At 45.3% G+C, this 282,732-nt stretch overlaps 1 protein-coding gene across 5 annotated transcripts; it reads left to right on the forward strand.

Moving 5' to 3' along the window:
* Positions 1 to 63,214: 63,214 nt before the first annotated feature.
* SLC19A1 (solute carrier family 19 member 1) lies at positions 63,215 to 243,493 on the forward strand. Of its 5 annotated transcripts, none has more exons than XM_078681462.1 (6): positions 63,215 to 63,349; positions 127,876 to 128,120; positions 205,606 to 206,377; positions 228,767 to 228,959; positions 234,096 to 234,237; positions 241,484 to 243,493. In XM_078681462.1, the coding sequence occupies exons 2-6, from the start codon at positions 127,917 to 127,919 to the stop codon at positions 241,682 to 241,684; spliced, it is 1,512 nt and encodes a 503-aa protein (XP_078537588.1). In that variant the 5' UTR covers positions 63,215 to 63,349; positions 127,876 to 127,916; the 3' UTR covers positions 241,685 to 243,493. The 5 variants fall into 5 exon arrangements, with proteins under 5 accessions (XP_078537588.1, XP_078537591.1, XP_078537589.1 ...); XM_078681465.1 differs by having other exon boundaries at positions 63,246 to 63,349; positions 127,879 to 128,120; XM_078681463.1 differs by lacking the exon at positions 63,215 to 63,349 and adding an exon at positions 125,040 to 125,270 and having other exon boundaries at positions 127,879 to 128,120.
* The last annotated feature ends 39,239 nt before the right edge of the window (positions 243,494 to 282,732 follow it).

The following is a 282,732-nucleotide window of genomic DNA, read 5'->3' on the forward strand; positions in this document are numbered from 1 at the left end:
GGAAGTTATCCCGAAACCCGAGCCATGTCTCGGGCGATATCCAAAAACCCGGGACATGTATCGGGTCTAGAGATCATCAGTTCTACAAGTACTTACTTGCACCCACTGGGGTGAACCACTCAAGAACTCCATGTACCAGATTCCCGAGGGGCGATCCGGAGGAGGGGCTAGCGGTGTGCGCTCCATTGCGATTGCTTATACAAATTGGCTCCCTTGAGCTTTGAGCCGACGGGCTCCTGGACGACGCACCTGCGTGCCGGTTCTGGCATCGAGGCCTTTGACGGTTGTTTGGCGGCCTTCTCTTCCACCCCTAACCATTTTCTCTACTGATGAGGGAAGTTATCCCGAAACCCGAGCCATGTCTCGGGCGATATCCAAAAACCCGGGACATGTATCGGGTCTAGAGATCATCAGTTCTACAAGTACTTACTTGCACCCACTGGGGTGAACCACTCAAGAACTCCATGTACCAGATTCCCGAGGGGCGATCCGGAGGAGGGGCTAGCGGTGTGCGCTCCATTGCGATTGCTTATACAAATTGGCTCCCTTGAGCTTTGAGTCGACGGGCTCCTGGACGACGCACCTGCGTGCCGGTTCTGGCATCGAGGCCTTTGACGGTTGTTTGGCGGCCTTCTCTTCCACCCCTAACCATTTTTTCTACTGATGAGGGAAGTTATCCCGAAACCCGAGCCATGTCTCGGGCGATATCCAAAAACCCGGGACATGTATCGGGTCTAGAGATCATCAGTTCTACAAGTACTTACTTGCACCCACTGGGGTGAACCACTCAAGAACTCCATGTACCAGATTCCCGAGGGGCGATCCGGAGGAGGGGCTAGCGGTGTGCGCTCCATTGTGATTGCTTATACAAATTGGCTCCCTTGAGCTTTGAGCCGACGGGCTCCTGGACGACGCACCTGCGTGCCGGTTCTGGCATCGAGGCCTTTGACGGTTGTTTGGCGGCCTTCTCTTCCACCCCTAACCATTTTCTCTACTGATGAGGGAAGTTATCCCGAAACCCGAGCCATGTCTCGGGCGATATCCAAAAACCCGGGACATGTATCGGGTCTAGAGATCATCAGTTCTACAAGTACTTACTTGCACCCACTGGGGTGAACCACTCAATAACTCCATGTACCAGATTCCCGAGGGACGATCCGGAGGAGGGGCTAGCGGTGTGCGCTCCATTGCGATTGCTTATACAAATTGGCTCCCTTGAGCTTTGAGCCGACGGGCTCCTGGACGACGCACCTGCGTGCCGGTTCTGGCATCGAGGCCTTTGACGGTTGTTTGGCGGCCTTCTCTTCCACCCCTAACCATTTTCTCTACTGATGAGGGAAGTTATCCCGAAACCCGAGCCATGTCTCGGGCGATATCCAAAAACCCGGGACATGTATCGGGTCTAGAGATCATCAGTTCTACAAGTACTTACTTGCACCCACTGGGGTGAACCACTCAAGAACTCCATGTACCAGATTCCCGAGGGGCGATCCGGAGGAGGGGCTAGCAGTGTGCGCTCCATTGCGATTGCTTATACAAATTGGCTCCCTTGAGCTTTGAGCCGACGGGCTCCTGGACGACGCACCTGCGTGCCGGTTCTGGCATCGATTCTGAAAAGGGGGTGGTGATGGACAGAGCATCTGAATTAAACAGAACACTCATACCCAGTCAAAAGATCTGGGCTTGATCCATCACCGTTTTTTAGCTCACTGCACCATCCCAGCTCAGAACCTGGCTACATGCAAATTAGTCTGTCCCTGGCCCAGTGCATCATGGGAACAGGGCAGACCAAACTACCAAGCCAATTCTTTACTGGAAAGGAAACAAGCTACCGGGGACCGGTTTCTGGCATTGCAGCCGTCTTCGGCCCGGCTTGCTTGAATCCTGATGGTGCATCGAGGCCTTTGACGGTTGTTTGGCGGCCTTCTCTTCCACCCCTAACAATTTTCTCTACTGATGAGGGAAGTTATCCCGAAACCCGAGCCATGTGTCGGGCGATATCCAAAAACCCGGGACATGTATCGGGTCTAGAGATCATCAGTTCTACAAGTACTTACTTGCACCCACTGGGGTGAACCACTCAAGAACTCCATGTACCAGATTCCCGAGGGGCGATCCAGAGGAGGGGCTAGCGGTGTGCGCTCCATTGCGATTGCTTATACAAATTGGCTCCCTTGAGCTTTGAGCCGAGGGGCTCCTGGACGACGCACCTGCGTGCCGGTTCTGGCATCGAGGCCTTTGACGGTTGTTTGGCGGCCTTCTCTTCCACCCCTAACCATTTTCTCTACTGATGAGGGAAGTTATCCCGAAACCCGAGCCATGTCTCGGGCGATATTGTAGTACTGAAAATCCCGAACTCATGTAACAATTCTGAACTCGAGAATAAAACTTCGTCGTATCGTGACGAGTTTGGTATCAAAAGACCGAGAATGACGAGTACATTATGCACAAGCATTTTCGTCGCATTCGAGTGATGGTTTCACCTCGAAATCGTCACTTGTACCTTGAACCCTTGGCTTCCATTTTGTATATGGCAGCCATTTTGTGTGTTGCCCTTCACATAGGCTTAATTCAACATCGAAAGGACACGTACTCCTTGATTGACTTTCCTGTGACCTGGGCAGGTTGGAACCATCGCCCCAGGCCAAACCCGTTTGGTCAGTTCCTCTCCCAGAGGCCAGTCGTGATAGCATCTAGGCGCAACCGGCCATAAAACCTTTTCATCACACACACACCCTGCCGAATCTTGCCCACACCTGGCCCCACTCTTTTTCTCTGACTTGTTTTATGATGGGGACGTGCTCGTTTTATTGGGGGAACACCGATATCTGATGGAAATGCCGGACCTTGCCGGGCAACTCATTATGGATTGGACAACCGAAATGTGAGCTTGTCATCATAACTCTGTTACTTATTTGTGTTCGAAATATGTGAATAGTATCCTGAAAATCTAGGAATGTTTGCCTGAAGCTTATTATTTTGCATAAAAAGAGAAGCCTGACTTCGTGAATTGCGGCAGCCTCCTGAGAACATACTTCCTGTGTGTTGTACTTCTAGGACGCTTGTTACCTTGGTTGCAGCCAATAAAATCGATCTTTGACTTCACCTAGAGACTCTGAGTTTCTGTAGGTCTGAATCAGGAAAGTACCCGAGGTCTTTGGGTGTACCCTGGCACCGCTGGGTTACCGGTTCAGTACCGGTTCTGAAAAACCCAGTACCTCAGTTGGCGCCCAACGTTTGGGGCGATTCTAGCGGCACCGGTCCAGCCAGAGGTTCGTGAGGAGCTTCGTGTGGAAATTCCGGAGGACGGCCAACCACTTCAACGACCCCTGCATGTCGACGTGGTCCGAAGGTCTTTGCTGAGAGGTTCCCCGCTTCCCGACGGCTACGAAGGACTGCTGCCCTGGCTATCGCCCTGATTTGGACCCCTGAAGTTTGGTAGAGCGAAACACTAAGACGAGTCTTCTAGTGACGTAATCGATATTTCAGTTAAGTATAAGTGGAGCGTCTCCCAGTCCTTAGTTGGTTCTTAGTTTTGGGTATCCTTTGGGATTAAATTTGGAACTTGCAAGTGCCAAAACCGAAGGACTCGTGTATTCACGAGAAATATCGTAATCGATAATCCTTTGAAGTTTGGAACTAGACTAGAGAGCGAAAATGCCTGGTCTTAGACTTAGAAACATGTTTTGTCTTGGTTGTAATAATAGGGGCTCCCGATTGGAGGACTCGTGTCCGGTTCCTCCGGTTGGAACTCCAACTTACGAGTTGTATGTGAAACATGGAGTAGGTCCCATCACATATAATGAAGTGTGGATTAAATACACCAGAAACGATGGTGTTTTAAAATGGCCCCAACACGGTAGTTTTGACACTGAAATCCTGGATAATCTTGAGGTCAAACTGTTCAAGAAGAAAGCCCGGCCGGCGATGTTTGACTCTTTCCACCTATGGCGTAAGGAAGCCAAACAAAAGGAAATTAAATTAGAGAAGAAAAATAAGAGAGAAAAGGGTATTTCAATAATGCAAGCTGCTATGCAGTATAAAGACAATGAAGAGGAACAGATGAGTGAGCAGTTGCACAGGCAACGTAAAATGGTGATAGACAAATGTTATCCAGTTTTGCCGACTCCTAAGCAAGATGCAGCAAAAGAGCTGGGAAAAGATCCGTTAATATCACATTTGTTAAGTTCGCCACCCCCCTATGCACAAAATGCTACGGCACCTCCGCAACCTTTAGTTGCGCAACCTATAATTGCATTGCCTCCTGCTTCTCTACAGCACCCGCCAGCTACTCTTCAGCTGGCTCATACTCCGATGGTGCAGCCTCCTCAAGGCCCACCGATTACGCCTGTCTCACCTATGCTTGCTCCGACTTTGCCTAGTATACCTTCTACTTCTCCTAATGCTCCTTCTGCTATTTCTGCTCCTACCTCATCTCAGCCTATTTTTCCGCCCGTTCTTCCGTCAGTTTCTCCTTCCGTTCGACAAAGAATGGACAACACTGTTACTAATATTTTCTCACCTTTTCTTGGGTCGCCTAACACGACCCCTAACACAGAACGAAGACAGTTGCGAAGTCAACTGCCTGACTATCAAGAGAGAGATTTACTGAATCGTTTAGCACGTAAATGGGTTGTGGACACTGTAAGATATGATGTAGAATCTGTCATGGAAGTCTTCCGTCAGTGGGAAGCACGAAGCAGAGATACGTTTTTGAACAAATGTGTGTTTTTCTCTGTGAAGATTTGGAAGACAATGATCAGGAATGCAACCCGCCCGAATTGTGTCGTGCGCGGTTCGATTTTGCAGAGGGTATGATTGTAGGTCCCGATGTCAAGAAAGCGGTTGAGATATTGTTGTCGTATCCGAGTAAGGGACGCACTTCTGGGTCACTATCTGAGCATGGTACATCCAGTAGGAAAAGATCGCGACAGTACCCCATGAGAGAAGTCCCCCCACAGTGGAGGGAAGGTGACGCAAATGCTAATCCACCTATTCAGCCTCATTTTCAGCGAGTATGGGTACATGTGCCATGAAAACGAGCTGAAGTTTTGGCCCTTAAACAGACATTGCCAGATCCGCGTAAAAATCCTGCAGGATATTACAAAGAGTTGTCACAGACTGCTGGGTCATGTATTATGAATCTAGCCGATATCGATATGTTATTTGGGAACGTTGTTCCACAGCCTTTATGGGGAAAGATTCGCCATACAGATCATGATCAGGAATTAGGTGACTCATGGGCTAATATCGTTGCTGCCGATGCCCTACAAACTGGTGGTTCTAAGCCCGAGCCTTTAGTAGCAGAACTCCCTGGTAGGATAATTGAGTACATGAAAACGATAATGCCTGCGATACGTGTAAATTGGGACAAATTGTCTGAGTGTAAGCAGAAGAAAGACGAAACGGTGTCTGACTTTTTCACCAGGTTTGAAGAAACATTTGTCGACCACAGTGGTCAAGATATGAGCACAGAAGGTGGTCAGCGTTTGTTCGTCGATAAATTCGTGCACAATTTACTCCCAGAATTGTGTAAAAAGTTAAAGGATTCAGAGAGTTCTTGGGCTGTCTCTTCTTCAGCACAGATATTGGCCACTGCCCAATATTACGAAAATAGAGACAAAGACGAGAAAGATAGAGCAAACAAGAAAACTAAAGAGTTGAAAACTAAGGTTTTGTTACAGCAAGCCCATCCGCCAAGCGGTGGTGGTAATGGCCAGAATAATGGTGGTCAGAACAACTATCAGAATAATTATCAGCAGCCTCAACAGTATCAGAGGAACTCACAAAGAGCCGAGTATAATCAGCCACGTGTCCAAGTAGGTCCCAACCAGTGTTCATATTGCAAGGAAGAAGGTCATTTTAAGTATAGTTGCCCTATCCTGTTACAACGTGCGAATGGTGTTTCAAACACAAGAGGTAGCGGCGTTCAGCAAGCGCCTAGAGGTAGAGGACGTGGAAACGTCCCCCAGAACACGCAGTCTCTTCCACCACAACGTTCTATGAATAGGTTTGATCAGCAGAATAAAGCATCTGGTAGGACAGCTCAGTACTATGATGATGATTACTATACAGAAGGTGAAAATTGGGAAAGTAACGATTGCTAGGACAGCCATGGACAAAGAGAGGGAGTTGTTTCAGTTCCAGTAGATCAGAATGGACCATACGTTGAGGTAATCACATCAGGTGTGTCAGAACCTTTTCTGTTGGATACTGCTGCTACTAAGAGTTCTATTATGCACTCCAAACTCCCTGGCGCACCTTTGTCTGGCAAAATGAACGTATCAGTAGGTTTTTCTGGCGCCCCAGTTAGAAATCCGATTTCTGACCCTTTGTCTCTTTCTGTTGGTCCCTGTGAATTAGAAGCACCCCTTATTCTGACAACAGGTTGTGGTGAAAATTTGTTGGGATTAGATCTGTTAAAAAGATTGCATGCGACTTTGTACTGTTCTCCTTCAGGAGTACAACTTACTTTAGGTAAGAAAGTGGTTTCCTCCATGTATTTGTCAAGGGATAAAATTCCAACAGAATTGTCGCTTCTTCATGATATGCCTTGGGCTACTGGTCCTAATGATGTGGGTCTTTTAGAAATACCACCATATGTTGTAACATTGAAAGCCAATGTTAAAATGCCACGAATTCCCCAATACCGAATTTCTAGTGAGGGTGAAAAAGCTTTGCTAGCGATCGTTCACGATCTAATTGAAAAAGATGTCATTGAAGAGACAAGAGGCAACGTTTGCAATAGTCCTGTTCTGCCGGTTTTGACGCGAACTGATCCATCTCAGCCACCTGTGTACAGATTTGTGATTGATCTGAGAGAGGTCAATAAAATAGTTGTGCCACAATTTCCAGTTGTCCCCGACATTACTGCCCTACTGACTAGGATTCCAGCTTCTGCAACGTGGTTTTCAGCGATTGATGTGAAAAATGCTTTCTTCAGCATCCCCATTGCTGAGGAGAGCAGGGATATTTTTGGCTTCACGTTAGGAGGACGAAGCTTCCGTTTTAAATGCGCTGCTCAGGGCTACTGTGAAAGTCCATCCATATACAGTCAAGCTCTAAAGACACAGCTTGATACGATTGTTTTACCTGATGGTGCCACTCTCGTACAGTACGTAGATGATTTACTTATTGCTGCAGATACTGAGGAAATATGTAGGAAAGCCACATTGTCATTGTTGCACCATCTGTGTGATTTGCATCACAAGGTGTCACTTTCCAAACTACAATACTGTCGACAGGAAGTGACCTACTTAGGTCATCTCTTGTCGAAAGAGGGAAGGAAATTGACCCCAGAGAGAATTTAGGCAATAGCGAAATTGAGTGTGCCAAGAACACAGAGAGAAGTGCGTGCTTTCTTGGGTATTACATCGTACTGTAGACAGTGGATTCCAAATTTTTCGTTATTGGCCAAACCTTTGGTGGCATTAACGTGTAAAGGTAAACCCAATCCCGTTCCTTGGTCTGAAGAGTGCCAGAAAAGTTTTTCTGAATTACGTGATGCATTATGTTCGGCTCCTGTGTTGGGTACCCCCAACTACAGTAAGCCCGTTACATTGTATGTCCACGAGAAACAAGGTTGTGCATTATCAGTACTGACACAATTATTTGGAAACAAACAGCGCCCATGTGCATATTTTTCGTCGACTTTAGATCCAGTGGCTAAAGCATTGCCAAGTTGTCTAAGAGCTACAGCAGCAGCAGCTGTTTCTATTCGACAGTCTGCTGGTATAGTGATGGATAACACTTTGGTCGTTATGTTCCCACATGCAGTAGACATATTGTTAAACAGAACCAGGACACAGCACTTAACTAGTGCTCGATTGTCCGGTTACGAATTGACCTTGCTAGCGAGTCATGTGCACATAAAAAGATGTGGCACATTAAACCCAGCCACGTTGTTGCCAATTGTAGAAGAATTAGATGTTTCAGAACAGCATGATTGTTTCCTTAAGACAGAAGAAGAAACGAAAGGGAGAGTAGATCTATATGATACTCCTCTTGCTGAATGTGATGGTACATTGTGGGTGGATGGTTCATGTTTCAAGCTACCGAATGGTGACGCGACTGCAGCATATGCTGTCACGACTCTGCATACGATTGTTGAAACTGCACGTATTCCACATAATTCAGCTCAAGCAGCAGAATTAATTGCACTTACGAGAGCATGTGTGTTGTCAAAAGGAATGAAAGTAACTGTCTATACCGACAGCCAGTATGCATTTGGTGTGGCTCACAGTTTTGGACGATTGTGGAGAGAACGTGGATTCCTGACTTCGCATGGAGCTAAAATTCAGCATGGTCAGTTGGTGAATGAGCTTCTTGAATCACTGACCTTGCCTCTGCAAGTAGCGATTGTGAAATGTAGTGCTCACAAGAAGGTGACTGATGATGTTGGTCGTGGAAATACATTTGCTGACGAAATCGCGAAAGAAACTGCGAAGAATGTGATGAGCCGAATGTATGTTGCAGGACCTGCAAGATGGGTTGGTGATGTGGGAATGTGTGAAGACACGATAGAGAGTGTGAAGTCTATTCAAGCTGAGGCTTCAGAGAAAGAGTTGAACACATGGAGAGAAAGTACGGGTAGAATGGATGCGAATGGTTGTTGGATCGAATTATCAGAGCATCAGAGATGGTTGTTACCCGATGCGTATGTGCTTGCAGTAGTGACAATGGCTCATGGAATGGCTCACATCAGCGCGAAAGGGATTTGCAAGTTGTTGGCTCCAGTATGGCAAAATTCAGGGATTCCCAAGTGTGCAGAGAATGTCGTCAAGAATTGCATGGTGTGTCTGCAACACAATCCTGGTAGGGGAACCCCAACTCCAGCTGGTCATTTTGCACCTCCCACGTATCCGTTCGAGGTTTTGCAGCTAGATTTCATTCACATGGAGAGGTGCAACAATTTAAAATACGTACTCGTTGTTGTTTGTGCCTTCTCAAAATGGGTGGAAGCATACCCCCTAAAAGACAATACTGCCCTATCCACCGCTAAAGCCCTTGTGAAAGAGTACTTCCCTAGATTCGGAATGCCTAGAATGGTCTGGTCTGACAACAGGAGTGAATTTGTGGGTCGTGTGATGAAGAATGTATGTGAAGGACTAGGCATTCGGCAGAAGTTCCACGCTGCAAATCACCCCCAATCAGCTGGATTAGTAGAATGTTACAATGGCATGCTTAAGTTAAAATTAGCCAAGATCCAAGCGAGCACAGGTCTTAAATGGCCTGACGCCCTACCCCTAGCACTCCTATCTACCAGAATGACTGTACATTCGCGAGTGAAACTCAGCCCCTACGAGATAGTCTTTGGCCGTCCGGCCAACATATGGGGAGTGCCTAGGCCCAAAAATTAGCGAACTAGGACACCCTGTTTTACTTGATTACCTGTATGAATTGACGGCTAAATTGCTTGTTTTGCATCAACAGGTCAACGACACCCTGCCTCCGGTCTCTGAAACTCCAGGCCATGCCATCAGCCCTGGATCCTGGGTCCTCGTGAAGAATTTTCAGAGGACGAAAAACGACCAGCCCAGGTGGACCGGACCGCACCTCGTCCTTCTCTCCACAAGATCAGCGGTCCGAGTGGAGGGGAGGAAGCACTGGATCCACGGGGTCCACTGTAAGAGGATCCCTCTTCCTCTGCCGTATGACCAGTGGGTTCAGGAAGGTGTCGCTGACTCAGAGACTGACACCGTGCCGAAATTTGTACCTGTCAGTGATGCACGAGTGAAAGGAACTAACTCTGAACGTGAAAACGAGAACATTCTGCAAGAGACTGTGCCACTATCGAAACGATTGAACCCTTTGGAGCCCGAACTCTTGTTTCAGGACCACACAGTACCCGGAAGAAGACGCTATAATTTGAGACCAAGACCTATGGACTAATAAAAAGATTTTTTTTCCCTTTTCCCTCCAGGTACTTTTTTTTTTTTGAAAGCGCAGCTCTCCCATTAGAAGAAAACTTGCTCATTTTTGTTTTTCGAACCGCCATCCGGGTTCCGCTGCTAGGGCCGCGGTTGACTAAAAGTCTTTGCGGTGCAGCTGAAGACGTTAGGTCGGTAGTTCTGGTTGGTCCAAGGGAGTTGCCCTGGACTGACAGAAGCATCCCTTAGCAGAATCAACCTCCCACCGCGGGCAGCACTCTAGAGAGGATGGAGTTTTCTGACATGGAGAGACCTGCCGAACAAACGAACTCTGAACACAAATTATGTAGAGTGATGACAAAGAAAAGTTTTTTTAATTTTGTGCATTTTCATGATATTCAGTGTGATGATATTTTTAATAGGATATGTTTTATTCTCCTTTCATGTAACATTCGCACCACCTACATCCCCTACACCTCCTCCTCCTACTGTTTCCTCTCATTCTTTCCACTCCCATCCTGACCATGAATCCAATAGAAGATTAGAGTTCATTAATAACTCCTTCGTTCAGCTCCTGCACCAGCTAGTAATGAACACAACTAACTGTTGGGTTTGCGGCCTTATGCCTCACACTACGGATAAAGGTATCCCTTATCTAGTCCTGCCTTTCAGTCGTAATGGCTCTGTGTGGGCATACAGAACGATGTTCATATATGCACGAGAAGTCCAACCCCTACATTCTGTAAAAGACAACCTCAAGACTAGTGCCCTAGTCAAAGGTATAGTTGACATGATTAAGGAAGTAATTTCTTATGAAGATACTCCAGATGATGAGATATTTGCATATGTAGGTTGGAACGTGACCGGATATGGAGCTACTTTAAGTGAGAAACAGCAAGCGAATAGGTCTTCCCCGATCTGGATCGTACCCCATCAGGGCAACCTGTGTCTGCAAGGTATTGGCAATAATCCCAGAGCTCAGTTAGGGAAAAGTGTCTGTACAGAAACATATGTTTTTGGGTCTCAGACTTCCCCTGCGTTTTTAGCAGCTAAGGGTACTTATTTCATCTGTCATGATAGAGCCTATACATGGTTGCCCCCTGACTTCTCGGGCTCATGTTTGGTTTCCTTCCTGTTGCCTCCCACCTACACAGCAGCGGCGGATTACCACAGGACAAGGATAGTTAGAGGTGTCTTGAGTAAAGAAGACACTGCAGGTCAAGAATTTGGGGACTTTGCAAGAGGTTTTCTGCCGTTCTGGGGACCCATGGTAAACAGCAGGAAGATAAGGCAATTGACAAGGGTAGTTGAGTCCACCGTGATTGAAACTGCTGGTGCCCTTAGTAACTTGACTGCTGAGCTCCAGTCGGATCGTCTTATGACCCTTCAGAACAGGGTTGCTTTAGATGTCATACTTGCAGACCGAGGTGGGGTACGTAGATTGATCCAATCGAGCTGCTGCGTTTTCATCCCAGATAACGCTCCAACAGTGTACCAAGCCATCTCCAAACTGCATAAGATTTCCAAATCTATTCATGTGGATAAAGGAGATTGGTCATTAATGGGGTGGTTCTGGGAACTGATATCCGGCTGGGGATGGAAAATTCTGATGGTCATTGGGATGGTCTTGGCCATCCTTTTCCTGTTCTGTCTGTGCGTGCAGTGTGCTCCTGCAATATGTGGCCTCTGTGTCACATCATGTGTAAGGAAACCTGTATCCAGAGACGAGCTAAGTACTAGGATGATGTTACAGCAACATCTCAATGAGTTTAGGAATATCGACCTAGACTCAGATTAGCATGAGATTAGGTTAAATTGCCTATGTAAGGGCAAAATTCTCGACTCGAGAATAAAACTTAGTCGTATCGTGACGAGTTTGGTATCAAAAGCCCGGGACATGTATCGGGTCTAGAGATCATCAGTTCTACAAGTACTTACTTGCACCCACTGGGGTGAACCACTCAAGAACTCCATGTACCAGATTCCCGAGGGGCGATCCGGAGGAGGGGCTAACGGTGTGCGCTCCATTGCGATTGCTTATACAAATTGGCTCCCTTGAGCTTTGAGCCGACGGGCTCCTGGACGACGCACCTGCGTGCCGGTTCTGGCATCGAGGCCTTTGACGGTTGTTTGGCAGCCTTCTCTGCACCCGCGTAGCTAGGGGGGGGGGTGAGGGGGGGCGGTCCGCCCCAGGCGGCACTATTTGGGGGCGGCCGCCGCACGGCACTGTCAGCCTTTATAATGTATTTAGACATTTGCTGACACTACTTTCAATTACTACAGTAGTGTCCGTGTCTCCAAATACATTATAAAAGCCGCCGCTTTGGGCCGCAGAAAGCACACCTACTTGTTAAGCGGCGTCCCAGGGCCGTCAATCTTGTTGCGCGCCAAAGCGCTACTAATGACGGCCCTGGGCATACTTGGCCAGCCCTCGCGCTGAAATGTAGCACGGCAGCAATGACGCGTCATCACGCCTCGCCTCTCGTGAGCGCGGCTGCGCAGCCCTCAGCACGACTATCACTGGAGGCGAGCGGTAAACAGAAACTTGCACCTTTGCAGCCTGGAGGGTAAATGTTATGAGGCGGCCGGCATTCCCGTATTGTCACAGCGCGCAGTAGCTCCCTAATTGAGCCTGCACCCACTGCCTTGAGACACGGTGTGTAAAGCAATATTTGGAGTGTCTGGTTTTACGCGGACACGTGCCAGTGCCGAGGAATGATTTGTGCCCTGAGGAATGACGTTAGCTTCACGACAATGAGGTATGGTGTGTCAAATTATTTCAATGTGAAACAAAAACATGGAATGTCAATTTACGCTCCTGCTCACCTGAAAAGTGCTAGCATCGCAAACAAGAGCAGCTGCAATGTCCTTGCTGAGCTGCATCCATTGAAAGTTATTAGTACAGAAACACAAAACCATGATCAGCAGTCCAGTGCAGGCCCCAGGTTTGTTCTCCTAACTGCTGAATGTATTATCTTAAGAGGCGTGCTTCTCTGAATGAAATGTGATCCGTGGTCAAAGACATTTTAATTCAGGAAATACTGAATAGCTGGACAGAATTACATGTATTTATTGTCAGCGCGGTGATCTTTGCACAATTTAAAAAGTATTGAGGCTGCCGGCGTCGCGTGAATGGAATACTGCTGCATATTCATTTGAAGTGAGTGCCTAGAGTTATATAAAGCGCTCTGATACCCATAGGGTCTTGTGACAGTGTGCGCTATGGAAAATGGCAAAGATAAATTAACATGTAACTTGGAGAAAAACTCAGAATGCTAAACTTTAAACACTGAGGCCTGCTGCACTAGGAGGCCTGCTGGGCAATAAAATCCTAAAACTGGAGCTAACCGTCAGACAGTGGACTGTGCATCCACCAGCCTATTGATAGTGGGGTAAAAAATCTGGACTAGTGCTCCTGGAAGGTGGAGGAAAAGTACCCTGCCTCCTCAAGAGCGGAACTTGCGCAGAGGGCGGCAGGGGTGTGTGAAGGGAGCTGGGAAGGTTCGGTCCTGGGTGCGGGCAGACGCCTACAGGAGGGGCAGTCAACGAGGCAGACGCCTCGGGGTACCTGCACAAGCAGTGCTTTAAATGAGCAGGTACAGAGTGCCCTCTGCAAGTGAGAGTACCTGCACTTCTCGGCAGAGGTGCAGTAGTAATTAGAGTACCGACACTTCTCTGTAGTCAGTACCATGCAGCTACTGTGAGTCCTCGAGGGCCTATTCTTCTGTATTCCAGTTTCAAGCATTAAGCCCAAGTGCTGTTCAACGGGTTTTTATTTTAGTGTACTCAATCGGGTATAATGTGCACAGTTGGCTACAGTGCCAATTTTGTAACTTACCACCAGCATATTGATTAAGGGTACGCTGGGGGGTCACACAATTTTACCCGAGGCAGAACTTGAGTCAATATTTCATAGCTGCAAGATCGGACTGGCCTATAGGCAGGGCCACTTAAATTGTGTGGGTGGCAGGAGAGGGCCAAATTATGCGGCACGGTTGAGTAAATTCTGCGGCAAGGCAAATTATAAAGCTTTTTGCGGCACATTTTGTAATAGTATTACTTCATTACTTCTTTAATTTTTTTAATTGGTAACACTGTCTAGGCATTGGTTGCACCTCATTAGTACCAGTTTAGTACCCAAATATAGCAATAAGCAAGAGGAAGGTGCCCAGTCCTGCTTTGTAAAGGGCCTTTCACTACGCTGCAACATTTTAGTAGCTTTTGAATCATTTAAGCAAGAAACAAATTTTGTTAAAATCCGCAGATTATGCGGAAGATGATGGACTGTGTGGCAAACATGGCAAATCTAAAATTATGGAAAAGTTGCTGCGGCCGCACAATAGCACAATTTCAGTGGCCCTGCCTATAGGGCAATCTGGCAGTGCCCAATGGTCTGGTCTGATTGGTCCGTGTGTGGGCTGTCTTTTTATGTTTGTGTCCTGTTTTATTGTCTTGTGGGCCGGTTTTTACTGTTGATTTCCCTGACAGTAGCATAAACTTGGTCTTCAGAAAGCACAAATAGTTGGAGTCTTCCATATCTTGCAGAACACACAGCGTGTTTTACCAACTTTAAAAGTGTCCCAATTTGCATACCTTATGAGAATTTTTTAGCTTTCTGATTTACTATAGGGGCAACTTTTTATTTTCAGGCCTGGGTCTATTTTTCTCCCAGTGCAACACTGCAGAGCTGCCTTGATAAACCGTGTTAGTGAAAAACAAATTTGAGGCGGATTTCAACCTGCACCTTGTTTTAAAAGGGGACTCCCGAGGGGCAGGCTTGCTGTTCTTTCGGGCTGTGAATGTTAAGTTAGCATTGTCGATTTCATTGAACAATATTAGCGCCTGGCGCTCCGAGAGCACTACGAGAAATAACGACTGGTGGGAAGATCTGGGAAGGCAAGCTGAGGGGACGGTGGTAGGTGGTGGGGGTGCAGAACTGGCCTGTGAGTGGATGTAGCACTGAGAATGGCACAGCAATAAAGCAGTCATGGCTTTGGCAGCAGGGAGGTATCTGGGCAAGTACACAATTTCAAGATTAAACGTTTTCCGGGACAGAAACATGTACAAAGGGGAAAAATGACACATTTTTGACGTAACAAACGCTGCATCAAAGGGAGAGAGGAACATAGGGGCATATTTACAAGCCCTTATGGCCCCAGGAATGTCACTTTTTCCAACATTCCTGTGGCGATAAACCCTTAGTTGAGGCGGCATTAAACCACTGAACTTGGCTTAAAGCCATCTAGTAAATTAGACCCCATTTCACACTGCATTGTGCAACACATAGAAACAGCAAAACACCATGAATCATTTAAAGAATATGACAATTTGCAACTTCTATGTATGCTGCATAATGAAGTTACAAATCACGATTTGTTTATGTGTAGGAAGGGACACCTTCCTGCACATAAACAGACATTCCCACCAATGTAGGACTCCGGCCACCACAGTGAGCATGTCGTGATAGCATGATTGCTAGGCAGGCCTCGGGAGAGCCTGTGAGACACCAATAGCGGTCACTGTCAGGCAGGATGACAAATATGTTTGAAAGTATTTTTAAAAATCACACCAGAATAATTAAGCGAGTGGCCCCGGAGTGCTGTGCGCAGCCCACTACAACTGCAAGTTCAGATACTTAACACTTACTTCCACTAGTTAATAGACCAATGTAAAACTAGCATTCCAATGATACATGTGAGAAGCATTGTGCCTGAAATTTGACAGTGAGGTGAGAATTAAAATTCGATTCGAGACTTAAGCTCACACATTGACAGGGCTAAGGATGCCAGGGGCGGCAATCTGAGGGATAGTCCCGGGCGCCACAAGCTCTAGCTACGCCCCTGCATCTCTTCCACCCCTAACCATTTTCTCTACTTATGAGGGAAGTTATCCCGAAACCCGAGCCATGTCTCGGGCGATATCCAAAAACCCGGGACATGTATCGGGTCTAGAGATCATCAGTTCTACAAGTACTTACTTGCACCCAGTGGGGTGAACCACTCAAGAACTCCATGTACCAGATTCCCGAGGGGCGATCCGGAGGAGGAGCTAGCGGTGTGCGCTCCATTGCGATTGCTTATACAGATTGGCTCCCTTGAGCTTTGAGCCGACGGGCTCCTGGACGGCGCACCTGCGTGCCGGTTCTGGCATCGAGGCCTTTGACGGTTGTTTGGCGGCCTTCTCTTCCACCCCTAACCATTTTCTCTACTGATGAGGGAAGTTATCCCGAAACCCGAGCCATGTCTCGGGCGATATCCAAAAACCCGGGACATGTATCGGGTCTAGAGATCATCAGTTCTACAAGTACTTACTTGCACCCACTGGGGTGAACCCCTCAAGAACTCCATGTACCAGATTCCCGAGGGGCGATCCGGAGGAGGGGCTAGCGGTGTGTGTTCCATTGCGATTGCTTATACAAATTGGCTCCCTTGAGCTTTGAGCCGACGGGCTCCTGGATGACGCACCTGCGTGCCGGTTCTGGCATCGAGGCCTTTGACGGTTGTTTGGCGGCCTTCTCTTCCACCCCTAACCATTTTCTCTACTGATGAGGGAAGTTATCCCGAAACCCGAGCCATGTCTCGGGCGATATCCAAAAACCCGGGACATGTATCGGGTCTAGAGATCATCAGTTCTACAAGTACTTACTTGCACCCACTGGGGTGAACCACTCAAGAACTCCATGTACCAGATTCCCGAGGGGCGATCCGGAGGAGGGGCTAGCAGTGTGCGCTCCATTGCGATTGCTTATACAAATTGGCTCCCTTGAGCTTTGAGCCGACGGGCTCCTGGATGACGCACCTGCGTGCCGGTTCTGGCATTGAGGCCATTGACGGTTGTTTGGCAGCCTTCTCTTCCACCCCTAACCATTTTCTCTACTGATGAGGGAAGTTATCCCGAAACCCGAGCCATGTCTCGGGCGATATCCAAAAACCCGGGACATGTATCGGGTCTAGAGATCATTAGTTCTACAAGTACTTACTTGCACCCACTGGGGTGAACCACTCAAGAACTCCATGTACCAGATTCCTGAGGGGCGATCCGGAGGAGGGGCTAGCGGTGTGCGCTCCATTGCGATTGCTTATGGAGAATTACAGTGTTGGTGCAGATACGAGGCCCAGGATTCTTCTGTCAGGTGGGAATTTACTCTATACACATTCTGATTGGCTAAGCTATTTATTGTTCGCCAAAATCTTGCGCTGTTATTTGTCTTAGAATCATGCAATAGCCTTGCCCACAGGTTGTCATCCTTTTCGCCTGCCAGATTTCTTTTTGCTTTTTTGCTTTTAATTGCGATAGTTCCCTTTGTAAGATGGGGTCTTGCCCTGTGCGCCGAAGTTTAAAATTAATTTGTTTATTTCTTTCTTCAGTTTATGGAGATTTGGAGTATTGGAATTTGTGAATTGGTTCTCCTGACGTCCTGGCCCACTGATTGTTTTTGAAGCTGGGGTAGCTCTTGTCCTATTCACCGCTCCCAATGTATTGGTTAGGTGTTCCCAGTGTGCTATTGTGTTTTTATTTACGTCTATCTGTTCCCTTTGCTCCCATATTACCTTTGCTGTTGATAATAGTTACTCTGGATTATTAGTTTTGATTTTTAGCCTCCTAAAATCGTTCGCGTAAATAGACGCTGGGTCCTCTACTGGCGTGTCTAATGATGTTCTAGATAGCCTTGTCGAGATTTCTTGTGGCAAGTGATTGCTTTGATCTTGGGCCCCAATCCGGAAGCCTGTGATCCTGCTAAAGAATGAAAGGGATGCAAACCTATAGTCTATCAGCGTGCTTGAAGTTACGCTGTAGAATGTTGCCACCGGGGGCTGGTCTCCAGGAAAGCGCTTATTTAGTGCTACAAGACTTAGATGTTCCAGCTCTTTTACAAGGTTCTTAGCGTATGGTGCTTATCGCTTCTTGGCACTCGTCTCCTGATAAGGAATGTTACAGGCAATATATTGCTCATCGAGGAGCTCATCCCTCTTCTGTGGCCCCATCAGATGCATGTTGAAGTCCCCTGATATTAGTAGGTTAGTTGTGGATTCTTCAGTCAGTAGTCTAATTATCTCTGCCCCTATTTTCGCTCCTTTAATTTTGTCTCGCGGGTGTATGTAGATGTTTAGAAGTAGTAATTGTTGTCTGGTATTTCCATCACTTATGTCCACTTTAAGTGCTTTAACTGCATTAGTTGATGATGTGAAGGTGTCAATGTCTTTGGTCGATGTTATGGTCTTTATTGAGGAATAGATTGTTAGACCCCCCCTTTGGATGTCCAAACTTGGAGCTTTTCACTGCTGGACTATGATGGGTTTTAAAACCAAATAAATGGAAGGGTTCTTCTAACCATGTCTCTTGGAGAAGAATAAGGTCAAAGCCTTGAAAATAGTCCAGAAGCTCTTTATCCGAAGTTTTGTTGCCCAGACCATTAATGTTCTAAGAACAAATTCGTAAGTAAGTGTCCCCTGGCTTTAATTCTTTTGGCCCGAGTCAAGTGCACTCGTCTTGTCGATTTATGGTCTTGGCTAGCCATGACCAGTCTTCGGGCTCGCGTATTTGCTGATGATCATTCCTTTCATCTAGTCTAGCGTCCATGCTACAGGCGGATTTCAGCACAGATTGCAAATGTGTGCCCCCGGAGGTAAGTACTGAGTCCCCTTGCTCTCTCTTAGTTGAGATTAATGGGTACGAGTAGCTAGGATTTTGCTCAAGTTGTATTGTTATGCCCCAATCTTTTAGTTGGGCTTCTTCTGCTAAAATCCTCCTTGCTATTTCCTCTGAGGCCCAAGATGTTTTGGTTATTTCTCTTTCTGAAATTCCTTTGATACATTTAAATGCAATTCTTTCAAGATCGTTTGTGTTTATGTCTGCCAGATTATCAATTGCTTGTATTATATTCCCTCTGTTGAGGATATCCCCTCTGCCTCTGGACTTATATTCGGGGATAAACAGAATAGAATTATTTTTAGCTTGTGTTTGGTTGGCCTTACCGGGTACTACTTGAGTACATTTCTCCTCTTTAGCGTGTTCATTCGAATGTGTATGTTGGAGGTCTCTTTGATCCACCCTCGTTATGGTGAACGATTTCCTTAAGAGAGCTGCCTCTCTGGGCCTTTCCTTACTGGGATATAACGGTGCTCTGCATACATGATTGCTGTCCGTGTTCAGTGTTGTTACAGGTGGCGCTATTGATTCGCCAACTGTGTTATTAAGTTTGAGTACAAATTTTGGGTCCCCTAATGGGGGAAAAGTTGACGGACTTGAACTCCTATCTCCTGTTGTTTTCGTGGTGGTAGGAATCTCTGCTGCTCTGTTCTTGATGAAGGGTGCTGGAGGTCGGGTACTTACGTTCTTTATAGTTTCTCCCGACTCTGTTGAGGGTGGCTCTGTCAATTCATCCACTGTCTTTTCCGATTTGGAATCCTCTACTATTGAGGTCTTCGGGACGCTCGCTGGGACACCTTCTGAGTGCAGTAGTTCCATGGAGATGTTCACAGCGTGCCCTTTTGCCCCTAATTTTGTGCTGCCTGTGAGAAAATACTCCACTATATTCTTTTTCTTCTTTCTTCCCTTTCTCCTCTGTTTGCGGCTGAGTTTGTGGTCCTTGTACTCACCAGCATTGGATTTCTCAGAGTCCTCAGATTCAGGCTTTCATGGGGAGGATCCCCCCAGAAGGTGGTCATAGCTGTGCTCAGCACCCCAGATATGCTCTTTTGTTTTATGACTTCCAGGGTCCTCACTCTTTAGGTCTTCTGTTTTTTTTATAGTGATTATCTGATTATTGTGTAAGTGATTTCCTGATCGCGTTTCCTTTTGTAAGCTGTTTGGAGGTCCCTTTACCCATCTTGTGTTGGCCTTTTCTTTCACGGTATAGGATTCACAGACTGTTTATTTGTGCATCTACACTTTGGTTGCTGGGGGTTTTTGCTATTTTCCGGACGTCTGCTAAGATTTTTTCCATAACTGCAGGAAGAGAGGAGAGTTTGTCAACTATGGAAAAACAGGTGAAGTGAGTTGGGGCCAGATACGTGTCAGCCTGGACCCTTTTGATCAAGTTGTTCATGTCAGCCAATCTGCTGTCGATGTTTGAGACGTGGCTAGCCACTGCGTTAAGGATGGAAAGTTGAGCATCCATCTTGTCGGAGTGGAACTGCATTGACTTGACAGACAGCTGCATGGTATCCAGTAAGGATTCCCAGAGCTTATCTAGATCTAATCGATTAGTTATATTATTACTGGTTTTTGGACTGGTCGTGGCCTTTGCCTGCCAAAAGTCTGTGAGTTGGTAAGGGTAGGAAGGCTCCTGCTGATCTTGACTATGGGTCATATAAATTTGATTGCCAGCTGAATCCGATAGGCCGTCTGCTAATCGCGATCCTTTTCCTCCAGTTGTTTGATAGGAGCTACGTAAAGAAGCAGTTGCTTGGGTGTTGAGAGTTGGAGAAAAGACAGAGTTGGGACTATCCGTTGTGATTGAGTTATCCCCCCCTGGTATACCTTGGTCAATATTCATTGAAACCTCCGCTCTACTAGGGCTGATCCCATGGTGGGGGGTTTGCAATCCCATCTCTGGGCCGGAATGGCTTGTGACCTTTAGGCCCGTGGGCCTTTGGAGCTGTGGTTCCTCATGATCGACGTGATTCTCTTTTCTGGAGTAGACGGCATCATTTTTTGATAATTTTAGCCCCGTTAAATTAACAGGGATTCCTTTGCACACCTTGTCGTGCGTATTTGATAAGGGGGTTTTATCAGGAGCGATTGTAGGTGAATTTCCAATATTGTGGAGATTGTTGGAATCACAATCATGATTGTCAGAAGTGGAGTTGAAGTTCCCCAAGAGAATGGTGACAATAGGTTCGAGAGGTGGTTCTTTGTAGAGCTTAATCCTGGCTGGAAAGGATCCTTCTCCTGATGTTGATATCTGAATGAAGCCAGGCAACGTGTCCGTTGCCCATTGTCTGCTTTTCTATGAAATTTCTTCTAAGTGTCTACTTTTGAAAACTGCAAATATTCTTTAAAAATCGTACGAAATACTGAAACACATTTACCTGCCTGTTTTGAGTTAAGCCCCCAGTGCTGGCCCTAGGAGACTAGTGCTGGGTTACAAAAGTTACGCGATCGTACTTTACCTGTAACCTGAATTTCCTCCCATTGAATAACATTGTGAGAATCACCTCGAAAAGTTTCTAAGTGTGAACTTTTAAAACAGCTTTATATTCAGGAAAAATCATCACTGTAACTAAAACGTTTTTGCTAATCTGGTTTCAGCTTAGACCCCAAGACTGAATCCAAGATCTAGTCCTGGAACTACCAAAGTAATCCATAAAGTAATCAACTGTACTTTCCTATGAAAACCCTTTCAGATCAATGCTAGAGTGTGTTTCAGAACTGTATTGCTTATTAGCTATCCTGTAATTATTGTGTGTACAAACGTATTGCTCCTCTGCAAAGTATTTACATGAGAGTACTCGTAACTTGAAAAGTATATTTTTGTAACTGTTGGTTCTAAAAATAAAACAACTATATCTGAGGATATAACAACAATTGGCCTGGAGTTCAGTTCTTGAGTGTGTGAAACCTTTTGCAGACTAGGTGTGTCCAACAAATGCTTTACACTGTCCTCTGGTACTGCCTTACTGCTCGACCAACCTACCACTTTGGAGAGTAAGGTCAGTTCTGACTTTAACCTATGTTGTACCTTTGGCGTTTGTGGACTCTATACACACTGTACTGCCTTATTGTCCAGTATATATAGAGCCACTTTCTCACAGTATAGATTTTAATAAATGCTGTTATTTTAACATACTAGCTATTCTTTCCTCCACTGACTTGTACCCGCAGACTTCAAAAGGTCCACATACATATTGTGTAGGAGGTTTTAATGGGATTGGAAGATTCATCATTATTTCATTCACGCTAACCGAGTTCTTTCACATGTGTATTGTACCAGAAAAGGCATAGGCAAATTCACAAAAGGGATGTGTGCAAACTATGCTTTGTATGCACAAAGAGAATTGTGCACAGATTTTTGCCATGTGAATAATGGGCCTATCACGATGGGCCTTGCTTTGCCGATGGCTCCAATGTTAAGTCCCCTAAACACAGATACTTTCAGCTCTTTCCTGAATACTGCAGTCTAAGGAATAATGCAGGGGGCGCACCATGTCATAGTGCTTGTATTCTACCTAGTGCATAGTCAAGAATCTTTTTACAGAATTTCATTTACACTGGGCTGGTAAGGCAATGGTTGGGAGATGCACTCTGTTAAAAAGAGATGGACACCAGTAATTCAATCCAAAAGAAGATTTATTCAGAACAACATCACCAACAGCCTTCAAAGATGCCTCTAGCTCCTTCCAGCTCCAGCGCCACTCTGACACAGTAGAAGCACCCATAGAAGGAATGTAGAAGGCATAGAACACAAAGTATGTCACAGTACCATTCATATAAATAAATGAGATGCACATTACAACACATCCCCTATACTAAAGAAATTAAAAAAATAAGAATAAAATATAACGGGGGTGTGACTTGGACGCCGGAGAAGATGGCCGCTTAAGCGTGTCTCTCCTCCCGTGGCGCAAGGGTGAATTGAATACAACGGCGATATCCTTCAATACATGCAACCCCTTTTCATGAGGAAAAGCTGAGGAAGACCATCGGAACAGTTTTGGGCGCATTTCAAGCGGCGAATTAGCTCCGGTACGGCCGGCGTGACAATCAAGGACCGCATGGATGGCTGCCCGCATCGCCGAGAACAGTTCTCCCCGCATCGCTGATCTCCGCAGTGCATCTCTTGGCTTTGAGAGGCACTTCCAAACTTCGGGAAATGATCGGTACTTCAAGCGCAAACTAAAAGCTGCTGCAGTGCGGAAGGCTCCGAGTGAAAAGGCGCATAGTAACAGGTACAGCGCGATGACAGCTAAAATGGCGGTGACGGTCCTTTGCACTACCCCGGCCTGATTCCCGATCCCTCAGCGTTCACTCCTGAGGAAAGACAACTACTGTAAGAGGGTCGGGGGAAGCTCCAGAAATAACTCATGCTTGAATGATATTGCTTTTAAGGGTATTAAGGATTACATGCATGCTGAGATCGACATCATGGAAATATCTGCAGTAGCACAATAATAACTGCAACTCGTGGCAGTCATGGGGCGATTTTGAAGGTTGTCAGGTGCTCCCCAGATGAATGTTGGTGATCAGGGCTGTGCCTCTCTACTTATATGCAGATCCAGACTGCCCCTGACCGAAAAAAGGATCACTACACCATTAATGCCTGACAAATAAGACATTACCTTGGATAGACAGTGGTTTAGATGTAGCGCCACACCCTGGTGGAGGGGGGAAATCACTGCAATTTTGCAGCTTGTGTATACCGGCGCCTCAACCGAGTCTACTATCAAACTTCACCATTATAAGGTTCCGCAGCATTCTCTAACAATTCCGACATCCCCACGGAATCTGCCATTCTCAGTCAATACCACTTTCAGCCACTGCCAATCACTACCAGTAATTGATCCAACAAGCCTGGGCTTTTCTAACCGATCCAACTACCATGGGGGATAAGGATACTAAAACCCTTAAAAGACTTAAATCCGAACCACCAAATCCAATATCGCCTACCAAGGGATCGAAGGACATGAACGCCACTTTGGACACAATTCTTCTCAAACTCGCAGAAGTACATGAGATCGCGAAATCCACCAGAGAAGACATCGCAGCAGTAAGGCAAGATATCAAAGATACCAACACGCGACTCGCAGAGACTGAAAGTAAGATCAGTAAATTGGAAGACTCTGAAGTGATAGTGAGCAAATCCCTAAAAGATCTGTCCCTTTCCACCTCATCAATGTCTCGGCACATCTCGGAATTGGAAGACAGGAATAGGCGTGGAAACCTGCAAATTTTTGGTATTCCGGAAGGAGCCGAAGGTGGAGAGGGGGACTGCATAACATTCTTGGAGTCATGGTTTCCTCAGGCCACCAGTCTCTCCTTTGGCACACCGTTGGAATTTGATCGCGCTCAGAGTCCCTACCCGACCCACACATCAACAAAAGGGCCTACGACCGATTGTGTGCAAGCCTCTTAGGTATCAGCATGTAGAACAAATTCTGACGTTCATGCGCAAGCATAATCACATCCTTTGGAAAGCCAATAAGCTATACATATCTCAAGATTACAGCAAAGAGACTGTCACTTTAAGGAAAAGCTTTTTTTTTTTTGCAGAGTTTTATATAGCGCGAACTAGAACCGAACCAAATCAGTTATCAGAGCGCTTTACATAGCACCAGTTACGTTACATGAGGACACACTTTCATTTTAGGCATGGGGAGATTAAGTGATTTGCCGAGAATCACAGGAGGTTTTTGGCGTCGTTACCGAGAATCGAACCTAGTTCCTCCAGGTGCGAGGTCGAGCGACTTAGCCGTTAGGCTTTCTGGCCCTTCGTCCAAGACTTCGTCAGCTTGAATATCAATACGGCTTTGTGGGTCCTGCACGCTTCCGTGTAACAATCCAGGGAGTTTCTAAAATATTCACGGATCCTTCGCATCTGAAGAAGCTGCTCGAGGGCTCTGAGGAGTCGAAAATGGACATTGCTACAGCGTCACTATCACAAGGCTCTGGCAACTAACCACAGACACTTGTTATGTTATGTTATGTTATGTTATAGTGGCTTTTATAGAGCGCACGGCTACTCAAAAAGAGTGTCCCGGCGCTTTTAATTAACAAGGCTGCAGTGAGACTAACATAACACATTAAAAAGAGAATAACAGATACACAATAAAAAAATAAACACAGAGGGCCTACTGGGAGAATAACCACGTTTTAAGGTCCTTTCTGAAGGCTAATAAACTAGATGCTCCCCGAAGAGACAGGGGCAAAGAGTTCCACAGTTGGGGCGCCAGTAAACCAAATGAGCGGCCTCCCAGGCGTGCACGCTTTACTCGCTTTTCTGTTCTCACATATCCTTTTCATATTGCTCTATATTGCTTCAATAATTTGTCACTCTTGCTATCCTGGGCTCCAGGTAAACTATAGGCCCATCGCTTGCCACCGCGAAGACTAGAAATCTGAGGGCTAGCTACCACTAAGGTATAACTCAGGTGACATTATCAACCCCGTGGTCTTCATTATTTCAGGTTGGTATTTGCCTACGGTCAGGCAGGATATGTCCCAGCTGCATATACTGGGAATCAAGAATACTTTGGTGACTTTACCCTAGTATAGACATACAACGTTCATATATGGTTATTACTGCATGTGCGCCCTTGACGCATAATTTGAAGTGGGTTCATAAATGCTCAGGCATTGGCCTATTTGCCTACTATGTTGGGAAAAATGGAGGGCCAGACGAATGGGTAAATGCTCAGGCTGTGTTGGTATAAATATAATGCCTTAGGATGCCTTATGCCTCGACACAATAGTTACATGTTACTGTTAATGTTACTTGTTAATGAAGCCCTTAATCTCCGTCGCAGCAGCGGTGTCCTTTGTACTAAGTTTCCACAGACGGATTGATAAACTAGGCCTCTTGCCTTAGGCTGATTTCATTACAAATTTGTTGGTTGCGCTATTGACACATGATAATTGGAGGCTCAGTTTCGTAGACAGAAAAGTTTTGCAGCTCATAACGATGGCTTCCATAAACAATGTTATACTTACGTTTATAAGCAGGTTACTCAGTTTCCGCCACGGAGGGGAGTAATCATTGCAGCTGCTTCTTCTTAGTCGCCATGCTCCTGGCGTATTGTTGGTGTGGGGTGGGTGGGCTGGGGTCGTGGGTGGATTGGGTTGAATTTTGGGTTTTATTTTCATATGGGATTCCTTTTGTGTCTCTCCCTTTGTTTCTTTCCCTTCTCTATCTCCTGTCACCGCATCCTTGCAGCAACACTCTATACTCTGATAAGGCTGAGAGTACTCTTCGCACGCACGTGCGCGCCTGCTCACATCGCTCACGAGCCTGCAGCTACACATGCGAAAAAGTAATACTGCTATACAGACCACAGAATACGCTTCACATACCGACTAGAAGATCATCTATCTTCTTTCTCGATGACAGCGGCTAAACAGACTATAAAAATAATTTCACTCAACGTCAAGGGTATCAATCACCCAATTAAAAAGAGGAAAATCCTAGACTATTTATATAAGCAAAAGGGTGATATTGTACTGCTCCAAGAAACTAAAATAGACTCCTCACAGTTCAATTCTATGAAAAACAAATAATATAGTGAGGCGATTGGCTCTGACGCAATAGGTAAAAAGAATGGGGTCCTCACGCTCATTACGAAGCGATCCAACATAGATGCTTTACACAGTAGTGCAGACGCTAAGGGCAGATGGGTTTCCACTAAATTGACAAAGGATGGGAAGGAGTTTTACGTGACCAACGTATATGCACCCAACAAAGACGACCAAGAATTTTGGAAGGACCTTAGCGACCACGTTGACACAATACCAGCCAACGCAATACATATCCTGGGCGGCGACCTGAATCTCCCTATGGACCCACTATTAGATAGAGATTCGCGCTGCTCATTTAGGCCGACGAACTCACATAAAGCACTTCTTAATCTCTGCACCCGCTTCAACTTAGTTGACACCTGGAGGTTGATGAACCCTACAGGCAGAGATTACACCTTTTACTCCCTGCCACACAGCTCTTATTCACGCATAGACTATCTACTCACTTCTGCTCACTCCAAAGGGGACATTGAAAGTGCCTCCATTGAAGCGCGCGTGTTTTCCGACCACTCATGCATTACGATGACTCTGGCACTGCATAATACGGGCAAAAGAACGACCTTGTGGAGGTTCAATGACGCAGTAATGAAAAAGGAGGCGCACAGGGCTGCAATAGAAGCAGCAATCACTGACTACCTTTACCACAATAAACAAGCATTTACAATGCAATAGGTCTTGCAGCATTAAAGTTTGAGTTACTGGCATTGTAAATGACAATGCTTTGCATTAATTTTTTTACTCAGCGCCACTACAGCATCACTCAGCACCACCACAGCATCACTCAGCACACAACAATATCGCTGAAGGCCACCACAGCATCGCTCAGCGCCACCACAGCATTACAGAAGCGCACTAGGGAAGCACAGGGGCAAACTAGCAGAACACAGGAGTGCACTAGGGAAGCAAAGGGGCAAACTAGCAGAATACAGGAGTGCACTGGGGAAGCAAAGGGGCAAACTAGCAGAATACAGGAGTGCACTGGGGAAGGAAAGGGGCAAACTAGCAGAACACAGGAGCGCACTAGGGAAGCACAGGGGCAAACTAGAAGAATGCAGGAGGAGCGAATTAGGAAGCACAGGGGGCAAGATAGCAGTGGACAGAAGTACACTAGGGAAGTTGTGGCAAACTAGCAGACTGCAGGAGAGCACTGGGGAAGCATAGAAGCAAACTAGTAGGACAAGGGCCTTTCTAGTAAAGCATGTGGTCACACTTCAAGAACATGGGCATTTTAGGGAAGCATGGGGCAAACCAGGAGAACATATGGGCACACCAGGGAAGCACTGGGCAAACTAGCAGAACACCAGGGAATGGAGGGAACCTAGCAGAACACAGGGACACACTAATCAAGCATCGGGTACAACCAGATGAAGTCAGCGCAGCACTAGACAAGCACAGGGGCAAACCAAGAGGCAGACTAAGTAAGCACAGGAGCAAAAGTGGGACAGAATGGAGGAACACAGGATGCAGCCGAGAAGCCCACGGGTAGATGACTAAAGAAATACAAGGGAGTGACTAGAGGAGTACAGAAGACAGCCTAGTTAAATACGGAGAAGGCTATGAGAAACAGGGCACTGACTAGAGATCACAAGCGTTCACGGGAGAAACGCGGGTGGCAGACTAGGGGCACATAGAAGGTCTTTACCTTCGTCCCTCGTCTTCCTCTCGGGTAGCGGAAAACCCCGTGCCCCGGTCCCCTCGCTCCTGTCCGGACAGACCGTGTTTCTCGTGCCTCGGTCTCTGGTGCCTGTCACGGTTCCTCCTCTCTCTGCACAGGGTGTGCGCTGCTCCCGCCCTTTCTGCAGAGCCCGATGTCTGCTTTATATCTGCCACGATCCTGTGTCAAGAGCGATTGCGTGGGCGGAGGGGCCAGGAGAGAGCGGGAGTATTGGAGGTAGAGGGACGTACCCTTCCCCACTGTGTGCCGGGCACGCCTCAAAACCTTATTTATTTCCCCAGATACTATCAGAGCAGCGCTCGCCTGTTTTCATTTTCGGTGCGCTTCGTACGGCACACATGTTCTCTAAGCACTAGTTCTGCACCTTGAATAGCCTGGGGGAGATATTTCGACAATCTATTCTGTGTGCCACAGAAATAGTCAAAATGCCAGGTATCACTCACGCTGACCAAGTAAGAAGCATATCTTCTTTGAGCATAGACGTCTAAATATACGGGAGGAGGCAAAGCCAGCTTCTTTACCGGCGCCGCGTGCCTGCTGCATGGGGATGAGGAAACGCCGCAGGTGGCGCGCGCGCTGGGGAGAGGAGGCGCCGCAGGTGGCGCGCGCGCTGGGGAGAGGAGGCGCCGCAGGTGGCGCGCGCGCTGGGGAGAGGAGGCGCCGCAGCTGGCGCGCACGTTGGGGAGAGGAGGCTTGCGTGCCTCGGCCAGCACTCAGAGCACCCTGGCTGGCCCTGGGATCCAAGGGTCAGCAGAAGAGGAGGTGAAAGGATGCAAACACGGTAATCAAAGTCATGCTACAGCTACAAAGCGGCCGGGGAGGCGGTCTCAGTGGGGCGAGGAAAATGCCATTGTGCTGGAGGGTGTGCTTGTGTGTGTGCAGCGGGGGGGGGGAGGGGGCTGGGGGTTTGTGTGTGTCTCTGTATGTGTGCGCGACGGCGGGGGGGAGGGGTTCTGTATGTGTGTGTGTCTGCTTACAAGGAGCCATGGGAGACAGGAAGCGCGCGCGACCTGAACCCAGTTCGCGAGGTTGCGCGTGCACATCACTTGTCTCCGGTCTCCCTTGACTCCTTGAAAGCAGAAACGATTGGAATAGAGTCTCGCAGCGACGATCGATTGGCGATCGGTTCGCAGTGCGAGACCTAAAAACACCTATTTACATTAGGAATAATACATCAGAATACACGTTAAAACACAACAAATTAAAATAACATATGCTTTGCAACATTATCAAAAGTTCCAAATAAATTGACACAAAGCCACAGTAGCATGCAACTGTGCATTCAATACTGCATTCTTAAATTCTATCAAATAGCAAACAAACAACGTATATTCATGGGCCAAGAAAAAGCGACGCGTTTTGGAGGGTTTACACCGTTTCAACCTCCTTCTTCAGGCTTCTTAATGACAGCAGTACCTATGTGCAAAAAAACATTAACGAATGCTGCAAAATTATACCATCGGAAACATGAATAAAACATGAACCAACCCTCTGATATCATCCTATACATATAGCTTATTAATATTTGATAACATAACATTCCTGAATGATTTTTAAAAAACTCATAAATAACCATCAATCCTTGAGTTGCTGGCACTGAACCTACCTAAAGACCCTTCAAACATACTACTTTCACCTGAGACCATCTCACTCACTCCACATAATTAACAACCATACTTTTACTCACTCAGGTAAAAACACACCATTTGGGCAAGATGGGCTAATTTATACTCCATCCTGACAGACTATAAAACCAATATGAATGATATCCACGTCCGTGCTCCTATTTATCTAGAGTGCGTTGATTTATGTGGGTAAAACCAATCTAATTCGGGTAATCATACTACCTTCACATTCCATGATCGAAATTTGAAGGGAGCCATTATGTGACTTCAATGCTCCAGGATTCATGCTATACTTCTCACTGCCACCATGTAAACAGAACGATTTAATCTAGCAGGATGGGCTGGTTACACTCCATCCTGATTCAATGCCATACCTATCTATAGGACGAGCATATGCATACACCTATTAATCTAAGGTGTGCTAATTGTAATGGCAGAAGTCTGTTGGATTTGAGCTAGATTATCCTGCCTACTCGACACAGATAAAAGAAATGGTGCACCTGCATAATTGCTACTGATAAGGTTGCCCCCTTGCATCTCATCAAGAATCCATCATTAATTTAAAACCTTTTTTGCGTTAGGATCTTTGGACCACTATAACTGTTATGTAGATACCCACCAAGCTATCATTCAATCCAGATATCATATTGTAGGAATCTGTTAAATCAGAGTGAGTTCTTTCAAAGCTCGATAAACTCAGGCTTGGTGATCAATGCCTGTGCAAGACACTGTGGTTAAATTCATAAATCCAACCTCTATACATCCTAAAGACAAAAAAGCTCAATCAATGCAATATATTTGCAATTCAGTCTATTGTTATAACATTGTCTAATGTAGCATGTTTGCTACTATTAAACAAAGCAATTTACTGAGCACCTACAAATTCTAAAATAATAGCCTACCATCAGAATTATAAATGGTACGTACAAGCGAGGGACCGTCTCAGTACTTTAAAGGCCTCCTACAGGTACGAAATATCAGTCCTGAAAATTAAAGCGGTTCACATTTTAATAACTTGCCCTTGATATGGCCGGGACCTTAGTGGTTCATTCATGACGAATTAGAAATGTAACACATACCTTACTAATGTAGGAAAAAGTATACAAAATATGCCTTCATGTAATGCTAATAATAACATCGGAAGTTGCTCAGGTGCCCTGTGTGAAGTAATATTCAATGTCAAATTACATTCCGTATAGCGCCTAAATAAGGTGTGTATGACTAATTGCAGCCTGCACAGTAGAAAATTAAGTCAGCCACTACCTCGCCCTGGTATAAAAAACAATTCATATTGCTTCCCGCGAGCCTCATGCGTTAATATGCACACTCCCATCTTGATGCTCTCGGTAAGTAAAAACACGCTACCATTATCTAATGCCATGTAACACTGGGCCTCTATGCAAAAAGCATGTATCCATATCAACAAATCTATACTGAAGACAACACATCGTGTGCACAATAATCTTAATAAATTATAGCACGATAAAATACCCCTAGGACGTATTATGTGCAATCGATATCTGTATTACCATAAATCGTGTTAAACAAACTGACACGTTTGCCGAACGCGAGCTATCTGTTCGTGGCCCGAGTCTTAACAATGGGCCATAGTTAATAAAACAAGTGTGCTAATAAGGAAATACTGGTCGATAAAAAAACTTACCGGAATTAAAAAATCTCCTAAGTACACGCCGCCAACGTTCTCAAGCCTCAGTGTGTCCTCAAGCTTCCTTACATACAGAAAATATAATCGGGCTGAAAAAGGTGCCAACCCGCATACTTCCTCAATCGACATAAAGATGAAATTGAGATCAACGTAAGCTCGGCAACAACTTCGATGATAGTATGGAGATAGGACTGAGCTACCTGAAAACAAACGCCATCTTAGCGCAATGTATTTCCTAAAACCAGACCCACAGTCTCCCAAAATCGTATATTATTAACGATCTATGTGAACGCATAGAAATATCAAACAAGCTTTGATGCTTATCAGCGCCGCGCGACTCTCTGCAGACTCCCCCTGCATTCCAGAGAGGCACGCGACGCGATCCACTCCGCTCTATGCTGGGGAGAGAAGAAGTGCCCGCACACAACGTTATCCTACGGGACAACGCGATGCGCGCGGCCAGGTCTTGTCTCCACATTCCAGCTCGTTATGGGCTGAGACGCGGACTATAGTTTTCTGGCGAGAACGCGCTTTCAGCGCGTTTCTAGCCGAGACCTAAAAAGGGGATACTACAGACCTTACAAGATGGGAAGCACTTAAAACAACACTTAGGGGGGGTAATTATCAAAATACGTGCTGCCATGAACAAGGATGCAAACTCAACCCTCACGGTTAGAACATGAGATTTCTGTCCTTGAAAAACGCCATGTAATCTCAAGGGACCCCTCGGTCCTTACAGACTTAATGAACGAAGAATACAAATATAATAAAATCATTAGTGAAAGGGCAGGAGTCTGGCTTCAACATCATAAAAACTTCAGGTTGTGCAACTCTAACAAAGCAGGTAAAAGCCTTGCCTCGTATCTAAAATTTAAAATCCAACAATCAAATATTAAATGCATAGTTGACAAACTAGGAACAGCCCATTCGGATCCAAACAAGATTGCAGACTTATTTAAAGAGTTCTACAATGACCTTTATAGTAAAAACCAAGACATCAACAGCTCTAAACTAAGACCATACCTTGATAAATGCAAACTCCCGGCTCTCACAGAGCAAGACCAAACTGCACTTAACTGCCCCATCTCTGTAGTGGAAATTACACAAGCCGTAAAATCCCTCAAAACAGGGAAAGCTCCGGGTCCTGACGGATTCAGCGCCACATTTTACAAGAACTTTTCATCCGTTCTGACGGAACCCCTCAAAGATCTTTATGAACACTTCAACACAAGTGGCCAAGTTCTTGGCACTCCGGCAGAAGCCATCATCGCGGTTTTACCAAAAGAGGGGAAGGATCTGTCCGTCCCTAAAAACTATAGGCCGATATCACTAATCAATCTTGATTGCAAGATCTATGCCATGGTTTTGGCAAAAAAGATTCAAGCGGTCTTGCCCCAGCTGATACATTCTTCACAGGTTGGGTTCCTCAAAAATAGGTTATCGAGTGATAATACTAGAACCCTTGCGCACATCCTAGAAAGGACAAAGACAACCAACTCCCCCACTGTGGCCGTGACCCTAGACGCCGAGAAGGGCTTTGACAAGGTTGACTGGGCCTACTTGGAAGCCACTCTGCATAAATTCAACCTAGGGGCGAACTTCATCCGAATGGTGATGGCTTTATATTCCAATCCTACAGCACGAGTTAGAGCGGGTGGATGCCTCTCGGACTCCTTCCATTTGCAACAAGGCACGAGACAGGGCTGCCCCCTCTCTCCATCACTTTTTCTTTTGGCAACTGAGCCCTTCCTTTACTGATTAAGGAACAATGAGAAGGTTAAAGGCATAGACTTTAAAGGCACTACAGTCAAAATCTCAGCATACGCTGACGATGTCCTGGTAGTGTCCGAAGATGCAGACCTAGCTATCCCGGCGTTAATGTCCTCTATTGCTGAGTTCTCAGAAGTGTCCGGGTACAAGCTCAACAAAGATAAAACTGAAGTGAAGCTAATCAGTAATATTGGTGATAAAAGCATCCTGGGCGATACAGGTCTCTGTTGGCAACAGAAGAGTTTTAAATATCTTGGAATCGACTTTGAGAAAGACCTAATTAGTACTTTAAAAATTAACGAGACCTCATTGTTCAAGAAAATATCCACGCTCCGGGAAGGTTGGTCACCGAAGTTTCTTTCATGGTGGGGCAGAGTGGAAACTTTGAAAATGATGGTCACTCCACTTATCAATTATTTAATCAGCATGCTTCCCATGCTGCTTTCAGATGACTTTCTTAAAAAGATATATAAGCTTTTCAATAGTTTTATCTGGCAGGACAAGAAACCAAGAATCTCCCTGAAGAAGCTTCAATTGCCAAAAGACAAAGGGGGTGTAGGTTTACCCAACTTCAGAGGCTACCAAACGGCCTTGTTATGCAAGCAAGGAGCGAACTGGTTCCATGCTCATCAGGGGTACATTCCTGTGTGGGTTGAAGTAGAAAAAGCCATCATTAACAATTTGCCGCTTTCCGCCATAATGACGATGGACGCCTCAGCCTTCATTCAATCCAAATACATTTTCCTCAATACTAAACGAGCTCTACTTAGCCTGGAGAGGCAATACAACGCCAGAATAAAGTTCTACAAGTCAAATCTATTGTCGTTCTGGTTTAACCCGGCCCTGAAGGATGATGGTGGACTCCTTTATTGGGATGACTGGGCTAAAAAAGGCCTGAATTCACTACAAGACATTTACGATGGTACCTCTCCCCTTCCATTTGCCGCCCTACAGTCGCGATGTGATCTCCAACCACTTGATTTTTACAAGTTCTTACGCCTTAAAGCACTTATCGCCGCCAGAGCCATCGTATCGCATCCTCCTACTCTATGCGCTAGACTGATTCAACTAATGTTACAAGGTCACATGGTATCCAAAATTTACAAACTTATCTCACCCTTACCTCAGAGAACACACAGGAAATGCGAGCGAGACTGGGAAAAGGAACCAAACTCCTCCAATCTGGCCTTTGATTGGGACAAGATCCACCTCACTCCCTTCTATAATAAAATATCCCCGTTACTCTCCCAGACTAAACTCATGCTGATAAATAGATCTTACTGGACACCCGAGAAACTCCTCAAACTCCTAGATAGCTCACTCTGCTGGAACTGTAAATCGCACGTAGGTGACATGGCACATATGTTCTTCCATTGCCCGCTACTTAAATCGTTTTGGGACAAGATCTTCTCTTACATCCAACACACCTTCCATTTTAGTCCACCCAGAGACTTTGCATACATTTTATTAGGAGCAGTTGATCCAAATGTCCCTAGAGAGCAGGACAGGTATCTCTTAGACCTTATGCTCACACTGGCGTGCAAAATTATTCTGAGCAAGTGGAAAAGTTCTGCTGATGTTTCCTTTGCTCAATGGCAGGAATGGCTAACCTCCCTGAGGGGAGCAAACAACGACTCCCTACATACTTCCCCCTGGCGAAAACCCCACACCAAGCTCTGGAGTTTACTTGACTCATTGGAACTATGTTATGATCCCCCTTAGGCGCCCTGAATGACAAACTGATTGACACACTTCATGACACTAATATGGCCTAGGCTGTCACACTGGCCAGTATTCCGGTAACGCATGATGGAAGTCCTGTTGTTGCTGCTACGTCTTCCCCTCCATCTCCTCGTCCCCCCCCCGTTCTCCTCCCTTACTTTTCCTTCTCTCTTCTTCGTCGCACTCACCCCTTGGGCTTATTACTTGATGCATGGTCGTTTTAGTCAATGTTCTATTCTGACAGTAACTCAGTCAACTCTTCTGTAGATGTATTACATGAATGCTATTTAATTGTTTCTCTAGCACTTACCTCAATTACATCGCCTGTACTCTCCCATGCATTAATGACTGTATTTTATGGTGAATCATTAAGTGTATGTCTACCCCTTTGTTTTATTTTTTATCTTCTGTATATTCAATAAAAACGATTTGAAATTAAAAGAATAAAATATAACAAAAAAAAAACAAGGTACCAAACAGGATTAAACATAGTCTCTGAAACGAACAGGAGTACGATGATTTCTCTGTGGAAACCTCCTTGAAAGAACTTCACCATGACAAGATGAGGAAAAAGAAGGTGAAGTACAATCAAGACCAGATGAAGAGGACGGTTTGATATCAGAAAATTTAACCAGCCTAGACATGCTCCATTTACAACCATTTTGCATTGTAACCACATTCTTGTATATGCAAGTGATCATGAAAAGGACCCATAAACTCAGAAACACCCTTCTTGGAAAACCTTGGTTTTCTTACCAGGACCCATTCTCCAACGCTCCACAATCTCTCTCTTGTAGAATTCTTTAAATCATAACGTTCTTTATATTTTTGTTGATAAGACTGAATTCTACCATCCATATCCCCTTTATCCACAGGGACAACAATTTGAGGAGGAAGCCAAGTAGGATTCAATTTTGAACAAGCTTGTCTTCCACGCAACAAAAAGAATTGAGAGGATTTGGAAACACAATTAATTGTGGTGCGATGAGCCCACCAAGTATCCCTCAACACATCCTTAAGAGGGATCTTCATATCAAGAGCTCTCTGAACACACCCCTTCACCACACGATTCATACGTTCTGCCAGACCATTGGCCTGAGGTGCATAAAGTGCAGTTTTAAGATGTAATATACCGTGGTCTTTCAAAAAGGTCTCCATTTCAGTGGAGACAAATTGTACACCATTATCCGTTATTATGCATTTAGGAATTCCTTCACTCACAAACTCATCCCGCAAAAAAATCAACCACCACTTTAGTGTTAACAGACCCCACACATTTAGTAGAAACCCACTTAGACTTGTAATCTACAAGAAGAATTACAAACCTTTCAGACGGCAGTAACAAATCAAATGGACCGATTATATCCAAACCTAATTTAGACCAAGGTTGACTAGGAACATTAACCGGAGACAGTGGAGCCTTACTAACCACTTTAGACTTGTCATTAACAGCACACTGGTAACAGTCCTTCACCACACACTCAACTTCAGCATCCATATTGGGCCACCAGTATCTCTCTCCTAAACGTGACTTAGTAAAACTCCTACCCATATGTCCATCATGGGCAAGGTTGATCAACTTAGATCTCACCAACAGAGGAGGAATCAACCTTTCACATGTCATCAGGACATCATCAATTATAGTCAACTCATCTCTCACAGACCAAAAGGGCAAAAGATCAGAATCAATACCTTTGCTGCTATCAGGCCAACCATTAATAACCAAATCCTTCACCAGAGGAAAAATGCGATCACCTGACTGAGCACCAACCCATTCATCCAGAGAAATAGCACACCCATGAAACATTGACAGAACCAACTTCCAAAAGCTCAGTTTGATCTTGTAATGGTAATCTTGAGAGACAATCAGCTGCTTTATTCAAAGATCCAGGTAAATACTGTACTTGGAAATTAAACTCCTCCAAACCTTCACTCCAACGTTTAAGTCTTGGGGTTAATCTTTCACTTTCCATACAAGAAAACACTTGTACAAGGGGTCTATGATCAGATTTCACTATAAAAGGAATACCCCACAGATAAAATTTGAAGTGCTTGACAGCCCAAACAATAGCAAGAGCTTCTCTCTCTATACACAAATATTGTCCTTCAGCCTTCTGCAAGGCCCTTGAAGCAAAAGCTACTACTCTTTCTTCACCATTATCATACTGAGAAAGAACAGCTCCCAATCCAGATAGACTAGCATCCGTAGTTTAAAAAGTCTTTTTCTTGGTATCAAGATGACCCAAACTAGGCAATTGACTGATAATCCTCTTAACAACCAGAAAGGCATCATTACAACCAGTATTCCATTCAAAATGTACCCCTTTTTTTAGAAAATTCCTAATAGGCTCAACAACAGATGCAAAATTTTGTATAAATTTCGCATAAAATTCAGCCAAACCAAGGAAAGACCGCGCTTGATCTTTGTCAATAGGAGTAGGAGCATCCACAATGCTCTTAGTTAACTCCAACTTAGGCTGTATTCCCTCGCCAGAGATCACATGACCAAGGTAGGTTACCGAGGTTACACCAATTTTACATTTTGCTTTGTTCACAGTCAAACCTTTGTCAGCCAATGTACTTAAAACAGTTCTCAACACAGTATCATGCTCAATGTCATCCTTGCCAAAAACAAGAATGTCGTCCTGAAAAAAAATATTAGAAACATCACCAACCACCAACTTCATGATTCTTTGAAAACATGCCGCCGCCGATGCCAACCCAAAAGGCATTCTTACAAAACAAAACGCCCCAAGAGGTGTAACAAAAGAGGTAAGATGTTTAGAATCATGATGAAGGGGTACTTGGTGGTAAGCCAAGGATAAGTCTAACACAGAAACATTTTTTGCACCCGACAACATAGTAATGGATTCAGCAATATTTGGGAGAGGTTGGCGATCCACCCATATGCATTTGTTTAACCCCCTGAGGTCCACACACATGCGGATGTTCTTCCCACCATCCTTAGGGGCCAAAACCACTGGGGCCAACCATTCTGAACACTCAATTTCTTCTATGACATTCAATTCAATAAGTCTAGTCTGTTCCTGTTTGAGTGGAGTCATCATATTCGGAACTTTTCTTACTTAATATACACAAGGGATAGCATTTTTTTATTAGGATAATACGATGCTCAAAACCTTTCAATAAGCCTAACTTGTCCGAAAAAACATGAGGAAAATCATCAAAAAACTTGTTAGATGAAGAAATTTGATCAATAAGCATGACTTGGTCGGAAGGTTTGAGAGCATTAGGATTGAGAATAATCCCTAAATCCCGCTGATGTCTCCATCCTAATAAATTATCACCTCTGTAAGCAACATAAATTTTGCTCAGTTTCACGACCTTTGAAATGAATTCTCATTACTGTGTAACCTGAAACATCAATACGGGAACCATTGTAGCTAACTGGGTTAATATCAGGTTTGATCAATTCCACTTTGGGAAAAGTTTTGTTCCAGTTTTCATTTCCTATTAACGTGAAAGGCGAACCAGAGTCAGCCAAAACCACAACGTTTTCTCCCCCAATCACTACATTGCACTCAGGCATAGTAATAGGATAAGCATCAATGACACCATCGCTGGTAACACTTGGAATAACTAATCTGGGATTGCTTTGCACAAATTCAGCATTTTCTATACAATGTACTTTTCCAGAAGATTTACAAACTCTGGCATAGTGTCCTTTTATGCCACATTTAAGACATGTTGCTGATTTTGCATAACAATTGGGAAAAGAAGAAGAGTGATTGGGACTACCACAGCGGTAACACTTGATCTTACTACGATCAAATGGAGGTTTAATTTTAGAGTGCTGAATAACTTTACAAATGCTATCTTCTGAAGCAATTGGTTGAATACTACTATGAGGACTGGACGCAATAGATTGGCTGACTTCATGGATACTGCTGGAAGAGGAAGAACAATCTGTAGAAACTTTATGCTCCTTCATTTCCTTAGCCAATCCAGAAGTATTCTCAATACCTTCCACAATAGATATAGCTTCTCTCAAAGAAGGGTTCTTTGCTAAAAGTTTCTCTTGTACTCTTGAACTATTGGTACATCTTACTAGCTGATCACGAATTAAAGATTCAGTAAGATCACCAAACTCACAAGTTCTTGCTAGAGTTTTCAATGAAGCTACATAGTTTCCAACTTTCTCTTTAGGCTCTTGTGCTCTCATAAAGAATTGATGTCATTCAAGAACCACATTAATTCTGGGTCCAAAATAATCTTCCAACATTTTCAAAGACATTTGGAAAATATCAGAGGGAGAATCTCCAGAACCATTACCTAAAGGTATTTTGTCAATACTGTCATAAATGTTACGACCTTCCACTCCTAAATAATGAAGTAAAATAGCTTGCTTTCTTAATGCAGAAAATCTCTCCCCCAATAGCTACTAGATATGAATCAAATAAATGTTTCCATCTTTTCCATGGAAGTAGGGGTTCACCCTTTTCACACAGAAAAGCTGGGGGTTGAGTCATAGAAGTGGAGCTCATGTTAACCAAGTTAAAAGCACAACAATAAATAAAGAAGTTAAAATACAAAAACAACTGAAGAAATGTCCATACAAATCCAAAAAGTGTGTGTATCACAGAGGTAATACACAGTAAAAATTGAAAAGAGTAGAAGGAAGAAAGAAAAATAAGTCACAGCGATCACTGCAGATATCCTTTGTGTTGAGTAGAACGAGAAATTCAAAGTAAGTCTTAAATAGTCCAAAATGTAGTCCGTAGTCTGGGCGAAGTAGCGCTGTAATAAACAAAAGTTTAAAAAAAAAAACGAAAACAAACCTTGAAGTCTTGAAGTTCTCCGTGAACGATGTTGTGAGAGAGTCCGGTAACCAAGGATACCCAAGATGGCGGCTTGCGTGCTTAAATGACGTTTGAGCGCGATGACGTCATACGCATAACGCGGAGCCAGCCAGTCAAAGACATTCCAAAGCGTGAAGAAGAATGGCCGAACGTAGTGGAAACAGAGCAGCGCGAGTGAGAAGAGAGTGAGGCATCAGGCAAGACAAGGCACGCTCAATAACGGTAAGAGGAACCGTTAAAAATCAAGAATAAACAAAGGCTTAGTTTTGCTGCATTAGCTGGGTTTCTTCCACACAAAACAAAAGAAATATTACCTTGGTTGGTTTCCGATGTCACAAAGTTCACGGAGATGACGATAAAATAAAGAAGAATGCAAATACGATTTTCATGAAATTCGAGAAAGTCAAAATTCGCCCAAATAATCCAAACTAAGTGAAATAATCCAAACAAGGTCACAAATCCAATTCTCTCCAAGTAATCCAAACGAAGTCATAAAGCAGGTATTATAAAATCCAGAAGTTTTTGTATTTTTGTCTATAGTGAAGACTTCCTTAAAAAACACGGTATAAGTAGGTTCAGGGTTAAGTGGTGATGTGGCTTGTCCCTTCCAAGCTTCCAATTGTCGCCAGTGTTAAAAAGAGATGGACACCAGTAATTCAATCCAAAAGAAAATTTATTCAGAACAACATCACCAACAGCCTTCAAAGATGCCTCTAGCTCCTTCCAGCTCCAATGCCACTCTCACACAGTAGAAGCATCCATAGAAGGAATGTAGAAGGCATAGAACACGAAGTATGTCACAGTACCTATTCATATAAATAAATGAGATGCACATTACAACACACTCCTTGACCCTACTTGGATAGAGGCCTGGGGCAGGTGAATGGCCCTGAATATACTGAAGAAGCACACATAACAGCAACTGCTGGTAAAGGTTCTAAAGAAAGGACTTAGCTAACACACTGGTAAAATGCATGCTCACCTATTCGGATAAGCTAAGTACTATTGTGGTCTACTGTTAACTTAATGATTGTGGTTCCGGGCAGCTTGCAGGAGGTTTGGCTGAATTGGTGTTATCTGGGATCATTATTAGCTTTAACGCTGTAAATGATGGCCTCCAGTTCACAGAGATCGAGAGTACAGATACAAATGATGTCAACTTTGCTTGTATAACCATATCTAAGGAGAAGGAAAGTGACTTACGGTCTTTTAAACAAGTCTCCAAATAATCAACATGAAATTAAACTTTTCCTCAAGTTCTTTTGGCCTACTCTCTCTCTAACTCTAAAACCTCTGCGTGCATGCTTGCCTTTCTGATGGTTAACCTATTTCACATGCTCAATGACTAAAGTAATCAGTATTAATAATAAGATTCAAAATACGTTCTTATACCACTAGTCTTTTTAGTGGCATGTAGTAGAACATTTCAGCTCAGCTTCTAAATTTTTGCAAGCGGTAGTGACATTGTCCCCCTCATCGAATGGTTTATTTTAAAATATAACATTGCAATTGTGTGCCTATTACCTCTGTTTGATCATTCATCTGGCCCAAACAGATAACCTACTTTCAACAAGCATTGGCATAGCCAATAGGTGTCACTATTGGGACCTTATAAGTATTTAGTTATGCAGAACAATATCCTTTGTGCAACATCAACTGTTGCATGGCTTAGCACTTATAAGGTCCCAAAGGCGAGAACTATTGGCTATGCCAATGCTTGTTATCTCCCACTTGCCAGCTCTAAAACGTTGACATGTATGCACCTCCCCTATGATAATGTACTCTCCGAGACTGAGATTACTGCACTACCTCCATCCACCTCACTTGACATAACATTTTACTGCCACACCACCATACATAGCAACATTTTAGAAGGGGAAAGTGGGAGAACGGAAAAAAAAAACCGAAAAAAAAAAAACCGGGAGAATGTATTTCTAACATCGACTGTTATTGAAACACACGCACTTTCAGGCGGGAGACAGCCAAAATAAAGTTTACTTGAAAAGCGGGAGTTTTCCGCCGGAATCTGGCGCATTGGCATGCATTTACACCTACATCCTCTAACAAATGTAAGTCGATTCCTTTGCAAAAATCGAAACAAACAACTGTCCCTAGGGATCTACTCGTTACTTTGTGTTTTTTTGTAAAGATCATCCAAGCAACTGTTCGTAAAAATTGTATTCTAACCTGTTTTATTGTCATGCGCTTTAACACATTTGGGTAATGTTCGTGTTAAGCAAAAATGCATAAATGAACGAGATTTTTTTTTCTATCAGTCAGGTCTCTCAGCTACCAGCCAGCCTAGCCTGCTAGCCTACCCAACGAGCACAGCAACCCGGCACCGCATTCCAGCCTATTCGACCTGCCTAACCCTCCGAGCTAAATACATTTAGAAGGGGCCCTAGCAAACCTCTATTGTAATTCATGCAAATTAAAATGGAACCTGAAAATCTAGAGAAGAAAAACTTAGAATGGTTCATAGGAAAGCTAGAAGTGGTCCAGTGCCTAAGAATAGAATTAAAAAGGGACAAACATAATAGGGTAAAACTGTCAAACCGAGGTAAAGGGTTTTCTGTGGAGTGCCAAACCAAAAAAAAGGAGATACGGGCAGCACAAAGAAGGCAAAAAAAGAACTTCACACAAGATACAGGCACATATAAACAAGCTGAAAAAAGAATTCAAAACAATGGTAAATGATGCAAAAAGGGCATATAAAGAGAAATGCTGGTTAGACCTGCTATAAGCAATCGAGGAAAAAAACTTAAGACAATTTTGGAAATTGGTAAAGGCAGCAACCGGAACAACAGATGGAGAATTAAATTGCGTGGTGAGTGAGGCCGCATGGGAGGAGTACATGAGGGAACTGTACGGGGTAAGAGCTCCTAGAGAGTATGTAGAGACCAAAAAATGGCAACAAATATCAGAATATCTAAAATCCAAATTTAATGAAAAGCAAGTAGAGCTTACAATAAGAGAACTGAAGCTAACCCGTGCGGCAGGACCAGACAATCTCCCTGCAATAATACTGAAGTCGGATGTAAAATGGTGGGCAAGATTTCTGGCCCAGATGTTCCATGTAATACTAAAAGAAGGCATAATGCCACCTACTTGGAAGGGCGCCATAATTAGGCCAATCCACAAGAAAGGGAGCATGGAGGCTCCACAAAATTACCGGCTGATTAACCTCCTTGATATAGGAGAGAAAGTACTTTCAAAAATTGTATTGAACCAACTGAACGCATGGGTAAAAGAATTTCAAATTGTACCCACAGAACAGGGAGGATTTAGAGCGGGCCACTCCACAATAGACCATGGATTTGCTTTATGGGCTACGGCAAAGAAGTCGACAGAACAAAACGGCAAGTTATGCTGCTGTTTCGTCGACTTCCGAGCAGCCTTCGATTCAGTCGATCGGGCCTGTCTATGGGATACTCTAACGAAGGTAAATATTCCCAAAGACTTATTGACCATAATAAAGGAACTGCATAGGGAAAACTGGGGGCAAGTTACTAGGGATACCGTGGGATCTCTGGGCCAAAAAATACCCATTGCCAATGGTATAAGACAGGGCTGTGTGTTGGCCCCACAGCTTTTCTCCATATTTCTGTCAGACCTCCCGGCCCATCTAGAGGTTGAGGGTAGTGCAAGCCCCAAAATGGATGGAAACAAGGTGCCCTGCTTACTATACGCAGACGATCTGGTAATAGTAGACCAGACTGAGAGAGGCCTTCAAAGAAAGCTTAACGCCTTCAATACATATTGCGCTAGCAAATTTCTAACAATCAACCTAGACAAAACAAAAACCTTATGCTTTGGGAAAAAGACAAGCAGGTTCAGCTGGTATATAGGAGAGCTCAAACTAGAGACAGTTAACGAGTATCGATACCTAGGTATATGGTTCGATAAGTCTTTAAATTGGAGCGCCCATCTGGAAACACAAAAAGCAAAAGCACACACTTCCATATGTGGTCTAAAAATGTTCAATAGGGATTATGGAGAGATGTCACATCGACCAATGTTAAGAGCTTTTGAGGCAATGATTCCTCCACCCCCCCCCCCCCCCCCCCAAGACCTGTATGGAGCGGAAATCCTTTATTTGAGCTGTAAGGGAGCCTGGGACTTGGTGGAGGGGAAATGCATAAAAAGCCTTTTATCACTTCCACAATCTTCTATGGTACAAGCCATAAGAACAGAAATAGGCACAAAGGCTTGGGAGATACAAACACAGATGGCTGTAATCAGATTCTGGAAAAGACTTGAAGATCCAGATGGGCAAAAAGTAGCTCACTGGTGTAGGAAAGAAATACAGAATAGTGAGCTAAAATGGGCAAAGGCCTGCAGGGAAAGATTGGTGCAAATCTGTAAAAGGTTAAAGATAGATGTGGACCAGGAAACGTATCAAGTTCCTTGTACCAAGAGTGAGCTGAAGCTAAATGGGAAGGAAGTATCCAGAATGATTGACATAGGTTATTTAGCGAAGAAGAAATCAGTAGCACATATGATAAACGCTTGGTCCAACGAAAATTGGTTCCCCTATTTAGACATCCTACCCAATCGCGGCTACAGGCAAGAGATCCTAAGGCTGCGGATTGGGATCAACCCATGGTTAATAAACAGAGACCGTAAAGCAAAAATGCTAGATCAGCAAGGGTGTTGCAGGTGTAAGTTGGGAACCAAAGGAGACCTGCTACATATCTTACTTGATTGTTTGACACTATTAGAACAGCGGAAACAGTGGCTGCGCCCAGTGTTCCTAAAACACGATATAAGAACAAGGGCGCAGGCGGCCAACCTATTAACTGAAATCCCCACTATTGATATTGCAATTGCCCTTGGGAAATATATAAAGGTGGCGCTGAGTGCACTAAGAAATCAGGAATAATCTGTATGTACTGTATGAAGTTTTAAACCAATGAAACTACATCCTGTAGTAAATGAAAGGAATGTGTTTTAAATGTAAATTTAAGTTTTAATGCAAATGTAATTTTATTGGTGTTTTGTAATTGTATAATGGTGCGTAAGAATTTTTACTGGATCAATTTTTACAAGGTTTTATCGCTTTTTATGTGAATATTTTACACTGTGATACTGTTTCTTGCATCTGTTTAAAGACTAACATACTTGACTTGACTATTGTAATTCAGTGTCCTATTAATTATTAAGAAATGTTTTGCTACTTTGTCTAACTGTGGCGTGCTGCTTGATGTCGTAGGGCTGCCTGTCCCTAGGTACTTATGAATCTATAACTGAAGGTGCGCTTGATAGGTAGTGATATTGCTTCGCATACCTACAGTTATAGATTCATTAGCCCTCCGAGCTAGCCAACTAGCCTAGCCAACTGTGCGAACCACTTCACAGTCAGCCTGGCCCGCCAGCCTTCAGCCGGTCAGCCATGGAGGACCTCACCAGACAGGGGTCAGCTTAGCCTTTCAGCCGAGTTAGTCAGCCTAGCCGGCCTGCACAGCAGTCCAATTTAGCCAGCCAGCCATCCAGCCTCCGTAAAGCTCACCGGCCAGCCAGTCAGCCTGCCTTTCAGAAAGCCGTCCAGCCAGCTACAAAACGTAATTCTGATACTTGATTTTAGCCAAAAGTCCGATAAATGAACAAGAGACTGTGCGAACTTTCCACTTCTCGAGCCAGGTGGAGACTGGAGACCTAAACCAAAACACTAACTAAAGGAACAGGGCGGGGTAAATAAGTATCAGCCATTCACATTGAGCAGCACAGAAGAGGGCGGAGTCGCAGATGGGAAGTAGCACTGGGAAATGGCCTTAGTCCGTCTTTTAGTTTTACTGCCGTGGGTTTTGCCCGTTTTCTCCTTCAATGCTCTCCATCCCCCTCCCTTGTGAGTCTCAACTTTAGATCACACGTCTCACGTGTCTTCGCGGTACAACGCTGGTGTGCCATGCGTGTGCTCCCTGGGTATAGAGCGTGGCCCGTACCAGGAGAACAAAGGGGAGGGCGAGGAAGGTCGGCTGGGACAGCCATAAGAACGACAAAGAGACCCCCGGGGGGAGGGCAGAGAGGAAACGTCGGGACTAAGTAGAAGATGAGAGCTGAGAAGACATGGTGACTGAGAGGGGAGGAAAAAGGTAAGGAAAAACGTGATTCAGGAATCATTAGGTGGGCAAAGAAGCTCACAACAAGGCACTGACATAGAGCTTTAGGAGTGCCTAGGGGCTGTCAGTGCAGTGGACTGGCAAAAGAGATGGGGCAGAAAGCGCCAAGGCGGGATTGTGGACGGTGAAGAAAACCAAGAAAAGACGGCGAGAAATAAACAGACAAGCACTGCATGTTGAGCACTGTTGCGACACACAGAAGGCTGCAGTGACTGAATCTGGGACAGGCATAAGACCAAAGAGAGCGAGGGAGATGCACACGTGAGTATGAAAGAGACCCAACACTTCTGCAAGGGAGTTGGACAAACTAAAGAAGCGTAGAAGAGGGATTGGCTGAAAGGTGGTCTGAGGGAGTGCTGTAGGGCAACAGGTGAGCTATTAAAACAAGCATTTGCAATGCAATAGGGCTCGCATTAATTCTGTTTGAGCTATTGGCTTTGCTAATAATAATGCAACACCAATAGCTCAAACTTTAATAATGCGAGACCTATTGCATTGCAAATGCTTGTTTCTTTTGGGAATCTGGTCACCCTAGCCATGCAGCTCCTGCTGGGAGGTGACGGCCTTGACAGTAACATTTCACTTAATCTGGGCCCTGGGGTTATCATAACACTGAGGTAAGAGATGTAATGTTAACATACTATTGACTTTCTACTGGCAGTGTTTACCTCTTTCATAGCTCTTGAGGCGAGTTTGCTGCTTCGAGCATTTGAAGGCTTCAGAAAAGGATAAACTGATTAACTGCTCGCCCCTCTTCGTTCAACCTATTTGAAATATTCGTATATTTTAACATTTAAAAAAGAACAACTATTTTTTATATTTCTGCCAATGTATTTCTGATAACGTTCAATTAACCGACATATCCGGTCAGCTGCTTGTGTAAGTAATCGTGTATTCTAAAGATATGCAGTTTAATAGCCTCGACGTAAATGTACATTAGGGTACTTTTGGGCCGAGGCCGATTGGCTTTGTCAATGCTTATTGGGGAGGCTGCGGTTTTTGAGATGCCAGAACAACCCCAGGGCTGAGGCAGAGTCACGTCTCAGGGAGCCTCGCACCAGACTAGAGAACCAAAATGTAGCTCTCCAACTGAATAAAATAAGACACGGCTTTTCTAAATGTTACTTAAAAAGTGCGTGGTGTTTCTCACCAGCAAACGTTCCAATCAGGGCCTAATTGTATGCGCAGTACGAGGAGAGCGACGGTGTGTGGCCAGATGCGCTCTGTGCATGCCTGATTATTTCTGTGTGGTTGCTCCTGTTGTATCTTCCAGAAGCTCCCAGCATCTAGGCGCTCTAAACTTGTTGCTCCTGCGTGTCAGAAGAATTGTGCCACCCCCTGATTTGTGTGCGCTTCGTAGGCGCTGACTTGCACAACTGTGTGTGAGTTTACAGACATGATTGACGATGCATGCGAGGAAAAACAGCTGTCTGTGTATGTTAGGGTATGTGTCAGGGTGAAACGCAAACTGCAACTGAGCAGCTCACGGCCTCATGCAGTGAGTTACAGTCTTTTACGTTTAATCATCACGGTTTAAAGATAACATGCTGCTTACACCAGCACAAGGCACTACATTAAATAAAACTGGAATGCATAAAACTCGGTCTATAATTAATGTTACCCGTATTTACTCCTTTATTTTGTTTTTTTATGTTGTGTCACTATGCAGTGACTTGGCTACTTCGGGGCGCCATAAGAAAGGTGATAGGGGCTGTCTTGTTTTATTTTCAGGTTTACCCAGTAATGTCATGATTTTAATTTCCCCCAGACCAGCATCTGCAATTGATTCTGCACTGCTATTCCTTGTACGGGATGAATGGTCTCTAATGAGGTCATGGTGGTCGGAACGTGCTATAGGCAAGTCTGGGCAATAATCTGTTTTTTCGACAGCAGAGTTTTGCAAAGTTGCTGGTTTTCACCTTTAATGACAGCTAAAAAGCCTCCCAGTTTACAACCGATCGATCAAAGATTTAACAGCATTGTGAGATCATTTTCACTGCGTGTCGGGACAATTTTGATTCCAATCGAAATGAAACCAACTGGAAAATGCAGAATAACTGGCACATACTTCTTATACAGAGCAATTTCTTTGTGCTCAATAATGATGTGTGCAACATGTATGGATTGAAGGCTTATGATTTTCACACTGAAGTTACAAAATGAAAAACGTGGCAAACTTTGCAGAGGTTTCTATAGAAATAAATATTCCCATGTAATAACTCTTCCTAGCTTCATTCTGCTTATGAGGCAGTGTCGCACATTTAAAAATTTGTATCCTCTTGATAAGCTTGTCTTCTTGTATTACTCATGACTCCCTCAATGATGAGAAAACACAAATATATTTAAAAAATGTAACTTTTGTGTGTGTGGGGGGGCATGTATGTGCGTGCATGGGCGCTTGTGTGTGTGTGAGAGAATGCAGCGTGGGGGGGCCTGTATGTGCGTGCGTGTGTGCATGGGCGCTTGTGTGTGTGTCTGAAAGAATGCAGCGAGCGCGTTCGCGTGCGCGTGATCGTTTCGAATCGCCTCCAAGGCGATGCGCGCGGCCAGGAATGTCTCCTGGAAAGGAGACACGGCCACAATAAGTTCTCGGCGGAGACGCGCTTCCGCGCGTTCAGCCGAGCCCTAAAAAGACAATAGCTAAATATTTTTTTACGAGGGAAATTGAAGAGACTTATATAAAAGGCAGTTGGAAATAGAAAATGTCCTTTAAGTTTATCGGACAGCGTACTTATGATATGTGGCAAAAGAGGCAGCTGGGAAAAAGCAACGTAGTGTAAACGCAGAGGAGCAACTGCTATAAATCTACCTGATAAGCCACACTACGTATGTTATTTAAAGCGACCCAGAGAGCAGCAGAAGAAAAGAATACTCTGCTGGCAGGAGTGTTGTGGAAGGACTGCACCACACACAAACAGCAAAGAAAAGAACACCCAGCCATCTGGAAAACTTATACAGCCAAATAGAGAAAGAGAACCAACCAGCGGCACAAGGACATAGACTGTAGTACGCTTCCTCTTCTAAGTAACTATGAAATATTGCCCCAGGTCAAACAGGATTACTTTAGAAGCCATCCCAGAGTCATTGGATGATCATCCAACTACCTTAGAAGTCATTTACACGTCATCAGACATCATCAAGCTCTTGAAGTCATCAGCAAGCTGCAGAAGCTCAGCCTGAGGATTTGAGGATGACTTGAAAATGAGTATCTGATGACTCTAGTAGGTGTCATTATTGGTGATGATTAAAGGATGACTTGAAAAGGAGTACCTGATGAACCTGATGACTCTAGTAGGTGTCATTATTCATGATGATTTAAGGAGGACATGAAAATTAGTATCAGCTGACTTCAGAAGGTTTCATTATTCCTGATGATCTGAGGATGACTTGTAAATGACTCTCCGATAACTTTACAAGATGACATTGTTCCTGATGACTTTGGGGTGAAAATAAGCATCTGAATACTTCAAAGGTACTATTGTGTTTTCAATAAGATGTTTTTGCGTCTGGTGATTTTAACAAGAATTGTTTGTCTATTTAAAGAGCACGTCCACCACTTTGGTTTCAGTTTTCCAGAAAAATGCAAACTGTTGGATGATTGCACAATGAATTGCAGATAAACGTCTGACCTCCTGCAGCTGGGAGCCCCAAAACCCAAACACCCTGAACCCCCAAATTAACCCTTGCACCCCAAAACTCAAACACACCCTGAACCCCAATATTAACCCTTGCACCCCAAAACCCAAACGCACCCTGAACCCCAATATTAACACTGGCACCCCAAAACCCAAACACACCCTGACCCCCAAATTAACCCTTGCACCCCAAAACCCAAACACACCCTAAACCCTAAAATTAACCCTGGCACCCCAAAACCCAAACACACCCTAAACCCTAAAATTAACCCTTGCACCCCAAACCCAAACACCCTAAAATTAACCCTGGCACCCCAAAACCCAAACACACCCTGAACCCCCAAATTAACCCTTGCATCCCAAAACCCAAACACACCCTGAACCCCAATATTAACCCTTGCACCCCAAAACCCAAACACACCCTAAACCCTAAAATTAACCCTGGCACCCCAAAACCCAAACGCACCCTCAACCCCAATATTAACCCTTGCACCCCAAAACCCAAACACACCCTAAACCCTAAAATTAACCCTGGCACCCCGAAACCCAAACACACCCTAAACCCCCAAATTAACCCTGGCACCCCAAAACCCAAACACACCCTGAACCCCCAAATTAACCCTTGCACACCAAACCCAAACACACCCTAAACCCTAATATTAACCCTTGCACACCAAACACAAACCCACCCTCAACCCTAAAATGACCATGTACGCCCTAAAATCCAAAAGCCCTACAAACCCCCAAACTTTTTATGAATGCGGAATGCCGGGAGGCGCTGCTGTGATATGATACTTTCTGTACCCCCAGGCTGCACTTCCTTCATAGAGTATTTCCATAAACACATAGTTTAGTGGAATCCGATTGTTAGACTCTTTAAACAACTGCGGACAGACCTGCTCATGGCCCGAGGAATAGGTCTTGCAAAGGAAAACAAGCGTTGTCGTCATGGTGACTGCCGAATTCACTCCATCACAATACTAAAATACATTTTTAAAAAGCAGTTGCCTCGAACACAATGCCAAAATCACCTACTGTAAACCATCAGTCTGCCGGCTGGCTGGGACTCGAACCGCAGATCCTCAATGCAGAGCAGCTCTCTCACGTGTTCTTCCTCTAGCAAAAGTCTACGCACATCCGGGAGCGCCGGAAGTGACGTCATTGTTCTGCCGCAAGAACGAAGACAGCCGTGAGTGCAATGGCCATTAAAGGGACAGGTGGATTGGCATCGGTCTCTTTGTTTTTCCAACTCCACTTCCTTCGTCGATTCCAGCGTATCTCAGGTAAGTGCTGCAGATGTTAAAAAAGAGCAGCATCGATCCTCCGCCCTTGGTCCCAGCTGCTCAATTTCCGTCCCAGACCAGCTTCCTCATTTTTCGGAAAGCACGAGTTTTCATTAAGGGGGCAAATTCAGACGCAGCTCCCTGCATGTGTGTGCTTCGTACGTGTTATAATGAATACCTGCGTTGCAATGTGTGTGTATTATGTGTGTTTGATGTTTGTCTGTATCAGCCTGCCTGCTTGTTTAATATGCACCTTTTGTGTTTGAGCATGTGTATTTTTGTGTATGTATGACGTAGTGCGTGCCTGTGTAAGTTGTGGAAAATTGCAAAAAGCCTAAAACATGTGTTTTACACCAAGTTCTTCGCCGTAAGGAAAAATAAATTACTGCCCGGATATTGTAGGTCCCATGTTGGTTCCAAATGCACCTGCGTGTATTCAAGATTCTCGACCAAATGGAACAGTTTTCGATCTACTGAAAAGTTGTCAATCAAAGAAGGCTAAACACATTTATTTATGTGAATATTGTTGAGCATTACTTGTGTCCTTGCAACTTGTAGTGAGCCTTCATTACTAAATGAATGTGTGCTCTATTGTTGAATCCTGGTCACGTTCCCCAAGCTGTGTAGTGTGCAGAGCAGCACATCTTCTAAAACACTGGCAGTGTTCATGGATGCGTTTCAAGGCATAAGGATACATTCTTCAAATAACTTAGCCGTTGTAATGCTGGTTCTTTATTTTGTTTGCTATTTGTGTAATTGAAAGGCCTGGTTGCCTGTGGCGATTGAGGTTTACGCCCTATTTAGGAAACGTAGTCCGACGCATTCCAACATCTTGCAATATCTACTTTCGCAAACAAGCATTTGCAATGCAATAGGTCTCGCATTAGGAAAGTTTGAGCTATTGGTATTGTAAATGGCACATTTTGTATTTATGTGTTGGTTTTGAAACTAGCTAAATTAATAGCTTTGTCATTTTTAATGCCAATAGTTTTAACTTTCGCAAATGTGACACCTATAGCATTTGTAATGCAATATGTGTTGTATTTACGCGACTTAGATGTATTGATATTACAAATAACAATGGCTTTTATTTTTGTTTAATAATTAAAACTTAAATAAAAGTTATTGTAATTTATAATGGCAATAGCTTAAACATTTGTAAATAACTTTTGTGAAGATTATGTTCAGTGTATTTTATTGTGATGAAAATCCAAGAACAGAAGTGAAATATTAACATCTTTTTGTGACATTTGTAATATGAAATGGTAGCTTTATAGGAATGATGACAAGGAGAAAACTGTAAGACTTGCTATTATAGCTTTATAGGAGGCTTATTAGAGAGTAGAGCAGCTGTGAACGTATATATGTAATTTAATGGGAGCTGTGGCAAAGGTAGAGCAGACGGGCACGAAGCTATAGTTAAATGAGACGCTTAAGAAAGGTAGGAAAGAAGCATGGACTTGTAGTTTGATGGGAGACATAACAAAAGTAAACAACAGTGATGCGGGCTTGTAATTTGAGAGGGATTATAATGGAAGTAAACTATAAAGGCAGAAAATGGTATTTAAATGTGAGGTATTGTGGGAAAGCGGAGGAGCAGAGACAAGTAATATAATTGGGATGTTTGTTGAGGGTACTGGTGTGGGGGGAGTTTGTAGATTTTGTAATTTTTGTGACTAGAAGAAGCAGAGATGGTGCCACTGAGAAAGCCACCGAAGTTCCTTTGCGAGAGTTTTACAACAAAGCAGGAAACGAATTAACGTGGCATGGCGCCAGTCGCAAGTTGAACACATGCTGTTTTACAACAGCAGATGCTAGCGCGTATTTATGAGCGTGTTTGCAGGATTACCTAGTCAATGGAAGAAGGCAGCAGAGGAATTGTTGTATTTATAGAAAGCATAGGTATGGAATTGTAGTTTAATAAGAAGCTTAACAGGGTTAGAAGACACGGACATAAAAAGTGTTATATAACGGAAGAGTAAACGGGAGGGTAGAGCACCCTGTGATTAACTTGTAATTTAACAGCAGAGGCAGACGATAGAGGCTAGGAGTTGTAATTTGAAGGGGAACATGGCATAATAAACTAAAGGTATATAGCTGTGGAAACTTGTTAAGGGACTTGTAGAGAAGTAAAAATGTTTGCAAATGCAACATAATTAATATGTACGGTGTTAAGATAGCAATGCTGTTAGTGACAATGCACATTAAGGGCATATAATTGCAGCACGATAAAAGTGTTGTCCATAATTAAGCGGAGTAAACAGGGCTGTAGCTACATAGAAATAGTGCAGTTTTGAAATAGACAGACACTATGCTGTATGTAAATTTAATTGGTGACTAGGCTAAAGTGAAGGGATGTAAGGGCTAAGTGCAGTACGAGTAATAACAGTTTTAGAGCGTAGGGGTTATGTGTATTGTTAAAGTAAATATAATAATATTAAAAAGCACACAAAAATATTGTGCTTCCGTAAAAAAAAAAGCACCAGTAAGTAAAGTAAAGAGCAGAAATGTTTTCGACATCGCATTCATTCAGCTTCTTTTTTTTTATTGAAGCACTTGAGGGGTTCGGTCTGATTTCAGGGCGCTCGGGGCAATACCTGTGAAGGCTCGTGTGTATGTGTTCTATTTATAACATATCTGTGGGTCCAGTAATAAGGTGCGGGCGCTTCTAGAGAATCTGCAGCCGCCCGACAGCTCCAATTTTGTTTTGCAATTTAACGCATGGATGCAATTGTAGCAGGAGAATGATGTAATGTGCCTCAAAGTCAATTTTAGCCACGTCATTGATTAAAGAAAGGCGTGTCTTTTTCCTCCTCTGCCCAGGACAGCTCATAGGTAGACACAGGCTCCCACACTCCACTGACGGGGTGGACTCACTCAGGGGTCTGTGGAGACTGGTGGAGGAGGGGGGGGGGGGGAAGGGAAGAACAGGAAGGGGGGGTGAGAGAAGTGAAGGAATGCGGGGAGAGAAAGGGGGAGGGGGCTCTGAGGGTGAGAGTAAAGGGGGAGCTGAGAACCCCACATAAAAAGAGGGATAATGAGAGGGAGTGAGAAGAGAGAGGGAGACAATGGGGGAGACTTGATGAGAGAGTGAGTGACAGATGACGCGAAAGAAGAGAGTAAAAACAGTCACGGGCTGAGCCGCCTTCGCTTCGACATGCACACACTGTATGGGGGCTGTAATGGCAGAGCCAAGGGCGGGGCGCTGTAATTGGAAGAAGGGACACAACAAGGCAAGAGGGCAAGAAGAGGGAGAGGGGACATACAGCGAGAGAGAGGAGACAAAAAAGACTGCGGGAGCCCTGGCAATGGGATAGGGTGGAAGAGGGAGGGAAGCAAGAGAGAAGACGACTGAGAGGCGTTATTTGGAGGTAGAGCAGCACTGAGTAAAGAGAACAGGGAAACTACAGGAGAAGGGAGTAAGAGACACGAACAGGACAAACAATGATCTAGAAGCACGGAAGAAAAGGGAAGTGTGGCAGAGGAACAGTGGAATGCTGATAAATAAGGCAGGGGGCGCGAGCCAGAGGAGAGCAGCAGGAAGGAGGAGCATGAGGGGAAAGGGCCTTGGTGCCAACGGATTGCGAGGGAGGGAGAGGAGCGCAAGGCAGAGAGTGGGGACGGAAGGAAAAGAAGAATAGCCAAGTCGGAAAGTGAAAGGCGAGGATGTCTAAAAATGCTGCGTGCGGGGGGGGGGGGGGGGGGGTTGCAGCGGGGCTACAGGGCAGGGAGAGGGAGGGAGGAAAGAACAGCTGTGAGAGAGCATGATGGGGTGAAGCAGGAGAGGGCAGAGAGATAAAGACAAGCCGGGGTGCCAACCTTCGTGTAGCGCTGTGAGGAGGAGGGAGGGGGGAGAGAGTGCGCTGTGCATACCAATGGCGAGGTTAGCAGCGAAGGGGCCTGAAGCGCATCAGCAGGCGAGCCCTAAAGAGAGCCAAAGTGGATCAAGGGAGCAGCAGGGCAGGGGGAGAAAGGAAGGGTGATTTTGCGAGGCTTCTGGCGGGGGGGGGGGGCTGGGGGAGAAAGGAGGGGCAGCGGAATGCGTGCGAGGGGAGGAGAAGTGTGGCAGGCAGATGTGCGGCCTGGTGAGGGGGCGGGAATGCGAGCCTGGTGGGGGCAGGCGGATTAGGGAGATGCTCGTGCGGTCACGTGACCCGCTTTGTGGCCACGTGACCTCACATGCACTGTGAAGAAACGCCAGTGGTTTCACTAGCCGATCTAGCACTTGAATTCTCCCCCATTTCCCATTGCTTCGCAATGGTAAAGGACGAGACCTAAAAAGGCTATCATTCTGGTTTCGTTCCATGTGCATGCAATGTTTTTAACTCGTTTGTATATATTATTGAGACAGGGCCAATTACGTATTCCCTGTTTGCGCTATTTTACCTTGACCGCTAAGATCTCTGTAAAACTGAAGCCGGTCTTGTTACATCTGCCACTATCGATCCCAGCCATATATTATACAGTTACAACCTGACCTACTGCTAAAGTACTGAGGCAGAGGGATCGAGCCCTGAGATAAATCACAATAATATTTCCTATTTTCTCTTTCTCTCTCTCGCCTTCTTTCTCGCCTTCTCTTTCTCTCTCGCCTTCTCTTTCTCTCTCTCGCCTTCTCTTTCTCTCTCTCGCCTTCTCTTTCTCTCTCTCTCGCCTTCTCTTTCTCTCTCTCTCGCCTTCTCTTTCTCTCTCTCTCGCCTTCTCTTTCTCTCTCTCTCGCCTTCTCTTTCTCTCTCGCCTTCTCTTTCTCTCTCGCCTTCTCTTTCTCTCTCGCCTTCTCTTTCTCTCTCGCCTTCTCTTTCTCTCTCGCCTTCTCTTTCTCTCTCGCCTTCTCTTTCTCTCTCGCCTTCTCTTTCTCTCTCGCCTTCTCTTTCTCTCTCGCCTTCTCTTTCTCTCTTGCCTTCTCTTTCTCTCTCTCGCCTTCTCTCTCGCCCTCTCTCTCTCGCCTCTCTCTCACGCCTTCTCTTTCTCTCTCTCGCCTTCTCTTTCTCTCTCTCGCCTTCTCTTTCTCTCTCTCGCCTTCTCTTTCTCTCTCTCTCGCCTTCTTTCTCTCTCTCGCCTTCTTTCTCTCTCTCGCCTTCTTTCTCTCTCTCGCCTTCTTTCTCTCTCTCGCCTTCTTTCTCTCTCTCGCCTTCTCTTTCTCTCTCTCGCCTTCTCTTTCTCTCTCTCGCCTTCTCTTTCTCTCTCTCGCCTTCTCTTTCTCTCTCTCGCCTTCTCTTTCTCTCTCTCGCCTTCTCTTTCTCTCTCGCCTTCTCTTTCTCTCTCGCCTTCTTTCTCTCTCGCCTTCTCTTTCTCTCTCGCCTTCTCTTTCTCTCTCGCCTTCTCTTTCTCTCTCTCGCCCTCTCTCTCGCCTTCTCTTTCTCTCTCTCTCGCCTTCTCTTTCTCTCTCTCTCGCCTTCTCTTTCTCTCTCTCTCGCCTTCTCTCTCTCTCTCGCCTTCTCTTTCTCTCTCTCTCGCCTTCTCTTTCTCTCTCTCTTGCCTTCTCTTTCTCTCTCTTGCCTTCTCTTTCTCTCTCTCGCCTTCTCTTTCTCTCTCTCGCCTTCTCTTTCTCTCTCTCGCCTTCTCTTTCTCTCTCTCGCCTTCTCTTTCTCTCTCTTGCCTTCTCTTTCTCTCTCGCCTTCTCTTTCTCTCTCCGCCCTCTCTCTCTCGCCTTCTCTTTCTCTCTCTCTCTCTCGCCTTCTCTTTCTCTCTCTCTCTCTCGCCTTCTCTTTCTCTCTCTCTCTCTCGCCTTCTCTTTCTCTCTCTCTCGCCTTCTCTTTCTCTCTCTCTCGCCTTCTCTTTCTCTCTCTCTCGCCTTCTCTTTCTCTCTCTCTCGCCTTCTCTTTCTCTCTCTCTCTCGCCTTCTCTTTCTCTCTCTCTCTCGCCTTCTCTTTCTCTCTCTCTCTCGCCTCTCTTTCTCTCTCTCTCTCGCCTTCTCTTTCTCTCTCTCTCGCCTTCTCTTTCTCTCTCTCTCTCGCCTTCTCTTTCTCTCTCTCTCTCGCCTTCTCTTTCTCTCTCTCTCGCCTTCTCTTTCTCTCTCTCTCTCGCCTTCTCTTTCTCTCTCTCTCGCCTTCTCTTTCTCTCTCTCTCTCGCCTTCTCTTTCTCTCTCTCTCGCCTTCTCTTTCTCTCTCTCGCCTTCTCTTTCTCTCTCTCTCGCCTTCTCTTTCTCTCTCTCTCGCCTTCTCTTTCTCTCTCTCTCGCCTTCTCTTTCTCTCTCGCCTTCTCTTTCTCTCTCTCTCGCCTTCTCTTTCTCTCTCTCGCCTTCTCTTTCTCTCTCTCGCCTTCTCTTGCCTTCTCTTTCTCTCTTGCCTTCTCTTTCTCTCTTGCCTTCTCTTTCTCTCTTGCCTTCTCTTTCTCTCTTGCCTTCTCTTTCTCTCTCGCCTTCTCTTTCTCTCTCTCTCTCGCCTTCTCTTTCTCTCTCTCTCTCGCCTTCTCTTTCTCTCTCTCTCGCCTTCTCTTTCTCTCTCTCTCTCGCCTTCTCTTTCTCTCTCTCTCGCCTTCTCTTTCTCTCTCTCGCCTTCTCTTTCTCTCTCTCTCGCCTTCTCTTTCTCTCTCTCTCGCCTTCTCTTTCTCTCTCTCTCGCCTTCTCTTTCTCTCTCGCCTTCTCTTTCTCTCTCTCTCGCCTTCTCTTTCTCTCTCTCGCCTTCTCTTTCTCTCTCTCGCCTTCTCTTTCTCTCTCTCGCCTTCTCTCTTGCCTTCTCTTTCTCTCTTGCCTTCTCTTTCTCTCTTGCCTTCTCTTTCTCTCTTGCCTTCTCTTTCTCTCTCGCCTTCTCTTTCTCTCTCGCCTTCTCTTTCTCTCTCGCCTTCTCTTTCTCTCTCGCCTTCTCTTTCTCTCTCGCCTTCTCTTTCTCTCTCGCCTTCTCTTTCTCTCTCGCCTTCTCTTTCTCTCTCGCCTTCTCTTTCTCTCTCGCCTTCTCTTTCTCTCTCGCCTTCTCTTTCTCTCTCGCCTTCTCTTTCTCTCTCTCTCGCCTTCTCTTTCTCTCTCTCGCCTTCTCTTTCTCTCTCTCGCCTTCTCTTTCTCTCTCTCTCTCTCTCTCTCTCGCCTTCTCTTTCTCTCTCTCTCTCGCCTTCTCTTTCTCGCCTTCTTTCTCTCTCTCTCTCGCCTTCTCTTTCTCTCTCTCTCTCGCCTTCTCTTTCTCTCTCTCTCTCGCCTTCTCTTTCTCTCTCTCTCTCGCCTTCTCTTTCTCTCTCTCTCTCGCCTTCTCTTTCTCTCTCTCTCTCGCCTTCTCTTTCTCTCTCTCTCGCCTTCTCTTTCTCTCTCTCTCTCGCCTTCTCTTTCTCTCTCTCTCTCGCCTTCTCTTTCTCTCTCTCTCTCGCCTTCTCTTTCTCTCTCTCTCTCGCCTTCTCTTTCTCTCTCTCTCTCGCCTTCTCTTTCTCTCTCTCGCCTTCTCTTTCTCTCTCTCTCTCGCCTTCTCTTTCTCTCTCTCTCTCGCCTTCTCTTTCTCTCCCTCTCTCGCCTTCTCTTTCTCTCTCTCTCTCGCCTTCTCTTTCTCTCTCTCTCTCGCCTTCTCTTTCTCTCTCTCTCTCGCCTTCTCTTTCTCTCTCTCTCGCCTTCTCTTTCTCTCTCTCTCTCGCCTTCTCTTTCTCTCTCTCTCTCGCCTTCTCTTTCTCTCTCTCTCGCCTTCTCTTTCTCTCTCTCTCGCCTTCTCTTTCTCTCTCTCTCTCGCCTTCTCTTTCTCTCTCTCTCGCCTTCTCTTTCTCTCTCTCTCGCCTTCTCTTTCTCTCTCTCTCGCCTTCTCTTTCTCTCTCTCTCTCGCCTTCTCTTTCTCTCTCTCTCGCCTTCTCTTTCTCTCTCTCTCTCGCCTTCTCTTTCTCTCTCTCTCTCGCCTTCTCTTTCTCTCTCTCTCGCCTTCTCTTTCTCTCGCCTTCTCTTTCTCTCTTCGCCTTCTCTCTTGCCTTCTCTTTCTCTCTTGCCTTCTCTTTCTCTCTTGCCTTCTCTTTCTCTCTTGCCTTCTCTTTCTCTCTTGCCTTCTCTTTCTCTCTTGCCTTCTCTTTCTCTCTTGCCTTCTCTTTCTCTCTTGCCTTCTCTTTCTCTCTTGCCTTCTCTTTCTCTCTTGCCTTCTCTTTCTCTCTTGCCTTCTCTTTCTCTCTCGCCTTCTCTTTCTCTCTTGCCTTCTCTTTCTCTCTCGCCTTCTCTTTCTCTCTCGCCTTCTCTTTCTCTCTCGCCCTCTTTCTCTCTCGCCTTCTCTTTCTCTCGCCCTCTCTCTCTCGCCTTCTCTTTCTCTCTCTCTCGCCTTCTCTCTCTCTCTCTCTCGCCTTCTCTTTCTCTCTCTCGCCTTCTCTCTTGCCTTCTCTTTCTCTCTCGCCTTCTCTTTCTCTCTCGCCTTCTCTTTCTCTCTCGCCTTCTCTTTCTCTCTCGCCTTCTCTTTCTCTCTCGCCTTCTCTTTCTCTCTCGCCTTCTCTTTCTCTCTCGCCTTCTCTTTCTCTCTCGCCTTCTCTCTCTCGCCTTCTCTTTCTCTCTCTCTCTCTCGCCTTCTCTTTCTCTCTCTCTCGCCTTCTCTCTCTCTCTCTCTCGCCTTCTCTTTCTCTCTCTCTCGCCTTCTCTTTCTCTCTCTCTCTCGCCTTCTCTTTCTCTCTCTCTCGCCTTCTCTTTCTCTCTCTCTCTCGCCTTCTCTTTCTCTCTCTCTCTCGCCTTCTCTTTCTCTCTCTCTCTCGCCTTCTCTTTCTCTCTCTCTCTCGCCTTCTCTTTCTCTCTCTCTCTCGCCTTCTCTTTCTCTCTCTCTCTCGCCTTCTCTTTCTCTCTCTCTCTCGCCTTCTCTTTCTCTCTCTCGCCTCCTCTTTCTCTCTCTCGCCTTCTCTTTCTCTCTCTCTCTCTCTCGCCTTCTCTTTCTCTCTCTCGCCTCCTCTTTCTCTCTCTCTCTCTCGCCTTCTCTTTCTCTCTCTCGCCTCCTCTTTCTCGCCTTCTCTTTCTCTCTCTCTCTCTCGCCTTCTCTTTCTCTCTCTCTCTCTCGCCTTCTCTTTCTCTCTCTCTCTCTCGCCTTCTCTTTCTCTCTCTCTCTCTCGCCTTCTCTTTCTCTCTCTCTCTCTCGCCTTCTCTCTCTCGCCTTCTCTTTCTCTCTCTCTCTCTCGCCTTCTCTTTCTCTCTCTCGCCTTCTCTTTCTCTCTCTCGTCTTCTCTTTCTCTCTCGCCTTCTCTTTCTCTCTCTCTCGCCTTCTCTTTCTCTCTCTCTCGCCTTCTCTTTCTCTCTCGCCTTCTCTTTCTCTCTCTCTCGCCTTCTCTTTCTCTCTCTCTCGCCTTCTCTTTCTCTCTCTCGCCCTCTCTTTCTCTCTCTCGCCCTCTCTCTTGCCTTCTCTTTCTCTTGCCTTCTCTTTCTCTTGCCTTCTCTTTCTCTCTCTTGCCTTCTCTTTCTCTCTCTCGCCTTCTCTTTCTCTCTCTCGCCTTCTCTTTCTCTCTCTCGCCTTCTCTTTCTCTCTCTCGCCTTCTCTTTCTCTCTCTCGCCTTCTTTCTCTCTCTCGCCCTCTCTTTCTCTCTCTCGCCCTCTCTTTCTCTCTCTCTTTCTCTCTCTCTCTCTCTCTCGCCTTCCCTCTCTCTCTCGCCTTCTCTCTCTCTCTCGCCTTCTCTCTCTCTCGCCTTCTCTCTCTCTTTCTCCTCTCTCTCCCTCTCCTTCTTCCCCACCTCACTCTCTCATCAAGTCTCCCCCATTGTCTCCCTCTCTCTTCTCACTCCCTCTCATTATCCCTCTTTTTATGTGGGGTTCTCAGCTCCCCCTTTACTCTCACCCTCAGAGCCCCCTCCCCCTTTCTCTCCCCGCATTCCTTCACTTCTCTCACCCCCCCCTTCCTGTTCTTCCCTTCCCCCCCCCTCCTCCACCAGTCTCCACAGACCCCTGAGTGAGTCCACCCCGTCAGTGGAGTGTGGGAGCCTGTGTCTACCTATGAGCTGTCCTGGGCAGAGGAGGAAAAAGACACGCCTTTCTTTAATCAATGACGCGGCTAAAATTGACTTTGAGGCACATTACATCATTCTCCTGCTACAATTGCATCCACGCGTTAAATTGCAAAACAAAATTGGAGCTATCGGGCGGCTGCAGATTCTCTAGAAGCGCCCGCACCTTATTACTGGACCCACAGATATGTTATAAATAGAACACATACACACGAGCCTTCACAGGTATTGCCCCGAGCGCCCTGAAATCAGACCGAACCCCTCAAGTGCTTCAATAAAAAAAAAAGAAGCTGAATGAATGCGATGTCGAAAACATTTCTGCTCTTTACTTTACTTACTGGTGCTTTTCTTTTACGGAAGCACAATCTTTTTGTGTGCTTTTTAATATTATTAGATTTACTTTAACAATACACATAACCCCTACGCTCTAAAACTGTTATTACTCGTACTGCACTTAGCCCTTACATCCCTTCACTTTAGCCTAGTCACCAATTAAATTTACATACAGCATAGCGTCTGTCTATTTCAAAACTGCACTATTTCTATGTAGCTACAGCCCTGTTTACTCCGCTTAATTATGGACAACACTTTTATCGTGCTGCAATTATATGCCCTTAATGTGCATTGTCACTAACAGCATTGCTATCTTAACACCGTACATATTAATTATGTTGCATTTGCAAACATTTTTACTTCTCTACAAGTCCCTTAACAAGTTTCCACAGCTATATACCTATAGTTTATTATGCCATGTTCCCCTTCAAATTACAACTCCTAGCCTCTATCGTCTGCCTCTGCTGTTAAATTACAAGTTAATCACAGGGTGCTCTACCCTCCCGTTTACTCTTCCGTTATATAACACTTTTTATGTCCGTATCTTCTAACCCTGTTAAGCTTCTTATTAAACTACAATTCCATACCTATGCTTTCTATAAATACAACAATTCCTCTGCTGCCTTCTTCCATTGACTAGGAAATCCTGCAAACACGCTCATAAATACGCGCTAGCATCTGCTGTTGTAAAACAGCATGTGTTCAACTTGCGACTGGCGCCATGCCACGTTAATTCGTTTCCTGCTTTGTTGTAAAACTCTCGCAAAGGAACTTCGGTGGCTTTCTCAGTGGCACCATCTCTGCTTCTTCTAGTCACAAAAATTACAAAATCTACAAACTCCCCCCACACCAGTACCCTCAACAAACATCCCCATTATATTACTTGTCTCTGCTCCTCCGCTTTCCCACAATACCTCACATTTAAATACCATTTTCTGCCTTTATAGTTTACTTCCATTATAATCCCTCTCAAATTACAAGCCCGCATCACTGTTGTTTACTTTTGTTATGTCTCCCATCAAACTACAAGTCCATGCTTCTTTCCTACCTTTCTTAAGCGTCTCATTTAACTATAGCTTCGTGCCCGTCTGCTCTACCTTTGCCACAGCTCCCATTAAATTACATATATACGTTCACAGCTGCTCTACTCTCTAATAAGCCTCCTATAAAGCTATAATAGCAAGTCTTACAGTTTTCTCCTTGTCATCATTCCTATAAAGCTACCATTTCATATTACAAATGTCACAAAAAGATGTTAATATTTCACTTCTGTTCTTGGATTTTCATCACAATAAAATACACTGAACATAATCTTCACAAAAGTTATTTACAAATGTTTAAGCTATTGCCATTATAAATTACAATAACTTTTATTTAAGTTTTAATTATTAAACAAAAATAAAAGCCATTGTTATTTGTAATATCAATACATCTAAGTCGCGTAAATACAACACATATTGCATTACAAATGCTATAGGTGTCACATATGCGAAAGTTAAAACTATTGGCATTAAAAATGACAAAGCTATTAATTTAGCTATTTTCAAAACCAACACATAAATACAAAATGTGCCATTTACAATACCAATAGCTCAAACTTTCCTAATGCGAGACCTATTGCATTGCAAATGCTTGTTTGCGAAAGTAGATATTGCAAGATGTTGGAATGCGTCGGACTACGTTTCCTAAATAGGGCGTAAACCTCAATCGCCACAGGCAACTAGGCCTTTCAATTACACAAATAGCAAACAAAATAAAGAACCAGCATTACAACGGCTAAGTTATTTGAAGAATGTATCCTTATGCCTTGAAACGCATCCATGAACACTGCCAGTGTTTTAGAAGATGTGCTGCTCTGCACACTACACAGCTTGGGGAACGTGACCAGGATTCAACAATAGAGCACACATTCATTTAGTAATGAAGGCTCACTACAAGTTGCAAGGACACAAGTAATGCTCAACAATATTCACATAAATAAATGTGTTTAGCCTTCTTTGATTGACAACTTTTCAGTAGATCGAAAACTGTTCCATTTGGTCGAGAATCTTGAATACACGCAGGTGCATTTGGAACCAACATGGGACCTACAATATCCGGGCAGTAATTTATTTTTCCTTACGGCGAAGAACTTGGTGTAAAACACATTTTTTAGGCTTTTTGCAATTTTCCACAACTTACACAGGCACGCACTACGTCATACATACACAAAAATACACATGCTCAAACACAAAAGGTGCATATTAAACAAGCAGGCAGGCTGATACAGACAAACATCAAACACACATAATACACACACATTGCAACGCAGGTATTCATTATAACACGTACGAAGCACACACATGCAGGGAGCTGCGTCTGAATTTGCCCCCTTAATGAAAACTCGTGCTTTCCGAAAAATGAGGAAGCTGGTCTGGGACGGAAATTGAGCAGCTGGGACCAAGGGCGGAGGATCGATGCTGCTCTTTTTTAACATCTGCAGCACTTACCTGAGATACGCTGGAATCGACGAAGGAAGTGGAGTTGGAAAAACAAAGAGACCGATGCCAATCCACCTGTCCCTTTAATGGCCATTGCCCTCACGGCTGTCTTCGTTCTTGCCGCAGAACAATGACGTCACTTCCGGCGCTCCCGGATGTGCGTAGACTTTTGCTACAGGAAGAACACGTGAGAGAGCTGCTCTGCATTGAGGATCTGCGGTTCGAGTCCCAGCCAGCCGGCAGACGGATGGTTTACAGTAGGTGATTTTGGCATTGTGTTCGAGGCAACTGCTTTTTAAAAATGTATTTTAGTATTGTGATGGAGTGAATTCGGCAGTCACCATGACGACAACGCTTGTTTTCCTTTGCAAGACCTATTCCTCGGGCCATGAGCAGGTCTGTCCGCAGTTGTTTAAAGAGTCTAACAATCGGATTCCACTAAACTATGTGTTTATGGAAATACTCTATGAAGGAAGTGCAGCCTGGGGGTACAGAAAGTATCATATCACAGCAGCGCCTCCCGGCATTCCGCATTCATAAAAAGTTTGGGGGTTTGTAGGGCTTTTGGATTTTAGGGCGTACATGGTCATTTTAGGGTTGAGGGTGGGTTTGTGTTTTAGAGTACAAGGGTTAATATTAGGGTTTAGGGTGTGTTTGGGTTTGGTGTGCAAGGGTTAATTTGGGGGTTCAGGGTGTGTTTGGGGTGCCAGGGTTAGTGTTAGGGTTTAGGGTGTGTTTGGGTTTTAGAGTACAAGGGTTAATATTAGGGTTTAGGGTGTGTTTGGGTTTGGTGTGCAAGGGTTAATTTGGGGGTTCAGGGTGTGTTTGGGTTTTGGGGTGCAAGGGTTAATTTGGGGGTTTAGGGTGTGTTTGGTTTTCGGTGTGTAAGGGTTAATTTGGGGGTTTAGGGTGTGTTTGGGTTTCGGGGTGCCAGGGTTAATTTTAGGGTTTAGGGTGTGTTTGGGTTTTGGGGTGCAAGGGTTAATATTGGGGTTCAGGGTGCGTTTGGGTTTTGGGGTGCCAGGGTTAATTTTAGGGTTTAGGGTGTGTTTGGGTTTTGGGGTGCAAGGGTTAATATTGGGGTTCAGGGTGTGTTTGGGTTTTGGGATGCAAGGGTTAATTTGGGGGTTCAGGGTGTGTTTGGGTTTTGGGGTGCCAGGGTTAATTTTAGGGTGTGTTTGGGTTTGGGGTGCAAGGGTTAATTTTAGGGTTCAGGGTGTGTTTGGCTTTTGGGGTCGGGGTTAATTTTAGGGTTTAGGGTGTGTTTGGGTTTTGGGGTGCCAGGGTTAATTTTAGGGTTTAGGGTGTGTTTGGGTTTTGGGGTGCAAGGGTTAATTTGGGGGTTCAGGGTGTGTTTGGGTTTTGGGGTGCCAGGGTTAATATTGGGGTTCAGGGTGCGTTTGGGTTTTGGGGTGCAAGGGTTAATATTGGGGTTCAGGGTGTGTTTGAGTTTTGGGGTGCAAGGGTTAATTTGGGGGTTCAGGGTGTGTTTGGGTTTTGGGGCTCCCAGCTGCAGGAGGTCAGACGTTTATCTGCAATTCATTGTGCAATCATCCAACAGTTTGCATTTTTCTGGAAAACTGAAACCAAAGTGGTGGACGTGCTCTTTAAATAGACAAACAATTCTTGTTAAAATCACCAGACGCAAAAACATCTTATTGAAAACACAATAGTACCTTTGAAGTATTCAGATGCTTATTTTCACCCCAAAGTCATCAGGAACAATGTCATCTTGTAAAGTTATCGGAGAGTCATTTACAAGTCATCCTCAGATCATCAGGAATAATGACACCTTCTGAAGTCAGCAGATACTAATTTTCACGTCCTCCTTAAATCATCATGAATAATGACACCTACTAGAGTCATCAGGTACTCCTTTTCAAATCATCCTTTAATCATCACCAATAATGACACCTGCTAGAGTCATCAGATACTAATTTTCAAGTCATCCTCAAATCCTCAGGCTGAGCTTCTGCAGCTTGCTGATGACTTCAAGTCAAGTCAGATCATTTATATAGCGCGCTACATACCCGGAGGGTCTCAAGGCGCTTGAAGAAGGGTGGGGAATTACTTGTCAAATATCCACGTTTTAAGTTGCTTTCTGAATGCTAGGTGGTTCTGAGTAAGGCGAAGGTGAGTGGGAAGTGAGTTCCAGGTTTTAGCTGCCAGGTAGGAGAAGGATCTACCTCCCATGGTGGTTTTGTTGATGCGAGGTACAGTGGCAAGGGCTTGGTTGGAGGATCGTAGCTGGCGGGAGGGGGTGTAGAAGGACAGTCGTGTGTTGAGGCATTCGGGTCCGATTTCGTAGAGTGCTTTGTGTGCGTGGGTTAGGAGCCGGAAAGTAATCCTCTTATTGACGGGGAGCCAGTGGAGGTTTTTCAGGTGACCAGAGATGTGTTCTTTACGCGGGATGTCTAATATGAGCCTGGCTGAGGCGTTCTGGATGCGTTGGAGTTTTTTCTGGAGTTTTGCGGTGGTACCGGCGTAGAGGGTGTTTCCGTAGTCTAGTCGGCTCGTGACCAGAGCGTGGGTGACTGTTTTTCTAGTTTCGGTGGGGATCCAGCGAAATGTTTTTTTGAGCATGCGAAGAATGTTGAAGCAAGATGAAGAAACGGCGTTGACTTGTCTGTTCATCGAGAGTGAGGAATCCAGGATGACGCCCAGGTTCCGTGCGTGGTCCGTCGGGATGGGTGCTTTTCCAAGGGCCTCTGGCCACCAGGAGTCGTCCCAGGCGGAGGGGGAGGTGCCTAGGATGAGGACTTCTGTTTTGTCTGAGTTCAGTTTCAGACGGCTGTGCTTCATCCATTCGGCTACTTTTTTCATTCCTTCGTGCAGGTTGGTTTTGGCAGTGTTAGGGTCTCTGGTGAGTGATAGGATCAGTTGAGTGTCGTCGGCGTAGGAGATGATGTTGAGGTTGTGTTGGCGTGCGATGGCCGCGAGGGGGCTCATGTATACGTTGAAGAGGGTGGGGCTGAGTGGGGATCCTTGTGGTACGCCGCAGATGACTTCAGTGGCCTCTGACTTGAATGGTGGAAGGCGGACTCTCTGGGTTCTTCCGGTGAGGAACGAGGTGATCCATTCCAGTGCTTTTCCTTGGATTCCGACGTTTCTGAGGCGTTGTAGAAGGGTGCTATGACAGACCGTGTCGAAGGCTGCGGAGAGGTCAAGGAGGATGAGGGCGACTGTGTCACCATTGTCCAGTAGAGTTCGAATGTCGTCTGTTGCTGCGATGAGGGCGGTTTCAGTGCTGTGTTTGGCTCGGAAGCCGGATTGTGAGGAGTCGAGGGATTTGTTGGTTTCGAGGAATGCAGCGAGCTGGTTGTTGACCGCTTTCTCGATGACTTTGGCCGGGAATGGAAGGAGTGAGATAGGGCGGTAGTTTTTGAGTTCGGTGGGGTCAGCTGTGGGTTTCTTCAGGAGGGCGCTGAGTTCGGCATGTTTCCAGCTTTCCGGGAAGGTAGCGGAGTTGAGGGAGCAGTTGATGACGTCTCGAAGGTGCGGTGCTATGATGGAGTCTGCTTTGTTAAAGATGTGGTGAGGGCATGGGTCTGTGGGGGATCCTGAGTGGATAGAGTTCATCAGACGGATGGTGTCCTCAGTGGAGATTGGCTTCCAGTCATTGAGGATGTTCAGGGGGGGTGGGGGTCCTGCAGGGGGTTGGGTGTGTTGGTCTTCGGGTCGGTTGTCGAAGCTGTTGTGGATGTCTGCAATTTTGTTGTGGAAGAATGAGGCTAGGGAGTCACAGAGGGCTTGAGAGGGGGTGATGTCGTTGGAGTTGGCCGAGGGGTTGGTAAATTCCTTGACGATGTTGAATAATTCCTTGCTGTTGTGGGCGTTGTTATCTAGTCGGTCCGTGAAAGCGGCTTTCTTGGCATTCCGGATCAGTTGGTGGTGTAATCGGGTGGCGTTTTTGAAGGCGTCCTTGGTGCTGGTGTTTGGATCTTTTTTCCAGGCCTTCTCAAGGGAGCGACAGAGTTTCTTGGATTTCTTAAGCTCATCATTGAACCAGGAGGTCCTCTTGCTGCCTAGTTTTATTTGTCGTTTTTTCAGTGGTGCTAGGATGTCGGCGCTGTTGGATTACCATTGGGTGAGGTTGGTGGCTGCTTGGTCTGGGTTTGAGGAGTGGGCTGGGGGGTTTTGAAGAAGCGATGAGGAGATCTGGTCGATGGTGATTTTGTTCCAGTTTCTTTGCAGAGTGGGTTGGGGGTGGTTGTTGGAAGTGGGCTTGTTGTAGGTGAAGTGAACGCAGCTGTGGTCAGTCAGCTGTGGTGTGGCTGAAGGAGACATGTTTGCTGGAGGTGAAGATAGGGTCGAGTGTGTGACCTGCGATGTGGGTGGGGGTGGTGACAAGTTGCTTAAGTCCGAGGTTGGCGAGGTTGTCCAGAAGGGTGGTGGTGTTGCGGTCGTTATTCTTTTCGAGGTGAAAGTTGAGGTCTCCCAAAAGGATGTAATCCTCGGAGGGGAGCGCGTGTGGAGTGATGAAGTCCGTGATGTCTTCACTAAATTGTGTGCGGGGTCCTGGTGGCCTGTAAAGGAGGGTGCCTCTGAGTGTGGTCTTGGGGTCGGTGTGGATCTGGAAGTGAAGGTGTTCAAAGTTGGCGAGATTGACGTCTGAGCTGGTTGAGATGCGGATGGATTTCTTATGGACGATAGCGATGCCTCCTCCTGTGTGGCCGGTACGGTCCTTGCGAGTGATCTTGTAGCCTTCCGGGATGGCAATGGTGATGTCTGGGGCTGAAGAGGCATTCATCCATGTTTCTGTTAAGAAGGCGACGTCCGGAGAGATGGTGTCAGGTAGATTCCAGAGGTCAATGGCGTGTCTGTGGACCGAGCGGGTGTTGAGCAGGATGCATTGTAGGTGGTTGGGGTCGGATATCTGTTGTGTTTTCGTAGATGAGGAGTTGTTCTTGGTGCCGTCGAACTTGCAGGAGTTGCAGGCAAAGGGTCCATGGGTGTGTCCAGGAGCGGCTTGGACGCAGTTGGGGGAACGGCCGGGGTTAAGGGCTAGGAGGGTGGAGGCGTCGTAAGTAATGCGAGAGGGGTGGACCTTACGAGGACCAGGGGCTCTGGCGCGGGCCAGGCGCGGACGGGCGTAGACGGGCTTACCTTTGGCGCACCTTCGGCGCGGCCGTAGCGCGTGGACGCTGCGCGTGGGACCATCTGCCATTAATACACCTCGAGGGGGGGAGGTGGGTGGGAGGGGCAGCAGGGAGGCGGGGAGCGGTGCGAGGAGGAAGGGCTACAACAACAAACAAAATGGAGGTAGAGACAAGTCGAGTGAGGCTGGGGCACAGATAAAAGTTCACAGGCGCTTTAAACATGCAGATTGAAGTAAACAGGTAGAGCGCAGCTCCGTTTCCGTCGCGCTAATTAAAATGCCTAAATTATGTTGCGCTGCAGAATACCTGAAACGTGCCACAAACTGAGCGGAATGAGAAGTAAATCACAAGCGCTAGAACAGATGCACAATCACAAGCGTTAATGCAGATGCACAAATCACAAATCACAAGCGCTAATGCAGATGCACAAGTACACAGATGGTCTGAGGTAAGGGTAACGATACTTCAAGAGCTTGATGATGTCTGATGACGTGTAAATGACTTCTAAGGTAGTTGGATGATCATCCAATGACTCTGGGATGGCTTCTAAAGTAATCCCGTTTGACCTGGGGTTGGACAAGGAACGGTAAGTGTATTCGCTGGTTGGCTTTTGTGTAAGGGGTTAAGAGTTGCTTCATGCAGTGTCAGTGTTTGGCCTTCATGCCACTTGAAGACTTCTCTCCTCACCAGATCAGCAAAATCCATTGACATTGCCTTTTCACTTAGTGCCGATATCGGCAACCCCCGCTTACCAATAAGTAGCAGCGTTCCACAAAATAAACAGGCCACTCAAGTTTTGATGGGAAAACAGATTGCTGCAGGTTAATTACATATAAGGGGTAAAACAGATTGGTGGGTTAACTTAGGGGTGGTCCAAGGGCAGGCAGCAGTGATTAACCTAAGCTGCCCTGCCCGCCTGATGAGCCAAACTGCACCGTGGCCTACCCAATCGGTGCTGCCTTTTATGTGGGGGTTCTCCCCCTTACATACCATGGACCCCTGGTCCATAAATTTTACTCGCGCCTTTTTAGGGGTGAAGCGTATCCAGGCAAGCCCCTGGTTGCTCAGGCTTACAACCGCCGAATGACTAGCGGGGTGCCGTCATTTTCAACCAGGGTCCTGCCATAAAGACTCCTGGGGTTTGGGCATAATGCACCCCTTTTGTGCTCCTGAAAGGGTACCCCTCCTACAAATCAGCCTCCGGATCGCCCTGTTACTCCGCCAAAGCCCTGGATGTGGCTGCCGTCATATCCGGGGCCTCCCACCATGGCAGGCTTCATAACCTCCTGCAACGTGCGGTCACCAGTCCTTCTAGATGGACATTTCCCATCTACCTCTGACAGGTTACCAGTCCTTCTAGCTGAATAATGCACATCAACCTCTACAGGTGTTCCCCGTCCTATCAGGGGAACCACGTGGTGTTTGCACCTTATAGACCAAACCCTTCTTATTTTATTTGATTTAAAATGAGTGTAGAACCCAGTCCTCCTGCTTGATGGGTTTGTGCATGGCTTATTTACCACTCCGTTGGCAGGTGCGATGGCCTCCCGGATTTGGGAACAACTGTACACTACTTCAGAGCTTAATTTGCGTTGGTGCTTTCCGGTGCTTAGCACCGGCCCTTATTTGACAGGGCCGGGTCTACAAATCACCACCACACGTCTGCAACTCTGCACGTCATATAATGGGTCATATCTGGCAGGCAATATGAATGTCAGTCAGGATATACAATTAATTACCTCAGACGTGGCGCGCATCACATATGTAATTTATTCATATTACTGACAACAGCGACGGTCCGTCCAACTCAATTTACTTCTTACAATGATGCAGATGTTGACGCGTTTCAAATTTGCTTTAGGCGCCGCAGCGGATGGCATGCGGCCCTTCAGTGTTGCTGACTGTCAATGGGTGGGCCGCGTGCACAGGACACTGATTGGGCAGGGGGATGGATTTGGTCATGTGGGGGTAGGACTGTGTGACAGGCAGCGTGTGCTTGTATTTTCTCAGTATGCCACGCCCCAGCACACGCACGCGTCATCGCTATCACTCATCAGCACCCTTTCAGCTCGCGATCAATGTACTTTCACGCTCCTCTCCCTCTCACCCACACACTCGCTTTCTTTTTGACTCTGCAGCATTACGGTTTCATGCTCTTTGCAAACCTGCACCACCTTGCTTTATCTTTCATTCACTTTAGTGCTATCACCTTCTTTAATATTAGACTACTCCTCATTTACGAGCAGACATGCTTGAGGCATTATGCGGCTCATCACCTACACCAGTTGGAAATGGGCTCCGCTGGAAGCTGTGGATAGAAACCTGCTCTTCGGAAATTAGGTAATTTCTAGTAGATCCCTTTGCATCTTGAGCGGTTATGACGTTGAGTCATGTTCAATGGCTGCTTGCAGGTCGTGTTTTAACTGTATTAGAACTTTCCTTTAATGTTACCACCACATTTTCGGCAAGGAGTGAGTGCAAGTTTGACAAGCTGTTTGAATCCCACCAAGGCTAACTCCGCACTTAAGTCATCAGTCGATCAACCGAGCGCCTTACCTGTGGTAGTAGTTCCACCTGTTTGCAGTGCTTTAACGGTAAAACTGATCCTAAGCGCTTGTGTTTATTTGTTTTTCCAGTGCACACATATAGCCTATTGTTGGACACACCTCTAAACGCTTGTGACCTTAATGCAGGCCCTTGTAATCTGCCCAGCAAAGCCCCGCCCTAGGGATGTGAGCAATGTTCGGCCTTGAGACCCCCTGCAGATGCCCCATCAGCCTCCACCCTCAATACCCGGGTCCTCTTCCTATGCTGTGGGGTCTGTAATTAAAGCCCATTGCGTTGTGCACTACTCTCAAAGGCCCGGTGCAGGGGGTCTGTTATTGTTATCCTTTCCCAGTCCCTCTGCCTACAGAACTCTGACACCCCGCGCTCCGGGGCTATTTCCTCGACCCCTTCATATACAGATGTTCGCACCTGAAGTGGCTGCGGGTGGGGTCCTTCCAGGCCGGACCTTTTTCATGGCCAAGACCACCTGCCTGGGAGCTAGCATTGAGCAGGCGGTTCAGCTGGGAGGTGGAGGAGTGGGCCGGGGGTTTATCAACCGTCCCCGTGGTGGTCTTACCTTTTCTCCTCTTCCTTCTGTACAGGGGGGGTTAGTGACTCCCTCCCCCTCTAGCCACTCACTAAATATTCTGAGTTCCGGGTGCACTGTTAGGAGAACTGCTCAAAAAGCTACAGCAATCACTCCCACTGTCACCTGTACACAGTGCGCTTAGGTACACCTGTCATAAACTGTATAGCGCTTAGAAGCAAACCAGGATGGACAGCAGTCTGCACAGCTCAGTTCTGAAGCCTGAAGCTCTGCATAACAATCATTTGCAATGCAATAAGTCTCGCATTTACGCAAGTTTGAGCTATTGGCATTGTAAATAACAATGCATTTTATTTATGTTTTGGTTTTTAAAACATAAATAAAAGGCATTATCGTTTACAATGCCAATTGCTTAAACTCGCGTAAATGCGAGTCCTATTGCATTGCAAATGCTTATTTATTTTGGACTGGAGAGTGGTGGGTGGCCTGACACTGTATTTATTTTAGAGGTTTTATATAGCGCTGACTGGACCCCGGGGTATCAGAGCGCTTTACATTTTGAGACAAGAAGGTCAGTAAGACATGGGACATACATAGCATCAATGTATATAAACAACATATAAGTCTCCGCCTGACAGATTTCAAAATGATAAATATGGGAAATAAGCACACCAAAATGTGGGAGATGTGATAATCAAAAATAACAAGGCATTAATTGAAAAGAGAGCCGGAAAATGGCAGAGTCAGGATAGGGGGGTTGGTGGTCCGTTAGGTTAGTAAAGAAGAGTGCGGGAGGGGCAGAAATGAGGGCTGAGGGTGGACAAGGGAAGGTGGTGTGCAGGGAAGAGTGAAGGTGGTAAACAGGGAGGTGGAAGTGACGAGGAGGAAGGGCGAGTAAGGCTGAAAAGAAGGGAGGGTGGATGCATCTAGGGTCGGACAGGTGTGGCCAGTGGAAGAGAACAGATATGGATTATGGTCCCCAATATTTATTGAGGAGATGTAGTTTGAGTTCTTTTTTGAAGCTAGAGTAGGAAGGGTTGCAACGAAGGTCACTTGGAAGGGCATTCCAAATGCAAGGAGCGTTGCCGGAAAGAATCGAGACTGGGTGGATTTCTTTTTTAGAAGGGGGGTGATAAGAAGGAGGGTGTTTGTGCTTCTCAATGAACGGGAGCAACTGGCTTTAGTGAGTTTGTTAGCGAGGTAGGTCGGTGTATTCTGATGGAAAATTTTGTGTGTAATGCAGGCTGTTTTGTAAGTGGATCTACCTTCAATGGAGAGCCATTTAAGGGTTTTAAGGGTAGGGGAGAGGTGGTCGAATCGCTTGCAGTCTGAGGTAAGCCTAGCTGCAAGGTACAGCACAGATTTAAGCGGTGCTAGGTGGATCTTGGGAATTCCGGTGAGAATGGCATTGCCATAGTCGATGCGAGAAAGAACAAGGGATTGGACTGCTAGTTTGAAATCATCGATAGGGATGAAGAGCTTGATTTTCTTAAGGTGGTGGAGAGTGAAGAGGGCTCCTTTGTCAGAATTATTGATGTGTGTCTTGAGGGTTAGGAGGTTGTCAAGGGAGATCCCTAGTGATTTGACTGAGGAGGACAAAGATAAGGAGCAGTTGAGGGCATTAAGGTCAGAGATCCAATTCTGAATGGGGAGCTGGTTGTTTTTAGGGGAAAAAAGAATAAATTCAGTTTTTTTAGGGTTGAGTTTGAGGTGGTTAATGTGGAACCAGGCTTGAATCTTGATGAGTGTTGTTGAGGTGAAGGATGTCAACATGAGTTTTAATCTTATAATAGAGTTGGGTGTCGTCGGCATAGAGATGGTAGTTGATCCTGGCTTGTTTAAGAATGAGTGTGAGGGGTTCCATGAAAAGGTTAAAGAGAGAGGGAGAGAGGATGGATCCTTGCGGAACACCGAAGGAGATGGAGGTAGGGTTAGATAGGCAATTTTAGATTTTGATTTGTTGAGAACGGTGTTGTAGGTATGAGACGAACCATTTGTGTGTCGTACCATTCAGGCCGAATCGATCTCTAAGAACATTGAGTAGAGCAGAGTGGTTAACAGTATCAAAAGCTGCAGAGAGATCAAGGAGGATCAGAAGGCTAGATTCACCATTGTCGAGTGAGTGGTGGATGTCATCAACAATGTTTAGCATGGCGGTGTCAGTGCTGCATCCTTTCCTAAAGCCAGATTGGAAGGGGTCTAGTAAGTTAAAGTGTTCAATGTGTCTATCTAGTTGGAGACGGACACATTTTTCCAGGGGAAGGTTGGAGATGGGACGAAGGTTATTGAGGTCGTTTGGGTCAGCCAAAGGAATTTTGATAATGGGGGTGATTTGGCCTAGTTGCAATGAAGTGGGGACACAGCCGGTGGTAAGGGAGCTGTTGATAATAGAGGTCCAGGAAGGGGTGATGATGTGTTTGAGGTTTTGGACAAGTTTGGAGGGGAGAGGGTCTTAGGTGTGGGAGGAAGGCTTGAGTTTGGAAATTATGTTAAATACGTCTCTTTCCGTGACTGGCTGGAAGTTAAGCCAAGCGGCATTATTTTTAGTAAGAGAGTTAGGATGATTGGAGTCCAGGAAATTGGGGGGCAAGGAGGGGTGAGGGAGATCAGAGTCATGATGGGCAGTAGAGGGTGTAGGGGGAGTTATGATGGAGGGTGGGATATTAAGAGAGATGTTCGGATTGGTGGTAGGGATCGCAGTTGAGAGGAAGGATTGCTCAATTAGTTTAATTTTGTCTGAAAAAAAGAGAGCTATTTCTTCACATCTAGTCGTCGAGGCCAGGGGGAGCGGAAGCAGTTTGATTGCGCACAATGTTGAATAGTTCTCTTGGCCTATTCTGAGCTCGATCTAGTTGTGACCTGAAGAAGGAAGTTTTTTGTCTAGAGATGTGTTTAGTGTAGGACGATCTAGCAAGTCTGAGGCGGGCCAGGTTAGAAGGAGAGGGGTGCTGTTTCCATAATTTTTCAGTCAGTCTGAGTCTACGTCTTTCAGTGTTTAGGTCTGTGTTAAACCATGATTTGGAGGGGATATTTCTTTGTTTTTTGAGTTTGAGAGGGGCTAGAAGGTCAAGGGTAGCAGTGACAGCTTTGTTATATTGTTCGGTTAGTTCATTCATGTTAAGGGAGGGAGGGATAGCGAGAAGCTGGGCATGAAGTTTGGATTCAAGTAAGTCGGGAGGGAGGGATATGACTGAGATTTCTGATCAGTTTCATGGGTTTAATAGTTTTGGAAGGAGGGGTGGAGGCAGAGTTGGTTATGGAGAACAGGATAAGGGGATGGTCGGACCAGTCAATGGGAATGATGTTAGACAGGAGGGCTAGATCTTTGCTGGTAATGATAGCGTCAAGGGTGGCTCCTTTGGAATGGGTTGGTGACTGACAGATTTGTTTGAGGTCATTAATTTCGAGAAGGTCAGAGAGGAGGGAGATTGAGGGATCTTTGGTATCATTCCAATGGAGGTTAAAGTCTCCCAGGAAGATGTTTTTAGATTTGAAAATTGAGGATTGGCTAAGAAGGTTAGATAGCTCGTCAATGAATAGGTAGTTATTTCCAGGCGGATTATATATATATTGTGAAGGCGGATGGGGGGGAACCCTGTATTTTGAGTTCGGCTACAAGGTATTCAAAGGAGGCATATTCGGCGTTATTGATAAGGGAGAGCTGTAGTTCGTCTTTGAAGATGATAGCTACACCACCGCCTTTTTGGATGGGTCTATCTTTCCTAATGATGGAGTAGCCCGGGGGTGAGAGTAGGTCAAGAATGCTTGTAGAGTGGTCATTAAGCCAGGATTCTGTAAGGAACGCAATGTCGATGGATTCGCTAAGGATGGTTTCAGAGATTTCTATGGCATGTCGTGCAGCGGAGCGGCAGTTAACAAGCATGCAGGTGAGGGGTTTGGGAGTGGGTTTGGGAGATGGGAGGGCATGAATGGAGGTGCGATGAGGAGGGGGTCTAGGTGAGACAGGTGAAAGGGGAATACGACTAGTTCCCAATATGACGGGGATGCTGGAGAAGGGGGAAGGCGTGTTCATGGTTGAGGAGTAAGGAGGGTAGGAATTTTGAAGGTCGGAAATCTCCTGGTGAGAGAGGGTGCAAGTGGTGCGGAGTGGTCTTTGAGCCCGGCAAAGCATGGGAGTTGTTTTCCGCGGTTTGGATGTGGTGGGGTTTATTAGACTAGGGCTGGCGGTGTTTCTTCGGGGAGGGAGGTCGCTGGATTTGAGGTTGAGGACATCGTTCCTGAGACGAGAGAGATCTCTGGTAAGGGTGGTGAGGTTAAGTTCGATGTTGCGAAGGGAGTTTGAGATAAGGGTGTGGGGGGGGAGGAGGACAAATGGGGTTCAGAGTTAGCTGCGGAGGGGGGTCTGCTCTGAGGAGGCAGTGAGCAAATGCAGGCAGGAGGCCTGATCTGAGGAGGAGAAGAGCCGATGCAGGCAGGAGAGCAGGGAGGCCTGTAGTTGTATGGGAGAAGGAGTGGCATGTCTGGGTAGGGGGGAGATGGGACCTCTGTGGATGAGAAGTTTGGAGATAGCAAGGAGGTACAGTTGTGGATTGGTGTAGGAGTGAGGGGGGGGGAATGGGGAGAGTGTAGTTCAGTGAGGGAGAGGATGAGTTGTGAGAAGAAGGGTGGGGGAAGTGTGATTCAGAAGGTGTGAGGCTGAATTGGGAGGGGAGGAATGAGGGGGTGGAGGAGGAAAGGAAGGGGAATCTGGGTGAGGAGTATTGTGATTCGGTGGGTGTGAGGATGAGTTGGGAGAGGAGGAGTGAGGGGGGGTTGGAGGAGGAATGGAAGGGGAATCTGGGTGAGGAGTATTGTGATTCGGCGTGAGAGAGGAGGAGTTGGGAGAGGAGGAGTGAGGGGGGTTGGAGGAGGAATGGAAGGGGAGACTGTGAAAGAGGGCCCGGAGGGAGGGGTAATAGGGAGGGGAATGGGTGTGCTGATAGGGTGCGAGGGGAATTGGGAGTGAGGGGGTGAAGAGAGGATCAAGGGGAGAGGGGGGTCATAGTGAGGAAAGAGGGGATGGGTGACAACGTTTGCATAGTGTCGTTGGATGTTGAAAGGTCAGGGGCGGGAGAAGTGGGCTGGTGGGGCGGGGTCGGTGGGGAGGAGGTGGAGAGTATGGGAGGCTGTTGGTGGAATTGGAAAGTTGGATGGCCAAGGATCTGAAATGGAGTTCGAAGGTGTTAAGATGGGGTACGGCCGTTTGGATGAGAATGTTACCAGTTTTAAAAATGGAGATGTTGATTTCCCCACAAAAGGTTGGAGAGGGAGTGGTGGAAAGTTTGTCGCCATGGGGTATTTTAGAGGTTTTAGTGACTGGGAGTTGTTGTGTGAAAATGCTTTTCCATTTAGAGGGGCGTTTGGAGTAGAAGATGTAATTCGTTTTAATGGGGGTGGTAGGGCTGTAGTAGTTGTCAACAATAAGTGTTTCAGGATTTCGAATGAGGAGGTTGTGTTTGAGTTTTTTTCTAGCGTTTTTATAAAGATTGGGGGGGGGGGTACGGAATGGACCAGGAGTTGGGACCATGTTTAGATAAAGAAAAGTCCTGGGAGGGGGAGGGGATATTGAGAGGAGGCATATTGGGCAAAGGAAAATGTAGGGGAGAGGAGAATCAGATAGTCACTTGAGTAGTCAAGGGAGGGCAGTTGGTTCAGGCTGTGGAGGGCGAGACTTGGAAAGGGAGGAGCGGAAGGACGCGGTGTTGGGAAAGGGTAAGGGGAGGATTCGGAAGAGGAAAAGAACAGAGAAAGGGAATGTGAGATAATATGAGAGAAAGGGGCCGGAGTCAAGAGAATATGAGTAAAGTAAAATATGGAGGAAGTGAGCAGAAGACAGTCCAGCGAAACAAATAAATCACATCACCGCTGCATATGGGGGAAGCAATATTAAAGCAATGTTGAAATATCCCCAGCACAGCAAACAATCAATCCCCGCAAAGCTACACAGGGTGAGGATCTCTAGGATTCAGGACCAAAAGTACTGGGTCATTAGACTGCACATATTCTCAAGTTGGGTTCATTGTTAAAACAAGCATTTACAATGCAACGGTTTCGCCTTTGTAAAAGTTAGAGCTATTGGCATTGTAAATGACAAATTTTGTATTTATGTGTTGGTTTTGAAAACAGATAAATAAATGGCATTGTCATTTACAATGCCAATAGCTTAATCTCTCACAAATGCGAGACCTATTGCATTTGCACACACACACAGAGCACAAACACACACACAGAGCCACACACACACGCGCGCGCAGGAGGCAAGCATGACTGACAACATGGGCGCACAGGAGGCAAGCATGACTGACAAAATGGGCACGCAGGGGGCAAGCATGACTGACAACATGGGCGCGCAGGGGGCAAGCATGACTGACAACATGGGCGCGCAGGGGGCATGACTGACAACATGGGTGCGCAGGGGGCAAGCATGACTGACAACATGGGCGCGCAGGGGGCAAGCATGACAGACAACATGGGCGCACAGGGGGCAAGCATGACTGACAACATGGGCGCGCAGGGGGCAAGCATGAGAGACAACATGGGCGCGCAGGGGGCAAGCATGAGAGACAACATGGGCGCGCAGGGGGCAAGCATGACAGACAACATGGGCGCGCAGGAGGCACGCAGGACTGACAACATGGGCACGGGACCCCGGATGTAGCTGTGACTGCTACTGCAATTAGAGCCACTGGCATCACAGGCGCAGAGCTGTGAGGTGGGCGCCTTGTCGGACAGAGGCAGGACTCCTGGCTGGGCAGTGTGGGTTCCACCAAGGCAGAGATGGGACCTGGCTGGGCAGTGGTTACACCAGGGCAGGGATGGACCTGGCTGGGCAGTGGTGGGTGGCACCGGGGCGGAAATGGAACTGGCTGGGCAGTGGTGGGTGCCACCAGGACAGATATGGACCTGGCTGGGCAAGTGAAAGTTTCTCGCTGGACAGGGGCGAGGTTGTGGTGGGGTTCTTCAGCTGGATACCCGGTTCCTGCCGGATCTGGGTTGGGGGGTCACCCTGCACAGAGGTGGGTGTTCTGCCTGGCACCGGTGGGTTGGCTCATAAGGTAGTAGTAATTCAGCTCTGATCGCACTGCATGCTGGTACTTGTAGTTCTTTCCAGTGAGGACAGGCTGGATGGCGAGGGTGCAGCTGACAGGCGCACCTCGCTGCCTCTGTCTGGAGGGGGGCAGGGCCCCTTCACACAAAGGGGGTTGTGGCGGGGGCTAGACTGGGCAACTTCAGAGAGACACCCCTGCTGGGAGACGGGTCTGAGTCCTGCGGTTGATAATCCATGGCCAGCCCTGGTCTTTAGCACAGCACCGAGAGGCCAGGCTCTGACAGGGGCACGCGGCTCTCCAGCGCATGCCAAGCGCGGCTCACTACACACCCCCAGCCAGAAAACGACCCTCCTGGGCAGGGCGTGTGTCACGGGCCACCCTCACCCCTCGATATACACGTTTGGGTGGCAACAAGAGTTTACAGCGCCGAGAGGAGGGGCCGTGCAAGGAGGCACTAAACTCTGACAGAGGCGGGGACAGTCTGCAGCCTCCTAGGTATGCGCAGACCTACCATACTAATCCCAGGCGCATGCGCCCCAAGGATCACTCGCCTCGAAGCGCTGGGTTCATTAATGGCCAGCTGGCACCAGCAGTGTCGTTAATCCGAGACTTTGGGTTTCATTTCAAGCCTTCGCTCCTGATGCAGAACTCCTCGTCAGATCTGCTGATGGCACCGACACAGCTGTAGTAGCATCCCTACTTCGACGTAACTCGCTATTGTATGTACAGTGCTCTGACACCTCCGGGCAAAGTCCGCGCTTTTTAAAAATGCATTAAATAAATGAACAAGCATTTACGGACGGATAGCAGGAGGGGGGGGCGGTAACTGGCAGACAGGGGCGAGGTTGTGGTGGGGTTCTTCAGCTGGATACCCGGTTCCTGCCGGATCTGGGTTGGGGGTCACTCTGCACAGAGGTGGGTGTTCTGCCTGGCACCGGTGGGTTGGCTCATAAGGTAGTAGTAATTCAGCTCTGATCGCACTGCATGCTGGTACTTGTAGTTCTTTCCAGTGAGGACAGGCTGGATGGCGAGGGTGCAGCTGACAGGCGCCCCTCGCTGCCTCTGTCTGGAGGGGGGCAGGGCCCCTTCACACAAAGGGGGTTGTGGCGGGGGCTAGACTGGGCGACTTCAGAGAGACACCCCTGCTGGGAGACGGGTCTGAGTCCTGCGGTTGATAATCCGTGGCCAGCCCTTGTCTTTAGCACAGCACCGAGAGGCCAGGCTCTGACAGGGGCACGCGGCTCTCCAGCGCATGCCCAGCGCGGCTCACTACACACCCCCAGCCAGAAAACGACCCTCCTGGGCAGGGCGTGTGTCACGGGCCACCCTCACCCCTCGATATACACGTTTGGGTGGCAACAAGAGTTTACAGCGCCGAGAGGGGCCGTGCAAGGAGGCACTAAACTCTGACAGAGGCGGGGACAGTCTGCAGCCTCCTCGGTATGCGCAGACCTACCATACTAATCCCAGGCGCATGCGCCCCAAGGATCACTCGCCTCGAAGCGCTGGGTTCATTAATGGCCAGCTGGCACCAGCAGTGTCGTTAATCCGAGACTTTGGGTTTAATTTCAAGCCTTCGCTCCTGATGCAGAACTCCTCGTCAGATCTGCTGATGGCACCGACACAGCTGTAGTAGCATCCCTACTTCGACGTAACTCGCTATTGTATGTACAGTGCTCTGACACCTCCGGGCAAAGTCCGCGCTTTTTAAAAATGCATTAAATAAATGAACAAGCATTTACGGACGGATAGCAGGAGGGGGGGGCGGTAACGGGCAGACAGGGGCGAGGTTGTGGTGGGGTTCTTCAGCTGGATACTGACAGAGGCGGGGAGAGTCTGCAGCCTCCGAGGGGACACGGACGGCGGGAGGGGGGCGGGAGAGGACACGAACGGCGGGAGGGGGGCGGGAGAGGACACGAACGGCAGGAGGGGGCGGGAGAGGACACGGACGGCGGGAGGGGGGCGGGAGAGGACACGAACGGCGGGAGAGGGGCGGGAGAGGACACGGCCGGCGGGAGGGGGGCGGGAGAGGACACGAGAAACTCCGCCCAGGGAAAAAATCTCGGGAACGCCCCCGAATCTGGTCCGGCCTTGACGGACAGATCCGGCACCCAATGGCTAGCCTCCATTTATGGAGCTAGCCAATGAGAGCTGGGGGACGTTCCCGAAGTCCTTATTGTTAACAAAGGATTTCACCTGCGCCGAAAAGCTGCGCAGAGCGCAGCCTTCGGCAGGCGAAACCCAAACAGTCCAGCGAATCAAACAATCATATCACAGATACACAAAAAGGAGGTCATGGGCCATAGTGCAGTGGAAGATAATTATAGGGGTAAAAAACATATAAGACATATAATAACTGGTGCTAGTTAGAAACATCAAGAGTCAAAACCATAAAAAGCATATGAGGGGCAGATCGAAAAATTAACAGGACATGTAAATCAACATAGGGGGACGAAGTTCAGGATTAGGCCACAAGGTGGAGCTCCAGGCTAAGGAAGGGAGCAGTTTAAAATTCAAAGGAAAAATAGATCAGGAGTGTTTCTGTTGAAAAAGTGGCGCTGTTATTCTAATGGCAACATGTCCATCTTGAGGGGCCTCGAAGTCGTCAGATCTTGGCTTTGGCACCATTTTGTAAGTCTAGTTGGATCACGCAATTTCGGTGCAGCTGTTACTACTCCATTGATGTCAGCGCTGCTTCACTCCTTAATTTCAACCTGCCCTGCCACTATAAATATTAAACCCTAAATTTGTAATCAGCGCTCCCAGAAAGTGCCTTCTCTGAAGGTAAACAATCAATTACCTAAATAACTAAGGTATTTCAGGGCTTGGTGAGGAAGGCGTCACTTGGTGCCGGTGCTGGGAGTAGGCAGTCCCGGTGTAGGCAGTCCCTCTCCGCGTCGGCCTGAAAACGGGGGCAGATTAACTGGCTGAAAAACAAGTGAGGAGTTTACCTGGATACATCCATATTTGGCAGGTCACTTGCGAAGCTAATACAGTTACACATGGGATCCGTGAAAAGACCGATCAAAGCAAGACAAAAACAAAACAAACGAATGAGCCAAGGTCCTCGTAATGAGTGTCGTGGGTGGTCCGGCCAACTGATGCACCATCGGTTCTGTCTTGAGATTCTATCTCGGCAACACTGAACAGTTTGTGTTTGAGTAAACGATAAGCGGAAAACACAGCAGCAAGGAGAGTCAGGCGCCTGTTAGCCAACCGCACATATGTTGATGACAAAGAGCTGTTCGTAGTTAGGAAAACATCAAGGCACCACAGTAGCACACAGAGCGTTGTCGCGTTGGAGGTCAGGTTGGTGAATAATACCAACTGTGTGGATCTTGTCCGAGGTTAACTCTGAGCGACGTTTGGCGGTCTCATTTTCGATAATGTAGTGGAGGTTGGGAGAGGGGCCCGGATCGAAGGGCGACAGTCATCCCTTATCGCAGGGAGAGCTTGTGCATCCGTAACAAGGTGGTGGGCAGAGGGATCAAAATCCGGCAGGGAGAGCCGATGTGGTGATTCAGTCGGGCAGCTTCAAGTGATGGGTCGGAGTGTTGAAGTTGCTGTGAAGTGTTGGGCCCGTGTCCCGCTCATAGGGACGAGTGGTGGATTTGTTCACCTCGGGGACAGGGCCTAGGCGGGTGGGAGTGCAATTGGGAGCCTAGTGAGAGTCGGACGACCTCCATAATTGTACGGAGGACTGCTGGGCCATTATGAGCACTCGCCCGCTTTTGGTCTTGATTTGCAGCCGGTTGCAGTTAGGTCAGAGGCCCTGTAAAATTTAAGGCGGAGGCAGCCCGAGCTCTGATGATCAATTCCTGATTCACGGTCTGGTCGGAGCCCTAACCAGTCCATTTGAGGGACGTTACAGACATACGTGGCGGTCTGATCTGGCTTGGCACCTGATTAAACTCGTCGGCTCCGATGCGGGGTTCGGAGGGGGCAGGGGGTAACGTCTGTGGATGTCCGCTTCGTACACGACCGGGCCGTCTCAGCTTGTGGCTCTGTTCCTGCCGGGATTGTCTCAACGCGTGTGTTGTGGATGTGCGGAAAGAGGGCACATCAGTACCGGTAGAGAGAGGCTGTGCAAGTATGCAGGCACGTCAGGGGATCCCTTCTGTAGAGGCCTGCAAGGGGACGTGAGTCGACGGTCCCGTGGGCCTAATCCAGCCGAGAGCGTAGATGAGATCCTGGGAGTTCGTTTCTTCAGGTAAGCGGCAACAAAATCGCAAAAAAATGTATGCGACTGAAAGTCAAGGTTTGTGGTAGGCGTACGCTAGCTCCAGCTCCCGCTCGGTGATGAAGTCCGGCCCTCCGGGGTTAACTTTATAGGCCCTGTAGGCTGCACCGGCCCCTGCTACCCATCATCCAGCAGACCAGCCTTTTCCTGGTACTGGCAGTCAGTAGCGAAGACGTTTGCATGTTTCCCTCATCTGGGCCTGTAGGCCTCCCAGGCAGCTATGGGTCATGGCTGCGAGGCTGGGGCCCCTCCCCCTAGGCTTGCAGCGGTACCGTGAAACATGGCTGCGAGGCCTACTGGGTACCCCTACCATGGCATTGTACTTGCACACGGACAGTGCCGACTGCGGAGGCATGATTGCTCAGGGCAGGCCTTGGAGAGTGGACTTCACAGCTCACTTCATGCGAGTACAAGGCCTACGCTTGAGCAATCATGCCACATGTCCATATGCAAGTACAATGCAAAGGTCTATTGTTGCGAGACCCATGGTAGTAGGGGCCCTCAGTAGGCCTCGCAGTAGTAACCATATTTTATCGCAACAAAGCCCAGGGAGAGGGGCCCCAGCCCCGCAGCAATGACCTAGTGTTAGAAAAACATCCGATTCCACCCGGTGGAATCGGATGTTTTTCATTAGTTTCATAAAGTATAATGCTGCCATACTGGGTGGGTGGTGTTTGTGGTGGTTTATGCATCGTTGTTATGTTTGTTATGTTATAACGAGTTTTATTAAGCGCTCAGCTACTCGGACCGAGTGTCCCGGCGCTGTCAGACCCAACACAACACAACCATCGCGGCCCAGGGGAGTTAATTGCAGAACAACCGCGTCTTCAGCTCCTTCCTAAAAGACAGAAGGGTCCCGCATTTCCTAAGTGACAGTGGCAGTGCATTCCAGGCTCGGGGAGCAAGATATCCAAATGAACGGCCCCCGATGCGAGCACGCTTGACTGCCGGGATAGTGGCCAGTGAAAGGGACGCAGAGCGAAGTGCTCTGGATGGAATGTGAAATCCCAACCGCTTCCTTAGGTAACCTGCACCAGAGCCATGAAGTGCCTTAAATGCCAAGGTCAGCGTCTTAAACTCTATGCGTTTCCGTATCGGAAGCCAATGGAGGGATTTCAGCAGGCCCGCAGCGTGAGACCTCCTACCAAGGCCGAAGATGGCACGAGCGGCCGAGTTCTGCACCACCTTCAGACGTGAGAGCAGATAATCAGGGAGGCCGAGGTAGAGTACATTGGCGTAATCAAGCCTTTTGTTTCTTTTCCATTCTATTCTGCCCTGGATTAACTGTGGGCATTCTATGCTTTTATTAGCAGAGTAAAGCGAGTTTACTGTTGAGGTGCATTAGCATAGAAGCTGCGCGTGGGTGCCATATTTTGCATCTGGATACGAAGAGGTGCATTGTGTTCAATACTTATTTTGTAAAATTTTAAGCGCTGGGGCCTTGAGGATTTCTGGGGCTTGTCGGCACAGCCCAGTGGTAAGGTTGTTTAATTTCCCTGATTCCTCTTTCTGCACCCCGCTCCATTTCTGTTAATTTTCCGGCTCTTGCAGGTGCTCTATTCTTCGTTGTCCTTTTCCAATCATCTCACCCCTCTTCTTTCACCCTTTTCCGCCCCTCTCTTGCTATTTCTGAGGCCAGCACTGCCCCTTACTCATTGAAATAAATATTCCTTTACTTGATTTTAATTTGTAATTCTAGAAGGTTCCGTACAAACTTTGTTTACATTCATCTGTATCACCTTTTTAACAAGTTTGTTCAGTCTTTATTTGTCTTACTAATCATTTATGGCTAGATGAGATGGGTCTAAAACGAATATGACACTTTACAACGCACGCGTTACAATGTGTGTCACTACAACAAATTTTGTACATCGCAAAATCCACTACAACGCATGTCGTTACAACGCATAATCCATTACAACGCAATTACTATTCTAACTCCACCAGGGCGTTACTTTGGGCAATGCGTTGTTAATGGATTAGGCGATGTGATGACATGCGTTGTAATGGATTTTGCATTGTGAAACATTTGTTGTAATGACACGCGTTGTAACTTGTGCATTGTAAATGATGTTTCCCATCTAAAACACATTTGAATTGTATTATTCCTGTGTATGTGTGTGTGTGTGTGTGTCTGTGTGTGTATACATGTGTATATATATATATATATATATATGTGTGTGTGTGTGTGTGTATGTGTGTATATATATATATATATATATATATATATATATATATATATATATATATATTCTAAAGTGTATGTTACAAAAGGGAAAGCGCCGCGTTTGGATGATTTCCTCAGTAGTTTTTTTTTTCTGTCATTTTTTTCTTATTTTTATTTACCTAGAAATTAAAATCTCAACAATGCCTATAAAATGTTGCCCACAAGATTGCAAAACCTGTGTTTAATAAGTAAAAATACATTAAAATAGTCTGAATTGTATCACTTTTAGGACTGAGATTGTATGTAGTTCTGCTGGTACTATCACTGGCAGCGCTGGCAGGGGTAATGGGTGGTGCAGGCTGTCGTGATCTCCCGAAAAGGGCCCTGGCACTTATTTTTTCATTTACAAATTAAGCACTGGGGTGGAGCAACTAGAGTAGGTGGGTGGAGCCACTGGTGGAAGTGGGTGGAGCTGAGGGAAGTGGGTGTGGCCTCCTAAAAAGAATTTGAGCACATGCACTTCATATTTTACAAATTAAGCATTAACCACAGTACAGGGTGAAACCCTATGGTACTCTCTGTGCCAATCTGGGGCTTATTGTTAGGTGTTGCTGAGTTGTGTATTTACACATCACCGCCTTGCTCTTATTCTAGGATACGCTTGTAAGCATTGTGGAGTTCGCCTCCAAAGCCAACCGTATATTTGTCAACATGTTGTAGTTTGTGGCCATCACCTTACCTTTATCTCTGCCAGCTGACCTCATGCTTGTTTACCCTTCTATAGGCATGTTTGAAGGCCTCCCCAGAGTTGAGAACAACTGTTCTCTACTTTAGCCATAGTTCAGTGAGAAATCCCCACTGTGCCCTCTGTGCCAATAAGGGTACTTGTTGGTGTTGCCAAGTTGTGTGTTTACCCATCACCGCCCAGTCCCTGGAATCCGGATAGGCTTGTAAGCATAGTGGAGTTGGCCTGAAAGGCCAACAGTATATTTGTGAACTTTCATTATTTGTGACCAACACCATACCCTTATCACTGCCAGCTGACCTCCACCTGTATGGGAGTACAACGCCGGCAAGAATTCTTCCCCCATAAGGAATGTCAAACCACTGCTCTCCACATAACCATAGTTCTGTCAGATTAAATCCATTGTACCCTGCGTGCATGTGCTCCTTTTTTTAAGGGTTTCACTAAGCCCGTGTTTAGACCCCCTACATAAGTATTCCCAAATAGGGGTTCCAACTCATAATTGTGTAATGCAACAGCAAGTGAAAAATGGACCTGCTCCTTCTATATTTCAATGCACGCTGTGTTCTGGTAATTGTCAGCATTTGTGCCCTGAACCCTTCCCTTTCTACCCATTGGCGTCTCCGCACACCCTTTCGTTTTGGAATAACAACCATGCGCAACCCACCTATTTAAAACCCACTCTGTTTGCTGCTTCCTGGTCTGTACCCTTCTACTTGGGAAATGGGCAAATGTAACGCCTATAGCTTTGCGCCTGCACCCCCTGCATTCTGTTTCATTACATGTCCATATTGCATCCCAGCCCATCACCATCTGACTGCGATACTTAGATGCTGTGTCTCCTTGAGGATGTCCCCACCCCAGCACAAGTCGTCCAATTCCCAACTTCTGCTAATGTGTACCAGGGAGCCGACAAGTGGGTGGGAACAGGATGAGAACAGTATGTATAGATACCTGTCCTTTCTTGACTAATGGGATGCAAGTGTTCTTAATACACTGTAGCCTTTTTGTGCTCGAACCCATTCTATCCCCAACTTTAGGAACCACAGCACACTTGTTAGATGACAACTGAACAACCCGCCTTGCTGCCATAGCTATAGGGCGGGTGAATTTAGCTTCACTGAAGCAACCTGTAACATGTCCTCGTTTACAGCACGCGCCTACTTTGCTGATTTGACCAGACCTTTGAACAGGCATGGATAAACTATGGCGAACAAGTTAATGGTGTCAAATCTGGTTTCACTTAGTTTTTGTCCATTATGCATCTGCTAGTGAGTACCTTGCTTTGTTTTGGCTCTGTTAAAATTGCTGCTTGCGTCACATTTTAGGATATAGAACTGTGCTAATTTTCTTGCTTTCTTCACTGCTGAGAGCTCAGTACATTCACAGGTATTTTCTTTACATTTTCGGTCTCTGACTGCAGAGTGCAATGAGATTGCAAGCACCAATTCCAGACAACTAACATTTCACGTATCCTGTCAGGGGTCATGGCCTTGTCTTTGCCCTCTGAGAGGTGATCCATAATGCTATAACAAGCGTCATGGGGCCTCAGAAATCACTTGTACCCGTTCATTCTGTGATAACTAAACTGCTACCTATCCATGGTACTTTGTGATAAATCATAGATGGCCACAGCGGGGCCTTTACTGGGCCGTAACCATGTTGCTTAATCCAGGTATTGGACCTAGATCAAAACTTTCTCCTTGAAATGAATTGTCTTCCACCAGATATGATAATGATATGATAAAGGGGATTTGTAGAGCGCATGTTCACCAGCGGTTTCTTGGTGCTAAGTGGAGGGGCTGAGGGGCACAGCAGTGTGATGGAATTAGTTGAAGGCTTGGGAGAAGAGCCAGGTCTTAAGTGACTTTCTGAACTGGGTATAGGAGCGGAGAAGGCGGAGTTCAGGGGGAAGGGAATTCCACAGGAGTGGAGCCTGCGAGGAGAATCTCAGGCCACCATGCCTCTTACGGCTGAAGGAGCAGGGGGATAAGAGACTGGAGGAGGAAGAGCGTAGGACACGGGAAGGGACGTAGCGGTCTATTCGGGAGGAAATGAATGAGGGTCCCTGGGAAGAGAGGGCATTGTGGATCAGGCAGCCCAGTTTAAAAAGGCCGCGTTGGGCCACCGGGAGCCAATGAAGGTTCCTAAGGAGGGGTTTGGTGTGGCTGAATTTGGGCTGCCTAAAGATAAGTCTGGCTGCTTGGTTCTGGATGAGTTGAAGTCGGTGAGATTGGTACGCGGGTATGCCAGCATACAACTAATTCGCATAGTCAATGCGGGACATGACAAGTGCCAGGGTGACCTGAATGAGAGCTTCTTGTGACAACAGTCTGCTAAATTTCCTAATTCGATGCAGATGAAAGAAGCAGGTAGAGACCACTGAATTGATTTGAGCCCTCATGGGGAGGTCGCTGCTGATAGTGATGCCTAGGATCTTGACTGAGTTAACCGGGGAGGGGAGGAGGCCAAGGGAGAGGGGCCAGAAGGTGGAGTTCCAGGGGTTGCCTAGGGGCCCCGTAAGGACCAGCTCAGTCTTGTCGGGATTAAGTTTGAGCTGGTTTGCGTTCATCCAAGTGCTGATGAAGGTCATGGTGGATTGAACATTCTCCACGGAGGAGGGGGAGGGGTGAATGTTGAAAATGAGCTGTAGGTCATCAGCGTAGTTAAAAACGACTACTGATCTTTTCTGGAGTTCGGAGATCAGGGGGAAGATATACAAGTTGAACAAAAGGGGGGAGAGGGAGGAGCCCTGAGGGACTCCACAGGTAAGTCGTTTCCCTTCCGAGGCGAAGGGGGGAGGCAGACGGCTTGGAGGCGGTCTTGAAGGAAGCAGGAGATCATTCAAGCAGAGGGCCCGGAATGCCGGCGCTCTCGACCCGATCGAGGAGGACAGCGTGGTCGACGGTGTCAAACGCCGCCGACAAATCCAGGAGCACCGGTGCCTGTGAGGTGTTCTGATCAGCTCCCTTTCTGAGCTCATCATGGACGGCCAGGGCAATAGACTCGGTGGAGTGTTGAGGCCTAAAGCCAGCTTGGTGGGGGTCCAGGTAGTGGGAGTTTTCCACAAAGGTACTTAGGCAGTTCGCCACAAAGGCCTCCAGGATTTAACCCAGATAAGGGAGAAGGGAGATTGGGCAAAAGTTGCATAATGCGCTAGGATCAGATCCCGCTTTTTTGAGAATGGGCGAGACCACAGCGGTTTTAAAAGAGTTGGGGACTACGCCGGATGTGAGAGATTTATTGAGGAGGAGGAGGGGGGGTCAGGAATGTTGAGGAAGATTTCCCTGGCAATGTGAGGGGGCAGCTGTCCCGCGGAGAACCGGAGCGGACTTTCCTGAGGAGGGAAAAAAAACCTCTTTAGAGAGCAAAGGAAAATTAGAGAAAAGAGTGGAGTTGCGGGGAGTACCATTATTGTCAGGGGGCGATGTCGCCTTGGGGATACTGGTTTTGATTTTGTTGATTTTTTCAATTAAGTAACAGTTGAGGGAGTCACAGAGGAATTGAAATGGCAGGGGTTTGATAGTCACCCGATCGGGTTTCACAAGTTCGTCCACGATCGAGAAGATGGTTTTAGCTTTACAGGCCGAGTACAGGATTTTAGCCGAGAAGTGTTCGGTTTTGGCTAGGAGAACGGCTGCTTTATAATTTTGTAAGGCCGTAAGGAAGATGGATTTCTTAAGGGGAATGTAGTCTCGTCTCCACTTGCGCTCAGTTTGGCGCAGCGCGAGTTTCTTGTCTTTGAGGTCCGTCGTGAACCAAAGCTGGGCGTCATGGGGCCTCTTCTTTTTAAGTTCTTTCAAAGGTGCGAAGTTATCTCTAGCCTGGGCCAGCCAGGAGTTGAGATCCTCAGCCTGTGAGTGAAGTGAGAGTGGGAGGCTGGAGGGTTGTGAGGTGTTGGGCAAAAACGAGGTGAGGAAGGCACAAAGAGTGGGGATGTCAACCCGACTCCAGCTCCTGACCCTGACAGGGTCGGTGATGGGAGCTTTGGTAGTGGGGGGTTTGATGATGGAAAAGGAGATAAAGAAGTGGTCGGACCAGGCACAGGGGGAGATCTGGAGATCGGTGATGTTCAGGTTAGAGCTCCAGACCTGATCCAGGGTGTGTCCTTTGATGTGAGTGTCCGATTTAATATGCTCCGTGAAGTTCAGGCCATTTAATGATTCCGTGAAGTGCGTCGAGCAGGTGCTCTCACGCACGTCATGGGGCCAGTAATTAAAGTACCCTATGATAAGGATTTTGGCATGAATAATTGCCAGTTCAGCTGTCAAACTGCAAAAAAGCTGGAAGAAATCTCGTGAGTGGATAGGTGGCCTATATACAAGGGCACAGGTTAAAGGGAGACTTTTGGAGTCAAGTTTAAACAGCAAGATGTCAGCGGAAGGGATTTTAGGGGTAGTGAGGGATGTGAATTTGTAGGAGTGAGAGATAATCGCCGCAACACCCCCCCCTACCTTGCCTTCTGAATATAATAGTTGTTGGGGATGGCGGCCAGTATGTCTGACGTGGATTCAGAAGTGAGCCATGTCTCGGATAGGAGCAAGAAGTCTGGTTTGACAGAATCTAATAGATGGAAAATTTCGAACTGATGTTTGGCTAGTGAACGAGTATTTAGGTACCAAATAGATAAGTGGTCGTGGTTCGTGTTGAGGGAGAGAGTGGGGGTAATGGGATATGATGCCCTAGGGCTCGAGGGGGTGGAGTGGGAAAGGGGTCCTTAGGAGGGGCGAGGGAAACGTGTAAGGGTGATCGAAACCCAGTGTTGTTCAGCTTACTGAGGAGGACAGGAGTAATGGGCCAATTTCCCTATAGGGATTTAAGCTCAGTGGCGGTGTAACAGTGGGTGAAACGGGCAGAGTGGGTGGCCGCGGACGGGCGCAGACGGGCTTGCTTTAGGCGTGAAGGCGGCGCGCCCGGTGCGCGTCAGGAAACACATCCCCAGTTATGGAAGGGGGCACGTTGCTAAGCGCGGTGCTCCGCCCCAACTGGCAGCGAAGAAAGACTGCCGTCCTGCGTGAGCCTGCACCCTCCACAGCAATCGGGGGAGCCCCGTGGTGGACCGGGGTGCAGGCAGAAGCGCAGGAGGTGAGGAGAAATTATTTTTAAAAGGTCTTGTGCAAATTAGCAATAGGAGCAAGTCAAGTACAAATACATTTTTTTTTTTTAAATGAGCAATCAGCGGGGTACGAGCGGTACTTTGGAGAAACTGCTGGGCGAGAAATCGCCGAGCCTTATGCCCCAACAGCGCTTCCCACCACGTACCTCACAGCGCCTGTCCACAGCGCGACAGAAGACACATCCCCAGTTAAGGACCGCGGCACGGCGCTAAGCGCGGTGCTCTGCCCCTAACTGGCAGCGAAGAAAAACTGCCGTCCTGTGCGACCCTGCACCCTCCACAGCAATCGGGAGAGCCCCGTGGTGGACCGGGGTGTAGGCAGGAGGGGAGGAGAAATTATTTTTAATAGGTCTTGTGCAAATTAGCAATAGGAGCAAGTCGAGTACAGATACAAAATTCAGAATCAAAGACCTGCTTATTTACTGGTTTTGCCACCTAGTGCTCTTCTGATTGGTGACACGGAACATTCTACTGAGCGTAAGCTGACAGTCTTGAGTTGCCATCACACCACCTGTACCCTTGTTAATCGCCCTCCATCCTCCTATGCAGTGATCATTTGGCTAAAGCCAAGGAGACCTTGGAATGCTTTTTAACTCGTTTCCTCTGCAGTAATGGCAGGCGCCACTCGCTGTTTCACCCATAGTGGCTCCTGTTAGGAAGAGTGTGATTGTCCTGCTGTGGTGGCCACCTCGGCTATTTTACTTTTGTGTCTGTCCTCCCCAAGCCACTTGCCTGCCCAGCTTCTGGTGCTTATACTTGAGTGGCTTGGCTAACTTGTATGTCTCTATACCACAGTCAGTCCATTAACTTCCTAAAGGAATTTTCAACGTGCAGTTGAAATCTGTGTTGTTCAACTGACCCTCTTCAAAGGCCGATTAAATGTAACCATAGTGGTGCGGGACATTATGTCAGAATCTAACAGTTACAGTTTCATGTTCTGGTGCTGGTTTCATGTATGTGGATCCTCCAGAACCCCTCTGCCTAATGTGTGTGCCCTAGGTACATGGTTCAGCTCATTTGACACCCTTGCCTGTGGCTCAAGGCAAACTAGCCCCAGCTGGGCCTGCTGCCAATGTCTTGCTGTTAATGGTGGAAGACGCATGACAAACCATCGCTGCTCCCGTTGATATAAAGTGTGTGTACCTGCCCTGACACATTGACCTCCCAAGACCATTAATTTGTGGTATTTATCCCCACTATTATTAATAAAGGCACAACTTCTGGTGGGAAGGCCTTAATTATAGGATGTCCCTATACCCTGCTTGACTCAATTGTGAGATCCTAGGCAATTGTCTGAATTTTTACTTGTACCTTCGTTTGACATAAGGGCACACTGAAATGCATGTGGTCAGGACATCCACTGTATAAACTTTCTCTGGTATTTAAATGTTGAGCTATACTGATCTTCATCTATCATAACAACCCCGGGGGTTCCTGCTTGCTGACCTCTGGGTGAGGCCAGTAGAGCCCTACCGGCGGTTTGTTGACCACTTTGAGGTAATGACAATGACTGTACAATATAATTGTAATAAAATTGTGGTAAATTCACTACCACTGCTAGGGGCGGACTGGTGGGGCGCTGTGGTTCCACTGACCACTAATCTGCCCAAGCTCGGTCTGAGCTACTTGAGCACCAGTTTCACGCACCTAGGCATATGGATTAACAGAATTGACACACCCTGATAGGTTCACCTCCACTTTTACTATCAACTCTGCAGTCCTACTGCCTGCGCAAGAAAGGAATGATTAGATTTGGAGCTCTACCATATCACTCACCAATGATATTGCTTGCAATTAACTAAATGTCTGAAACCAGTCCTTACACATATCCTGGTCACAAACCTAACACAAACTGACTAAGCTTACAGCCCTTCACGCAGGGTTCCACCTGGCCACAGCGATGGTGCTCTATTATCTACGTTAAGGAACAACCCAGGCCCACTGTATTATTAAAGATGTTGCCCTAGGAGAGCGGAACCCCAAATGTGCAAGCTTGCCACAAGCCTCTAGAATGGCATGCCACAAACTAACAGTCTCCATCACCATAGAGTCACACAGCCACTCCTTGGCCTGAATACTAAACCTGGTTAAGCTTATGTGTGGCATTGAAAGACCATCTCTCAGCGCATGTCTGCAATAAATTCAACTGCAACACCTTAGTCAGTTCGACCAAACACAGAATAGCATGCAAAGCTTAGCCCTCGAAGAATCGCCTGCCCCTGCAAGCAGACCAAGCATCCCTTGCTTCCCGAGCCATCCAAACTGTCGATGATACCCATCAGCTGTTAGGCAACTCGCTCACACCCAGCTCAGACAAGCCCAGTTTCAACTGAAAGAATAATAGTCTAGGGCATGCCAGGGGTAGGCCAGTCCTCCCTTCTGACAGAAACAAAGTATTGATTAAAACAAGCACGTTCATCTTCTGTACCAGTCCCATTTTACTGGCACATGGTGGACTTTAAGGAGTAATTATCATGCACCATTTTAAACTGTGCCATCTGCACGCTTAAAAGTACATAGTAAAGCCACCCTGTGTCCTAATAATTCTGTCCCAAACCGCAAGGCTCTCTCTTGGCATTGGATTAAAACATTTAAACTGACATCTTTGCTTGACATAGTGTGCCGCATAGTTATGCCTCTTCTGCCATTGTGCCCATCTATTTACTCCTCCCGTAACATTGGATCTATAGCCAGCCAGGAGTATTGACTGTCACATGGTTGGTCGTTGCAAAAGGTAGATACGCAACATCTATGGCTTGTTTGCAATACTATTGAAAATGCTTCATTTCTGAAATGATGAGACTGTGCAAGATCTATAATGATTTTCTTAGACGTTACTTCACCGTCACAAAACTCCACGCAACTACAACTTTGTCGCAGTGTTACTCCAGTGTGCGCATGCTGCACGTGGGCCACCACCGAGTAATTTTCCTTGCAAAACACCGTCCTCTGCGTTCTTTTACTTAGTTATATATCTATATCTGAAAACCAGTGCCCCCCCCCCCACCCCCCAGTGAGCCTCAGTTGTATAGACAAGTGCCAGATTCTGATTACTTGTTGTGCCTGACACGTGCTTCTGGCTGCTGTCTGGGTGATTTATGGGACCAGCTAAACAATTATATCTTTAACATGATCCTCTGCCGTAACACACTTTGTACTTTTGCCGCTGGGAGTCGACCTAGATTAACCGGTCTCGGGGTAGGCTGAACTACCTCTTCTGACTGGAAGGAGGTGCTCTGTGCCAAGTCAGGCCTTGGTAATTCTATAACTCGCTACCTACATAATCCTTGGAATGTGATGTTGTACATTGTATAAATTGGTCTGACCTGTTGAAAATTAGAAAGTTGCGAGAAGCTGTAGTTTCCCCTTTCGATACAAGCTTCAAACTGAAACGAGATAACAGAAAACCTGCTGTAAAAACCCTGGCTTGTCATTTAAGATTAGCCTAGGCTGGTTTAAATTGAGTACTGGCGACTTCCCCCTAAAGTGGTACTTCAGAAGTATGCCAGGGACTACAGTCTTAAAACGTGGACAGTTGAGCAGTATTTTTCTTCAGGCTTATTGGCAAACAAATCAAAAGCAGTTGCCCGCGAGAAACGAATCAGGACCGGCGTCTTCACGGCAGGTTGCGATTGTGTACAGATATATTTCGAGATTTTGTTCTGTTTTTAATGTCACTTCCCCATCTTGCACTATCCTCACTCTATCACCTTCCCTTGTTCTTGGGCACTAGTCAACCGTTCTAAATTGATGTATGTTTGATACTATATCTTGGTTATGTCTACTTTGTGATTAAAACATTGTAGACTCATTGATTGCAGCATTATTACTATTATTTAATACTAGTTAATTAGTCAATTCCCACTGGGACCCCCCCTTCTCAGTACTCAAATATGACCCAGGTCCCAGTGACTACTTATGGGTAAACCCCCCCCCCCCCCCCTTCTATGATTTACAGGAATAGGCGGTCGACTGTTGGTGCCTGGTATCGACCGGTACCTGGGACTGTGGAGGTGTGTTGAGATTTCGGCCACCCTGCCATGAGTGCAGGGTAGATTGCCGGCGCACTCGCTTACCCCATTGGGATGACTCCCTTGGGTTCACTACTGTGGACCATATGTTTGCAGTTATGGGGGGGTGGAAGGTTCACAGGCTGTTTGGGAGGTTGGTATGGGAGGGGAGGAAGGTGGGGTGTTGTTTACCTGTTCTGCCTTGTCAAATACCACAAATCACGCGACAAAACTGTTTGTTACATACTAGGGCATTTTTCCGGGCGGTCTCGATACATAGGCCCGATTTATGGTACACTGTCTCTGCTTTACGCACGCTCGCCCTTGCATGGCTTTCCGGTGCGATTGCAAGGACCCCTTTGTATCGGTACTCCCTATGCTCCTAATGTCGGCACTTACATGTCTCTCTTGGAATATTAGAGGCCTAAACGATCGCAGGAAGGCCAAATTGGTACACTCCTACCTCTTACGACACGAAGTAGACCTCTGCCAGCTGCAGGAGACTCATTTAACGGCTGCAGCTGTAAACACGCTCAGATATATTAGATGGGGTGAGGTAATAGAAGTAGGGTACTCGAATTATGCTAGGGGAGTGGCAATCCTTATTCGCAGAGGACTACAATGGAAAACACATCACAAGATACGAGATAGTGAACGACGTTACATCATATTACAAAGTTCATTATACAGCACTCCTGTGGCGATTGTGAACACATATGGCCCAAACGAGGACAGCCCTGCCTTCTTTCAACATCTGTGGCAGAAAATCCAAACATTAAGTGATATAGCGATTTTGTGGGGCGGGGACTTCAATGTTGTGCTGTCGCCAACAGCGGATAGACAGGTACATCATGCGAACATAACCCGAAGGCAGCTGAAATGCTGACGGGTATAATTGAGAAACTCTATCTCATAGATACCTGGAGAAGGCTTAATCCGGCGGTCAGGGAAGGGACGTGCATGAAACATCACCGTAATGCATGGTCCAGGCTGGACTGCTGGCTGGTCTCTAGAGACCTGCACACCTGGGTGTTGGAGGCAAAACACGTTTCGCGCACCTTATCTGATCACGCGCCCATGCAGATAAAATTGGAAATCCCACCGCCATATCGGCAGCCTTTCACCTGGCGTTTTCCCACCGGGCATTGTTGGACCAGGTTTTCAGAGAGGACTTACGGGAAAAATTTATTGAATACTTCATTGAATGATGGGTCGGTGGACTCGCCCGGTACGCTGTGGGAAGCGTTTAAAGTGGTTGCCAGGGGCGCTTGTATAGCACTGAAGACTGGGATACTTAGAGACATACGTAACACCCTACTTTGGTTGGAACGAGAGGTCGGAGAGCTCAAGCGATCGCTCCAAGCCACTCCGTCCGCAGATGTCACAGCCCAGCTTCGGTCCAAACTGACTGACTTCCAAACAGAGACAGAGAGGGAAACGAGATATATGTACAAATATACGCAAGCAAGACGATACGGGAGGGTGAACGGGCTGGAAGAACATTAGCGGGACTGCTCAGGTCTCCGAGGGGATCTAACTACATCACTGAATTGCAAACGGAGAATGGAGAGGTGGCTAGGACTCCGGCCTAAATTCTCCACATAATGTTTCACTTTTACCAAACGCTTTACACTTCCCACGTTGATTGGCCCAATCAGACATAACGGACTACCTGGACACTGTTGCGTTGGCGTGGTTCAGGTGCCTGTGAATATATGGACCTGCCAATCACGGTAGAAGATGTTCGTCAAGTGATAAGCGGTATGCCGGCAGACAAGTCCTCGGAAGCGGATGGGTTGACCGCAGCCTTTTATAAAGAATATGCCGATATCCTTGCCCCCCCCCCCTCTACTACAAGTCTACCTTAAGGCGATGGAAACGAGTATTTTACTACCCACACTTAGGAAAGCCACCATAATCACTCTCTTAAAACCAGATAAAGACCCCACTAAACCGGATTCCTGTAGACCACTGTCGCTAATAAATTTAGACGCGAAGACGCTAAGATCTATGCTAAACTCATGGCCAACAGGCTACAGCCTATGCTGCCTCAAATTGCGTTACCAGATCAGTCTGGGTTTATTCCCTGCAGATCTACCGTCCATAATCTGAGAACAATATTTGGACTACTACATTACTTAGCTCCACATGTTCAAGCAGTGGCAGCATTGTTAGATCCAACGAAAGCGTGGAAGTTTCTATTTACCCTGCTGACTCGTAGGGGGCTCAACACCCTATTCATTAAACAAATGCAGTTAATTTTTAATACCCCCATGGCGAGAGTGAGAGTGAATCGGAGGGTGTCTGAACCATTTGTAATCGAGAGGGACGAGGCAGGGATGCCCGTTTTTCGCAGTTGCCACTAAGCCATTGGCGGCCAGGCTCCGTCAACATCATACACAACGTAGTATAGGCTTCGCATCTAGGGGTCTTCTTATTTCCATGTATGCCGATGATATGACCATATATCTAATTGATCCCAGAGACAATCTTGACATAATAATCATGAGGGAATTGGTTAGGTTTGGTGGCTTAACAGGGAAACAAATAAAACTGGGCGAAATCCACATTGCTGTCACTCACGGATGACACTACGCCATGTGAAACTGAGTATCCTGTACAATGGGCGTCGGTCGAGGTTCGCTACTTGGGCATTTGGATTAGTAGGTCCCCCAAGAAATATACGCAAGGTTAGCCAATTATGGGAAAGTTACTGACTGGATTGATAGCAAGATCAAGCGCTGGAAACAGCAGTGCGCCCTGTCCAGGACAGCGGAAGCTATTACAACAAGCATTTGCAATGCAATAGGTCTCGCATTAGGAAAGTTTGAGCTATTGGTATTGTAAATGACACATTTTTTATATGTGTTGGTTTTGAAAATAGCGAAATTAATAGCTTTGTCATTTACAATGCCAATAGTTATAACTTTCGCAAACGTGACACCTATAGCATTTGTAATGCAATATGTGTTGTATTTACGTGACTTACATGTATTGATATTTTAATTTAAAAGATGTGGTGGTGTAACGAGGAAAGATTGCCCCCTGTTTCCTATCACCAACATTCTGGTTATCGTACTTTTCTGCTTGCTTCGGGGCTGGTGCAACAAATTACTTTTTACACACAGCACAGAAACCAACAAAGACAAAAGTTACCACACAAGTAACACTTATGACTGACAGGGAGGTCAATGCCGTGGTCTCAAGCGTAGTATTCTGTGGTACGACCATGAAATAGGAGTCCTAATTCAATTGTGTCACCAGTGACGTAGCCAATGTATCATGGGCCCGAGTGCAAGGAAGCAAATGGGCACCTTGGCCGCTGTTTACATTCTGAAATTCAGCAATAACGAGGGTTCAGTGGAACCCAGTGCCACTGCACCTGCTATCAATATGGTAGTTACACCCCTGTGAAAATCAATGCGTATGCTGTTGAAATCAATGAACACCACGTGCTCCCTAAAAATTTCCACAAAAGTTTCAGGGGTGCATGTGTGCACTGTCAGTTTTACAATGCGTGCCAGGCGAAGCTAAACTGTGAATTCCAAATGTAGTTTGAGTGCTCCTTACGTTTTCACAACACGTGGAAACTTGAACCCTGCTTCTAAACTCGTTCCATGGACATGTTTCAGCAGCCAGGCCTCGGAAATGTACCGTAGAGCTGAAAATCGCACTTGGCGCAGGAACAATTTCCCCGAAAATATTTTAAAGACACATTACATATAGGCACTCTGTGTGTCAAGGTAACATATAACAAGGTAACAAGGTAACAAAGAAGACACCAGTGGGAGAACCTTGGGTTCTCAAACTTCCAAAGTTGATGCGTGACAAACTAATCCAGTAAAGGTTTTTGCTTTTCATTCTGGGATTTGAAGTGCTTTTGGTCCCAAGTTTAGATCAGGGCTGCAAGTGCCACAATAGGGAAAAAAAATGACTGCATCACCTGTTTATGCAAACAAATGGAAAACCTCAGGGCTCTGTATAGATACAATGAAGTCTGTATTTCACACCTTAAAAGAATCTGATTTTCGCTCCAGAAAGTGGAATTCTATGTATGTATGTAATCTCCTGAATGCCTTCAGGCGGCAGGGATGAGGTAATCAGCAAGGGTTTCCACCACACCTGGGCGCACGCACAAGCAGCACTAAGTCTGGCAGGGAAAGTATTTCTGGGTTATACACTTTCTCCCTCGCTCTGCGGGGAACCCGGACTTGGCCAACAAAGTCATGCATGACAACTAAGACCAGTCCAAAACAAACCCGCAAAACACATTTCGAGGAACCAAACAAAAGTACAAAAACATGTTAAAAGTAAAACAATGACGAATCGTTGCCTTCAAAGTGCCTCACTGAATATTTCCGTCACATTTCAGAGGACATTAATTTGAAAACACAGTTCATGGCATTTTGTCATGTTCAGTGAATGCATGCCTTTTGGTGCGGAACGCTTTTGTTTTGGTAAGTGAAGGTATGGTTTGAGCTCCCTGTCACGCTTACTGCGCTGCAATCGCTGGTCAGGATGTTCTCGGAAATAACTTCTGTGACGTATATATACACATCACGGTGTACATATGCTCGATGTGGCGAATTAAATACAAACAAAACAAAATCGGCTCAGCTGTTTGAACTGAGTATGAGAGCAGCCCGGATCAATTAGTAGCCTAAAAATAAAGTTCCAGTCTGATAAAGGCTCGCGCATCCATCCTTCCGAGGTCGGAGTACCAGTTTTTGTGGGTGGTAACTACTGTGCCACTGTAAATCACACAGACACCTACGACAAGGTATGTAGCGATACAGAAGTAAAATCAAACAAAGCAATAAAGAACAGTACAATGTTGCATCATGTCGGTGTGTGTAGGGATGGCTCTCAGTCCTTTTTGCCCCCTCCCGGTACTTATAGATTTACTTTCTTCGCTGCACAAGCAGGACTACAGTATCCAGTATGCACCTTCACAAATATGACTGGATGATCTCTTCACTGTCCCGCAAGCTCCCCAGCGCTCTCCCCTCCCCCGACCCTCTCACCGGCTGCACACAAACACTCACCAGCATCCCCATCACATCGGTCCAGAGCCTGGAAAAGCCATCGGACATGCCCGTCTCCTCCTGGGGGTCTGGACAAGCCGCTTGGTCCTCCTCTTCCATGGCTGCTCCCCCACCTCAGCAGTGTTTCAGCCCGGCAGTGTCAACAACCCTTTGCCCCGGGCTGTACCTAGGGGTGCTGCGTTTTTCAAATACTTCTCCGCGGTCCCGGGGCAGCTTCACCATGCTCTTCAATCTCTGCTTAATCCACCTCACAGGGGAGCCGCTGAATTGTCCCTTGGGCAATGGGCAGGTCGAGTCCCGCTCCCTCATTGCGAATCCCCCCTGGGTCTCCAGGTTCCTGCCGGCTGCCGAGCGCTGGACGGTGGAGTTGACATTCCTTCGAAAACTTTTCCTAGCTAGACGAGGCTGCTACAGGCACACTCCAGCTGAAGGCTGGACTGTACCACAGAAGGGCGCCCCAGAGGAGTCTTTAATGTTGAGCACATGACTCATTCTCCTGGAAGGCTTTGCAAAACGTAACCCCCCCCTACAAAAATATATATTTCAAAATAGTCAGGTTTGCGCAAGGAGTTGTAGCGAGGTGAAAGCTAAGAGGTAGCAAGAAGCATAGAGGATCACTTACAGACTCCCCTTACTCCGGAAATGGACTCTCCCGACTTCACATAACTGCTCACACTGTCTGTGGGGGCTGCCTGCGCATGCGCGCCATCCCTAAGTTTCGTTTTAGTAGCGAGCCCCGGAGCGAAAACGAAGTGCCGCAGCTGAAGTCCCGGGTCCCAGGAGGGGGCCCGGGTGAAGACCAGCGGGGAGACTGCGGGGCTCCCATGCCTAAGGGGAGAGCCCCGCTTCGTGCTGGCCCGGCACAGGTGCTCGAGTGCCTGGCGTGTTCCAGATGGTGCGAGCCCGGTAAGGGAGGGGTAGGGGTGTGTGCCTGCGTGTGTGTGCATGTGCCTTTGTGTGTGTACATGCGAGCGTGTGTGTGTGTGTGTGCGTGTGTGTGTGTGTGTGTGTGTGTGCCTGCCTGCCTGCGTGTGTGTATGTGTATGTGTGTGTGAGTGTGGCTGTGTGTATGTGTGTGCGCATGCGACTGATAGAGGCATGGCGGCATGGCTGACTTCCTGGGAATCTGAGATAGGATATGTGCACGTCGCCGGCCTGGGCGTGCGCGCCCACGAGGTGCAATCTGCGCGCGTGTCCGAACCCTGTCTCAGATTCCCAGGAGACTGACAACAATAGTTGTCGGGCTAGACGCATGCTACGCATGCTACGCATGCGCACTCTAGCTCGACCTAAAAATGGTTAACCTGCCTAAACTCTTATATCTATTTGTAAACATACCAATGCCTCTGAACTCTCATTTTTTTCAAACGTATCGGCACGAGTATTTTGGAATTGGTTTGGGCTGGCAGACAGCCCAGGGTCTCCTGGAAATTACTTACTTTGCCATTTGCTCAGGGCGGTTTAGGGACTCCAGACCTCGAGCTTTACGCATATAGACCGCAGGCGCAGTACATGCACTTCTGGCATCACCCGACACCATATCAACCCCATGTGGCGATAGAAATCGACAGAGTAGCACCCACCCCACTAAACGTGGCAGTATACCAGCCTTGTAAGAGACCACACCTGGATATAGATGCGGTAGAAGCCACGCGATGGGCATGGAGAAATATAGCCAAAAGGGCAGGTCACAGTGAGCTATATGCACCGTCCATGCCACTAGGGGGGAATCCGCTTCTGGCCCCGTTGAAGGATAAGGCCACAACACTTAGAGCACAGGCACATAATTTGACGAAAGGCAGCGATTTGTACCCTGACGACACATTTATCACCCTTCAACAAATGTGGGAACAGCGGACGCCGTCCACATCAGATATGTTGCTGTATTACCAACTCAGAGCAGCAAGCAAAGCGAGATATGCCGACTTCCCTCAGGTGCCGCCTACTTTGCCAGCATTGGAGAATATATGATCAAACCCTGTCTCCTCGTAAATTGATAACACGCATCTATAGCATAACACAAGAAACCTTCCCCATTGTCACCAGCATGTCCAAAGCACACTAGGAAAGTGAACTCGACACTTCAATAACTGATGCGCAGTGGCAATTCTGCTGTTCACAACTGGAACATATTTCACCAAATTGTAGATTGAGGCTCATACACTTCAATTTTTTACACAGCACATAGCGAACTCCGGCTCAATTACATCGCATGGGCATACACCCTGATACCAGATGCTGGAGATGCGGAGCACAAGATGCCACATTTATTCATCTGGCATGGTACTGCAGGTCAGTGGCACCATTTTGGGAGGAAGTGGGTAGACATATTGGGCGAATTATAGAAAACCCACTACAACTTACACCATTAATGACACTGCTAGGCTTCGTGAAAGATATTCCAAAGGGCACCCGCAAACTTACAGCCATGCTGCTACTGCTGGCTAAACGCCAGGTGGCCATTCACTGGAAGGCCCGACATCCCCCAACAATAGCGGGTGGCTAAAAATAGCAACTTATTGTAAAGACCAATTGACAAATTACTGGGAGCTCGTGCCAAGTAGATCCAGACCGCTAGACATCTGGGGGCCTCCTTGTGGCCTGGCTGGGGTCAGGGTATTCAGACCTGCGGGGCAAGCGCCCGGAGTAAGGTACTCAGACTGGGAGGTGGAATAAGACTGGGGTCATCTAGTTGATACGGAGGTGGTGGGAGCGTTGCTACGACGTAGAAATATGAAGGGTCGCAATGGCAGTAACAGTATTAGAAAGCCGTTGATGGCACATGCCAGGTACTCATGCAAGTATGTATTGTTGATCTGGTAATTTTACTTTTTTCTTCCTTATTTTGATTTAGACAAGGCAGGCGGGGGGAGGAGGGTAGGTATTTGAACTTTGTGTACGGACTTGGGACGGTAGCCATAGGTTCATAACTATACCTACATTGTTCTTCATAAGTATGCATGCCACCGTAAAAACATCTGAATTCGCTGCCGGTCCCCCGGGATGTCGGCATTACAGCAGTGTTCACTAACTAAAGACTACAATACATATGCTGCCGGCCCCTGGGTTGTAGGCAAGAAGCTGTGTAACTGTTTCAACTGTACAATAAAAAATTATAAAAAAATGAAGTAAAAAATACCTGCAAGTTTGTACAAGTTCTACACTTCATGAGCTGCACAGATCGCCTCTATTCATACAGGGCCAGGGGTGTGGAATTTAATAAGATATCTACTTGCCCATGGGGCAGGTTGCTTCATAAATCTACTTGTCCTGTAACAAAATCCACACGCCACTTTGGTGCCATGTAGTAGAGCGATAAATTATGGCAACAATCTCATTATATAAGAGCTCTGATGTAGCCTCTCTGATTATGCCAGGGCTCATACCATAATACTTGCAATCCCCTTATGTTGCCACGTTTCTGCAGACCTACATATTGGGGCTGGAGGTAGTGGCAAGCATTAGTTCCAGGGTTGGAATGCCCTTTTGAGTCTGTGCAAACCTACTAACTTGCAACTTTTAATGGTTTTCAACAACTCTTCTCTAATCTTTTCCCATACTGAGAAAGTTGGAAATTTACTTCTGACAGTGGGAGACGTAAACCTTCTTCCAGAGTTGGGTAAAAAAGTGGTTGAAAGGAAAGTGGACTTGCAAACAGTCACATTTTCGCATGAGCAAATCTACGTGTGCAGATTTACCCATGCTTAAATGCAGTTCACAAATATTTTCTAGGAGTACTTTTTATGTCTCCCTTAGCGTTGCTGCGCAGCTTGCTCGGCAAGATTTATTGTTCATGAGGACTTTAAGAGAAGGGCTTGAAGCTGCGCCCCTCATTTCCATTGGGTAGCGTCAGGGTTTATGGTAAACGCTGGCTTCCCATTGGAAAGGAGGGTTTTTCGTTGCCGCCCTCTGGCTTTTTGGTCAGGCCCACCCGGACTGGCTCACCTGCAGGCACGGAGCTCAAAGGCGCACAGGGTCACGGGGAGGACAAGGCAATGGCGAGCGCTTGTTCTACTAAGGTTCACGGGCCGTAAGTTAGTGGTTATAATCAAGAGAGCTTGTCAGACACAATAACTAGGGGTAATATGTGAGTAGTTAGGTTAAGCCAATGCTCGACCTTCTGATCCATGTTTCTTTTCTTAAATATGTGTAGACTTTTCTATAGCATTGTTATCCGCTGGAAAGACCAGCCTGGTGAACATCTTAGCGGTGAGTGCTGGAGTTGATGGGAGATATAGGGCTTTTGGAAGAGGCAGGTGAGAGAGATGGGTGGAGGCTGGAAGGGAGCAAGTGGAGGCATATGCGATGCTTTGAGCAGGTGGGGACTGGAGTGCTGCAGTAAACAACCCAAACTTATTTTATGTTGATAAAGAGTAGTGTTTGCAGATGTGACTGTGCTTCTACTTGGCATTTATCAAACCAGCGAGTGCATACTGGGGGGTGTGGTCATTGTTTAGTTTAGTTTGAGCAGCTCTCATGGAAACAATTATATGCCCAAGGAAAACGTGTGTCCTTAGCGACTGCCATCTGGTAACCTCAGAGAAGAGTGGCTCATCAGTGCCTGTTCTCTCTGTGTTCTTTCTTTGCTTTTTAGTATTTGTAATCGATGACACGATGAACCATTCACACCTCACAACGGCAACATGATCTCACTGTGCATATAGAACCTGACCCCGGATGTAGAAATAGTGGAAGCTGCTAGCTAAGAACACAATGTTAATATTGGTTGAGGCAGACTGTATTCAGCTCCAAAACATAAATAAACTGATTAGGGATCAGGGGGAAGGACAGCCAACATCATGACAATGTTTTTTTTTGGGGGGGGGGGACGTTTGTATGGGACTATTGCACTGTTATGTGGACCACAAGGTCCAACACAGCAGGAGAAGAAAGGCCAGTCTGTCCAGTGTTGTGCCAGACGTTTTGAAGCCAGTTGATGCCTCCCTATAGAGAATGCACAGCGCAATAACATGACTGGGAGTCTAAGAACCTAGACTGACATAGCCTCTGTAAACACACTGACTCGTGGAGGAAGGATGGTGAAAAGGTATAGAAAACCAGAGCCGCGTCAAATTTATAGTTGTACAATTGATGGCAAATACTTGAAACCAAAAGTAGGCAGCGTGTAGCTCACTACATCTGTGATCCACTTAACCATTGACAATAGGGAGGTTTGTTAGGTCAGCGGAAGCAAATGTATATAGGCGTTCATGGCCAGAATTCTAAGTCATTTTTTGCAATTGCATACTGGGCAGACGGCAGCAGAACAGGCATGACCCAGCCAACTACAGAAGTGTGATTATAGCTCTGTGCTATGACTTGTTTGTAGTGAAGAAGAGCACCTCAAACAAGAGTTGAGATCCTCAGTAGTCGAGTATGTCTAAAAAGTGGACTGTTTAGAATTCAAAACGAAGAGGGTGCTGCTGAAGGACAGGAACTCTGGTTTTTAGGAGAAGATTGCATCAGCGAAAAACTTGGGTCTTTTGTAGTAGAGTTGCATCTGACCCAAACTAGTGTCTAGTGTACAATAGTACCACGAAAAATAACTGAGGTTTGTACATAACAGTGCATCTGAAAAAAAACTTGGGGGCTGATGGGGGGGGGGAAATGGAGTGCAACAAGGCTGCGTGTAGTGACCCCAACATCTGAAATTGCAAGAATCAGTTGTGTGTTTTAAACGTTTTTATAATTTGCCGAATTGAATATCTTGGCATAATATACCAAACGTTTTTAACTTTGGCTTAATCTCACCTTGATCTTGCCTGATTATTTCACCAAGCCTTGTTTGTGCCTGATACGTCCTTGTCCGCGGCGGCTGAGAGTGCCGATTGAGCGGAGGGCGGGGCTGGAGGCTTTCTGATACACTTCCGCCAAAGGTAGCAGTCTAGTGGCGCGACTATCGCCCATACAAAGGCAGAAGAGAGCGAGGGCGCGAGATAGCAGGTAACAAGGCTGCGTGTAGTGACTCCAACAACTGAAATTGCAAGAATTAGTTGTGTGTTTTAAATGTTTTTATAATTCGCCGAATTGAATATCTTGGGATAACATACCAATTGTTTTTAACTTTGGCTTAATCTCACCTTGAACTTGGCTGATTATTTCACCAAGCCTTGTTTGTGCCCGATACATCCTGGTCCGTCGCGGTTGAGAGTGCTGATTGAGCAGAGGGCGGGGCTAGATGCTTTCTGATACACTTCCGGCGAAGGTAGCGGTCTAGTGGCACAACTATCGCGCATACAAAGGGAGATAAACGCAAGTACGCGCAGCGGACGTGTGCAGCCTACGAATGCAGCGGGTGCGCTAAAGGCAAGCCCGTCTGCGCTCGTCTGCACCCAACTGGGACCAGGGGCCAAAGACGCTGCCCATTTTTTTCTAGATAGTAAAGTTAACTACTTCAGTAACCAACTTAGGCAACTGGAACCAAAGTTAACACCAAACTGCAGACCTAGTCTCGACCTAGACCAAAAAACAAAGAAGTGTGAATACTACCCGATCAAACTGAATCCAACTATTAAACCGAATACCAAACGAGCAGCCCATGAACTGAAATGCCTACTCATTAACTGTCAATCATTGAGTAAACATAAAATTGAAATATACAATTGCATTGTAGAGAGAGACCCAGATGTCCTATTTCTTACTGAAACATGGTTACAGGAATCCTCTGCGCCCGACATCTTACAAGCACTCCCATCTGAATATGGATTCCTTAAAGTGGATCGCATTAAGAAGGGAAGAGAGATAGCTATAATTCATAAACTCACACTTAGCTGTACAATGACCGAAGCAAACATAGGCGATTGTGAAGCGGCAGCATTTACAATAAAACCTAACAGTAAACGGTTATCCGATTTATAGACCTCCAGGGACATGTACAGATATTAGGCTGAGCCTCCTGGAACATTTAATCAAACCAGCACTGTACCATAGCAACCTGATTGTTTTGGGAGATCTAAATTTACATTTTGAAAATAAAATGTGCAAAGAAGCACAATCTTTGTGTCAGGAGATGGCGGGGCTTCAATTAGAACTGAAGTCTCCACACGCCACACATCGATTGGGACACTTACTAGACCCCATTTTCTCTAACTGCAAAGGGCTATTGGTTAAATATCCGACTACGGTTCCATGGTCAGACCACTATCTTGTGATGTTCCTCATCCCGCTACTAAGACCACCAACAAAAAATGATCCACCAGCTAACAGGCATAGGAAATGGGCAAAATTCAATGAGAGCAATTTCACCAAGTCCCTACTAGCAAACCATCATATCCTAGGCAATAACCGCAATGAAGCAAGCCAAGGGGTAGATAAATGGATTACGGATGCATTAGTTGTGGCATCGCCATGGACCAATAGTACTCCACAGAGGCAGACAAAGAGCTCACCATGGTTCAATGAGGCTTTACGGTCGGCCAGAAAGGCATACAAAAAGCAAGAACGAAAATTGAAGGAAGGCTTCCTGGACTCAGAGAAAATGATCTATAAAGTCAAGCTCAGACCGTGTCATTCACTTATAAAGAAAGTGCGTGTGACATACTATTCAGAAAGAGTTGAGACAGCAGAAAGCTCATCAAGGGAACTATTTAGTATATTTAAAGAGATTTCCTCATTAGAAAGCATAATAACCCTGACCTCTGGTTCAGTAGAATCATTCAATGAGATTGCAGAATTCTTTGCTGAAAAAGTATCTAAGATCTATGATACTTTTGCTGATGATGCCCGGAATAGCTGCATACAACATAAAGAACAAATACAAGATAGGGGCGAAAACAGTATCCGACAATTTCTCTCCCCCCCCCCACCTCCTCTAGAAGATCTGAAAAAGATAATACAAAGCATAAAATCAGGCTCCCATATCGATCCAGCTACTCCCAAGGTGATTGGTACAGGACTAGGGGAGATACTCCCCTATATTCGAAAACTGCTGCACACCTCTTTTCGGGAAGGCCAGCTACCTGACAGGTGGAAGCGAGCAATGGTTTGTACAATCAAGAAAAAAACCACCGCGGACGGGAACTTATTAGTGAATCTACGACCAGTCTCACTGTTACCATGTATGTCCAAAATTGCGGGAAAAGTGATTAATCTATAGCTTGAGGGACACATAAAGGAAAACAATTTACTACATCCCACACAATCTGGTTTTAGGCCAACCTATTCAACTGAGACACCTTTGCTTTTTGCTACCGAGACGATACGGAAGAGAGTAGACGAAGGGCTGACAACTGCGCTGTCTTATTAGATCTGAGCGCAGCGTTTGAAGCGGTGTCACAGAACCTGTTCATACACCCTCCAAGAAGAGGTTGTGTGGTTGGGGCTGCGATGGACTGGATGGTATCTTACCTGCAGGACCGCAGCTTTCAGGTGATACACTCTGCGTACACATCCAAACCCATTACTCTGGCACAAGGGGTGCCGCAGGGCTCAATACTGAGGCCAACTCTTGTCAATCTATACATCGCACCCCTGGCCGACCAATGTAGAAAAACATGGAGTTTCAATCGTGTTGTACGCAGATGACACTCAGTTAGTGGTCACTCTGGCGCCTAAATCACCCCAAGCAGCTAATAGCTTTACAGCCTGCCTGAAAGACCTGGCAGGATAGATGTCAGACAACTGCCTGAGTCTAAATGGCAGTAAGACAGAGGTGTTAATAGTAGGGAAGTCTCCATATATATGTTGTAGATTAGGAGTTACCAAAGCAACGTCATCCGCGCATGCGAGGACCTTTGTGGGTACCTCATGATAAATGATGGGGCTCAATTTCCCGGCAGGACTCGAATCGCTATAATAGGGGGTCTATATAGATCGCAAATAAAAGGGGTGAGCAGGGACACCCATGCCTCGTGCCCCTTTTAATCCCAAAAGGGGCAGTATATTCCACAATAATTCTAAGGCGAGCTGTTGGTGCTTTATACATACTGCTAATGGCCTTGATAAACCCCTGTCCTAGACCAAACCAGCTCATTGCCTCCCATAAGTAATCCCAGTAGACCCTATCAAAAGCTTTTTCTGCGTCTAAAAGCAGCATAGCCATAGGGTCCCCGGAGACTTCTGCTACGTCAAATAAGGTTCTTACCCGACAAATGTGTTGGGTGGTCCCTCTTCCCGGGATAAACTCATGTTGATATGGATGGATTACCTTCCCTATAATGAGATTTAACCTAGTGGTGAGAGCTTTAGACATAATCTTTACATCGCTATTTATTAAAGTAATTGGCCGATACGACCCAGGTTCCTGAGGTGATTTACCCTTTTTTAGAATTATTATAATATCCGCCCCTGACCAAGAATCGGGGGTCGAGTCCCCAGATTGTGCCAGGCATATTATTTTGACCAGATCAGGTCCTACTTCTTCCCCAAACTTTTTATAAAATTCCAGGAGGATCTGGTCCGGTCCAGCGGCCTTGCCAGAGGGGAGATTCTTCAAGGCACATTGAGTCTCATCTTGTGTCAGGACGGCCTCGAGTTTCATGCTGTCCTCATGTTCAATACTCTGCAATGGTATGTTATTAAGATAGCCATGGATTAAGCTCTGCTCTACCGGGGGTTCTGTGTCATATAGTCGTTGATAAAATAGCTGAAACACTTCTTGAATCCCGGGTGGGTCCGTAACAAAATTTCCGTGTTAGTCTATGATTTTGTTTATCTCTCTCTCCTTTGCCTAAGTCTAACTGCCAACGTGTGACCCACCCTTTCACTAAATTCATGGCAGTGTTCCCTTTTAGCTAAGAAGAGCTCTGCCGCCTTTGCAGCAGCGTGGTCTCCAATTTCTGCCTTGGCCCAGGCAAGCCTGAGTACGATATCCTCTATTGCTAAACCGGACTTCACTGCAGTTGCCAGTTCCTCCTCGATTTTGACTGATTTTTTTATATACCACATCCACCCGTTGCTTCTCCCTTTTCTGACGTAAAAGACTAAAACTAAATGTCTCCTCTCTGACCCCAGCTTTAAAAGCGTCCCAGACAACCCCGGCGCGAGCACTATATCTATTTATGTCCCAGTGTATCTTAATCCATTTCTTCATATGGGAAACATAAACAGAGTCTGACCAGAGCCCTCTTTCAAAAGTCCAAGTCCGTTCACCCGTATATCTTTAGTGAATGTCAATGTGAGTATCGCTAGCTCAACATCTAGATACTCCAATGCCTCCGGATCATCGGTCGTGGAGCCATACAACGAGCATAGAGTGAAAGGCTCCCCAGCAAATACACAATTTAATACTACCCACCGACCCCACCTATCTGAAAGCTTCTTAACAACTATATCTTTCCTTTGGGTAAGAATTGCAACCCCTCTTGTCTTAGTGCCTTGTTTAGTGGCCACCAATTAAGGAAACCCCATTTGTTTGAGGATCCCTCCTCTACTACCCTCTATATGGGTCTCTTGGAGACATAGAATGTCAACTCACATCGATTTCAAAATAATAGCCACCCTTTGTCGCTTGGCTTAATCATTGAGCCCACAGATATTAATTGTAACAACTCTAAGATAAATAGGATTCTTAAATTGGGTTTTCGGTGGCTTTCCTTAGGCGTAGTGTCATTGCTTTGCTTTTCTTCTCTCTTAATGCAGCCCTTCACCACTCATCCTTTCTAGACCAAACTCCCTCTATATGCTTCCTATGTAGTCCTTCCACTTTTGTAAAGCTGCGCTGTGCTGTAGCCTAAACCCCCCCTGCTCCCCGCAGGCAAACCTCCCCCTACTCCCCAAATAGGCAAATAGGTCAGTCATGACCTATGTGTGACAGTCTGATCACAAGACTCAAGCTACCTCAAGCCCCCACCCCCCACACACCCGTACACTCCGCCACCTTATGAACACCTCATAAAGGACCACCCCCTACACTACATCAAGCATTATAAAACCGAATGATGAAGTATTAAATGAAAAAATCCATTAGACTACCACCCACTCCTTTGAAAATGACAATTGGTATTTTGCCAGCGAAATCGTACAAAATTAGCATCATACAGCGCGCCGCCCCCCCCCCCCCCCCTCCCTTTGGGAGCCTTCAATTCTAGCATGAATTCTTAACTTCTGAGGAGAATATGTGGACCTGGCCAACCATGGCGTGGCAGAAGTCAAGACGTGTAAAGAACATGTGTCCATCACAAGTCCAATTAGCATCTGGTCTAGCCATATCTATTAAGACCTGTCCCAGAATGAAGTTCCCAATATAAATTAGAATTGGCCTAGGACGCTCTTCTTGCCTGGCTGCAAAATTTCTCTTCTGAGCCATTGGGAAGCGATGGGCCCTTTGGAGCTCCGTCTCCCAATTCCAATGTGAAACTTCTGGGAATGCTCTCTTTAGCAGGAATACAACAAAGGGCATTATGTTCCCCCTTCTGCGTTTTCAGGAAACCCAAGTATACGCACGTTGTTTCTCCGTTATAGATTCTCGAAGTCTTCGAGCTTCCAACACATGTCCATTGCCTGGCTTGCTTCTCCTGCAGCCCTTTAGACTCCTGCAGTTTGTCAACAGCCTCTTCCAAAGCAACAGTTCTATCCTCCACCTGAGTTACTCTTTCGGCCATTTCAGTACAAAGCTTATTTACTTTACGGATGGAGGCCTGCAGCTTCTTTGTTGCTTGGGGTGGCCTCATTCTGCATTTGTTTTAACGTAGAGTACACTAAATCCAATGAGTGAGGTGCGGTGATCACTGAAGGTGCTGCTTAACCCCCTGCAGCCCCCTGTTCTCATAGACCAGGCTAGTGGCCGTGTAGTCTCATTCCAAATTGTGCACCGTGGCATGATCCGTATTTGCTGGACTTGCCTTAGATCGGATTCTTTAGCAAATAAAATATGTCCCCCTCAGGAGAGCCGTGCTCTGACACCGCAGGGAGTTGTGGCAGTTGTTTAGTGACACCGCTAACAGAACCCACCAGGTTCCTTAAGCCGTTCTCAAATATGGCCCCAGCACTTTCCAACAGATCATTGTTCTTCCTTAGAGGGACTTCCAACTGTAGTGCATCACATAGTTCTCCTGACTCTAGTGAGTCCACTAGTTCTGAGCGATCAACTAACAGAATCTCAATAGGCAACTCCCGATCCATCTGAGTAGTCTGCTCCAGACCGGGTTGTGCTTGCAGCCCAGTTGTAAGATCAGGACCAAGATGAAGGATCTTGCCTATCTCTCCCCACCCCCCCCCCTCTCCTCCCCACCCTCTTCCATGGCTCCTGTCATCGCCAGGTCGGGTATGATCTCTTTTGTTTTTTTACTTAGAATAACAGGGGTGCTGGCGAGGCCATTGCGAACGCCTCTACCATTGTCGGCTGCCGCAACGCCCTCTCAGTGGCATCCGCTGCTGTGCGAAGCCGGGTCCCTCCGGCTGCACCAACGTCTTTAGCAGCGTCTGCCCTTTTTGTTTGGCTGCCCCACCGCCCTGGATTCGGTCCACGAACAAGGGTGGGGGCGTTATCGAGTATGCCATTATCAGCAGTGTTGGAAGCTCCGCGAGCCCCCGCCGAAACCTCTAACATGTCCTCGGATTTTCCTTGTGTCCCTCTGGCTGCTCTATCCAGCTTGGGGGCCATGATCTGGTTCAGACGCCGACACTGCCCCAGAGGCACTCCGTAGAACAGGTGTGAACTGCGGGTGTTCCGAACCAACAAGCGGAGCAAAGCAGCGAGCATGTTTGTCTTTAGCTGGGTTCTAGCGCCCACCAGCCTCATACCACGCCAGAAGGGAGATTTCACTGCTGGAAATGGGTAGCTTAGCATCCACCTACAACTTCATCGTGGAGGATGGAGAGCCGCAGCAGCCCTCGTCAGGTCAGTCTGCCATCTTGCCTCTCCCACCCATCAATATCTCTTTAAACTTGTTATGTCTCATTTCTACGTTGTCTCCACAATATTTTGCATATCAAAGTATTACATTAATTGTTTTACTCTGCCAACAAATTAATGTTGCTGAATCAAAGCACTCACTTCAGGCCTCAATCCATACACAAACCTATATACAAAATGTCCCATATCTTTCTCTGTGATATTCTCTATACCACTAAATTGCTTGAACACTTGAAGAAGCCTCTCATAATATGCATGTTCTGATTCATTTAATTCCTGTGTTGTTCTATCAATCTTCACCCTGTCTGTTTCCTTTGGAGAAATCTTTCCCTTCAAATTTGTGATGACCTGATTATATTTTTTTCATAACCTCTTCCGAGGATGCTCCTGTTTTTGGATCTCTTGCATATTCTTTATTTGGCTAATCTACAGCAATTTTACACCCAATCCACAAATCTGTTGTAACTACTATATCAAAAAGACCATCCTATTCTACCCACAAGACTTTTGAGACTTTCACAAATCTTTCTAATTGCCTATACCACTCAACAGGCTTTTCTCTCAGTCGAGGAAAATCATTCATAAATGACAATATGTCTTGTCGTGACCAAGGTATATGAACCATACCACCTCCTGGTACCTCTCTTATTGGAGATGCTGAGGCAGCATCAACTGTCACTGGTTCGTTTCCAGTTTCTCTCACAGGATACAATGGCAATGCAACATTCGCCCTTGCATTTTCATCTTCCTTCTTTTTAGCCCTTCTTCCCTTCCATCTATCTAATTCTCCCCAACATCTCAATGTTTTTATCAACTCCGTGATCTGCAATAATTTCCCTAAACATTCAGATTTTTCAAATCTTTGTCTGTAAAATCTAACCTATATGTCTTTTGTAATGCTTTCGACTTCTCAATGTCAACTCCATACATTTGGGCAACGTCTGCAAAGGTCTTATGTAAGCCTCTTGCTTTTCTTGTACTATTTTTACACCAAAATAACAATTCATCATCCTGACATCTGCTCAATCTTTCAGGGCGAATAGTACCTGCAATCATTTCTTCTAAGTCTACTTTCAATTTGCTCACATCTATATATACATCCTTATTCTGCCCTCTACAGTCTGGTGCAATCTCTCTAATCCACACATCTAATTCTTCTGGTGACGGACCCACCGATCTCTGTACATCTTCACCCGTATCACTACTTGACCTGCTAGATATCCGTTGATTTATTCTCCGATCAATCTGCATCAATTTCTTGGGATCTAATTGTGTATTTTGTCTAGGAGTTTCAATCTCCCTTGAACCTTTATTTGCATTTGTAACATTATTTCCACAAACTCCTGTTAATTCTCTGTAGTCCTAATGAGAATGTTCATTAGATCTCACCGGAACGTTAAAGCCTGCACTGGCCCTCTTTATATACTGGAACTATTGGACCAATTGTTACCGAAACTGATAACATATCTGGGTTATTTGTCAAATTCATTCTCACTAACTCTTCTCTATTTACATTTGGAATCGGCCTTTCATTATTAGGTATCCCATGCTCTGTCTCTTCAATTTGAATTAAAGGAGCATTCGGTGAAACACTCAGAACACTCACATTCATACTATTCTGTTCCTCTTGCTAAGGAGGAGGTCTATTAATCAATAACTCCTTCAGGAAATCCTCGTCAATATCATCTGTACTAGCATTTAGTGCTTGCGGTTCAGTATTTTTATTTTTCTCTTTACACTTTCCCCCTTCAGTCTCATCAGCCTCTCTTAACAGTGAATAATCCATTTGTTTCTAGAACGGTACCTCTTCTCCACATTTTCTTGTGAGCATCCCACGTTGCTTCTGAGTATCTGGTCACTGTATTTTTGTACCTATTTTGCTGTCTATCTCGTTCTCTTTTATATGCTTCGTAATCTCATTCTTCAAGAGCTTCGTACTGCATAGGTCTCGGACTTGGGCTAAAGTTATTAATTTCTCTCCTCAAATTCTCTAAAATCTTGGTGTCAAAAGTGCCATACTCTGGAAATTTTAAATTACCATCTTGTTCTGTATATTTCGTCCAATTTCCTAACCCAATTACAAGTATGCTATTCCTTTTCTATCGCCATAAATGCTCTGGGCGATCCATCTGGAGGTATCGGAGTTGCTTCACTAATCACTATGGGTTGACCTTTACAAAATAGTTTTTTTACAACTTTATTAGTTTCATGTTTCTTTCTCAAATCTAAAAACTCGTATTAGTAAATAAATCTACAAATCTCACTTCTGTGGTATTTTCCATCTACTTCCAATCAAAGTTATTTTCGCTGTCCAATCTCAGCGCGACTCACACTAACTAACCAATAGCAGTGCGTCACCAATGTGGCGTATCCTCGCTACTGCCCAATACCAGCGCAGCACTTTTGGTGATGTATTCTCCACTGACCAATACCAACGCAGCACTTTTTCACATCAGTTCTACTCCTTCTACTGACTCTCCCTTTACAAAATCAGCGTAAATGGTTTCAAGTGTTTTTTTACTAACAAAATAAACATAAAACACAGCTTGTCTGCTCCACTAAAAGGAAACATTTGAAAGTATGTTCATGTATTCTAAGAGAGATCTCTACACTACAGCAAAAAACCTCGACTAGCGTGATTGTTATTTGCTTTCACAAGCGGAAAATTCACGGGACTTCTCCTTTTGTGCCTCTAAAGTGACCCAAATAAACCTCTACTACTTCATTCAACAAAAGTTCCCTGTATGATACTTTCAGTTCGGCAACCGCCTAGTACCGTATTACCCGCAGACAATGCACATAAAGCTTAGTGTATGCCACACTAAGAGAGCCCGTAGGCTTATCCCGGGATCTTAGGCCAACGGCGGACCCGTCAATTCCATGAAGATGCTACAAACCTCAATGTGACCATTCCTTTGAAATTCGGCACACCTCAACGTGACATAAAGACACAAACAACAAATATCTCAACGTCTAAGTCAGTCTGTTAACTCCGTCTTTTCAAAAACACAGTAATTTTAAAAGAACTAACCATCCAATGCAACTACCAAAACTGATGTAGCTGAGGCGGGTGGGTAATAATATTCATCACTTACTATCCACACCAAACTCTATAATAGCTACGATAACATATGCATCATGTTGGGCCGATAAGGCATTATTCCACAAGTAACTGTAACAAAGGTCCTCTTACAGATCTTTGGTAGAGTGAAAAGGGACTGTGTAATTGAAATCATGTTTATGCTATTTCCCCATGAAGACCTAGAATGAAGGAAATACACTAAACAAATTTAGTCCATAACATTGGCAAGTATTTATCCATATCCATACTAATATTATAAAGAGAGAGCCCAAACCTTTGAGGCGGGTAATCTCAGTAACCACAGCACCAATCACAACACCCAATACAGCGTTGGAAAGGGCAGTTGCAGCAGAAGGACATAGGCTATGCAGACGGCCACCATATACTTTTAAAAGGTAAAAGAACCGTGCCAGCAAAGTAGTCCCTTGTGGGCGTGTCTGCGTTCTGCTGTGGGCGTGTGCTGGGGCGTGACAAACGCTGGGGGCGTGTGGTACGTTCCGCCCGTCATGCCATGTGAGTCGTAATTGCGCCGCATCAAGGGGCACACTGGAGGCGTGACACGCTGGGGCCGTGACAAACGCTGTGGGCGTGTGTCCGCGCTGTGGGTGTGTGTCCGCCCTTCATGCCATGTATAGCGCCAATTACGCAATTGCGCCACATCAAGGGGCATGCTGGGGGCCTGACAAACGCTGGGGGCGTGTGCTACGTTCCGCACTTCATGCCATCTGGGTCGTACATTAATCAGATCGTCTGCTGTGGCCGTGTGCTGGGGGCGTCACAAAGGCGTTCACCTCGAAGCGTGGTAAGTAGCCATTCGCAAGACTCCCTTGGGGGACTGCCCGTTGTCTCACACATACCGGAGGTGCCGAATGCAGTGTGTGCCTTGGCCTGGGTGCGTCTGAAAGGGCCGAACGCAGTGTGTGGCTTGGCCTGGGTGCGTCTAAAAAGCATTCGGGCCGAAGAGCGTCAGTGTGGGTCATAAAAAAAATAAGAACAGCGGGAAACAATCATTCAAGACTCACACAATTCTAATTGTTAGACGGTCGCCGCTGGCCCTCAAGCGGGGGCACACGCGACTGAGCGTGTCTGCGGGGACAATTACTGCAGCCTCTCATGCGCGCTGTTACTGAACTATCACATTAAACCAAATTACACGCGCCTGCTAACATCAGCCAGGGCTGTAGCCGGGCTCAGGCGGCGGATCACTACACGAATTACATGCGCCTGCTAACATGAACCAGGGCTGCAGCTGGGCCTCAAACAGGGGGGACACGCGCCTGCTAACATCAACCAGGGCTGCAGCTGGGCCTTAAGCGGGGGAACACGCGAATGACCGTATCTGAATACACACATTCTATTTCATACCCGGACAACGTCGGGACGGGCTGCTAGTCTCATGAATAAAGACAAACACGTTTCTTTTGATTATCACTTTGTTATTAGAATAATGAATGGTCAATCGCAAAGTCCAAATAGAATGACTTTTTAGTACACTAAATGTTAGAGTATCACAATATAGCAAAACGGATTCAAATCACAATATCAGACTCATCAAGAATAGGGGAGAGAGAACAAGTGCAGATCACAGCAGCAGTGAAAATACTTCTCCTAGGAACGGAAATTCTAATGCTCAGCGAACATTAACAGGAAAACTATTCCCACGGCCGTTGAGAATAGCAAAGGAAGCCCCATCAGCCGATGATGTGCAAAGTCTCAGGTAAGCTCACTGGATCAGCAGGTTTGCTAGTCAGAATATCAGGAATCAGAACGGCATGCAGCTCACACCACGAACGCAGGACGAGTGCCTGGAAGTCTTGCGAACAAGCCGAAGAATACCTTCCCACGAAGGTCTTTATACACTGAAGCTTCCTTCTCTTGGTTAACATTGTATCACTCTTCTCACTACATGAACATTTTCATGATGGTGTGGCGGTCTTTTGACGATGACCTAACCATTCTTTCTAAACACCCTTTTTCAAATACATTCTCCACTTCGAAGTAGGAAGTGGAATTAACCTAGCTACAATTGTATTTTTTATTAATGAAACAGTAACTTCTTAACATCCGTTTACTCTTGCTCAAACAGGATAAGAACTCAATATTTCAGACAGGTGTAGGCCAATACCTACACTCCAGGAAACAACTTGTAACACATGAAGGCCTAAAGCTAAGGACAGCATTGTTTTACGAAATCACAAGGACGGGAGTACGTAAACACATCCCCTGCATTAATTTTAGCAAAGATAGAATAGTTTCTAAAATCCTGCTGTATACTTTCACGAAGAAATGATTTCTCTTTGTCGTTTTATTTCCCTGCAGCAAAAGAGACAAAATGACACGTATTAGAAAATGCATATAAACTGTATTAATTCCATTTAGTCCTCATTGTGTTTCATTTTGTTTTACTAAGCAGGAAAATTATTGTGCTGCTGCACATTTCTCACGTTGTACACTATTTAGGTTATCGTTAGTAATTTTATTTTTGCAAATATGTTTACCCTGACTTCTGGATTTCATTGATAAAATTTTATTTCAGGAAATCAAGCTCCATCACCCTTGACCCCCAAACAATATGTCCTGGGCGTCGGGCTATAGAATTCCACATCCCTGTCTAAGGAGCAGCTAGTGTTGTTTCTAGATCTGATAGAGTTTTATACTAAATGTATTCCTAACTATGCATCTAAAGAAGCCATTCAGATGTTTACTAAAGAAAAATGCTAAATTTATCTGGACGGAAGATATGATGGTTTTATTTACCCTTTTGAAAGAAGTTGTGGCGAATGCTCCATGTTTTAAACCGTTTATTGTTGGCGAGCAGTTTTTAGTAATGGTGGATGCCAGCAACAGTGGCCTGGGTGGTGTGTTAATGCACCGAGACAATGGTAAGGCGTGGATTGTTGCATATGCTTCCAGGGCACTAAGGAATGCAGAGAAGAATCCCTCTGTGATAGAAAGGGAGTTGTTCTGCTGCTTTTGGGGTGCTGAACATTTCAGAACGATCTTGTGGGGCACTAAATTTATCATCAAAACCGATCTTAAACCTTTAGCTCACATGATGACACCAGGAGAAGGTCGTACCATGTCTGCAAGATTAGCAAGAAAGGCATCTAGAATACAGTTTTCTCAATGTCAGTAGGAATTTGTGAATGGGAAACATACATGCAGATTGCATGTCTAGATTGCCGTACCTTCTGCCGGACATGAGGAAGTAGACGAGGAAGATTTTGAAGTGGCTTTTACCTTAAGAGAGATGCATTTGATTAGTAGTACATCTCCCATTGTTCAAGAAGCAAAATTGATGGAAGAAATGGAAAAGGATGATGAACTTAAAATGGTATTGCATTGTATTTTACATGGTTGGCCCGAAGAAAAGAAAATGAATGGTGATATCATAGAGCATTTTAAAGTATGGCAAGAGTTTGGTGTAGAAAATGGTATCGTTGTTACAGGGTAACAAATTTGTGCCTCCATTTAATTTGAGAGGAAACATTATTGAAATGGTCCATGAAAGTCACATGGGCATTTCAAGCACTTAAAGGCGTGTTAGAGAGTTTCTGGTAGCCTGGTATTGATATTAATGTTGAACTCTAAGTGAGATAGCATGATAAATGTGCCCTTACCGATAAGTCTGCTAGAGCTAAGTGCACTGATCCGCAACCAATTGAGTTTCCTGAAGCCCCTTGACGTAAGTTAGGTATGGATATTATTGGCCCTTTTGCTGTATTGCCCAGGCAGGAGGCGTTTGGTATAGTACTAACCAATTATTACTCTTAAGTGGCCGGAAGTCAAGATGGTGAGGGAAGTAACATCTGAGGGGGAGGGGGTGATTAAATATTTGGATGAAGGTATCTGTAGGGAGGGTATTCCTCAAGAAATTGTTACTGACAATGGTCCTCAATTTACCAGTAAATGTATAGAGGATTGCTTTGTAAGGTGTGGTGTGAAGCATAGAAGGATTGTGGCGTTCCATCCAGAAGCATATGGTCAAGTGGAAAGGTTTAACTGTGTGGTTAACAAAGCTATCCAATTGTCTATTAAAGGATGCCTCATTTGGAGAAATACTTTATAGTCTATGCTGCTAGCATATAGAACTTCACATAATTCTGTCACTTCAGTAAGTCCTTTTGAATTATTGAGGGGACTGAAACCAGGGTCTAGGTTAGTACCCTGATGGCTAAAGATGAAACAGAAGAAAGATGACAAACTCGCCGAGTTGAATTTCAAAGGGATTCGTTGCAGACTGGAAGTTCAAAATGATACAGGATTTAAGGAATAGGAAAGGTACTCCAAGTAAACAAAGGTGGAGGTTAGTCACATGGTCCGCGTTAAGAAATCGAGGACAAATGGTAAAGGTTATGGCATCTGGTCAGATCCCATTTGGGTCATTCAAGTTTTCAGAAATGCTGTGTGGTTGATGGTGGGAGTGTTTGGAATCTTAATAGGGTATCATTGTTCAAAGGCAGAGTGGAAGGTCTGGATAATCTAGGTGGTAATGTGTTTTTAGATGTGAAGGAAGTTGGTTGCAGTAAGAAAATGGAGCCGGTGTGACTGATAAAACTAAAGTTCCTCCCAGGGATATGAGAGTGAGACACCCACCCGCAAAGTTCCAGGATTATATATTGACATAAAAACTTACGGAGGGGAGTTGTGTTGCATGCATGTGAGCCCATTCCTTCCATTGCGCTCATGCATTTGTATTAATATTTGTATTGCAGCGCCGTTACGAGACTTATAAGCGTGACCTTGTATGTGGCGGTGGCGCTCATGTCCTTTTCATATGTGGTGCTTGGAGTTGGCAACGAGCTTGCTCATGGGGAAGTGCAGGTTTTGAATGGGGCTAATTGTATATATAGCAGCCGTGTGTCGGTTTGCCATTCAACTGTTGGATCTTGCCTTTTTGAACTCGCTGTCCCTCTCCTGAAATAAACCAGCAATTCTTTTGTATAAAAGACGCTGTTTTACCTGCTTATTATTTTACCAAGCTTTACTTGCGGTGTGCATCTTTTCGTACACTTACAACTGCCCATTAGATTCTACTGGCAGTGGGTGGCAACAAGAAAAGATAAGACCAAGTCCAGTTCAGATAAGGTAGCTAAGGAACATGTTTACAGAAGAAAAGAAACTGTTAGTGCCAGCAATGGTGTAGCAGATGTTGAAAAAAGTAAAGTTCTGAGGGTGATTAAGAATTTCAGGGCTTTTTTTTAGCTTAATTTTGTTAGTAAAGAAAAAGGACAAATGTTGGCACCTGGTGATAAATTTGAGGCAACTCAGTTGGTTTCTGTAGTAAAGGTATTTCATGATGGAGAGTGTTGCAGGGATTCTGCACGTACACACAACTATGCGCAGGAAAGCGAGACCTCGGTGTATAAGGGCTAAGCCTTCCCACTACCTTAGTGCCCACGCTCCCAGGACCTACTAGCTATAGTGTCTCACCCGCACTCCTACTCTCAAACTGAGAAACCATTGATTGGACACCCCAGAACACAACACTCCTGGATCTCTAAGGAATCACGGTAACAAAACCAACCTTTTCGCTCACACTCTGGTACTTGTCCTCAATAAGATCTGACAGAGACACGAAGATAGTTTAACATATTTATTTTAACGAACGTGCTCTAAAATGCAGTATAGGTGCCACAACCAGCAGCAAAATGCATAATATCAATACAGTTAGCATTGCAGCAAGGCCATGTATCATAAAGGGAGATGTCATTTTATAAAGATAGGGGATGAAGGACTCTAAGGCCTAACCACCCTCCCATTGGTAAGCAGAAGTATTATTATATAATAGAAGATCTCTGGGCTTTGTCAGAAGACTCCATCCCTTAAGCCATAGATCGTATTTCTACATCATAGGTGTGGTTTGCTCTTCTCCCTGGAAAGGTCCCTCTCCAAGTATGTGTTTCCTAAACATGGATCCCCATAATATCAAAGTATAATTCTCCAGCAACAACAGCTGCATTGGTATGTTTTGTCTAAGTGCTAGGGACTGACCAGAACAGAATAACAAGAGTCCGTGTTCATTGACCTTTCTCACAATGTTCTGACTAATCTCCAGGAACAGGCAGAGAACAAGCACAGCAGAGAGTTCTCACGCGAAAGGCATAACCAGAGTTGTGTAAAAAATAAAGGCAGGTAGTGTTGTAGGCAAAAGCAGCATCATGGCTACCGGGCTCATGCTAACTTAAAGATGTCGACATTGTCCCTAGCGACCATGTGACAAGAGTATCCATCTTTTAGGGAACATGTTGCAGGAAGGTGATTGATTGGTTGTTGAACATGGATTTAAAGGCTGCTTATTTCATGATTCAGTTCGGAAAGGTGGACAGAGATTTCTTCAAGTCAGGCTTGCTTTGCTGGTTTTTGTGCCTTCCATTTTGATTGGCGTCCGCCTTTGTTGCTTTACCATGATTTTGAGGCCTATAGCAGCTTATCTTTGGGTGTGCATCTGATAGATAATGTATCTTGACCATTTTCTATTACTGTCCCACGATCTGGTGGAGTTGAGAAGACACTTTAATCTGGTGGTAGATTTTTTGGAAGGACTTGGGTTTATGGTGAATCTGGAAAAGTCCATTTTTCAGTCGTGCAGGCAGTTAGAGTTCTCAGGTTTTTGTAAAGATATGGTGAGGATGATGGGAGGATTCCTGTTTGGAAAGTGAAAATGAGAAAGGCAGAGGTGAAGGCTATTTTAAACAAAGATGTGAAGATGTGGTCTCCTTGAGAACGTTATCATGGGTGAAAGGACTTTTCTCCTTCATTGATTCAGGCAGTGTTCCCGAACCCTCCTCATTAGAGGGCTTTGCAGTGCTTAAAGGCGGCAAGTTTTTAGAATTTTTGTGGTACGAGGATCGGGTTCCTTTAGACAAGCTAAGGAGAAAATCCTCGTTGTTCTACAGTTTGGAAGCTTGAAACAGCCGTGCAATTTTTGGAGAGTCACTGGACTTTGTGTTGGATTCGGATGCAAGCATGTGTTATTGGGGAGCTTGTTTGGTCTCAGGAAGGTGAAGGGAGATTGAATTTGGAGGGGAAAGAGTTGCTTATCAATTGCTTACAAATGAAGGTACGCTTGTTTGCCCCACAAATGTTTTGTGTGGACTTTGAATGATGTGTTTTTGCTGGGGATGTAACGTGTCAGTGGTGCAGTATATGAATCGATTAGGAGGTAGCTGATCACTCAGCCTGACTACGTTAGTAAATACGTTTTTGTGTTTTTGTTTTGAACACAAGATAGGATTGATGGCCGGTAATCTAATAGGTTTGATGGCGGGTAATCTGCCAGGTAAGAGTAATTGTGTAGCAGTTGGAATTCCTGCTCTTTCAGAGATCACAGCGTTTGGAGTATCAATATGGCAGTGTTTTGTAGCTTGCAGGAGGTGGGAAGCCCAAATGAAAGGTCTCTTCTGACAAATCAGATGTTGAGATAATCCAGCCCTGCTCACTTTCGTGTCCTCGTACGATTGCTCTCTTTCCATTCACCCATTTACTCTCTCTGTCCTCCTCTACTCTCTCCTAACTCTCTGATCCCTTTTTCTGTGTCTCCCACCCAACCTCCCCCTCCCCTCCCATCTCTCTCTTTCTCTTGAAGACTCCTGCTCAGGCCCCGAAAATTCATAAAAAGTTTACTAGACCTGCAGGTCTAAATCAACTCTGCATAATTGTAATGAACTTGACTTCTAAACTGGTCTCAAATTGTGTGATCCTAGGCAAATGTTTTATTTAATGGAACTGCATGTTTCTTCCTCATAACATATGGGCGCATTTTCAAATAAGTGAGTTCAGGATTTCTGCTGTACAAAATAACCTCTTTTTATTTAATAGACTAAAAGTTTGCTCCATGTATAATACGTATCTGGCCCATGTGTAGGGTACACATGACCCCAGACTTGCCATTTAACCCTAATATCATTGTCATCAGGGCGGGGGCGGGAATATTTCCCAGTTCATGTTTTAAAAAAAACACACAAAAAACACTTTTAATAAAAATATTACTAAAGCATGATGTGGTAATGCACTGTAATTTACAGACCGCACATTTCCCTTTGAAATTGCTAGAAACTTTCCCACTAACATCCTGTGTTACTTATAAAAGTATTTAGTGCATAAAGAATGTTTAGAAATTGGGTTTCCGAACTGTAACCAGCCTTGATTTTTTTTTTCCTCACCGAATTTCAAAGTTTATATAAGCCCTGTCCTGCATTCACCTGCCTGAATCATTTAGAGCTGCTAAGGGCCATCAGCGAGGGAACATGTAATTCCAGAGCTGGTCTCACATACTTTATTGCCTCTTATGTAACACTTTGGATTTAAGGCCTTATGTATCATTCACAGTGCAGTCTCCAAACAAAACCCTGCTTTTGTTACAAATGACTGCTTTTTCAATCCGCCCCTTGTGCTACCTACGCTCCTCTAGATTATGGATGCTTTAATTTTAGAATTTAAAAAAAAACATTTTTGCTTCACAGTAGTTAATTGTGTTAATTGTATTGATGTTATTTGTGCAGTTTTAGCTTGTGATTAGTGCTTGTAGGCCACTTCTGTTGATGGTGTTCTCTGCAGAATCCAGTGCACTCACATGCAAGTTCAGGACCACTGGGGCATAGGCAGGGCCACGGGAATTATGCGATTCTGCAGCCGCGTTTTTTTTTTTGCATAAATATGGATTTGCCGTATAATCTGTTTGCTGTATAATCTGCAGATGTTATCAAAAATAATGTGTTTCTAGCACAAAATGGTAAAAAGTTACTAAAAACGTTGCTAACATGCTCGAACGCAATGAGAGGTCCTTTGCAAAGGTTAATGGTTTTGTTTCAGTTGCTAATTTCTGTATTTGATTGTTAAACATCTACTAAGGAGATGAAATATTTGACCAGATAGTATTATCATGTGATAGAATAAAGAAGTTATACTATCAAGAAACGTAGTGCATTACGCTGCATAACTTGTCTTTTCTTGCCACATAATTTAGTCCACACAGCCACAAAATGTGGTGCTTCCCTGCCGCTTAATTTCAGTGGCCATGGGCAAAGAAGACATGCCCACCGTGAACAATGTGTGGCCAATAATGAAATGAAAATGTAGCCATAGAATACCATCCTGGCGTTTGCTGCAGTTTCAGTACTGGGCAGTAGGCTGATCTGGTCGGTGGTTTATTTTGATATTTGGAGGACGGAGTTTTTATTTTTTGTTGTGCAAAGGATGCCTAGATTCTAACTAGTTCATTCATGGTTTGTCCTGGGTACGTTAAAAGAAAACATGTGTTCCATGTCCGGCCTTTGGAGGAAAGGTGAGTTTGGTGAACCTTGTGTCTTTTCAGTGACCGTAGTTTGGGGACTGTGGCCTCAGTTGGCTGAGAGGAGCGCGTGCCCCCGACTCGGCGCTGGGTATTTGCCAGCAGTAGGTAGATTGCAGCTCTGTTTTATGAGGCCTGACTCAGCGGATCCACGGGGGGGGAAACAGCTACACAAATCCCCGGTGTGGAGAGGCGGGAGGGGCCGGGGCGGGATTACTTGCACTCCAGCAGGAGTTCAGTACATGTGCATGAAGGGGGTGTCTAAAGTCCAGCTTGGCTTCCACATTACGCCGATCCCGAGGGTGTTGCAGCGACTCCCGGTGTACGCAGGACCCGCGTTCAAAAGCAGAGACTCGGATCTCGACGCGTAGAGCTGGTCTCGGCAGGCAAGATGTGGACGACTCTCTGTCCTCGCTGAACCCTTCCTGCCCTGAGTGCCGACCCGAGTGAGTGTGCCCGTGGCCTGCCTACGGGCATATAGATCTACTATGATTTCCGTTCTGAGAGGTCTCACAGTGGCCCCTGACTCCTCCACGCCCCTTATTGATGACATCTGTGGTTCGCCAGTGCTGCTCTGGTCGCCTGACCTCGGTGCTCTTGATGGCTTAATCGATGCTGCTGTTCATTTCCCCTCGTTGCTGTGGATGGTCCCCTCTGTGGTCCGCACCCGATCTGCTCTCGGTGTTGTGCTTATTCCCTTGTAGTAATCTCTTCCAAGTAAGACAACCAGAATAAGATATTTAGTTGTGGATTTATTCCGTAGAGAAAAGCACCACTCGTTTTTTTTTTTTTTTAATTCGTTGTATATTCCAAAAACACTTTGATGGTTTGTAGAAGTATAATGAAGAGTCCACAGTGAGTTGGTATAAAGAATTCAAAATATAAATTTCAAGGGTTGGTTCTTTATATATCCCATCCTCGTCGCCAATTTGTAGTAATCTCTTCCAAGTAAGACAACCAGAATAAGATATTTAGTTGTGGATTTATTCCGTAGAGAAAAGCACGTCCAAGTACTTCAGTGACAGATGGTAGAATCCTAACACTGGTACATTATAGAATTCTAACAGAGTTCTGTGGAACATAGAACACCAGTATTCAAAGGGAAATACAAGGGATGTCAGCATGTAAGAACAAGATATTTAAAGGGAAACACAGGATACTACATACCTCTGTCCTCGTGCTATTGAGGATTCCCTCTGTGTTGTTGAAGGTTTAGTGTGCGTTCACCTGTCGACCTGACCCCTCCTCTTGTATTATTTTATTTATCGTTTTTTTCTGCTTGACCACTAGAACTGTAGTCATTGAGTAGGACCACTCTGGACAGACCCCCCAGGATATAGCGGCATGGATTAGCAAATTTAGCGGCACAAAAATGGAAATTTAGCGGCACAAATATGGAAATTTTGCGGCAATTTTGCGGCATTATATTTGGCCATTTTTCCTACAACAAACACAGATATCTTAGTTTTTTTTGTTATTTAACAACATGAAGCTATGTATATTTGGTTTATTTACAATGTAGACACTTTGTTTCCCTCGAAAAGCAAAAGACTACCCGTCAGCAGCCCAGGGCAGCAAAACAGCGTTACAGGCGTCCCGCGTTGCGTGGGCGGGGGGGGGGGGCTAGGACCGTCGTCCCACCAGGAGCTACCAGCTATCTAGCCTGATTACATTGACCCAAGGCTTTGGCAAGGTAAACTTACACCTTTCCAGATCGTGGCATGGGTACTATGCAGTGTCTTGAAGTGGGATTTTTCTTTAGATCTGTAGCTGATGCAAGGCAACCTGTGTCCGGGTGATGTCCAGCCAGCAAGGTCCAGATGTGTGCCGCATAGGCCCCGGCCCGTCACATTTAACAATGGTTTTAGCAGAGAGTCGATTGTAATGGCTTTGCGGTATCCAAGGTGCAATGTTGTGCTGTCCTGATCCTCCCCCCTCCCCCCCCTTTCTGAGTGCTATTGGTATTTTCCTTTGAGATCACCGGTGTTGTTAGATATGAAGATACTGGTGATCCCTGGTGCTGTCCGTACTGACGATCCATCCTCCCTGCTGTTGGTATTCCGTCTCTCCTCAGTTTAGCCGTAGTGATAGTTCTGTCTTAGGTGCCGTTCATTCCTGCTTCAGTGTCCTACATACCATGGTCTGTTCCCCTGTCCAGTGCTGGGGGTGATCTTAGTGGATCCCCCTGATCTGTCTCCTTTGCCGCCCATGAACCCCTGCCCTTGTGCTTTACATACATCGACTTGAGAACCAGAATTAGTTTAAAATGTGTTTTTTGACACCCATTATGCTAACAAATAAGTACTGACAATTCCCAGAATATGATTACTTGACTGAACTTTCGCAAAGAGAAATCTCCTTTCAGTCATTACAGTTTCAAGTAGAACCCTGCAGTAAGTGAGAGCAGTGGTTATGTTTAAGTGCCCAACGTAAATGGTAACATAGCCGAGTTTTTTTAAGTCTCGACTAGGCAGCGCATGCTCTGTCTCCAAAAGACCTGTTGTGTTATATTTGTGGAGTTACTGCCCGCCCATCTCCTACCGTTGGTAAACTTCAGCGTCACTCATTTTATTTGATGCCATTAGATATGGCATTCGGGCGTCATTCCCTCTTCTTGTATTTGGCTCTCCCATAGCGAATTGACCAAGTATATGTCTCCTTACACTGCTCTTGGTTTGCAGAGCAATTTCTTTCTTTGTTTTCAAGCACTCTATAGAAGTACTTCCACATTTGTTCAGAAAGGCCCGTCAACACAGAACAAGCATTGGCAAAACCAATAGATCTTGGCAAGGCCAGAGCGATTAGCCTTGTCAATGCGAATGGCTTTTAGCCATGTTGTCTAGCAGCACATCTGCTGGTCAGCATAAATCCCTGTTATATAGCATTCCTGTAGCCCCGAATGGTGCTTGTGCAACTTTAGCAATGAGTTATGGAGTATCCAGATTTGGTGCTTGCAAGCTTGATTTCCTCTACTGGACTCAGGTTATGTACTAAACAGCAGCTGCTGCCAGGTACGTCCAAGGGTAATGGATGCATATTTTATCTTCCCAGCAGGAGGGCGCTGTAGCCTTGGAGTAACGAACAGTTAGAGAATGGCTGTAGATGATGAGGACTCTGCTCCCCAGCCTCCACCTGCGCCGCCAGCAGAGGAGCCAGTGCGTGATGTGGAAAACAAGCGCTGGAAGTTCCTGGCTTGCTACCTCTGTTTCTATGGCTTCATGACGCAGCTGCGACCAGGAGAGAGCTTTATCACCCCGTATCTGCTGGGGACTGATAAAAATTTCACCAAAGAGGAGGTAAGAAGAAGTTTGGAATTAGCCCACATTGTAGAACATTGAACCACTACAGCATTGCAGTTCACATAGACAATGCAATCCATTCTTTGTGTTGAGTCCAGAGGAAAGCAGAAACACAGATACATGGATTTCTTTTAGAGAGATTACTATATAGTGACCATCTGTTATAACTTACCTCACTTACAACCTCTGAGGTCTTACACTGCTCTGAGCTCTGTTATAAGCAGCCCTCTGACCTAAGATTTACTGAACACCTCATGAACAGTTGATTTGCACATCGTTTGCCATCTCCGTCTCATTGTTTACATCTTCAAATTTGTTGAAGGCTATTTTGTTGCATTAGTGAGCGTTTGCAGTAGGAGCTATGCATTTCCATGTGAGGAACGTCTGAATTGTTTTCTAGCTTCTCCTGCAAGCCAGTGAGATGTTATCACGCAGTTGCGTTCCAACAATCCATTTTGCTTCCAAATAATGTGGAAAATTGAGAATAATGCAAATGATTCACTAAAAGCACAGGGTTTCATATTTTATAAGATTAGATAAACAACTGTATAAATTGCTAGTATATAATCTTCAAGCAGTGGAAAAAAATAACTATTCACCTACTGGTATTGTAACAGTGCATTGAAATTTGTAGTTGTTTTAGGATGAACCAGCCAATAGACCAACTTGTATGACCCCAGGCAGTGAGTCCTTTTCCTGCAGGGTTCATTAAATGGATATAATTACTGCATGCTGTGACTCTCTTTTGCGTGTGCAGAATCAAGTGTCTCCTCTACTACGGTATGCAGACAAAATATCGATATTTAAATATCGATATACAATTATATCGAAGTTTAACCCCTTGCATGCTGATGACGGAACCGCTCCGTCATCAGCTGCGGGTGCGCTGTGCTGATGACGGAGCGGTTCCGTCATGGCCCGCTCGCCGCTCATGCGCGGCGCGAATTCTGCGCCTGCGCTGAGCGTTCTATTGAGCGGGGCGGGCCATGACGGAACCGCTCCGTCACAAGCACAGCCCAACCGCGGCTGGTGACGGAGCGCCCCGCCCCCTTAGCACTGCGGAATAGCCGCCGCAGTGAAGGGGTTAAATATCGATGGGACAAAATATAGAAGGTAAGTAATATCGATAAATTTAATATCTATATTAGTAATATCGAAGTTTTAAATATCGATGTCAGTAATATCGATGTTAATAATTTCGATGTTACTATTATCGATTTTTAAATTATTTTTGTGTATATTATTATGTATTTATTATGAATTTATTTTTTGTAATTTAATAAAATTTTGTATTTTAGTACTGTAGCGGGTTGTGGGTTTATAGGGGAATAGGGTGGGGAGTAATTTAATTGTTAACTTAATTATTATTAGTAGGAATTATAAATTAATATTTATTAATTGATAATTATTTTTAATTAATTGGTAATGAATTTAATTAATTGATTAATTGATAAATATGTTCTGTAGCGGGTTGTGGGTTTATAGGGGAATAGGGTGGTAAGTAATTTAATAATGTTAAATTAATTATTAATTAGTAGGAATTATAAATTAATTGTTAATAATTTTTGAATAATTGGTAAATCATTTTATTTAATTGATTAATTGATAATTATGTTTTGTAGTGGGTTTATAGGGGAATAGGGTGGGAAGTGATTTAAATGTAATTAAGTAATAATGTTCTTTAATTAATTGTTTGGTTAATTATCTAATTGTTAATTAATTATTAATTGTTAATTAAATAATATTAAATGGTATTTTTATTATTTTTTTAATTACATATATTTTGTTCACATGTTTTTAATAATTATGTATTGGTATTTGTAAATGGTTTATATATATTTAATAATTTATATTTTTATTATTTAAAAGAAAACATTTATTTATAAGTGTTATTTTTACCCCTACGCTATCCAACATTTTCCCTACTGTTGCACTCTCTGGAGTGGGAATAGTAATTTTTACCCCTACGCTATCCAACACTTTCCCTACTGTTGCACTCTCTGGAGTGGGAATAGTAATTTTTACCCCTACTCTATCCAACACTTTCCCTACTGTTGCACTCTCTGGAGTGGGAATAGTAATTTTTACCTCTACGCTATCAAACACTTTCCCTACTGTTGCACTCTCTGGAGTGGGAATAGTAATTTTTACCCCTACGCTATCCAACACTTTCCCTACTGTTGCACTCTCTGGAGTGGGAATAGTAATTTTTACCTCTACGCTATCAAACACTTTCTCTACTGTTGCACTCTCTGGAGTTGGAATAGTAATTTTTACCCCTACGCTATCCAACACTTTCCCTACTGTTGCACTCTCTGGAGTGGGAATAGTAATTTTTATCTCTACGCTATCCAACACTTTCCCTACTGTTGCACTCTCTGGAGTTGGAATAGTAATTATTACCCCTACGCTATCCAACACTTTCCCTACTGTTGCACTCTCTGGAGTGGGAATAGTAATTTTTACCCCTACGCTATCCAACACTTTCCCTACTGTTGCACTCTCTGGAGTGGGAATAGTAATTTTTACCCCTACTCTATCCAACACTTTCCCTACTGTTGCACTCTCTGGAGTGGGAATAGTAATTTTTACCTCTACGCTATCAAACACTTTCCCTACTGTTGCACTCTCTGGAGTGGGAATAGTAATTTTTACCTCTACGCTATCAAACACTTTCTCTACTGTTGCACTCTCTGGAGTTGGAATAGTAATTTTTACCCCTACGCTATCCAACACTTTCCCTACTGTTGCACTCTCTGGAGTGGGAATAGTAATTTTTATCTCTACGCTATCCAACACTTTCCCTACTGTTGCACTCTCTGGAGTTGGAATAGTAATTTTTATCTCTACGCTATCCAACACTTTCCCTACTGTTGCACTCTCTGGAGTGGGAATAGTAATTTTTACCCCTACTCTATCCAACACTTTCCCTACTGTTGCACTCTCTGGAGTTGGAATAGTAATTTTTACCCGTACGCTATCCAAAATTTAATTAATCAGTTTTACATTGTTATTAATTGTTATTTATATTATTATTTTATGTATATAATTTTTTTTGTAATTTATTATATTTTCATTTATTTATAGGTTATTAAAATAATTATTTTAGAGTTAATATTAATTAAGTATATACTGTAAGAAAAAGTAAAACCCAAGCTACACCAACGTCAGTATTTTCACATGGAGGGGCGCATAAATATTCTTACACACAAATTACTTATTTTTTTTCCCCTTTTTAGGTCTCGCCTGTCGATGCGCATGCGCATCGAGCTTGCGAGCCTATTGCGGCTTAAACAACCTTTAACTAGCAAGCAAGGAATCGTGGCGATTCCTTGCAGTGCCCGTGACTTTTAAGCTCAATGCGCATGTGCATTGAGCTTAAAAGCGCGTGCACAGCCGCCCACATTCCTCCGACACCTTTGAAGTGAAGCTTAGCTTCACTTCAAAGGCCCGGCTTCTTCACACCCACATGCCGCTCTCGCTCTCCCCGCTCCGCCCCCTCCCCTGCCCGCCGTGTGACCTCGGCCACAATAGCCGTCTTAGCTTGAGATTGCTCTTCCACAGAATTCACTCGCACTTTCACCTGTGCAGATTTCTAAAAAGTCGGCGTAGATTGCAATGAGTGTGCCTGCCATGGTGTTCTTCCTATTACAGAACTAGCGTTGACTGCCTAGGTACACGGAGGCTGCATTCTCAAAAAAAGCCAAGGAAATATCACTGCGACTCTTTGGTACAGCGGGAGAGAAGCTACAATAAAATTCACTGCTTGCTGCAAACTCTCCCCATAATGCTTTGCAGGGCCTCGCCTTTAAAATATATTTTCAACCATATCTCTGCCGAGGCTGTTCTTACAGCGTACCTGTTCTTCTCAGTTAAACATTGCCACAATAGCCGTCTTAGCTTGAGATTGCTCTTCCACAGAATTCACTCGCACTTTCACCTGTGCAGAGAATTCCTGTGCTTGTGAAGGGTGGCATGATGGGACAGAACCTGCCTCCTCCTTCAAAGACAGTTTGAAAGGATGCAGCAGTCTGCCAAGTCTTTTCACTCTGTAACTTAGTAGTGCAAATGGTGCTGTGTTTCGGCCCTTCCGTTAGTTTTTGCCCTGCCCCTGCCCCCGCCTCAACCCCATCCCTCCCCCCCCCCCCCCCCCCCCCCCCACTGGGAGCCCCTCACTTCATCTGCATCAGGGTGCGCTTCCTGATGTAAGTACTGTTTACCGAGCATGGAGCTTGTAAACCTTTAATTCACGTGCTTTTCCTGGATTGATCTTTAAGCCTGAAAACAATATGTTTCCCGTGAAGGGCGGAACTAGCTGTCTTTATGAGCGGAGCTGCATTCAGAAAAGGGAGTGTTATTTTATTTTATTTCATTTTTTTTACGGAGTGCGTAATTGGGCTTATTCCACGCATTTGTGTGATTTACCGCTTTTTAGACTGAAAGACTCTTTTCCTTTGATAATTGATTTTTGCCTACTTCATTCTTGTGTGCTGGAATCTTCTGGCTCTTGCAGCTTGATGTGTCATCAGCCGGGTTGGGTCCTTCCCCACCCAAAACAGAGCCAGCAAATCTGTGCCTCGCCAAGTATGCAACGTCAGCACGAGTGCTGGGATATGGCCCTTTGCTGCCAAACAGCTCTCCGATGAGGCCTGGCCGCAACTTATCCTGCTCTGAAGGCATGGATCTTTTCAGAGCCCAGCACATCAAAGGGCTTCTCCTCCCCTAATTATTCATGGCCGGCCACAGGCCGGCCGTACTTTCAGTTTCCCGAAACGGCTTCTCCTCACCTAATTAGGGGAGGAGAAGCCCTTTGATGTGCTTCACACCAATGCGCCTCACAGTCATTCCTAAGTCAGTACTCTGCCTCTGCCCAAGACCTGCCTTCTAACACTTTGAGCCTCGCAGGCAGGCCTGGCCAATTGCTGCTTGTTTGTATTTGCTTCGGCTGCCATTCTCAGACTCCACGATCTGCTCATGTGACATGGTTGCTCCACAAGACGCTTTACACATTACACTCATCTGCCTGAAGTGGGAGAGCATATGTCATAAGTACATATGTCCTCTTCTTTTGCCTCTGAGTTTTAAACAAGCAAAGCTGGACCTTCTGTACTTGCAGTTTCACTTCTAATGTGTGTTGTTATTTATCATGATGTTTAGCTGAGGTGTATCACGCTCGTTCATGAGTTTGATCTTTTCATACTGTGAAATGTTTTCTAAGTTGTTTTTGAATGTCTTACCGCTGGAGGTCTCCCTGTGCTACATTTAGCCACTCACACATGCAACGCCACTCACACATGCAACGCCACTCACACATGCAACGCCACTCACACATGCAACGCCACTCACACATGCAACGCCACTCACACATGCAACGCCACTCACACATGCAACGCCACTCACACATGCAACGCCACTCACACATGCAACGCCACTCACACATGCAACGCCACTCACACATGCAACGCCACTCACACATGCAACGCCACTCACACATGCAACGCCACTCACACATGCAACGCCACTCACACATGCAACGCCACTCAACCACGCAACGCCACTCAACCATGCAACGCCACTCAACCATGCAACGCCACTCACACATGCAACGCCACTCACGCACGCAACGCCACTCACGCACGCAACACCACTCACACACGCAACGCCACACACGCAACGCCACTCACACCCACGCAGTGCCACTTTCAGACACACAACGCCACTCGCACCCACGCAAGCCCACTCTCACACACGCAACGCCACTCACACACGCAACACCACTCACACACGCAACACCACTCACACACGCAACGCCACTCACACCCACGCAGTGCCACTTTTACCCACACAGCACCACTTTCAGACACACAATGCCACTCACACCCACGCAAGCCCACTCTCACACACGCAACGCCACACTCACCCATGCAATGCCAATCACACACGCAACGCAAATCACACACGCAACGCCACTCACACACGCAACGCCACTCACACATGCAACGCCACTCACCCACGCAACGACACTCACTCAAAGCCACTCACACCCACGCAGTGCCACTTTCACACACACTGTGCAGTGCACAATAGGTCTCGCAGTAGGAAAGTTGGAGCTATTGGTTTTGTAAATGACAAAGCCCTTTATGTTTTTAAAATGAAAACAAAAATAAAAGGCATTGTTATTGGCAATTGTAATAGCTCCAACTTTCCTACTGCGAGACCTATTGGCAACGCCAGCGCTTGTTTTTTCTTTTCCCCCCCTCCAACACCCTGTATCCACTAAGTCCATACGAAATCTCAGTGAAATCAATAAGATAGTCCAATCAAAGCTTCTGTCTTGAAGTCTGTTTTTTTAATTTCCACAAGTTCACGATAATCCAAGTTACTTCGTGACGTTGGTGTAGCTTGGGTATTACTTTTTCTTACATGTGACCTGGATTCGGCTGAATCCAAGGACTAACTGACACTTTGGTGGGTAGGTGTCATATACCCTTAAGCACCCTGGCCTTGGTTGCCATAGATACTATCAAATTATCTCAGCACAACTGGCATAATTTTGGAGATGTGCGGTTTAATGTAAGCAAACCCATAATCTATGTTTATATAAGTATATACTATGTACTATATTTTTATTATTAGTTTTTATTACATTATTTATTAATTGTAAATATTATAATATATTTTTAACCATGTTTATTATATTTATAAGTATTATTTTGTTAATATTACATTTTATTTAAATAAAAAAACGATATTTTCTAAAAAACGATAGTTTTGACATCGATATATATTTTTCGATATTTTTGTACTTACCTTTTTAGAGATAGGATCCCGATATTATTGTCCTCGATATTTTTGTTGCGATATTTTGGTACCTCGATATTCTTGTAGTAGATATTTTGTCATAGATTCCTCTACTACACCATTGTTTTTCAAGGGGACAACTGCCCTGAGGGCAAGGGTTGGGTCCCGTGTCGGTGAACCTGTTTTTCTGTTCCAGCTTCTAAGTACTTTCGCTGAGGTTCAGACTGGCAAGAACTACAAACCTATACTTTCCTAAGGTCCATGAATTCACCTGAATGCTGTCCTGGTGAGATAATTGTTCCCTGAGCCTAATGTTCGTTGAAATCTAGGTTCTAGCCCAAAGGAGTAATTAAGATATTTGATGCCCTGTTTCTGCCTGAAAGTACTAAGGCCTTCTGGAATATCTTAGTTTTACATTTTTTGTTTTATCTGTTTGTAAAATAAACTCCTTTTTTGTTTTAATAAAGTAAAGCACTGATTGCACATTGATGTTATGGATAACAATTTACTATTCCATACTGATTTTGAATCTGACCATCTCCTGGAGTAAGTGATGAGTTTCCACCCTCACTACCCTTAGCTTAAAGGGAGTGTGTAGGCTATCCAATACGAGTGCACAAGTATTGAGATCTCTGGGTGCCATAGTTAAACAACAGTGCCTGCAAAGAATGCTGCCAATTAACCACTGACCCTAAGAGATGGCCTCACAGTTTATCTCGTCCATTTCTGTTTAGAGTGCCTTAGGCTTGTTGCTACTGACTTGGGGTGAATCTTCATGATTGTAGCTGCGTAAGTGGAATGGCTGAATAGAGACTAGCTCTCCAAGCGTGTGTGTACAGAACTGCAGCTACAGACCTTGAGCCTGGAAGCTAGGAGTGGGCAGAACGAAACTGGAAGCAAAGTGAAATGCATTGAAAACAGTGTAAGTGTAAGGCCTTTTTTGGTGTATTGGGTAAGATTTTTTTTATTTAATGCATGCTGCAAGAAGAGTACTCTCACAGCTTAGGGTCAAATATGTTATGTTATGATGCACCAGACATTAAATAGGCTGACATTCGATGCACTGCTGCAATCAGAGTAGGGGTATATATATTTGTATCCACTGCTTAATGAATCCTCTATACTAACAATGCATGCTGCTCTTTGTACACTTGTGGACAAGATAAAGCCCTGTGCTATTGTTGAATCATTTGCATTCTCAATTTTCCATATTGTGTGGAAGTAAAATGGTTACTAGGGCGATATCATGTATGGGCACTGATACCCAAGGGACACCAATACTATTGTACTATGAATAATTCGGTTATTTCCTGTAGGCAGTTGTCTGTCCAGGCAGCCAACTTTGTGGCAAAGGTTTAAAAAATAGATACAGCATGGCCTAATTTAATACTTAGACGCAATGCATAGTCTGTGCTATATCTTACAGCCTAGTGAAAGAATCTGTTAAAATTATACGCTTGAACTAAAATCTGACATTTCTTTCTGTAGCAGATATTTGACTCCCCATACCTTTTATAGTATTTATGCTATAGGTGTCACATTTTCAATAACAATGGTCTTGTGGCCAGAATTGTTCTAAGGGATCTGCTCAGGTCAGTTAATAGAACTGCTGGACTTTTTAGGTATAATTCTTCTTTTTTTAAATTTTTTTTATAACGTTTACTTTGTTTGGGCTGTGAAAGTGAAGTCTGTGGATGGAGGTGGTGGACAAAAAGGCAATGTGGCAACCCTGCTATGATGTGTTTGGTCCTCAACTTAAATCACTTTTCGCTCTGAGTGCTGCTTGGGAACTCTGTTAAAGCCTCCCCTCCAAAAATATACCTGCCTAAACTCGCCAAACAAACACCATTGGTCTCCGCAAATTAAAATCAATTGAAGTGTTTAACCAACACCATGAGTCTGTCAGTGGTGACATGGTGGTACAGAGCAAAACCACATAAGGATTCAATTGTGTTTAAAAGATCTCAGTGTAGATATGTGTAGTAATGGATTACAAGCCATGGTGGCGACCTTACGGTGTTCCTTTTTCTAGCAGCTTTTACTGCCATGAACATTGGTCGACCTATACATTTGCCTGTGGCAATGGTGCCCAGTCGTCCCCTAGGCTTCCGCACTGGGAACTTGACTTAAGAATTCGTAACCAACTAAATAGCTCGGAATGATATCTTCTGTGGCCTTTTAATGACTTTATTCAAACCGTTTGGAAATGAGGACACTCTGATCGAGTCAAGTGAACAATTGCCATATGACAAAGAGCAGCACAGGAGGGTCAGGGACAGCTTCACTAGAAAAGAGAGAACCTACTCGGAGGAAAGTGGTACACGCAGCATTGCCAAACAGGGACCACTGCCACCTGAAGTATATTTCCTATCTTGTGCACCCATGACTACATGTCCCACTGAATACCACCCTTCACCAATGTGTCTTTAAAACATACATTCACAGCACACATTTGCACCCTCCCTGCCTGTATCTCAGCTAAGGATAGGCAAGGGACCTGGTTATGGGGAAATGGGGTGGATTTTTATCAAACAGAGCAGGTAGGACGTCTCCCCACACTATGATAGGCAAAATGCTGCCCTCTGACTAGAACCATGCTACCTAGGATTGGCGGTCAGTAGCTACCTAGCTATGCTGACTAGCAATAGATCAAAAACCTGAAGCACTTCCAAGGAACTTGCAATTGTTGAGGTAATTGATGGAAAAACATAGGGCTGGCCAGAAAAGCAAAACAACATCTTTCCAGTCTGTTCAGGTGGCGTTCGTCCAAAGAGTAAAAAAGAATCCTGGAGTGTAAAAATCAAATGACCAGCGGAGTTGTTATGCAACATTCAGCTGCACATTCCTCAAGCCATTCCATCTGTATGAAAAGCCTGTACTCCCTGTTGTTTCCCGGCGCTGCTACTGTGAATTCATCGCATTTCTAGCTCAAATTAAAACCTACAGGTTTGGTCAGGGTTGTATTCTTTGTAGCCATAACAAGCTGAAACTCTTATTCTCTGGATCAGCATCCTCAACTCTGTCCGAGTATACAGTTTGAATACCATTGTGCATTAGAGTGAAGAAAGTTTAAGGTCTTCAATTAATCTTTAGAAGTTGGGGCGAACCAAATCAGAAGAACGACTTTCAGTGTCAGACTACCTTAGTTAGGGAAGTGTGTTGGCTCACTGCAACAGGGCTCTACGAGTCCCTTTGTTTTCACACATACTCATTACGTAGATTTAGTATTTTCAGTCCCTCTCTCCCACATGGATAGCCCATGTCATGTAAGACACCAAAGCAGTTTTTATTTTTAGCCAACTGAATATTACAGTTTATGAATTTTAGTTTTGCGCTAGCCATTACAAATAAATGCTTACAACCCAACATGGCTATGTAGTCTATTCGGTCCCAGGGCAGTCAGAGGTTTACTGATCCCCAATTATAATAATTGAGTTAATTTACCGCTGGTGTCCTGGGGCCAAAATATGAATGTATTCTGCCTGGATTATTGAAGGCTCCACTTTTAGCACATGACTCGGAGGGTAGCCAGGTTCAGCAGCCAAGGCATTACTCCGTCATATAGTGTGAGGTTGGAAATTCAGAGTGCAACTTGCTCAGCAGTATCAGTCAATAAGGTCAATGTTCAGTTGGCTGTTTCCTTTTGACAACAAGACTATTTTAATGCATAAATGTAAATTACGATGCACAAAATTAGGATTGCCAACCACTTGTATCTTCAAGCAGAGATCAGGCTCCGAACAGTTATATAGTTAAAGTTAACATTGTGGCCTGTGCATAATATTAGTTTGTGGTCCTGTAAGAATCCACAGTTTAACCAAATCCATCCTTTCCAATGTTATGGGACCAGAATACAGTAGCAGTTTCACAGGGTACACTTCATAAGGCTAAAGTAATGGTGACCGGGTTTCAGTTGCAGTGATTTAATTTTGTTTTTTTGTTTTTATATCAAAGATTTTGTTTGCATTTGCAAAAGAAAATATTAATCAACAAGAACACTTTAATGCATTGCTGAGGATAATGTTGTAGTGTTTGTAGATGGACCAAACTGACCAACATCTATTCTTTAGTTGTATTCAGAAAATGTAAATCCGTATTTGTAAAGCGCAAACTACTAACCCATACGGGTCTCAAGGCGCTGGGGCCACCGTGGAAATTAAGTGACCTATCGCCCAGAGTCACATGGTGCTGAGATGACCTGCCGCCGGACCCGGGGATTGAACCGTGAACCCTGTGCTCCGAAGTCAGCTACCCTGGCCGGTGCACCACACATCGTGCTATTGAGCTAAGGTACCCCCTGTTGCTTAAAGGTCCAAGAGGAGGGGGGAAAGAAAACACAATGTATACATAACCTGTTGCCAGACCTATCTAGTTTACCAATTGGTTGTAACTCTATTACAAGTTTCAAATATACAGCACAGATATAAAATTTCAAGAAAACATGGCTTTCATTTGAGTTATCTTTTATTCTTCAAAATAATTTTTTTTATTTTTTTATTATCCTAATATATATGTATCTTTATCTTTTTTTTAATAAAAACATTGGTTTACTAATCATTACAATAACATGTGAAAAGCGTGGAGAAAACATCAGATACTAATACAATTCCTTCACTTATTTTTTCAATGACCCCCATGAAACAATTGTAAAAAAACTCAAGTGAAATCAACATCATACTATCGTTCAAAGTTTCACACCATTCATTGTTCCCAAACATACACACTCTCATACTGTGCAAATATAATAATATAGAACACCAACATCTGAGAAAAGGACCTGTTACAACAATATAGTTTGTTCTATGTTCTCAAAAGGCATCAGTCCATTATTTCACTTTGTAGTTAATCATTGATCTTGACATCATCCTTAGATGGAATTCTCAGATGTGAGTAGTTGCCTACTCACGTTTCGGTGAAAGCTAGATGTTATCACCTTCTTCGGGGCCGAAAAATACATACAATTCCTAGTAAAAACTGGGGGTTCTTCATATCTGCAATAATACAATAAGTATATAAATTTCTGTGCTGTATCTATAACAAGAAAATATTATAATTTCACTTATGAACATCTCTTTATGTGCTATAGAATAAGTTGTGACCACTACAAAGACCTCAAGATTCCACATCTTAGTCTTAGACCTCATGAAGTAAGGAAAATGAGAAAAATAGAAGAGAAACCGAATTCCTGAGATTTAGGTAAAGTCCAATAGATGACACCGAGAGTGCAGATAGCTTAGTGAGTGCTAGGTTACCTACCAACACCAAGACTAGATATAGTTTATTGATATGACCTACATGTTTTCAGAAAGATATCGTTCCTATATCTCTGGCTCGGAATGTCACCGTACAAGATCTGCGCATTAACTATGAAGAAAGACACAGACCTAACGATTAATGATCTGTGGGTGTTATTATTTATATTAGACGCAATTATTTATCCTAGAGGAGCCTACTTACAGCTAACTCAAAAGATAATGGGTCTCTTCATTGGTATCACAGTAATTCCATAGGGGATGTAAAAACATCTTTCAATCCGTAGGATCCTAATAAGAAATTGCTCATATAATCCCAAATAGTCCTATAAGGGAAACAATTGTTTTATTAAAAATCAAGGGATAATACGTTGCAAACTTCCTGGTTCTCAAAAAACCTAGATGGTATAGATCTTTCTTACCTATTTGAGACCTATGTATAATATGTTTGCAGTTCCTAGATCATTCTTCTTATCAGTTGAGGTATATAATTAGATCAGTATGCTACAGACTGCCTGTCTACAAGAACATAAGAAGACACGTTTTATTTAAAAGTGCTACAAAATACTGTTCAAATATATGAACTGGAACACCTCCTAACAATTGTAACTGCTGTGTATCTACACATACAAAGTTTATCATCAAATGCCTGCGCTTTATTAGAAAAATGTACACGCTATGGTGATATATCTGTATGCACGAAATAAGGATTATTATATCACGCTGTAAAAAAGCTCCTATTTTATATAAGAGAAACACTGTCTCCTATGTTGGGTATACCAGCTTATGTCTCAGTGCGATCAAAATACCAAATAGTTGAATTTCATACAGGATAGCGGACTATTGGATTTTAAGAAAGCCTACCCTGTCTATTAACAATAGTGCCTAATGTGCTACCAACAAACTTGTAATATTCTGTTGCTTGGGATGTCACTATAGAATAGAAACCTTATTAAATTGTACTCATTAGTACTTTAAATGCAGCATTTGCACAATAGGTCAACTAACGTATCCTCAAGAGGTTTTCAATTGGCAAAGCAGCAAAACGGATACCAATAAAGCTGGACATGATTTAGGTTTGTTGCTCTCACATTGTAAAACGAGAGTCTTACCGTTAAACCTTACTCTATGAGTGGGAACGAAGTCTATATTTTTAGGACTCCAATGAAGTGGGCAGGCCGATAACCTAGCTGTCTCGCCTAAACAAAAGCTACCATGAATCATTACAATCACACATGGCCCATGTGCAAGTCAGGTCCTAGTTAACGAGCCAAATAGCGAACGTCATATCAATCTAACACGGAGTCACACAGTATAAATGCGCTTACCCCGGTTAGTAGTTTTCCTGACCTTCATCGAGCGTATGAGTGAGTATGGTTCGGCAGAAACAATGCTGTCGGCTACCGAACTTTATTTATATGTGATGTTCTCGCGTTGTGCTGAGGCATCGCGATACCTCATCCTCCAACGCTTGGAAAGCCGAATTACAGAAAGAGACAAAGGACTAAATTTCAAAGACGAAAACTTCAAGATTTTGGATCCACGTAGCGCGCGTCATCCTGAAATAGGGCTAAAAGATCATATTTATATATGAAGTTCTCAAGTTGTGCTAGGGCATCGTGATGCATATTCACATTGCGCTTGAAAAGCCAGATTGAACAAGGAACAACAAACTAAATTACAAGGACAGAAACTCCAAGATTTTGATTGCATGTAGCGCATAAGGTGCCATATTGGAATGGAGATTAGAATTACAACAATTGATTCTTAAACTGCGGCCTCCAAATAGTGAATGATATACTTCTGATCGGTGAAGATGTAAAAAATCACGGTATAGTGATTCACACAACCGAAACAAACCGCGCCCTATTCTAACGTGTAGAATCAGTTAAGAATATAAAGATGTTTGACATGAATAAGAAAAATATTTTTACATTAGGTACGAATTACTGTATCTAATTACCCTATATCTACTCTATAGCCTATGATCTATATATTGACGATCGAAATTCCCTAGAAGACTAGCTATTGCCATAACCTGACATGTCAGATTATGGACTGATGTTAGAATTCCCTTATTGTAGGTATTGTAACCGACACATATATGTCAGTCTAGAGTAATGGACCTATATCTCTGATTTCACTCAAAAGCTATCAGGAAAGAAACCGTAATTCTAATGGAATGAGACGCCATATTATCATGGATCTTTTTGCCCGAAGTTAGAATGACAAAAAGTTTGCTTTTAGTCCAAGCTCAACATCTATACCTAAAGCAGCCCTAAGTGATCTCATTATGGTATTACTGAGAGGTCACTGGTAATCAGTAATAGGTAGATCTAACATATATATATCCAAAAAGAGAGATATTGACTATGGATGCAAACCCATCCAAATGCTTAAAAGACGGTCTGACTATGACTATGAATACAGAGAGTCTCATCATGCTAAAATCTCGATAATATGTATTTGATGTTGTCACTACCCATACTATTTCTTCATTTAGTCCCTCACAGACCGTGTCCAAGGTGAAATTCCAGTAGGTTTCTCTCTGTTTTCTTGTTTTCATAGGGTCTTTTCCTGGTTTCACTCTTACACGTTCCAAAATTAGCGATCTCATATCATTTTCTGTATGTTGGTGGTTTTGATAATGATTGACCATAGGAGCTTGGGATTTTTTAGTTTTTATTGCAGACTTGTGTTCCGAGAATCTAAACCGGAATTCCCTTGAGGTTTCTCTAATGTAACCAAGTCCACATGGGCATAATATGAGATAGATAATATTGAAACTCCTGCAATTTAACATATGCCTGATGTTCCCTGATTTCTCTCCATATGTCCAAGTCTGAGTAGTGATGGCATAATCACAAGCGTGGCAGTTGCCACATCTGTGATTCCCCATTGGTGGTGGTAACCCATCCATAGTGGTCTGTCTGGTCTCTATGCGTTGTTTGAATCTACTGTGTACCAGTTTGTCTCGGGCTTTTGCAAAGTGATTTCTTCGTCATTCGTATTGAGAATCTTCCAATTCTTTTCAAGTACTTGTCTGATTTTGTAATTTAAACTAGAATGATCCACTACACATACTAATTTGTCTGTAGTCTGCTTAGGGCTATTGCTGATCAGTGCGTCCCTGTTATAGTATTTTGCTCTCTTTAGGGATTGTCGTACTAGTCTCCTTGGGTATCCCCGTAGTTTGAGCTGCTCTGCATGATGCATGAAATCCTTCATGCGAGTACAATTTCTTCGTATGCGTAAGAATTCCCCAAAGGGAATATAATCTTTTTGGCATGGAGGGTGGAAGCTGCTATGTTCCAATATGGTATTTTTAGCAGTTGGTTTCCTAAAAAGGCTAACTTCCAACTGACCATCTATGCCTTTAATCCAAATATCTAGGAATTCTACTTGCAAGGACGAATAGTTACAATAAAGGTCAAATTGTTGTCCGCTACATTGAGCCAAGACACATATTCTTGAAGATCTGGTTCAGAGCCTGTCCAGATAAAAAAGATGTTGTCAATGAATCTATGCCTTTTGGTAACATTTTTTAAAAAAGGGGCTGCCTCATTAAAAACATGTTTCCGTTCAAACTCCCCCATAAAGATATTCTCTATGCTGGGGGCACAGTCATCGATGGTTTTCATGCCTTTCGAAAAGTTGGCCTGAATGCTGGTGTTATTCTCGTCAAAAAGAGAGAAGCAGTTGTGTACCATCGGCATAGGAGATTGGCATGAACCCTGAGTTTCTCAATAGGTTCGCAAGTGGTATAACATAAATGTTAAATAGGGTAGGGCTTAAACATGAGTCCTGGGGTTCTCCCTTAGTAACCTTGGTGGTCTGTGATCTAAAAGGGCCAAGGTGATGGTTTGAGTTCTCTCTGCTAGAAAATTAGCCATTCATTTTAGTGCAATCCCCTCGATACCTATATCTCTGAGCCTCCCCAGCAAGATCTGGTGGGAGATGGTATTGAATGCTGCAGACAGATCAAGCAGTATAAGACGCACTACCCGACCCCTGTCTGCTAGCATTCAGATGTTGTCTGTGACGGTCACCAATGCTGACTCTGTACTGTGTCTAGTTTGGAATCCTGATTGTGAAGTATCAAGGCAGTTGGTGGATTAGCGCCTGTATCGAACCTAGCACCTGTGGTCTGGGAAGCCCATTTTGGAGCACTTTATGCTAATCCTGCTGAAGATGCCTCCTTGTTCCCTACCCCTGGACCCCTCCACGAGTATTGACTGGAGGGGCCATTGGATACTGTAATGGGTGAGGCTGAAGAGACCCCCTTGCTCTTTACCCCAGGACCCGCCATGAGCATCGATTGGAGGGGCCTTTGGATACTGGGTAAGGTTGTAGTGGCCCCCTTGCGCGTTACATCAGGAATCCTCCATGAGTATCATCTGGGTGGGGCCTTGGACATCACGCTTACAGAGGTTGAAACCGCAATAGCTAAACTTTTACCTAACAAGGCGCCTGGCTTGGATAAATTGCCTGGGGATCTATTTCGGTCTCAACCGAAGATCTGGGCACCCTATTTGGTTGTCTTATTTAATGCAATTCTTAAGGGGATGGACTAGCCAGATACCTGGCTTGGAGCAGAGATAGTCCCTTTCCACAAAAAAGGCTGCCCCCTAACTGCGTCTAATTATAGGCCGATCAGCTTGATTGACACCACACAAAAACTGATGGACAGGATCATCTTAGACAGAATTCAGGGTTGGATAGAGGAAAATGAGATTTTGACTACACTCCAGGCTGGGTTCAGGACGAGTATTTCTACCTTGGACCAAATATTTAGGCTCCAAGTACTATTTTGGAAAACGGTGAGAGTGGAGGGTGGCAGCCTCTACCTCATCTTTGTTGACCTGCGGGCCGCATAAGACTTAGTGCCGAGGGAAAAGCTGTGGAGAGTACTAGCAGATTTGGGCCTACCCACTTACTTTTTGAACATCCTGAATAAACTCCACACGGATAACTATGCCCAAGTCGGGTGTGGGAGACATGGTGAACTGTCGGCTCGCTTCCCTGTGAAGAAGGGGGTACGCCAGGGGTGCGTCCTGGCGCCAACCTTATTTTGTCTTTACATAAATGGGCTAGTATTTCATTTGCTTAGAGTAAAGGATAGCGATGCCCCAAGGTTGGTGTCCGGGCGGGTGCCCTTTTTGATGTTTGCGGACGACACCTTGCTGTTGTCCAAAACATCAACGGGCATCCAAAGCACCCTGGACGGTTTCGCAGCATTCTGTGCAACGCGTGGGCTAGAGCTAAACTTAGATAAAACTAAGTTTATGATTTTTAATCCCCCTAAACACACTCGTCCTAATCCACTTTTGAATGGTACTCCTCTGGAAAGAGTCAAGACCTTTGAGTACCTAGGTATTACTCTAACGGAAAATTATGACTGGAGCTTTCAGACAGCGAAGGCGGCCCTTCGGTTATCCCAAGTGGTGGGTGGAATCGGTAAAGTTCACAGAATCTCAGATTTTAAGCCAGCGGCCCTGGTCGTAGAAATTTATAGACTTCAGGCCAGAATAGCTTCTATGTATGGGGCAGAATTATGGGGACACCAACGAATAACCAGCCTCATGATGGTAGAACATGCCTTCATGAGGAATTTATTGGGTCTACCAGCCAGTACACCGCACATTCCCTTACATATGGACCTGGGGCTAGAACCTATAGAGGAGGCACTGGCAGCACGGCCGATGCTGTATTGGAAAAGACTATGGTCAGTGCCCGAATTGGCTTCCTATAAAGAAGAATTTAGAGGTGTGGGCTTCTTTAAAAACCAAGAACACTCCGTGGCTTCTACATATTAGGGCACTTAGCAATAGGATTGGTCTACCTGATTTGTGGGTAAATCACGAAGAAAGTTGCCCTGGGATAACTAAAGCAGAGCTGATACACCATCTTAGGTATCAGAACTTATTATCCTTACAGAGGTGTACTACCGTGGGAAGACTGACGGCAGAGTTTCTCCAAGTAAAAATTGAACCTAGAATGGAGGATTTTCTGGATGTAATTTATCCCCCACTTGCGAGGAAACTCTACATGCAGTTTAGGATTGGCAGTCTCCCACTCAGGGTATTTACCTCTAAATAGACTAATACAGAGAACATTACGTGCCCGGCATGCAATTACAAGCAAGAGGATGTATTCCACGTTTAGTTTTTCTGCCCTGCTTACCAGGCAACAAGGAAATGTTGGTTGACCCCACTTTGTAGCAACTTAGGCTTCAGGCAATGTGCCCAAGCTTGGAGGTTCCTAAGGTATGACACCCACCCCCCTATTGTTTTTGCTGTCTCACGGTTTCTATTTGGTATGTGGCGTAGACGGAAAAGTTTTTTATAACAACTATGTCTACTTATATATTTTATTCTATACATCTTGATAACTATTAAGGTTTAATTTACTTTTAGGCTTAAATTTTACTGGATATATTATTTATTGTCTTATTTATCTGGTGCTTGTATGTATGTATTTTATCTGCACTTTTATGGTCTGTTATGACCGAAATAAAGTTATCAATGATGATCTCTGAGCCTCCCCAGGCAAGAACTGGTGGGAGATGGTATTGAATGCTGCAGGCAGATCAAGCAGTATAAGAAGCACTGCCCGACCCCTGTCTGCTAGCATTCAGATGTTGTCTGTGACTGTCACCAATGCTGACTCTGTACTGTGTCAAGTTTGGAATCCTGATTGTGAAGGATCAAGGCAGTTGAAGGATTCTATGAAGCTAGACAGGTGCCTATGTGTTCTCTAGTAGTTTACTTCGCAGAGGGAGTAATGAAATGGGATAGTAATTGATGACATCATCTGGGGGGGAGTTTGGCGTTTTTTCTGATGGGCAAGATCTGGGCTGCTTTCCAATCCTTAGGGAGCCTGCCTTCCTTTAAGGAGCAATTACAGATTGGGCAAATAGAGGCAGCAAGCTGATTGGCTAGCGAGGCGGAGATCTTGGCCGGGGTCAGGTCTAAAGGAGAGCCTGATTTAGTCATTTTTAAAAGGCATTCGGTTTCCTCAGGGGACAGCATAGGAAATTCCACTAGTCTATACATGCTGGACATGGTAGAGGGGGGTTCGAAGTTGCCTCTGTGATCTTGTTATGGATATTATCTATTTTAGAGGTGAGATATCCTGCAATGTTTTCACATAGGGTCTGGGATGGCTCTTCTTCTTTGTTACATGCTTTGGGGTTGGTGAAAGTTGTAAGGACCTGTAATTGTGCTTTGGGGGAATTATCTGCCTGATCAAGTAATTTTGCAATATGCATTTTTCGGGCTGTTTTTAGATTGCCATGGTATTTGGTTAGGGTGGGTTTACATCTTATGTCTCGAGGGGATTGTGTGTTCGTTGCCAGTGTCGTTCTAGTTTCTTGCACTGGCTTTTTTCAGTCCGTAGGTTAGTGGTGTACCAAGGTGTCTGTGGCCGTTTAGAGACCACACAGGATGTTTTCAGTGGTATCAGCGTGTCTATTGTGGACTTCATACCTGCTGAAAGGTTGTGAGACGTGTTTCTACATTGTCCGAGTCCGAATACTGTGGTAGTACAAAGGTGTCTTGGAAGAGCATGGGTGTCAGTTTGTGCCACTGTATGTTACTCCTAAAGGTGTGTGTTTTAGGGGCGTTTTTCTCTTTAGGTCCCATAATGCTAAATTCTATTTTAGAGTGGTCTGACCATATGAGAGGGTAAGTTGTACCGCAAGCAATGTTGGGCGAGTTTGAGAAGATTAGATCTAGCGTGTGACCTGCTACATGAGTAGATTCTTTATTGATTTTGGTAAATTAAAGTGTGGATATCTTTGTCAGAAGGGAAGAGGCGTCAAGGTCGCTAGGGTTTCCGCTATGTAGATTTAGATCTCCGAGAAGTAGAAAATTATTAGATGAGATGACATAAGGGGATTTCAGGTCCATGAGAAGGGGGACGGAATCGAGGAGTGGTTCCGGGGGAGGCGATATACTAAGGCACCTGTCCAGCTGAGTTGTGCATGTAGATCGATTCTGAACACGAGTTTCTAATATGCCATTGCTTAGTTGATCTAACACTGTGACTTTGATGGGATCTTTGTAAATAATAGCTACTCCTCCCCCCGCCCTTAGTGGTCTGTCTAGTTTTTGGGTGTGATAGCCTTTGGGTAATGCTAAAGCAATAGCTGGATAGGAAGATGGTTTAATCGAAGTTTCCGTCAAGAACCCGATGTGGGGAGAGGGAAGAGGAGAGCATGTCCCATATATTAATCGCGTGTTTGGGAAGCGATCTAACATTTGCTAAAAATCAGTCCCAACTATCAGTTTTCTCGATTGCATGTGAAGGACATAATTGTTTCTTTTTGTAAGGCCAATGTGAGTTGCTAGTTTTAGAGTTAGTTATAGATTTAATTTTGGGTTGTGTGGGTAGCATACTCTGATAGCCACAACTTAGGCAGATGAAAGGGCCATTCTATTGATGAGGAGCATAGATTAGTTACTTGCGTACCGAGGCAAGTAATTAATACAAGAGGCATGGGAGAGCCATCCTTTTGTAGAGAGCCACTCTGCCCTTGAATGACAACAGCAGAGTCCACCAGTGAACCACATCGCCCTGGAGCCTGTCTAGTTGTGGGAGGTCATTCCTGCGCAGCAATTCTTCCAGGTCACGGTGACATTGATATCCAGGTATTGAAACCCTTCTAACACCACTGGTGCCATTAAGTCGGGAGGGAGTCTCGGTGCCTCCCCCGATAAGGGGAAGACCACTGTCTTGGCCCAGTTGATAAAATAGCCTGAGTAACTTCCGAAGAGGTCCAAGACCTGCATTATTCGGGCTATAGAAAGGGACAGCTGAGTGACAAACTGTAGTATATCATCGGTGTAGCAGGAGATATGCTCTTCCCAGCCTCTGTCTGCCCTCACTCCCCATATCAAAGAGTTTTGGTAAACCCAGGCCGCCAGGGGTTCAAGCTCCAGTGCGAAGAACATGAGTGAGAGAGGCCACTTCTTTCATGTTTCCTTCTGTAAGGCAAAGATACTGGACTTTGCACCGTTGACTCTCACCCTGGCCAGCCTCACCTGGTATAGACGACTGGCCCATTCACAGAATTTTGGCCCAAAGCCCAGCCTGGCAAGCATAGCAAAGATGTAGTTCTATTCAATACTGTCATATGCCATGTTGGCATCAAGAGACAGTACCACCCACAGCCATGCTCGCTCGGGGCGAACTGGTCATATGGAGTACTCCATATAGGCGTCTCGCGTTGAGGCGGGTACTCCTGTGCGGCATGAAACCCAAATGATCAGGGTGTACAATGGAGGTGATTACTTGGTGCAGCCTAGTTGCCAGCACCTTCGCCAACACCTTAGCCTCTACATTCAGCAAGGGTATGGGTCTGTAGGAGCCACAGTCTGTCGGTGGCTTACCCTTTCCATATGCCAGGCTTCAACTTTTCTGTATTTCCAAAAACAGAAACCCAAAGCAGGATTTTGCTTTGAAAATACTAAAACGAATTCCATTCACACTATGGGAGTTGTCGCTCACAGTGTCTGTGTCATTTTGCAGTTTTCATTGCTCCTTACTGCCAGGTTTTAGCCAACGGTGACTGACTGGGAAAACTGCCCTTTGTAAATCTGTCGGTGGTAGAATAGCCAAACCTCTGACAGCCCTTAGTCCATCAGGCAGTCGGGGGAGTATGTCAGAGACAGAAGAGTTTCTGCTGCCTACATACTTAAGATCCTCCCATCTGTAAATCAGAGCAGTAGACTTCAGTTTGGCGAAAAGGGTCTGTCGCCATTGCGGCAGAGTACCCTCTCTGCCAAACTCAAAATCAGCCCTCTAGTTCCTCTCAGAGAATTCAGAAGTGCTATGTATAGGGTGATGGTAACATGGAAGTGGAGTACTATTGCAAATACTCGTACTGCTTTCCTCAAGGTTTGAATGATCCTGCAACTCCAGATTGTGTGAAGAAAATCTCCTACCTCTGTGTGGCATCTGTGACCTGTAGGGGCTTGGCCCTTGTGCATGTGGAAGAGGTGTGACGCAGCGGCCAGGGTGACTGGCGCAGGAATCTGGGGCTCAATGTTCTATCCCGGGCAGCAGGTCAGCACAGCACCATGTGACTCTGGGCAATAGCTCGCTTAATCTTACCGAGGGGCCCCAGCGCCGGGACACCACTTCGGAGATAGCTGTGTGCTTTACAAATACTGTATTTCATTTAATTTCATTTCATGTGCCATAGGCCCGATCTCCTGTAGTATATTTGATGTTACTATTTCAATTAGATCAGCCTGTATCTTGTTGAGTTGATAATAAGTTGGCAGGTGATAGGGGTGCTTTTCCAGTCTGCATCTTCCATGGGGCTCATCTCTCCCTTCTGCGCTTGAAATAATAAATGAAATACAATTTCTAAAGAACGGCAGCTCTGTAAAGGTGTCCCCGTGCTATGGTAAGAACAGAATTAAGAACTGAAAAGATGGGTTTTAATCATTTGTTTTTAAAGACCATCTACAGTTTTCCTGAGTGAAGATTTTTCCAGAGATTGGCTACTAGCACAGAGCAGGAGCAGCCACCTCTTCTGTCTTTGCAGATTGATGGAACACCAAATTCTGTTGGGAGTGTAATACAGCAATCTCTCTCTTAGGTGTATAGGGTCTGACTGATTAAAGGCTCTATAGGTAATAATCAACGCTTTAAAATGTATCGGTTTGGTTATAAGTAGCCACAGTATGTCCTTCAGGTGTGGGGAAGTGGCCCGACTAGCTGGAATCATTCAGTATCAGCCTGGCTTCTGCGTTCTGAACTATCTGTAGTCTATGCATCAAATAGGCCGGCAAACCCAAGTAAACTGCATTGCCTTAGTCCAGTCTCTAAGGTTATCGAGGCCTGCACAATGCTTCTTTTGGTGGAGCATGGAACCAAAGGAGGGAAATTCTTAATGGATTGGAGCAGAAAGAAGCAGCTTTGTGACACAAAGGAAATTTGTGAATAGAAAGAGAGATTAGTGTCAAATAGGACATCCAGATTTCTCGCAGTGGAGTTCTGTGCAGGGGTTGGCCCAATTCAGTGGGCCCCAGCTGCGAGGGTTAAGAGTATCCCTGCCCCCAAAGAACAACACATTCGTCTTGTCAGAATTAAGTTTCAAGCAACTGACTTTCATTCAGTTTGCCAAACTGGCTCAATAGCTTCTGAACGAGTCTGCAGTGTTGCAGTCAAAATGTTAGAAAGAGAATAGTAACTACATATTGTTGGCATAAGATATCGCCTTCAGGTCTGATGACTCCACAGACTTGGCCCAAGGATCCATGTAGATGTTAAACAATGTGGGGCTGAAGGCAGAGACCTGACGGACACAAAATATCAAGGATTTGGCTAAGAAAGCATATGGCGGCAGATGAACTGCCTGGATGCAGACAGAAAAGAACAAAGCCAGGAGGAATTCAGACCATTGATCTCCTATCTCCTCCAGGTGATCCTGCAGAATTGAATGAGAGACGGTGTCAAATGCAATGGTGTCATATTCTTCCAACAGATCTAGCAGGCAAACAATTGTAGCATGATTCTGATCACGGTTCAGTTTGAAGAATTCCGACTTTTCCAGCAACACATTTCAGTACTGAACCAATGATGTAAGCCCGATTGTGACCCCTGGAACAACTTGTTCTATTCAAGATAGCCAGAAAGCTGTTGATTTATTATTTTTTAGGTCTCACCTGAGCCAGCGCATGCGTTGCTCTGGCAAGACATTTAGTAGCTGCTTTAAAAGTGCTACCTTGCCTGCCACCAGCTTGCTATTACGCGCAAAACCGCGCGTGTCTTGCACAGCTGCCGTGCTTTGTCGCGCACACCCCTGCTTTCTGCTTTCACTTTTGCCTTCGCGCTCTGCATCCTTACGGCGCGCCTTGCTCCGCCCCTCCCCACCACAGACCACGTCCCTGCGATCATTCACTAGAGAGGTCGTATGTGACAGCTTTTTATATATGAAAGGCTTATTTCTAATGTCATTGCGCTTAACTGAGGACAGCATATGCCACGCCATTAATCGGTCTGGGAGACCGCAACGTAACGCCGATGCCTACCTGGGGTGCCCTGCTGCTCTCGCTCCTCTACCATCTCAACTGCGGGGGCAAAGGACTCAAAGTTCCAGCACTCCCTCTGGGGCTCTCACCATCGACGCCAGCAGCAAGCGCCAGGAGGCGCTTGAAAAGCGGAGTAAGACTTCCGCCCCGCGGAACGCGCGTGCGCCGGGCAAAGCCCGAGCCAATGGCGGGCCCGTTGGAGACCGGAGGAGACCGGGCTGGCCCCCCCTCTAACTTCTCATCCTCCAAAGGTTGGCTCCCTCCCCTGTAAGTATTCATCAAGCATCATTAGTCTATATTTTCGCTATACTAACTAAGCAATGTCCGGCCTTGAAGGAAAGGGGAAGAAAGCTACAGGGAGTGGCTATGTAGCTGGGACTCTTGACCAATTTATAACGAGAGCTACGTCTGTTTTGGCACATGAGATAGCCATTACAGAGCGTCGTCTCTCACTGGATCCAGTGTTTGCCAAATGATCGTCATTAAGGGGCCTGATGAACGCAAGCACACCAGAACGACACCCATAAACTGCTCTCGTTTCTGATAGTGACATAGTTACATGTACCATGGAAGCCACCAAAGACCCTTCTTAACCTTCGGAGCACACGCAGGGGGCAGCCCCCAAGAGGAAGCGAGGAGGAACTCCTCAGAGGGGGACAAAGTCTAAGATTCTGAAACCCAATAAGACTAGAGATTTGGCAAATGTAGAGTCCCTTACTACTGAAGCCCCCCCAGGAGATGTCGCCTGCTGCAAATAGCATGAATGCGGCTGATTTTGCGAACATACTGCCTCAGTTCGAAGATGGTTACTGGCAAAAAGTAGGTGGCCTTATATCATCGTCTTTGCAGCCACTACTAGAAAGATTACTATTAATTGGGAATAGGCTGGAAACATTTGAAGAACTTACAATGACTAGTCTGGGATGCATTAAAAACAAAATGGCGAACTGTGGCCAAGCTCACGAATCTGCGAAGAATGGATCACGGGGTCCTTCTGTTACTAACTCTCGATTGACCCTCGGTTCTGTTGCAAAACCAATGGACCCCACAACTTGTAGGAATGAAGTAGGTAGCACGAGTACTACAGCTGGCCCAGAGGTACAGCGAAATATGGCCTGCAACCATGGGGAAAGAGAAGTTCAACAACTGCCGGGAGAGGGCCAGACTCAAAAAGTAAATGTAGTCTCCAAGGGGAATTATACTGGCAAGGACGCAAAGAATACCCTTGCCCACCTAGACCTACCTCCTGACTGTTCACCCTATGTTGCGGTCTTGACCAGGGTCCCAGAACTGGAAATTGGTAGAGTTGAATCCTACGCAGAACTAAAAAATAAAACCATCCATTGGCTGAACAATAATAGACCTCTTCCGCCAAATATACAATGTCAAATTTTATTTGCCCGAAGAGTGAGTTGGGTAGGATGTATACCCAAAAATATAGCAGGGGGGTGCATTGTTATGAACTTTAAGGGTAGTAGAGTGGTGGAACATCTTTATGCGGGTTTCTCAAAAAATTTGAGATCTACCATTCAGACCCGGTATTTAAGTTACTTTTATACTCCCCCAAACCATATGGTTAATTTCAGCCACCACGGAAATAGCAGAGGCAGGAGTGGCCAGCCTGTTATGCAGAGTTATAGAGAAGGGCTGGATAGTTCAAAGTTATTATCAGGTGTTCCACTCAGCAATAGATTCAGTGTACTAGATCTGGTGGATTGACTGCCACCTACTGATTCCTGCTCCTTGATAGCGACTAAGCAATCGTGTGATAATGGCAGGGGGTTGGGGGCTGGGGTGATAAACCAACATTCTTTGCTTATTGATGAAGTAGGGTCTATCGAAAGTGGTAAAATATGTATAGTTAATGCAGTGAAGGAGATGGGGAATCTTGTTGTTCCAACTGGAATAAACCTTGCAATTTGTGATGCTGGACAATACCCCCAAGAACTACCTCCACCCCCGTCTAGCTTTGAATCCCCTGGAAAGCCAGATAGCCGTGATTTGGAGGCAACCGTTGGGAGTGGTATGGAAGCCGGTGGGAGCCGGTGGTCCTAGAATCTTTTCTTGGAACATTGCGGGCCTCGCGGCTAAATTAGATCTGCTTGATTGGGGCGATTATATTGACTCCCATGAGATCTGCCTCTTTGAAGAAACTTGGGCTTTAAGCCTTCTATATAGAGTAGGGTTGTGGCATATTCCGAGGCGGCAATGAAGGGCCCTAGGGGTAGACCATAAGGAGGTCTATGTATATGGGTGGGATCCCATTTAGGATGCAAGGTAAAGCGAGTATAAACCCGTACTCCTGACATTATATGCATTCTTTTGACCCATAGAAACTTATCGAAACTAGCCATCATTAATGTTTATTCTCGGCCAGTCCAGCATGGTGGGATCTCCCCGACGCTAGATTGTTTGGTAAGCCTCCTCAACCTGCTTTCGGGGACATGTACTTTTTAATTGGTGGGGATTTTAATTGCCATTTTGAACCCCTCAATGGTCTTTTGAAACCTATTGCTAGCGATGAGGATGCAATTTGGTCAATCCCGGTGCCCAACACTTACCCGATCAGGGGGTGGACTCCACTTGTCCTCCAATTACCTTCTCTTACCCTAACCTTTTCTTTAAGGGCCTGTAATGGACGGTTTCCGGGTGATAATCCGGGACGTCCTACTTTTGAGAGACCAGGCCAGGCATCAGTAATTGATTACTTTCTATTTAGTGTAGAGATCTGGCATAAAGTGGCAGAGTTTAGCGTTGATGCGCGCATTGAAAGTGACCATAATCCTCTGGTCACATCACTAGACTTTCAGATGGGAGGAATAGGTCAAGGTCCTGAAAATCTCCTCCGAAATAACTCAGTTGTTGTTGAAGGAGGGAGACTTATCCACTGGGCTACAATAATGCCAGAAACCGGTCCTAGGAAGCTTTTTTCTGGTCCAGGGAAAGCATGGCATGGCAGTTCGGGCTGGACTGTTCCCATGAGGCACAGGGTCAAGGCTGGGGTGGCAGAGTGGGCTAAAGAACGGTGATGGATTAAACCCAGATCTGTTGACTGGGTGTGAGTGTTTGATTGGTTCACATGCTCCGTCCATTCCCACCCCCTTTTGTACCGCTTTGTTCGCCTTAAGTTGGCAGGTTATGCTCCGACGTGAGTCCCTTGCTCACTTTGCCACTGGATTCAAGCAAGCCTGGCTGAAGACGGCTGAAATGCCAGAAACCGGTCCTAGGAAGCTTGTTTCCGGTCCAGGGAAGGCATGGCTTGGCAGTTCGGGCTGGACTGTTCCCATGAGGCACAGGGTCAGACTGATTTGCATATGGCCATTTCTGAACTGGGGTGGCAGAGTGGGCTAAAGAACGGTGATGGATTAAACCCAGATCTGTTGACCGGGTGTGAGTGTTTGATTGGTTCAGATGCTCCGTCCATCCCCACCCCCTTTTGTACGGGCTACAATAAACCAATCCCGGGAAACAATGTCAACAAGCATTGGCATAGCCAATAGGTCTCGCTTGTGGGACCTTAGAAGTATTTAGTTTTGCAGCACAATATCCTTGTTGCATAATCGGATATTGTGCTGCAAAACTAAATCCTTATAAGGTCCCACAAGCGAGAACTATTGGCAATGCCAATGCTTGTTATTTGTGGCGTTACAATATACGGAAAATATGTCAAGACGATGCAATTGCCACATAAAACCACCAGGTGTCGACCTTAGGCCGATCAAAGATTAAAAGACCCTTCTTTCCTTCCAACTTTTCGTAGTCAGTTTTGCCAACAAAAAAGCGATGTTGCTCAGTGCGGTTGTGTCAGAGTGGATGGGTGTGAGGCTGTAATTAACAGAAGTAGTTGGGGTAATCTGACATTGATGCAGGCGCGTTGTCACGTAAGCAGTTATTGCAAGGAAAGCAAGCGTGCCGCCAATCTCGGACGGCTGGTGTGTGTGTGTCGAGATCAATGTCGTCTCAATTCCACAAATCACCTTGTGTAGAAAACACCAGGAAGTGGATGTAAACACCAAGCTTCTGCTGGAAGGGGTGGATGGTTGGGGGGAGCAGACAGAGCTACGATGGAGGAGGGGGGAGGGAGGGGCGGGGAGAGAGTTCAGAAAATAAGCATGTATTGCTGAACGCATCCGGTCTCTTCAGCCAAAAAGCACACATCAACTCAAGAACTGGTAATAAGAAACCCCAAAAAAGGTATGCATATTATATAGTTTTTTTAATGGCATAATAATAATTCTAGGCGAAACCGAATATATTGCATATAACTTCAGAACCCCGAGAGAGTATTATTTACATGTGTATTGAGCGCTGTCCCACGAACAGTGTATTATACTGTAACTCAGTAACTGTACTAATGCTTATACATCCCATGGGTTGAAGTCCATATAATTCACTTAGATGTTATAATTCCTGCAAATTACAAACAAGAGGTAGCAAACGATATGTTACATGTAGCAATAGTGACAGTTGTGCAAGTATCAAGAGCAACAAAATACAAGCGGTAGCAAACGATATGCAATAGCATATCTGAGGGAACACGGCCTGGGGGAAGCTGGCGGGGGAGGGGGAGGAGAAATGAAAGGAAGGCTGTGTGCGGCGTAATTAGGGGAGGAGAAGCCGAGAAGCCGCAGAGCGCACGCTGGGCGAAGCCCTTTGATGTGCTCTGCGGCAAATGGAGGGAGGCTGATGCGCGTTCATGTTTGAACACGTGGTTCACATGAACTTCATGAAAACGCCAGCAAAAAGCTGGTGGTTTCATGATGTTTTCGCCGCTTGAATTCTCGCTCCGCTCGATGCGCATGCGCGCATCGATAGGTCGCGAGACCTAAAGATGTACAATAGTATTATCCCCCTGCTAGAAAAGGCAAGCCTTATATCTAGAAATCCTACTAATTTAGCACCCAATAATGGCTTGGGGAAAATTCACCAGGACATGGTCTCAATCCTGGTCATTTTTTTTATAACAGTGGACCTGCAAAGAATAATTATGGTAGTGATAGAAAACTCCTGGTACAGCAGGAATTGTAGGGAAGCAAAGCAAGCTCTGGTATCATCCCTCAAGAGGGGTGACAGCGTGTGCATTAGGGAAGCTAGGGCTGTTTTTAAGTAAACTCTTGTAAAAGCAAAATCTGAATGGGAAACAGATAGATGGCGGGCTATTAAGATGGCCTTGGATTCTAAAGATATTATAAAGTTTTGGAACCTGGTCCACACTGGAAAAATCGAGGGTAGGACCATTATTGAGCCAAACATTGATGAGGAAGCCTGGCATCTATATTTTATGGCGTTGTACTCAAGCCCGTCTATCGGATCGAGTGTGAATGAGACTATGGTGTGTTGTCCTACCCCTGAACCCTTGTGGGACACACCCCCATGTACTAGGGCTGAGGTATTATCTGCCCTAGCCAAGTTACTACCCAATAAAGCACCAGGATTAGATAGAATCCCTGGGGACCTGTATAAAAATGAACAGGTAGTGTGGGCTCCATACCTTCAATCACTTTTTAATGCAATTCTTCATGGCCTTCCAGCCCCATCTACGTGGGCTGGTGCAGAGATCATCCCTATCTACAAAAAAGGGTCCCCCATTGAACCTGCTAACTACAGGCCAATTAGCCTTAATGACGTCACACAAAAAATCTTTGCAAGGGTGTTACTAGGAAGACTACAGGAATGGATGGAAGACTGATGTTTTAACCCCGTTGCAAGCAGGCTTCAGAGTTAAAACTTCAACTGTAGACCAGCTGTTTTGGCTTCAGTTGATCTACTGGAAGCATGTAGTGCTGGAAGGTGGGAGCCTGTATCTTACCTTCGTGGATTTGAAAATCAGCGCTTGATATGGTGGACCGTGACCAGCTGTGGGGTATCCTGCTGGACATGTTAGTCCCACCATATCTTTGTTTCCAGCTTAAACGCATTCACAATGGTACATTTGCTAGAGTAAGATATGGCAAGAATGGGCAGTTAACGGCTTCTTTTCCCGTTGGTAAGGGGGTGAGGCAGGGCTGTGTGCTTGCGCCGACCCTCTTTTCCCTCTTCCTGAACGGGTTAATTGAAGATCTACATGCCGTCAAGGATATAGACTCCCCTAAACTAGCGCTCCGCAAATTCCCCGCATTAATGTTTCCGGATGATACCCTGCTCCTCTCGAATTCACCAATGGGGGTGCAGCGAGTGTTAAAGGAATTTAGCCAGTTTTGCAAGAAGAGGAACCTTGTGGTAAACCTTAATAAAACAAAATACATGGTCTTTAATGCCAATTCTACAAACTGCCCGCACCCAATGATGGACGATAGGCCTTTGGAGAGGGTCCATATCTTTGACTATTTGTGCCTCTCTTTAAATGACAAAATGGGGTGGAGTCCTCAAATTATTAGGGCCAACCTGAAGTGAATACAGGCAATTGGGGGAATTTTAAAAGTCCAGAAGAGCTGCGTTTTAAAGGTTATCAGCCCACCGTTAGAAATATACAAAGTACAAGCTTGGTCGGCTTCTTTATATGGGACAGAAATGTGGGGGCACAGTCCATCTAACGCCCTCACTCTAACTGAAAACAATTTTATTAGACAAATTCTGGCTCTGCCAAAAAATACACCCCTAGTACCTTTAACGATGGATTTGGATATCCTCCCAATTACGAATGTAATCTCCTGACGTCCGTTGCTTTATTGGCGACGGCTGTGGGGTACCCCAGAGCTGAGCTATTACAGGGAGGAGCTAAAAGCGGTAATGTCATCGATGGGGGCTGGGGTTAGTATACCCTGGCTGTCCTTTGTTAGGGATTCTTTCTGTGCAATGGGAAGGGAGGATCTATGGACCACTCCTGAAGAATCCTGTGTAGCTATTTCTAAAAAAAAAACTTGGAAATGCAGTGAAAGAGTACAAATTGATTAGTATCCTACAGGTAGTTTAACCCACGAGCTTAACATACGGGTTTTTTAAGTCACAATATAAATTTGAGCAGGTGTTAGATTCAATACAACCGCCATTAGCAAAGAAGTTGTTTCTGCAATATAGATACGGGGCGCTCCCGCTTCACGCTATAACTAATAAGTGGGCGGGCGCAACCCACCGCCTATGCCCTGGATGCCTTGTGGAGGAAGAAACAGTAATTCATGTATTATTCTTCTGCCCAGCATATAAACAGGCTAGGTCTAAATGGTTTATACAACTATGTAGAAACTAGGGCATTAGGAACTATCGTGAATTCTTTAGGAACCTAAAATCTGATACTGACCCGGTTTATGTTGTAATTTCGAAATTTCTCTTTGCTATGTGGTCCAAACGAAGGTATTTGCTAAAATCTGATCTGATTATTAGCAACACTTAGTTCCTTCTTTCTTACCTGCTGTGATCACTAATTTTGTAATATTTATGCCTGTAGCTAGGCATTGGGAGTTAAATCTATGTGAGAGATGGAACTACCTGTCTGCTGCCTGGTATTTCATTTCTGGGCTTCTTAAAAGATATTGTATTGGATGTGTTTGATTACTTTTTTATGTATTTTTTGCATAAATTATATTTTTAATGTATATTTTAATTCTATGAATTTCCCACAAATGATGATTTTGTACTCCCCAACTTTTTATAGTGGCTTGCTTACTTTTACATGTTCATACTCCCCTACAATCTTGTACCCTCTCCTTTAAACATGGATTTTAATATGTTGTAAATTTAAATGTGCTTTTATGGCTGTAATAGCCGAAATAACGTTTTTTGATGATGATGATGAATGTCATTGATGATTTGCGAGTCTATCACGAAAACTGATGAGCTCTGTGTGTAGACTTATTTGGTTTGCGTGTAGCGAACGACAGAGCACTGGAGTTACCTTCTTAGAAGTTCCGGCATGCAAATTCCAAGCATATCATTCGAAAGAATATTTTACCAAGTTTGTGCACATTTTCTTGATGATCATCCACTCTTTACATCTATTTCCCTTTGCGATAAATATGAATCTTCAGGTTGATTTGATGGAAATTCCAGTTACTAACTACAGTTTTTGCAGAACCACTAACCATCAGATAATAGAAGCATTGAGCAATATATAGTGGCCACTACCACTTTAAGCGCTGTACTGCTAAGAACCGGACAAAACAGACAAGGCAGTTGAAAGTCAAAGAACCACCACGTAAACATGTGTACCCGGTGAATGATGTCACAGTATGATGCCACAATATATCTCAAAGGCTCAGCTGACATCATCGAACATTCTAAAATGTCTACTGTTGGTGACTGTTATAGAAGCAGCAACGGGCAAACAAACTATTTTTGTTTTCTACACTGGGTGGCCCCTTTAAGGCGCTAAAAACACATACCCACATCTTAGCAACCTACTAGCTGTGTTACCACTAAGCTAAAACAAATTTGTTTCTAAATTACTCATTTGTCATGCGATAACAAGATGCCTTTTTGGAGCCAGTACAATTGTGGCTACTTCAACATTCATCCAGTGAATTTACACTCCACTCCACATAATTTTTGCCCCCTCTGCTTACCCTACTAAGTCAGGAGGGTGGGCAGTAGTTAATAACTGTAATAACGAATTATAAACACATGATGCAATTATCGATAAGTAATTAAAGCTTTACCTCCGGACTACAGTCACCACACAAGGTATGCCAAAGCTGTAAGGGTAATCTGGGTCCCAAACGATGCCCAATAGACCACATAAATAATACAGACACGTAACAAGTGCAGATCTGGTGAAATTTACCCAAATGCTCATTTCACAATACTAGAGAACCACCAACAGCACCTTTGGAGCAAAGTCACAACCCATGTTCACAAATTGGATCCAATAATGTCTTACAAATGTTGAAGGGACAGAAGTCGCTGCCCTTCCAATCTCAAGTGCTACCTTGCCGGCCACCAGCTTGCTATTACGCGCACAACCGCGTGCGACGTGCACAGCTGCCGTGGTTGCCGGCGCACGCACCCCTGCTTTCTTTCACTTTTGCCTTCGCGCTCTGCACTCTTACGGCGTGCCTCACTCTGTCCCTACCCCACCACAGACCGCGTCCCCGCGATCATTTACTAGCTCTCGTTTCACCCATTTGCGCTGTTTCCTTCAATCGCTATGAATATTATTCGTTTTCCCATATTAAAGTTGTGCACATTCTGTAACGGAATCTTCACACATGCGCTCACAATTTTGTTACGGTTTCTATGATCTTTTTGATGTCTTTTTCAGCGTTACTGTTGTATATAATATCTCTCCAGTCTATCCCAATGGCTCGGGTCCACTCCAAAATGGCGGATGCCTTGCTCTCACAAAGGCCGCCTTCAAACCTATGACCTCCTCCATTTCTACTGAGCTGACGCTCTTTACGCAATGTGGTCTCACCAAAGCCGGTGACTATGGATGGATTTATCCCGGGACTCAACTTGTATATCTCGAGTAAGTCGCACGTGCTGTATTGCTTTCTGCCTTTTTAATTTGTGCTTAGTTGTACAACCCCAGCCAGGGCCGCGCGGCGTTACTTTTCCGCGCTGCCAAAGCTTGTATTATTATTGGCATTGACCTAAAAAAACAGTTGTTTTTTCAGTCTGTCTCACATTTCATTGCAGATTGTATCCCCTTTTCTGAAATTTTTTTAGAAAAACATTTCTACAGATTCAGTTTTTTCCACCCACAGGTTCCGACTGCCACTAGCTTTTACTCTGTTTGGATCAGCAGTTTGTTGAATGCCTTAAAAGTGCACTCTTTCTGTCAAAATAATGAGCAGCATTATCTACCTGTGCAAATATCTGTTAGTCCTTGGGGATGGTAGGAAAGCTCATGTGACTGACGCTAGTTAAACTTTACCTCTTTTGACTTGCTGCGATTTCCTGTTAATAAAATAAAATCCCGGATACAAGCCTGAAATCTAAATATACCCCCCTACTCTCCTAATTACAACCCTGAAAAGTGCCTGTAGTGGGAACCAGCTATGTGTAGTTTATGTCGCATACTCGTTGCTTCTGCCAAGCATCATAAAGTATGTATTTGTTAAGTTGGCAGAGTTTGGTATCCTGTTGTATTGCCACTTTGCTGTTAGTTTCCTTCAAGCCCAGGTCTCTAGGGCTCCATCACAGTCCAGTCTGTTTTCTGTTTCAGTAGGGCTATTAGTAGCCTTAATCTTTTATGCATTTTATTTGGTCTAGTGGCTCGTAGAGCTGCCTGTTAACACACATATTAATCCTTCAATTAACACATTCATCCTTCAGTCATTCTGTCACTACTCTTTCATTGTGGCTCGCTAAAGTCTTGCAGTAGGGGTTTGAAGCTAGGTTTGTCCCCTCCATCGCCGGATGCAGAGCTGTCCACAACACAACGTATTTCTTACAGGGAACGGATGGAACGCAGCAGTCAGTCATCAAAAATGGGTTTCATTTAAGCATTCAGTTCCACCTGCCAATTTGCATATTTTCAGAGCGAGACATTCTTACCACTTGGAAAGAAAGTTGCATGAAATGTTTGTTCTGTGCCACGTGGCTGTCTGGTCATCTGTTGTCGGCATATTTTGTTCATAATTGTAAATTCTCCAAATCCACATTCAAGCGTTTGAGGAAACAGACTCACTCAGTCTGATATCTGCTGTCAGTAAAAGCCATTGGTTTCGAGAGAATAATGCAAACCTTTTAAAGTAAGAATATCTTGTTGGGAAACCAGAGTAAGGAACAGCAATTCAAAACATAAAACGGAATTTTTCTCACCAAGTTTCCTTTTTGCAAAAGGCCAAGTTTCAAATTCGAGAAATGGTTCCCTGCCCTAGGTGAAAATATCTCCTTCAAACTCAAATGTTCTACCTATGTTTCAAGTATGTTTATGTTCAGTGTCAGTCACTGTCTATTTTTACGTCACTTTACAGGCAAACTAATAAAAATTGTTTTGCCCTAAGCAAAAACGGCAAGGTAAACCTGCAACGTTGTGGTGGTGAGAAAACGCATCTGCAGCATTGTTAATTGTTACACTCCTTTCTTAGTACTCAGAATTGCACATTTCACTGACTTGAGCGTCCACGGCATTTCCTGTGCTTGTCTGGTCTTTAAGCATTGGCATAGCCAATAGGTCTCGCCTTTGGGGTCTTATAAGTGTTTAGCCATGCAACAGTTGATGTTGTTGCACCAAGGATATTGTGCTGCATAACGAAATACTTAGAAGGTCCCAAAAGCGAGACCTATTGGCTATGCCAATGCTTGTTTCCTGCAGTTCGGAGGCAGCCGGCAGAATCGAAATTGATCTGAAATTTCTCTGTATCTAAGAGTCCGCTTAGGGCTTGTTTAAGTGGCAACAGGTTAGTCTTTTTCCAACATAAAGGGACCATAATCTAATCCAGTGACAAGGTAAACATATAATTAAGGTGTGTGTTGATGACTGCATTTACCTGTTTTAGTACATAAAATGGACATGGGTTGGCTGTGGAGCCCAATCTAAATTAGTAATTGCTTCTGCTGAGTCTTCTAAAGAGATCTTGAAATAGGTACTGGGGCAGGGTTGAGACATGTTTGGGGAGCTGCTGGATAACATCTTGACTGGTGGTGGCTTGTTCTTGATCGAATTCACAATAGATTAATTCTATTTTATCGTGGAAACTGCTGAAGTTCACTACAGAGCTTAGCCTAGGGAGCAAATCTCCGTTTGCAGGCCACGGGCTACAGAAAGAACTCCATAATGTTTCAAACATCTCTCGGAGTATTTGAAGTCTTTTCAATACGGGCTGCAAAAATAGCGACTAGGCTTTCTGAATAAATTTCCAGAACTTTTATTCGGTCTCCATATAGAAGAGTTTACCCTGAACACTGTAATCTCACTGCCATAGCGCTTGTTAGAGTTTGGGAATGGTGTCTGGCGTATTAATGACTAAATATCTGTAAATGTTAGCGTGTATAGCACTAAAATATGAATAGAATTGGTTCTGGAAAATGTCTATTGGAGACATCTTTTCTCTTGAAGGCTAAAAATATGTCTTGGGGATTAATACCATGTGTTTCAGAGAAACAGCCCTAGCATTGAAGTGATGCCTTGAGGTAGCAGTATTAAATCTTTAAGAGGAAATTATACAGGTTGTGAAGGGCCTCCGGCAATGCCACCATTTTGACTGGCACTACCGTGCCAATTTAGGATAGGGGAGAAGACTCTCTTGTGCAATATCACTTCTGGTGGATACTTCTACCTGCAGATTTCTCATCTGTTGAATAATCTAGATGTCAAACTGGGTACGTAAAACTGCAAAGTTCTGTGACACCAGTAGGGGGCACTGACTTCAGAAAAGCTATATCGTGCGCTCCTGGGCACAGTAACACCAGTTCCCTTTTTTCCACACAGATCCGGATCTTGCTGTCTAAGAGGAAGCGTTTGTGAAAATTCTTCACAAAGTAAAAAATGTGAAGGCATTGCTATGTCTCCCACAAAACGTTCAGTCTTCAAGCCTTGTTGGGACTTTGAGGGTCATATGCCTGTCACTGACTCCCACTGTTTGCCTTTGATTCATTAAGCAGTGGCAAACATATTAGTCAATCAAAATAACTATTGATAAAGCCAGTAGGTTTTCTCTTTTGGACCTATTAGTTTTGCCACTGGTGTTTGTGGATGGGGTGGGGAGTTGCATGTGGGAAAGTACATGAGGGAGAGAGCAATATGGAGCACAAGGAGCTAGAGGGGGCACACAATGGAGAGAGCAACGTAGATTACAGAGGGGAAGATGTTTTGAGGGCAACACATGAGCGAGAGAGCTATAGAGAGCATGGGGGTACAGGAAGACAAATGGGAGAGAAAAACATGGAGCACAGGAGAGATAGGGTTCTTTCAAGGGGGAAAGCCCATGCGGGGGGAGAGCAACACTGAGTGCAGTGGTGTTTTCCAGAGAGGAGAATTACACCGGGAAGAGAGCGAACCAGAACACAGCAGGGAGTGTTTTAAGGAATATAAGCATGTGAAGTAGAACAACACAGAGCACAGGGTGATGGGAAGCTCACGAGGGAGAGAGCAACATTGCTCTGGGGCAGGGTGTTTGCAGGACGAAATGATTCATGGAGGAAAGCAACATGGAGCACAGGGATGTTTTCCAAAGAGAGGTGCACAAAGCACAGAGAAACATGGAGCATGAGGGAAGAACACAAGAGAGCAACTCAAGGCAGTGTGGATTACAGGGGAAAAGGCCACAAGAGTGAGAACTGGAAAATACATGGATTATTATGGAGTGCTTAACCAAAAAGTAAAAATGAGCAGTAAGATACAAGTCAGCCAAACAATTGAATGGTAAAGAGGCTACACTCTGGGAAGGGGGAAACACAAGATGGGACCATTGAATAAGAAAGAAAATAAAGGGGACCAGTGGTAAGCGGCTGTTGGTCAACTGTAAGTTCACATTAGGTCTGTTAAAACTAGATAGCTTGCACTGTCAGGATGGTGAGACCTAAAACCACTTTTGATGGAAACCGCATCTAAACAATAAATATAGTCTCCATTTTCAGACAGTACATTTTAGAGGCAGGTGCTCTTGGTTGTGATCATGACCTAGAACTATGCATCCTCTCCTTACCGTCAAGATTTCTGCTGGAGGAATGAAAGGTTAGGAGTCCTCTCAAACATTTTAGGACAGATACAGAGTTCTTCCATCTGAGTCCATGCTTCTGTCCCCTACATTTACTGGCTCCTCCCGCCTTTGGCCAACTTGTAACATTTGCTCAATATATCTTCAGCATCACCAGTTACCTGGATCAGCATTTCCCAAACTGTGGTTCACGACCTACCTTTGTGAGCCAATTTTTGGGTGGGTCGTGAAAGTCCTGGGCCTGTCCAATTTAAGCATGTTACTGCACATTAACTACTGACCTATTTCTACGTCTTCACACCTCACCATCACCGAGAACACCATTCCATGGGGAATGTTCTCCTCGAAGATGGTAGGATTGTGAAGTCGTAGTAGTAGGTAAGTCATTAATCTGCAGTATCATGATACAATAGAACAATGTTGAGAAGACCTACATTACTGGGAACATGAGTGCACCAATCTTTTGGAATCATGTTGTATTTTCTTGGTAAACATAGTATTTTGGCCTCTGGGACTGGCGAGGAGCGAGTTAAGATCGCACACAAGCGTTAAATGTGACTGACTCAGTACTACTGGTTTTCCAGCAGGACCGGCCTGCAAGTAATTAGAATTGTCTACTTATCGTAGTTCCCCTCTGGCCCTGAAAAGAGGCCCATGCTGCTACAAAACGTGGCCGGCTTCAGCCCCAAACTCAGGCCGTGACTGTTGATTTGGAAAAACTACAGAAAAGCAGATGCTGCAAATTTGTCAAGTTCCGGATTATCCATGTATCATCTTCAAAGGAGCTTGATTGCAGCTTCTGCGTATACATGGGTCAGAAGCAGTTTATAACTGTAAAGCTAGGAGGGTTGTGAAAGTTTGTTAAAATTGAGCTGTGATTCCAAAAAGTTTGCGAAGCACTAACCTAGATAAGTAAGCATAAACACCCTGTGAATACAGTGACTTTTTGGGCCTTTATCCCAATTAGACAACCTCACACTCCTTGATATCAAAAGTCTCTTGTTGAAGTAATCAAAATGCTCATTCAAGTAAGGTTGCCCACTGGGCTTATCAACTCCACAAAGGCCTTTATGTTACAGGTTCTGATCCCAAGAGGACAGACCCATCCACTGCACCTGATAATGATGGCACCTTATATTTGAGTATGTAAATACGTTTATTCTGTTAGAGACTAGCTACAGAATCATCCTCTTTTAAATATTACCACAGGTGTAAGAGTGGATCCATAAACATTTGAGCAATACTTCTGCACACCAATAGGTGGTGGTGTGCGGTTCCACACGGATGCTTTTCCACCCCGTAAATGACTTGCCGGGCATATATAGGTGCAACTCCTGCATCCTCATGTCAGCTCATTTCTTTCCATGTCACCAGACATGGATATGGAGGTACCGCTCATCTCTTTGACAACTTATCTCGATCAAAAAACATATTTTTTCTGTATGTACTGGACATGAAAGGACAGTAACAACTATCGCAAACCAATGTGTGGCAGATCCTCATCGAGGGGGTCCAGTAACCACTCTAAGGCCTGCAGTGACTGTTCATTGGTGAAACCAGAGACCGCAAGGAAGAGTCCGCGTTGAGACCGGTACTTTTTGAGATCTAGAAGTAGTTGGAGTGGTTCCAGAGGTCAATCTTTGTCTTGATCAAAATCCTCTGATAAGTTGAAGAAAATAACACAAGAAATCTAAGCCGGACTCTGCCCCTTGATACCAATTACTCTCCTCCGAGAAGGTGTAGGGACGGCACAGGCTGTCGCGATCTTGCTCCCAAAGTCATTTGACTTCGGGGCCCATCCTGCACTTATTCCCGCACAACCTGAGTTTCCGGGGCTGTCTGCTAATCTTCAACAGATCCAAGAGTTCTGAGTGGCCCTGCTCCGACTCTTTGGATCCTTATCAACTCCCTCTGGCATGCCTGCAGGCCCACGGAACCAAGAGGTTCTCCACCTGGATTGCCACCGGTAGATTTGCCCTCTGCGCCGGCTGGACCCTTCAAGCCATCACTGGGTCCGCCTTAGACTCCAGTACTGACTCCGCCCCTGGAAGTCCTTAAGCTGGGCAAACATTAATTTAGCCCTGCTTAACCTTTTAACCAGGCTTTTAGAAATACTTTGTTGGGGGCATGGGCCAAAACTTGCTCCTGCCCCCAGTCAGCCGCAAGATTGTACAACGTCACTGCCCTGCGAGACTCAGCATTTCTGTCTCTGCACCCCTCCCCTGAAAGCTTTCCGGTGCTAGCGTCTGCAAGCAAGTCCAACACGTTCACTACTACACCCCCGAAAGGGAGTCCAAGCAGGTGGACACTTTAGGGAAAAAAGTATTTTCGTGCTAGGTATGGAGACATTAGGAGACATCTGGAGAGGTGGGGCTTAAATTGCGTTTACAGAGTTACAGCGAGACTGAGATGGGGCGCAGGGGGAATGGCTTTCATACATAAGATGCACTAAGGAAACATGTCTGGGAAGGCGACCAAATAGAAGCCGCACCATTAGAGGACAGGATTTTTACAGAGCATATACGTGGAAAGACAATTTCTCTCTTATAAGAAGATAATTAATAATGCTCCACACCCCATGAACACCGTTAAGCAGAATTGGGAGCGGTAGGTGGGCACTTTAGAGGAAGTTCAATGGGCGGAAATACTCCAGGGTCCAAGGGAGGTTGCAATATGTGCCAGACTCCAGCTCATACAACTTAAGGTGTTAACATAGAGTGTATTACCCCAGATCAGTGTTGTATAGAATGGATAGGTGTGAAAGTGGGAATTGTCACTAGGGGTGTGGGTTGGAGGGATCCTTCTATCACTTGATGGGAGTGCCCAAGTATTCAGGAATTCTGAAGGAAGACCACAAGGGTAAGGTAAGAGGTGGTAGAAATGGATGTGCCTTTAGATCCTAAATGGCTCCTTATAACAACTGAGGCCAACTAAGACTGACCCGACGTGAAACAATGGCTGACCTTGGTAGCAGTGGTTGCTAAGCGTAAGATAGCAAGGAAATGGGGGGCGATACCCACCCCAACATTGGAGGAATGGGAAAACGACCTGGATTGGTGCTGGAAGGCTGAATCAGTGATTTATAAAAGTAGAGGGTTCCCCAAAAAAGGGGAGAAAATCTGGTTGGCATGGTAGACCTATCGTCGACTCTAAGAAGGAAGGGGGGATTGTTTGAGGTTCTTATGGGGGTGGGCTTAGACCCGTTAATGGGAATTGATAACTCTAAATGAAACCATTGATGTAATATTACTGCTCTTTGTACGTACAATACGTACGTACAATTGTGGAGAAGTGTGGCTCACTGGTTAGAGGAGGCAGACCTGGAAGCAGAGGTCAGCCCGGGACCAGGGTTCAATTCCCGGCTCGGCCGGGTCTTGAGTCCTAAAAAAAAATGTCCATGGACTCGACAATTCTCGCTCCGGTGCCTACTCGATTCACGGGTTCACACTCTGCGACTCTGGGCAATAGCTTGCTTAATCTCCACAACGGCCCCTCGCGGCGGGATGCCTGGCTTTCACCTTGCGGATACCCTGCCGGGGTTATCTCACAGGGGAATACCAGGACGGGTTCCCTAAGCAAGCGCTTAGAAACCGCATGGTGATTTGCGCTATATAAATTCCTGTACATTTACATTTACAATAAGTTTGTGGATTAATAAAAAGAGTTAAACAAAAAAAAGTATTTTTGTCCACCAACCTGGTGGTTCGATCAGTAAATGCCAGCTGCCTTCTGGATGCTATTCCTAGGCTCGTTGTGATATGGTGGCTCAAGTCCTCCCAGATGCTCCTGATAACCTCCGACCTGTCCTCGCCCAGCCCATACAGGAAGGTCGAGAATGGCTAAGTTCACAATTCATTGCTGCCTTCACATCACTGGCTTCCATCAGACAGGCTCTTGGCAGCAGTGTCGCCATTCACCGCCACGATCGTCTGCTGTCCACTATTTTTTCAGGCGATGTTCAGTCATCCCTTATGGACTACCTTTCTACGGGAGTCTCCTGTTTGGGAAAGAGGCAGACTCTGCTCTTGAGAGTCAAGGAGAGCAGGGCCATTGTCATATAGCTCCTGTATATCCTTATATCGTGTTAAGTTAGCATAGGTACATTTGAGGTTTAAACGCCATTTTTCTGTCTTGCAACTTCTGCACACGACACTTAATTGTTGACTTAGCTTTCAACCTAGTAGTTTGCCGTGGTTTATGTGAGAATAATATGTTATTGCTCTGATATCAGCTTTGCTTAATAAACTATGTCTGCACGAAGAGTGCTGAAGTTTCAGGAACAACACGATATGGAATTGTTATGAGGTCTGATCTCCACGCCTTCATAGTCATAACACAAGTGCAGCCTTTGCCAACTCTGGCTTCAGGCGGGATTGATATTGCTTTGCACGAGGCACATAAAACACACTTGATGCGGTGCACATGCAGAGAGAGCTGGTGTATGCTGATGTGATTCCTTCATGCTAGGACACTAAGGTATGGGCCCGCCCTAAAACAACCCAAAGAGACCTTGTTAGCTAATAATGTAATATATGTGTTAGGGAGGGTGAGATATAAGTGTTGTTAACTGTTATTCATTACAGCATGTTAACATGCTGTCACCATTCGCTTTTTATGTCTTAGTAACTATGCTGATAATTTTGCTACTGATAATAAGTATACTTGTATTATCTAAGATACTGCGCCTGAGAAGACGGCATTAGTAAATAAACATTTCAAATGCACATGTGTCTTCTTTACTCCATGTTCTGGTTTGTAATGATAATATAACGAAAGAGTGTTCATGAGTTCCACGTACCCTGAGGTACTATAAGTTCATGTTCTGGTTTGTCTAAACATTGGGAGTTTGAGACGTCCTATGAGACACTGTAGCTAGCTCGGTAAGGGGTGAGGTGGTTGCTAAGGTGAGTTTTGGGACACCCTAATTCGCCGAGGTTCCACTCCTCTGTGCACAGTTCTGTGTGAGAACAGAAACCCTGCGACATGGCGCCCAATGGTTTCGGTGGTCTTATATCATGACACTCGAGTAGTATATCGTTCATACCTTAACCCCTTCACCTCCGTTTCCGGAAAGCGGGGTGTCGGTGAAACCTACCTATTTTTTGGAATAGGTTTTATTCAAGCTTGATATTTTCTTAAACGGTTTCTTTGAATTACTACCCAGTTGTGCTACAAAGTATTCTTTGTGTTTTCTTGTTTCCAGTGTTGTCATGGCGGCGGTGGCTATTGCGCAGCATAGTCGCGTAGCGGTACGCAACCATCTTCAGACGTACCAGGTCCCAGTAGATGGGATGGCTGTGATTTTCGTGGTATGTGCAGATCCGGCGTTTCCTTACGAGTTGTTTTACTCTTGGGTTACGTTTCCGGCTGTGGACGCTAATTCTGGTTTGTTCCACTCCTACACCGCCTCGGATGTCCCGGCTGAGTATACACCGTACAGGGCATTGGAAATACCTATTGATCATTGGCAGCATCGAGTTTGGTTTGATGGCACCCTCCCCCACTCTTTGTCCGCAGCGAGGTTAGGTCCACTCTCAATTCCAGGCAATTGGCCTGCGTTGGGTGGCTTTACCCCGCACCCGAATCACGGCGCTTGTACCCTGCAGGAAATTCGTAGGCTGCATGTTGTTTCCATTTCCGTGATTCGTGCATTAGTGCAATACATCGGTCGCCACCTGCCTGGTGGTCCCCAGGGGGGTGCGGCCGTTCCCATCGATCGAGGCGGAATGCGTCTCAATCCAGTGATGGTTAATTCGGTTTTTGGTGCTCGTCCGGTTGACAACGATGACTTCCCGTTCTGGCTAGCAGAGAAGTTTGATCAACTGGAGGCGGTTTTTCCGAATTCTACTCCTGCTGATAAACATAGAATGTTAACGATTACTCTACCGAAGGATTTAACTCCTGAACTTGTTGACTGTGAAAGCTGGGGAAAAACATTTGCGGCAGTTTATACAAGGTGCTTCGGCACCCCGTCTATGACTGCCCTGCCTGACATCATAAGACGTGTTCAGAATGATCACGGTCCAGAGGCAGCGGTTGAATTGGGTATGCGCCTGTGTGGTTCTTTTGAGATTGTATGTGATCTCATTCTCTCCAATGTTAAAGGAGATGCAGTTAGCTTTCAGGTGTCGAATGCTTTGGCTGCTCTGCCCGATGCCGACAAACCCCGCCAGTTGGCAAAGATTGTGGTGGCCGCTTATAAGACAATTGGCCGCACAAGTAGAGGTCTGAAATATTTTCCAGTAAAGGAGAAAAAACAACCTCAGGGACAATCTGCAGTGACAGATGTCCAGCCCAAGCCCAAAAAACAAAATTGGCCTAAGAAACAGACACAGGGGAAGCAGAATACACAGACTCAGGATTCTTTTCCTGCAGTACAAGCACCTGCGCCAACAGAAAAAGTTTATGATTTGCGCGATCGCGCGATGATTAAATCACCTGATCGATTTCAGGGTTCTGATCAACGCTCTCCTCGTTCCTTTCAGGAAACATCGGTCCCGAAGACCACTGGAGGAGGGGGTGGACGTGGACGTGGTGGCCAACAAGGACGTGGTCAGTCCCGCCAGACGGACGGCGCAGTGAAGCAGGAGGATTCTACGCCTAAGCGTCCGCAGTTTGCGAAAAAGAAGGTCGCAGCCTTAACAGCGCATAGATATGCCACAGATAGTGAGAACGCGGCTTCGGAATCTGACGTGGGCTCTGACCTTGCTGGACAGCGCGGCGGAGATTACCATAGTCAGAGAGGCGCTCCGTCCACTACTGAGGGTGACAGCGACTGAAGTGTTTGTTGTAATAGAAACAGCCGATACGAGATTAGCTCCCCCTGAAAGACTTTTTGAAATTGTCCTGTTAATTGAAGGTGACATACAGCGTACTGTCAGAGGGGTATTTTGGGAGAACCTTTCGTCTACGTACGACATTTTGCTTTCCGAGGCTGACTGGCCCCCACCTTTTGTGCTCGCAGCGCCGCGAGGGGAGGAGGTAATCCTTCCCAGTTTCGCGCACACCGTCTCGACTGAGCATGCGCAGCATTTTGCAGAAGAGTGGGCTCGGGCTCTTGCACCGGCTCTCTACCGCAACCAATGTGGTTGGGACAAATTGTCCCCTTGCCACGAAATTCCTTTGCGGTCTGAGCCGCAGCCTCAGCCTCAATATCCCATACGGCGTGAAGCTAAAGCTGCCGTCGCAGAAATCCTTGAACAATTGGAATATCAGGGAGTTATTGAAACGTGTGTGTCACCAATGAATAATCCCCTTTTTACTGTGACCAAACCTGACGGATCATTTCGTTTGGTATTGGATTACCGGCATTTGAACTCGCATTGCCGTAACTGTGCAGTACAGAATACCCACGGCTCTGCGCTAGTGGATAGTCTAGTGCGTAAGCGTTTCAAGACAACGCTTGACATATCCAACGGTTTTTATGCCCACAGACAGGATAGCTTTAGCTCCCAATGGACAAGTTTTACGTCCGCTGGTGTGCAAAAATGCTTCCGGCGACTCCCAATGGGCTACAAAAATAGTCCTGGTGTCTTCACCTCAAGAATAGTAACTCTATTGGAGAATATCGATCCAGATGCATGTTCTTATGTGGATGACATTTATCTCACAGACGACGAAATTTGGATGCATCTGTGTCGAGTGAATTCAATAATTTGTAACTTTGCAGATATGGGTTACAAGTTTAATTTTGCAAAATCGCACATTGCAGAACACACAGTGTTGTTCCTCGGCTATGAGCTGAACAATGAAGGTCGAGGATTGGCTCCTCACTTCCTGGAGAAATGTGCACAGTTGCGCGCTCCTACAACACTGAAAAAATTACAGTCTTTACTGGGCTTCTTGAATTTCGGCAGAACTTATGTCCCGGAATATGCCCAGCGTATCAAGCCTTTGTATGCTTTGATACAACCCACTTTTTCAAAATCATGCTGGCTGCCTGAGCATTCGGCCATTTTGCAATCGTTGCAGGCCGATCTGCTCGCTTCTAAATACTTACTGACTCGTGATAACCACACCAACCTGGTGATAAGAATAATTCCAGGGGCGGTGGGTTTCACGTACCTGACTTTCAATGAAGGTGACACAGTACCTATTGCTTACAAGTCACACTTGTACACTTCGGCTGAATTGCGGTTTCCCACTGTGGAGAAAGTTTTAACTGCTGTACAGATGGCGATTCTTAAAGAACGAGCACTGTCGCAGGGGAAACGCATGTTAGTGGTAACACCCTGTCCTCATTTGGAGGCAGTCACGAAAGCCAGTGTACCAAATTCAAAAGCTTTGCACCCTCGGTGGATTCAGTGGGCTGCGTCATTGACATCCACGGATGTCACGTTTATTTTTGACGCCTCCTTACGGTCGCAGGAGTACTTGCAGTATGAATTTGTTCATCCTGCTACTCTGGCTATGCGACCTTTGGAGGACTTCCATTGCATCATTTACACTGATGGGTCGGCGCAGGTTGCGCATGGCTCTAAACATGCCTACGTTTCCGCATGTGCCATTGTGGTCGGTGCTATGTTGAATGATGAGTTCATTTCCAGGGAAGTGCACACGTTGCCCCTGGGTGTCTGCACCGCGCAATTAGCAGAGCTTCGTGCACTCTTACTAGCGTTAGAGTACGCGGATCCAAGTGTTACTACTCTGATTGTAAGTGATTCTTACTACTGTGTCCAGTCTTACAATGAAAACTTGTTCTTTTGGATTCAAAATGATTTTCATGATTCCAAGGGTAGCACAATAAAACACAAAATGATCTGGGTTCGAGTGGCAGAGCTTAAGGCTCTGTTGCCTCTCGTTTATGTGATTCATACTCTCGGTCATCAACGTGTGGGAGTTCACGCTGTTGGCAACTCGCTTGCTGATGAAGCAGCGAAATCAGCAGTATCTACATACTTAGTTGCAGCGGTTACTAGGTCAAAAACCAAGATTGATAGCGACATCTTGGCAGCGATTGCTGCCTCTGAGAAGGGAAGTAAACATCCTGCGGGATTCCCTTCGAAGTACAAATACCACTTAAGTCCCGAAAAGGTTCCTTTTGTGACAATTCCTGATGTTGGGGAACGGCTGATCCCCAACTCTGATCGCAGAGCAGAATTGATTACAGCGGCACATGAAGGTGTGGCGTCTGCGCATGCGGGCGTCTCTGCCACTGTAACTCAATTACAACACCGGTTCTGGTGGCGGGGACTGTACAAACAGACGCGTGATTATGTCCTGCTTTGTGACATATGCCAGCAGATTAAACCTTCGACTGCTACGCGTCCGCCACAGACTCAGTTGTACATTTCTAATAAACCGCTAGGTTGTGTTTATTTAGATCACTGCGGTCCTTTTTCATCTGATACTGCGTATAAGTACATCTTAGTAGCAGTTGACTCATGCACACGCTTTGTGTGGGTTTGGCCACATCGCAGCGCTGATTCACGGACTGTCATTAGAGATTTGCGTGTCTTTATAGGGATTTTTGCCTGTGGTACCTTCCATTCGGATCAGGGTCCGGCTTTCGCCTCTAAGGCGTATAAGGATGCCATGACTTCGATGGGGGTCCAAGTCAAGTTTTCGTCACCCTACAGACCTGAGGGTAATAGTGTAGTTGAACGAATGAACCGCGATTTAAAGCAATCTTTGACAGCCCGAGTTATAGGCACTGGCAGAAACTGGCTGGCTCACCTCTATGGCGTGCAGCGTGCTCTTAATAATCTCCCTAGAAGGTCTCTGGGTGGGCGGACCCCATACGAAATGCTCTTTGGAATCAAGATGTACGTCCCTGACCTTGACGGTCTAGACTATGTGGTTCGCGCCACTTCCTTTGACGCAGATGAACATTGCAATGTTTTACAGAATCTACAAAAGACCAGAGACAGTCTTGCAAAGGAACATTTGCCCTCCACGTCGGATGATGCGTTGCAGATCCCGGTAGTTGGCTGGCTACCCCAAGTTGGAGAACTGGTTCGGGAGAAGATCGATAACAAGAAAGAATTTGGACCTTCCTATCGAGCTCCGGTTCCCGTCGTTGGAGTGAAGGGCACAAGAACAGTCATTTTACCACCACTTCCTGGTCGTAAGGGAAACAGGTTTATTTCAATTGACAATGTCAAGATACACAGAGTGGCCGATTCTTCTTAGCATGACACCGGCTGTTTCCTGTCCTTCCATTGTGAGAAATTCAGTTATGCCTACTGCTTCTAATAATGAACCTGAAGTGGCCATCGAATTACCTGCTCTTTCCAGTCCTTTATTAAATAATTTACCTGGAACTAACATTGATGAGACAGACTATGCCTATCCCACTGATTTGTCCATACCTGACCTGCAAGCATGTTTAGCCACAGACTCCAGATTTTCTTTTGACTCAATTTCTCTTGCCTCAAAGGAACCCTCTCGTGTTGCAGTTTATGCAAGCCTGTTTAAAAAACATTTTTTGATACCGCCTTGGACTTACATTTGGCTAGTCCTTGTTTCGATTTACCTTTTTATGTCAATTGGTTTTGTGTTTTATTTTTTTCGAATCATCAATGGACATTATGTCGAGGAGAGAACATGCATTACTCATTTAAATGGAACTTTGGCCCCACTTTCCTCTTCACATTCTACACACAGATTAAAAAGAGACTTGACTTTGGTTAACATCACAGCATGGCCTGTCCTTGATGGAATCGTGTGGGATGCAGTTCGGTTTCAGATTCATGGCCCCACGGAAGTCGTTAATGTTCCTAATGTACTTAGAGTGAATATGGGGGATGTGGTGAAACAAAACATTCGTTCTGATGACTGGGATGTTAATGCTGTGGAAAGTTTGTTTTCTGATTTAAAATACTATGCTGCCTTTGATGCTGAGGATTTGTATTTAGAATCTGCTAATTATGGTGAATTGTTCTGTTACCAACATTATGGCAATCACTTTTTACACAAAACATCATCCCGAAGGGATGCTGTTAATTTTACTCAGTGGGAACATTGCCCAGCACCTACACAAGGGAGTTGAGAAACGTTTCTTAAAAAGTATACTTATTTCACTGACTTTAACCAGTCCAATCCCGAGTCCTTTTATTTTAAATTTCACGAACAACCACTGTCCAAGGTTAGACTTACCGATACAAAATTGTTGTATTCGAAGGCCTTCCTAGATCAATTAGTTACTGGAGGCTATGACCTATGGAAGGAAACAATAGACCTTAAATCGGTTTGGGGTTCAAGGGCCTGGCAGGTACAAGGCACTGAGGCTTTGCACCGTGCATGTCTCATCCCGAATCATATGTTGTTTTTAAATGAAACAATTTCCCAGACCACATGCTTTGGATTGGCTACATCTAAAAGGTTAAACACTCCGTCTTTCCCGGAGTTGGAGGAATATGATGGTTGGAGTAATTTTACTCAATTGTCTATTAGAGAATTACAGACTCTGCTTCTCAATTCCTCCTTTAACATTTCCAGTATGAATCCTAAGGGTTGGCTGCTTTGGCACCGTAGTGCAGATTCTTGTCAAAGTAGATTTTTAAATTTAACTGACGGTTTTAAGACTGTTAGATATGATCCCCGATTTGACTTAGGTCATACTGTCACCTCGTATTCCGTAGGCAAGTTGTGTCACAATTGGCTGAAGCATTCAACTTTACCTGCGGTTAAGAATCACCTTTCCAAATTGAATGCAGAAGTGGATTTGAATGATTTCATTAAAGGCCCGGCTAGTGGCGGGTCGAAAAGGTGGTTATATGGGGTTTACAATGAAATTTGGAAGCTATCACAGATTGAGGCTGCTACACGCCTTAGGGCTATTGATCAGGCTAATCTTGAGAAAGTACTTGCAGTTGTTGACAATAGCATTAATGTGCTTTCCTCTAGAATTTACACATTGGATAATATTGTGTCGTCAGTTGTCGATCTTGTGCATGATGAAATATCTGTGTTATACCATGGTCAGAATCAATTACGATCAATCATGCAGTTTGCGTGGACCCTTCAAACTCTGAAAATGGGTAAAGTACCCTGGGGTTACATGAACGTTTCTTCTTTATTTGCCCCTTTTAATTTGACTGAGAAACAACGCTTGCTTTCAATGCGTGATGCTTCCTTTTCTATGTTACATATTGAGAGGTTGGAATCTTTGCATTTTTCCGTGGCAGAAGCCTCTGCTGCAACGTGGCTTATCCACGGTTTAATAACACTGCCTTTTGCTTTATATAAATTTTCAAATTGTATGAAATATGTGCCAATAGGTCGTTATGAACCTTTGGGTAGCGGTTTCCTTCATGAAGTCTGGTCACTCCCATACACGTACAGATGTTTTAAGGATGACCAGGAGGTTTATCTGAATGGGGAGGAGTGTACTGAGACGCCAGATCATTCTTTAATGTGTCGACACATACAGTTACACGGTTCGTGCAACAAGGACAGGCCGAATATGGCTTGTGTTTTACAGGGCACGCCTGTTCCTGCTATCATCCCCACGTTTAAATTATTAGGGAATGGAAGTTATTTAATGCTCAATAATGAAGACTGTTGTGGGTTAATTAAAGGTATCCCTTTCATAGTTACAGTAAGTGAGCGGGTTATTTGCTGCAGAAATGTGCTTTACCCTCCCACACATGAACATAGAGATTCTTCCATCTGGCCAAGAATACCAACCTTGGGAGCAGAATTCAGCGGCATGGCAAGAATAAGAGCTCTTTTGTCCCAGAAAGAGGTGGCCTTGAGCTCGGCCCGTGAAACTTTCGTGCTTCACATTGCTAACACACGTACAGAAGTTCAGGCTCTATTAAATACTGATTTGCCTTTGCATTTCGGAGCAATGGTTCGTACTATCTTTAACGCATCCTCCACAAAGGGCCTATCACATTTTTTTAAAGTTGTTAGCAGTGGTCTCGTGACTTCCTTTGAGAAAATTTTTGGAGTCATCCCTGCTTTCTTCCATTCAATCTTTTCATCCTTGTTTGGAGGGTTCCCGTTTTTACTTGCACTAGCGGCTGGCGCTCTGGTGGTTTTCTGTCTTTTTAAATATGGATGCCCATCCTGTGCAAGACCACGCGCAACTGCTGCTGACGCGGTTCCGCAATCGCATGCTTGAATATTATGGCACACTGCCGTTGGCGACTTTGAGCACGGCATTTGGATTATCTTTTCGATTCTCCTATTTCACCTGTGTCCAACCTGTTTTTCACTGCCTGACCTGTGATTTCCAGTGGGCCATTGATTTGTGTCTCTGCGGACCGGTTTCTCCTGACGTCGATTTTAATCAACTGATGAGTCCTATCATTGCTCACGAGTTGGTTTGTTCTGACGAGAGGATTATGGCCTTAGCAGTGGCGCATGGACTAATTGGTCCCTGGGATGTGTTGTCGGCAGCACGGAATTTCTTGGAACTGAGTTTTCTTGAAAACCCACCGAGCTGTCCTCTGATGGTTATAGAGGATCCGGTGGTGGAAGAACACGTATGTTCCTTTCATCTTTTAAATTGGATGGCTGAACTGTTTTCGGATGAGGACAGTGACTTCCTATTGGAGGCTGTTGCTACTTACTTTTCATATACAGTTTTGTCATAGACACTGCTTCGGATTGACGTGCTGATTTATAGCATTTCATTGATTTTATTGACTTATTTGTCAATAACTTTTTGTTTTCGTTTGCCTATTGGCTTGAGCCACGTTATATTTTTGGGCTATTTTTTAGCATTACTTTTTTAAGTTTGGTTTCGACTCATGCTCGTTTACTGTTGAGTTCTGCTCTCATGTGATGGCACTTCTGTTATCATATTTAGTCCGTTCTCGGATCATGGGGGGGTGTCATATAGCTCCTGTATATCCTTATATCGTGTTAAGTTAGCATAGGTACATTTGAGGTTTAAACGCCATTTTTCTGTCTTGCAACTTCTGCACACGACACTTAATTGTTGACTTAGCTTTCAACCTAGTAGTTTGCCGTGGTTTATGTGAGAATAATATGTTATTGCTCTGATATCAGCTTTGCTTAATAAACTATGTCTGCACGAAGAGTGCTGAAGTTTCAGGAACAACACGATATGGAATTGTTATGAGGTCTGATCTCCACGCCTTCATAGTCATAACACAAGTGCAGCCTTTGCCAACTCTGGCTTCAGGCGGGATTGATATTGCTTTGCACGAGGCACATAAAACACACTTGATGCGGTGCACATGCAGAGAGAGCTGGTGTATGCTGATGTGATTCCTTCATGCTAGGACACTAAGGTATGGGCCCGCCCTAAAACAACCCAAAGAGACCTTCTTAGCTAATAATGTAATATATGTGTTAGGGAGGGTGAGATATAAGTGTTGTTAACTCTTATTCATTACAGCATGTTAACATGCTGTCACCATTCGCTTTTTATGTCTTAGTAACTATGCTGATAATTTTGCTACTGATAATAAGTATACTTGTATTATCTAAGATACTGCGCCTGAGAAGACGGCATTAGTAAATAAACATTTCAAATGCACATGTGTCTTCTTTACTCCATGTTCTGGTTTGTAATGATAATATAACGAAAGAGTGTTCATGAGTTCCACGTACCCTGAGGTACTATAAGTTCATGTTCTGGTTTGTCTAAACATTGGGAGTTTGAGACGTCCTATGAGACACTGTAGCTAGCTCGGTAAGGGGTGAGGTGGTTGCTAAGGTGAGTTTTGGGACACCCTAATTCGCCGAGGTTCCACTCCTCTGTGCACAGTTCTGTGTGAGAACAGAAACCCTGCGACACCATGGCACTCTCACTGGGTTTTATTTGCCTCGCTAGCCGCATCAGCCCTAACGCTTCTTTTGCATCTTCGGCTGGGGTATTCCATACCGCCAGCTAATCCAACCTCCACAAAGCACTTAGCAGTTCCGCAGCCATGGCCGTGGAGCCCATAGCCCCTGCGGTCAAGGTCAAGGTAAACAGCCACCCAGTCCACTACCTCCCTCCCCTTAACCCGCCTGCCAAACTGCTTTAGAGTGCTCTTGGTGGAGCACGGCTACCTGGTGGGATGCAGGATCCAATGAATGTTGCCAGGTGGGCCGGCCATAACGTTGGAAAGATGGGTCCTGCAAATTGTTTGTCGGGCTGTGCCCTTCCTTTCATTCTCTCACCGCTGTACATTCTACCTCCTCCCCAGCGGCTGATGAAGGACCATCTCGCCATTTTGCAGCACAAAGGTGCTGCAAATGCCTTTTGGCCAAATGGGCTATCGGGAGAAGTAGGAAGTGATTGTCATTCTTGGGCACCAGAAAGTCGCGGGAATAACAAAGGCCTTTGCCCTATAAAGGAGCTGCATTCTCTCAAAGTCTTCCTCCAGGGGAGAAATTCAGTGTGGTCACAGTGGCCTAGGTCTTTTCTACCTTAAACCCTGTTGACTGGATGGCTGACATTGGACTTATTTACATATGCCTATCCTGCTGTCCTGTTGGCGCTATCTGCGGTTTGTAGTTGACCGGAGCATTTCCAGTTTGCTGTGCTGCTCTCTTGTCACCAGTGCCCCTCGAGTGTTCATGAAAGTGATGGCGCTGGTGGCAGTACACGTTCAGAGGGCAGGAGTTCCAGTCTTCCTCTACCTTGATGACTGGCTGTTGAAGGCAAACTCGCCCCATGCAGTTCACAACCTCCTCCAGACTACAGCGAATCACCGGTCACCTTTGGAATTCAATGTGAACCTCCTAAAGTCGCACACAACTCTTTCTCAGATGCTCCCCTTCATTGGAGCCACTCTGGACACAGGTCAGTTTTGTTTCATTCCTTGGAAACACAGAGGCTGGAACATTCAGGCTATGAGCCCAATCTTTCAATCCCTGTCCTGGATTTCAGTGCGGTCGACTCTGAGGCTGCTGGAACTGATGGCCCTAGTCGAGCACATCAGGTGAATTATGCAGGCTCTGCATTCGAATCTGTAGTCTCAGTGGGCCCAACATCAAGGGGACCTCTCTGACCAGGTTCAGATTTCAGAACATACTGCAAAAGATCTACAGTAATGGTTTCTGGATCGTGATTAAGTCAGCGGCAGTGGTGACCGATGCAACGCTTCTTGGTTGGGGTGGTCATCGGGGAGAGGTGGAGATCAGAGGACTCTGGTTTCCGGCATAGTCTTGGCTTCCTAAAAACATTCTGGGGATGAGGGCCATCCACTAAAGTCTTCCATCCATCCATCAAGGGGAGGCTGGTACAGGTGCTCAGGGACAACACCACTACCATGTGATACTGCAACAAGCAGGATGGGGTGGGTTCACAGATCCTGTTCCAGGTGGCTATGCACCTCTGGACATGGCTGGTCCAAGGACTTGTCCTCATTTTGAGCTACCGGGCAGGGTTGTTGAATGCTAAGGCACACATGCTTTGCCATTGATGTCTAACTGAGATGCATTTCTCCTCATTTGGAACTCTGGACTCCTGTATGACTTTCCACCAATACCGCTCCTGCTCAGAGTCCTCAAGAAGACCAGAAACAACAGGGCCAAGTCATACTAGTGGCTCCGGAATAGGCACAGAGGATATGGTATTCAGACTCCTGGGCTTGAGCATCTTTCTTCCTTTCAGACTTCCTCTCCCGCAGGACTTGCAGTAGCAGGGCAAGGTTTTGCCCCCAGGCCATTGCAATCTCCACCTTCTTGCTTGGAGATTGAGTTAACTGCCTTTGGTCTTTCTCTGGAGGTGGTTGATACCCTCTTGGCAGCTAGGCATCCCATTGGCAAAAAACTGTAAATGCCTGTAGTTGGGACAGATTTGTAGCTTAGTGTGGTGCTCAGCAGATAGATCCCCTTCGAGGATCAGTTACCTGGTTTTGTTGTTTGTTGTGTCCTTGGACCAGGAAGGCTTTGCTGTGGGTAAAGTCAAGGGGTATCTTTTGGACTTTTAATGGTTGCCGGATCAGCCCTAATTATTTAAGCCTCCACTTGTTATGCACTTTTGCTTTTAAAGGTGTACAACATTGTTTTCTTCCCTATCCCTTTGTTATGCCACAGTGGGACCATAACTTGGCCCACACGTTTCTGATGTGCACTGCCTTCGAGCCACTTCAGAGCTACTCCTTGTGGATTCTCACCATCAAGACAATGTTCCTTGTTACCATAACAGCGCAGCGTGTGAGTGAGCTTCAAGCCCTTTGTCTTAACCCACCATATACCACCTTCTTTCCAGACAAGTTGGTTTTGTGGGCACAGGCATTCTTTCTATTGAAAGTTGTGTCACCATTTCATGTCGGTCTGAATGTCACCCTCCCGGAATTCCTTGCTTGCCTCGCCCCTCTAAGGGTCAGGGTAGACTCCATCGCTTGGACCTCAAGAGAGTGCTGAGCTGCTACATAGATCCTTTCAAAAGATATCCGAGTTTTCTTTTTGCGAACAAAGGCAAGGCTGTGTAATAGAGAAGCAGCTCAAGCTGGGTTGGACACTGCAGTAAGATCTGCTACTCACTGGCTAAAAAGCTGCCTGTATGTAGAAGGACTGTGTGCTCATTCTAACATGATGAAAACCTCTTCCACTGCACGCGGAGCCTTTGTTCTGAAAATTTGCTAGGCTGCTACATGGGCATCTCTAACTCTAACAATCAAAAAGAGTCCTTCTGTTTTGCCAGAATAATACATTGTTTCTTTCCCAGCTGGGTGGAAATGATGTTTTTAAATATATAAGGAAATGCACTGATTGCCTTAACCCCTTGCATGCTGCGCCTGTGTGGCACATTCCGATCGCGGGTGCGGTCATGACGGCCCCCAGCCGTCATCAGCACACGAGCACCGTAGTGCATGACGTCTGGGGGCCGTCATCAGCATGCAAGGGGTTAAATAACCCTCACCCACCAGGGTTGCCCCTTGGTGGCATGCTTCATCATTGTGTTCTTCCCGTCCCTCTGCTTAACGGGGCGTGTTGCGACCTACGAAGACATGGGAGCACCTTCAGTTTGTGGTATGTCTGGATGAAGTATGGAGGGTTTAATCAATACATCAAATAATCACAGTGACTAATTGGCAGAGATGAAAGAGCGTATTAATCAAATCTTTTAGTTGATCATCTTTATTGCAAATCACAAGTTAAATTCAGGTTAATCTCAATGGTCAATATATGACAGAAAGGTAAAATCAATTTTGGTTAATGAAATCAGTCAATAAATGAATCGAAAGCGCGTTCCATAAAGGTAAGAATCCTTGTTCTAAGAATTGAGGGAAAATTGGAGTTAGTCAGAACCCATAACGGTTTATAGTCTGAGAGAGAGCGTGAGAAAAGCTTTAGCATTTCAATGAGCTCAAAAAGGTTAAAAATTATCAAATCAAAGAACTTCCCGTAAAGAGAGGTTCAGGAAATTCAGTAGTCTCTCAAAGCAATGTTAGCAAATATCTGGATAAATGGGCAAAAAGAAGTGATTTTCAAAAGGAATGGGTCCGAAAGTAGGAACCTACTCTAGGAATAAGCACCATTATCGACTACATATTTCGCGAAGCTTTTGCAAGATGTTGCTCTTCTCATCTCCGTCAGCCAATTCGATGCCTGATGCGTTCCTGGGAACAGGATCACCCATCTTCTCACACAAATGCAATAATCCTCAGACATCAATGTTACGTTTGCAACTAAATGAAATCAACTATGCTTTCCCATCGAATCTGCTTCATTCAGGCTTGCTTTCCCATATATGTACGAAGTTTTAAACTTTATAATATCCGTTTTACCAGCAAACTATGTTAAATTCAAAACATCTGTATTAATGTGAAGAAAATATTTCTGCAGGATCATCATTGAAGGGGGAAAACAAGTGGGTTAGGAAGTCAAATTCATATTTTAAACTCTGCATTTCAATTAATGAACTCTTCACTACCCTATTAAACGAAAAAATATTAGTGCTGTGGATCTGATCTTTGTACGAGTAGTAATATTCTGTGAGAACACTTGAAACTATATAAGCAACTTATAAGTTATTATGAAAACTGGTTCATGGAGTGGTCAAGAATCAAACTTTTTATGTGCCTTCAGCATTTCCTATTCATGCTTGTTTGTCAAGTAGCATTACTTTAACCATTTTTAGGCCTAGTACGAGTAAATAGAACAACTTACAGCTTTATGTATTCTGAGAACATTCGTTTTTATCAAAGCATGCACATTAATTCTGCACATTTAATTAAAACAAGTGTTATTTTCTTGTCAATTTGAAATCTTCCGAAACCGGAATACCAAATTCAGCTCCGTATCCAGAAGCAGAGTCGGATTGGGAAGTCGGGCATCGGCCGATGGTCCGGCGCCCAAGTGGTACCTGTGTGCCATTTTTTAAGCCCTCTGTCACCTGACCCACAGAACCTTACTGTCTTCGCGAGCCCCCCAGCCAGGCCGCTCTATTGTAAAGCAGGCTGACTTTCGGCGCAGGGACTGGCGCATAGGCCTGCCGTCGCAGACTTCAGCTTAGCCCCTGTGAGCCTGCACATACACCCAAAAGCTGTGTTCCTTCTCCCCTGCCGAGCTGTCAAACCGAGGGGGCGGACAGGAAGAGTAAAGCAGCCTCACTGGGTGGTTCAGTGTTGGGTGATATGGCTGTTGGGCCATCTTCACTTTATCCCCATTGCCCTTCTCCCACCGCTGAGGCCGGCCCAAGCTTTGTTCTTTGCTTCATTCCACCTCTGCTAGGCCAGACATAGCCCTGAGGCTGTAGTGGGGTGAGGAGCGGGTGAGGAGCGGGTGAGTGGGAAGCGGCCTCCCTGTGGGCCAGTTGTTGCTTTGGCTATAGGGTCAGTGTCGCCACACCCCCCTGGGCTCGACCCAGCCCAAGAGCACCACCTTTCCCCTAGCCTCCCCCAACTGGACCATCACATGATACTCGGGCCTTGGTGGACGGAGAGGGAGAGAGTATGCAGGGTTTTTACTGGGGGCCAGCTGCTGTAGTCACCTCGACCCCAGAGTGTTTCTGGGCTGAGTGTAAGATGGGGGAGTATGGAGGGTCGACTGTGTGGTGGCATTGGCCTAGCAGTGACGCTGCCTTGACCAGAGCTGCCAACTTTAGAACTCTATAACTATGTTGAGTCCCGGCGTTAGCTCAATATCCTGGGCAAGTCACTTAATATCATGAGGCTGAAAAAGAAATGTGATCACCTCTAACACAACTGGTGCTCGTGTAAATAGATCCAATTCCTTTACTAGTTCACACTATATAAAACTACTAAAACATTTGAAAAAAATTACTGCCCATTGTTCATGTTTTAAAATTCTGCAAACGCCTGTGCATGATAATTAAGGACAAATCATTATATATTATTAAAACCTTATTTCTTTTTAACATGGCTTTTCTGCCTTTTTATTTTGACGATCATTAAGACCGCTTTAGAAATCAATACAAAGTGCATTTGCCTTACGTTTACTGTTTAAAATACATACTGATTAGGGGGAAAATTACTGGATTCAGGTGATTTTTGTAATTTTCTTACAGGCCAGGGTACTAAAATACCCCATCAGATCAGGTGTTTGTGGCCCTTGAACCGTTGTATTTCACCTTGCCAAAACTCAGTAGTTCTAGTTTTTACCCACATAATGGCTCTATAAGCTATAAAATGTTAAAATGACCAAATATTTCTATAAACATGTGCCCAATGAGACTAATCAGTTTGGTGTTTCATGAAGGGGCACAATCTCTGAATGTGGGCCACTTTTGTTTTTAGGAGTGCCCGGCCCTAATTGTGATCCCAATCCGACTCTGTCCAGAACCCTAACCTAACTCTTGTCTCTTTGCCACACATTTAATTCCCAACTCCCATCCAGAAACTAAATACATTCAGGATGGTCGTGAAGAGCTTACCATTCATGAAACTGGCAGACTGGGCAAAGCACCAGTATCAGCAGCGTATCTCCACTCCAGTTTACTTAGTTCATACTTCATTTATAATAAGCTCATACCATATAGCATAAAACCCCTGTGTTGCTATTTGTCGCTCTTGTTGTGTATGTATTATCACTTGCTATGATTCCTGTCTTGCTTATTCCCCCCCACCCATCTACCCTCTCGCTTCTCTTGTGTGTGTGTGCACACTCACTGGTAAATTATGCTGCCTTTCCTTGTCTTGTGTATAATCACAGGCCTGAGTTGTGGCTTCTGACCTTTGCCTTTCCTTTTTCCACTTTTGTGCTCTAGCACCAGTCGTGAATACCCCTTTGACTTGTCCTGTACTGTGTTTTCTGTGTGCACAGAGCAAAGTTGATCCACTTTTCTTCTCCTGCGCCCCCCTCCCCCCTTTTCCTATTTGAGACACTGGCACTCTACTCTGTTTGATGTTCTTTCTCTGAAACAACTCGGATATCTGGCTGTGCACAATAGGCACTCAGTGGTCTGATTAATCTAGAAGAGAATGTCTTGGTCTCCATGGAAACTTTGTGTATTACCTTAATGTATTTTGCTTGATTAGAATTTAAACCGACTTAGGCTTTGCACACAAGGCTCCTACTCACTGTAAGATTAAGCCCTTTAGTGTTGGCAACAGTAAAATTATATTTGTATAGCATTCCACCTCCATTGCAGCAGCTTTCATAAGGTGGTAAAGGCCTTAAGTTTTGCCACCTGGAGTCAATCTATATGAAGCTACTTTTTGGGGTAATACCTTTTACATTTTTGGACTTTTTGTTTACTCATTACACTGGCCACTTTTTCCGCTGATTTAATGGTAGTGATCATAAGTATATGCTTTCTGCATTTACTTAAAATCTACTCAACCTGTTTTACTGACAAATTTCTACAACTACATCCTACCTGGCTTTTTCGGATTTTTGGTCTTGTCTATTGGTTTTATGGTTTATTAAGAACAGCAACTCCAGTGACTGGAATCTTCTATCTTTGATATAAAGAGATTACCTCATTGATACACAGCTGGTATTAATATTTGTTTGACCTTGTTTCACAGAGGTAATAAGGCAGCTCCCTCTGTCTTTACCCCACATTTGTAGTAGGTCATGGGTAAAGGGCTATGGTACTCCCTCATTTGCATGCGATCATGCAACCATGGAAGTGAGGGAGTGCCGCCTAGCGATACATTGGATTTAACATGTGCACCAGAACAAATTGGCCTTAAAGATGCCACAAAGATACAGAACGTAGTGGGCGCAAAAACAGTTGCCGACACCAGCTTTGCCTCAGGGCACTTCTGTAATACAGCCCTTGGACTTAAATTGAAAAGATTTGGTCGCAGTATAAGGGCTCAATTAAGGCATGATTAGTTCAAGTATCCTCTCGCTGTATTTCTTGGATGTTTACCTTTCAAAAGACGGCGATGCTGCCAGCCTCCTATAGGCACAAAACCAAAGCAAAAAATAAATGTGTAAAAATTGTTTGCTGAAAATGTTTAAATGACTGTGAATTTGGGCTTTCTTATTCTTTACATACTTATACACACAGTTGTTTGAGTTATCATTTTCAGGATGACTAAAATGAATGAGGGAAGGGGTTAACTGGAGTGATTTTCGAAAATGTGAGGATGTCCTAGATTAGGTTGGAATTATGGAAACCTGTTTGTGAAAGATCAGTGTGAGAAAACCGACTCCATCAGTTGATGGATTCAATGGCGAAGGGGTGGGATTGACAAAGCTGAAGCCCACAACAAATGTAGATACCACTGATAAGCATCAATCTATGTCACAAATGTATGTCACTAACTGAGCAGGCTACACAATACTCCTGGTGAGTATGGAGCGCTCACACTGACCACACAGAGGGAGTCAAAACATTTCACTCTGTTACTTGGAAGCCATTGTGAATCAGAAACGGAGAACCTCCAATTTATGAAGGGATTCAGTGTTTAGCAACATATCCACATAAGGACTTCCTTTCCATTTGTTCTATTTAGTATTTCTTTTGATAAACCCTAACCATGCCATTTTTGTATTTGGGTGCTGTGCAAGTAAACCAGTGGGAACATTTTATGCTCTCAAATAGAGTAGAAAAAGGTGCACTATGTGCACTGTACAAATGTTAACAATTAAATCAGAGGTGATTGGAAAGTGTAGAACATCTATGCAATATTCTTCACAACTAAAACTGAAACAAGATGATTTACTTAATGACTTTTTTCATACTGCCATTATTGCACTAATGCAAACCCTCACAATCACAAAGTTTGAATTAGTAATTTGAGGATGTGGCCTCGATCTTGAAGCTGGGAAACTCAGTTCAAGTGTCGGCGGGGATGCTTAACATCCTGTGATTCTGGGCAAATCACTTAATCTCCCCATGCCTAACAAAATTCATGTATCTGTAACGCAACTGGTTCTCATGTAAAGCCCTCTTATACCTTCGGGCAGAGTTTGCGATGTATAAAACTTCCCAAAAAATAAATAAATGAATTACAGAAAGTTGTACCCTAAACATGCACAAATCATCCATCTTGAATAAGTGTTGCTCGATGATGCACATACATGTTAGCCGGAGGTCTACAAATGACTTTTCATACCTGCTTTAGCCCTAGTATGACAAAGTGAACATACAAAGTAACCCTCTGTTTTGTGGTGGAATACATCTAACTCTTCCTATTTTTACATCTATTGAGGTCTGCCCTCTTCATCAAACAAACACTAGATTGGTAAACCAACCTTTTCCATTACTAAAAAAATGTGCCTCCGATAACCATTCGTCTACTTTTCAGGATGGGACACTAAAGATAAATTCACCTTCAAACCCACCCGTTCTGAAATTTAGTCTTTAGACTTTAGTACATCAAGGGTTGGAGTCTTGTAAGCAATGGGATGAGTAAGAGAGAGTCAAAGAAACAAAGATCACTTAAAAGTGATCTGAGCATTTTGTCTTCATCTACTTCATGCTCCAGTCCTTGCTTGACAAAGGACGTACCTTAGGAGTATGTTTCCAGAAATTTGCTTGAACATCTATTTGTATGCACACAGCAGTTATCTTTTTTGTGCCCACTTATCTGCTGCTTGGCATAGAGTACCGTGGAACCATACACTACTCGTCCCTCACACACACCCAGTCAACAGTCGAAATAAAAGTTTAAGATGCAGTCCTTGAGGAGCCTCACAGGTGCCCGAGAGTGAACCCATTCCCCTAGTAGACGTATCTTGCGATGCACTTGACAGGACCATCTCTCTCTTCTCATATGACTGGTAGGAATTAGTCTTAAGTCACCGACTTGAAGGGGACCGGTTCATTCTGTACTATTCACAAATACGTTTGTCACTGTGGTAGTTGGTAGTAGCAACACAATGTAGCTTTATTATCCACTGTTTTTGTGAATTGGGTAGATGAAGCCAGGAGTTAACTATGTTATGCAGAAAGAAAGTTACCTGCCAATCTTCCACAAAGAGCTCACCTTCATGAGGAAGACCAGTCCTAAACTGATAATCAGGTTGTCTGGGAAAACAGTTGTGTTGGCTTCTACCTCAGATCGCCTCTTTGCCTCAGGTGTCTTGCAGAGCTAATTGCTACGAAGAAATTTGGTTTTAGGCTAGAATACTTGGACAGTGCCTCTAGAAGCAGCTCAGCCAGAGATCTTTGACAGAGGTTTGTGTCACAAAAAGATCCCATGCTGGAGACAGGGGAATTTAAAAGGTGCAAAAGGCTTAGAAAATGACTGGCTGCTGGAAAACGAATAAAACATTGTGCAGTGATGGTCCTAGTTTTGTGGTTCGTCTGAAGCCAGTTTGAGAATCCTGACTTGATAGAGCTGATGCCTGTCTTTAGACCCCTGTCCTCTCAATTGCTAGACCAGCAGCCTCCGTTGTCGTACCAAAAAGATGAAAGAACCAGTTCTGCAGGTGAAGTACCTTGGAACGGTCAACACTAGGAACACTCCTAACTGGCAGAAAAGTGGGAATCAATCATTCCATTCTATTCTTGATGTACGCCATTGCTGTGTAGACCCTCTCACGGTACCTGAGCCAGACGTTTGTTGATCAATATTAATGTCAACACGAAGAGGCCATTTTGGTCATGTAGATGACCGCGCATTTATCCCAAATGTCCATGTATGGGTGTCTGGTTTTAGTGTGTGCATGAAGAATGATGGACTTGCCCTTAAAAAAGTCAAACTTGTTCTCCCAAACATCCTTCTGATTACTGAGAGAAAAACGTTGTCCACACACGCATCACAGGAAACTGAAACCCACATTTCTCCATCCCCTTCTCCATCTTCTGACTGTGGAGAGAGAATAAGGTGTTCCACCAAGGTCAAAAAAAGAAGTAGGCTAAAACCCAATAGTGTCAACAGACTGGAAACACTTGTGCAATCCTGATATAGTGAATTAATGAGCTGCTGCAAAAAGTGAGCAAGAGGATTTAGGTTACAGATAGGCACTTGAAAGACATGCAGTGTATTTATTAAGATCTGCATATGCAACGCATCCAATACTTCAGGATCACCTAATCTGAGTTGTTCAGTCTCCTATTGCAAAATAGAGGAAAGAAGCCTTCTTACCAAGCTCAATGCACCCCTAAGCATCTCTTTAGTTGAGAGACCCTCTCTTTCTGTGGAATTTTGTGTTTGAGGCATGTGTGGCTGTAGATACACGTTTGCAAGTTGTTTTTCATTGAAGAAGTCTTTAGAGTCGTGAAGTAAGATGACTCCTCATCTTGGTGATAATGCGCATGGGCATCATTTTATTGTTTGATTGTTTTCTGTTCGTCGTCTGGTTCAGACATGTATTACTGCACGCCGATTTCATTTTTGGGATCCTTTCCGTGCGCAATTCACTCTTACCCTCGTCTGTATTATTGTTTCAAACGTGCTCTCTTTCTTGCGTTCTAAGTTCGGAAGACTTCCAATCGTCAGATCGACCTGCTCCGATCTCGGCCTTTGGGCCTCGTCTGTTCCGGCCATACTTTTACCCTCACTCAACTCCATAGACAATGTAAATGTAAATGTATTGCGACTTATATAGCGCACGTATCACCCGAAGGTATCAAGGCGCTTGCTTAGGGAACCCGTCCTGGTATTCCCCTGTGAGATACCCCGGCAGGGTATCCACAAGGTGAAAGCCAGGCATCCCACCGCGAGGGGCCGTAGTGGAGATTAAGCAAGCTATTGCCCAGAGTCGCAGAGTGTGACCCCGTGAGTCGAGTAGGCACCGGAGCGAGAATTGTCGAGTCCGTGGAATTTTTCAGCCCGAGACCCGCCGAGGCGGGGAATCGAACCCTGGTCCACGACCAATCTCAGCTTCCGGGTCTGCCGCCTCTAACCACTGAGCCACGCTTCTCCACTGATGCTCTGCTGATGGAACAGACTCCGTTTTGATTCTGCCCCCAGTGCCACTCTAAGTACCCGTGGACCGACCATGATCAGGACTGCAATCTGTGCTTCTCCCCTGAGCACAGAGAAGAAGACTGAGGCCTGGCGATTTTTTTTTTCGTTCCAAAAGGACCCTGTTGGACCGGCAGTCATGGCGCAGAGATACGAAATCGAGGAGACGTCCGATATCTTCGAACAGGATGAGGAAGAACTTGAGGCCATGGCGGCCAAAGAAGAGGGCACCTTTTCAGTGCAAGATTCAGACTCTGAGTTGGAGATCGATCTAGCGATGCACTATCTGCTGCTGGGTCAAGGAGCCATGAATACTCGAATCCCCCACCTGCCTCACTTTCAGTTTCCACCAAACAAAAGACTTCCGGGCCACCACAGCCATCTGGCCATGATCTGCACCGAACTGCAGCTTCGGCTACCACACCCTCTGGCTCGGCACCAAAAGCATCCCCAAAGTCTTCCAGTTCCTCACAGAGCTGAGACTCCAACTGGTTCTGAAAGCCAAAATCTGTTCAGCTCCAAAACCTACGGTACAAAAAAACGGCTACCGCTATGCTCTTAGAACCTATTTTGGAAACAATGCAGGATAGACTCGACCCAAACAGAAACTGATCCATATTTATCCTGATACTGACCGCATTATTGCAAAGTGCAAAGCGGCAATCTCCTTTTCAAGATGCCATTGATGTACCACTGCCTATGAAGAAAAAGGAAAATAAAAACAAGGCTACCTGTCCCCTACACCCTATTCTTCCTTCTTCATCATCTCCCATACCTCCACCACTTGTACCTTCTCCACCCCACTCGCTACAGGATCCCTTAAATATTACACCTCCGGGATCTCCAAATACAAACCCATGTGGGGATGGGGGGGGGAGGGGATGATGACACTTATGGCACACCACAACCACTAGACCCCTGGCAGGATTACAACATAGACCCCCAGGGGATGCATATCCAGATCTATACCGTGCCAAGCCCTCACCTCCTGGAGATACTAAATCCTATCAAGAGCTTATTGCTAGGTCAACAGCATCCCATGGCCTTACACTGCAAAAAGAATCCATGGAAGAAGTTTATTTGTTTGAGACATTGTGTACGACACCCAGAGTTTCCAATGCTTAAATGTATGATGCATTAGGCAGATATCTTTAAGGATCCTGCATGGGCTTGCAGTATCACCCGTAGGGTTGTTAAAAAATATAAGGCCTTTCTATCTGGCCCAATTTTTATTCAAGGCCAGCTTCCACCGAACTCCCTAATTATCTCAAATGCTCGTTAACAGGCTAATTCACAAACTTCAGCCGACGGACCGCCTCCTGATAAGGAATCTAAACGTATTGATGCCTCAGGCAAACGTGTTACTGCACCATCTGCTAATCATTGGCGGATTGCAAACTGGGCCAGTGTTATTGGCTAGATATGATGGAGGAACTTCTTCAATATCTCCCAGAGGAACATAAGAAGACAGGGCAGGAACTTGTTCAGGAAAGGAAGTTCATTTCAAATTCTTCCAATAGGTGCGCACTGGACTTTGCTGATACTGCTGCCAGTGGCATTAATACTAGTGTCCTCCTACACAGGCATGCTTGGCTGCATATCTCTAGGTTTAAACCAGAAGTCCAGCAGACTTTACTTAATGTACTTTTTGATAAAGAGCACCTCTTCGGCCCACAGGTAAAGGAGCCATTAGCAACAATGAAAGGGACACTGAAGTGCCCCCATGGATTTGGCAACTTCAAACACCCGCTCCTCGTGGTTCCTTTAGTCACGCCTCCTATAGAGCAGGTTCCATGTACAGATGCCTCTGCATCTCCCTACATATCACAAACTCGTACCTCTTCATCTAGAGGTTATTTCAGAGGTAACTACAGAGGTAACCACTTCAAAGGTCGGGGTGAAGGTACACCAACCCGTAATGCCACATCCGGTAACCAACAGTGAGCCCAATCCACAAAAGTAATCTGAGACAAAATCCTAAACTTACTACTTTTGGTATTCACAGAAGACATTTAGTAGAGGTAAAGTTGGGATTCCTAACTCTACTCCTATTAAACTGGGACAACATCATAACGTTACTACTTTCGGTATTCACAAAAGGCCCCATTGACTTCTCCATCTCCACGATCATTCTACACCTGTCGAGGGTCGATTGCAGTAGTTTCTTCTCACCTGGCAGTCCATAACTTTAGAAGAAACAAGTAGTCCCTAATCCAGAATCAATCTTTTTGGGCAAAAGTCTCTGTATTTAGGAGTTTGCTTCAATATGGATCATGTGCTATAACCAGACATAGATGTTACTATAGACCAATGCATTCAATATCATCAACAAAACCATAAGATATATCAGTGTGCACTAAATTATTTTAACAAAACTACATTGAGAATAACCCAATATGTAAATAAAAGCTTTGTTTATTTTATAAAAACATCTGTGCAATACGGGATAGACGTTACAATTCACACATAATTAAAAACATCTTCTCATGTGAGAAGTTACAGTGCATATGTTTAGAGACATTCCTGGTTCCACATTAAAATTAAAAAGTATGTATGAATTGTAACGTCTATCCCGTTTTGCACAGATGTTTTTTTTATAAAATATACAAAGCTTTTATTTACATCGCGTTCATGGAAGAGACTCCACTACATGGGGCCGTAATATATCTCAACATGGATTTGCTGATAAATATAGAGTTCATTATTTTGCATAATATTATGTATAATAGACATTATTAATAATTGGAACATTATGTATAATATAGTTCAACATGGATAAATTGCAAAAAGTGGTTTTATTCCATTTTTTTTTGATGACACAAATTGGTACTCACAGGGCGGGATTGCATGTTCGTGCTATGAATGGGAGGAGTGAAATAGGTTGCATGTGCACGTTGGTGGACGAGCAGGTTATGTTGCTGGTCACAGTCCCAAGACTTAAACAGGTATCGAGTACTTCAAAAGTTATTTTTGTTTAACAAGGCGTTGTGGTAGCACGCACTTGGTTGCAACTCAGGGAAGCACTGAATTAGAGATATTTGGCAATAATGGGGGTGCAGTACATGGGGGATTAGTTCTAATTAATTTGTAATTACTGTTTAATCATCATTTAGGGTACTATAGGGATGTGGCAACAATGGAATATAATTTTTGTTTTTCATGTAACTGGTGTAGAGCTGTTGTAGATACCCCTGACGAAGGGCTGATTAGCGCGAAATGCATTGGGTAAATAATGATGTGGTTGTCCTGGCGAAACAGAGTATTCCTATGTGCCAGTGAATAAGGCCTGAATGGGCAATTTCGGAGCATTGAAAAATGTTGCAATCTCGTCAGCTTTTTATTTGAATCGATAAAGCATTGATAAAGTCTGGGGAAAAAAATGGACTATTATCGGATTAAAATGGATTACTTTGGTATAAACTGGTTTGTTGTAAAGGCTGTGCAATTTGCCGTTGACGCGAAATGGTGAACCTCTAATCTGTGGGTATTACACAACGCATACTTTTGTGACGGAGCACGCAACAAGTTAGCATGCCAAACATTCGCCGTGAGCAATTGAATGAACTTTGAGTCAAAATAGGGTGTGCATCAGACCACTCAAAGGCTTTTTGAAGAGCTATTTGTTAAAGAGCTGGGCAAATTTGTTGCCACCTCACCCCGGGCTTAAATCAAAATGTTCCAGCTTCGAATTTCTGTTGGGGCCGGCCATGTCAGAGGGCACTCGGTCGGCTGCTTCTACACCTAAGGCCCTCCCAGAGCCTTCAATAAGTTCCAGAGCCAGACCAAGCAAGGGGACGTCTTCCCCACCAAGAGAGGTTCCCTTGGCTCAGCGGTGCCTCCAGAGAGCAGTTCCAAGCCCAAACAGGTGCGGGTTTACCCGTCTTCCCGTATGAGGTTGGGAGGCCGGTTGGCTCTGTTCAAAATTAGGAGCAGCTGACCTCAGACACATGGTATCTCCACACAATCAGAGGTCCTCATTTCAAGACGTTTCATCTCATAATCTACTTAGACGACTGCCTGCTCTTGGATCAATGCCAGGAGCGCCTGACAGCGCAATTGCAAACTACTGTGGATGTGCTGCAAAGTTTGGGCTTTGTGGTCTACGATAGAAAATCCCTCTTGCCTCCTTCCAAGCAGATAACCTTTTTAGGTTTTGTCATAGAGTCAGTGCAGTAAACCTTGAGTCAGTGAGATACATCAACTATCTAGGCGGGACCAAGGAATTGGCAGATTTTGCCAAGCATTTTGGACCTTCTGCCTCTCACAATGTGTCTGCGTAACACCTGCCAGGTGCCACCAATGTGGTAGCAGACTGGCATTCGAGGGCTTGGTCGGACACGACTCTTTGGCAGTTGCATCCAAGGATATTTCGGAGGCAAAACGCTCTGTAGGGTCTGTTTTCAGTGGATCTCTTTGCGTCCCAGTTGGACCACCAACTACCCAGGTACTACAGTTGAAAAACAGATCCTGTGGAAGAGGCAACAAATAACTTCCTTCAAGATTGGTTCTTGGAAAGGTTTGGCGCCTTTCCAATATTTGCTATGATCATGCGATTAACAACCCCAATCAGGAGACGGAGGATGAATGTCATCTTGATCACTCCGTTCTTGAGGTCTCAAGTGTGGTTTCCTGTTCTTCTGGAACTTTTCTTGAATTCTCCAATCCTTCCATCCCACCTTCCGGATCTCCTTCGGGATCCACTAGGCCAGTGGTTCCCAAACTTTTTAAACCCGTGGCTCCCCTGACCTAACTGGCAGTTGGCCGTGGCTCCCCACCATTTTTTTACTGGTGGGCGGGTGGGGGCGATGTAAGCAAGACCTCGGGAATACTTCCTGTTGGCTTCCTTAAAGGAATTGGGATGCAATGAAGGTATTAGGGATAAAAAGGAGAGCAGCTGCTAGCTAGCTATTCACAAACTACCAGCAGACCATTAGTCATTCTCAGAGGTGTTGTAAGCACATCAAGTAGTACCCGAAGAGCATCACATTTCACATTTTGGAATACTGGACAGTGGACAGATGATTTTTCACCATTTCTTTAAATTAAAGGTGACGAGTTGCATATTGGCAAGACCTGGGGTGCATATCTACAGCACTTTATTCATTTTAAAAGTAAACACAACAAATATTTTTTATAGATGCACATTACGGAGGGCGAGATACAGGATGTACTCAAATATTGCGGTGGTTCACATATTTGTTGGTTTGACCTGACATGGTGGCCAACCCAGAGCCCACTCTCCCACCTCATGCCATTGGCATTTCACCTTTTACTATGGGGTTTGTGCACTGGAATGCAGGAGGGATCATTTTAATTCTCCACAGCACACAGATTAATAATCTGTGCTTCATTTATGCATTTTGTGGTCAAAGCAATCCTTTTTGTTTTTCTATCCTCAATGCAGCAAGTTTCTCTTTTTATGTTTTATTCAAGATTTGAATTGTACCTACTGGACCATGCCAAAGACTGATAAATATTGGCAGAGCCCGCTGGTGTAATCATTTTCAAACTTTTACACATGAAAGGCGAGTCTGGCTGCTAGTATGGTACAGATGTGGGGATATAACCACTGACTCATTGTCAGTGAAATTGCTCTCCCTCCCAGCTCCACCATTAAGTGAGGCCTTTCCCCACCCGAGCACCTGCACTCTTGAGTGTTGGTGTTGGAGGCCCTCCTCCACCTGCAGGTTTCACCTGCGCCTCATCCCTGGTGGTACAGTAGACCTCGGTCTCCATTCTCTCGCTCCGCTTTTTCTCTCCTTTTTCACTTGTTTTTTTCCTCACTTCTATCTCCCCCTTCACTCTTCTTCTGGGTCTTTCCTCCACTTTCTGTAATTTGCCCCTCATTTCAAGCCCACCTTTCACTCTCCTGTGTCCTCTATGTCTTTCCTCCACTCGATTTTGCACTGTTTCTGTCGTTTCTCTCTCATTTAAAGCTTCCCCTTCACTCTCCTGTGTCGACTCTTTCCTGCGTTTTTTACCTTCATCTCAATCTCCCCCTTTCACTCTCCTGTGTCCTCTGTGTCTTTCCTCCACTCATTTTTGCACTGTTTCTGTCGTTTCTCTCTCATTTAAAGCTTCCCCTTCACTCTCCTGTGTCGACTCTTTCCTGCGTTTTTTACCTTCATCTCAATCTCCCCCTTTTATTCTCCTGTGTCCTCTGTGTCTTTCCTCCACTCTTTTTTGTACTTTTTCTGTCGTTTCCCCCTCATTTCAAGCTCCCCTCTTCACACTCCTTCTGTGTCTTTCCTCGTTTTTTTACCCTCATGTCAATTTCCCCCATTTCACTCTCCTGTACGTGGGGTACACAGTGATATAAAAATTGCTGCTAACTAATGTTAGCGATAGTTATTGTCAATCTTCGTACATATGCACCAGAGACCCTTCAGCCAGCAGATAATAGCAGTCATTTTCCGAGAGCAATGAAGTATGACTTGGATGCCAAACTTTGAGGTGAACCATGCTACCTCCTATTCCGACAACTGCTTAAACCTGAACTTTCAAGTGATCATTTGTTTGAAGTTTTTCCTCCAGGGTCACTCGCAAAGAAGCATGGCAGATTGCGTAAACCCATGCGACCATGCTCTGGTTACTGTTGTAATTGTTTGCTTTGCTCTTTCTTCTCCATGTTTGATTAATTATCACAAGATGACAATTACCATTCTAGAAAAAATCCTAAGTCAATATATACAATGTAAGCACTGCAGTAACAAGTTTAACTGCCTCACATTCAATAGCTGTCAGTCTTGGAACTGAGATGGTCAAGGCAGGGGATTCAAACCCGTGACTGAAGTTTGAAAGCCCACCAACACACCGTATCCTGGTAAAAGTCATTGCTCAAAATAACAAATACTATAAATAAAGGGGCTTATTTACAAGCCCCTTCCGCCGCTCATACGTCACTTTACACATGTTAAAAGTGATGCACTTGCGGCACAAGGGGCTTGTAAAAAGCCCCAAAGAGTGTAATCCAGTGGCATTATATTTTATTTTGAGTGCAGCTGGACAAGCCCCCCATTATTTTGAGTGCAGCTGGAGAAGCCCCCCATCTGCATGCTCCACGAGAAATGATGCTTGGGAAATGGCGGAGGTAAAAGGAAATGGTCGCAAAGGAATGCTTAAACATCAGTCTCTTATTCAGTTAACCACCTTTAACTTTTTCTCCAGGGCGTTCATTCATCGCTGGCTCATGCATAATTGCTTTCACTGTGTGAATCAATCCTTGATTCACACATACTCAGTCGCTCGTCACTCGTAGTCACAGAACTTTGTGTGGCTTTTATCCACAGTTTCTCTTTCAAGCTACCGAAGCTGCAGAAATAAACATATTTTTAAAAAACTGCGCAGATTTGAAGCTGAAAGTTCCAAGGCTTAAACACAATATTACTCTGGTGTTCTGGCGGGCGCTCTGCACTTCTGACATCGCCGGCCAGATGCTATCTTTCCCACATCGTGCGCGGCGCCCCTGGCTACTGATAACGGCGCACCAGGGCGCCGCGGCGCACAGTTTGGGAACCACAGCACTAGGCAATCACCATCTGTTAGTCCTCCAGGGACGTATGGCTCTCATGGCCCGGCGGATTTGAAGCAACGCTGGAGAGTCTCTGGCCTTTCACAGGAGGCTGAGAGACAGCTGGCGGCAGCATGGGCAGACAAAACAAACAAACGATACCGGTCTACTTGGTCCACATGGGTTCGTTGATGTCTTCGAAGAGATCATGATTTCATGTGGTGTGAAGTAGTCTCTATCATGAATTACTTGGCATCCTTTGCGTCCCTAGGGTTGACGTATAGGACTAATCATTTTATGGATCTGTCATATCCACAGGTCATCTCCCAGGTCAGGGTTCTCCGGTGGGAGAACATCCGTTGGTGTGTAAGTTAATGAGAGGAATCGGTTTGCAGCTTCCGCCAGAGCCATGATACTCGTCCGAGTGGGATGTTAATAAGTTCTTACTCCTTTTCCTTTTTTGGCAATCAAGTAGATACTTGCTGCGCAAGGAGTTGTCACTGAAGTTGGCTATGCTTCTTTGCCTTCTGTCCTGCAGGAGAGTATTGAATGTGAGAGCCCTGGATATCTCGTAAAGGGTCTTTACACTCGGGGAGTTTTATTTCATATCTCTAGGTGTACGAAAACAGGTTCCTGGGTAGTGTCTTACCCAGCCTTCGACAAATCACCCAAACGATGTGCGGTTCGATGCCTTAAGGCTTATGAATAGTAAACAACACAAAATGCCCAAACCACAGTGACTCAATACAATTTTTCGATATAGGGTAAGAGACACTTTATTATCGCTTCCCTGGACACCATTATTTTGTGTCAATCATTTTATGTTTTCTATAGTTTGAAAAAATTACTGGCAGAAAAAAGACATGGATTGCAAATATTTACAAATATTTACAAGACTAAACAAATTTTAGCAAACATTAAAGGCAAAAACTATTTACATTTAGAAACCATTAGAACACACGACGCGTTTCTAGACCAGACTGGAGTCACTGGTCTGTCATCAGGGCTGTATGTATCTTGTATCTGTGGGATACAAAAGCAATGTTTTGCTTAATCTAGTGTGTGGGCTCCTTATTATCATGAAGTAGCTGTGATATCGGTGTACGCTACATACCAAGGCTGCTCAATGTAGAATTTCAGAGGCGGTCTTTTGGAGGTCCGTTTAAATGAATAACGTGGCCAAGCAGAGAAGCCTAAAAGAATTTAAGGGATGTTTTTAATTTTTATAATTGCGTGAATGGTACAATATATTCACTAGCTGGAACAGTTTGGGGAAATGGAAGCGTACCTTTTACTTTAGGTAGTGCCGAGTGCTGGCAGGATCCATAGGCAGCGGTGTTGCCATCAGTTTGGGTTCTGGGATGTGGGAGAATTGATATTCAGACACTTAGCGGTATGCACGTTATGTTAAACACTCGTTTGGAGAATTCACGAAGAGATTGCCTACCTTGATTTAATCTCTAATGCGCATGAATCAGATTGTTGATTTCAGCGTTCTGCAAGGAAAAAACGAAGCGCGACCTTAGTGGAATATTTTTAGAATATTTTCACTGGTTCAGTGCTCAGCAAGCGCGTGTTAGTGCAAATAGGGCAAATACCTGTGGATGGAGCTGCTGCTCTGTACTGCAGGATTCAAATTTCTCTCAATGAAGATGGCCGCCGCTGTTTCCTGTTTGTTATATGCAAAAGCTGTGCTGATGCATTGTGGGGCATATAGTCCCATGAATCTCATTGTCTTGAAAAAGTAAGCTGGGCTTGCTGTCGGCAGCACCTTATCCTAGTTTGAAGATGATGGGTACATCATTCCAATTATTTATTGGGTTATGTATTTTAAAACAAAAAGGTGAATCCACCAGAATGTATTGGAGTTTAGAGTGGCTTCTCTGGGTCAGTGACCTGTTCTCATGCGATAGGGGACCAAGACCAGCGGGCAAACCAGGGATGTCTAACCGATGCAAATCAGGACAGATATAATTAAATATGCGCTATCTCAGACAGATTATTCAAACCAGTCTGTGCACTATTGAATTTTAAAATTAGACACGCTTCTTTTTGTAACAGAACGCGTTCGACGTCATGGCATTTTGACCTGGAATTTATAGTGCATAGAACAGACCATGTGAATTCTTGCTCATTGTGGGACTTCTCGCAAAAATGCTCCACCATTGGAGCAGACATGACCTTTTTCTTGATCCGTGATCGGTGCTGGCTTATTCTTTGGTTAACTTGCTGGCTGGTTTTTCCAATATAAATTAATTGGCACGGGCATAGAATCAAATACACAACGTTCTTTGTTCTACAATTAGAAAATTCTTTGTGTTTCCACCTAGTCCCATGGTGTACAAACTCATCGCCCTCTATTGTGTTAGAGCAGGCGACACAGTTACCACACTTGTGGTGACCCTCGATAGGCTTGAGATTCCATTGCGGCAATAAGTCACTCTTGGGCTTGGGAATAACCACGTCAGCTCGGATGAGTTCCTGGCCAATGCTACGGTTTTTTCTGTATGCAAAAATTGGTTTGGGGAACGGGCAACTCAGCCCCTCCAATAAATGCCAATTCTTTAACACAGCCTGTCTCAGTTTGTGTGTGTCAGGACAGAAGGTGGTAACGCACACAAGTTTCTACAGAGGTGCTCGCTGTTTAGTTTGCAATAGACCCTCTCTAGGCGTATATTTTGCACGCTTAAGAGAATGTTTGAGGAGCTTCCGTGGATAACCACGTTCTTGCATATCACAGCAAAATTCTTGGGCATGCAGCTCATAGTCTTGTATTTCTGAGCAATTCCGTCTTATTCTTATTAATTGCCCATAGGGTAAATTAGCTTTTAAGCTGCGAGGATGTGCGCTTCTGTGGTGTAAAATCTGTCAGTGTCCTTCCTGAACAAAGACGAAACCAACCTACCGTCCACACACCTCATTTCAATATCCAGAAAAGTCATCCGACTAGGACTGTTTTCTATCGAGAATTTTATATCTCTGTGCCTAGTATTGAGCCATCCGTGAAAGGCCAATAACTCGGTCTGGCTCCCCTGCCACAGGAGCCAGACGTCGTCTATGTACCTGTACCACTGTAGTATTTGATGTTTAAAAGGGTTATTCATGTCCACAAACCTTTCCTCATACTGCGCCATGAAGAGCACCGCCATTTCTGGGGCATAAGGACATCCCATGGCGGTGCCCTTCACTTGCATGTAGAACTGGCCGTTGAAAGTGAAGTAATTTCTCTTCAGTGCTATTGCTGCCAATTCTAAAATGAAGGCAGTCGGAACTCGATGTGGTCTTTCTCTCATGTCTAGATATATCTGCATGACTTCTAGGGCCTCTTCCTGGGGGATTTGGGTATACAAGGACGTAACGTCCATTGTAACCATGATTTGCGATTGCGGATCAAAGATGGTACCTTCGACTTTATTCAAAAAGTCGGTTGTGTCACGCAAATAAGACTTGACCTGGCTCACAAATGGCTTCAAAAAGAAATCCACGTATTGCGCTATTGGCTCTAAACAGGAGTCACAGCCCGACACGATAGGACGTCCGGGGGGCTCTGTCAAGCTCTTGTGTATCTTCGGAAGAAGATAGAGGACTGGTGTCCTGGGGTACTTCTTTAAGAGGTAATCATACTCCTTATTGCCCAAGAAACCACTTTCTTTGCCGGAGTCCAAGACTCTCGCAATTTTTCCCTGAATGTCCTTTGTAGGGTCCTCTGTTAGTGCGCGATACCAGGTGGTGTTGTTGACCTGCTTGCCACCCTCTGACAGGTACATCGGGCGGGGCCAGATGACTATCGCCCCGCCCTTGTCCGCCGGTTTGATAACTATGGAAGGGTCGTTTTTAAGCGAACCTATTATGTCTCTCTGTTTTTTGCTCATATTTTGTTTGGTAAAAGTCTTGGCTTTCTCCATCTTGGTGATGGAAGACAATGTCTGTTCAAAGGCTTGAACCTGTTTTGGGATGTTAGTATAAGGAACAAATGTAGATTTGTTCCTCAAACCAGTTGTTTCTACACTAGAGGTTAATGGAGCATTGGCGAAAAACGCCTTCAGTCTGATTTTCCGGCAAAATTCTATTGCTTCCATTTTCAATTTAGTGAAATCGGTGTTCCTACTAGGTACAAATTTTAAACCAAGATTGAGTACCGTTTCCTCCTCCATGGACAAAACTCTAGATGACAAATTAACTACAGTTGAGGAGTTACCTATGACTTGTAGTTGCTGCTCCGGGTTCGCATTTCCCATGGTACCTTGTACCTGGGTTTTGTTTGTTTGCCTTTGTCTAAAAAAGACACTCCCTTCTTTTGATTGCTGTTGTTAGACCCCGATGAATCTGAAGAAGATGTGCTTGAGAAAGTACTAAATCGGTTTCTGGATCTGCCCTGGTATGTTGATAAGGCCTGACACGAATCTGATTGTAAATAGTAGTCCTCGCGTAGGAATGGGTAAACTTGTTCTATTTTAAACGCCTTGACGTCGCGCTCGTATCTGTTGTTTTTATCAATTATAGTGTTGTCCTTAAAGATTTGAATATCTTTGTCTATTTTGTCCAAAAGGGACTTAGCATCAGTGACCACCTGGCTGGTCTCAATGGACTTGGTCAATTCCTCTATTTCCTGTGCTTCCTTGTTACATAAACGTTGTGCCGTTTCGATGGTATGGACCATAAGGTCCCAGCTGCATTTAGTATTAATGTAGCTGAAGCCTTTTTTGTATTCAGCGTCTTCTGTAAAGATGACGGGTACGTTTTTCACCTGGAGGCCCCAAGGGATCGTTCCACCCTTGAGGTGCTTCAAGAGAAAGTAACCGTGTAGCTCTGTTCTTGCGTGTTTTTTACGTAGTCGAATCAACTTGTCTGATTCGTTCTGCTCTTTTGCGCTAGTGCTCAAAGCTACCGATGAAAAAGGAGATGAAGCTATCAGATTTTGGATATGTGTCTCAGTGAAAGACAGAGTATCTTTTTCTGCCGTATTGTGGAGAGACTGAAAGGCTTATGAAAGCATGACGGGGTAGCTCCGTCCTCCTGGGGAACGCCAGCTGTTGCTATTCCTCAGGGAGCCTTTTAAAGCAGTTGCTCCTGCCACCATAGCTTGCTGGATCCGATGGGCAGGCATTGATGTCTCCTAGTTTGGCACTCACTGTGTCAGGGGTACAAAGGCATCCAAAGCCTTTTCTCTGGGGTTTCATTTGGAGGACATTATCAGTGCTGCAGATTGCTCCTCGGACTTGATGTTCAAGAGGTTCTATTTCAAACCAATCATGGATAAAGCGTCTTTGGTGGTGGACAGGTTCTGCCCTGCCATAGAATGAAACATTTCCTACTAAACATGAAGGAACGTTTACATTCTGTTAAGGACTCGGAGTCGAGGATTTTTCCCACTCGAGGCTCCTTGTGACCCAATCCTTCAGGTGACGTTCCTTACTTGCTTTGTGCTATTATGGCTCCATGTTTTCTCATAAGGTAAAAGTATCTGTTTTCCTTTCTTATCAGATGTTGCATATGCTATGATATGACACCTTCTTTTGAAATGACGTCCATGTATGAATAAGAACTTAAGTTTGTTCCAATTCATTTGAGAAGTTCAGGTTCATAGTTTTTCTATGGATGGTTTTGGGTTATGAAGGTTCCAAAACTAAATATAGAAATAAGTGAAAGTTATCCTTTTGCTGTCAAGAAAGAGGACTAGTCTGGAGGGATTCCTGTTGTTATAGACATACAGCACTGTTGATTGGCTGACTGTTTGACCATTTCCCCTTGTGCATTTTGGGAAAGTTCGTTTTTTAATGTTGAAGTCTGCTGGAGTGCAAAATAAAGAAAAGAGAGCATAATCCTTGCCTCGGAGTCCTTAATAGAATTGAACATTCTCTTCATGTTTACTAGAACATTTTCATTTTTTCCTGCAATCAAAAATTATTATCTTCTAACCGAATCTGACATTTCCATATCCATATAGTTTTGAAAATTGTGCATCTTTGTCACACTTAGCACTCTTATTTGTTTCACCCTCTGTAACCACCTAATATGCCATCCCATTAGACTTCACAGTAGTTTAATACATGCAGGCCATCTCCCACAGTATAAAAGATACAAAGAAAGCAATATCTCAAGTGTATTTCCTCATTGTCTCTAATATTGTTTGTTTTGTGTTGTGCAGGTGACTAATGAGATAACGCCAGTCCTGCCGTACTCCTACATGGCAGTGTTGGTGCCAATTTTCCTCCTGACTGACTACCTACGCTACACACCTGTGCTGATCCTACAGAGTCTGAGCCACATATCCATATGGCTACTGCTTATCTATGGCACGGACATCATTGCCATGCAGTTCATGGAGTTCTTTTATGGCATCACAATGGCTGCCCGGGTAGCCTATTCCTCCTATATATTCTCTCTGGTCAACCCTGCTAGATACCAGCGCATGGCCAGCTACTCGCGCTCTGCCGTGCTGATGGGTGTCTTTACCAGCTCTGTATTGGGCCAGATTTGTGTCTCCGTAGGGGGGCTGCCCTTTGTTACTCTCAACTTCATTTCTTTGGGCTTCATGTGCTTGGGTTTGATACTAACATTTTTGCTAAAGCGGCCCAAGCGTAGTCTCTTCTTTAATAGGGTATCTCAACCTGCATCTGCAGTTCTGAATGGTGCCTCGCCCTCAGAGTTGGATAAAATGAACATAGCAGAGAAGAGTGAGGTGAAGAAACAGCTATGTGCGAACTGGAGGAATTCAGTTTTAATCCGCATGTTGAAGGAGCTGCAGAACATTGTGAAACTGCCACAGCTGCGCGTCTGGTCCCTCTGGTGGATCTTTAATTCAGCCGGATACTACCTGATGCTTTACTATGTCCAGATCTTGTGGAATGAAATTTATCCTGCTGTTGACAATCGAAAGGTCTACAACGGCGGGGTGGAAGCAGCCTCCACTTTACTTGGTATGTACAAGTCTAGCTTTAACTGCTTTATTTTTGCAACCTGCAGTGAAATAATCACTGACTGAAAATAAATAAGCACTGTGTTTTTCTACATCTTTAGAACGCTCTCTCCAAAATAAGTTTCTCAGCTCTTTTGATTGCTTGTCAGGATAGGGAAACATACATGGGCCATGTTCTTAAAGTGTTTGTCCTTGAGAGACTGGCGGGGAAATGTGAAATGAGCTGGAACAAGACTGCTGAAACCAAAGTCACTTGAAAGTGTTTAATTGATTATCTGTGCGTTTTTTAAATTGAATATTCACGATGGGTTACTTGCGGTAGCTTGATGTGTTTTTGTTTTGTTTTGTTAACATCATTTTGTATTGAAAATATGAGCTCTTGGGGATAAAGCACAACCCAAAATACAAAAGTGAAAGATTAGCTTTTAGTTTCAGAAGAAATTGAGCCGCAGCAAAAACAATGTTGCAGAATAATCTCCAGCGTATGGACCAACTAATAAACAAGCATTGGCATAGCCAATAGGTCTCGCCTTTGGGACCTTATAAGTGTTTAGCCATGCAACAGTTGATGATGTTGCACCAAGGATATTGTATTGCATAACTAAATACTTAGAAGGTTCCAAAGGCGAGACCTATTGGCTATGTCAATGCTTGTTACTGTAAAGGAGGGAAAAGTCAGAATGGGAAACTCCATTTGTTGGACAATTACTTTCCCTCACCTTGATGGATCTGTTCAAAATTCAAGCATGCCGAATCAAAATCGGATTTATTTATTTTTGGGGAGGAAAGGTATGTACTTTTGTCAAACAGCACCACAGCAAAACAAAAATAACTGTTTTTTCATTAAAACTCTGACTTAACCGTAGCAATGGAGAGCCTATCACCGGTGTGTATTATGACAACAGAGCTGGTATGTGCAGTACTAATGGTGCTACCGGTAGTTCATTGTGGTTTGTTGTAATGGTGCTGGTATGTTCGGCAGCAGTGCTGTTATGTGCTGTTCTGTTTACCGGCACTACGAATTTCACTGTGCTAACAGGATAACAAAACTGCTATATGCACAACCCAGTCCAATTTCCCAGGTCCACTTGTGATTTGCTGCTCTGGTCCAGGTTTTTTTGTTTGAATTCTCAGACTTGTGGTTTTGTTTATTGAATTAATAACAGGACTACAAGTACCAGAATTCAAAGGAAAAACCTGGACTAGAGAAGTACATCATGCATGGATCAGGAAAACTTGGCAACTGTGCAAGCAGTTACTGTCATGTGTAAAAGAGTATTTATGCGGTTATAAGCACACATTTCACTACTGCATAAAGCTTGGTGTAGAAGTGCGCTTAGAAGCATGCCAAAATATATGGTAATGGTGATGCTATGCAAAGCTTCGTGCTGCTGCTTGCAGTGGGCAGTTGTGGGGCTGCTATGTCTAGCAGTAGTGCTGCTGACCACTCCGGCTGCTCTCTAACCCTTTAGATTAGAGCTGCAGCCAGTGTTATGAGTCAGCATCTCCCGACCGCTGGCCATGCAGAGCTGCTGACTCGTGCCATGATTGCACAGCCAGGCTAAAGTCCACACACGTGAGACTATTACAACAGCGCTGAGGAAAAACACACTTTAAGAGTTTATGCACCACTTGTTTTTGTAAAGCAATAGAGAAGAAAACAAAGCGCCTCCTCCGTTTAAGAAAAGTTAAATATCACAGGAATCAGATATAGGAACCAGCAACACAACGGAATGCAGCGTCCCGCGATTGGTTGAATGCTTCGGTGCCATTCGCCGCATAGCCCCTATGCCACCTAAGAAGGTGACAAACAAAGTCTCCCGCTACTTTGCCCCGAGCCCATCACCCGCAGTCAGGCATTAACCATTCCACTCGCTTTCGGGGATTAGCTTCAAAATTTGTAAGTAAGCAGGGGATGTCAGTTCCCAAAACTCTGTATAGAGGATGGAAATAAAGTAATCCCATATCTTAGCGTATTTGGAATTGTCCCCCAGTGTAGCCATTAAGGGTCTCTCCATGCCCAAAAACGGACCACAACTGGTGAAGTTATTGTGTAAGGTCCGGGATTCGGTCCGATTTCCAACTAGCTAAAAGCACCTATAAATGGGGGTGGGGTCGCACACTACTCACACACCGGCGGTGTCACCCCTAAGGACTCTGGTCAATGTAGTAAAGTGTTCGCGATGCATCATCTTTCGATCTTCTGCTATCTTCGCTGTCTTCGCCATCCCTGGACACGTGTTTCGGGGTATTACCCCTCATCAGCAGGGATAGGCCGTGTACTGGGGTTGCCGATGGCTGCCAATATCTGCCAGGTATAGTACCACTCAGGCGCGTAGGTGCGGGATCCCAGGCTCGTCAGCCCGCTGCTCAAGGGAGCTTTAAAGTTACAAATGGGGGTGGGGTCGCACACTACTCACACACCGGCGGTGTCACCCCTAAGGACTCTGGTCAATGTAGTAAAGTGTTCGCGATGCATCATCTTTCGATCTTCTGCTGTCTTCGCTGTCTTCGCCATCCCTGGACACGTGTTTCGGGGTATTACCCCTCATCAGCAGGGATAGGCCGTGTACTGGGGTTGCCGATGGCTGCCAATATCTGCCAGGTATAGTACCACTCAGGCGCGTAGGTGCGGGATCCCAGGCTCGTCAGCCCGCTGCTCAAGGGAGCTTTAAAGTTACAAATGGGGGTGGGGTCGCACACTACTCACACACCGACGGTGTCACCCCTAAGGACTCTGGTCAATGTAGTAAAGTGTTCGCGATGCATCATCTTTCGATCTTCTGCTATCTTCGCTGTCTTCGCCATCCCTGGACACGTGTTTCGGGGTATTACCCCTCATCAGCAGGGATAGGCCGTGTACTGGGGTTGCCGATGGCTGCCAATATCTGCCAGGTATAGTACCACTCAGGCGCGTAGGTGCGGGATCCCAGGCTCGTCAGCCCGCTGCTCAAGGGAGCTTTAAAGTTACAAATGGGGGTGGGGTCGCACACTACTCACACACCGGCGGTGTCACCCCTAAGGACTCCGGTCAATGTAGTAAAGTGTTCGCGATGCATCATCTTTCGATCTTCTGCTATCTTCGCTGTCTTCGCCATCCCTGGACACGTGTTTCGGGGTATTACCCCTCATCAGCAGGGATAGGCCGTGTACTGGGGTTGCCGATGGCTGCCAATATCTGCCAGGTATAGTACCACTCAGGCGCGTAGGTGCGGGATCCCAGGCTCGTCAGCCCGCTGCTCAAGGGAGCTTTAAAGTTACAAATGGGGATGGGGTCGCACACTACTCACACACCGGCGGTGTCACCCCTAAGGACTCTGGTCAATGTAGTAAAGTGTTCGCGATGCATCATCTTTCGATCTTCTGCTATCTTCGCTGTCTTCGCCATCCCTGGACACGTGTTTCGGGGTATTACCCCTCATCAGCAGGGATAGGCCGTGTACTGGGGTTGCCGATGGCTGCCAATATCTGCCAGGTATAGTACCACTCAGGCGGGTAGGTGCGGGATCCCAGGCTCGTCAGCCCGCTGCTCAAGGGAGCTTTAAAGTTACAAATGGGGGTGGGGTCGCACACTACTCACGCACCGGCGGTGTCACCCCTAAGGACTCTGGTTAATGTAGTAAAGTGTTCGCGATGCATCATCTTTCGATCTTCTGCTATCTTCGCTGTCTTCGCCATCCCTGGACACGTGTTTCGGGGTATTACCCCTCATCAGCAGGGATAGGCCGTGTACTGGGGTTGCCGATGGCTGCCAATATCTGCCAGGTATAGTACCACTCAGGCGCGTAGGTGCGGGATCCCAGGCTCGTCAGCCCGCTGCTCAAGGGAGCTTTAAAGTTACAAATGGGGGTGGGGTCGCACACTACTCACACACCGGCGGTGTCACCCCTAAGGACTCTGGTCAATGTAGTAAAGTGTTCGCGATGCATCATCTTTCGATCTTCTGCTATCTTCGCTGTCTTCGCCATCCCTGGACACGTGTTTCGGGGTATTACCCCTCATCAGCAGGGATAGGCCGTGTACTGGGGTTGCCGATGGCTGCCAATATCTGCCAGGTATAGTACCACTCAGGCGCGTAGGTGCGGGATCCCAGGCTCGTCAGCCCGCTGCTCAAGGGAGCTTTAAAGTTACAAATGGGGGTGGGGTCGCACACTACTCACACACCGGCGGTGTCACCCCTAAGGACTCTGGTCAATGTAGTAAAGTGTTCGCGATGCATCATCTTTCGATCTTCTGCTATCTTCGCTGTCTTCGCCATCCCTGGACACGTGTTTCGGGGTATTACCCCTCATCAGCAGGGATAGGCCGTGTACTGGGGTTGCCGATGGCTGCCAATATCTGCCAGGTATAGTACCACTCAGGCGCGTAGGTGCGGGATCCCAGGCTCGTCAGCCCGCTGCTCAAGGGAGCTTTAAAGTTACAAATGGGGGTGGGGTCGCACACTACTCACACACCGGCGGTGTCACCCCTAAGGACTCTGGTCAATGTAGTAAAGTGTTCGCGATGCATCATCTTTCGATCTTCTGCTATCTTCGCTGTCTTCGCCATCCCTGGACACGTGTTTCGGGGTATTACCCCTCATCAGCAGGGATAGGCCGTGTACTGGGGTTGCCGATGGCTGCCAATATCTGCCAGGTATAGTACCACTCAGGCGCGTAGGTGCGGGATCCCAGGCTCGTCAGCCCGCTGCTCAAGGGAGCTTTAAAGTTACAAATGGGGGTGGGGTCGCACACTACTCACACACCGGCGGTGTCACCCCTAAGGACTCTGGTCAATGTAGTAAAGTGTTCGCGATGCATCATCTTTCGATCTTCTGCTATCTTCGCTGTCTTCGCCATCCCTGGACACGTGTTTCGGGGTATTACCCCTCATCAGCAGGGATAGGCCGTGTACTGGGGTTGCCGATGGCTGCCAATATCTGCCAGGTATAGTACCACTCAGGCGCGTAGGTGCGGGATCCCAGGCTCGTCAGCCCGCTGCTCAAGGGAGCTTTAAAGTTACAAATGGGGGTGGGGTCGCACACTACTCACAGATCCACAGATCCGCAGATCCACAGAGGGTGAGTGAAGATGCCAGGACTTCCACAGCCCCGCCAACAGAGGCCATCGTACCGTGAGCTCCACTTAAGTAATCGCTCCGGGATGTAGCGCCAATAAGATACAATTCTGAACGCTATTTCGGTGTGGCCCATTGAATGGGCAGTGTGGTGGGTCCTATAGAAAATAACTTCCCATTCTTTGGCCGACCAAGTTCGTCCGAGTTCCGCTTCCCATCGCTTTTGTCCGGGCGTCCTGACCCTCCTCGGGCCCTGAGAAGAATACCTATTGATCTCGAAGTTAAGTTTACGATCTTTTTTTAAAGATAAGCCAGCATTGGTCTCACAACCAGAGGGCGACCAGAGCCCCAGACACCCAGTGTAGCATTTGCACGTGGAGGTAGCGGTTGGAAGCAGTGAGCCTATAGTCTTCCCAAAGCTGTTCGAAGGGGATAAGCCCCTGGAGATCAAACAAGTGCCCCAGATGCTTGCAGCTGCCAGGTAACCATCGCAAACCCGATCCCTTATCCATCCCCGTTGGGAAATCAGGATTGAGACAAATGGGGGACATAGGCGAAGGAAACGTAATGTTTGCCCGCTTGGACACTCTGTCCCTAACTAACATGGTGGGCGAGTGACCGGTGAAGAGTAGAGTCCCCAAGATCAAGATACCCTAGGAAGCCAGGCTTCCCTCTAGATGTGATGTCCAGCTACTGTCTGGTCCATAAAAATCCAGTGCTTCTCCTTCATTGTGCGGTTCCATTCCACGAGAAACGCAGGAGTGAGGCTTGAAAGTATCGCGTGATGTTTGGCAATGCAAAACCACCCTTCTGTTTGGGGCGTGGCAGCAGGGACTTCTGCAACCTGGGGGATACCGGGCCCCAAATGAAACACTCTAATCTCTTTTTAGGTCTCGCCTAAGCAATCCCGTTGGTGATGCTGGCGAGATTATAGTAAGGCTTTCAAAAGTGTACCCAAACTGCAGATCGGGTACAGCGCATGTGAGCACAACCACGAGCATTGTGAACAGCTGCCATTTGCTACCAGACACTTTGTGCGCGCGCGCCCCGCTCCGCCTCTGCTGCCACTTCAGCTCACCAGGCTGCACACCCCCTCACCCCTCGCTCGTGAATGCAATGACCCTCCCACCCTTCCTGTGATGTCCGCTGCGAGTTCTTACAGGCTAATGGCCCTCCCCCTCCCCAGCACAGAGCGTGCATCGCTTGTTCTCTTTTCATCTATTCTCTCACTTTACTTTCCAACTCCTTTCCCTCTCGCCCGTATGTTTTCTTGCTCTCACACCTCCTCCTCCTGTTGTCTCATATATTCCCTTCCCTTTCTCATTGTTTGCTCTTTTTCCCTCCTCGCTTTAGTGATATTTCACCTCATCATTCTGCATCTCCATGCCAACCCTTCTTTCACCCTTCTTCTCTCCTTTCTCTTTCCTACCCTCTATCTATCCTCCTTATTAGCTCATCCGTCACGGCCCTTTCACTCATTTTCACTTCTCTCTCGCATCTCTTTGAAGCACCTGTCTTAGACAAACTCTCTCACGGCTTTCATCTCATTATTTCAATTTTCCTTTTTTGTCTCCGCTGTTCCCATACTCTTCCTTTTTTCTTTCCTTCCCTCATTTCTCCTTCTTTTCTCCATTTGATCCAGACTCTTCTCTTCCGTTCCCTCCCCTCACTAGTAATCTTTATTTCTCATCCCTATTTAAGTTTCCTCTTCCTTTTGCTCCTCCTTATGTCACTCTTATTTCCCGCCTATCCCTCTTTGTGCCTCAGTTCCACCGTCTTCTCTTTCGTTTCCCTTTCTTCTTCTCTCTTTCCCATCTCTCTGTCAGAGTCCCTTTCCTCTGTGGCCACGCCTCTCTTCCTCCTATAATTTTCTTCCTCTGACCCCCATTCATTTTACTCCTCTCCTTGTGTTTTTTTACACATTGCTGATGCGGCACAAGATTAGCAAAAAGTACTGGCAAATTTGATAGGCTTGCTCTGGGGAGATGGGAGGCAGGAACGCTTGTCTTTGCCAATGCTTTTCTTTACATAGCTCTTACTGTTTGGTTGCGCTTTAAGCAACATATGTCACCTCCACCCACTACCCAAACCAATGGAACTCATTTTATCAATCTCTGCATCAGCCTGACAGAGTGAGTCTAAACAGCAACTTCGATTACCTCATTAATTGACTGATCACCTTCGGGTCGGCGGCGGACATGCGACAACCACCCGTGATCCTGGGAGGTTTAGATACGGAGCTCGGTTTTTAAGCAAGTTAGTATGTTAGCGCTTTGAACAAAAACAACGTCCTCAAGAAACTGCAAAGCAGACCGTCTTACAGAACGTCAAACAACATAAGACTGCACTGCCTAGGTTATTTTAATGAATGTGTCCTTCAATGGAATAATTTCCAGGATTTTACTAATCCTTTCTCGTAGCTGCTTTCTAATATTTACATTTCATAACTGTTTGTACGGTTTGTACTAACCCGGAAGAAGCCCAAACTGAGTGGAGCATGGGGTGAATTTGCAGCGCACACTATGAGGAAAGGTCTCAACAACATGCAGCTAACCCAATGAGCTATCTGACCTCGAAAGAAAATAAACGAAGACTCGGCTCCTCACAACAGACAACAAAGAGGTCCTAGCAAACAAGCTTTTGCAATGCAATAGGTCTCGCATTTATGCGTCTGAGCTATTGATATTGTAAATAACGATGCCTTTTATTTTTGTTTTCGTCATTTACTAGTTCAATAGCTCAAACTCACGTAAACGCGAGACCTATTGCATTGCAAATGCTTGTTTTATATGTGAGAGCGCATGTGGTGGAGGCGATAAGGGGAGGGTTTGAAAAATATAGAGAGCCTGCGGTAGGACATTCATTTTGACAGCGGCTAGTCTCCCAAGCCACGAAAGAGGCAAACGTTGCCACTGGGTTAAATCTTTACGGATGCGGGCGAGAAAAGCAGCATAATTTACTTCTGCAGTCTTGCCTAGGTTCTTATAAAGGACCACTCCCAGGTATGTTAACCCATCCGACACCCAGTCAAAAGCAAATTGGGCAAGGAGGTTGAGGACTCTCGATTTTTGGAGGTTCATTCTGAATCCTGACACCTGACGGAAGGCAAGCAGGTCATCTACAATGACTGCCAAGGTCAAGGGTTGCCATACCGAAAAAATTACGTCCTCGGCGTCGAGGCTAATCAAATGCTGTTCGTCCCCAAAAGGAACACCCGGGGCCTGTGGGTTATCTCGGAGCCTCTGAGCAAAGGGCTCCATATGCTTACTCACTTTGATAACTTTATTTCGGTCAAAGACCATAAAAGTGCAATAAAATATGTACAAGCAGAATAATAAAACATAAATACTTCATAATTAAAAAGTTATTAAATGTTGGTTATCAAAGGAATAGTAAGGCATAAAAACAGTAGTCCATTATTCCTTATGGATAAATGCAGTTCTTCTCCGCCACATGCCGAATAAAAACCGGGAAACGGCAAAAACAATGAGAGGGGCAGTGTCATAAGTTAGGACTCTACAGGCATGTACACAATGTCTAAAACCCAGGTTTTTGCATAATGGGATAATCCAGCACTTCCGAATTTCACTGTATGCTGGGCAAAAAAAGAGGATATGTATAATGTCTTCCCTGGCGTGAATACAGGCAGGGCAATTAGCCTTCATCGATTTTGTCCATCTGGATGTGAATACCCCAACCGGTAAGGAGCCGTGCCTCAATTGAATATATAGTTTTCTTGCCAGTGGCGGCTGCACCAGGTCCAAAAACGCCTCCATCCAGTATTCAACTTTTGTTATGAGGAACTCAGTGGACAATCTGCCCAGGGAAGTAGAACAGTGTAGCAGTTTGAGGTTATGGGATTTTACAGCTGCCACCAGTACAGTCCGCTGCATCCTCATACAGCTGTCCTCCGGTGTATCCCAAAGTTGGGGATGACCAATTTGGTAAAGGAGAGTCTTAACGTGTACCAACCAAGGTATATTCTTGTTCTTTAACTGCCCCCAAATAGTATTGAATTCTGCTCTAAACGGTTCAAGCTCCGGCACAGACCAGAGCCTTCTCCAATAGAGCAGAGGTCGAGCTGCCACCAGATCAGTAATAGGTTCCAGACCCAGGTCCAAGCGTAATGGTAGCAGGGGCGTGCTTTGTGGAAGACCAAGCAGATGTCGCATGAAAGAGTGCTTGACTTTCATTAGATTACATGCATTGGTGTGTCCCCAGAGTTCAGCAGCATATAAGGCTGCAGACCTGACCTGTGTTTTGTATATCTCTAGGGCAGGGGTAGCCGGTTTAAAAGTTGAGGCACTATGGAATCTGCCTACGCCACCCATAATCTGTGCAAGTCTCAAGGAGGATTTAGAGACTTGTTGGTCCCATGTAAAATATTCAGTCAAAGTCACCCCCAGATATATAAAGGTCTTAACTCGCTCAAGTGGGGTTCCATTCAATGTGGGGTTTGGGCGGGTGTGCCTGGGGGGGGGGGGTTGAAGATCATAAACTTGGTTTTCTCCCAGTTGATCTCCAAACCCCGCGAGGCGCAGAAGGAAACAAACCCGTCCAAAACCCGCTGGATGCCCGATGATGTCCGCGACAACAACAAAGTGTCGTCCGCGAACATCAAAGCGGGCACCCTACCGGTAGCCAGGCGTGGAGCATCTTTATCCCTGACACAATTGAGTCTATCTATCAGGCCATTGACATATAAGCTAAAGAGAGTAGGGGCCAGTACGCAACCCTGGCGTACTCCCCGGGTAACAGGGAAACAATCGGATAATTCCCCGTTTTTCCCACACCTCACCTGGGCGTAGTTCCCAGTGTGAAGCCGGATTAAGGCATCTAGTAAGTAAGGAGGGAGACCAAGTTCGTCCAACACCATTCAGAGCCTCTCCCTAGGGACCAGATCAAATGCGGCCCGCAGGTCCACAAAAACAAGGTAGAGGCTGCCACCCTCTACTCTTGCAGTTTTCCAGAATAGGACCTGGAGTCGAAAGATCTGGTCCAGAGTCTAGACCCCTGATCTAAAACCGGCTTGGAGGGTGGTCAAAGTTTTGTTTTCCTCCATCCAGCCCAGTAATCTCTCCAGCAGGATTCGGCCCATCCGCTTCTGGGTAGTATCGAGTAGACTAATTGGTCTATAATTTGATGGGGCGAGCGGACAGCCCTTTTTAAAAATTGGAACAATCTCGGCTCCCAGCCAAGTCTCTGGTACGGGGGAGCCCTGTAGGACAGCATTGAACAGAACCATCAGATATGGGGCCCAGATTTTTGGCTGAGAGCGAAAGAGATCTCCAGGGAGCTTATCCAGACCCGGGGCCTTATTCGGGAGCAGTTTCTCAATTGCCAGTTCAACTTCCCGGAGTGTAATATTATCTAAACTATAAGTGGGAGACCCAGTAGGGGCATCCCCTCTCACTATTGCGAGACAGGATCCAGGTCCAGGGCCCAAGACCTCCGGCAGTCTACACTCGTGCAGGGGGTCTGGGGCCATGGGAAGCTCAGGAGCCTGGCTGGAGCCATAGTTTTGACAGGGGGAAATCCCTGCACCCGGGGCCCCCAGCAGTCGACACTCGTGCGGGAGGTCCCGGGCCGTGCTAGTGCAGGAAATTGAAATCCCGGAGCCCAAGGCCCCCGGCAGTCGGCTCTCATGCAGGGGGTCTGGGGCAACCGAAATCTCGGAAGCCTGGTTAAAGCCAAGATTATGACAGGGAGAAGACCCAGTGCCCGGGGCCCCCAGCAATCGACACTCATGCGGGAGGTCCCGGGCCGTGCGGGCACGTGGAACCAAACTCCCGGACCCCGGGGCCCCCGGCAGTCGGTTCTCGTGCCGGAGGTCCCGTGGCGCACAGGCCCGAGGCTCCGAAACCAGTTCTGACAGCCCCTCGAGGGGCTGACACCCAATTTCCTCCAACTCAGGGCTTGTATAGAGTGACTTAAAGTGTGCCTCCCACACTTTAGGGGCAATATTCGAGACCCCAGTGTCTCTCTCGCCTGTCACTGAAGAAGTAACAATTAGCCAAAAGGTCTTAGAATCTTTTAGGAGTAGTGCCTGTCTCATCTCTTCCCACCTAGATTCCTCCCACTCACTCTTTGCTCTAATGAGCACCTTCTTATACAGCAGTCTAGTTGTTCTAATTTTAAGGATATCCTTAGATTTAATTGCCTTGAGTAGATCTTTCTTTCAGTCTTTACATGCGTGGTTGTGCCAGGGATGTGTTTTATTCCGGCGCAACTTAGTCCCACTAACCGGATAGAATACATCCCCTAGACTCTCAACTAACTTTCTGTGGGTCTCTATAGTCTGCCCATGGGAGGTGGAATTTCCCATATCGCTTATCAGTGGAACAGCTTCGGGTCGGCGGCGGACATGCGACAACCACCCGTGATCCTGGGAGGTTTAGATACGGAGCTCGGTTTTTAAGCAAGTTAGTATGTTAGCGCTTTGAACAAAAACAACGTCCTCAAGAAACTGCAAAGCAGACCGTCTTACAGAACGTCAAACAACATAAGACTGCACTGCCTAGGTTATTTTAATGAATGTGTCCTTCAATGGAATAATTTCCAGGATTTTACTAATCCTTTCTCGTAGCTGCTTTCTAATATTTACATTTCATAACTGTTTGTACGGTTTGTACTAACCCGGAAGAAGCCCAAACTGAGTGGAGCATGGGGTGAATTTGCAGCGCATACTATGAGGAAAGGTCTCAACAACATGCAGCTAACCCAATGAGCTATCTGACCTCGAAAGAAAATAAACGAAGACTCGGCTCCTCACAACAGACAACAAAGAGGTCCTAGCAAACAAGCTTTTGCAATGCAATAGGTCTTGCATTTATGCGTCTGAGCTATTGACATTGTAAATAACGATGCCTTTTATTTTTGTTTTCGTCATTTACTAGTTCAATAGCTCAAACTCACGTAAACGCGAGACCTATTGCATTGCAAATGCTTGTTTTATATGTGAGAGCGCATGTGGTGGAGGCAATAAGGGGAGGGTTTGAAAAATATAGAGAGCCTGCGGTAGGACATTCATTTTGACAGCGGCTAGTCTCCCAAGCCACGAAAGAGGCAAACGTTGCCACTGGGTTAAATCTTTACGGATGCGGGCGAGAAAAGCCGCATAATTTACTTCTGCAGTCTTGCCTAGGTTCTTATAAAGGACCACTCCCAGGTATGTTAAGCCATCTGACACCCAGTGAAAAGCAAATTGGGCACGAAAGGTGTCCACCGTTGTTTGCGTTGCAATGAGGTTGAGGACTCTCGATTTTTGGAGGTTCATTCTGAATCCTGACACCTGACGGAAGGCAAGCAGGTCATCTACAAAGACCGCCAAGGTCAAGGGTTGCCCTACCGAAAAAATTACGTCCTCGGCGTAGAGGCTAATCAAATGCTGGTCGGCCCCAAAAGGAACACCCGGGGCCTGTGGGTTATCTCGGAGCCTCTGAGCAAAGGGCTCCATATACAGAGCGAAGAGCAGGGGGGAGAGGAGGCAGCCCTGCCTGGTGCCTCCCCCCACCGCAAAACCGCATGAGAGAACCCCATTCACCTTTACCGCAGCCAATGGGTTGCTGTAAATGCATGCCACCCATTTGCAAAATATAGTGCCCAAGCAGAAACATTCTAGAGTGGCAAATAAGTATGGCCAGTGCACATGTTCAAATGCTTTTTCGGCATCAACAGCTACCTTTTCCTTGGAACGCTGAACCTTATCAATCAGGTGACATAGCCTTTTAGTATTGTCTCCTCATTGCTTGTTCAGAATGAAACCAGACTGATCCGGGTCGATCGAACAGGGCATCAGAGAGTTTAGCCTGTGGGCCAGGATGCTAGAGAACAGCTTTGCATCAATTTTAAGTAAAAAGATCAGCCGGTAGGAACTGCAAACTGCAGCGTCTTTCCCTGGTTTGGGGATGACCGAAATTGTTGCCTGTAACATGGACTCCTTGAGGGTGCCCATTTCACTGAATGAATTAAACAAGCAAGTGAGCATGGCGGCCAACTCCACGCAGAAGGTCTTGTAGAACAGTGCACTCAACCCGTCAGGACCTGGCGCCTTCAAAACCTTCAGATGGGCAATGGCCAATACTACCTCGTCAATCCTTATCGGGCCTCTAAACTATCCGCCTCATTGGCCGGAAGCGGGGTGACCTTGGCCCCGTTGACATTGTCTAGGGGTACGCCAAGAGTGAGGACTCAGCGGAGTAAAGATCTGCGTAAAAATTCCGAAAGGCCGCTGCTATGCCCGCGTAATCTGAGATCTTGGAACCCAGTTCTCCGCTCACCGTCATAACTGCCTAAGCCTGTCTTTTACTGCAGAGGCAGTGTGCTAGCATGCGGCTGCCCTTGTTAGTTCCCACATAGAATTATGTTTCAACCGGATCACCGCATACTCTGCTCTGTCCAAGTCCAGGCGTTTCAACTGGAACCGCTTCTTCAGTTGACGTCAGACCTGTGGAGCGCCCTTGCGCTTATAGATCGCTTCAAGTTATTTAACTTTACATTCAAGTTCCTCTCGTTTGTCCCGCCTAGTCTTGTTGTCATGGGCTGACTTAGTGATTATTGCCCCCAAACGGAGGCAAAAGGTGTAGAGCCTTCATCGTTAAGTACTAAGTAATCTTTTAATGTATGCTGAAGGTCTTCTACCACCTGCGGGGAGTGCAGCAAGGACTCAAGCAGGCACCAGTGTGAGGGGGAAGGAGGAGTAGGGGGCAAAGGTAGTTTCGATGCGATGTAATGTGGGCGTGGTTCGAAGGGGACCGGGCTTCGATAGTAGGTGCCAATGTACATGCCCACGGGGCCCGGGTGACGTAAAAGTGGTCTAGGGTGCATAGGACTTATGAGCCACTGAGTAATGGGTGTAATCCCGGTCATTGGGGCAGATGCTGCGCCATGCATCCCTAATCCCGCAGTCCTCCAACCATTCCTTACCCTTCGCCAACAGGGCTTCTGCCCCCCCAGTCCTTGTGCAGGACCGATCAATCCCAGCGTCCATAACTAAATTCATGTCACCGCCCACCACTCCCAATGAATCGGGCGTATGGAGTACCTCAGCCAGTGCCCCAGTCAGGAACTTTTATTGATGCTCATTTGGAGACTAAATTGAGGCTAATGTAAGAAGGGAGGAGCCAATTTTAAGCCTCAGTGCCAAGAGGCGGCCCTTAATCTCTCCCAGAACTGTAGGGGGAACTCCCTGTGTCCCATACGGTGCGTGTCCTTGTGGAGAAGGTGGTTTTTTGCAGAAGCCATAATCCCCCAGTGTTCAAGTAAGGAGAGTACTGCTCTTCGTTCGGTAGGAATGTTGAGGACTTGGACATTATAGCTAACTACGTTGACCTCCATGAGGCTACGGAGAACCACAGTATGCTGTCGGACGCTAAGACAACAATAGAGGCACAAACGCTGGGAGGGGCCACGCTTGCATGCGCGATGGGACAAACCAGACCTGTGGGGCCATAGGGAAACAGCTCACCAGAGAGGATCCCCCACCTAAGTCTCTGCAGGAGGCCGCTGACACATCGCTGCCCACCACACACCTCCCAGGCTGGAACTGCTCTGCGTGGCTCACCGGTAGCACAGTGCGAGGCCGAGCTCCGTGGTCCTCCGGCTCTTCTCCACTTGGGGCCTCCAGCGCTGATGTTGATGTCGGGAGACCGCGCCCTGACAGAGCGCACCCCCGGGCGACGGAATCACTACCAGGGTAGGCTATGGGCTCCCGCCCGTCTGCAGAGGTCCGCAGGAGACCTGGCCTCCCTCATACTCGGGCTGCCAGGCGTCTCCGCTCCCGCAGCCCAGCCCCGCTTCTCAGGCCGTAGCACAAGCCCGGGTGTCGATCCAGCTGGTGTCCCGCAGCCGAGTTGGTAGCCTCGATTCTCTGCTGGGGGCCCTTCAAAGCCCAGCGAAGGTGCCCGCTTGCCTACAAGGCCTCGGGGAGCGCTCGACCGGTCCCCACCGCTGCCCCAGCCTCACTGCGCCGCGCGAGGCTGGAAGTCAATTGGCTCACATCAACGGGCATACTGGCACTATTGTTTATCCGGCCAGGAGCGTTACAAAGACTCTTGCCTCTAGGTAGGGGATCCGGGCGCCGTGGGTGCTCTGTGAAGTGCTGCAGGCCTGGCGGGAGTGGATCGCGAGCAGGACACATCCGCTCACTCCGCCATCTTGGCCTCGCCAGATATGGTCATTTAACTGTATCGAAGGCCATGCGCGTGCTTTAATCAGAATCATCGTGTCCTCTTTAATTCTATGTGCACGCCCCAAGACTCAATGACGTCGTCGTAGGTTTATCATCAGCAGAGTGTAGGGGCTTTGGCTAGTATTTTCAGCTCTGCGTTGAGCTAGGATATGGGCCTATGGGATACGCATTGATCGGGGAGATCTACCTTCTTCATAAATTACTACCACAGAGGCCAGTCGCGGTTCCTCAAGAAGTGTGCCTACTTGTCTGCTTTCCTCAAACATTTTCAGGAAATAAGGTCCTATAGTGGGTGTTGTAAGTTTGTAGAGTTCTACAGGCATTCCATTCGGTCCAACATCCTTGCCCGGCTGTAGTGATCGGATGGCTTGTTTGATTTCCTCCTCTGTGAGGTCGCTTTCTAGAATTGTCGCCTCATCCGGTGATCGGGTCTCAGGGGTACTATCTGCAAGGAAAGTCAAGGAGTCTTGTTCCAAAGTCGATGCATCAGACAAGTATATTTGTGAGCAGTAGGCTGCAAAAGTGTCTGCGATAGCTTGTGAGTTTTTTAGACTCTCTCCTTCAGGCAACTTCACTTCCGCCACCCATCTGTTAGCACGTTCTCGGCAATTTAGCCAGGCGAGCAGTTTCCCTGACCAGTCTCCCAATTCATAAATCTTGTGTTGTGTGACTTTATATTTGATCCTACCCGCATCTGTCACTTCAGTCCCTATATTCCTGCTGTTTCAGTTGCAGGCGGGGTTGTGTATCCGTTTGTACTGTCTGTACCAATAGTTTCTCGAGCTGTAGGATCTCTTGTTCGAGCTTCTCCAACATGTTTGTTCTTGACAAGTGTTATTCCCAGAGATTTTGTGGAGTCAATAATGTGTGGTGAACAGTTAAGAGCGGTTGGAGGATTCATCCATAGAGCGATATCAAGCGAGGTATTGGGTTGGATGATTAGGAGGAATTCCATTTTGATTTCATTAAGTTTGGGTGGATGCGGGTTAGCCAGTGTTGGTCATCTAGTTAGAAGAGTTCTAGATTTCAGCTTGAAGCTCCATGAAAAGATTGAAGAGGGTAGGTGAGAGAGAGGACCATTGTGGGACACTTAACGTGACAGGTGTGGCATTGGACAGAGACTGGTTAACCTTTACTCTTTGAGTTCTGTAATGGAAAAATAAGGTGAACCAGTTTAGTACCGGCCCTGAGAGCCCCATCCTCCGTTCAAGTAAGTCTAGGAGATTGTCGTGTTTAACTGTTTCAAAGGCGAATGATAAATCTTTGAGGATTAGCGGGCAGGATTTATTAAGGTCCAACATTTTCAGTAAGTTGTCCACAATATGCGTGAGAGCCGATTCAGTGCAGAGGCCTTGACAAAAGCTGGATTGGAGTTGGTCAAGAAGGTGGAAATGTTCTATATGGTTGCAAAGTTGGACCTGAATATATTTTTCAATTTGTTTGGCTAAAGTTAGAATATTGAAAACGGGGCGGAAGATGCGAGGGTCAGAGTCATCTGCAGCAGGTTGTTTCAGAATAGTGGTTACCTGTCCTACTTTTAGGCAGTCAGGAATAGTGCCTTGCTGAAGTGAGGCATTTACAATCTTGGTCCAAAATGGGACTAAAGAGGATTTAACCTCCCTGAAGATATACAATGGGACCAGGTTGTTGAAGTGATTTGATGGTTTAAGTGCTATAAAGATGTTGTGAATGTCGTTTTCACTGAAGGTTTTGAATGTATTTCAGGAAGCGTTGTTTTGGGGGGTGTGCCCTGAGGGACTATTTGGGTCAGCTACTTTTGAGGGAGGGAGGCACACTGGTAGTTTAGCCAAAATGAGTTCCCTTGCAGTCCCCAGGTCCTTTTCGATTGTTTCAGTCTGTCCCAGGAAGAAGGTGAAAAATTCTTAACAATTTGGCAGTGGATTGAACCCAATTATTGCTTCGTTAGGTTAATTGCTCCGTTGTTGTTTGACTATTTCAAAGAGTTTTTTAGGTTGTTTTTTGGCTAGGTCTTACGGGGTTCTAAAGAAATTTGCTTTCTAACTTCTGATAAGTTTATTGTAGGAGTTCCTCACCAATGTTAGACATTTTAGTTGTTCGATGGATGGTGAAAATCTCCATGCACGTTCAGCTAGTCTTATATTGCATCTTTCTGCATTTAGACTGTCATGGAACCATGGTTTTGACTCTTTGGTGGAAATTCTTTTTAGTTGTAAGATTGAAATCGAGTCTAGAATGTTAAGTATTGAATTATTGTACTGATCTGGAAGGACTTGGACGTCTATCATGCCAACCTTGGGAGGCTGGATATTTTTGCTGGTTTACATTCTGCAAGCTTCTTTCCATAGTTAGGGCTTTTTGGAGTAATTTTTGTACTAGCGATATGATGATGATCTTTCAAGTCGCAAGGGAAAATAGATTAAGAGTTGGATGTTATCCTGTGCAATGATAAGGTCCAAGTTGCACCATTGTTGCTCCTGTTTCAGAATTAGTGCAAAAACAACAGTTGATGGACAGAATGCAGAACAATTTATTTATAAAGTTTTATTGTCATACATTCACCCCAGTACATAGATATGGGCCTAAATCCATCGTCTTTTTGCTCACCATGCCATTCCAGTTTGAACCCAACCATATGCAAATCAGTCTTGACCCTGTGCCCCATGGGAACAGTCCAGCCCGAACTGCAAAGCCAGGTCCTCCCTACTGGGGTGGTGGAGTGAGCTAAAGAATGATGATGGATTAAACCGAGATCAGTTGACTGGGAGTGAGTGTTTGATTTGCTCAAGCGCTCCGTCCATCATCCCTTTGGTATCGCTTTGTTCGCCCTAAGTTGGCAGGGTATGCCCAGACGTAGGTCCCTTGCTCACTTTGCCACTGGTTTCAAGCTAGCCTGGCTGATGATGGCTGATTAGACAGAAACCGGTCCCAGGATGCTTGTTTCCGGTCCAGGGAAGACATGGCTTGGCAGTTCGGGCTGGACGTTCCCATGAGGCACAGGGTCAGACTGATTTGCAGTGTCGATTCGCTCAAGCGCTCCGTCCATATTCATACAAGGAGCCACTAAGAGGTGGTTGACATGTTTCTTACCTAAAGTAACCTTATATGTACTGTGGCATTCATCAGGGCTAAGGTTTCGCCCTAATCTAAATATTAATGACCTGCAATCAGGGTATGTGTGGGAAACAGGTCTCTAGCGAAGATCAATATGCATTTAACAAAAGAATTTGAGGTTGTAGTCCATGTTTGAACTTATATATTTCTTGACACTTTCTATAGGACTAGGAGTGACAGACAAATACAATTGATGGCTACATTGTAGGTATTAATTAACATATAGGGTTAAACAGAAGATCCACATTGGTATGTGATAGTGGGCAAAGCAATCAATTTAAACTCATTGTGCCAGTGTATATTCCACACAACATGCATCAAGCAATAGTGCAGCATGGTTAACTCATTGGTGCTCTCAAGACATCGCCATCTCTGACAACGCCAGTTTGGGCGGGCACATGCCATTTGTTTGTGCCTTAATGTTTTTTAACCTGATCAAAGATCCCAACACTGAGTATTAAATCTCTTGTTAATAGGCCTCTATAGGTAATTGTAACTCACTTTGCCCAAAATGTTCTTCTCTTTTAGAAAAATCCTTTTGTACAAGGGTGTGTTCAGTGCATCCTTGTGACCCAGGAACACACAATAAGGGTCTCTGTAAAGTGTTCTAGGAGCCCAACCCGATGATGAATCATCCTACCTTGGTGGGTGAGGGTCAGAGCATCTTGTAAAAGGATTAGCCCAGAACTTAAGGGCAGACTATGTTGTGCGGCTTCGTATAACCATGCCATGGATTCTCATGCTTTATTTTGAAAGGGTGTAACTGCAACAAATGATAGACGGAATGCTGAATGATTCAGACATTCTCTCCCAGTCAAGAGATCTGGGTTAAATCCATTGCTTTTTTGCCCACTACGCCACCCCAGTTTGGACCCAGCCATATGCAAACCAGCCATATGCAAACCTGTGCCTCATGGGACCAGTCTTGACCTGTGCCTCATGGGAACAGTCCAGACTGAACCTCCAAGCCAGGTCCTCCCTGGACCAGAAACAAGCATTCTGGGACCGGTAATGGATGTCTCTGTGACAGGCTTGGAACCATTCTTGTCTTACCTAGCAGTATAAAGCTCCCACAGAATCAAAACAAAAAGCATATTGTGTTGGAGTTAATGAATGGATATCGGTCGTTGCTCCACGGAAATATTGTTTTGTTTGCACAAAAATTACATTAGTGTACGACATGTCAAAGCAGAGAGGTACACAATGTCTTCAGTTATTCAAAATATCTCGGGTGATTTGGTTTTGGCCTCTGTGTTGTGAAATCCACCTGTTAACCGCTTCACTGCAGCCAGAATTCCCTTACTGTGCTGGAGAATTACACATGTGCGCGGTTCGGACGGCCCCCGGCCGTCCTCTGCACATGCCCACTGTGACGTCAGATGGCCGGGGGCCGCCCGACACATGGAAGCGGTTAAAGGAACAGTTGCCATGGGTAGACCATAACTTTGTGGATCTGCTAAGCAGAGACATTCAGGACTCATTCACTAGGGAGATCAAATTGAAACTTTTAGAGACATACTTCCATGATTGGGACACACCACAGATAGCCTGTGGTGTCACCACACGCGCAAGTAATGCCAAAATTATGCTTCCAGGTATGCTTACCCCAGTCTTTAAGAATGTTACGTGGATAGATCGGACAGAGATATTTACTTATGCTTTTCCACCTCACCTACTCATTCCATGTGTGGGATGGCAAATGCCAATTAACTTGATTGAGCCTTCTAGTTTCGATTTAAGCAAAGTATCGAGGTCCATTCAATCTCCTTGCAAACTTCCACCTTTTCCAGACTTATTAAACTAGTACAGAGCTCACATTTGGTTTCCTAGGTCACAGTTGCTCTAGAACTTTGGCTCCTGAGATCTTTAATATTTCGAATTATCTCAAGAATTAATGGGTGTTCTCAAGGATGCCAGATGTCCTACTACAAGAGCTTGTTCTGCGGCAAAATGGAAAATATTTGCAAACTGCTCTGCAGTGTAATAGGTGAATCATCTCTGTCCTTCGAAAATGGATATTTATCTATGTTTGCTCGAAGCCTAAAAAAACTGGGTTAGTGTTTTTGTTTCTCCATTCGAATACATGAACAAAACATGCACCTTTCTGTGTTCTAAATCCCTGTGATTAAAGAATTTATGGAATTTTTTTTAATAAAGAAAGTGATATAACCAGGCACTATTAGCCAAAGTTGGTTAGTGGAGTGAATTTTTTAACATTTACATTCCAGCATCTTACAGGTCCTTACGTGGAAAGTGGTCTTTTTATTGGCTATCGCTTCCTTACACAGAGTTAGTGAATTAGAAGCATTTTGAGTTGAAGAACCTTGCGCTCAAGTAACAAGAATAGCGTGGTCTTGAGTGCTCACTTACGCTTTTTGCCTAAGTTAATGTTTCCATTTCATTCAAATAAGGCAAGAAGGGTAATATTTTTCACAAATGCTCGTGCAATCTAAAAGGCCTTTGCATTCTCTGGATTGTAAGCATGCTCCGGTGTAATACAGTAACAGAACGAAGTCATTGGGCAAGACAAAACATTTGTTCGGAGTCTTTATGAAGCCACAATCGGGCAAACTTATCTTCAAAACAGGACTTTCACTGTAGATTGCAAAATGTATTCAAGGTTTTTATACAAACGCAAAACACACACTTGGTTGTATTTTCAACTTGAAAGGGGGGAAGGGGGTTTGGCAAAGGGAAGCAAAATTATCTTTCTAGGTGACCTTCAACCATGGACATTGCAGAACTAAAATGTGGAATTCAATTCATACATCTGCATAGCATTACTGTGTTGATATGCAAGCAAAGAAAGAGGCGCAGATGCAACAGACTGTATTAAATACTTTTTTCTCCACTACTTTTGTCAGCCGCGCCCTTAGAGGTGAGGGATACTGCTTTACAGGCTATGGACAACATGTGAATGACAACACGTTACAAACTGAAAATGTTACACATCTGCAACATTCAATTTGCAGCTTGTAGTGTTGTAGAGTCACAAGCGACCCTTGCCTGACTGGAATGTACCAGGGGTAATTTAATATGTATTACACAGCAAGAGGGGAGGTTTACAAAGATTCTGTATATTCTAGTGCCTATTTCCACTGTGCTATTCCATTGGCCTCCAAGGGCGTTAATTCATGACATTTGTGGAGGTTGATAATTTCATGAGCCCTGAAGGATGTTCTTTTGTAGGACCAATGGAAAATTAATTTTTCTGGGCCATGAGGATGTTAATTGCACAGTATATGGTACAAATTGATCCACAAACTCATGCAAAAGTTAATTAGCAAACTTCTTCACCATTGTTCCTGTAATCGGTAAAATCGATACCTATATGACCATAATAAGGCCACCGTGAGTTGACATACCTTAGACCATCATAAGCTTGAAGCATGAGGGCAAGCATTCTGAATGCTTACAGAATCAATGTTTAGCCCCTCTAAATATTCATCTGTGGCCTCTAAATAGCTCTGTTTTTCTAGAAGTCTAAACATCTAGACTTCAGATTCAGACTTTCTGGTACTTAACAGTCACTTGTTCAGAAAGCTACATCATTGCATATTTGCTCAGAACTTTACAAACTGTTGTATAATCAATCACAAATCCCACATGCGTTTGGTACAGATACCACAGGGTGTGTGATGTTTATCAGGTGTTGCATTACCTGCTTGTTATTCGTTGTCTTTGGAATAAAAGTAACTGCATTAATTGGTGTTTCTGCACTGAACTCCTTAAATAGTCCCCCATTCCAACTGCTTTTTTCCAGATAAAAATTGACAAGTCAAAGGTAATGAAATGGGTACAGGGAAGATCCCAGACATGTGAGCTTTCCACCAAAAGTCGTACTGCCAATCCAGCCGTAAACGTCTGTTTGCAACCGAATAGGGATTTTCAGCAAATTAATAGGGGGAGCCTCAGAAGTATTCATCTGTCCACAACTCCTCTGGTGTGTATGGTACTGAATATAAGATGAGAACATTTACCTAGTATGCTTGTTGTCCTCTAAAGATGAACAGAAAGTATTTAATTCTGCTGTACATGTTTTGCTATCTGCAGGCGCCATTGCTGCATTTGCAGCAGGATATGTGAAGATTCGCTGGGCGCTCTGGTCAGAGCTGGTTATTGGACTGATCACTGCCTTCCAAGCTGGTCTCCTCTTCCTTATGAACACCACAAGCAACATCTGGATCTGTTATGTGGCCTATATCTTCTTCAGAGGCAGCTATCAGTTCTTGGTACCAATTGCTATGTAAGTGTACAGGTATTTAACCTGCTCTGTTTTCCAAGTGTGTACCTTGAGAAGGTTGTAATTTATTACCCCAGATGTGAGCACGTTGGAAAGCTATTGTGCTGCAAGTGAGTACCATGGCAATATCATCTGTTGGCCTGCATGCTAGTCACTATGGCTCTGCATTAGTGCTACGACTTTATCACCTTCAACTGTTTTCCTAAAGTGTACTAGGTCATCAGCTCCTTGTGTGAGTACTTTGGCGAAATTGTCACTGCACTGTATTGGAAGTACTCTGGTATCCTTATCCTAGACTGGCATACTTGTGATAATTTCAGCAGTATTAGCCTCCTCTAGTTTGTATTAGACTACCCTGCCTCCATCCTGGTTTACTGCTCTGCATGGGACTAGTCGATCAGTAAGGAGCCTGTGTCCGTGCATTGCATGCAAATATACTAACACTGACATCTGCTGCTCTGTTTGTGAGTGCCCAGCGATATAATCTCTGCTGCTCTGTTTGTTAGTGGCCTCTACTTGGAGAAACTATCGAGAAAATATCCTTGCATGGATTTTTCCTGGTACAAAAATAAGTGTTGCCTCTAGCCGCCCTTCACCTGTTTTGCTCCAGTAGTTAATAAACAACTCCACATACATTATACTGTGAACATGTGTTTTGAGATGGATAGAACCCATCTATGTTCTTCCTGCATGTCTTACTTGAGATTCTATTGCCTTTTCTGCACCTAAGCCTTCCACTGCCCCTTCTAACTCCCCATCACTGATTCCCAGATGAGATCCACCCTACACCAGCTTTCCTGCAAGCTTGATGACCCTGAATAAATGCTGCTGGCCATCACTTTGCCTGTTAAACAAGTGTTGTGACCGGTTGAGAATATGGCACTACACACTGCAATTCCCAGAGATGTACTGTGCTAGAAAGGCTAAGCCCTGGAATGCACCTACTTGAAACAATTTATTTCCCATCCATGCAAATCTGTTCTGTTTGTTGATCTCATTAATATTATATTGTATTGTATTGTAATTGCATTTATATAGCGCTTACTACCCCTGACGAGGCGTCCAAGCGCTTTTTTGGCGGGTAGCACGCTACTCCGGGACCCATAGAGGATTAGTGTTGAATTAGTATAGTGAAACATGCAAGTACATTTTAAGTGGTGGATAGGTTAGTAAGTTATTTGGATTTGGAATGCTAGTAGAAGGATAGAGGAGGACAAAGGTTTGTATTTATTTATCGCTTGTTGATGCACGCTATTCAGAAAGCCTATAAAGGATTAGTGGTGAATTAATATGGTGAAATATGAGGTAATTTCAGTGGTGGATATTAGTCTGTTACTTGGAGTGAGAAGGATAGCGGAGGGATAAAAGGGGTAAAAAGATTTGCATTCATATAGTACTTGTTACCCCTGATGGGTGTTGAAGCGCTTTTCTGGCGAGTAGCACGCCACTCCGGAACCCATGAAGGATTAGTGTTGACAATTAGTGTAGTATAAATAGGACGTAATTTGAGTAGTAGATATGTTATTCAGTTATTTGGGCAGTATATTAATATAGTTGAATATGGAATTTGAGAAGTGAACATGATAGTCTGTTAATTTTGATTGAAAAGGATAGTGGAGGGATAGAGTGAAGTTTTTTTTTTTTTTAGGTCTTCGCAGTAGGAAGAGGCTTTTGGATGAGTAAAAAGGTGTTTTGGAGGGGAGGAGTCAGAGGGGAGAGATTAGAAAGGTTTGTTTTAGGGGATCGATGTAGTAAAAAGAGGTGTCAGATGATGCAAGGAGAGATAGAGCAGGAGAGAGTCTAGAAAGGGTTATTTTGGCGATCATAGTAGTGGTATGGGGTTTGGGCTAAATGAGAGAGTGGATTTAGAGGATATATTGATAGATGTATAGGATGAGAGATAGGGTAGTGCATTGGAAGGAGTAGTAGAAAGAAGTTTGAGATGAGTCAGAAGGTTGGGCTAGAAGATATATTGAGCGAAGTATAGGCTGAGAAATAGGCTAGTTCATTGGAAATGCTAGATTAGAAGAAAGTGATAAATATATAGATTCATAAGTACATTGGAAGTATATAGATACATAAGGGAAGTAAGTATATTTAGATTAAATATATTGATAGAGGCACAGGATGGGAAATAGGGTAGTGCATTAGATATGCTTTTTCAGGAGAAAGGTAACAGACACACAGACCCAAGTACATGGAAGGTACATAGATGCACAATGGAAGTATGTACATGTAGACCAAAGATTTATATTATTATTATTATTATTTTTTCTCTTTTCTCTTAACATAATTATTGTACATGTCTTATAAAGTAATACACAACAATAGGTACATATCTATAGTGAAAACACATGCTTATATACAGAGGGATATGCTGTAAATTTCTGTTTCTGTATGGTGCTTATGTGGGGAATAGCCAAATCTTGAGTAGTTTTCTGAAGATAAGGTGGTTGTCGGTGGATCTTATGTTGGGGGGTAAGGAGTTCCATAGTTTGGCTGCTTGAACAGAGAAGGATGTGCCACCCATGTTTTTTTTCTTGTATGGTGGGATTTGTCAATGTTATGTATTTTGTTATGGTAAATATTATGAGGTGTTGTGCTCTGAAGATCTTGTTGTGCTGGTGTCTGTGATATGTTTTGCTTTTGAGGTGTAGTGAAAAGGGGTGCTGATGTATATGTTTCATGCACTGGATTTGGTTGTGTAGTATTGTTTATGAGAGGAGGTTGTGATGTAGAGGGGGTGGTGATGTGTTTATGAGTAGAGTGTATGTTGTGTGCAGGAGGGAATGAAGTAGAGGTGAGAGTGTTTATCTTAGACTGGTTTGTTGCAAGAGTTACAAAGTGTGGTGGTGTGCAGTGTTTGTAAGTGTTATGGTAGAAGGGAGAGGAGGGTGTTTGTTGGACAACTGATGGAAAGATCATTATATGTTTGTTAGTGATAAAAGGTGGTCTGTTAGGTGTAATTAAAGCAGGGGGGAGTGTGTCTGAATGGGATGTAGTTATGTATGGTGTTGATTGGCGTTGTGTTAGTGATGAGTGTACTGGTTAGTGGTATAGGATAGAGTTGTGTACTGTTTGAGGGTGATGGTGCATATGTGTGGTAGTTGGGATAGTTGGGTGTGTAGATGTGGTTTGGTTGGGTTGGTGGTGCATGCTGGTACATTAATCTGTGCATAGTGTTGTGCGTGGTGTACATTTGGTGCGAGTTTGTTGCTCTGTTTGTGGAATGTGGATGGTGTGGGCTGGGTATTGCTAAATGAGAAAAAGGGCAGCATTTCTGGCCCTAGTCCCGACCAGTCTCGAACAGGATCAAACAGGCAACTACCCTTGTTCTCTTCGCCCTTAACAGGATCAAACAGGCAACTACCCTTGTCCTCTCCGCCCTTAACAGGATCAAACAGGCAACTACCCTTGTCCTCTCCGCCCTTAACAGGATCAAACAGGCAACTACCCTTGTCCTCTCCGCCCTTAACAGGATCAACCAGGCAACTACCCTTGTCCTCTCCGCCCTTAACAGGATCAAACCGGCAACTACCCTTGTCCTCTCCGCCCTTCACAGGATCAAACAGGCAACTACCCTTGTTCTCTTCGCCCTTAACAGGATCAAACAGGCAACTACCCTTGTCCTCTCCGCCCTTAACAGGATCAACCAGGCAACTACCCTTGTCCTCTCCGCCCTTAGCCCCGACACCCGAGCTGAGATGCCCTAACCCTGGCCTTTTATAGCCCTAGTAATCAGGTGACCCCTTCGGCCAATGGGAACCCTAGCCCTAACACTATCCAATCACAACACTAGCCCTAAAATCTATAACCAATAGGAGACCAGGACCTTACAGCCAATCTTAGCCCTAGTCCAAGCACACAATCAATTCAAAAACCCTGATCTCTACGTCCAATAAAGACCCTAGCCCTACCAGTAGTCCCAACCCAAGTCCAAGCAGCCAATGGTACAGGTAGCCCTAGTCCCTACCTCCAATAGAAAGCCTAACCCTACTCTTAGTCGCACAACTAGTCCAACAACCAATCACACCAGAAGCCCTAAATAGCTACTTCCAATTAAAGGTCAAACCCTAGCCCTAGTCCCACCCTACTCCCAACAACCAATATCATAGAAAGCCCTAGTTCCTACTTCCAATAGAAATCCTAACCCTAGCCCTAGTATCAACCCTACAATGATTGAATCACAGACCCAGAAACCAATCAGAACCCTCAAATACCCAACCAATGAGGACATCAACCCTAACCCAATAGAAACACCAGATACAACCACCAATCAGTGCACACATGTGCACTGATGTGCACCATATAAGGTCCCAGCGACCTCAGACAAGGTTTGCTGGCCAGGGAGTTGGAAGCTGCTTCTCCTGTTTTGAATCTCCTAGGAGACAGACGGGCTCAATCCACACCTTGGACTTCTGCAGGTAAAGGCTTCACTAACTCGAAATCTAATAATACTGTTTAAATAAAACTTTACTCCCCCTGCTGGCCAAACAACGAAGTGCACAGGCCCCAGTAAATACAGTTTAAACAGCTCACAGAAGCACCCTCTGATGTAGAATATCCCTGTTGCTGGGGGGGGGGCAGGGGGGCTGGCCTCACTGGCTTGTGAACACAAAATGGTGGCTGGGGGTGCACTGTTTTAACACACAGGTCTTAGCACAGAGCATGTTGTGGATGAGATCGTTCCTATGGATTTATTGGATACACTGCAATTTCTCAATTATCTTTGTAAGTACTTTGGAATATTGTTTGCTACCACACTATAGGACACTCCCATTACCATCCTTTCTCATGCACAGTGTTCATGCACACACATCATCCTCCTCTCTGCTCTTAACTGTTTCTCCTCAAAGACGACCTTTGAGTACTAGGATGCTCAATGGTGTGTTATTGTGTTTGTGTGTAGTAGATGTGCGTACATAGTATTTGGTGAAAGAGGTCATGGAGCAGGGAGGTTGGGTTAAGCACAATACACACAATCTTAGTGAACAGGACTCTATGAATATCTGCGTTTATTATATAGTTTGTGCTGATCCCTGGTATTTGTGTGTAGCGATGTGTGCAGCTGTTGTCCGGCTCATTGTGGAAAAGACATTTTCATCACTTTTTTATTCACAATCTATCTGGCTGTTGCAGTTTCCAGATTGCCACTTCTTTGTCCAAGGAGCTGTGCGCACTTGTGTTTGGGATTAACACTTTCTTGGCCACCATCCTGAAGACCATCATTACTATCATCATCGCAGACAAGAGGGGTCTGGCTCTATCTGTTCATCCTCAGGTGGGTATCCGACAGCAAATAGTTTCTCTTTCCTGCATGCAGTGTTTATCACAGGCTTCTCAGTGAAAGTATTTCCCCTGATTTCCCCTGATTTAAAAAATAAAAAGTTAGTACAAAAATTCAGCTATTCAACTCTATATTTAATTTATTTCCATCTTTATCCATTCCATTCTTGAACATTTAAGCAATATCGGGTGCATAAATGCAGTTGCAGTGTACGTGCACTGCTTCACACACAAGATTACAGATTCTTTTTTATAACATTGAAAAACATTAAATGCAGTCGCACATTTATCGATCTCAGGTATCAAATTAAATATTGAAAATAATGTTAAGCATCACATTTGTGTAACCTATCATGGGTTACATGCATTAACTAAAAAAAGAACAAAGCTGTGATTTCACATTTTGGTTACAAAATATCATAGTCCAATAATTAATTCCAGTCAGTGCATCCACTGGCTGCGGCATTAAATTAATCTCTCGATATAGATTATGAAGCTTCTATTTTCTCCCTTGTCTAGAATAAGCTCTCATACTTTTTAATTGCAAGTGAATACAAATAAGTTAAAATTTAAATAATTTAAGTCCAGTGCCATCTTAAATCTACATATATTTGTTGCAGTATTCTATACATTTTAGCCAAAAATAGTATTGTTCTCAATCTTTCCTTTCATTTATTTTAAAGTGTTACCTATGAGGTTATTTTGAAAACCATATTATATTTTCATAAGATATATATGAAATTACTACATTTACAAATGGGAGAGGTGTAGTGCAGCGGCCAGAGCGGCTGAATCCGGAGCATGGGGCTCACAGTGTGATCCCCGGCTCTGGCAGCAGGTCAGTCCAGTACCCTGTGACTCTAGGCAATAGTTCCCTTAATCTCGGCCCCCATTGCCTTGAGACCCCTAGGGATGATTTGTTCACGCTTTACAAATACCAGATACAGATACATACAAAAAAGGGTAATGTACAAAGCATAATAACATTTTAATTCCTCACATTTAAAAAAAAGTCAAATACCAATTGGTGTTCCTTAATTACTTTATTGTTTGAATTGTATTTTTAACGTTACTTTGTCAGGGATATTACAGATGAATTTGTATACTCTCTAGTCTTTTTTCATGAAGCTTGTGTATTGTAAACTGTAAAGATCAACAATGTATGCTAAGTTGTAATATGCAAAATGATTGATTCCGAAATATCCACTTTGCAATGTGTAAACTTAGCATTTTTCAAGTTATGATTTTTAACGTGGTCGGTAATGGATGTTACTCCTGCCATAGAGCTGTTGCAGTTCACAAAGTTTATACTTAAAAGGTGCGCACCTTAATACTGGCACTCTCTGTGCATAAAACGTAGTTGTTAAGTAGGGTGACATGTATGAGTTATTATTAATATCTAAACTTTGGGGGCAACTTCCCAATGATTGGATCTTTATTGCTTTATTATATCTAAATGCTTGTACATTTGCAAATGATCATGAAGCACTTTGCTAAGAGATTTTTTAATAATTCTGTTTATGCGATTGTAAATGAATTTTTGGAAGATTGAGACCTGCAACTATATTTTTGTCTTTACTAAAAGTTGGAAAATGAAAGACAACAGGCAGATAGGTGCTGGTCCTTGTGACAGTTAGGCTAATGCGGTGCCTCGGAATGCAGTGCAGTGATTTGGAGAAATCAGTTGTTTTTTTCCTGTTCTCCTTCTTTGTTATAGTCCGGAAACCGCCAAGTACTCACAGTTCGTGAAAAGATTTGGGAAGTCCATAGCCTTTGTACTTTGTGTATTTTTCTGACAGCTCCACAGTACCTTCGTCCCACAAAATGTTCTGACGGCTCCACAGTACTTTCTTCCCACAAAATGTTCAGCCAGGATCCTCTGGGACTGAGGCATAAGTGTGTTTAGAGTATCTTGAAGGTAATAACCCTTTTGACACTTATATAGAATTTCAACCAACCAGAAAAGACAAGTTGAGCCCCTTTTTCACTTCACTGCTTTCTGGGATCCTTTTGGACCTCCCCCGGTGGAGCACAGAAGAACAGCACCAGTATTCCTTCCATTACAGTTCAGTTAAGGGAATTACTTATGAAGCAGCAGCAGCACTGAGAACTTGGAAGGTAGCAAGGCAGAACATGTCAAACAGAAGAAACGCTTTTAAAAAAGAACAGCCAATTGTGATTCCTTGACCTACCCCACCTGTACAGAGACACACGCAAGACATTGTGGTGCAGATCAGATCTCGTATCAGTACTTAAGCCGAAATCATGCACCACAATTTCAGAGCCTGGCTTCTAAATATTAACAATGTGGCCACTTGAACTTACCATCAGAATGCATAGACATGTTAAAATAGGAAAAACCGCATGCACCAGTTCCTCTTGTGCTTTGTTGGGGAAACAATTATCAAGCCCATGATATGCCTAAAAAGAGACCACTCTGCCTTATCACCTCACCTCTGTTTGACTAATCCCAGTGGCAGGTCACCTATCTGTTAAGTCATATACATGCCCCTGCCCTGGGTGCCAACTGTACTGAAGTCTGGATCCCTAATGCTGATTTTTGTTATCATAGGCAGACATGGATCATGTGTGTTTGCTATGACAGAGGGCTGTCTCTCGATTGCATTGTTGTTGGACCAGGAGGGACGCCAAACGCCACCCTCCTTGTGGTGGAAGGCTACTGCCTTCACCAGGAGATAAGCAGCACGAGCGCGGTGGTGGCAGCATACCATGTAGTGATCCATTTTAACCTGTGTCGCTGGAGTGAGGCCTACAGGCTCACGCCCCTTTTAAGTTCTGCTGCGGCGTGCTTAACTCACCCTTGGCCTACATCGGGTTGGTGTGAAGTGCACGTTGCGCAACGGTGGTGTATCTGCGCTGTGTGTATGTGTACTTGGGATGGGTGCAGTACAGTATACTGCAGTGCTAAGCAGTGGGTGCATGGTGAATGCATGTACTGGAGTTATATGTGCCTATTAGTGGTACAGCGCCTGAAGGATGTAGTGCTGTGCAGTGCCTGCATGATAAATGTATATGCTGGATATATGTGTTCCTATGAGTGGTATAGTACATGGGGATACAGAACTGTGCAGTGTGTGTATGCGTGCACTAGGTGTTTGTTTGCCTGTGAATTATGCAATACATGGAGGGCCCTGAATTCTATTTTGGGATAGAAGCTTTGGAGACACTCCTGCTGTGACAGACTGCTTTTTAAGGGGAAGAAAGAGCACAGGAGTAGGCACTTCAAAAGAAGCAGATTCCCAACACAAAAAAGTTCAAAGGCTCGGTCCCTAAATCACAATTGGTGTCTGGAAATGGTCTATAAGAAGGGAAGTTTGAGACTCCAAAAATTGTCATCTGTTAAGCAGTCAGATGACCTGTGTGAGAAGGGGAAGCTCGGCAAGACTTCTACCTGCGACCAGGACTGGGGCCCAATGCCCGCTAGTCTCTGATGGATGAGGGGATATTGCCCAGGGAATCCAAAACTACCTGCCCTGGAGCACCAGAGCCTGCTTGCTAAGGCCAGTGTGCCGTTTTAGGGAGGGGAGAGTGTTGGACGGAGCGAGTGCCAGTGGATTATCCTTTTGAGTGGGCTCCCTGTGCGAGATGTGAGGAAATGGCTTTGTATCGATAGTCTTTGCCTGAGTGAAGACCAAAATCGGCGACCCCTGTGTTCCAGAAGAGAGCTGGCGTGAAATCAGGACACATGTATATTAGTGAGACGGTGACCCCAAAAGCTACTTGGCACTGCACTAGAAAAGACAGCCTTGCGGTAAGGGCTAGAGCTTTCTGCCGTAGTCTACCAGCGACTCCATATGCCAGGAAGGGTTGCCGTGGAGAACTTCACTGTGCTGATCAGGTCTGCGCCCAAGGAATGAAGTTTGTCCCCCACCCACTGGAGAAGTGAGGGCACCATTGCAGCACCTGTGCACTTTCACCCAGACAAGGAACCCAAGACCGGATCGTTGTAGCTACCCCCACATCGGGAGCTGAAGAAACACCCTACAGGAGGCGTTGCAGAATGCCTTTGATTGCTTCAGAGTGCGTCTGCAAGTGAGTGAGTCTGCACCCGGTGGGTGCAGCCGCCTGTTCTCGGTGCGGCGGAATTATCTGAACTTGGCTACAGCTGCTGTATGCGCCCGTAGATGTGGTGCATTCAGGAATTCAGAAACCTTGGCACCTGCCCGTGCGTTTTAGACTGGTTTCAGGCCTGTCAGCCTTGGGGGAACTTGCTGCTAGTAGCGCTGCAGCACTTGAACACTGTTGACCTCAACTTCAAGTCAAAATGGACTCCTCAGACGCTGACTGCTGCTGGGGCATACTCTGGATTGTATTAGTAGTGAATGGTGAATAAGGCGGGAGTGGCACAGGTAATTGTCAAAGATACATTAGAGCCCCGCCCTAAAGGGGGATTGTGTAGTTGTTTGTGAAGGTCATATTTTTAATTATGTGGCTAGCAGTAGAAATAAAATAGTATTTTTTCATGAAAAAGAGAAATTGGTGGAACAATGACTAGTTACTGTTACTGTTGCTGAGTTTGTTTTGAGTTGTGAGCCCATGTTCACTATGCTGTAGCCACACCTTCCACCAAGGCAACCTGAGACTGCTCGGCCACGCAACCCTGAGAGTCAAGTGAAGTAGGGGTACTTGGTCTAGTTACTCAGGATCCATAGTAATTTGGACCCTGGGACATCAGGAGTGAAAGGCCTCAACCTCCATGTTTGTGCCCAATAACTTTGTGTGGCCCATTGCGCCCTGAAAGGGGGTGGGTCTAATATAAAGGATTTCATAGAATGCAGTAGAAACTTAATTCCTCCATTAGAAAGCCATATCTCCCATGAAAGGCTTGCTGCCTTTGTGAGCTACCCCAGCCATATGCTGCTTCCAGCAACTGGCCACCACCGGTTCTGACCTCCACCTTGTGTGGGAGAATCGGCAGGAAACAAAACCAAGAGAGGATGGGAGGTGTGCCCACCTTTGCAAACCCCCCCCCCCTCTGGTGGGGGAGGAGAGGTGAAGCACAACTCTCAGTCCCCGCCATCTTGCAGATGGGGGGGACCCAGTCAACCAGAGAGAGGCATATGCCCCCCTCCCACTGGAGGGTGGCATACCTATTATTTACCCACCCCAAAGGAAGGGAGCCATTGGTCCCAACCGTTACTTACATATAACACGCCTAAATCTAGTATTTAGGGGCAACCCTGAACCTTGCCTCCTCAGACAAGAACCGACCAGAAGAGGAGAAGACGAAGAACCAAAGAAGCCGTGCTGAACTAAGAAGAGGAAGATGTCCACTGATCCCAATTACAGACTTCAGTTTAGCTGTAACTTGGTCCACCAGTCACACTTCTACCATAGCTCTATAGTTTGGGCATTCATGCCTGCCAAGAAGCAGAAGTTCGGCAAACTGGTATGAAAACGTTGTTTTGAATGTTTTCCTCAATAATGCCCGTGCTTAAGAGAGAAGGGCAGTGCTTTTCAGCTTATACAAAGCATGTGATATACAGCAGCTCAAGCAGAAAATGGAAAAACCTCCGTGCCAAACACTAGATGATACGAAAGTGCAAAGCACGTGAATCTACAGCACGGTAAGCTGCCAACTGATAGTTACAGGAAAGCTGCTTTGTGTCTGTTTGTATATTCTTGTGTGTGAGAATACTGCCTTTACATGGAAAAGGGAAAACAAAAAAGGGATGGATAGAATGACTTGAGCCACTGGATATTTCTCTGGGCTACATTCCAGTCCATCTATATTTTTGCTACTTGTAGCACTACAGACGAGGACTGACCTAATGCAACTTAGCATTGGTCCTGCTCCAAAACGAACAGTCAAGACCGAACTTCTAAGTCAGGTCCCCTTTAACAGGAATTCAGCTGCAAGACTATTTCATCCTTGTTCAGCCTCATCAGTTTAGTGCAACTTGAGTTCTCTGGTACAGTGAGCTACTACTACCCTTGTCTGGGCATGCCCATTGCTCTTGGGTCATCTGACTAAGAAAAACAAGTGATTGGTGAAATACTTAAATTAATCATATCCACTGGTAAATACTGTTGTTAGCAGCAGCTTTTAAAAAAGTAGTTAAAGTGTTTAAAAAGGAAACTGAATTCTAGTTTAGGCAGTGGAACATGAAGCCCAGAATTATTTAAATAGTGTCAATAAATAAGAAGTGGATGAATGTACTGGGCATTGTTGTAATGATCTAATTTGGACTGATTAAATAGGAGTCAGAATTGTGGCTACATTTTCTACGGTCATTGCATCCTAGATCACGCAGATACGATGTGCCCACCGGGATCAAGAGCATAATCACCACTATTTTCACCCATCCACGTAAACAGCAGATTGATGCCAACTCTTAGGTCAAGAAAAGAGATCTTCTGACAGCTGTTCATGAATCATTAAAAAGTTGATCTAATCTGACTACAAGTCCCCACCTCTAAAGAAGGATCACACATACGCCCACACACCAAATTCTCCTTTTTTACTCAATTGCTACGAGATGACTTTTGTCTCCCCGCACCCTTTCATTTTAAGAGAGACCAGCTTCTTTAAAAGTGGCTGAAATGTAACCTTTCCTGAACGTCTGATGAAGCATATAAGACCAGAAAGTGCAGCGTTTAATACAATTATTTATTTTATGAATAAGCACTTACTACACACCCATGTTCACTCCCCGTTACCCCATTTCACTCTCCCGCTTTCTTAATTACCCTGCTGTTCCCCCGACCCTCTTCCCACACCATCTTTTGTTGCAACTCCCCTGTCCATCTCATCTCGTAGTTCCGCTTTCTCACCTTCAAAGAACCTGGGTTCAAGATTAATTATTGACGCTCTCGGTGGTGACGTGCATAAAAGTAATTAGAGTGGTTTTCTGTTGTAAAAAAATTTAGAAAGCACCGTTCAGGTTTAATGCCAGATTATGTAAATGTAGGCCTTTATGGCTTGTCAAACGGAGAGGCTGTCTTCTCCCTCAAGATCACAATCCCAGTTGAGTGAAACACTTCTCCTCACCCCATGCTTTTCCCCGCCAGGACTATTTTTTACAGTCTCTCGCTGTACTTGATCAGTGGTGGTGCATTAGAAGAGGACTAAATCGTATTGTGAAATGTTGGAGATGCTGCATACTCATTTTGGCATGAATTGGCATCACCGCCAAGCAATTTGTGGCGCTTGACAAGCTTTTGTGTAACCTGAAAAAAATGGGAAGGGACCTGATTGTGTTTTTTTTCTTTCCTTCTAGTTTTATGTATATTTTGCATACTTCACATTTCTGGCAGTTGTATTCCTGGGAGCATCGTTTTATGTGATTTTTAGATATAAACGTCAAGCGATGCAAGCTAGAAATCTGCAGGACCAATTGGAGTCTTCTAAGGAGCTGTGCAGTCCAGTGGCAGAGACACCAACCGAGAAATGCTCCAAGAAGGAACTTCCTCTTGCTTGATGTTGCCTTCTTGTTCTCAGATGGGGCTGATCAAGCAGAGACCAGGAAGCAAGTGTACCTGTTGGGCAAAGGAATGCCGATTCTGATGCCGGAGATCCAGAAGCCAGTGAAACCCACTTGGCAAAGTCTCCTCCCGGATGGAGATCAAACAGTCACGGCCACAGGCTGGAGATATCCAGCCCTCACACAAAAGATCTGTCGCGACCAACTGGGCAGAAGCTGTGCTTGAAAAAAGAGCCGTCTGTCAGACAGATCCACCAGCAGAATCTAGCTGTTTAGTGATATTTAGCAGCTAGTAACATGAGCTTCTTCACACTGGAGACATTGATGCAGAAAATTGTATCCAAGACACTCTTGATTTCTATAGTAGTGACGACTAGGTGAATAAGGCAAGTGTTTCCTATCTGCAGGTTGTGAGTGGTACTCACTACTAGCACATTGTCAGTTATGAGAAGCAGTAATGACACACATAATAAGGGCTGCTGTAATTTTATTGAGACTGTACCATAGAACAAAGTCTATGCAAGATTTCTCTTTTGTTTATTGATCCAATGCTGGGTGCAGATAGATGTAGTGTCTCCTCTGCCCTTGTTTGTTTTCTTGTGCAACGATATACCACTGTAAGTGGTGTCTGCTTATTAAAGTGGATAACTGTACTGCAGGGGTACTGTATCTGATGTACAGCTTGAGCACTTATACACTGTAGGAACGGTATATTCACTGTATGGTAGGAATTGTTTATACACTGCTGTTGATGGGATTTGTTTAAATCGCTGGGCATAGTGTTTAATAGTACATTAAGACCTCTCCATACAATGCAGGGGGCAGAAACTACAGTTCTGGAAAACATAAATAATAATGAATAAAGTTTTCTTTGTTACACTAGGTTAATGAAAGTTATTCAGCTACATCAGTTGACGCGGCAGCCTAGCGGCAGTCCTAGGTTCAGGTAGAGTATTGTAACACATTTCATTTTGGAGCCGAAAAACAATCGCCTGCATATTTCATTGTATGCAAAGCATCAGGAAGCCTGGGCACTGATCTGTCTTGACTGCTCTTCTCACCCTGCCTTATGTGATTATGTTCTGTGGGAGGTGTGGATTCTACTAGATCAGTCTTCCCAAAACTGTGGGTCGCCAATGATTGGTGGGTCGCAAAATTCCAAGCAATAAATAATGACGCCTTAAACTAAGTTGATCATGTCACATTTGCTGCGCTTCAAATGCAGAGGTCAAATGTAAGACTTTTTCTTCTGACAAATTGCTGCTTATGATTTTAACATGGTGATTTGGTGTTTACAAACACCTCGCCCTTTGCAGTCTGAGAATCAAAAGTAAAGCGAATTATGTCACATTCTTGCTTGGGTACAGGGCGTGTGACAGGAGGGGCTGTAGGATGTCATTTTTGTAACACAATAAATACTTGTAAATGAACTGTTCACACTCAGCTTCCAGAAAAGCGAAATGAGGCACATGTTTTGTAATTCTGAAGTGTTATGGAAAAAGATATTAATAGGATCAAAACAATCAAGCCACTTGGTGATCCACAAAGTTAGTTGCAATTTCAATGTAAAATGTTCTGTCTGTAAATGACAGTGAGCTTACCACACAATGCTTAATTATAAAAAAAAAAGAAAGCCTGCCTCATGTCCATTAAAGCTAGATGGGTCGCAAAAGTTTGTTTTTCTAACAATTGGGTCGCGGTTCTGAAAAAGATTGCTAAGCACTATACTAGATGGCTACCCTTACTACTGTGCCAGCTACATCCGCTTGTACAGTACAAATAAAAATGTGCTATGTTGAACCCACATTCCGTCTCACATCTTTCTATATGCCCAATGCTATCGAGAATCTTATGTGTAAAAAGATATTTCCATGTTGGAAGCACAGTTCTGGATAGACGATCAAGTTATGGAAAAAAAATATTCTCTATTTCAGATACCTCCTGAAATTTCACAGCTACAAGTTCTCTGATAACTTTCTACCCGGTTTGAAGTCCGATCTTTTATGTTGATAAGCGCGGAATAAATAACATTTAATGTACAGTGAGCTGTATCTCTACACTGTGGACTACAGTAGGCATTGGGGACACTGGGGACGGATAAGTACTCTAGAGATGATGTCTATTAGGTTTGGTTGAAAATGATCTCTAAGAGTAAAATCTAACTTTAATGAGAAAGGATTCCGTATTTGTTAGCCCCTGCACATTTTTTTTTTACAGATTATTGATTGGCAAGTTGCCTAAATCTTAGTTTCCTGGCATCGCGAACAAAGAACCATACCAAGAGGAAATTTATCAACAAAACTATAAATGTTTTTGCTTTACTCTTAAAGTTGAGCTGATAGGCCACATTTCTCATGACCAATGAGAGTTTATCCCACCCTCTGACTCACATAACTGAGTAGTTACAGAAATATAGCAATTCATAATTGATGTACTGCTTGAAGATTCTCTAAGTTACCCTACAGAGATTCAGCGATCTGATGGTGAGAATAATGTCTTTGGTGGAAAATATCCTCTTAAATATTTCCATAACAGCCAAACGTTGTTACCGTGCGCAGAACTGGAAATCATGTAAACAGTAGCACATTGTCTGCAATATTTTTGAGAAGCTGTGTGGTAATTGTGCATATCTTGCATGATCGGACTGCAAGAGGCGAGCCTGATGGGTCAGTGTGTGGGCCGGTTTTTGAGGTTTGTTGTCCTGTTTTAATGTCTGGTGAGCTGGTGTTTACTATTGATTTCACTGATATTATCACGAATATTGCCTACAGCAGGCACACATGCATACAGTCTTCTATGCCTCGCAAAACAACGATACAGTTCATCTTTACAAGTTCAAAACTGTGCTGTCTGCAAATATGGGGCACTTTTTTTTAGCTATCGGATGTGCTAATGGGGACCAATTTTATTTATTTGCCCATGCATTATTTCTTCCCTAGTCCAACCCTGGTACTTCGATGGTCTAAGAATGGCTAAATGCTGGTATGTGTCAGATGAGGTAAAGTGAGTTTCCCAGTAAGGATCCATAACCGTGCATAGAGGCCATGTAAGACATTTTAGGTGAAGTATTTTCTGCGGTATTACACCAGGAGAACCAGTCGAAGAATTTCAGAATACCATTTGAAATGATAAAACAGTTGTGATTCAGCTCTTGGAGGGGAAACAGCCACAACAACGCGGCGTTTTTCACACATACACTTTAGTGTGTGGAAAATGTAAGTTGTGCTTCTTTCATCTCTTTCCAGACTTGGGTATTTTCACTTTTTACTGCTTTTGTATTTATGAAAGTCATCTGGACTAGATCGATCATAAATTCTACAGCGCCTTCTGACTGAAGATGTTGCCCCTAAAAATCATTTTTTGTTTAAAGTCTAAAGCGCTTTTTTGCTTTTCCCTAAAGTGAACTTTCTTGAAGTCCTGTAAAGTCACAGAATCCCACCTAGTCACTCTAACCAGACTAACTATTGCTTACTGGAAAATGGGAATATTTGCAGAAAGAGATGGGTTTTTAAAAGTAGTCTGAATGAGTCTGACCCAGACCCACTAACCTTAGAAGACCAATGCCAGATACAGTATTTATTCTGTTCTGTATAGGTAGATGGCTCTACAAGAGAGGTTGCTAAGGGGTTGAAACCGGATTGATTCTACCCCCACTTTACCAACCTTTCCAAGCCCCATGTCAGATGCCCAGACACTAACTCTCATAGCGTACAAGTCTACCTCTGAGAGCAATATGTAGTAAACGCAGAATAAAGTGTTACTTTAGGGGCCCCTTTAGCACACACTCATACCTCATGACCGGTTCTAAATATGTTACACAATGTGGGAGTGAAGTTGTGGCCACCATTGTGTAGTAAACGTACTGGAAAAGGTATTCACAGAACACAAGGATCGACCACACCAGTGGCGTGCCGCCTGCGAGCCCCCCCTCCCTCCAATATCTGGCCCATTACAAACTTTGAATAACAAATCACAGTCAAAGCATTTCATCGAACACAAGACTGTTTTAAAGCGCAGAGAGGTTTCTTGTGGTTTACTGTAAAGACAGAGGTCTTTTACACTATAATAAGGATTAAAATTAACGTTCCTTACCTCAACCCTACTGGCGCTGGAGGTGAAAACGGACCCACCCTCGCATACCCACTTTTCTGAGGAAGCAGAACGGACTTGTCAAACACTGCCTCCACTTAAGGTTTTCCAAGGGCTGGATAGCAAACTTTGTCCCAGCCCTGCCGCCCTCCGTAAATCTTTGCTGTGTTAAGAAACCAACTTCATTTTGGCCAGCACCTTAAAAAGGAAAAAGTTGGGTCCCTGGAACCGAGGGGGGGAGGGAACCTGAAAGCGCGCTATGCGCACGCTGCCTGCCTCGGGGGACAGGAGATGTGCACGCGTACGTAGTGTACATCTCCTGTCCATCGCTTGTCCACGTGTGCCACCCCTGTCTCCCGTTGGGACAGAAAGCGGCAACAATAGAGTCTTGCAAGGCGAAGCAGCGCATGGCCTGCTTTCGCTAGCGAGACCTAAAAAGGAGGCTTGGAGGGGGTCTCTTCCACCCCTCAACCTCTCCTCCCCCCCCCCCAAACTGAAAACTCTTACCCGGAAAACGTTTTTCTGTGCTTCTTGCACTTCGTGCGATGAGCCTCCCTAACAACGTTATTATGTACATGCGTTTACCTACTGCATTTTCAACAAATATAGAAAAACTACCACTTAACACAGTGTTGGAAAAAGGAGAATTCCGTCCACAGAATGCTAAGAAACACTGCGAGTATATATTTTTACTATGCAAATTGTTTGTTAGGCTTTTAAAAAAATATATTTATAGTTTTTATCGAAATATTCAGCCCTGCAGTCTGTATGGGTGTGGTTGGATTGGGGGCTGGAGGGCGGAGGGTCGCACAGGGAAGGGTTATTATAACCAAGGAGGGCGCAAGGGAACATGTAAGGAATTGGGGAAGAGATCTGAGAAAACCTTTACCATGAAAATGCCATTATCATGAATAGTTATTCAATGAAAATCGTTGTAAAGGTATGCGTGGTAAAAGCATTTTCGTGGTAAAGGATATGCATGGTAATGGTATTCGTGTTGTAACGCATGCGTGGAAAAGGCATACGTTGCAACAGAATGTGTTGTAACGTCTTACAACCCTCTTGGAGTAGAAATGGCACTGGATCTGGTTTGGACTAGCTATATAATGTGACAATATGTTGAAGTGTGGCATCAGTTAGAGATGTCGAAATATGATAGAAGATTTGTTGGGGGTACATATACTTCCCAATAATATGCTGCAAGAATATGAATACCTTTTAAGTTGCAAGAATATAAGATGCTGTTTCATGTTGAGCTTCCTGTACCGTAGTATACCTAATGAGTGGGAGTAATTTCAAGGTACCACGAATGCTTAAGGACATTTGTCGTGTGAAACACCCTCCATGATGAGGCTACCGATTTAATGCAAGGAAGTAATGTAAGGCCATTAACTATTCATTGCGGTTAATGTCTTCTAATATCTTACAAATAATTCCTAAACTTCTCAAGACATTATTAAATACTTGATTAACCCTTGTCCATTAAAGACCGAGATATTACACATGTTGTTATATATAGATAGATAGATAGATATAGATATATTCTGAGGTTTTATCCATATATGTTTGAAACGCCCTTTAATCCTTGAAGTACAAAGTAGTGGTGTCCTTGCAATATCTGGTTTGCTTCCAATTACGTTACCATTTATATAGGATGTTCCTGATAATGAAATCAGCTATTATATGGATAATAACATGTACTGTATAGGGCTATTGCTTTTTGCCAAAATATGGCTATTATACGACAACAGCACATGCTATCTGTAGAAAGTAAATATTTTATCATTGTTTACACAGAAGCAAAAACCATCTAGGTAGAGTTCATGTTTACTGGCCCTTTTCTGTTCTCAACCAATGGTTACCTTTCTACTAGGGGTGGGCCATAAAACTGCTCAGCGTTGTTCATCAGTGTAGTTGGTGGCAGTACCACAAATGGGTAAAAATTGTCCTATCAAGCGGTTCCTTATTTTCACTGATATGCATCCTGATCAATTCCCTTTGCCTGAGTGTACCAGGTCCTCCTTTTCTCACACAAAGTACACTCCAAGCAGCTTTCTAGCCTTTCCTGTATTCTTTCCTGTATATTTTTCTGTAAATATTTTAACCATGGCAATCTGTATGCTACAATACTAGATATTTGCATTCGCTAAAGCAGGCTACAGCTGTTGACTTGTAAAAGTATGGCCTTTTGTATTTGGATAATATCCACCAATTTCATGTCTAGATGGCCCCATCTTGCCGAAGATGTTGAAATTTAAGTTGCACAGGAAGAAGAAAGAAAGTGTTTTTCGGAGATTTGTGATTGGACGCAGTATCTAACTTTAAAAAAAATTAGATTTCTGTCAAAGTACCTTGCAAGCAAGACAATACACCAATACAACTATAAATCTAGGCAGGGTTAATAAATTTCCCCTTTTCGCTGTCGCTAGCATATCCTGGGATAGCTATACCAATGACAGTGCACAGTTGTTACATATGTTTCCACTTCCTGAGGTCTCGGTGTGTCATTTGTCACCCATGATCTTGGGTATGTGCCCAATATGTTACTGGTGTTTCCTCTTTGCGTTTTCCTTGCCAGTGTAATCAACCAAACCCTTCTTTTTTGTCCCCCTTCAGATACATATCATGTGTTTCTCCCCTCTAGGTTGTCATTGCAGGAGTGAAGCAATACATGTACATCAGGGGCCGCATTACAGACCGGGCGCTTTTTTATTATTTGCACTGGGTGCAGCATTTAAAAGGTGCGCTTGGGGCAAACGATGAAAGTGCACCCTATTATGATGAATGCTCTTCCCCTTCAGAGCGGCTGCTTTATAGCTGCTCTGTGTTTTCACAATGCAGACAGCAGCCCACCTGCACATTTAACGGGGATTTGCGACACTGACTGCGCCTGCCTGCAAGGGGACGTCTGGGGGGGGTCCATGGGACCCACTTTTCCCCCTGCCAGAGGGCCGCTCTCAGTGGGCGCACTCACAGTGCGCCACCTTCTAGTTTCTTTGCCTCTGCTCCCGTGTCAGTAATACGGCGTGGGCGCAGAGACAAAGGGATTCCCTCTTTTGCATTCGGGTACGCCCCCTTGCAAATGAGGAAATGCCTAGTGAAGATGGCACTGACACTTTATGTGCACTAGCGCTATTAGTATTAAAGAAGGGCTGCACATGCATCACTGCCCCTTCTGTAATATCAAAGTGCCCTAGAAGTGTGCAAAGCTGGCACAAACGCCTGTTGCGCCCTGGGGCACTTTCTATAATACGGTCCCTAGTATGTTTCAACCTTGTGCTTTCTCTAAAGGGTCCCCTCTTTCTCATCAGTCCTAGTTTCCGCAGTCTTTTCGAGGAGGCCTGGTCCCTGGTGTATCAGTAAGCTCCTGCACCATAGCAGCCCAAATTGTCAAATCTTCCTGCAACATATCAACGTGTCTAACCTTTCTTATATGGGAATCTGCAGCTTAACCATTCTAACATCTCTCCTACCTACACTGCCATGGGTGGTGATCTAGAGCTCAACCAGTGGATTGCTATGCGACATTTAGCCAATGTCGTTCCTAGTGTAAAAAACTTGGTATGCATGCGCTTTGTCTTACCTCTCTCCGTTATATGGTTAATGAGATGTGTTTTCGGTTTATAACCACTCTTAACAGAGTGTCCTATATTTCGTGCAATCTCTAATAAGTAGATCTGATCGGGCAGTGTCAGGGCCTGTTTAGGAATGCCACATCGATCCGAAGTGTCGGGGTAAATTTTGTGCTCTTAGCCGGGTGGGACAAGTCATTTGCCCGTAATTGTACTGTACCAATTAAGTTTGCATTTGTAGATACTCGTGGAACCTACCCACATACCCGCTTCCATTCTTTGTCATTGAGATCACCCTCGACATGTGTGCCTTTTCTCATAAGCCCATAAGGTTGAAGCTGGCTTTACAGATCCCAGCATTTGATATCAATTCGAAAGTTTAACTACATTTCCCATATATAGAAAACAGTGCCGAACAAGTATGGCAGGCGTCCCAGGAGACCCCTTCCCCCTCATCAGCAATTCTGATGGTATTTCTCCTTCTTGAGGGACGCTAGCCGCTTTTTTCCCACCAGTATCCCTTGTCTAACCAATGTAATGGAATGTTTCAGCTGTCATTCCATATAATACCTTTCCATGTCAGGGACTTCCAATCCACCTTTTTCCCATTCAGGTTTTAGTGTGTCCAACCTCATTCTACTTCGTTTACCTGCCCACTCTATCTCTACCAGCAATTGATTGAGGACCACAAAAACATGATTAGGAATAGGATATGTGGATCCCTGCTGGATACATAAGCATCTGGGGAGAAGTACCATTTTTTGCCACTGCCACTCTCTCCATTACTGAAAGCAAGATTGTATTCCAAAATGTCAGAGGATTGCAGACCATTTATCACTTGTCCCTTATTCAGTCTATGGCTGGCCTCATCTAATGTAATACGGATGCCCAAGTTCCTAAAGTCACCTGTGATCGAAGGTATATTCATCTTTGGTCGATCTGCTGTGCTCGGGCCACCAAACCTTCCCATTGGAAAGAGCTTTCACTTGTTGCAGTTTATATATAGCCCAGAGACCTCCCAGACTTTTTTCAGGACTTGGAACAGAATCCGTACCTATTATATGGTTTATCTAAGGTACACCAATGTGTCTTTTGCATGCAAGGACACCACATACCTAGTCGTCCCTATATATCCCTCCTAACTGGAGCACCTCCCACAGTCGGCAGGCTAATGGTTCCATCGCTAAGGCAAACCGTAACGGTGACAGGGGACAGCCCTGTCGTTTCCCACACTCCACTTCAAACCATTCCAATACCTACCGCCCCATAGGGGCTCTAGCTTGCAGCTGTGCATACAGCAGTTTAACCCATTTGGTATGTATGTTCCAGGACCACTCTTTGTAACATAACCCACATGTATGAGTCAAATGCTCATTCAGTCAGAATATCTTTATTCGACTTATTCAAAGTCATACAAAGAAACAAATACAATTAAAACATGACATAAGAAACATGATTAAATTTCCTAACATCTAAAAAACATCATACCCAGTATACATTATAAATACTATTTACACAGTTTAAAAAGGATACATTTATATTAAAAAACAATACACATAATCTCATTAAGATAGGAAATCTTTTAGACCGGAGATTGTCCAACAGCTTTCGCCCTAGAAGCTGCGACTAAAAAGTTTGCTAATCTAAACGTTGTGCATGGGTTTGTCATGAGCTGTAAATAGAGCAGTGCCGGGCGCACCTGTGTGAACCCTGCTTCTTTAAATAAAGGGAGCAAATATTTTTTCCTCTGCTCGTGATATAGGCTACAAAACATGACGAAGTGCATTGTATCCTGCACGGAGAAATTGTCGCAACTGCAAGGGGCGGCTAGTTCTGGCTTCTGCCATCCCTTAAAAGAACCTAGGTGGAAATGAATAAGATTAAACCTAAGTTTAGTTAATAAAAACCTATGGTAAGGGATTGTTACAAAGCGAAGGTAAGGTGCCAAATTAGGAGTGCTAACCAATAGGTAGTGAGCCCTAACTGCTGGTTTCTGCAGCTCAGATACCTCGCGGCAGGCTTCCTTCCCTTCTTTGAATGCCTTTTTTATGAAGGCTATGTCTTGGGCCCTAATATTCTCTGGACAGAGGAACAAATCTGGGCGACCCAAATCTTTGAATGATTTACTTAAGTAAGCCAACCATGGGATTTTACTATAATTATCCATTGATTGGACATCCCTCAAAATTTTATGGTTCAGTGGGAGATCAACATTTAACCACATTTTAAGCCACATGATCAATGGTGCTACACTCAATGAGTCCGACAAATATGGCAGGCCAACCTCCTTGTGAATAGAATAAGTTGGGGTTGACTGGGGCACAGAAAGGAGAGATCTTATGAATCTATTTTCTGCCCTCTGAATGGGGTCAAGATTAACATACCCCCACAGAGGAGATCCATATGAGGCAATGGCAACGGGTTTACTCTTGTAGATCTTCAGCAACGCTTCCATGGGCCTGGCACCCAGCTTGCCAGAAAAACCCAAGAGTGCAGAAGCAGATCTAGTGACTGCCAGCCTTTTTGCACTTATCTGTGGACCCCAGGTACCTTTTTGGTCGAACAAAACTCCCAGGTAAGGGAATGTGGTTACTTCCGAAACAGGGATCCCACTACAAAAAAAAGATTTGTGACTTCTCTTCGTACGCTCTCTGCCCATGACCATTGTATGCGATTTGGACGCATTGACCTTAAGGTCCAGATTTTCCATAAAAGAGCCAAAAGAGTTAAGAAGGACCTGTAGCCCATTACCCGTGCGGGCGATCAGCACGGCGTCATCCGCGTACAGGAGTGCCGGGATATGGTCATCTCCTACACGTGGGACATCCGTGCTCAAGCCTCTCAGGTAAGCCCCCAGGCCGTTAATATAGATGATGAAAAGCGTGGGTGCCAGGATGCAACCTTGCCGTACCCCTTTCAAAGATTTAAATAGAGGGGTACGCCTACCGTTGTTAGAAACTCGTACGGATGCAAAAAGCTCCTGATGCAGTTTGGCCATAAACATAACCAGGGCTTCATCAATACCTAAATCCAGGAGGATCGACCATAGTTTGGACCTGTTAACGAGATCAAAGGCCGAGGAGAGGTCCATGAATGCCAGATACACTGAACCCTCCTTAGCCAACGTGTACTTAGAGGTGAGTAGATACAGATTAATGCATTGCTCTATTGTACCTTTACTCTCTCTGAAACCATATTGTAGTTCACACAAACCACCGCACCCCTCCACATTCTCCCTCAGTCTTGATAAGAGGACTCTCCCCAAAATCTTTACGGTAGAGTCCAAAAGGGATATAGGCCTGTAGAATGCTGGATCGTCCCGCTGCCCTTTATTTTTGTAAATGGGGACGATGGTAGATGTAGCCCATGATGCAGGAGCTGAGTTATCATTGACAGCATTAAACACGTTGGACAACACCCTCGACCACATTTTAGGTGAAAACATGAAAAAGTCGGCCGGAACTCCATCGGGGCCAGGTGCCTTGTGTTTAGTGGTTTCCGCGAGTGCCTTTTCTACTTCTTGGGGGCTAAAAACAATTGGATGTACAGGCCCATTGGGCAATAAGCGCCTGTCGATATGCTCATCAACTAAGTCACCCCATATACATTTTTGAAAAAAGACAACCATTTATCCTCAGTAATCACGCAATCCATTGGTAAATTGCTGTCCTCCGAAAAAAGGGGCTGCTTAATAAGTTCCCAGAATCTCCTGCTATCCTTCAACACCGCCGCCGAGAGGAGGTTATCCCATGCTTCACGTTTAATGGAATCTTTGCGGTTCTTTACTGCAGCCTTATAAATTTTCCTAAGCCTCGCAATTTCCTCTTTTACTCTCGGTACAGTTTTTAGAGCCGCCAACAAATCTCTGTGGGCCTTTGAGCAAGCAGAATCAAACCATCGCTTGTGACCCTGCGCTCCCTCGAAGGGTTTAGCTAAAAGTTCGTTAGAAACCTGAACACATATTTCCTCATAGACTGATACCATGAGGCTTCCTTGGGTGTCAGGGTTCTGACAAAGCTCAACCTGGGATTTTATCTTAGGGAAGCATTTTTTATAGAAATTCTCCGGGATCACTTTCGCCCATTTAACTCTTCTGTCTTGATCTGTAGTCCTCAAGGAATGGGCTGTTTTTATAATCGATGGTGATGCGCCCATCTGACTGCCCCACATCACTTCTAGTAGTACTGGATTATGGTCACTGAAGTGAGTTACTATCGTTGTATATGCAGCAGTCAAATTTAGGATGCCAGGAGAAACAAAAATATAATCTATCACAGACCCATGATGACTGCCGGTGAAAGTTGGCGTTCTCAGACCGAAATTAGGTTCATAGAGGTTGAAGTTTACAAGTAAGTCCTCAAGCTCCTGACCCTCTGCTGAATGTTCGAAATGAGGTGCTACTGGGGCGTCATCGTCCTCTTCGCTGACTTCACTTCCCTTACATGCTAAATTGCATAAGTGTATATTAAAATCACCTAGTAAAATTAACTCAGATGCAAAAGAGATATTCTGTAGGACTGAATTTAAAATACTATCTAAGCTGGCAATATTACGCCCTTCATATGCGCTGTTCCCAGAGTTATAGAAGTTAATGTATAAGGTCCTACGGGTCTTATTGATGACCCTTTCAACAATCAGTATATTGTCAGATTCGGACTTAATCTGCCTATAACTTCCTTTTAGGTCCAAGGCGAAAAAAAGGGCCAACCCACCTCTAGCCCTGCCTGTTCTGCTTGGGACTGCTGGGCTTATAAAGCTAGTGTATCCATCCCACCAGATGTTGCTAGATGTGTCCCAAGTTTCTTGTAGGGCAATAATGTGGTGCTTTGAGATAAAGCTCCACCATACCGGGTCCTTACATTTGGTGTTCAAACCCGCCACGTTCCAACTTATGATCTTACATGACTCCCTACTAGTCATTAACTTACTACCACTCTCTAATTCTCCAACCACTACTGCCTGCGATGGTAAAGCGACGGTGATTTTTACTTGGCGGCCAAACTGTGTGCCCACTCCACCCAAACCCTGATTACGGCCAGACTCACCCCCAAATGAGGTTACTTGCTGACCTAGAGTGGTAGATGGCTGGGGCTTAGTGGCTACATTAGGCGTCGAAAATCTGAGGAAATCATCAATGCTTAAACCATCGCTACGAGAGTTTTGACTAGTCGAACCCACATTATATTGGTCAATACCTGGTTCGAGTCAATCGCACGTGTTAAGATCAGATAAGGGGCCAAACCTATTACCTGTAGTAAAGCCCCAAGCAGATGGAGTAGCTAACTGAGCCTGCCCGTTGTGGGCTAAATTCCACAGAGGATGTGGGGTTATTGGATGAATCAAAGAAGGGTCCATTCTCTGCCACCGTGTTGGCATGATACCCCGTGCACTTTGATTGTACCCTAGTGCACCAGGCCCCCACCCGTTGGTTCCCAACTCATACTGGTAAACCGGCCGAATATTTTCCTCGTGCGGGTAAATGGATCTTCCTGACTCTCGCTGTGCTACAGGCGGGAACCGCTCATTTACATATCGCAGGCCCCTAGCCCCTCCCCAGCTACAGTTGTCACTATACTTATTCTGCCTGTTAATTTTATGTATGGTAGCGGGTTGAGGCTCATTATAGAAAACACCAAGAGTTAATGGGACAATGGAACCGTTGCGCCGCTGAGGTGGAAAGACATTGCTCAAAATTTCAGGAAGGACCTCGGCGTTTGTGAAATTTATGATAACACAGTCGCCTTGAAACCTTTTCGGCTTGCTGCCAATCCAGGGTACCCTCCTGGTCGAAACTATGTTTCCTGCCAGTTTATCAAGCCCTTCTTGCGCCATATGCATCTTGTTTGAGAGCCAATGTATGGCTTTATCTTTGAGACCCTGATCTGACTCTGTTTTGTCTTTTAGCAAAGGTGGAACATTGGCCAGCACCAAAACTACCGGTGAGGCCTCCGCGATAAATTGGACTGGGCTGGCCTCTTGGTGGCTTACCACTGTTACAGCAGTGGAGATGGTATGAGGGTCCCCAGTTACGCCATTCTGATCTGGAACAGTTAATATTGATGATGGGGGTAGGGGTAGCAACCCTTGTTGGGCGGGCTGTAAGTTATTTTCAGTAACAGGGGCCTCCTCGTCCGTGGATATTAGGTCCGCGACGAGGGAAGATAAATTCTCTAGCTCCTTAGTCAAGGTACTATGGACCCCCCCCAACTTTCTGACTTCGGCAGTTAATTTGTCCACTTTCCCGATCAGAGGTTTAATAATGGTCTTAATTTTGATATCAATCATATCTTGAAACCTGTTGAAGAGGTCATCATCAATAATGCGCTTGGACTCATGATCGACCTCGCAATCTAAATATTTGGCCAAACGCCTGGAAGGAGGTGTGGCAGGCTTCTTCCTTCCCAATTGTTTCCCCCCTCGTTTTGCTGTTTGTTTCCTACATGCTCTAACAGCACGAATAGATGGAGGCTGGGGCTGGAGATCCTCTTCCGTGGCTTCTATCTGAGTACTTGATTCAGAGATGGCATTGTCTGATAGATCGATAAGATCTTCTCTATCTTTGCTGTTCATGGCGGAATCAGGGACAATGGTGGCCTCCAAGTGGTTGGCTAGAGGATTAGAGTCGGAATCAGTTAAGTTATGCTGTACACTTCCTGTCAGGGAATCAGACATAGCTGTACTTGCAGCACTTGTAGGTGGACTTTCTGCAGGCAACACAGGTGATTGGCTTAGGCCCAAGGATTGCCTTCGTTTGCTGTTAATACTACTCACCACTTGGACCAGGTATGAATCAAGAGTGTTCACAGGTTCAATAGGGGGTGGTACCAGCTTTTTCCCCATTCCTTAGACTCTTACTCTGAATGAACACGATCAACACTAGTGTTAGCAAGAAGCCAGGTCAGTGGCTGGTCGACGCAAGAAATACTGTAGGTTTTGGGCGGGCTTTAAAAAGAAAAATAATAAATATCGTCAGCAATATAGTACGTGCCAAGTAACAGGCCAATAACAGTACCTTTATTCCACACGAATGTTTCCGGGTGATAGCCTCTCCTCGCCTTTCCGTGCCTCGGAGGGCCTCAGAGGGCCCGCCCTTTGCCCGGGCTTAGCCCCGGGCGTCCCGCTCGCGTCCCACGACGCTGAGGGCTTGCAGCTTTGTAGAGCCCCTCCCGGCGCTCTTGCCGCGTCGGGGAACGCGCCGCCGCTGAGCCTGATGGGAAACGTAGTCCCAGGCGGCGGCGCGACTGGTGGCGGGATTCCGGTGTTGGTGGCTGGTCCAGAACAGACTTTCTGTCTGAGCGCTCCCTCTCTCAGGCACAGGCAGGTAGGGTACTGGGCGAATTCAGCGCGTTTAGTGGCTCCCCCCGCTCCACCGAGGGCTTGCAGCTTTGTAGAGCCCCTCCCGGCGCTCTTGCCGCATCGGGGAACGCGCCGCCGCTGAGCCTGATGGGAAACGTAGTCCCAGGCGGCGGCGCGACTGGTGGCGGGATTCCGGTGTTGGTGGCTGGTCCAGAACAGACTTTCTGTCTGAGCGCTCCCTCTCTCAGGCACAGGCAGGTAGGGTACTGGGCGAATTCAGCGCGTTTAGTGGCTCCCCCCGCTCCACCGAGGGCTTGCAGCTTTGTAGAGCCCCTCCCGGCGCTCTTGCCGCGTCGGGGAACGCGCCGCCGCTGAGCCTGATGGGAAACGTAGTCCCAGGCGGCGGCGCGACTGGTGGCGGGATTCCGGTGTTGGTGGCTGGTCCAGAACAGACTTTCTGTCTGAGCGCTCCCTCTCTCAGGCACAGGCAGGTAGGGTACTGGGCGAATTCAGCGCGTTTAGTGGCTCCCCCCGCTCCACCGAGGGCTTGCAGCTTTGTAGAGCCCCTCCCGGCGCTCTTGCCACGTCGGGGAACGCGCCGCCGCTGAGCCTGATGGGAAACGTAGTCCCAGGCGGCGGCGCGACTGGTGGCGGGATTCCGGTGTTGGTGGCTGGTCCAGAACAGACTTTCTGTCTGAGCGCTCCCTCTCTCAGGCACAGGCAGGTAGGGTACTGGGCGAATTCAGCGCGTTTAGTGGCTCATTCAATATCGAGAAGGCCGAGGACGTACTCCTCAGATGTTCCCAGTGAGTGCAGTGCATGTGTCAATCTGTGTATATTATGTAAAGTGCTCATTTGCAGTCTTAAATCGCATTGGTCCTCATGTACTAGGACCGGGAGTAACTTAAGCAATTGCTTTGCCAGCACTTTACTAAGAATCTTCGCCTCTACATTTAACATTGCTAGGGGACGATACAGCAAGAATGTCGCGATCTCTGCCAAGCTTTTATATAAGTTTGAGTTGCTCCTCACTCATTGATTCTGGCAGTACCCTATGCTCAGATGCACTGTGATAAACTAGCAGATGTTTTTCGGCCAGCAGATGCATGCTCTGCTGGGGAAATTATACTGGCAGGCTGTCCCTTCCTGGAGTTTTAGCCTTCTGCATGCCTATAATGGCTGTTAACAGTTCTTCCTAGCTCAGGGGAGCACTCAAATGATCCCTATCTTCTGGACACAGCCTATGTGATGGGAGAGCAGTCAAGTATGGTTTAATACGGCTCTTGGGTGTCTTATGGTGTTGTGTGTAGACGTCAAACATACATGGAGTGAGGGTTGCATGAATACCCTTTTGCGCGAGGACCACTCTGACCGAGTCATCTTGAAGTCACGTTATGGGGGAGTGTGCCTGTTCTCTCTTAATCAACCATGCAACTAATCTACTTGATGTATCCCCTTCTCTGTACAGTCTTTGTTGATACATTTTAGAAGTGAATTTAGGCTGTCCCATGTGCCCAGTAACACATTTTTCATGTTCGGCTAAAAAGGTGCATTTTGCTGGGTGGTGAATAACGAATACTCCAAGTCTTTTTTTAAAAAAATTTATTCTCACAACATTTTATTGTCAACAGCCGTAACAAGCCTGGCATGACCATGTTTCCCAGTAGCACAGTATACATAATAGCAATGGTGATGTAGACTTTTGATTCCAATAAAACGATTGAAGATCAAATACAATCAAACATATTATTCCAACAATGAACTGTAGTGTCATATATCGGGTAAATAATACACTACATGCCAAGTTCAGAACCCCTTATCGAAGAGCTATGCATTTACAACCATAATCATCCCACATAATTGCATTTTATTCATTGCTAATCTATTGGTACATCCGGAATAGGCTCTAGGTACAGTCCCAAGTATTCTGCCCATCTCTTCCAAATCTTGGGGTGTTTCTGAGGGCATCCTCTTGCTTTATATATAGGTACTTCCAACCCCATGGAATAATCGAGACCTTTCTTCCAGTGGCGGGAAAGCATCTTTCCATTTTTTTTGCTATGTTCTGTTTCGCCACTGTGAGGCCCAGGTGTAGTAAATGTCGTTTATAAATGTTGCCGCCGATGCCATCAGTGATGTGGAGCATGGCCAATCGTGGTGAGTATGGGAGGTCCCACCCTAAAACCTCACACAGACATGTATTTACACCCCGCCAGAACTAAGTGTTGTACGCTGCCACACAGTATGCATAAGGGTGTCATCTGTATCCCGGCATTGCCGGCAGTGAGGAGACTCAATTAGCCCAGCACGTCATAGCCGATATCTTGTGTAGTAAACCCTGTGAAGGTATTTGAATTGTATGAATCGTAATCTTGTTGCAATGGCCGCGCGACCCGTTTGGACTCCAGTGCTTCCAGTCTTTGCCATACAGATGTCCCAGATCTTCCTGCCAAGCCTTGCGCGTTTTGCTAATTGTGGTGGGGCTTTTTGGTACAAGTGTGCAATATATCTTGGTGATCTTATGCTCTGCAAGTTCCCCCATAAATACTTTAGCTTCAATAGGGTTAAAGTCTGGTATAACTTCTTGATGCTAGAGACATGGGGAAAAGGCATGGCGGAACTGGAGGTATTTATAGAATTGCGATCGGGTCATTTCATATTCTTGTTGTAATTCTTGGAAGGACTTTAAGTTCCGACCGTGGAGAACATCTCCCACTGTAGATATATCTATAGCCTCGCAGCTGGAAGGGCCAGATAACCATGCCAGCTGAGGCAGGAGACAATTGTGCCAGAGGGGCGCTTCTTTTGTTAGTCTGCCCCACCACCCCATTTAATGCAGCAATAGTCTCCAGATCTTAAATATTGTGCCGGTTGCCGGCGGCAGCATTTTCAAGGTCGGGCCTGCATAAAGGATTGTGTGTAGTGACATGTTGCCCATCAGCTAGTGTTCAACTGCATATGCGGGATCGCATCTGTCTCCATACTACCAGTCGTTTAAGGTAAGAAGATGCGAGGCCGCGTAGTATACCTGTACATCCGACTTTGCTAAGCCCCAAAAGCAATACGTAGACTGGAAGCATGTTTTCAATGCCACCCTGGCCGAGCCACCCCCACCCCCCATATACACTGCCCAGAGTGAGCGGCTCACCATATAATGTGCCCGTGATTATGATGTATCTACTTTGGGGATCAGACCATGTTTTATTGTGAAGGAAGGGGACTCTGCGGTGAATAATTACAGCCACGCCCAGAGGGCCCCTAGTGAATCCGGAATGGTAGGTCTGTATATATCCAAGTCATGTCAGGCACCGTGTCTAATTGCCCAATAGATGTGTTTCCTGCAAGAGCAATATGTCTGCTTTGTATCTTTCAGCTTGGACTAATACCGCCCACCTTTTAATCTTATCTAACAGGCCTGGCCTCGAACATTCCAGCTGAAAATGCAAAATCGCCTTTCATATAGCTTGGACATAGCTAATGGTGTGTTTTACAGTGTTGTATGTGAATGGGAGATAATGCATGGATGGCATAGTTAATTGAGATAGTGCATATATGATGTGGAGAGACGACACTAAAAACAAGAACCATAACTTTCCTGAACACCAACCCCCCTCCCTCCCACCCAAATACCTCATAAAACGTTGAAGCATCTGTCGCGGCATGATAGGTGTTCCAACTCCAGCAGGAGTCAGGATCTACCTTCTGCTAATGGATCTCGAAGGAGATTCCCTTGTGTATACAAGTGTCTTCAGTGTCCAGGGAAACAGCTAATAAAAGTAGCCCATGTTACAGTGCCGTTGGCTTCTATAAACAGTGTTTTTGTATCAAGGACTAACTAGAATGTTGTCTTTCATGTGGTGTCCGCTGTGGATTGAATGCGGGATTTGCTGTGAGTCTTGGAGCATGATCTGTGACTTTGTTTTCCATTAGCCTGGGAGATCTTGTGGCTTGGGCCCCCTGATGACGAGTCCAAATCTATTCTGAGTGGAGTGTGTGGTTTGAGCTTAACAACTTTATCTGTCCAGTTGAACACCTCTTCAGGTGATTCAAAGAAGTGGGTCCGCGATTTGTAGGACACCCACAGCCTGGCCAGGAACAGCAGGGAATACTGGATTTTTATGTTCTCATGTTCTGCAGTCGAGCTTTGGCCTTTGTAAAGGATTGTCGGCACTGTTGGACAGGCCTTGTATAGTTCGGAATTATCATTATAGGATATAAGGTATAGTGGAGGATCTCCTTTAGTCGGGTTTGCTGCAGGATAACATCCCTGTCTTTATAATCTAAAAACCTGGCAATAATAGGCCTGGGGTGGGCACCGGGCGGTGGTTTCTGTAGCAGGGCCCGGTGTGCGCGCTCAGTTATAAAATAGGAGGACAGTACACCAGACGGGAGCCAGTCTGTCAGCCATTTAACATGGTAGCCCTCCGCATCCTCAGCACATGCTGGCGAGACCCTTTGTAATTGTCTCCAGGGTGAATACTTTCCTTTGAACAGTAGTCACTGTATCTTCTACCGTCGATATTCTGGTTCCTGCTTCGGTTATTCGTGGCATAGCGTTGCAAAGATCTTGCCTGAGTAGCATGACATCTGTGACAACCGCTCCAATTTTTGCCTCAAGCATGCCTCTAGACTGCATTAAAGCTGCTAATATTGCAGCATTAACAGGCATGGGTGGCATTGATTCGCCTGGATTTGGTGCTGAGGCCGCAGCGCTTGTATATTTATCTATGGTGCTTAGCCGTAATGTAACGCTGGGGGGGTTTATCTTTAGTCATGATATAAATATTGATGAGGGAGTGATCCCTATGAGTATGCCTAATTTGAATCTTTGCGGTTGGGCCAAATTGAGATGGCGGCTCAATCTTGTAGAATATTTGGGGCGCGGTTACTACCGCCTCAGATCACTCAGGGGCTGCTTGCATCGATTGGGTGAGAGGCCTCAACTGAATATAGAAGAGGATTTCAATGGCGATTCTTCAAGAGCAGGCCACCTCAGGTACGTTGATGCAGGACGCATGTATGGCATAGCGGTGGTGCTGAGGCTAGCGGTCGGGCTCTCTTTGCACACCCAGCCACAAATTTGGAGTGTTATAGTCCTAGGGGGCGCTCTATGGGGAGAGGCCGATGGCCGCTCTCCGTATCGGTGTTGACTCCAGTTAGCCATAACTCAGGGAGGGCCGTTTGCCTGCATCGCTATCCCTTTTATTCCATTGCCGCCCACCGCCCGCACTCCAACACCAGTCTCACAAGTCTGGAGCCCCAGCGCAAACGGATGTCCACTAGAGGGTGCTGTGACCAAGATTTTGTTCTGGGTGCCTGCACTGAGGTAGGGTGCACTGAGCTGCCCGGTATGGTCCGCGATATATGTGTGTATGGGGGCGTCTCTTGCGGAGTCTACTGAGTCCCTACAGCGAATGCCTGCTACCCAAATTAAGCGACTGGTTGTCCTTGCTTGTCGGCGCAGGGGCCCCGAAAACGAGCTCCCACTCAGGCCTCCCCTTATGCCACGTTACACCGTGCAGACTGGGAGTGAGTGTGCCGCGGCCGCCACAGAGTCCTGGACGGGCCCCACGCGGTGCTCCCAGTGTCCCAGCCACCAGCTGACTCACCTGAGAAGCCATTGAGCAGTGCCGTGGCTCCCACACCACCCCGGGTCTTCGCCACAGCAGTGCGTTGTACACTCCGGCACCGCCAAGATCGGGAATCACCAGCCGGGCTCCCCTGACGCCCCCCTAGGTCAAGCAGACTGAGATCGAACCGCTGCGGCCCGATGAAGCTGCAGAGTCCTGGACTAACCCCCGCAACACTCCCTGTGTCCCAGTCACCAGTTGCCTCACCTCAGGAATGCCAAAGAGCCGCACTGCGGCTCCCACACATGCCAGGTCTTCGCCGCAGCAGATCAACGGACACTCTAGCTCCACCTCTCAATCAATCAATCAATCAAAGCATTTATATAGCGCACTACTCACCCAGAGGGTCTCAAGGCGCTCGGGGAGGGGGGTCCGCTACTGCTCGAACAGCCAGGTCTTGAGCTGCTTCCTGAAGGCGAGATGGTCCTGGGTCAGGCGGAGGTGGGTCGGGAGGGAGTTCCATGTCTTGGCGGCGAGGTAGGAGAAGGACCGTCCCCCTTTGATGGCTCTTCGGATGCGGGGGACGGCGGGGAGGGCGTGGCCGCACGATTGAAGCTGGCGTTTGGGAGCGTAGAAGTTGAGGCGGCTGTTGAGGTATCCTGGTCCTTGGTTGTGTAGGGCTTTGTGAGCGTGGGTGAGGAGACGGAAGGTGATTCTCTTGTTGACCGGGAGCCAGTGTAGGTCTCTCAGGTGTTCGGAGATGTGGCTGCGACGGGGGGTGTCCAGGATGAGTCGTGCTGAGGCGTTCTGGATCCGCTGAAGTCTCTTCTGGAGTTTGGCGGTGGTTCCTGCGTAGAGGGAGTTTCCGTAGTCCAGACGGCTGGTGACGAGGGCCTGGGTGACCGTCTTCCTGGTCTCGGTGGGGATCCACCGGAAGATCTTACGTAGCATGCGCAGGATGTTGAAGCACGACGAGGAGACGGCGTTGACTTGTCTGGTCATGGAGAGGGAGGAGTCCAGGATGAAGCCTAGGTTGCGTGCGTGGTCTGTTGGTTTGGGTGCGCTGCCTAGTGCGGGGGGCCACCAGGAGCCGTCCCAGGCGGAGGGTGAGGATCCCAAAATGAGGACTTCTGTCTTGTCCGAGTTCAGTTTCAGGCGACTGTTCTTCATCCATTCGGCTACCTCTTTCATCCCTTCATGAAGGTTGGCTCTGGCGGTGGCGGGGTCGTTGGTGAGGGAGAGGATCAGCTGGGTGTCGTCGGCGTAGGAGATGATGTTGAGGTTGTGCTGGCGTGCGATGTCTGCGAGGGGGCTCATGTAGACGTTGAAGAGGGTTGGACTGAGCGAGGAGCCTTGAGGAACGCCGCAGATGACTTCGGTGGCTTCAGATCTGAACGGGGGGAGGCGAACTCTCTGTGTCCTTCCGGCGAGGAAGGAGGTGATCCACTCCAGTGCCTTCTCCTGGATTCCGACGTTGCTGAGTCGCTGCACTAGTGTACGGTGGCAGACAGTGTCGAAGGCCGCGGAGAGGTCTAGGAGGATGAGGGCTGCTGTTTCTCCGTTGTCAAGCAGTGCTCGGATGTCATCTGTGGCTGCGATCAGGGCGGTCTCGGTGCTGTGGTTGGCTCGGAAGCCAGACTGCGAGAGGTCGAGGGATCCGTTCGTCTCGAGGAAGGCGGCCAGCTGCTTGTTAACGGTCTTCTCGATGACTTTTGCAGGAAACGGGAGCAGCGAGATGGGGCGGTAGTTCTTGAGGTCGGTGGGGTCGGCTGATGGCTTCTTTAGTAGAGCGCTGAGTTCGGCGTGCTTCCAGCTCTCCGGGAAGGTGGCGGTGTCGAAGGAGGTGTTGATGATGTCCCGCAGGTGGGGTGCGATGACGGCATCGGCCTTGTTGAAGACGTGGTGAGGGCAGGTTCGGTCGGAGATCCGGAGTGGATGGAGTTCATCGTTCGGACGGTGTCTTCGGTGCTGATCTGGGTCCAGGCGCGGAGGGTGGTGGTGGGGGGCGGTGGTTCGGTCGTGGCGTGCGTCGGTTGAGTGCTGAAGCTGTTGTGTATGTCCGCGATCTTGTTGTGGAAGTAGGACGCGAGGGAGTTGCAGAGGTCTTGCGAAGGGGTGATGTCGTTGTTTCCGGCGTTGGGGTTGGAGAGCCGAGATCAGGGATTACAAGGCCTCGACCACAATGCCGCTCTGGGCCGCCACACCAGCTCTGTGGGCGACTAATACACAGCTGTTGGGAATCAGCAGAGTAAGAATGATACCCTTATAAGGCAAAGTTATAATTTCGATGGCTGATGCAGCAGTATGATAGGCAGATTTTACGGGGCTACGGGAGCTCTTTTACAGCGCGTACACCATGTTGGCGGCCTTACTCCAAGTCTTTTAAATGCATTTCCTACACTGTCAATGGCCTTTCCATCTCTTTTAACAGTTCTTTTTACAAAACGTTAGATGGTCACAGCCGCACATAGCTACATACATCAGGATGCAGACTTTTGGAGAGATGGCAGTTACAGTTACATTTTGCAAAACACCTTTTCAGTGAGACATGATAAGTTATTCTAATTATGGTGATGTTGGATCATCTAGGGAAGGGAGAACAGGAGGCTCACATATATGCCCTTGATGGGCATTCCATTTGCCCCAGATAGTAGTCCACTTTTTTGGGCAGCCGCATACAACGTAGACAGTTTTTTCCCTGACCATGCACCAGTCCATATTTGCTTTCCAGGCGTTCACCTTCGGTGATGTTGCTGCCTCCCATAGTTGTGCTATATTTCTCTTAGCTGCCATTTGACCCATGGTTGCCCATAATTTATCTTTACTGTTAAGATCTGTGGGTTCCCACACATTTTAGAGACACCTCTTTGGTTCAGGCCTGATCACAATGTCTAATACTTTGCTCGTACAGTCATGCACCCTCTTCCAATATTTCTGGATGCACCCACCCTCCCATATAATGTGCATAAATGAGCCCTCTTGACCACAGTCTCTTACGCTTTCCATCCGTCGCCCTACCCATTTTTGCTCATTTGGGTCCAGAGACATAGACTCTGTGCAAAATGTTTAGTTGGACAAGTCGCAGTCCAGAAGATATCGCCACTTCCCGTGGTGAGGCTTTTGCCTCCTGACACTCCTCGTCGCCGAGCACCAACCTGTCCCTCTCCCATCGCTCCCGTAGTGGCCCTAGGGGGCTGTAGTGTTATTGATAAGTTTTTTTAGATGTAAGGGAAATTATTTTATCTGTCAGGTAGCCGTCCAGCAATCTATCCTCCAGTGGAGAGGATTCTGGGGGGGTAGGTGCCCTCTCTAAGGTTCGATTGGAGGGAATGTCGGACTTGCAAGTATCTAAAATATTCGGTGTCTGCCAATTGATGTGTGCGCTGGAGTGATCCAAAGGCCACCAGTGTGCCTGCCTCCCATAGATCGCCGATCTGTGATAACCCAATGTGGTCTCACTTATCAAGCCCCTTAGACCTTCCAAGGGGGCCAAATTGTTGCGAGTCCCATAGCGGGGTGGCCAGTGTGAGTTTCCATAGCCTAGGTAGCCCATCCTAGGCTATGGTTCACAGTGTGCCATACTTGGACTGAGTGGTTTGTTCGTCCTGTTAAACAGTATCTGCGGGGTTTGGAGTAAAGCGCTCTATTGAAGTTGCCTCTGGGGATTATTCATCTATCCATTCTGTACCCGTGAACGTCCCAGAGGCGATAAGTGCAGGGGTTTACAGCTGCCAGGTAGGCCGCCCGGTAATACTTTCTAATATCTGGAAGCCCTATACCTTCATCATACCAGCCACGTGTGAGTTTGTGCAAAGCTATTCGTGGTCTACCGTCCCACAGCAGGTCTCTCTGGATGTTCTCTATTTCCTTGAAGTATTTAGCCCGGACCAAGTCCGGGGAGTTCTGCAGGAAGGAAGGGTAGCAGGGACATAATTTTAAAGAGTGCAGCTCTCCCCAGTAGTGATATCGGCAGCGTCTTCCAGCTTACTGCATTGTGCTTCAATCTTTGCAGCGGGGGGAGGAGGTTGCACTTGTAGCGGAGTTTAGCATCAGAGGTGATGAAGATTCCAAGATATTTAAAGCCCTCTCGTGCCGCTTAAATACTGCAGTTTCTAGGTGGGGTGGGAGGATCCCCATGTAGAACGTAGAGGAGATTTGCTCAAGTTTATTTTATACCCAGAGTTTCCCCCAAAATTCATGAAAATGTTGAGAACTGCATGCAGTGATGTTTTTGAAGAAGCAAGGTATAGGAGAATGTCATCAGCATACACAGAGAAACGGTCCTCCCACCCCTTTGTCCACTTAAACCTCCTGATCGATGAATATCTGCGTATCCATGCTGCCAGCGACTCCAAGGAGAGAGCGAAAAGCAAGGGCGAGAGCGGACAGCCCTGCCGAGTCCCCCAACCCAGGGCGAATATATCCTACTTATTGCTATTAACCACTACTTGTGCCAGAGGGGCCAAATAGAGTAGTTGTACGCACCCGATAAAGCCAGGGCGGAATCCCAACTTTTTAGGGACTACAAATAAGTATGGTCATTCAATAGTGTCAAACGCCATAGTGGCGTCCAGTGAGACCACAATTGCATCTTCCTTGATCATGTCCGGTCGTCCCAGCACGTCGTGTAACCTTCTAGGTTTAAGGCTGTGTTCCGATGGGAAACAAAGCCGGATTGGTCCGAGTGTACCAATTTGCATATAACCTGCAACAGACAGTTTGCGAGTAGCTTAGCTAGGATTTTGGGTTCAGCATTTGAAAAGGGAGATGGGTCTGCTGAACAGGAGAAGATGGAGGCTGGCTAAGGATTACGGTTGTGAGCTCCGAGCCCTCCGGAAAAATACATGCTAAAATTAGCAATTAAGCGATACAAAAGGGGATGATGGACTGAGCGTTTGAACAAATCAAACACTCACCCCCAGTCAACTGATCTGGGTTTAATCCATCACCATTCTTTAGTTCACTCAGCCACCCCAGTTCAGACATGGCTATATGCAAATCAGTCTGACTCTGTGCCTCGTGGGAACAGTCCAGCCCGAACTGCCAAGCCATGTCTTCCCTTGACCGGAAACAAGCATCCTGGGACCGGTTTCGGATTCATAATCCTCATCAGCCAGGCTATCTTGAATCCAGTGGCCAAGTGAACAAGGGACTCACGTCTGAGCATAGCCTGCCACACTTAGGGCGAACAAAGCGATACAAAAGGGGATGATGGACGGATTAGCAATTAAGCAAGGCAAGTTTGGTAAAATTACAAGTGCGAAGTCACCTAGAGCACTCTGGCAAAGGACCAGACTCATTTAAATCCATAGAACGAAAAGAAAGGAAATATTACCTGAGTAGAAACGGAGTCCAACGGAAGCTCGTCTTGAGTCATCTCGTGACTCGCAGTGCTGCAAAGAATCCAAAGGCAGAGGAAAAGGTCGGGTCTATGCGGAAAAACGAAAGTGGAGCCGGGAGGGGGGACGCGCAGCAGCGTGATCCCATCCAGCAGTGTGTGGGCAGATGCGGTCACGGTGCGCCGCAACAACAGGAGGGCCGCCGCATGGGTGCCGCTTAGAGGCAAAACATCGGCTGTACCAGTGGCCGAAACAGGAAAAGGAAGGAATAACCCCCGTCAGCGCCCCGGTGCAGATGAAAGCGCGCCAGCAGGGAGCCCGGGTCCGCGAACTCCGCATGAGAGGGTGAGTGAGAGGTGCTTGTCACATTGCAAGGGGAGGTCGGGGTCTAAGTGGTACCAAAAGCGCTACTAAATTGGAGGGCCCAAATGTTTTGCTAAATTCTGAGAAATGGAATGAAAAAATTGTGTGGTGGACTGAGATAAAACTTCTCCCCTTCCCCCCATACAACCCCCAGGAGGTGCAGCTCAGGAAAAAGGGGGTGAGGAAGGCACTGTTTAAGGAGTAGAAAACTGCTCTCTAAAGAGAAACCGAGTATAAGCACTGTAATCACTAAAAGCACGAGAAAAATAAGGAAATATACACCGTACTCCCTAAAAGCACGAGAAAAATAAGGAAATGTACACTGTACTCCCTAAAAGCACGAGAAAAATAAGGAAACATACTGCAGTAGCAAATTCTCAACCCACACTGTCTAGAGCTAGCCAAGTCAAACTAAAAAATCCAGGATTAAACAGCAAACCGAAAAGAACCCCTTCTTTAAGGTCTTTTTTTTAAAGTTCAAGAAAATCAAACCTTGGTCAGCGTGGACCAGAAAAAAGGCCAGAATGAAAATACGGAAGACAAAGTGATTAAAATGTCAGTGGACGGCAGCAGGTTTAGGGTACTGATGACGGGAGATCAGCAAGAAGCATCCATGCAATCGGCCATGGAAAAACTGGTAGATACAGAGGCCAGTACACAGCCCACAGACAAACCTGACAACCACCTGACCCTGGCACAGCCAACCAGCACAGAGAAAATGATGGAGACGATGACGAGGAAGATGAGGTCAAATTTCGCGACTTCAGAGAAAAACCAGGCAAAAATACAGGAAGTTTGCGAAGTTCTGAATCAAAAAATAAATAAGCTCATATACAGGGTCACAGCGGTGGAATTGGAAGTAGAGGCACTTAACAAAAAAACTGAAACAAACAAACTTAATAAAAACTAAAGAGACCGAGATTAGAGACAAAATCAAATCTATGAAAAATCATGCTAGGAGAAACAACCTAAGAATCCTAAATGTCCAAGAAGGCTTTGAAGGGGAAGAGATCAAAAATGTCACAATTAAGCTACTGGAAGAAATAATCCCTTGGACAAGGACAGAGACTCTTGCAGGTGACATTCAAAGAATTCACAGAGACCCTTTTGGGAAAGGAAAGTCAAGAAAAACCCCAAGAAAAATCTTGGTACATTTTAAAGCATACACACCGAAATAGAGGATTTTAAGCAAGGGTCTGAAAGCGGGATCATTCCCAAAAAAACAACTGGTCTTGGAGAATAAGGTCCGATATTTCCAAAACAATGCAAGACAGACAATGGGAGTTGGACCAGTACATTCAACAACTAAAAATGCTTGGAGCAACAGTCCAGATGCGTTTTCCTGCCTCATTAAGGATAATGTGGGAGAATAAGATGCACAATATAAGGGAGCCCAAAGAAGTGGAGTGCTTTATTGAGCGCATTAAAGCGCAACAAAAGGAACACACATAATTTGAATACTGTGTTCTACAATACAAAACTATAGAGCATTAAGAGGGTAAGGAGCTCGAGAGGGGCAGAGTGATACCCAAAGGAAGCAGAGACGAGGCTTCTTTAGGGGGAGGGGGGAGCGGAAGCAAAGAAATTCACTTAGAAAAAATTTAAAAGGAAAAAAAAGTGCACCAGGTGGGGAGCAAAATGGTGGAAAAACAAAAACAAAAAAGTCCAAAATGAGCAATATAAGCGAGGAAGGGGCCCAGGAAAAGCCTGTAGTAGACATAAAAAGAAAGATATACAAACTCCAATCAATTCCCAATACATTTTTTTCTTAAAATGACAGTAAATATTATGTCATGGAACGTAAATGGCATTAGGATAAAGAAGCGAAGGTCAAAAATTCTTGAATACTTGAAAATAATAGATTGCAAAATTATAATACTACAAGAGACACACCTATTGAAGGAAGAGTGGGTGAAAATCTTAAAAAAACAGAAATGGGTGAATGCATATGTCTGCACAAGTCAGCAGTGTAATATAACCCCTTCGCTGCGGGGGTTATTCCCCCTCTGTGCTGGGGGGGGGTACAAAAGGGGGTGGTGATGGACGGAGCATCTGAATCCCATCAAACACTCACACCCAGTCAAAAGATCTGGGTTTAATCCATCACCGTTCTTTAGCCCACTCTGCCACCCCAGTTCAGACATGGCTATATGCAAATCAGTCTGACCCTGTGCCTCATGGGAACAGTCCAGCCCGAACTGCCAAGCCATGTCTTCCCTGGTCCGGAAACAAGCTTCCGAGGACCGGTTTCTGGCATTCCAGCCGTCTTTAGCCCGGCTTGCTTGAATCCAGTGGCAAAGTGAGCAAGGGACTCTCGTCTGAGCATACCCTGCCACACTTATGGCGGCCAAAAGCGGTACAAAAGGGGGTGGTGATGGACGGAGCATCTGAATCAATCAAACACTCACACCCAGTCAAAAGATCTGGGTTTAATCCATCACCGTTCTTTAGCCCACTCTGCCACCCCAGTTCAGACATGGCTATATGCAAATCAGTCTGACCCTGTGCCTCATGGGAACAGTCCAGCCCGAACTGCCAAGCCATGTCTTCCCTGGACCGGAAACAAGCTTCCGAGGACCGGTTTCTGGCATTCCAGCCGTCTACAGCCCGGCTTGCTTGAATCCAGTGGCAAAGTGAGCAAGGGACTCACGTCTGAGCATACCCTGCCACACGTATGGCGGCCAAAAGCGGTACAAAAGGCGGTGGTGATGGACGGAGCATCTGAATCAATCAAACACTCACACCCAGTCAAAAGATCTGGGTTCAATCCATCACCGTTCTTTAGCCCACTCTGCCACCCCAGTTCAGACATGGCTATATGCACAGCGCCCCCATGCTCATGACGAGCTCAGCCCGTCATGAGCTACGGCGCTCCGGTGCTCATGACAAGCTGAGCTCGTCACAGGTTTATTGGCTCCTGTGGAACGCTCCGCACAGCAGGGGAATTCTCCCCGCACCTGAGCGTTCCACGGGCCATGACGAGCTCAGCTCGTCATGAGCACCGTAGCACCGTAGCTCATGACTAGCTCAGCTCGTCATGAGCGTCGAGAGGATAAAAGTTGTAGCAATCCTGTTATAAACAATCACTGAAACCAGGATTGAATCCATAGAGGTGGATAGGAAAGTTAGATGGGCAATAGCAAAAATCAAGATACAGAACAACCCATATACTATAGTGGGATACTATGGCAACAAAGTGGACTATCCAGAGCCTCACTATAAAGTATACTCTCAACTCCTATCAGCAAAATCAACAATAATAATGGGGGGTGATTTTAATTTAATTCTAAACCCCAAAGAGGATAGATTTCCTGCGAAGAACTGCCCTAATTTACCCAAGATGAGGGAGTGGGTGAGTCCATACATCAAGGATCTTGGAATTATGGACGTATGGAAGAAAAAGGGGAAAAGACTCATAAAGACTTGGTCACTCGTCCAGGATAGGCTTTTTTTAATAGATAGAAACCTTTTAAATTGCACTCAAAAAGTAGAACATATACCAGCTCACTTATCGGACCATTCTGCAGTGGTTCAATGCCTTACCTTGAAGAAAACAGAATCTTGCCAAAGGTGGACAGTAGATAGGGGTATTTTTCAAGAAATAACACAGGTAGAATCGCTAACGAGGGACATTGAGGTTTTCTACCAGCTAAACAAAGACGGGACCACAAAACAGGTTGCATGGGAAGCATGCAAGGCTTTTATTAAGGGAAGAATTATCAGTATTGCAGCATACAATAACCAAAAGAAGAGGAATTCTATTAGGAAACTAGAAAAAGAAATTGCAACCTTAGAAGAAGAGTTAAGTAAAAATGTAACTGCGCAGGAGAGATAGAGTATGGTAGAGAGGAGAAAACTGAGAAAAGAGGAATTAGCAGATTACCTTGAAAAGATTGTCAGGGATAGATGAGAGGCTGGCAATCTTTCACACCATGAATATGGCGAAGGATGCGGAAAATTACCAGCATGGAAATTAAAATCGGACTTAACTCTCAATAGGGTCAACAAAATACAAAAAGAGGATCAACAATATAGCGCAGAGGACTCTGAGATAAGAAGGGAGTTTGTAAAATTATTTGGCAAACTGTACACTGAAGATGTCAGTTACAAAAGAGCAAATAAACGCAGTACTGGATGAGATAAATATACCGTCTGTCACTCAAGAACAAAGGAATTCTCCAGGGAAGAAGTGGTGGAAGCTATGAAAAGTTTTTTTAAAAGGCAAGGTGGCAGGCCCTGATGCACTCCCAAATGTGTTGTACATAAATCTACAGGAAGTATTTGCCGAGATCCTGATCGATCTCTTGAATGAGGCCTTTCTAAAGAAAGGATATCTCCCACCCTCTTGGAAAGATGCGATTATTAGCATCTTATTAAAACGAGGGAAGGACCCTACCAAATAAGAGTCTTATAGACTGATCTCTCTTTTAAACGCTGACTACAAGGTTTACACGCAAATATTAGCAAAAAGACTAGAAAAAGTAGCAGCATCTTTAGTTCACTCTAACCAAAAAGGTTTTATTAAGGCAAGGCAAATCCAGGAACTCATGCACAAGCTTATAAGCGGTATAGACGTGGCAACTCAGTATTCTAGCCCTCTATCAATCATAACCCTTGATTTTGCAAAAGCCTTCGATAGGGTTGGCTGGCCTTTCTTAAACGCAACCCTTTACAAATGTAATCTTGGAGAAACCTTTCAGAATGCAATAAAGCAGATCTACAAAGGGTCTTCAGCAATGGTTCTGGTGAATGACTCTCTCACGGAAGGAATAAAGATAAGAAGGGGCACAAGGCAGGGATGCCCTGCTTCTTTTTCATCTTTACATTGAGCCCTTGGCATGCATGCTAAGGAAGGCGAAGGCAATAACACCATTCAAGTACCAGGGCTGGGAGAAGAAGTTTGCATTATTTGCAGACGACCTGATGGTGTTCACCAGCAATCTAAAGGCCTAACTTCCAAAAATTGGAGAGAGAGTGGAACATTATGGAAATGTCTCTGGATATTTAGTAAATCAATCACAATCCAAAATCCTGGAATTTAACAGCAACTCTCAAAACCCAGTGGTGAAGGAAAAAAATCAAATACCTCGGGCTAGACCTTACAACAAATATAGAGTATATAGCGAGTTTGAATTTCGACAGGGTCCACAAAGAAGTGAGAAAGCTATTGAAAGTATGGGGGTTTACCTCTAAACCTTTATGGGGAGATCAAATGTAACTAAAATGGTAATACTCCCAAAATGTACATATTTGTTTAGTACCATTCCACTGGAATTTAAAATGGACTGTATAAAAAAACTACAAGTAGAACTACGCAGTTTTATCTGGGCCACCAGAGGGGTAAGAATTGCTTGGAAGGAGATGAGCAGGAATAAGCCACAAAGAGGTATCGCAAGCCCAGATATTTTGGAATACTGTAGGGCCTTTCAATTTAAAAACTTTGGAAAGTTACTAAATAGCTTTGAATTGTATCCGGTCCATTTGCAGGCCCTAGTCAGTAAGAAAGGAAGCTACTACCTTTACAAATTTGGTCACCCCAAGTATTTCACGGAAGGTAAAACTCAAGACCATTATGTCGGCTGCAAAACTGTGGTATCAAATGAGAAAACATTTCCAGTAAGCACACTCCAATTTGGGACTACCCCGGTACCCCAAAATGCCTTCAAGATAAGCAAGCAAGTCCCTTGAGAAAAAACAACATTATAAAATGGGGTCAGCTAATGGAACAAAATTCTATTATAGAATGGGAAGTCCTAGGTGAGATAACAAAGGGTACACTTGCAAGGCTCAAATATTACCAACTTATTAGCTGGGCTAAGAGTCAGAAAGACATCCAAGCCGGAGAGGGAAATATAGAGGAAATGATACAAGCGAAAAAGTTTGACAAAAAAGAAATATCCCATTGTTATTGGGCCTTAATCCAAGAAGGGGAAGAAGACTACAAAATACCAAGCGAGATCTGGGGGAAAGAGCTGCCGTAGCTGGATATCCAATGTGAATGGCAAGTATCTATGGCGACATGTTTGCAAATTGTCAAATCTGCTCCTCTGAGAAAGAACCATTTATTCACCACCCATAGAGCATATTGGACTCCAAAGAGACTATCTAAGATCAGTGGCCAAAGGGAGAGAAGCTGCCCAAAGTGCAGAGAAGTGGATGCAGACAGCCTTCACATGTTTCGGCAGTGCCCCCAACTCAAGGAATTTTGGAGTGAGGCGGTTAAGACCGTAGCCGTGGGGGGGGTCGAGGGGGGGGGGGGGGATGGGTAAGGGAAGGGGGAAACATTGCCTGCCGGCAGCAAGCAGGATTGCGCGGATGTGGCCATGTGTCTGAATGGAAGGTAAAGTTGCTTCCTTGTAGGGGTGCAAGCTTGGGAGCACTATCAGAGTAGTTCCCCCGTCTCAGTGTCATCCTAGAACTGGGGAAGGAAGGGGATGTATGCCTAAATAATGCCTCTCTGTATACACACCCGGTGAAAAGCAGCCAAGAAGTCATCCCAGGCCTGGGCTCTAGGGTATTTACGGAGACCAGCGGTCTCTTCCCTGTGTAGCGCCACGCTCTCTGCTCTTGCCCAATTATCAATTGAATGGCGCCAGTATATAGCCTGTGGAGGGTCACCATTTTTCCAGCGCTTGGTAATAAGCCTTTTTGTGGTTATGAGGCCATGGTCCCAAAACCTAGCCTTGGGATAAGTCAACATCATGCAATCAATCTAAATAGCCAAAAGTTGAGTAAAGATCAAGAAAACCTTTTCTTTATACTGATACTCTTAGCAAGAAGTGAAATATGCATTAAATGGGTGAAAAATATATCTCCAACACATGGTGAATTGTTGGCTTCCATACACAGAATAAATAAACTAGATAGAAGTGGGTAAAAGGCACAAATTTTGGAACATTTGGGAAGAATATAACCAAAGAAATTAAAGAGGTATAAAATGTATTGTTCCATGATTAGGCAATGCATTAAAGCTTTCAAGTGGGAACTTTTAGGAGTAGTCAAGGTGACTAGCTCCACCCAGATCTGATTTGCACCAGAATTGGACACAAAGGGGCTCGAAGAAAAAGGGAAAGAGGAAATCTCCACGCATACGCATACGATGTGTTTTCCCAGGAGAAATCCCGATGGATGGAACAGAAGGGTCAGTGGCCCCCGACACCTCCAACTCTAAAATATTGCTAAACGAGAACTAAAAAAAAGGGGGGAGATGGGTCTATAGGATGAGCATTCGCCTCTCGGTTTTCCTTCCTTGTGCATCGTAACCAACGTTGTCACCCTTTGGTTGCGTGGGATTTGACCCCGTTCTCTACTCTCCTTGAACATGATTTTAAGATAGGGCGCTAATTTATCTGGTTTTAATTTCTACAGCTCGATTGGTAGGCCGTTAGGACCCAGGGCTTTACCTGGCTGAAGGTTCCTTATCGCCTGCGCTACTTCGTCAACTGTAAGGGCACTGTCTAATATGTGTCGTTCCCCGGCAGACAGACTAAGTAGAGCGATGTCGGCATGGAGTGCTGTGGAGTCTTCCTCTGGTAAGTCCAAATCGCTTTGATATACCCCCCTGTAGTGGTCTGCGAATTTGTTGACTGTGGCCTGGGGATCTGATGGTATGTCACCGGAGCGACTTTTGAGTTCTGAGACTCATCTACTTGCTCTGTCCTTTCAATCTAACCACACAATCAATTTCCCTGCTTTGTCTCCCTGATCATATAGTTTGCTGTCCTTATCCCTCGCTAGAGTTTTGGCCATATCTGTTGCAATGGCTTTATACTGCCTTCTCATTTTCTAATCTGAATATTTTGGACATGAATTTACCCATAATCTCTACCTTCTTTGCCTCCCACTCTGTTGCTCTACTTTACTTTGTGTTCAAATTTGACCAAAAGTAAGTTTACCAAGTGTCTGCCAACCATTTCAAAATAGCTGATCTGAAAACGTCCACCTGTACATGCCAAAGGGAGCGCATGGGCAAACATTAGTCTGCAATGATGGATGCCATGAGGGGAGATTGGTCTGATGGGTAAGATACCAAAGTAGGTCACTCTCTCAAATGGATGACTGTGGTTGACCTGTACTTTAAAGTAATCTAATCTGCTGTGTGTTTGTAGCTTGAGGAATGACAAGAGTGCACTATAGCAGTTGGGTGTTGGGGTCTTTATAAATCAAGCAACCCCATTCCCTTTAACACATCAACTAAATGTTGCTCAAGTTACGTTTGGTCGCCATTTTTACGGGTTCTTATCAAGATCTCCCTGTAAAACGTAATTAAAATTCCCCACCCAGAATTGGTTAGTCTGTATGTAAGGGATCAATACCCAAAAGTGTGGGAAAGAATTTTGCTTCGATGCAACCACACTAACAATACTGATTCTCTGTTCATTTAACATGCCTAGAAGTACTAAATATCTCCCCATCTCATCCACTATAATATTGTATAATCGGAACGGTAGAGAGGGAAACAGCCAAACCAACACTGATCTCATCCCCAAGGAGGTGCATCTCCTGTAGGTGCGCTATACTGATCTTGAAGTGTTTCAAGTAAGCGTAGACCCTGCTGTGTTTGGTAAAATTGTGAAGACCATAGACATTCCATGTAATTATCTTATACAAACTTCCCATATAGTACATTTGTTCTGTTTCTTACGGATAAAACACCCCATTGTACCTGCATATATCCGTTCACTATATGTAATGGAGCAACTGCGTAAGTATGCTGCTGGGATCTCAAATGTACTCCACTTGAGCAGTCTAACATAACGATATGACCCCCCCCCAGTATCCAGCCCAGAGTAGCGTTTCAGAAATGTTATATGACCCACAAGTCAAAAATTCAATAGGGTTAACAGAAAAAAGAAGTTGGTGCTACCCCCTATCCAACCCGCCTGAATACTCAATATAACCCCCCACCCTCAACCTTGTGTTGCATTGCAGAGTACTACACCCTGGGACCTCCTGAACACCCCACCAATACTAAGGAAGGACAACTGTGAACCCAGGAATGTATGTCACTCAGCCCCACAAGTCATCATATCAATTCAGTACCTTCAACCATTGTGAAGAATCGTTCCTTCCCGGCATGTTGAATGTGCAATGGAAATATAAGGCTGTACTGAATTTGTAGCTCCCTCAGCCTCCTCTTTACTGACATGAAGTATTTGCGCATTGCGTATTTGACTTCTCTTGTGTAATCCGGAATGATTAGAATACTAGTTTTCACATTGTATTGTCCATTTTTGCTGATGTGTTGTAGGATTGCGTCACGGTCTCTGTGGGTAACCATTCTGGAAATCATTACCCTGGGGGTGGCCCAGGCAACGGAGGCGCAGCCACCAATCAATGGGCCATTCTATGGAGAAGAATTTAGACAGTCTCTGTGACTTAATGTGTCTGTGAACCATTCTTCCAAAAACAGATCAGCCGAAGGGCCCTCTACACTCTTGCAGAATCCCACAAATCTGAGATTGTCTCGAGCACCCCTTTGCTTCCTCGAGTCATCCCTTCAGAGTGTACGCCTTGGTTGTCAATGCAGCCACCGTTGATTTCAGGGTTTCAAATGCCTCTTGCATTGTGTTGACATATCCCTTGTTTCAGATGTACGGTCCATAATGAAACGCATATCCACTCTTTGAAGATTCAAGGAGACAGTCTATGTTTTTCCTTCTAGAGCCGCTTAAGTATTCTGGATCACGTCCAAAATGTCTAATGAAGTTGGTTCAGAACCTTTCTCTTATTTCTCATCTATTCTCCACCTCCTGCAGAGTTTTACCACTTTGTGCTAAATAGTTCATTATTTTGTTGAGTTACGCCATCTTTGCCGCTCTGTCCTTGCCCAATGAAATACCTCTCTCTGCACCAATCTGTGTTTACTCCACCCCTTCCAGTTGGCGAACCTGGTGTTGTTCAATATTGTTAAAGACAGACGGGGTTACCCGCTCTCTGTTCACTCCCCACCCTACCCCTCACCTTTCCCTGGATGGTTCTCCACCAGTGGCACCAATTCTCAGGGGTGTTCAGGGGCCACACACCTTTTTGTCAGAGGCACCTCTGCTTTCCCCAGACAACCTGAGAGGCTAGTCTGCTCCACTTGAAAGGAGGCTCTCGCTGAATTTTCAGAGGGTCTCCTCATAAGCACTGAATCAAATAGAAGGCTGCTCCAGGAGGGACAACTGCCGCTGGTCCTTCCCCTCCGTTGTTGCACCTCTAGAGGGAAGTCGCACTAACTCTCCCACACTCCTCTCTCAATCCACCCACATCCAGGGGTCTTACAATGCTTCATGGAACCCTGTGCCATTATGAGAGGGGATGATCTCCCAAACAGGACCTTCCCATATGTTTCAATCCAGAGTAAAGGATGGGGCCCAGGCGGGGGCAGATGCCACAGTCTCTTACACTCTGTGTCCGCCATACCTCTTCACCTCATCTCCTGAGACATGTCTCGGAACACTCCAGGGTGCCTCTGGTTTCCGGTAGCGTTGCTGCTAGCCATCAGCTCTCTCCGCTGCAACGCCAATACCAGGCTCACTGGCAGTATCCCTTGGTCTGGGATCGCCCATCCGCCAGCTGCACTTCGTAGCCGAGCTAGCTCGTCCTGCTGGTCCAGGAGTGCCAGCCGGCCTCAAAAGCTCTGTGCAGTATTGAGGCTGCATTGTGCGTCAGTCTTGGCCCGGCAGTCAGCTCCCCACCGGAACCCACAAAGAAGCCAAAAGTTCCCAAGACCAACACTGTCATCCTAAGCAGCCTGTATTTAGTCGGTTAGTCTGCTATGGCGCTTTGTTGAGTAGGATTCAGGCAGGATTTTTGCTTGTGTGGTGTAGCAATGGGGAAAACACTTCTCAGCCGCAATGTTGGCAGGGTATGCCCCGGCATACCAAATTGAAGCTTTTTTTTACCATAGTGCTGAGCTCTTTCTTTTTTTTTGCTCTTTGGGTTACTTTATTCTGATGCCTCCATTTCTTTAATTCCAAATAAGGTATCCATGCCAAATTTGACTACTTTTTTACCCGAACATCATGTGGATTCCAAGGTTAACCAGGGGTTTGGAATTCCCTTGGAGGAAAAAAGAGAAAATAGCCAAAATATAGCTAGATTTGTGATTTTTTTTTTGGGGGGGGGGGGAAATGTGGAAAAAAATGATGTGCAAGAAAGTGTCTTCTTTTCCCTGCAAATGACATCAGCGGAATGGTTGCTGTGCTAAAATGACCATTGTCGTAGCTTGCGGGAACAAGCAGAGCTGTATCTTCTTTATTTTTCTTCACAGTTTTGATATTTTTCTAAGAGGTAGCCCATTTTTCCTACTTTTTGTGCTTTTAGCCTACTTCCAGTTTGTGGTGCAATCTGGTGTGAAGCCCTTGGTTGATGCTGGAAAGCTATACATTTTGGTATATTGGGTAAAATTCTGAAATCAGCCAGGGGTCGTTGGTGTACCTCCCAAGCAGTTTTCCCAAAGACACTAACTTCTAAAATAGAAACAAATGAAAATATGTAGGAAAAACAGCCATTTGTGACAACATTTTCATCTATAACTTCTTGTCATTATGGCCGAATTACAAAAGCAGTATACTGTTATGTCCAATTGACCCTTTTAGTTCCGGTGTTATATAGGATTTGTTTGATTTCCAAGAAATGTAGGGACCCACAGCTGCACCTTATAATGGTTTTTCATTGGGTGCACTGTATAGAGCAATTCATATGGTGTATATAGAGTATGGAATAAAGAATGAAAAATAGGTATGAATAAAACCTTTGTGTTAAAATGAACACAAGATACTGAGTTTTGGAGCAGTGGTTATTTGTACATCCCTGAATTTGTGGGTACCCATTCTTGCATGTGATTCAGATGACATTTTGAAAAATATCTTGTGCCTTGCACACTGACTTAAATTTAGATGGAACAAAAGCAGAGAAATTCAATTGGCAGTGACACAAGTTATATTAAGCTGTTTCCATGTGTCATGACAAAAATGTACCACACTGCAACACAAAACACACCAAAACGCGACCAGCCATCAGAAATCATTTAAAAAAAATGTTTTAATGTATTTTATGTACATAATGTGGGTAGCTGCAGATTTTGTGCCCTAGCTCAGTTGCCGCACAGAATATCTACAATATCCAGGCGTTTTTTAAAACTAGTCAACCGGAGGTATCCAGGGTGGTATAACTTGTATGATCCTAACACGGTTTTATTACTCAGAATCCCTCGCCAAATCTCAATGTGTCTAAAATCACAAGTTTTCCTCAAATTTCTGTGGTGTACCTTCTCTTTGACAGTTTGCTCTCTCGCTCAGCATGCAATGTTGCTTGCAAATCACTTTTTTTTAAATACTTAGAGGGGTATTATAGTCCTCCCATTGCTTATCACTGATTGGCTTCATCGTCACCCATTTCCTTGCTTCTCTTTGGTCTATAAGTGCCGGCTTCATTCCTCCTTGTGTGCTTGTCCCTACCTTTGAGCATGGCCCAAGTACTGCTTTCCTTTAACAGTTTTCTTCCACTGCTCACCGTTTTCAGAGGTATTTTTTTCCTTTTACTTACACCCTTTTCCTGTGTCCCACATTGTTGCTTTACCAGCCTTTCCACCCCCTCCTGTGTTGCCACTTGCCCGGTCCAAACCACTCCCTCCCCTGTTGTTGCTTACCCCTCACCCGACCCCTTTGTTGCTTGCCCCTTCCCTTTCCCCCAGTAAAAAAAGGAGCCTAAAATCGCACCGATGGGTTTCAAGATGCTAAAAAGATGCGGACAGTGCTGCGTTCTCTGCTCCTCATGGCTTTTCGGCACTGTCTTCATGCAGGGTCAACACAGCGAATTTAATCTCGGATGTAAGATAATAAAGTCAGAGGCCAAAATCCAAAGGGCATAATCTTTTTTAGGAAACGTTTTAGGCAAGTTGCAAAAACACAGGTCTGATTTCAGGGGGAAAACGTGATCGGTCAATGTTGCGTTCTGGACCCTTTTCTGTTGTATGCATTAGGTCTGCCCACATAGTGAAGTACCATTTTTACCTGTAGCCTTGGGTTGGGAACACTTGATGGTAGGAAATGTGTGGCTCTTCATTATTCTTATTTAATAAGGCCCTTATTGATGCCTTGTGCCTACATGATCTAAGCCATGCTCATGTTCGCCAGTCATTCAAACTGTGTCTTGGCTGTGTCTTAGCATCTTAGGCCGTTGCCTAATAAGTAGCTGTTAGAAGGTGTTTCTGCCCGGTAAACAGACATAATATCGACTACAAAATATCGAATGGGCATAATATAGAGTACAAAATATAGGCTGGACAAAATATCGAATGGATAGAATATAGACCTCAAAAATATCGTTTTGAAGGTAAGTAATGTAATATCGAATGTTAAAAATATAGAAAGTTAAAATATCGAAGTATATAATATAGGTTATTAAAATTATCGAATTTTTAATACATTTTTTATAGTGTTTTTTATGTTACTATATGTGTGAAAAGTGTGTATTTATGTTATAATTTATTATAATTAACTAATTTTGTTTTATTAATTTTTGCGTAATTTAATTCCGTAGCGGGTTGTGGGTTTATAGGGGAATAGGGTGGGAAGTAATTTAATTATAATTAATTAAATATGTAAATGTATTTATTGGTAATCATTTTTAATGAATTGTTAATTAATTTATATTTGGTAATGAATTAAATTTTAATTGGCAATTAATTTTAATTAATTGATTAATTGCTAATTATGTTAATTTTACTAATTTATTTTCTGTAGCTGGTTGTGGGTTTATAGGGGAATTGGGCGGGAAGTAATTTATTTATAATTAATTAAATATGTAAAGTTCTTTATTGGTATTTATTTAGAAATAATTGTTAATTAATTTTTTATGGGTAATTAATAAAATTTTAATTGCCAACTAATTATATTTAATTGATTAATTGCTAATTGTTAATTTTACTAATTCATTTTCTGTAGCGGGTTGTGGGTTTATAGGGGAATAGGGTGGGAAGTAATTTATTTATAATTAATTAAATAATTCAATTTATTTAATGTTATTTAATTTGAATTAATTGTTAATTAATTTTAAATTGTTAATTAATTGTTAATTTGTAATTCATTTGTATGAATAGGTAAGTAATTGTAATAATTAATTTTAATTGATTAATTATTATATTATATTAAATTGGTAATTACTTTTTATAATTTTTTTATAGATATGAATTTGTTTTTTTAAATTATATATGAAGTATTTACTTTCCCTACTGTTGCACTCTCTGGAGTGGGAATAGTAATTTTAACCCCTACGCTATCCAACGCTTTCCCTACTGTTGCACTCACTGGAGTGGGAATTGTCATTTTTACTCCTACGCTATCCAACACTTTCCCTACTGTTGCACTCTTTGGAGTTGGAATAGTAATTTTTACCCCTACACTATCCAACGCTTTCCCTACTGTTGCACCCATTGGAGTGGGAATAGTAATTTTTACCCCTACGCTATCCAACGCTTTCCCTACTGTTGCACTCGCTGGAGTGGGAATAGTAATTTTTACCCCTACGCTATCCAACGCTTTCCCTACTGTTGCACTCACTGGAGTGGGAATAGTCATTTCTACCCCTACGCTATCCAACGCTTTCCCTACTGTTGCACTCACTGGAGTGGGAATAGTAATTTTTACCCCTACGCTATCCAACGCTTTCCCTACTGTTGCACTTTTTGGAGTGGGAATAGTAATTTTTACACTTCCGCTATCGTATGGTATATTGGATATTATTTAATTATATTATGTTACTATATATACATGTTTTAACAAATATGATTGTCAATTTTTTTTAAATAACTTTTATTAATTATTATA

The sequence above is a fragment of the Lissotriton helveticus genome, chromosome 3_1, assembly GCF_964261635.1.
Source record: "Lissotriton helveticus chromosome 3_1, aLisHel1.1, whole genome shotgun sequence".
In the NCBI taxonomy this organism is placed as follows: domain Eukaryota; kingdom Metazoa; phylum Chordata; class Amphibia; order Caudata; family Salamandridae; genus Lissotriton; species Lissotriton helveticus.

What these genes read in the sequence shown, in the direction of transcription:
- SLC19A1 (XM_078681462.1), top strand. Translation starts at nt 127,917, where the DNA reads ATGGCTGTAGATGATGAGGACTCTGCTCCCCAGCCTCCACCTGCGCCG. An exon ending in AAAATTTCACCAAAGAGGAG is followed by an intron (nt 128,121 to 205,605) that starts GTAAGAAGAAGT and finishes TGTGTTGTGCAG; the next exon opens with GTGACTAATGAGATAACGCC. An exon ending in CTCTATCTGTTCATCCTCAG is followed by an intron (nt 234,238 to 241,483) that starts GTGGGTATCCGA and finishes CTTTCCTTCTAG; the next exon opens with TTTTATGTATATTTTGCATA.